Source organism: Leptodactylus fuscus, chromosome 2 (assembly GCF_031893055.1).
Source record: "Leptodactylus fuscus isolate aLepFus1 chromosome 2, aLepFus1.hap2, whole genome shotgun sequence".
NCBI classification, from domain to species: Eukaryota; Metazoa; Chordata; class Amphibia; order Anura; family Leptodactylidae; genus Leptodactylus; species Leptodactylus fuscus.
The window spans coordinates 118,422,277-118,710,634 of record NC_134266.1 but is presented as its reverse complement, the minus strand read 5'-3'; the positions used below and the strand labels follow the sequence as shown (position 1 = coordinate 118,710,634).

The following is a 288,358-nucleotide window of genomic DNA, read 5'->3' as shown; positions in this document are numbered from 1 at the left end:
ATGCGTGGACCGTGTTTGAGTCTGGCAAGCTCCAGATCTGCTACCAGGGGAAAAAAAATGCCATCTCAGCCAGGATGGCATCCCTGACCTCGGAGGCACTGTGCTGTCTGTCCCCCAAGCTGATCAGTTTCAGCACGGCCTGCTGACATGTCCCCACGCCAGTGTTACAGTGTTTTCCGCTAGTAGCTGGGGTGGAGGTTGCAGCATCGTAGGGTTTCAGTCTACTCCTGCCATAAATTTTGGCCTGGGAGAGGAGATAGGCCACCCCAGTTTGCACCGGGGACCAGACTCCACCACATTCACCCTGCCTGTCATTAAAGATAAGCACTGCAGCATCCCTGACCACAGGCGCTTGTCCATGTGTCGGTGGTCAAGTGGACCTTGCAGCAAAGCGCAGAGCTCTGGGCCCGACTGATGTTATGGGACACATGCAGGCGCAAGGCAGGGACAGCACACCAAGAGAAGTAGTAACGGCTAGGCCCAGCATAGGGAGGTGCCCCAGCTGCCATCTGCTGACGGAAGGCCTGGGTCTCCAGAAGCATAAACAAACACCAACATCTCCAGGGCCAGCAGTTTATCGATGAGGCTGTTAAAGGCTTGGGCATGGGGGTGGGTTGTGTTGTACTTCTGCCTGCAATGAAAAGCTTGGGAAATGTGGAGTGGCTGGGAAGAGGCGCATGATGGTGCAGGCCAAAAGGGCGCATGAGGGTGAACTCCCCAATGTGTCAGAGCTAGGTGTGTAGGTGTCCTTGCATCATATACTTGCACCATATTTGGCTTTGGAAGTTAATTTTGTGCCAAAAAGTGGTTAAGACAGCGATCCCTCAGCTACTCCCGTTACACTGTCTAGTGAAATTACCATCTTTGGAAGTGGACCACCACTTGTAAGATCCCAAAGGAAGCAGGCAAGAGATGTGCAGAAATATCAACGATAAAAAAGATCCAGCAGGAGCCGTGGTGGTTAGTTGAAAATATGGAGAAACTTCCTTCTTTATTTATTCACATCTTCATGTCAAAAACCGCAATTGGCACAAACATTGCAAGCAGATAGCGTCAGACTGACGCGTTTCGGATTTTTCCGTCCTTTCTCAAAGTCAGTTCAGACTTTGAGAAAGGACGGAAAAATCCGAAACGCGTCAGTCTGACGCTATCTGCTTGCAATGTTTGTGCCAATTGCGGTTTTTGACATGAAGATGTGAATAAATAAAGAAGGAAGTTTCTCCATATTTTCAACTAACCACCACGGCTCTTGCTGGATCTTTTTTATCGTTGATATTTGTGTGCATCGCTCCGAGTCGAGGGAGTCTACTTTTCCGGGCATAGCCGTATCGTATACATCTTGGTGTGAAGGAATTTAATTGAGATTCAACTTCCATTTGGGCTGAGTATTTAACCCTTTTTTCTTTTCTATTTTTTCATCCATTATATATAAGAGATGTGCAGTGCAGAAAAAAAGATGAGAAAATAAGTGTAGGCTGTAGAGCACAGAGGGATCGGAGAGGACAGAGCTGGTGTCGGCCAGGTATTCCCACAACATGCGCCTATACTTGTCCCTCCTGGTGACACTAGGCCCCTGAGTGGCAGTAATTTGTCCAGGGGGGCCATTAACGTGTTCCAGACCTAGGAATAAGTCTTCCAACAGGGTAGAGTTTTGCATGCCTTTGCTTCTACCCACTGTTTTTGCTGCTTAGCTTCCCTCCACATCTACACTGCTTTCGCCCCTAAACATCACCCCAGTTTATGCCTTTGCTTCTACCCTGTTTTTTTTTGTTGAATTAGCTTCCCTCCACATCTACACTGCTTTAGCCCCTAAATATCACCCCAGTTTATGCCTTTGCTTCTACCCAGGTTTTTTGTTGATTTACCTTCCCTCTACATCTACACTGCTTTAGCCCCTAGACATCACCCCTGTCCATGTGGGGTCGGTGGCCTCGTCATCCACCAACTCCTCTTCCAATTGCGCACTGGCCCCTTACTGCAAACCGCACATGACCACAGCTTGCCCTGATGGCAACTGTGTCTCATGATCCCCACTTAGGTCCAGACAAGTCGGTGGCGGGTCCAAAACCCCAAAATTGGAAGGAAATGGCGGATGCTGCAGTATTTCTAAAACCTGTTCCTGGTGCTCGGGCCTGGTCTGTGTTGTACCCTGCACCCTGCTTAACGCAGCTGCCATATCCGAAGTTGTGCTGAGCGCATGCTAATGTTTCGTGTCCAGTGCAATGGATGCGATGGGATTTCACATAAGTCTGCCACCCATGGCCACTCATGGTTGAGCAACTGAGGGAGTTGACTTTGACGGACCCGAGGGTTTTGGAGTTGGAACTACATCAAAGGTCTGTGCTGCTCACACACTCTGCTCAACACATGATATGTTTAGTGCCAGCAGTGTGGAGACGTCGCACAACAGCCGTTGTTCCAGCAGGTACAGGCGTTGTAGAAGTGCATAGAGGCTAGCAGCGGCAACTATAGACTTTAAAAACTATCCACACAAGCGCCACACTTTCACCAGTAGCTCAGGAACATTGGGGTACCTTTTTCAAAAGATTAGCAGCAATGAGTTAAAAACGTGGCCCAGGCATGGAATATGTTGCAGGCTGCCAAGCTACAGAGCCGATCCCAGGTTACGGCCATTATCACACATAACAACATGCCTGGGCCCAGGTGCAGTGGCAAAAACCACATTGCCGTCTCATCCAGGATGGCATGACTCACTTTGTAGGCAGTGTGCTGTCTGGCCCCCAAGCTGATGAGCTTCAGCACGGCCCGCTGACGTCTCCCCACACCAGAGTTGCAGCGTTTCCAGCTCGTAGCTGGGGTCAATTTAACAGCGGAGGAAGGTGGTGTTTCAGCCCTCCTCCCAGGAATGTTGTGTGGGGAGACAAGTCAGTCCACCACATTTTGCGACCCGGTCCATGCCTCAAGTACATTCAACCACTGTGCCAAGATTGAAAGGTAGCGTCCCTGTCCGCATGCACTTGTCCATTCGTAGCTGGTCACGTGGATCTTTTGGGCAAAGCGCTGAACTTAGGGACCGCCTCATGTTTGGGGAAAAGTGCTGGTGTGGACGGCACAGTGAGGTGGCGCAGTAGCCAGCAGGCCCAAAAAGGGCAGAGTGTCCACAAGCTGGGACCCCAACATCTCCTGGGCCAGAATTTTTGAGATGAGGCCGTTGAAGCCTTGGGCATGTGGGTGGGTTGTGCTGTACTTTAGCCTGGAATGAAAGGCCTGGGAGATGGGGAGTCGCATTGCAAAGTGTGTAAACCACACTCAGTTTGTCCTCGACCTATACATTTAGAAATGATCTCCCCCAGCGAGGAATGTGGCCTCGATGGGGTAATTTTTCTAAGGAAGCTAGAAAAGAGGGCTTCTTGGGCCTTGCTGGCTCAGGTCTAGCTTCTGTCATGCAGCTGTCTTCTGCCTCTGGACATCCCTTTGCCTCTAGCCACCTTTTTCCCTGCTTAGCTTGCCTCCACATCCACACTGCTTTTGCCCCTAGACATCACCCCAGTCCATGCCTTAGCTTGTACCCCCAGTTTTTCCTGCTTAGCTTGCCTCCACATCCACACTGCTTTTGCCCCTAGACATCATCCCTATCCATGCCTCTGCCCCTAGCCCTAACTCTGCCACCCCTGGAAACTCATGGTGCAGAAACTTTGGGAGCTGACTTTGAGGAACCCTTGGGTTTTGTAGATGGAACTCCATCAAAGGTCTGTGCAGCTCACACACCCTGCTCAAGATATGGTATTGTAGGGTTTCAGCGTGTGTGAATGACGGACAACAGCCTGTGTTTGGACAGATGTAGGCCTTGCTAGAGTGTTTTTAGGCTAGCAGCGACTCCTGTGCACTTGCAAAAGTGGGCGCACAAGCGCCGCATTTTCAACAGTAGCTTCGGTACATTTGGGTATGTTTTCAAAAAACTCTGCACCACTAGGTTAGACGTGGGCCAAACATGGAACGTGTTGGAGGCTGGCAAGCTCCAGAGCCGCTACCAGGTTCCAGCCATTATCACAGGCGTAAAAATGCCAGGCCCCAGGTGTAGCAGGGAAAAAAAAATGCCATCTCAGCCAGGATGGCATCCCTGACCTCAGAGGCACTGTGCTGTCTGTCCCCCAAGCTGATGAGCTTCAGCACCGCCTGCTGACGTCTCCCCACATCAGTGTTTTAGCGTTTGCCGCTAGTAGCTGGGGTGGAGGTTGCAGCGTCGTAGGGTTTCAGTCTACTCCTGCCATGAATTTTGGCCTGGGAGAGGAGATAGGGTACCTCAGTTTGCACCCCGGGACCAGACTCCACCACATTCACCCTGCCTGTCCTTAAAGATAAGCAGCATCCCTGACCACAGGCGCTTGTCCAAGTGTCGGTGGTCAAGTGGACCTTGCAGCAAAGCGCGGAACTAAGGGCCCACCTGATGTTGAGTGACACGTGCTGGTGCAAGGCGGGGACGCCACACCGGGAGAAGTTGTGACGGCTAGGGACGGCATAGTGAGGTGCCACAGTTGCCATCAGGTCTGGGAAGGCGGGAGTTTCAACAAGCCGGAACGCCAACCTCTCCTGGGCCAGTAGTTTAGCGATGTTGGCGTTCTAGGCTTGCGTGGGTGGGTGGTTAGCGGTGTATTTCTGCCGGCGCTCCAATGTCTGAGAGATGGTGGGTTGTTGTAAAGAAGCGCCTGATGGTGCCTTTGATGGTGCAGGAGAAGGAGATAAGACAGAAACAGGGGAGGATGAGGGAGAAGTCAACAAAGTGGCGGAGGCAGATGAAGTGATGTCCTGGCTCGTAGTCTGGAGTGCATCGCAAGCACTGTGAGCAGAGGCAGTGGCATGAACGGCGGGCGACGTTTATCCTGCCGTTGCTGCCTGCCACTGATTCCATTGCTTGGATTCCAAATGACGGTGCATTGAAGTGGTGGACAGGTTGCTCTTCTCAGGGCCCCTACTTGATTTCGAGAGGCAAATTGTGTAGACGACACTATATCTGTCCTCGGTGCATTCCTTGAAAAAACTCTACACCTTCAAGAAACGTGCCCTCGATGGGGGAGTTTTTCTGGGCTGGGTACAAAAGGGAACATCTTCGGACATTCCGGGTCTGGCCTGGCTTCGGCAAAGCAGCTGACCTCTGCCTCTAGCTACCCTTTTTGGTGCTGCACCTGCCTCAACATCCACACTACTTTCCCAGCTTGACATCCGCCTTGTCCAGGTGGGGTCGGTGTCCTCGTCGTCCACCACCTCCTCTTCCAACTCCTGTCTCGCCTCCTCCTCCTGCACAATGCGCATGTCAACTGGCTGCCCTGACAGCAACTGCGTCTCATCGTCGTTGATGAGGGTGGGTTGCTGGTCATCCGCCACCAAATCGACCGGAGATGGAATGGAGGAGACTCTAGTGTTTGAGCATCTGGACACAGATACTCGTCTGTTAGGTCCGTGGAATCGCGAAATGGAGGGGCAGGTTGCGGTACAGTCAAAGGAAGGGAGAACAGCTCTGGGGAGCAGGGACAGTTGGGGTTATTGTTCTGGGAAGATTGGGAATTTTGGGTGGAAGGAGGACAAGACTGTTGGGTAAGAGGAGGTAGAGGCTGACTAGCTGGTGGACAATGTGCTTTAAGCGTTATCCGACAGCCATTGCAAGACCTGTTCCTGGTACTCGGGCCTACTAATCTTTGTACCATTCAGCCTAGTTAATGTGGAACTTTTGTGCAAAGCGCAGAACTTAGGGCCCGCCTGATGTTAAGGGACACACGCTGGTACAAGGCTCAACTCACCCTAAGTGCCAAAAACACTGCTGGTGCAAGGCTCTACTCATGCCAAGGGCCTCAATCTCTGCTGGTAGCTCAGCTTAAGGTCCTGTAACTTTGTTTGGAAGGGCTCATGTTAAGGGCTAGAAAAGTGAATTTTGGAAGGTCTTACCACATCACACACACTCAAAATGACAGTTAAGGGTGAGGGCTTTTGGAATTCCCATTGCCTATTCCATTTGTGGTTGTCATGGGGAACGTGATTTAAAGGGGTGGTTGTTACTGTTCGTTGAGCTTAAATTGGGGTTTGTGTCCATCCATTTTGGGAGTAAAGAAGGTTTCCAGGTATTTTCCCACTTTGATAGAGGTTTTTTTGAGTGTGTAAAGTGTGTAGTTGTTAGGCTGTGATGTTGGGGTAATAGAGGGTCTTTGGTGTGTTAGATGCCCCCAGACATGCTTCCCCTGCTGTCCCAGTGTCATTCCAGAGGTGTTGGCATCATTTCCTGGGGTGTCATAGTGGACTTGGTGACCCTCCAGACACGGATTTGGGTTTCCCCCTTAACGAGTATCTGTTCCCCATAGACTATAATGGGGTTCAAAACCCGTTCGAACACACGAACATTGAGCGGCTGTTCGAATCGAGTTTCGAACCTCGAACATTTTAGTGTTCGCTCATCTCTAGTCTTAACCTTTTTTTTATTTTTCTGCCACAGGCTTGTGTTTTCCACAGGATTAGTTATGGTTTAGATTGGTACCATTTTGAGAAGCATACTGTATAATCCATTGACTTTCTTTTGGGAAGGGAGGGGTGGAGTAAATTAAATACAAATATCAAACTGCCATCTTTATTAATGTAATTCACCTTGCAGTATAAATCAATCTATTATATACATCTGAACTGCAGAAACTCCCCACTAACAAGTTGGGGGATAATGCAGAAGACGGTAATCTTCTCAAAAAGCTATAACCATGTACACAACACTAAAAAAATCTCTGGGACAAATTTATCATTCGCTCTACACCAGAAAATTGCCTGAAGGCTTGATCTGTATCTTGGCCCGTCAAGTTTATTATAACCATGCCATTTTCCTCGTGTGAGTTCCAAACCTGCGTAGGTTTTCAGGAGACAGCAGAGCGCTCTTGTTCCCTGTGCCAATCAGGTCATTTATGAAGACTAGTGTACAATGCACCAGTCTTAATAGATTTGCCGCAGTAGGTCTGAAAGTAATGAAGCACCACACCAAATTGCAAGTAACACATGCCTTCAAGCTCATGGAGACTGGAGTTGTCCACATCTGCCCACTATAAATCCACTGGCCCTTGTTACAAACCTGTGTTTGACTGACCATACTCCATTGCTGCTGATTATTAATGCAGATTTTCATTGCTGAATTTGTATACACATGTAAGTATACAGCATATAATAAACACTATACGTGAGATAGATGTAAACCAAAATGGCTGATGTTTACCATGCTCCCAAATTACTTGGAGCAACGTTTAGGTCTTAAAGCCTGTGTAATAACTCTGGTATTTTAAAAACTAGGCATGTGGTTTATATCAGCCACTGTACAAATGAATGTGCATTCCCACAAATGCTGCAGTCATCAGACACATTAAGCACTGTCACATGGCTTAGGCATAGTAGACCATACGTATGTACTTTCAGCTGTTAGGCTGCGTTCACACGGAGTTTTTTGGTCAGGAATTTGGTCAGGAAACTGAGTCAAATTCCTCCTCCAAAAAATACCTCACCATACAGTCCTATGGTGAGGCGTTTTTAGGAGGAAGAATTTGAGTCAGTTTCCTGATCAAAAAACTCTGTGTAGACGCAGCCTTAGGGTAAGTTCACACAGAGTATTTCGGTCAGGATTTTGAGGCCGTATCCCATTGAAATCAATGGGAGCCGCTCACGTCTTTTTTTCCGGGAGCCGAAAAAAAAGACGCGAGATGCTCATTCTTCAAGCCGTTTCGCCTTGCGATTCTGCCTGGAGACACTCCCTCCTCTGGACTAGGCCTATTCATTGGGCCTAATCTGGAGCGGAGCGCGCGGCTGGATGCGGGTGCAGTGCACCGGCTTTCAGTCGCGGCTAACTGGCTTTTGGTCCGGAACCCGAAGCGGCCTCCACCTCAGGTTCCAGACCAAAAAACTCAGTCTGAACTTACCCTTACTGTGGTTCAAGGGCATAACAATTACATATTAGCCATTACCCGGTTAAGCAGTAAATATGGGGAAAAAAATTTGAGTCATATTGTAAATTATCAATAATTAAAGTAAAAATGTAGAGTTAATGAGAAACTTATTTACTTATTTATTTATTAAGACAGGTTATGTAAAAAAAATAAATATAAATATAAATATATATATATATATATATATATATATATATATATATATATATTATGTAGAGAGAGAGAGAGACACACACACACAATTACCGGTAAATTAAAATGAAGGACAAAAAAAAACCCTTAAAACCATGAGAGGTAACTATAAATGTGATAGCTGCCATGTAAAAAGCAGAACAGGAAGGGCGGAAGAGGATGTGGTTGCAATTTTTTTAGGGTACTATGTCTCCTTAGGGAGAAACAATACAGGGACTTTTTAGATGAAGCAGGCCCTGCTAATAATTCTGTGTAAGAGAAAATAACCATTTCAAATAAGACCTTCTTGGTGGAAAAGAGAAACTTAAGCGACTTCTTTTGATAGGCAGTTTATAAGAATTAATGCATGGATTTTCCATAAAACCTAGATGCATAATTTGAGAGTAATTGCCAAACCAGAATATCTCCTCCTTAGCAAGGTCTGTGTCCTTCGATCAAGGAGGAAGCTGTATAAGGGTCCATTCACACAGAGTTTTTTGGCAAGGAAAAAATCTGCTTCAGGAATTAGGAAATGTTTTTTTCCTCCAGCACAGTGTATGGACCTTGAAAAAAATGTGTTTTTTGCCAATTCCACATGGTTTTTCCACCTCCCAATGACTGCGTGGGTTTTTGCAGGCAGAATCCGCCTGAAGGAAGTTGTTTTTTTTTCCGCTAGCAGAAAAAATCCACTAGCGGAAAAAAAAAAGCTAGCAGAACCCATAGAACTCTATGGGGAGGCTTTTTTTTTTCACGTGGATTCTGACATGGATTCAGTGCCAAAATCCTCACCAAAAAACTCTGTGTGAACTTAGACTAAGGGCCAGTTCACACATGCTGATGTGTTCCGTCCGTAAGGCATCTGCATAAGGACCCCTACGGACGGAACACAAGCGCAACTGCAAGCGCTGTGCAGTTCAAACGCACGGGCTCCATAGACTATAATGGTGTCCGTGTGCTTGCCACGCACTGCCCGCAGGAATCGTTTGTGTGGGCAGTGCGCGGCAAGCATACGGACTCCATAATAGTCTATGGAGCCCGTGTGCTTGAACCGCACAGCGCTTGCAGTTGCGCTTGTGTTCCGTCCGTAGGGGTCCTCATGCGAACTCTTACGGACGGAACACATCAGCATGTGTGAACCGGGCATAAGCAGTGAAAGGTTTTGTATGTTGCAGAAGGAAGTTGATTTTCCCTGATACTTAAAAGTGCTTATCCACTTCTGGTTTACTTTGACCATACAGTTAGGAGGCATTCACACGAGGTAAAGCAGTGTTGATTCTGACACGTAAACTCATGTCAGAATCAGCGCTGCAAAATAGAATCTCATTGACTTCAATGGCTTCTGTTTAGCAACGCATAGAAATCAATGGGAGGCTTTTTAACCCATTGATTTCAATATGTTACGCTCGCTAAACGGAACGCATTAAAGTCAATGGGATTCTGTTTTGCAGCGCTGATTCTGACATGAGTTTACGTGTGAGGATCCACACCATGTTACATCGTGTGAATGCCCCCTTAAGGTGGTTGACCTCTTTGTGACCAACAAGTAATTATCCAGTTTGTTCCCCTGCTGGGACCTTAACCACTTCAGTACAGATCAATTTCTGTAGTTCAGGACCAGACAGTTTCATTTTTTTTTTTGTATGTGTAGTTTTGAGGACTACAAGATTTTTATCATTTTGGGTTCTTTATCCAGTAACACACAAGGTATTTTTTCTTTTTCAGTTTTTTTTAATATTTATTTATTTATTTTTATATCCGGGAAAATATAAATAGAAGAGAGAGAATGCGTGCTTTTCACTTTTTTTTTTTCTTAAAGAGGACCTTTCATGGGTTTGGGCACTAATTGCAGCTTCTCAGTTCCCTCCAAAGAGAGATAAAAGGTTAATCACTAAAGTTATATGTACCCCAAAAATGCAACTTATCCTGTGAAAAACATGCCCTCATAAGGCTATGCCAAACGAAAAATGTAAAAGTTATGCAAAAACCAAAAAAAAAATTCTGTGGTCCTGAAGGCTATAAAACAGGAATGATTTTCAAGGGGAGTTAATTACTACTTTGAATAGCACATGGCATCCAAAATGGTCCGACCCTCTACATGGCTGCAATTGCTTGATCAGTATGTGACCAGTTTCAAATTAGTGATTGCCGTTCCGTTTACACCATTCCATTAAGTGTAAGCAGAGCAGTGGTCTGTGCTGTCCGTGTGCTCCCTGAACAGAAAGCATTACCTGGTACCCATTTGCATTGGTGGTTCAGTGAAGATCATTGGTGGTACAAGTGGTGCCAGCCTGCTGGTTTATACCATTCGTGCCTGTGTCATTCAATTCCTGCTTGTGAGTACCTTCTACAGGGTTCTTGCTCACTGCTCACAGCCCTACTATCAACCTAGCACTCTGAGCTAGAGCAAAAGAAGGCAAAGTGCAGAGGTATCCACTACGCATGCGCATAAGAAAGATGACTTCCTGGTATTCCAAGGGACAGGAAACAACTGAAGTTACAGTGGAGGAGGAACCTTTTAAAGTTATGGCTTCCAGTTGTTTCCTATCCCTAGAGGAGTGTAAATCCTCCTTTTGGTACTGCTGTGGAGGTGTGGGGGAAATAACACATTGCCTCTGTGGTCTGCTGCATGTAGGGATCGTTAACCACTTTTTGCATGCTCACACATGAGGTTTAGCATGTATAGGTGATGCATAGGAAGGCCATTTTGTCACCACAAGGCCAGCAGGGTTTTCCTAGCCTCTGGAATAGCTGAAATGTGAGATGCTTGTACAGACAATTTTACACGTTGAATAAAGGCTCATATGAACTATTACATGTGAGACTTCTGCATTTTCTCTGTCAATATTGCCTATGACTAACATAGGTTATAAATTTGCCTGAAATTATAACGTTGACTAATACCCTACCCTCAATGTCAAGAGAGGAATAAAAACTTTGACCAGCAGATGCAGTCAATAAGTAATTTGTGGTGGCCTTACATGCCTTCAGCTGTTCAAAGCACGTCAGCTAAAGTACACTCTGCCAGTGTTGTTGCAGGGCAATAGGGTATTTACAACTACACTTGCATTTACAAATTAGTTGGAGTTTAAAGATTTATTATGTTGTCATGACCTCCACTTTGTAATGGTGGGAGGCAGCACCATTGAAACAAGTGAGCAGTGAATTAGAGCTTAGCCTGTGAGCTCTGTGCGCTCTGATCACTTGTGTATGAACAGGAAACTTGATCCCGCCCATCCAGGGGGCACCATGCTCTAAATCACTTGTGTGCACCGACCACATGCTGGGACATCTGGTACTACATCTGCAAAAAATATGTCATGATTAATATAGTCCAACACACAATATTGAAAAAAAGGAAAAAAGGGTAGAAAACACAGCCCACTCACAGTACTGCCAATGTTCGTGGTATAGCAACACCATCCCTCATGAGCCCTCGATGCACAGATTGATGAGCTACCTTGGTTTGAGACATACACAGGAACAACAGAAGCGAGGAAATCCAGTAGCCAATTGCTCCAAAAGTAAAACATAAATTTTGATTAAATAAACATCTTACAAAAGGTATAAAAACACACGGGAAAAGAAAACCCCATGTGATGACAGGAATTCTGGCTGATGCGTTTCGAATCGCTGCATCTCCGTAATCATAGTGATTAAGGAGATACAGCTCTCCGAAACTCGGCAGCCAGGATTCCTGTAATCACATGGGGGTATTTTCCCCATGTGTTTTTATACCTTTGTAAGATCTTTGTTTAATTAATAGATACATTTTACTTTTGGAGCAATCGGCAGCTGGATTTCCTCTCTTCTGTTGTTCATGATTAATATAGGTCTGTCTTCACACAGTATGAGGACAAACTCAAGACCCTATTAGCCAAAATAACATTTTTTTTTCCTATTTGGCTAATAGAAACCATCAGAAAATACACTGGATACATGGTTATTTAAATGGGGAGCGTCACCTGCCTACCCTGACAGAGTCAGGGGTGACTGAATCATGACACATCAAGTCCCTTGAAGAATCTGGGAAAAAAACAAGAGAGGAAAAGCATCAAAACTTCTTTAGAGTCAATTAACAGTACGTAATGAACTTTTTTTTTTTTTTTCCCCCAAAGCAGCACCTCCACTGTTAAGTACAGTTGTTTTTGAAGTTAGTACAAAAATAGGGTTAGGTGCCCTCCTCTATCCTCTGTTTTGCTTACATATCCCCACAGAACATGTGAACTTCATATTACAGCTGTACTGTTGACTGCCTTACAGCAACAACTAAATGGGATCAAGGATTCATCTGGAAAAAAAATTTCTGCATTTGAAATTTATTGAACAAAAGGGGGAATGACAAAACAACAACAACAAAAAAAAAATACAATCATGCACATTAAGTACATATAGTACATAAAGGGCATAGTATACAGAGAAAGCATGTGTTCATGTTGGCACTCATGCATAATGTCATATAGATAAAAAGTCTAGAAGTCAATAAACCATTTTGATTTTTACATATAAAGTGTGGTTGGGTAGGGTTGGCGGGGGGAGGGAGGAAGAGAAGTGTAAATAGGAGGTGGAGGGAAGAAGGGAGGGTAAAGTATGCAAGAGAAGAGAGGAAGGGGGAAGAATGGTGTAAAATATGTATTATGCCCGGTTCACATTAGTGTTCGGCTTCCAACTGGAAGGAATCCGCATGAGGACTCCCCCGAACGGAATACCAACACTAATGCAAGCGCTGTGCAGTTAAACACATGGATCCCATAGACTATAAAGGGATCCGTGTGCTTGCCGCGCACTGCCTGTACAAGATACGGCATATGTATTATACAGCAAAATATATAAAATATGGCATATGTATTATACAGCAGAGACCTGGCCCTAACGCCCACAATCAATGCCCACTCTGATCATGGGCATTAATTTCCTTCGCCGCCTTGGTCAACGTTGATCGAGGCAAACATTTTGCTGGGGATCACAAGATTTTGCAATGATCAGACCGCCTGGGGTTCAAGACCTCTATTAAGTCTAATAAGTGCAAGAAATTTAAAAAAAACCAAAAACCAAACATTAAAAATTATATATATATATCTATAAATATACACGGCTCTGGAAAAAAATTAAGAGACCACTGCAAAATTTTCAGTTTCTCAGATTTTTCTCTTCATTGGCATATTTTTGAGTAAAATGTACATTGTTCTTTTATTACTGTATATACTCGAGTATAAGCAGAGTTTTTAGGAGCACTTCAGGTTAATAGGAGCACTGCAGATCCCCTATATTCAGCCAGGCTGAATTCCAAGTGGGGAAAAAACCCGGTCCTCAAGCTCAGGGAAGGGGCAGACAAACAACCAAAACACCCCTCCTCTCCCCTTTCCCAGCAACTACTGCAACCAAAAACTCAGACCATTTAAAATTTTGAAATTTTCCAGTAGCTGCTGCATTTTTCCCTTAGGCTTATACTCGAGTCAGTAAGATTCCAGTTTTTTTGTGGTAAAATTAGGGGCCACAGCTTATATTCGGGTCAGCTTATACTCGAGTATATACGGTATATAAACTACTGACAACATGTCACCTAAATTCAAAGCAAAACATTTGCAGCAAATGAGAAATCATCAAAATAATAAAAAAAGAAGCAGCGCTGTCAGACCTTTAATAATGCAAAGAAAACAAGTTCATATTTATTTAGAAACAAGACTACTAATGTTTTAAATCAGGAAGACTTCAGAAATCCATATTTGGTGGAATAACCATGATTTTTAATCCAAGCTTTCATGCGTCTTGACATGCTTTCCATCAGTCTTTCACACTGCCTTTGGGTCTCTTATTTTTTTCCAGAGCTATATATTCCCCAAAATGGGTATAACTAAAAAGAACATATGATTTTACAAAAAAAAAAGACGCCCTGTAAGTAGTGATACAGCCCCACTTCTCATCAAACTAAAAAGTGGCATGTACCTTTGTCACACCTTTCTCATTCCAGGCTGTGACATCAGATTTCTGCTCCATTTTGCTTAGTATTATTATTTATTTATTATGCTTACTTATATAGCGCCATCATATTCCACAGCGCTTTAGAGATATTGCCAGTCACTGTCTCATACAGGGCTCACAATCTACATTCCCTATCAGTATGTCTTTGGTGTGTGGGAGGAAACCGGAGTACCCGGAGGAAACCCACGCAAACATGAGGAGAACATACAAACTCCTTGCAGATGTTGCCCTTGGCAGGATTTGAACCCAGGACTCCAGCGCTGCAAGGCTGCAGTGCTAACCATTGAGCCACCGTGCGTTCTGCGTTCTTTTTAAAGCGCGGACTGACGCTGTCCACAATTTCACGGATTGTGACATTTTTATCAGGTAATGTATTTGACAATTGTTGTTCGGGGACAGTAGGTAGAATAAGGTTCAAACTAAATAACTGTTTTAGAAGATTCAAGTACCTTACTAACACCTCTGTGTATTTCTTAATCTTCACATCATCAGGGAGATCTCTACGTTGTAAAATGTAGAACAGGGTTGTTTCCACCAGATTTACCAGCTGCATATGTGCAAAAGAAAATCAACGTTAATAAGTGAAATTTACAGCTCTAGTCGCATTCTATGTCCTGTGCATAGTTTCGAGAAGATGTCTGAGCGAATACGCCGTAACTGGCTCCTCTTAAAAACTCTGGTGAAAGCACAGGACCACGATTTTACGCAATGCCAGTAGAGATTTAATAATGGCCATAGGTGAAATTACTAAAAAAGATACATTGTATTATCTTAAATAACCTATAGACACATTGTGCTGAAATAAATGATATTCCTTTCTATCAAAGAAATATCATCCATGGCAGCGCAAAAATTATAATAAAAGGGACATGGTTACGTCAGCAAATTCATATAAAAGGGGCGTGATCATATAATGAAAGGGGGCGTGGCCATAAATGAAGGGCGTGGTCATATAATAAAAGGGGCGGGGCACCTGTCACTTTAGATTGACGAGAAGTGGGGCTGTATCACTACTCCTGTACACGGAAATATATATAAAAAAAAGTTATTGGTGACATACAGAAAAAAAACAAAACTTTTTTGCACTTTTTCTTCAATTTCCCCCCCCCCTTTTCTGAATTTTTTTTCCAGCTTCCAAGTACATTGTACAGATGAATCAATTCCACTACTATGAAGAAAAAAAATTTCCACAAACATTAAGCCCTCATATGGCTCTGTGAATGGAAATATAAAGTTAAGAAGTCAGAAACGAAAATCGAAAAATGTCACCGGTGGGAAGGGATTAACCAGAAGACAGACAGAAAAAAAAGAAAAGAAGCGAAAAAGAAGTGAATACCTGTTTAACCTGTTTCCCTTTTCTTGGAAGCACTTTACATTTAGGCCACGTTCACCAAGAGCTCTTGTGATGAAGTTGTTCTAAATTTCACTCCTTGTAAGGACTGTAAGATACAAAATATGACGACAGCAAATATTAAAAAATAAAATAAAATTGTGGATATGAACATTTCTTTCAGTTTGTTGTTCTTTAAAGAAAAAAACAAAACAAAAAAACAACTATCTAAAAGGCCCCGCTAACAGATGTGAAGATGTAGTAGAAAAAAAAAAAAAAAAAAAAACAGTACCAGCAAATGGAATAATTTAATTTTATCTACATGTTGCGGGTCAAAAAGAGAGCTGTAGAAAAGCTTTGAAAATCAATACTATCCACCTTGGCCCACAGGCCCATTACCACAAAAAAAGACAAAATAATTTCTAAAAAAATATAAATTTATTGAAAATTACATAATAAATAGTAATATATTCAGAAGCAATGGTGCAACCAGCAATAGATGCAATGAAAGTACATACTAATAGGTTTTCATAGGATGGTATATTTTATAAACAGTCAATGCAATACTCCATGGCATGACATTTCAAGAAAGTGAATATCATTAGCTGTATATAAATATACAAGAACTTGGAATCACCAAAAAATACTAAACTAAAGGGCCAATGTATTAACACTTAGTGTTGTAAGAAGAATATTGCAGACATGAAAAAAGGAGCATATGAACTGCTAGGGCATTACCTGTATGTATTTCATGCACCGATATGCGCCCCGACCACCGATACGCGCCCCGAAGCCACTTGCGTGGTGAAACGCGCGTCGGGGCGCGTATCGGTGCATGAAATACATACAGGTAATGCCCTAGCAGTTCATATGCTCCTTTTTTCATGTCTGCAATATTCTTCTTACAACACTAAGTGTTAATACATTGGCCCTTTAGTTTAGTATTTTTTGGTGATTCCAAGTTCTTGTATATTTATATACAGCTAATGATATTCACTTTCTTGAAATGTCATGCCATGGAGTATTGCATTGACTGTTTATAAAATATACCATCCTATGAAAACCTATTAGTATGTACTTTCATTGTATCTATTGCTGGTTGCACCATTGCTTCTGAATATATTACTATTTATTATGTAATTTTCAATAAATTTATATTTTTTTAGAAATTATTTTGTCTTTTTTTGTGGTAGTGGGCCTGTGGGCCAAGGTGGATAGTTCTTATAAATACTACCTAGAATTGTCCTATATTTTTTGTCTGATAGTAAGCTTTGAAAATCATAGAATGTTAATTTTAAATGTTGAATTTCAAGAGTTTTCCCTATGGAATTAACAGAGGAGAAAAAAAATGCAGCAAAAACTTAATGCAAAACACTACATAAAAAAATGTTTTTGCTACATTTTTTGTGTGGGCCATAGAAACATAGCATGCACAATTTTTGTATCAGTCAAAATTTTAAAAAAGGGAAGAAATACAGCTACAGTGTCAAGTTTGCTATACCATTCTACTTGTAGGGAAAAAAAAACCTAAATTGCCTGAGTTTCTAAATGAGACCCAGATTGCTTAATATGCCAACTCTTCACTTATACTAGCTGTAACATATTAAAAAAAAAACAAAAAAAAAAAAAAAAACTTGAGTCTTCAGTAGTTGATATCTTTTTTAATGGCTAATAATGGTAGATTACAACGTTTCGAAGCTCTCAGCTTCTTCTTCAGGTTTATCTAAAAACGATTTCTGAAGGATGCATATTTATGTACAAGAGGGACACATAGGAATAGAATTCCAGGAGGGAGGGTAGAAGAAGGTTATCGGTTATACAACTAAGCAATTCATCAGTTTGTGATGTTCTTAGGGCTGGCTGGCTCAGTTCAGTGATTTCTATAGGATGCCATGAATCCATGTGAGAAATTCATCACTCTCACTCTCTCTCTCGTGTTAAACAAGGTCATAAATTTGTACTCATAAATCCGTCTCTCTTTCCTAGATTTAAAATTCCCTTTTAAAACCAAAATGTTCATGTCATTGGCGATAATTATGATCTTTATTGCAGAAATGTTTTGACATGGGAAGGTCCATTCTTTGTTCTCTAATTGTATGGCGATGTGAATTAATTCTCATTCTGAGCTTCTGACCAGTCTCTCCAACATACAGATTTTCAGTGGAACATTTGGTGCATATTATTAAATACACTACATTAGGTGTGTTACAGGTGAACGTACCTGGGACATAGTAAGTCTCCTCTATTATGCCTCCCTAGTTTTACCGTTTCCTGTCTCATCATATGATGAGATTAGTTGCAAATGCCAATACAGGAGCCACGTTAAGAGAGCCTTCACACGGAGTTTATGCTTGCTCATTCTGAACGTAAAACTCGTTCAGAGTGAACGACGTAAAAAAAACAGATCCCATTGACTTGAATGGGTGCCGGCATATGCGCGCTACCCATTGAAATCAATGGGAGGCTTTTTTACCTATTGCTTTCAATGGCGATCGTGTGTATGCCGCATTCAAGTCAATGGGATCTGTTTTTTACACCGCTCACTCTGAACAAGTTTTACGTTCAGAATGAGCGAGCATAAACTCTGTGTGAAGGCTCCCTAAAGCTGCACAAATAAGACTCTCTAAGCACTGTGTTTTGACAATTTATTAAAATGGGGCAGTTTCTCATCTAAAACTCAACAACAATAATGAAAATCATCTTTTATAAACTAATGTGACATCCATTTCCAAGGATTGCTTCTAGTACTGTGCTAGATAAATCAAATTAAGTACTGTGGTGCTTGAAAGTTTGTGAACCCTGTTAAAAAAATAGGGATCTCATGATCTATACAACACTCTAGAACAGGGGTGGGCAATTAATTTTCATATGGGGCTGCATGAGAAATTTAAACTGTTCTAGAGGGCAATGCGCGCCACGGTAAATATAGCTCCACCAACTTCTACATTGACTCCGCCCATTCTCAATCATTTTTCTATGTGCCCCCACAAAGTATAATCCTCCTACAGTTACCCTAACATTATACACCCCCACATTATAACGTTTCCCTCCAAATGTCCCACAGTATTAAGTTCCTCTACTGGTGTCCCGGTTTAAACTAGAAGAAACTAGAGGGTACATTAAACTGGGGCAGCTGGAGGGGGACATTAAACAGTCTGGGTAGTTGGAGGAGGACATTAAACTGGGGGGGCAAATAGCGGCAGACATGTCCCCCTCCAGCTACCCCCCATGGTTTAATATGCTTCTCCAGCTGCCCCAGTTTAATGTCCCCCGTCCATCTGCCCCTAGTTGAATGTCCCCCCCTCCATCTGCCTTCAGTTTAACTGCCCCCAGTTCCCTCCTCTTACTCACACATAGGCTTAGTTCACACGCAATTACTCGTGTGCATATTCCGTCACGGCTGCCGCGAAGGGATGCCGATGCAGTGCATGGCATCCCGTCACGGCTTTCCGTTACGGATTAGGCCCAAAGGAATGGGCCTAGTCCAGAGCATGCTGCCATGAGGTGGACGCCGTGGCTGAATTAGCTGCGGATTCCGCATGAAGAAAGGGCAGCTCACTAGCAATCTACATAGAGCACCATTGTGAGGAGGGCGGATTTTGGCGTGGAATCCACGCCAAAATCCGCCCAATCTTGCTCTGTGTGAACAGGCCTTACTGTCTCTTCTCATCTTCCTTCAGTTTTCATTCAGCTCTTTCCGTGTAACAGCAACCACACTGTCCCGTGTAGCTCCGCCCACTAACGAGTCTTAGCCTATCCTAATTGAATTAAAGGATCTGTGATAACATCATCACAGGTCCTTTAGTGCATTTACCATGCAGCATCTACCTTTATCCCACAAGCTATGTGGGGTTGTACAGAACCAGTCAGAGGGCCGGATTTGACCCGCGAGCCGTACATTGACCAGGTCTGCTCGAGAAGAATTAAGAGAGCTAAGAAAGAGTTGATGTTCATAAGGCTGCAAAAGATGTTTTTAAAGAGCTTGGACTTTACTAAATTCCTTCCATTTGTGTACAATGTGCGTCATTGGTTTAAAGCCATTACAGCCCTCTCCAGGAGTGGTGAACCAAAGGATCTTGCCATGAGTAAGACGTATAACAGTCCGTGAAGTCATATATTAACCTAAGATAATTTCTAGGCAAATAATGGCCTCTCGCACATTAGCTGATGTTAATATTCATAAGTCCACCATAAGGAGGACACTGAACAGCATTGGCAAGTATCGCAGGGTTGCAAGGATAAAGTCATTGCTCTTCAAAAAGAATATTGCTTCCCATCTCCAGTTTTCACAAGACAGAAGGTTATTTTGGTTTAAATGAGAAGAGTTATGCTTGGAATAAGGGAAAACCCTGCATTCCAGCATCAAAACCTCACACCATCTGTGAAACATGGTGTCAAGATCACAGAATGGGCCTGGGCTATGATGACTTAACTTGCAAGCACTGATGGAACAATTATACAAGTAAATTCTAAAGGAGAAATAATCAGGACATTAGATGAATCTCAAAAGAACTTGGGAGACAATTGCCCTACTAAAAAAAAAAAAAAAATAAATGTAGATTAAAGTTTTGGACTGGCCAAGTTAAAGTTCTGAAAATCCAATATAAATGTTGTGAGAAGGACATGGAGTGCGTGAAACACTGTGGGGGGGGGGGGGGGGGGGGGTAGGGGAGAAAAAAAAAAAAAAAAAGAAAATCATTGCAGTCTTTTTTATATTTTTTTTCCCCCCCAGAAAGTTTGTAGGGGCTTTCTGCCCCTATTATACCTATATGGAAAACTGTGCAGGTTTAACTAACATGCTGGAAATTTAAAAAACGAAAACGCTGGCTTTTTTTTTTTTTTTAACGCAGCTTTTCACCTCCCATCTCACCCAGCAGCCCTTTTTAAATCACTGTGTCGTCTTCTGGTTTCTTCTATATTTGGCCATAGAGTAATGAAGTTAGCCATAGGAATTGTAATTTTTACATGATGGATATTTCAGTGAGGAGGGTTTTCTCGGCTACATCTTTACTAGCATACACTCAGCCTTGTGTATCAATCAATGCGGTGTTACTACTAATCCGTCTCCCTAGAGGGATGCGTAAATTCAAATTGTGAAGCTTCCTTCCCTTGTACTAGCCCACAGTAAAGAGATCCTTTGTTTAGTCCTGTTCCATGGGAATAAATCAAACTGTAAAGTAAATGTAATGGATGTACATGCCTAAACATTAAAGCCAAACTAGGAAATAGGAGAGTCACTGCCTATCAAAGGACATATTAAAAAGTATTCATCTTTATTAGAATATAATTAAAAGATATTGGTACATATACCACTGAAAACCACTGGTCAGAAAGTGTAGGCTAGATCGAGAACGGTTCTGCAAAAAGTCCCAATGGGGGAGTGCCAATGGTGGGGCAGGGGTCAGAAAATTACTTACCATAGACCTCTCTGTTCTTAACACAGACCTCTGATATGTCAGAGTTTATAGTATCCACGCAGTAGGTGTTTCTAACAAGTACTGACTGAGCACCAGTATTCTCCAATGCTAATACAGAGCCAAGTACTGTATTACTGCTGTGGAATACCCATGTCTCTATTCTGCGTCTGCACCATATAACAGCCGAATGGGGAGGGGATTCGTCTGTCCACCTCATTGATATGCTCAGTCATTGCGCATGCTCTTATATGAATATGAAGCAGATGACAGATCTGCCTAGCCAGTATATAGAGGGTTACATTACCTGTAGGTAACTTCCAGCTGTAGTGGTCAGTTAATTGCGAAACTATGCTGAGGGTGTATTAATCGTCTTTACACCCAGCCATTATCCTGTATTTTGGACTTTATATCATATTGAGATCTGGGGGTATCAGGTCCAAACTACATTTAGTACAGGTGCTTGACCCATTTGTAGTGGACTTATTCCAGTACCGATCTCGATATACCATACATTTATTGACCACCATTTTCACTTTAGGAGATTTTAAGGGTTTTCAGTGTTATATGTACCAATATTTTAATTATATTCTAATACTAGCTGGTACCCATGACTTCGTCTGCTGTTATTGTAGAAGTGGCTAAATACAGGGGCGGGTAAGGTTTTAGTAGTGTGTAAAAGGTATGGGATATGAAATGTAGCTTTGTATCTTGTTAGAAGTAGATCCAATGCAAGCATGGTATCGCAACTTACCAGTGTCGTTAGCATGGAGACCTAGGGAAGGTGGATGGATCGTGAAGATGAAACAGCAGTGAGGTGAGGGTGCCGTCGGGGAGTGTGGCGGGTTGGAGAGAGTAGTTCGGGTGCTGCGGCCTGAGGGGCAAAATGGTGGCGTGCTGGAAACACGTTCTGGAGGTGGCTAACATGCACATGCTCCTGCCAACACAATGGAGTGGCTGGGTGGGCGGTGTTGCGGATCGTCAGAGCGGTGGGGGTCGGCAAAGTTGGCTGCTCCGGAGCGTTGAAGAGTTAGCCTCCTGGAGTATTGTTAAGGTGAGGGTGAAAGTGGGAAAGTGTATGTAAATGTGATTGTGTGGGTTTAGGGGCTAGGCTGTAGAGGGCAATATGAATTTTGTGGCTTGCTATGGTCCAAAGTGTGTGAGATTGCAGAGATGGTGGTGTGAGCTTGGCTTTTGTGGAGTTCCTGGGAAAAATGTATATGCGCTATTGTGACAAAAAGTAGCCTATTGCGCAATCCTGTGTAGTAACTATTAGAGATGAGCGAGTACTGTTCGGATCAGCTGATCCGAACAGCACGCACGCATTGAAATGAATGGACGTAGCCGGCACGCGGGGGGGTTAAGCGGCCGGCGTCAAAGCGGAAGTACCAGGTGCTTCCATTCATTTCAATGCGTGAATGCTGTTCGGATCGGCTGATCCGAACAGTACTCGCTCATCTCTAGTAACTATGTTTGTGGAAAATTTGAGCCAAATTGGTGAAATTTTGGTGATTGATGAACAGACATCCAAACACACAAACCCACAAACATCCAAACTCACAAACGTTCACCTTTATAATATTAATAGGATAGATTAATACTTTTAATACATTTTTAATAGGTAGTGGCTCTCCTATTTACTAGTTTGTGACATGGGAATACTGTCACATTGTTTCTATCTCCCACTATATTTATATACACAAATATATACAGTCCTATGAAAAAGTTTGGGCACCCCTATTAATCTTAATCATTTTTTGTTCTAAATATTTTGGTGTTTGCAGCAGCCATTTCAGTTTGATAAATCTAATAACTGATGGACACAGTAATATTTCAGGATTGAAATGAGGTTTATTGTACTAACAGAAAATGTGCAATATGCATTAAACCAAAATTTGACTGGTGCAAAAGTATGGGCACCTCAACAGAAAAGTGACATTAATATTTAGTAGATCCTCCTTTTGCAAAGATAACAGCCTCTAGTCGCCTCCTGTAGCTTTTAATCAGTTCCTGGATCCTGGATGAAGGTATTTTGGACCATTCCTCTTTACAAAACAATTCAAGTTCAGTTAAGTTTGATGGTGGCCGACCATGGACAGCCCGCTTCAGATCATCCCACAGATGTTCAATGATATTCAGGTCTGGGGACTGGGATGGCCATTCCAGAACATTGTAATTGTTCCTCTGCATGAATTCCTGAGTCGATTTGGAGCGGTGTTTTGGATCATTGTCTTGCTGAAATATCCATCCCCGGGGTAACTTCAACTTCGTCACTGATTCTTGAACATTATTCTGAAGAATCTGCTGATACTGAGTGGAATCCATGCGACCCTCAACTTTAACAAGATTCCCGATGCCGGCATTGGCCACACAGCCCCAAAGCATGATGGAACCTCCACCAAATTTTACAGTGGGTAGTATGTGTTTTTCTTGTAATGCTGTTTTTTTTGGACGCCATGCATAATGCCTTTTTGTATGACCAAACAACTCAATCTTTGTTTCATCAGTCCACAGGAACTTCTTCCAAAATGAAGCTGGCTTGTCCAAATGTGCTTCTGCATACCTCAGGCGACTCTGTTTGTGGTGTGCTTGCAGAAACGACTTCTTTCTCATCACTCTCCCATACAGCTTCTCCTTGTGCAAAGTGCGCTGTATTTTTGACCGATGCACAGTGACACCATCTGCAGCAAGATGATGCTGCAGCTCTTTGGAGGTGGTCTGTGGATTGTCCTTGACTGTTCTCACCATTCTTCTTCTCTGCCTTTCTGATATTTTTCTTGGCCTGCAACTTCTGGACTTAACAAGAACTGTCCCTGTGGTCTTCCATTTCCTTACTATGTTCCTCACAGTGGAAACTGACAAGTTAAATCTCTGAGACAACTTTTTGTATCCTTCCCCTGAACAACTATGTTGGACAATCTTTGTTTTCAGATCATTTGAGAGTTGTTTTGAGTAGCCCATGATGCCACTCTTCAGAGGAGATTCAAATAGGAGAACAACTTGCAATTGGCCACCTTAAATACCTTTTCTCATGATTGGATACACCTGGCTATGAAATTCAAAGCTCAGTGAGGTTACAAAACCATTTTTGTGCTTCAGTAAGTCAGTAAAAAGTAGTTAGGAGTATTCAAATCAATAAAATGATAAGGGTGCCCATACTTTTGCACCAGTCAAATTTTGGTTTAATGCATATTGCACATTTTCTGTTAGTACAATAAACCTCATTTCAATCCTGAAATATTACTGTGTCCATCAGTTATTAGATATATCAAACTGAAATGGCTGCTGCAAACACCAAAATATTTAGAACTAAAAATGATTAAGATTAATAGGGGTGCCCAAACTTTTTCATAGGACTGTACATAGGGTTTAAGTCTTTATTTGTGGCCCCAGTATACCAAATATCACTCATTCCAAAAGATAGGTACTGCAGACACTATCCAATCATACTGCTGCAGAGGACATAGGAAACCTGCCAAGAAAAAGCACAGTCCACTGAGAAGGTGCCAGTAATAGACTTTAAAATGTTCTACCCCAGTATGCTGTTTTTTTGTTTGTTTGTTTAATGTAATCTGAGCACTACAGGATGATTAACAGACATCACACACATATAAATATAACTTGTGTGTAGGCTGTTAGAAGCATCATGACTGTGAAAAAATAAACTTAATACCTTTTAATTTAGTACTGCAGGTCTTTTTGGTGCGCTGAGGATATTTCTTCACCCTTAAATACTTCACAGTCCCCTGCTCCAAGGGATCAGTAAAATCTGTTGCAGACTCCAGGCTGTAAATTCCAGTTTTGACTCAGAACAGAGAGGGGGACAAACAATTTCATTTGTGAGTGACATACCTGCAGTCCTGGATCAAAAGTAATTTTTCACAGTGGTGCTGTTACAATCAACCAACACAAAAGTATGTACATTTTCATCAGACAAAACTTAAGAGTTCTATAAAAACGTGAGCCAAAGCTTCTCATTTTTAAAGACAATTCTACTAAAAATTCACTTTGAGGTTTTAGAGATTATAGGACTTACCAAGGATTGATGCCAGCTAGATTTAGAGTGGAATCTTTTCACCAAGTCAAAAGAAATGTTCTCTTCACCTGCGGTAATGGACCAGTCACATCCTAAAAGTCTAAAAGTGACAAGTTCTGCATAACCCAGAAGAGCCTTACAAGCTTGCTTTTAAGAAACTCATTCTTAAGCAGACACTAAAAGATAGCAAGGCGAGTCCACAATAACCCTACTTTCTCATGGAAAGAGAAGGCAACTGTGATTGAGCAAACTAAAAAAGGTCACAGTGACTTGAATTCTGGACGAATTTAAAGAATTTAGAAAAAATCACTAGGGTTGGTACTCAGCTGCAGGCAAGAAGGAGACCGAATGTTCAAATTCACACCATGCTTCTGAAGCTATTACAAGAAACTTTTGTATAGATCATTATTAGCTAGGTGATAAAAATTGGGTGAAGACCTGAAAGTTCCTTATCCTGCAATGTAATACTGTCAACTAAATATAGCCAACTTGATTCCATAAATAAATATATATAATTCTTAATAGTGTTCAGAATGGATATATATATTTTAACATTTTCAATTGGTGTTCCACGTACTTTACTGCATTCTGATCTTCAATGGTATATTCAATGCTCTTAGTCGCAACAAATTAATACTAGGACGACTTCACAAAAGCAGCGCCCAAACTGCTCAGGTCTTTTTCTTCTGCATTCCCATTCACTACTAATATTAAGATAATACTCTAAAATGTTGTTCTAAAACCTGGGCAGTGGCGTAACTACCACAGAGGCAGCTGCCATAGGGCCCGGGCCATTAGGGGGCCAGGAGACAGCCACTACCAGTGCGTTTTTTGTTTTTTTTTAACAGGCTGTTACAGGCCCTATTCACTTGCGGATCCTGGCTGGGCCTGGATCGGCAAGTGACACCGCGGGCCCCACAAAGGCTATCATTATACTCGGGATCTTTGCACGAGTATAATGATCGGCGGACCGGGAGCGGTAAGGGAACATAAAAAACACTGTTACTTACCTCTCCACGATCCTGCCAGGCCTCTGTCCTACTTGTCTGACGTCTCTGACGTCACATGAACCCGGCCTGCTTCCCGAGTCATGTGATGTCCGACATCATAGAAGAGGGCCGACAGCGGTCAAGACTGCGTAGGAGCCGGGGGACAGGTAAGTAACAGTACTTTTTTTTATGTTTTTCTTCCCCCGGGTCTCCGGTTATTATACTCTGGGGTCTGAAAAGACCCCAGAGTATAATAATTGTTTATGGGTGTCCACTATGGGCTGTAATACTGTCTACAGGGGCCACTATGGGGGATAATACTGTGTGCAGGGGCCACTATGGGGGATAATACTGTATGGAGGAGCCACTATGGGGGGGTAATACTGTATGGAGGGGCCACTATGGGGGATAATACTGTATGGAAGGGCCACTATGGGGGATAATACTGTGTGCAGGGGCCACTATGGGGGATACTAGTATGTGCAGGGGACACTATGGGCTATAATACAGTGTGCAGGGGACACTATGGGCTATAATACAGTGTGCAGGGGACACTATGGGCTATAATACAGTGTGCAGGGGACACTATGGGCTATAATACAGTGTGCAGGGGACACTGGGGCATAATACTGTGTGCAGGGCTTACTAAGGGACATAATAGAGTGCGGAGGGGGGGGGGGGGGTCGATCGAGGTCTTCAGCGTCGGGGGCATGTCAAAAGTTCGCCACGGGGCCCCGCCATTCCTAGTTACGCCACTGAACCTGGGAATGGGGAATGTTTAGGGACAGAGCAAACTGGCTGCATATGTCGTTTCCAGAGACCTACACTAAGTTACTCATCTTAATTTTAAATACTGTAAATCACAAAGTTTGTTAAAAACTGATGATCAAGGTGTAAAAAAGCAGAAATCTGATTTTTTTTTTTTTTTAAATAAATAGCAGGCATAGTTTAGGACTGCAAAGCATGGATAGTTTTGAATTGTGCTTACAACATCTCGTATGGAAAGCAAGGATAAGGGCACCAGTTTTAGTTAGTGACTTATGAACATCAAAAACGTATTTTCTAGTTTGTAAGCTTGGTTTTATCATCATATTTGATCTTCTTGGACTAATATAATAGAGCCATTATAATGAGGTTCAGGCCACTGTGCTGTGAATGGGCCTTTAAAAAAAAGCAAAAAGCTTACAACAGGCATAAGCAGGAAAGACTATATTAGTATAAGAACAAAGTTTAGTGTCTAAACACATTTATGAACAAAAAGGTCTTACCAAGTAATCCAAAGCTAATCTTCACTGACAATGTAGCTTAGCAAACCCTCATTCATAGCATGTCTGGGCAGAGCAGATTCTCCTGATAGTTAGGTAAAAGAATCAGTTAATACATATAAATCTTGCATTTCCAACTGTTCAGTATTTTTATATTAGGCAAAATGTGGATGCTTTGATACTAAAAGTAGCAGAAGTCTCAACTGTCAAGGAGCAACAAATTAAAACCACACTGGAGAATTCTTTGCAGTGTATTAAAAATATAGATCTAAAAACTGATGACAAATTTAACTTTGTTTACACTGCTGGCAGGATAAATGGGGCTACTAAAAATGAATGGATCCATATCCAGTTTGTGTTTTCTGTATAGGTGTAATAGGGACAAAGTATAAAGAGGAAAACTATGCAGACTTTCTGTGTGAAAAGCACTGCAGAAAAAACAGTTATGAGTTTGATCAGTTTGATATGCATGTTATTTTTGTAGAAAAACAACTTTGCAGTCTTATGCAAATTAGGCAATTGTATGGGGGCGGGTCATACACATAATAAGAGGTATGTCGTCTATTTTGGTAATGTTCTCTATAATGCGGGGGTAGCAGTTGAATATGCTTGGGGGTGGTGATAGACTGCTTTTAAATACAAAAGCTATTTTTTTGTAGCAGTTTTCCATTTTGTTGACACATCCTAACAGTCAGCTAAAATTGCAAATACCCTCCTGAAATGGTCTCTCTTTTTTTTTTTTTTTTTTTAACTGTAAATTTTGAATTTATGGCTTATATAACTATTACTGGCACAGGTGTCTTTTAACCCTTTAGCGATCTAATCCCTCTGCATTCCTGTCTACATAACTTTTTACCCTTTATTTCAATGTAACTTTAAGAGACCTTATATTTTGTGGGTACATAAGACATTTTGATTTATTTTTGAGAGGTGACAACATAAGAAAAAAAAAAATCAATTCTGGCATTTGAATTTTTAATGATTATGGTGTTAATCATATAGAACAAACAACATATTAATTGTAGATTTAGGGATAGTTATAGATGTGGTGACAAAAGTTTTTTTTTTTTTCATTAACAAGCTTGAAGAAAAGAAATCAAATTTTTTACTTTTTTCTGTAAAATCGACTTATATGCTACAGTCAGCATTGACTGCAGCATATAAATGGTTAAATGGCAAGTATGCTTCTGATTGATAAAGGTGGTGGGTGATATAAATTAACATCCATGGCACACTGGTTAAAGTGAAAGTGCCAGTATAATTACCTCAGTTTAACAAGTGTTCTCTCTAAGAGTAGCAGCACACGATCTTGTTTCATCCGTGAAAAACAGTCCGTGTGTCAGCCAGATTTACCGGCTTGAACTTCATGCTGGGACTCCTAGCAGTATAGTCATCTATGATGCTAGTAGTCCCTGCCTCCTAGCGGCATACTGTCCCATATCAGTTACAGTACATCACTGTGAGGAAGGACTCCTGAGCATATTGATATACAGGTTTGTGGGAAAAGATTCAGTACAACCTGTCATTTATCCATTTCTCTGATCTTTCTACTCTTAGAAGGAGTAATTCAGAACATTGAGTGATACGAATATTGAATGACAGTTTTCTTTGTATACTCAGTCAGATGGGAGGCTCGAATTCACCCACTGGACTCCATTACTCCTAAGTATTGAAGGAATGGTGCAAAAAAAATTGACAAGTTACATAGTTTTGTGTGTGGCGGGGGGGGGGGATTAGTATAGCAATCTGTTCAGCTCCTCCTGCTCTGTAAAGTGCCATATTTAGAGAAGGTGTTTAAAATAGATTGGAAAAAAAGTATAACTCATTTGTTGCACTATTATGCACATAAGAGTCTTTCCAAACCGTGTGTTCAGTATACTTTTACTGGAGGAGTCAGGAATGCTCCCAATGTATACCTTAAATGAACTTACAGGCCCCCATTATACTGGTAGGTCTACAGGTTGCAGGTTTACGTATACAGGTTTTTAATCAGTGTTATAATCTGGGTTTCCATTTTATAAATATACATTTGCTATTTCATATACAGTACGACATAATTTAAAATACCAACTTAAAAAACAAAAACAGTAGAATGCATTTCTTTAAAGCTGTTCAAATTGGACCACCTGGGACCCCAACAGAAAACAGCTATTCTATGTAGTGGCCATATCAGGTTACTGCAGATCAGCTCCCATTTATTGAATGAGAGCCAAGTTGCAGTGACTCCGTTCTACACAGAAATGAGCTGTCGGTTTCTTGCGCCATCCTCAGTATCAACTACTGAAAAGAGCTTATCCTTTTCAGCCTTAAAAAAATCCTTGAGGTTGGTGCCCAACGTTGCGATAACTGTACTTTACTGTCAGAGAGGGTGTTCCTTATCACCTAGTGATGATGCTAAGCTGTGTAGAACAACCCCCAGTACTAGTCTATGGACGAGTACTGTCAGATAGGGGCGTTCCTCACAGCTTAGCATCATGGCTGGGCGGTAAGGAACGCCCCTTCTCACAGTACAGTGCTGTAGACGAGTACTGTCAGGAGGGGCGTTTGCACAACAGCTAGACTGTTAGGAACACTCTTCTGACAGTGGACAGAGATCAGTAATGGCACCAATATTTCCAGTTCTGGGGCATATGACGGGAAAGCCGACAGAGCGCTGAATTCAGCGCACTGGCAGCTTTCTAGCGGTATATAAAACCACATATGTCCGAGGAAATTAAAGGTCCTAAATTGTAGACTTCACTATCCTTTCCTTTCCCCATATCTATCTATCAGATGTAGGTTAGTACACTAGGGAAACCCATGTGTCACTTGGATTAGCCATCAATTCTCTACAGTAGGAACATCCACATCAGAGCCTACAGTAATGCATCCTGGGATCTAATAATGCAAACCCCTACATTAAGAATTTTGTTTTTTTTCAATGAATTCATAATTTGGGCCAAAAGATAAAAAGATAAAAGAATTTAAAATGCAAAATAAAAGTGTGTTGCTAGTGCAGTCCAAGGACCTTCTATACAAGAAAATTTGAAAGAAAAATTAAATATTTGGTTTAATGAAATTTTCCAGGAAATCTATGAACACTTTCTTCCTCCAGGGATTTTAGGAGTCAAAACTAGTGGTTTCGGGTTGGTTCTAACCCCAGTTCACGTGGTCAGAACCAGCATCTTGCTAAGTCTCCTCCTTCCTCTCCAGTGTTCTCAGCTAAGTTATCTGTTCTATGGGGCTGGCAGACTAGATTATAGTAAAGCCACAGGAGAGGAGGTGGGGGCAACATGCGAGTTGGGTGCTGGTACCAATCAAGTGACCCAAGATCAAAACCAATCCAGAACCCCTAGATTTTGCTCCTAAACACCCCAGAGGAATCAACAGTTCACATATTCCCTGTGGTAGGGTAGTTTAAGGTGTGTTGTTTTCATATAGGTCTTTTTTTACAGTCACAAAATTAGATCTATACAATAAAACCTAAATTCTATAAAGTTAAACAAAGGTTACATACACAAAAAAATAAAACAGAATTAAAAAACATTCAAGTGGTATACAGATCATACGTTCTACTCTGACAGCTAATATATAATACTCTAAAATAGTGCACAAAATATAGGGAAAAAGGTCTTTCACATTTTTTGCAATACTTTGAAGGGATTAATAAATCATTTTTTTTTACAAGTCACATTTTTGATAATTTCATTTGCCCCTTGAAGTATAAGAAAACAATTTAAATACAATAAATACACTTTTTTTGGAGGCTTTATGTCCACTTCAAAATTAAGACAGAAGTAGATAGCAGTTCAATTGATTGGTTTTCAAAACAATTTCAAAAAGATAAATATCATTTGATTCAGTTTCAAGAATAAAATCACTTTATTTGCAAAAGGAAATTGCACGATGAAAATTTAGATGAAAGATTCTCGATGTAGATCTTGAAATAAGAATCCACGTTCAGTATAGTTTTGAGATCGGTAAGGTGGCTTTGTGTCCTCTGCTTAGACCTGTTTGGAATATGATTTTGGTTTCCATACAGAATAAAAGAAGACATAATTGTTTTTTTTTTGTTTGTTTTTTATTGTGACTGCTTTAAATGAGTGATCAAATAAAATTTGAAATCTGAATTGTCAAACTGAAAAGTACAGCTAGTTTTGTTGAAGATACTGATACCAACTTTAAAACTCAGTAAGCTAAAATACATTCGTTGACTGGTTTTAATAAGGCAAGAGAATCAATTTCTATAGAATTTCCCCTACATTTAAATATTAGAATTTTCATAAGCTGTCAAAGGGTCTGTACCATAATCAACACTAATCACCTATCCACAGTTGATAAATATCTGATCACTGAGGCTTCGGATGTGACTTGCACTGATTGTGAGATTGGACCCCCTTTCTCCCATTTGAGTGGGGCAGCATCCATTCAAAGTCTATGGGACATGATAGAACTGGCCAAGTGCTGTACCATACTCTCTCCATCAGTCCTATAGACCTTGAATAGAGCAGCAGTTTGCATTTGAGTTGCTGCTCCATTTAAAGAGGACCTTTCACCTCCTGGGGTACATGCGGTGTAATACATCGCTAGAAAGCAGACAGTGCACTGAATTCAATCGGATTTCCCATTCTGTGCCCCCGGTGAAGAGATATCGGTGCTGGTACCGTAGCTCTTCACTGTCAGAAGGGCGTTTCTGACAGTCAGTCAGGAACGCCCTTCCTCACAGCAGCATCTATAGTGCTGTACTGATAGAGGGGGTGTTGCTTACTGCCCAGCGATGACGCCGAGCGGTGAGGAATGCCCTCCAACCCCCCCCCCCCCCCCAGTACTAGTCTACGGATAAGAACTAGCAGGAGGGGGAGGCGTTTCTCACCGCTCTCACAGTACAGCGCAATAGAGACCCTTCTGATAGTGAAGAGCTATGGTACCGGCACCAACAACTCTTCACCGGGGGCACAGAACGTGAAAGCCGAATTCAGCGCAGTGACTGCTTTCTAGCAGTGTATTACACCACATGTACCCCAAATAGTGAAAGGTCCTCTTTAAATGAGAGACGTGGCATCTTTGTTTTTGTGATCAGTGAGGGTCACAGCAATCAGACATTTTTTTTACCTATCCTGTGGTGGAAAGTCTTGGTTATGGAGAAACCTATTAAATCACATTACGGGAAATATAACGTCACACAATTAAAAGTAGCATTTCAGCTTGTGGTGTTCATTTACAACAATTTGTTAACAATTTGTTTATACAGGCAGTGCAAGACAAAAGTGGTAAAAAATTTAAAAGCGTCATTCCTCCATAATTCATTTTATCAGCTAATAGCAGCAATATTGATTGTGGATGATATGGCTTCAAGGGCTTGTAATATGCAATTTGGCTTACAGTACTAAGACCAAGAACACGGACTTAGATGCTATGAGTTGAAAACCCACTACCTTTCATCTTGGGAACAGACAAAAAAGATTTGGCGATAAAAGGGGTAGAAGACTGAGACTTCCAAAATCCAAAACACTGTTCTCAGTTAGCTTCAGATTAACTTGAAATATTGGGCATTACATGCAATACATTTGTTTGCAAAGTTATATTTTAGGGTCAGGGGACAATCGTACACATCAGGGAAAGTGTTTGCCTACATAGGCAGTACGGAGACTTACAAGTCATTCCTGCTCCTCTAGGGATTCTGGGTAAAAAATATGCAAATCTATTCTCCAGGATGTAATTAGGAGAAGAGTGCACTCTGTACGCCACCCTATAGAGGGCAGCATCCTTAACATCCTGAACGACTCAGTTATAAAGTCTTTTAATCATAATGTGGATTTAATTGGCAAATCAGTATTTCTGTCCCAAAAGGAATAGCTGGGAATCTGTTCCTTTTGGGACAGAAATACTAATTTGGCAATTAAATACACATTATGATTAAAAGACTTTATAACTGAGTCGTTCATGATGTTAAGGATGCTGCCCTCTATAGGGTGGCGTACAGAGTGCACTCTTCTGCTAATTACATCCTGGAGAATAGATTTGCATATTTTTTACCGAGTTATATTTTAGCGATCCTTTGTCTATTACATAGAAAATGACTTTTTATAAACACGTCAAATAGAGGTAGAATGGAAATACTGGAATGAATGCCTTTTTATCATTTCAATTTAATAAATCAGGAAACAACATTTTAAAGGTCTAGCAGAGAAGTCCTCAGAGTACAGTATTTTTTATTTTATTTTTTTTTTAAATATCAATAGTTTTCGACCAGCAGATTTTCAACTAAACAATTTCATATAATTTGCATGTAGATCTCCAGTCTGCTAACAGTTAAGTCATTTACAAGTATATGACAGGTTCAAAAACACCAATAAATTCTTAGGGTCACTGTAAATAAGACAATCAGGATTAAGCATTGATAAAATGCCTGTCCTTGTAGTTTTATTTACACAATACCATATTCCATAACTGCTTTTGGGAACACTAAATGTGTAGCTGAGAACCATGTTTGTGGCAGCAAGTTGTCCCCCTTTGGCTTTAACTTGGAGATCTTTGGATTTCCAAGCTGTGTCAAGTCTCTTATGGAAATCATGAACACATTAAATAAAAATCTACAGAGCACCTCGGGCCCCTCTGCATTGTAGCGGTTGTGAGGGTCTCGGCTCATGGATCATCACCAATGACAACTAACATGTCTCAGTGGCATGTCAGAAGCATGAACCTTTGCTTTCAGAAAGAATCAAAATATAGTGTACAGTAACTCCAGCTTGTACAATTTTCATTCATCTTTTATTAGTGTTACCTGATGTAAATAATTCATTATAATCACTATTCAGCCGTATAAATTCAAGCTCAAATAAACAAGCAATGCCTGTAGAAAAGCGAAATGGCAATTTAAAGCCACCCCAAATGAAGAAGCAATCCTAGATCATGAGACATGCACAGGTAAGCTAAAGCATTATACCAATTAGAAGTACAAGATCGATTTTTTTAGGACCTTATATTATCCACTTTCAGCTGCCTCTTATCTTTTACAATTTCTTTTGCGACACAGATTTGATCACTCACATATGCAGTCCAGTCTTTAATTGTCTTTGTTTCAAGAATCACAACTCAGAATTTTTTTTTTCTTTTTCTCTTTTTAATAGGATACAACCAAGTTTTGAAAAGGATGAGGTTGTTTGCAGTAGAATTTTGTTTTAATTTTATTGTAATTTTTTTTTGTCAATAGTTTTATTGAAATTGCACATGAACAAGTAAACGGGAATACAGTCACAGAACATATTGCAGAGGCTTCAAAAGCCAAAGCGAAACAATTTGGTAGGGCATTTTTTTCCCTTCCAAAAAATGTGAAATTATAACAATAAAAATACAAATTAACTACGTCTAGAAAGTCAAAACAGCAAATACACAAAATCCTAAAATGTTTAATTAGAAAGACAACCTTTAAAATTACTAAAGACTTCAATACTGTTTACATTTATGTACAACATAACTCTACTGCAGATACTTCAAAAGTAAAAGGAAACATAAGCAGAAATGCTGCATTCCTGCACAAATCGTTTTGTCCTCCCCTAAGATCTCCTATACATAAAAAAAAAAATAATAAAAACAATAGTATCTGCCAGTCATTGTTAGTGACAAAAACATAAAACAAAATAACTACAAAGGGCAGAGAAACCAGAACATCACAATCTAGAAGCAAGAAACAAAAACCAAAATGGCAACTTTTGGAACATAAAGGAACCATTGGAACTAAAGCGGTATAAAAACAGAATTCCCATTAAGCTTGGTTTTCGGCATGGCTTAAAGGCTAAGTGAATTCCAACATAAACTCCAATTACTGTACCAGGACATAATTAGACCACACCAATGGTAAAAGAAAAGAAGAACGCTATTTACAATATAGTGAAGAAATAAGTACAAATTACAGGAAATGGATACTGAAGCCTGCGTGTAAGTGTATGTAAGTGTAGGCATTTGAAAAATCAGACTTTCTAATTGTTGCCTTTCCTACTTCCATTGCTGACCGTATGAATCCTGATAAAACTCTTGGTTGTCATTACTGTAACCATAGTTACCAGTATAATCACCGCCTTGCTGCAATGGCTGTTGCGCTATAGGCTGCGTTCCCCAATTCTGCTGATTGTTGGTCTGACGACGTTTGGAGTCTGGCTGGCTGTACCCATCTGCCTTTCTTTTTCCACCAACATTCCCACCTCTACTTCCACGGTTACCACGTGAGTTGCGACCTCGTTGGGGCTGCTGTGATGGCCCACCTCGTCCACCTCTGGATCCTCTAGGAGGGCCCATGGGAGAACCTCTTGGTACATAACTGGAGCGCCCTCCACGCTGAGGAGGAGCTGATCTGCCTCTAGGTGGTGGAGGCCCGCCTCTGCCACCTCTTCCTCCTCGCCCACGCACAGGGTATGCATCATCATACCCATAGTATGGATCATCGTAGCCACCACGGTAGTCATGATAATCATATGAGTAATAATCATCATAGTAATCTTCATAGCCATAATAATCTTGCGGATATGAATAGCCACCTCTGCCTCCACGGCCCCTGCCTCTGCCTAGAGGCGGCATACGAGGAGGGGGATAATAGTAATAATCATCATACCTAAGAACATAAACGGAGTATAAGCAAGTGCACTGTCAAAGTATCAGTTTAAAAATATATTTTAAACAGACCTGGTTATGAACATTAAAAATAATTATTCTTAATTGAATTTGCTCACTAGTGAAAGCCACCAAACACACAGCTAACCCTTTAGATAAAATATTGGGGAAAAAATGTAGCTGAACTGCTTGTATTAAGACCAAAAATCCCCTATTCTCTTGCTTTGAGAATATTTTATACTTTGGAGTAGAGTTTTCAAGAAATATATAGAATACTATATACACACCAGTCAGTTAAACACATCCACTAGGTAATAAATTCTTGATTCTGCTGGAACCCACCACTTTCCAAAACAAGGAAGCCCAAACTAGGTTTCCCCAGTTGAAGACTAAAAGGAGTTTGGAAGAAGCAATACTAGACTTTTTCTATAGATTATGAAATGACTTCTTAATTTATAACACTAGCACTGCCAACCACTGGGACCCCCACCAATCTAACATTTATACCCATCTAATGCAAAGGTGGAAAAAGCTTCTGGCTAGAATACCCCCGGTAAACTAGCCTTAATCTTCAAAAAAAAAAAAAAGTTTAAACGGGAAATAACACCGTCTACCCATTATAGGACTTGCAATTTAGCAGTTTTATAACTAAAATACAGGAAAATCTGCCTTACAGCTGTCTCTCACTCAAAAACAGGCCCAGGACCAGAGAATTAGTGATCTGTACTTTAGACGTATCACCTATAGAAACGGAGCACTTAAATGTAAAAAAAAAAGAATGAGTGCATGCAGTTTAGAATATGTAAATGCTTCTACCTTTTTAATCTCTTAAGAGGCGTGGGCTAAACATAGTTAAGTATAATAGCCCAAAATACTCACAAAGTACCACGAGATGCCTGCCGTGCTGCCTGGCGCTCTTTCCTCTTCTTATCTGGGGGTTTTGCTAGTACTATTTCAATTTCTTCACCCTCCAAGTCTGTTCCATTCATTTCATCCATAGCCTGTTCAAATGCAAGGAACATTTACAAACTTCAGCATGCAATGTAACTAAAATAAAGCTAAAAATGGTATTAAATGGGAAAAACAAGTGAAGGCATTCTCTTTACAAATACTATTGATGGGGGCGATTGTCATCTGAATGAAAGAGCTGCAGCCAAAGGATTGATCCTGTGTAATACATTAATGAGCTAACAGAATAGGATGAACACAGCATCAGTCTATCAGTCTGTCTATCTATCTGTAGCTCACATCTATATCTACAGGATAGATTTGGCCTCCCCTTCTAGCTGTGACTGAACAATTTTATCTGAAAGGCCAACAGGGGAATACTATAGGTGCACTCAAAAAAGCGCCTCAATCACTTTTACTAGGCGGTGCACTAATAAACTCTCTATTGATTGCCCAGTGAAACATTCCCTATGGTATATGCTCATACCCATTGGATATACATTTGAACATGTTTAAAAATAGGTTTATCTTTTAAGTGTGTACACAACATAATTATCTTTTAATAATGAAAAAAGTTATGCTTTAAAAATGAGGAATCTACTTTAAGCTAATTTATGAACCCTAGTAGTGCACTGGATTGTGGTTTATAGAAGAAAAGGATTAACAATGTTATTTATTAACTGTAAGTTCATAAAAAGCTTCTTAAATGCCAGTTCTTGCAATGTGTGAAGAAAAAGAAAAAGAAAAATTCTGCAAGCACCTTGAGCTCATTTGATCTACATGGTGATAGTACAGGGGGAGGTAACATTCAGCACTCCAACTATTGTAAAAATACAACTCCTAGCACGCATAGTTGGGAGTTGTAGTTTCACAGCAGCTAGAGGGCCGACTAGAGCAACTGGAAAATTCTAAATTACACACTGAACTATCAAGATGGAACCCTGCTTAGGGAGAAACACAAAACTGCAAAAGAATATGAAATGGGGTTTGTGCTTCTAAATGTTTTTTTATTATATGAAAGATCATTGCAAAAAGTAGCAAATTCATATTGGGTCACAAACTGGTCCTAAAAATAGAACTAGTTTAGGGCAACACAGTGGTTCATTGGTTACCACTGCAGCCTTGCACCACTGGAGTCCCGAGTTCAAATCCTGCCAGGAACAACATCTGCAAGGAGTTTGTATGTTCTCCCTGTGCTTGTGTGGATTTCCTCCCATTCTACTAAGGCATACTAATAGAAAAGAAAATTGAAAAAAAAGTACATTGTGATCCCTATATGGGGCTCACAATCTACATAAAAAAAAAATAAAAAAAAAAAAAAAAAAAAAACAGAACTAGTTTAAAAATGACAGTCAAATACCGTGACGAAACCAGTGAATACAACTATGACATACCTTTCTTGTAGGACATCAAGCTACAATAGACCACATATTAGCAAATGTTTGATGCTTTTTCTTATTGACTGAATTATTACCAAATATAGTGGAAACTGAGTAGGAGAGATAGTTAATCTATGCATACATACATAAAAATAAAGTAAAAGTGTGTTTTCACAATAGAATTGAAAAAAAATCCCTACTTTTAATTATGACTATGTGGCAACATGTTGTCATGCAGCACAGATTACAATGTTGTGCTATTACAATGCAGCAATGACAATGATTGATCAGGTTGCGATCCACAAAGCAACATGACTGTTTTCAGATTCTGATTCTGCTGGGTTCATCAAATTCACCATCATTAGTTATGACTGGTAGCACAACATTTACAAATCTAATGTAGCACAATGTTAAAACACAGTAAAGATCTAGCTTTTTTTATCTCTCAAAAGAAAGCACCACTCTTGTCCATGGGCTGTGTCTAGTATTCCAACTAATAATTTTCACAAATCATTTTGAAAGAAGTTTGTAATAGTGTTTAGGTGGATAAAACATACAGACTTCTCACCCTAACTGCAGAATCTCTTTCTTCAAAGTGAACAAAAGCATAATCCTTCAGTTTCTTCACCCGCTCCAACTTTCCAAACACTGAAAATGCCTTTTCTAAAATTTCCTCTGTTACTGTGGAAGACAAGTTCCTTACAAAAAGTACTTTAACCTAAAATGACAAACCAAAAAAGAAGGCTAAGATATAAAAAGACGTAATATTCTAAAAGACAATTTTGTGTATGGATAAATATTAATATTTAACATCGATATATCTATCTATTTATATATGCATGTACAAACAACTACAAACATTCCCTTTGAGAGGTAGTCACCTGGAATGGTTTTCTAACAGTCTTGAAGGAGTTCCCAGAGGTGCTGCACTCTGCATTTCAATTAGAAGACATGGAGTGCACTATCACCCAGCCTAAACCTAACAAAACAATCCAGCACAATCACTCTTCTTGAGCGTTCATGTTCACTGTATCAAAGGATAGTCCCACGAAGTGAAAATAAGATAGGATAGCATTTCACTGCAAAATGCTGTGGTAGACATGCTGATTAAGAGTGCCTTCAACTTTAGATAAAGTTAACAACTGTGTCACTGGCAAAGAACTTACACATCATCACACTTCCTCATCCACGCTTCGTGGTGAGAACCACATATCTAGAAACTATCCGCTCACCCTTTTTGCATGTCACAAAGATGGAACCAAAAAGCTCAAACTCTGACTCATATTTAAGTAGTTCCACTGGTTAAAAGGCAATTTATTGTGTTTCTTGGCCCAAGCAATTCTCCTCTTCCTGTTGCTCAGGACTGCCTTCTTTGCAAGAATCAGGCCTGTATGGTTGAGTTGCTGCAATCTCCTCTGAACAGCTGATGATGAGATGTGTCTGGTACTTGATCTCTGTAGAGCATTTACGTGGGCTCTAATCTGAGGCGCTGTTAATTTATGGTTTCTGAATACGGTAGCTATAATGAAGTGTCCTGATCATGGCCTTTGATGGATTTCAATACTGCACCTAAGGATATCTTCAAAGTTCTTAATATATGAAGGTCAGGCAGTCCCGAAAATTTTAACAGCTTAATGCTCTGTGTCGTACTATTACATTGTGCTGAGTATATAGCTAATGCTCAGCGCTTTACTAGTACGGCACTGAAACCACATGACGCTCATTCCCTTCTGTGCCCAAACAGCAGTTCATACCCACACATAACATTAAGTAAGTTATCCTGGGTACACCAGTGTCGTACACATGGACATAAACTGCAGTTTGGGCACACCGAAGGGAAAGAGCGCTATGTGGTTTTTGGGGTGCAGATTTAGATGTTAGGTATCTGGACGCCATGTTATGCGTGTCTTTTAGAGTACCAGACAAAATGGAATCCCCTAAGAAGTGACCCAATTTTGAAAACTGCACCCCTCAAAGAATTTATCAAGGGGTCTAGTGAGTATTACTATCGCTGATGTGAATGCACAGTGGATGTTGAAAAGTGAATACATAAGCTGTGCCAAGTGCATTGGGGGTCAAATCTGGTTTCTTTTCCCTTGTAAGCACTAAATTTGGGTGTACCCTAATATACGCTCCCACAGCTTAAACATTCCTTTCAGCCAGTTGTGTTCGAATGATTTGGCAATTTTTGTCTTCACATTGTGCATGCTACTGTATGTATTTTTTTTCTGGTGATGTAGCCATATGAGGGCTTGTTTTTTGCGGTATGATATTTATTTTAATTGACACCTATATCAATTACAGTACAAGACAGTATGTCGCTGGGAGGTAGCTAGGAGTTCCGCTCCCGGCACGAATTTCAAGTCGGTAAATTTGGTTGACGCATGGACTGTGTTTCATGGGTAAAACATGGTTGTGTGCTGCTCCCCCAACAGTGTGTTTCTTAGATCTCGGTTTTTCCCGATTAGCACACTGACTCATTCACTTCTATGGGCTTGTACACATGACCATGAATTACACAGTCACATATTCGGGCCAACAGTCCAGGCTGCATAATACTGAACAGGTCCTATTCCTATCTGATTCTGCAACCCTACTTCCGCGGCTCCTATTCACTGAACGAAAGGGGCTGCGGAAGCACGGCTGGTACACAGGTGACAACCATGTGACACCCACGCACCACCCATGCCATTAATTCACTGCCGCTGGTAGCACACTGGTTGTGTGCAACTGGCTTTACTATAATGTGGATTAGCACAGTAGTTGAATAACGCTATGCTCTGTATGTACCAATCCTAGACTGCTCTCAGCACAAGAAAACTGACGGGCTCAAACGCATAGTAAAAGCAAGAAATTCCTTTCCAAATTAACTCTTGACATTCCATACCTGTTAACTGAAAATCATTCCAGGTGACTACTTTAAGAATCTGATTGGGAGAATGCTAATGCTAGTGTGCAAAGCTGTGAAGGCAAAAGGGGGTTACTCCAAAGAATCTATTAGTTGTTTTTTTTTGTTTTACTACTTAATTCCGTATGTGTTCCTACACAGTTTTCTGGTATTCAATATCAATGTACAATGTAGATGAAAAAAAATACCAACACACACATGAAAAGAAATGAAAAGGTGTGATTAGCAACACAAAAAGACATGGCTGCAAAATGGCACAAAGTTTACAGCCAATTCTAGTATCCAACTGGTTTCATAAAGAGTGCACTCTATGCAGCGTTGCTCACCCTTCCTCACAGTCTCCAAGATACGGTAGTAATAGCATAGCACTTGCTTTTTCAATATAGAAAACTTGTATGCACAAGTCCACTATATACCGTCTAGATTGACATTAAAAACATAAAACTAGAGGATATTTGTGTAGCTTATGGCAGCATACTTGCACAGCCTATTTGCACTTGAATATTACCACAAGCTAACCTAAAAATCATACAGAAAAAAAATTCTCACCTTTGCCATTATTTCAGGGTCTGGCTCTTCTACTGGATCTGCCCACTCTACAGTTACAACATTGCCCCAAACCTTCACTTTACCACTCATTAATCTTCGTCTAGCTTGCGCTGCAGTTTTATGGTCCTCGTACTCCAAGAAACAAAACCCACGGTTTTTCTTCTTATCGTCAGGTTGATGGTATAGAATCACATCGACCAGGCCCTCTAGAAATTACACAATTATGAAGTTGAAACGAGCTACTGAAACAATATATAGCAATATAACAGTGTGGGCATCAAAGACTAATACCTTGACTACAAAGTATGCTTCTGCAATACAGCATTACTGTGCAGCAAGCTTACCAATCATGACTTTAAGGGTAAACTCATTTTTAGTGCAGCACATCACCCTGACATACTGGATGGAATATCAGAAAAATACAAATGAGAGCCCACACGATAAAAATACTAAAGATTGATACCCAGTGTGAGCTTAGGCAAAATGTATTATGTGTTCCAGATCGGAACAACTGCTTAGGCATTCAACAACAATACCTGTTACTTTACTAAACTCCTCCAGAATATTTTCTTTAGTCTTATTTTTGGGGATGGATCCAACAAAGAGCCTGTTATTTGCAACAGAGATGCACACTCCAATATGTTTCCCAGGTCGTATTTCGTAGTTGTCACACTAGGGAAGATAGTTTTAGAAAATAAAAAATAAATAAAATAGAAAAAGTTACCACTTACCTAATGATATAACGCTATAGCAACTAAATTTATGAGAAGAATTGCAAACTGGAATAAATAGTACCTATTCCATTAAGTGAGAAAACAAGAGGGCAAACAGATGTGTGAACCAGTAGACTATGCCGTCACATAAAAGCCAAGTAGCCAATGGATATAACATCTGTATGGACAATAAGTCACATTCAGCGATGAGTTTGTGGCCATGGAGAATAATGTGATTTGCTGCATGTTAGTAAATATATAATTCTTCAATATTTAATGAAACATGGAAAAAAAAAAAATCCACCTCTTAAATCTTCAGAAGCTCATTGAAAAATTAAAGCAGCGCGATTTAATTGGCTGGATACTTTTCCACTGCATGAGGTTTGTTACAGCTCTTAAGTTTTATTTTTAAGCCATATTTACACCTGCATATTTACACCTGCATTTGTTTGCAACTTCAAGAGAATCTTTCACCACTTCTACTAAGTTCAGCTCATTGCATCATTTAATAGGCCAACAAGAAACTCAATATCAAGCCACAGTTTATTGTAGGGCACATTAGGCCGAGCACCATCATACCTTTAGATAGTCCAATATATGCAAATGAGCCTCCAAGGGTCTGTATTCAGGTGGGAAAACTTGATAATCTGACATGCCCTAGTAGCCTCATTTCTGTATGTCTAAAATTAGCTTTTGGTGCATCTGCAATGGGGATTTGGGGTTTTTAAATAATTATGCAGTGGAGACCCAGCGGCAATGCTCACGCATTGATTGCAGGCATAAACTCTGCTGATGCCTCCTGCAAGCATTAACCAAGGTGCCATTTTCCAGGCACTGCATGGAGGACACCATTTTGGAGTGGCTCACTTGTCCCTGAAGTGAGAAGCAAGGGCAGCGATCCATTACTTAGGGAGGTAACCAAGACCCTATTTAGGGCTCCCAGGTCTGTCTTTAATAGGCATTGCTAGTCTATTGTATTACTTATTTTTAGACCCCTTAGGGGTCTTCAATCACAGGGAACCTAAAAATGACAGTAAAAAGTTAAAGAAGAAATGAGAGATCTTAAAAACTAAAAAGTCATATCATCCCCCATTTAATGTTCCATACCATGCAACATTTTCTTAGTATCATGTTAGTTTTTATTATGTTTTCATACCTATACATAAATTAAAAGACAAAAAAAAAATTTGGGGGGGGGGGAATTCTACACCATCAAGTTTCACACCTGCAACACTTTTATATTTTTGCATAGAGGGGTGTTTATTGGGTATTTTTTTGCAGGTTAAAATGTAGTTTTTCAAAGGAAAAAATAGAAAAGGAGTAGGGTGGGCACTCACCATTAGAAAGTCGGTAGATGACACTTCTCGTTGGTAAAAACAAAGTCCTTTATTAAATTTGGATAAAAATAATTATACAGGGAGGGAGAAAAACATTATCGGCAAAAAAATGGCAACAGCCGTTTCGCGTCTATACCGACGCTTTCTCAAGCCAAGAATGCAATACCGAAGGTTAACCTCCACAGGTCTTAAGTACAATCCATTAATTAGTGTAAGTGAGAACACATATGTCAGTCAGTCCAGCCTGCCAATCAAATGTCTGTTTAATGATCTCAAACCACGAATCCTGTGTAGCCAGCCCATCAATAGTTAACTATGATACACGTCCCTTCCTGGACTATGGTCGGACCTGAGTGAAAACCACTGTTTATATTGTAACCAATAGAAAGGCATTCAATTGTCACGCCCATTTTTTGAAAGACCAATAGAAAAGGCGCCTACTAGTGCCCGTATTAAACATAGTTATACCTATTATACATGGTCACGTTTTGGCATCAAAGCCGAGTCGGACCTGAATGAAAACCATTCCACGTAACCTGACCAATAGGAAGGAACTCCGCAGTCGCGCCCATTCTTTCTAGTGGCCAATAGCAGAAGTGCCTACCAGTGCCCATGTTAAATATGATTCCTTCTCTTACGGCTAGACTTGAACTTCGAAACGTGGTCGGACCTGAATGGAAACCATTCCCTATGTTTCAACCAATAAGAGGAGACTTCATGGTTACGCCCATTTCCTCCGGGAACCAATAAGAATGACGCCTATATGTGCTATTGGGAGATTCGATCACGTCCATATTCAACTGAAAGATCCAAGCCACATACGTTTATAATCACGCCTACTTTTTCTAAGGGAGATAGATGCAGGTTACTGCTCCAACGAGAAGCAAGATGGATTTTGAGAACAGGGGCAATGGGACCATTGGGTCTAAATGACAAGACAGACATGAGTGTGTTTTTGCAATATATGTAGGCGTTACTTTTTCTGGTGTACATATGTATATAATATGTGGGGGTTTTTTGTCTTTGATTTTCTATTTTTTTGATGAATTACGTATGTCAGTCATCCCTTTTGCCCTTTATGGCTTGAGAGGGAAGAAAGAAAAGATGCAGCCCAACTACTATAGATCTTAAACATTGAATTGGGAGATATGATGCCTATAATCATTAGTATTTCTGAGTGCCGGTATAATTTGTTGCCTGATAGTTGTGTGACATCCCGAAGGAAATAGGTGTGATTATGAAGTCTCTTTTTAGTGGCCGAGATATAGAGAATGGTTTCCATTCAGGTCTGACCATGTTCTGATGTTTGAACTTAGCAGTAAGAGACGGAATCATATTTAACGGGGGCATTGGTAGGCGCTTTTCCCATTGGCCCTTAGAAAAAGTAGGCGTGATTATAAACGTATGTGGCTTGGATCTTTCAGTTGAATATGGACGTGATCGAATCTCCCAATAGCACATATAGGCGTCATTCTTATTGGTTCCCAGAGGAAATGGGCGTAACCATGAAGTCTCCTCTTATTGGTTGAAACATAGGGAATGGTTTCCATTCAGGTCCGACCACGTTTCGAAGTTCAAGTCTAGCCGTAAGAGACGGAATAATATTTAACATGGGCACTGGTAGGCACTTCTGCTATTAGGCACTTCTGCTATTGGCCACTAGAAAGAATGGGCGCGACTGCGGAGTTCCTTCCTATTGGTCAGGTTACGTGGAATGGTTTTCATTCAGGTCCGACTCGGCTTTGATGCCAAAGCGTGACCATGTATAATAGGTATAACTATGTTTAATACGGGCACTAGTAGGCGCCTTTTCTATTGGTCTTTGAAAAAATGGGCGTGACAATTGAATGCCTTTCTATTGGTTACAATATAAACAGTGGTTTTCACTCAGGTCCGACCATAGTCCAGGAAGGGACGTGTATCATAGTTAACTATTGATGGGCTGGCTACACAGGATTCGTGGTTTGAGATCATTAAACAGACATTTGATTGGCGGGCTGGACTGACTGACATATGTGTTCTCACTTACACTAATTAATGGATTGTACTTAAGACCTGTGGAGGTTAACCTTCGGTATTGCATTCTTGGCTTGAGAAAGCGTCGGTATAGACGCGAAACGGCTGTTGCCATTTTTTTGCCGATAATGTTTTTCTCCCTCCCTGTATAATTATTTTTATCCACATTTAATAAAGGACTTTGTTTTTACCAACGAGAAGTGTCATCTACCGACTTTCTAATGGTGAGTGCCCACCCTACTCCTTTTCTATTTTTTCCTTTGAAGAACTGTATGCTACTTAATAAGGGTTGTAGAGCACCATCCATAGCGGGATACAACTGGCAGACTGAGCCAGTGAAGGGAATTAAACAGAGGAAAGAGGAAGTACCCGAACTATAAGGATGTTATACTGTATATAGCTGTGACGTCCAGTTTCTTGCTTTATAAAATGTAGTTTAGTTGCAGTATTTTGGGGGGGTGGAGGTAAATGACACTGCCAGTGCAAACCAGCAGAGTCCTGGTGGCCATGGCACCTGCTCAGCTTCTGAACAGGCAATATGTATTCTTACTCAACCAAGGACGTACAGTACATGTACTTCCTGATACACGTATGGGGTTAATCCACAAAGCCGTGACAGATCTATCATTTGACAATCAACAATTGAAGTACACCATTGATCGGTTTGTTTTAGCATCAAGAATATCAATGCACGGTGCCGACAAAGTTACCCTAGGTTCACACTACTGTTTGAGTCTCCGTGGTTCGGGTCTGCATGAGGATCGGAAAGACGGAGACCCTGTCTGCTTAAAAAGCAGTTACCGGAGACTCCAACGAAGATATAAAGCTAGCCTTATAGACCATGCAAAAAAGGCTCTGAGTGGAACATATTAGACACATATACCATTGACAAATTACTTACCAACTTAACGGCCTCCTGTGCTGCATCTTTATTACAGAAAGTAATAAAGGCATAACCTCTGTTTTGCCCAGACAGTGGATCCATCATCAGGCGAAGATCCCAGATGGGGCCTGCTTTTTCAAAGAGAGGTACTAGCTCATCTTCATACAAGTCTCTTGGTATTTTTCCAACAAACACCTATTTAAAACCATAAAAGAAACAAAAACATTGAACGGATATGCCCCAGAGATGTGCTACAGAACCAGATGAAGGTACTACATCGGGAACCCACATCTAACTTGAGAACGAGATCCATGACTAGGAAAACCACTCAAATATCTGGGAGTTCCAAAAATAGAAGAACAGACAGTCGTAACTATTTTCAGAACCTCTTTACAAGTGAAAGAGGCAGTTGCACATGTGTAACTTCTCTCCATTCACTTCTGCACGCGAATGGGGCCCAGTTCTCAAGATAGATGAAGGTTTCACCTATGGGACCAGCACCTATCAGGCCAATATTGGAACACCCCTTTAAAGAAACACTAACTTTTTCTGTTTACTTTGGCAGTACACATTCTACATATAGAAAGGACATGCTGGTGAATGACAACTACAAAAGTACAAAAATCTGACAGACCTCTGTTCCAATGCCTGGTTGTGCACATGAGGAAACAGACTCTGGAGGTGGCCCGCCATATTTTCTTTGACCAGTTGTTACGTCCAAACTATATCCAGTTCTTTCCAGTAATGCCTAAATGAATTTAAAAAAATAGTAAGAAGAATTCTGTATTTCATACTATACACATACAGTACACAAATATAAAACATATTACATACCTTTTACAACAATCACACCAGAATAAAGTCAGTGCAAGACAAAGGAGCAGCATAGGGACTATGTTTGGGCTGGAAAATATGGTCAAAACACAGACTGTATGCTTCATCCATATCAGAGCCTGAAATAATACTCTCAATAGTACCTATATAGACTTCTAAATTACATAAAGAAACTGGAAAAAAGTAATTTTATAAGACTGCTCTACCCAATATGACCTTGGGCAATTTGCACCAGATATTAACTTTAGATTCAAGTTTGTCCAATATTGGGATTAGGTTGTCTGACAAGGTGCAGGCCTGCTCAGGAGTCAGGCACAACCCTCTAAAGACCATGCAAGGATACTGTTTTTTGTGACCGTTGACATGAATCACTCAAGTTGAATCAGTTCTTAAAACTAAGGTCCCACATAGCAAATCACAGCCAAAAAGAGCTGGTAAAAAAAAACAAACAAAAACACGCAGTGGAAGCGCATTGCAGTTTTTCCCACAGCGTTTTTCACAAAGCCTGCTGCGTTTTCCTCTGGTGACTTTTTGCTTCAATTATACCTATAATACCTGTACCTATCACCTGCTCCAGCCACTGTTACCCCTAATAGTCACATAAAATTCAAAAACTCTCCAGAAATTGTCACCATTATTGTATTACACCTCAAAGAAATATTACTGGCAAGTAATATTTGTTGCTTTATGTGCACTGTAACACTTTAGCAATCTCACATTTTAAGCCTTAAGCCTGCATTCCCAACATCATAACTTTTTACATTTTATTTCAATGTAGCTTTAAGAGACCTTGTATTTTGCGGGTACATAAGATTTTTTGATCATTTTTTTAAATTACTTTTTAGAAGACAAATTGTGGCATCTGATGTTTGTCGTTTATGATGTAGAATAGGCAGTATACAAGTTTTATTCCAGGAATTGTTGCCGATGTGGAGGGTTGTTTTTTTTTTGGGGGGGGGGGGGGGGAGTTTCTTCTTATCTTTCCATTAACAAGGGGGGAAACTGCAAGTATTCTTTGATTGATAATGGTGGGTGATATTATGAATAAAAGTCCATGATATCCCCTCACCTGGGTTTCTCTGAAGGTACGAGAGAATAAAAATAATTTTCTCCTCTCCCTGCACTGTCAGCTGCTCGTGGTCTCCTGCACACTGGAGTTAGAGTCGTTTAAAGTTATGGTGTCTCTGAACATACACTGAACAGAGTAAACAGTAATGCGCTTAAGCTCCACCCCCACCTCCTGGTTGTTCAAAACTTCAGGGAAGTTAAACCACTAGTGGTGTAGACGCTATGAATACAATTCAAACTCTATCTTTGTAGTGTTTGAGCACCAGGGATGAATCTAAAAAGCAGTTATATTTATGCACATTAAGTCCACAGAGCACAGCTGCATCATTGTGAAACACGCCCATCCTGGATTGTAGTACATCCCTCTGCCCAGTGGATCTTCCAACTGTTCTGACGCTACTCAGATAAATTCTCCATGATGTTAGAGCAGTTGGTTGAAGGCGAGGCATCTGGTCCTCTGGGGACAGACCTTCAGCCCTGGAGCACTACTCTTGCCACTCAGGCAAATACCATCTCGAAGCTCCACCATGCAGTGAGAGTTGGTAGTATGACATCACACATCCTACTTGAACAGCAAGGGCAGTGCTACAAGGGCTGAAGTCCTGCCCATCTGCTGTCTAATTGGTATCAGACTTCATAGTTTTTCTCCAAATTTACAAAAGGGATGTATATAACAAAAGTATGGTTATTACTATAATGTGCTCTCTTATGCGGTGGTGGTAGTTGAATATACTTGGCTGAAGTGTGCGTTATTTTTAATCCAGAAAAGTGTGTGGACTTTTAAAGGAACCTAATACTTTTCAAAGCATAGTGTACATCATCTGCATATATAACTATACATTCAATGCGTAAGTACATGCATATTACCTTGATTTTTGCGTCATCTGGAGCTTTGATGCTTTCTTGTGTCTTGTTTCCTTGCTTCTCCCTCTGTCTATAGGTTTTCATGACTCCGATGGAATGGAAGTACTGGTTTTGAGAAAAAAAAATATATATACAAATAAATATATCAACTTAAATCTAATTAGTAAAATATATCATGGAACTGTGTAGAGGATGCACCATCAGGTAGTTTAAAAGAGAAGGGGGCAGAAGAGCCGTGGACAAAATTTAAATACAATGGGGGAAATTAATTAACTCCTTTATTTGTTTTCTGTTCTGCCCATCAGTCACTCAATTGCTCGAGTGTGGTGGGGACACCTCAGCCCGACATATTTGTTATAACTCACACCAGTTTTCTAGTGGGAGTAATACAAGAAGTCTATGAAAGTTCCTAACTGAATACCCCGGGCACAGTGTAATTTAAATTAACGGACTGAGATAGGATTACCTCTTAAAGTTTAATTTTTGGTTTTATCTACATACTGAAAACTAAAAATGGCATTGTGCAAAAGAAACATTGTTTACCCACAGCAACCAATCACTACTTAGTTTTTATTTTTTTTAAAGAACACTAGAAGAAATGATAGCAGTTTGGTGATTAGTATACAGTTTGGTATACATCCTTAATTATACAGTACATATTGTTGCTATCCTACCTTATCTAGGTATCTAGAAGCCCAATGGAGCATTCATTAACTTATGGCTCTTTTACGATAGCCACATTTTTGGGAACCTAGGAACAGTCAATCCTGATAGCTGGATTGTCTAAAGTTGCCAGCAAGAACCTGACAAATGCATAAAAAAGATTCAAATCTGTCAGCAGTACATCACATTATATAAAACAGGACAATGAGCTACCAACAAATGCAAGTTGTATGGAAATAAACAATTTGATAGAATTCACTTGTGTCTCTCACATGATGGATCCACCTCATTGGTATTTTTGTTATCTGCTCCTAAATTAGAACAGGAAAAATGCATATTCCAAAATGGGATGTGAACTCAAGCTTTAAAGCTATAATTACACCGATTGAAATAAATGCAGATCAGAAAACACAGTAAACAATGGACTGTGGACAGACAACTAAAAACCTAAACTGACATACTTGAATTTTTTTTTTTTTTTAGGATTTTCTGGACCTGCTGTGCATCATATATTTTAGTATTCCAGCAACTTTTTGTACAAAACCCCTGTGCTCCAAGTCTTTTTCCTAGTTCTAATTCTGGTTTAATATTTCACGTCTTATAAATTTCCCAGACTGATACTTCCAAAGAGATAGAATGCTGAAATTTACTTTTTAAGGCCAATTGCACACAACTGTGTGCTCGCCGCTGGCCAAGATTGAACGGCACCGTAAAAAAAAAAAACAAAAAAAAAAAAAACACAACCTGGATGGCACGCTGACCTACACCACAGTCATCTGCAAGGGGCCTTAGGTGAAGGCCCCATATTGTGAAAACTCAAGGGAGATGCTTGTTTGTTTGTTTGTTTACTATGGATTAGTCTCCTAGTCAAAAGCTAGGTTGTTGCAGTGTAAGGCATATACACTGAATAGAGTAGAAGGGCACATGTGCGACCTTCTATTCATTCCAACGCATTGGTTGGACAACCCCTTTGATTGGCACCAGCCAAGTCCTCAAAACTAGACTCACAAAAGTCGACAGTGGTGTAGCAAGGTAGGGGGGGGGGGGTCCCACAGTCAGCTGGAGATTGAGATGGGGCCCTGCAGCACCATGATAGTGGTCGAGGAAAGCTTGATTTCCTGACTGCTATACATCTGGTTAATGCAGAGGCTTAGCATTATGTATGTGCATGCCGCAAGGCCAATTCAAATAGAAGCCTGCCCAGACAAAGAGTGTAAAAACACCACACACTTATTCACCTATACTGGGCTTCTGACACTATTCTTGTCCGAGATTGACATCACTTTCCCCAGGGGTGATCACTGAGGCCTGTGATTGGGCATCAGCATTCATATGGGACGTGATGATGTCATTATTTTGGCACACCCCACAATGATTCCTGAAGCAAGAGGTGTCAATCGCAAACCAGAGAAGTCTGAAGAGGATGCTGGCAAGAGCAGGACAGAGTGAAGATGCCCAGGAGAGGTGAGACAAGGTAAATAAGAGGGTTTGCTAGATTAACTAACTTCCCCTGTGCCTCCACTTATTCTAGTCTAGGATCTGAGGAGACCACATAGTACAAGAATGGCATGTGAAGGGCCGTACCTCACAAACATTCATTAAAAGCAAGTTTGTTCGGTTTATCTGAAGCAGCTTAACGGGGGCTCCTGGGATCATATTGTACTATGTGAGGCCACTATGGGGATCATATTACACTATGTGGGGCCCCTTCACTATTTGCATCACACCTCATCTGTTTTATAACAGCCATAAAGTGTTATTGGGAGCAGAAATGTGGTTCAGAGCTAGATGCAGACAAGAAAAAAAAATAGATTAAGGGGTAACATCAAACAAGGAATAATTTTATTTTAACTTATAAACAATAATTGCAGCCAATTTTCCCTCATTATTTAATATCAGTTTTTCACACAGTTGATAAAATCCAGCCCACCATTGTAAACAGCTAATACTGTATTGTACTCACTAATTTAGAATGATTTATTAAAAATTGCTAAAGCCTTATTTTATGTATGAGCCAGGGATTGAACCCAAGGGATAGAATATACAAGGCTATCACCTTGCTGTTGCAAATCTTTTGACCATGCTTAAGGTACATTCACATATGTGGCAGATTTGTTGAAGACCAGACTGTCCCATTTCATCTGGCTGGAGCTTGCAGAAATTAAACTTATTGTAGAAATATCCCATAGCAGATGGATTTTTAGCCACAGATATTTTTTTGCAAGAAATCTGCCCCTTATGAATGTACAGTTTTGGTATAAGGCTGCATTTCAACAGCCATAATACGCCCATCTTATACGGTCTCACTATTCAACAGTATGACAGGGGAAAGAAAAATAAAAATACATAGCAATCTGACAAGTATTTGACAAAACAGGTCAATGGACCCACAACCATAGTGTGAAAGTAGTCTTAGGCTGTTTTGTAATGGGAATAGTTACTTTATAGATCCAGAAAAATGGAAATCGTCCCAGGGATCGATCACTCATATGACAAAAACAAATGATTATAATGGGGTCTGTTAGGGAGCAGCTATGCTGCTTGGGTTGCCAGTGTGCACTTTTTCTGTGATTTCAAATGGAATCTGTGATATTGACTTCAAGGCAAACATCTAACACAGATGCGATATAGCCTTAGTAATTAAAGCTTTGCTCAATTAGACTGATTGTATCTCCATATTCCTCCAATAATGTACAGAAATAGAGCTTTTCCTGTTACATTCCTCATGAAACTCCAGCAGAGGGGTACCTACCATACAGGTAGACCACACATCTGCTATGGGTCTTGTGGGAGGAGGGGCACTGATCATCTTCTGATTCCCAACAAAGCTTCACTGCATTTTCCTGCAGTTGCCACTAGAGGGAACCCCATGTAAGATTTTTCACAGCTCCTATTGGTCTTAATAATAGCTGTATCAACTTCTTACATAGAGCCATATAGAAGATATTGAAGCCAGTTGCCTAATAGTCTGATTTGTACAAAGAATGTCAAAAACTGCCATTTAGGCTAGGTTCAGTTCTTTGCAAAGTGTCTGGTGCAAATTAATCATAAATCGTTGAACTAAAGAGTGATGCAAGCCCTACTTTTTTTGTCCGTCAATTTCGGTTAAAGAAAACAGACATCTGACGGATCCCATTATAGTCAAGAAGGTTCCTTGGTCTCTGGTCATGTCTGCTATTTTTTTTTCTGCCCCCCCCCCCCATAACAATAGGGAGGGAAAACCCAATGCCGCTGTGGAGGTTAAAATCAAATCCAACTCTTTCCATTATTTAATAGCTTCTGCTCCATAACTTGGAATTTTTTCTCTAGCTCCCACCGTTGCTGAGCAATCAATGCTGTTAGATTTGGTGTCTGACATGCTATTTAGACTCTGTACTGGCAGGTAGGAGCAGACAAGGGGTGTGATTCTGAGCTCTGACACTGGCTGCCTCTGATACGGGCAATGAATCACATTGTCTGACACTGAAACTTCTGAGATTACATAGTTTAAATAGAACATCAGGACTTTGCCACAGATTTTGGGGGTGAATTCCACCCCCGAATCAGTGGCAGATTCCACCTCCCATTGTTTTCAGTGGGAGGCAGAGATTGCAGAATGACCCTGAAAAAAAAAAAAAAAAAAGCGGCCTGCAGATTCTGCGATTCCACTGCTGGCTATGCACATTCATCTGGACCTAATCAACAGCAAAAAGCCGTGAATGAACGCCGATGCCCTGCATAACCTGATAAGCAATCCGCATAAACCTTCATACAATGAAGTGATAATGATTGCTTATCAGGTTCTGTCTCACTAACCAGCAGCATAGAACTTGGCAACACCTTCAGAACTTGGTAACACCTTTTGTGGAATTTATTGAGCATAAATACAATCTATTTGATATTGCATTTGATGCTGTGTGTACTAAATTTCAGTATTGAATCTGATATTGTTTTTATACAGGGCATATAGGAATAAGACGTTTGTATACATTTATTTACTTTTATAGATTGATTGCACTTGATAAAGGGAATTTCAAGTCGTGAAATGCGTTGTGCTTTTTACCCACCAATAGACAAGATTTTATTGAACTCACCTACTGGGTAGTGTGATTCTATTTACCCCACGAGTGCGGTTTGTCCTATCACGCCTAAAGGAGGTTCCTACCTAGCTTTTGTTTGACGTTCCCACGACGTACAAGGACAAAGACGCTGCCACCCCTGTCTGGGTTTCATATGTGCTCACATGTGGTTGTGACTATTCACAACCTATGAAGGTAAGAGGCCAATCAGGCACCACCTTCCTTTATTCTTTATCTTATTGGAGTACCCTAACTTTTTGTTGTTTTAAAGACAAAGAAGTTTACAATTTAAGAGCAGAGCAGACGCTTATTTAGTCAGACAAGACCTTCTCATTTAGAAGACTATTCAGGTTCCAAACTGTCAGCTTGAGTTTGTGAATAGCTCGATGAATTACCAGCCTTTTGGTCAGGAGTTCCGGCAAAGTCAACTATTCCCCTTCGGAGAGATTAAATGGATGAAGGAACCAGACTCTTCTAACGCCAGGATGGGGAAATCATTATGACTTGTGCCTTTCCCTTCTGGACTTTGCAAAAAAGAGAAAAGGGTGGAAAAGGATACAGGAGCGTTTTTGGCCACATACGAAAATGTGCATCCACCTGTCAGGTTATTTTGCCTAGGGTTTTTTTTTTTTTTTTACCTGGAGAGAAACAGATCTATATAATCGAGATGTACCACCTTCTTGTTAGAGAACTAAATATATTCATATTCAGACTCCATTCCCCCTCTCTCAGGTTTTCTCTGCTTAGTAAGTCCATCTCTATATTCTTGTCACCTTTGAGATGTATTGTAGACAGAAGCCAGATTTATTTCTGCCCTGTGAAAAATTAGTACAGCCACTCCAGCTAACTTTGGACTCTTGGTTCCTCCTTCCTTGTTTAGGTACACCACTGTGGTGAATCTCATGCATTTATTCTTTATTGCTGGCCTCGGGGCGCTGAAGGCTTCCAGGACTACTGCAAACTCCATGCAATTTGAGGATGCCATCTTCATTAAACTTTCTATACCTGAACTACAGAGCCTGACGTGTGATGCGACTGCTAGCATCTGTGAATAAGAACATTTGATTATGAGGTCTCTTTGAAGACTTCTCCTGGTCATTCACTAGCTCAGAAAATTCTTAAACAGATCCGTTATTTTAATTAAAAAAAAAAAAAAAAAAAAATTCTCTGACAACCACCACCATAAATTGAAAAGGGTCATGTATTGAAGAGTCATGTATTTATTTTTTTACAGTACCGTCTTCTCTGTCTGAAATAGCAGACTGGGGCATATAGAGACTTTTTTTTTTTTTTAAGTCAATGGGTTCACTGACTAATCTGTTTAGGACGGACCTGTATAACATAATGTGAATGACCACTTAGATAGTAGATGTATGTACTGCAGCGCTGCCCCTTTGCTGTCTAAAATCAATAACCTTGTCCCAACCCTAGCAGTTCCTGTCTCCTCTGGCAACACAGACCCTGGAGGAATATCTTGCAGTGGAAATGCTTCCTCCAAAGACTGGGAAAGGCCACACTTTGCATCTTGGACCCCCAGCTGAGAGTGGGACAGCAACCACACCCCATACACTCTTCACTTGTTGTGATCTTCAGTGGCTCAGACCGAGCATCTTCCTTGCTGCCCTTTAGGGGAAAGAAATTGAAGCAGCCAAGAGGAGGGGCCCTTTATGTGTTACTTCCCAATTTCTTCTTGTCTCTGGGGGCGGGGTTCCCATCTGCCACTGTTGAGGTGTGGGGGAAATTGTGCTTTATTCTCTGTTCATGCTGTACTTGCCACGGTTCTTGGGGTTTACACCTCCAACAAATTTAACTGTGCAGATAATGGCTTAAAAACTCAAGTTTATGGAACACCTGAAATATACCAAGTTATTAAAAGGTATAAACCTCTTAATAACGGCACAATTCACTCCGACACCGCTGTTTAATCAAGACTGGCATACTACAAGCCCAAAACTAAAAGCATGCAGATACACATAAAGCACTTGTGTGGAAGGAAGGTCATGTGCAGGTCATGGTTTATAGATGCAGTCTTCAAATAGTGACCATTAAACCTCAGCCTCGCTAAGGTATAGTCTTTCTACACAAGAAAGTGATTTTCTTATGAAAGTCTAAAACTATATATATATATATATATATATATATATATAAAACTAAAGTATTACTGTATGTATACATTTGCAAAATGTAGCATTTACTTCCAAATGGAATAGGCTATAGCATATCAAATATCCGTTCCCTTTTTAGCAAATCTTGATAACCCAAGGAATACAGATTGAAGAGAATCCACGGAAGTTTATATACTTTTTTTTTTAATGCTTGAAGATGGCATATCAGCTCTCACATTATAAAAATTATTTGTGACTGGATAACTACATTTGTTCTCCTCCCACCAACTAAGGCCCTGTGTTCACTTTCCTATGTTTAAAGTGTACACTAGAATGTTTCTCCATAATAAGAAAAAGCATAGTCTATAGTAACCTTTTTAAGCAAAGTACCCCATACAGAGAAAACATCCCAACCAAGTACCCCCAAAGTAGCAATCACTTATAAATGTTAATAAAATAACATTTATGCAATGATCCCTCCCTGTGAAGCACGTTACATAATGACCCCCGTGCTCAGTGATGTTTAAGGAGCAAGGAGAAAGCAGTGTTCATTATTTACCATCAGGGAGGATTAAAGGTCTCCTCAAAGAGGAGTAGCAAGGGGTTCAGCACAGGAAGGGCAAACATGTCAAGTGGGCTCCCAACATAGATGTACCAATATTATCACTATATGGTGACCGTATAGTGGTAGATAGCAGCTCTACAAAGGGCTCTGTAACCCGGTTAGGTGATTACAGTGCAGTAACAATTAGTGACTTACAGGTAACTTCTGACTAATCTTACACATGTCTTATTTCATTTCTGCTACATCCAATTATAAAATATATAATATAACCCCCAAGTGCATCTTTAAATTAATAACTTCCGTGTACCCCTTTAAAAAAATATTGCCCCTTATTAACGCTCCAGGTGTTTCCTAATTAGAGGTAAGGAAGAAGAAGAGAAAAAAAAAAAAAAAAAAAAACTAGTGGGTTTCCAATACCCAGGACCAGCTGTTTGAATGAACCACGGTATCTATGTTCTCTGTTTAAAATACTAACCTACCTGTGATCCTGAGGAATGGAGCCACCACCTCCTCTGTATCCACACACAGGACGTCTGAGTCTCAGCGCAGGAGGCGCGATGCTATGACATCATCACGCCCGCCTGTGCAGAGAAGCAGACATCTGTCTGTAGTCTTGGTGTCTTGCTAGCAGTTTACAAAACAGTTAAGCTGCAGGATGCGTTTTAACTAGATCGAAGTCTTCAGACACCGATATAGTTAAAGAGGGTTCTCTCATCTCAAGCCTTTCAGCCAGGATGTATGCAGTGTCTGCTTCTCACTTCCTGTATTTCTCCTCCCTCCTGCTGAACGGGACAAACAACACTTCTGCAGGTCAGATAGTCTGCAGATTCTTGTACAGAATGGACTCCTTGTAATCTGTGTTTTACTTTGAGACATAACAGACTCCGCTTTATCATCAACCTACAATAATTTGAACAGATTGTCCTGCCAGCATTGACTAAGTGACGTCACTTGTCCTATTTCCCAGGTCCATGGTTATAGCAACAGTGGGGGAATAAATTCACATACCAGGCAAACCAATTAGAATTTCTGAAGCAATATATTTAGAAAAAGGCTTCAAAGGATCCTAGAGATGGGAAAACCCCTTTAAGAGTAAAGTATGTATTAATGGCGGCTCTGGGGTGGGCCCCACAGAGTCAGTGGGTTCAGGGCAGCCACTTCCTCTGCCTCCCGCAAACTAGCTACACTACTGCCCCCTCCCCATTCATGCCAAAGATCCCTGTGACAGAATAATGTCCCAGAGTGGCACCTACACTAATAAAATAAAATTAAAAATCATACATAGTGAGGGCAGCCAGTTCTAGTTATAATTTTTTGGAGTTTGCCACTCCACTATACTCTAGGGTCTCTTCAAACTCTCAGAGTATAATTAGCGGAAGCTCAAAGGAGTTGAATAAACATATAAAGGAGTTGTTACTCCATATGAGCCAGGTGACGCTCAACCACAAGCCTCAGCAGTCCCTCAAAAAAACACAACGTGAAATATACCTGGTCTTCCACACGAGTGTTTAACAGTAGCAAGGGTGGGAAAATTCCCACGCTGTTGTAGAGGTTAAAGGGAAGTCCAATTGCTGGTAAGCGTAATTATATTTCCCCTGCAAGAGTACCCTACAGGGGTATCAACCTTTTGTGTGCCATTCCGTAGGGCCACATCCTCTTCAGAAAATGGATATTTGCTTTTAAATATCCTCGAAGTGGTAGCCTTTTTGTCCAGACCCTTTCGACGATCATATGGCGGATGTTTTTTTTTCTTCTCCCCCAAAACCTAAAACATCTGTTCAGATTTAAGGAGTGAATCAGTGTCCAGGAACATTGGACGCTCTGAAGTTTCTTGCGAGAAGTCGGAGTCCATTTCTTCATCCTCGCTGTCTGAAACCCGGACCAACAGCTGATGTTGATAGGAAGACGTAGAATGAACAGCCGCACTGGAGGCAACAGGAATAGCCAGACATTTGCCCACTTCTTCCCTAATGACTGACAAATTTATTTTTTTGCTGGAGGATAACAAGCTGTATTGCACATCTCTGACCAGAGGTTCTGGTGGTACCGTTAGTGTTTAAAAAAAAAAAATAATAATAATTATCGTGTACCTCTGCAAGGTGACAGTTTATGGTGCTTCAACACTATGCCCCTAGTCCTGAGTTAGCAATCTAGTGTGAAGCTTATGATGATGGGCTACATAGGATTCCTCCATAGAAAATTTAACAGCTGACAGGCTGAGCTGTCTAATGTCATGTTTGGACTCAATATAAATGATTAATAAGCCAACACTACATTAACATAGGCTAATCTCTGAAGTAGTGTTTGGGCTCCTGACAAATTTTTATTATTGAGCCAACACTACATTTGTCAGCAATATTGGGGCTGTGTTAACTGCGATATATCTGCAATTTTAGGAGACCATTTCCCTAAAGGTGAGGGGAATTGGTCTTTTGTACTGGTGCTGTGTATCAATAGGAACCCCCAAAGATTATAAAATATTTCCCTAGGAGTGATGCCAATACCGATTCCCTTACATTGTTTAAGCGGGCATTTTAAATTTATTTATTGGCAGCCAATGTGTCATTTATTTTATCTTTTTGATATTTAGTAAACGTTTTATTTTAGTGTTCTCTTATTTCAGTTCACATGCACAAACTACAGCAGGGAAGCAGACGGCACTTCACACGCGCAGTCTCATCTGCTTGCGGCCGCATTCACCGGACTTGGACAGAAAGGAGAAGGTAGCCCCAGCTTGGTCAAAGCTTCCTGACGAAGCCCTTGTGTTGGTGAATATCAGCTTTCATGTTCTGTGCCCCTGATGAAGAGCTATCAGTGCTGATACCGTAGCTCTTCACAGTCTGAAAGGCATTTCTGATAGTCAGGAACACCCTGCCTCATAGCAGCCCTATTGCGCTGTACTGTGAGCGGTGAGGAACGCCCCCCCCCCCCCCCCAATACTTCTATGGACAAGTACTATCAGGAGGGGAGGAAAGTGTTCCTCACCGCTCACACAGTACAGCGCAATAGGTGCTGCTGTGAGGAAGGGCGTTTCTGACAGTGAAGAGCTACAGTACCGTCACCGGGGGCACAAAATGTGAAAGCCGATAGTGCACTGAATTCATAAATATATAAAACCGCATGTACCCCAGGTGGTGAAAGGTCCTCTTTAAGGCAAACTGCTTCAAACAGAAAACTTCTGATTCAATAATGATCAGCAGTTTAACATTGAGAAGAAGAAAAAAAAAACAAAAAAACCTTGAAGCAGCCACTTCTACATTACATCATGACCACTGGGCCTTACCATGTTGCCTAGACCAGCCTGAAGGAAGTCACGGAAAACCAGAACACTAGGGGAAGACAAGGAGTCCTGCTCTTTCCCTAAAATAAAATTGGCAAAGGAGTGCCACACTGGAATCTACCTACCTCTGACAGGCCCTTCTTAGGCAAAATTAAAGGGGTTATCCTGTTTCTAAGATCGCTAGCCGTTTCTTAGACTAGGCCATCAATATTAGATCTGTGGTGGTCTGACCTCCGGATCTTCACAGATAAATAAAACTAAGGCTGCATGGCAAAGCTGCACTTCTTACCTACTGTGCTTACTATAGAGGCTGCCCATTGAAGTCAGTTTGTATGCACTGCCCGGGACCTATCCAAAGGATAGGCCAACAATCTTAGAAACTGGATAACTCCATTAACCTTTAAAATTCCTGGCAACTAAATGGAGATTAGGTACAAGGAGATCAAATGGGGACCCTTAATTAAGAAGATCCTTCCTCCAAGGAAAGCCACCACAGAGCAGCCAAGGACAGGAGGACGAAAAACTAGGCCCTCCTGGACCAATGGGGGAAATTAGTATAACTGACAACCTCTCTTCCCTTACCTTCAGGATCCTCTGGATCAGCCAAAGTGTAGGGAAGGTAAACCTGATCTCATTACTGACAAAAAGCAGTCACGCCTACTGGGAGATGAAGTGGACTCAAATTCTCCACATGTGAGAAACAGATGTTGAACAGCCAGAATATTCTTCTTTGTCACTATTGAAGCCTAATGCACATGCCTGTCAGCACAGTGTGCTCATCAAGTTCATTTCTTTGGTTCCATACCCATTTTCACAATCCTATGTATAGGGCTGGGAGAAAAACTCAGGACAGGTTCTATTTCTGTCCATTTTGCAGTCTGTGCTCACTGACCTCAATAAACGGAGCTGTGGAAGCACAGGGATATCATCTATGTGCTGTCCATGCATAGTGACACGCAGAAAGTCATGTAAGTGTCACCTAATTCCTTGCAATTTGATAAGGAGCTCCTGACTATAACTGGCTGTCTGCCCTGCCACTCTCTTTTGGACCCTTGGCAGGGAATTACCTGTCCCCTGGAAAAAAAAAGTTGAACCTCTCTCAAGCCTTACAAAACTCATTTTCTGGGAGTAGTGTCTTCCCAGGATTGAACAGAAGAAGACACTCCTACCTCCACCTCCCATCAGAAGGTTGCAGTCATCAATGAGGATCTTTAGCCCTCATCTTGCTCAGAAAGGATAAGGTCCTTGTAACTTGTTGTGGGGACCCTTATTACTCTGAAGTTTATACTTATTCTTACAAAAGGCCTGCAATAGCCTGTAATACAACTTCTACAGTGACAAGCCTATCAGCTTTTAATAGGCTCCCAGCTAACATCCATCTTAATAGTATGGTGGATGTCAGGAAAGTGTTAAACTCCTATAGGCTAAGGTACCACGGGCTGTAATTGCAGCGCTAAAGCACTGCGGGAAGAACCGCCGGCGTTTCCGTAGATATAATTGACATGCTGCGATTTGCAAAGCCGCAACAGCTTTGCAAATCGCAGCGTGTCCGCACTGCATTTTTTTCCCACAAAGTGGGCATGGGATTCGCATGGATCCCATCCCCTTTGCTTGCACTGTAAAACGCCGTGATTTTTCCCGCAGCGGAACTGCGGGCAAATCACGGCGTTTACGTCCCATGGGGCCCCAGCCTTAAAGGGTAACTGAGTTTTCATGAAAACTTGAAATGTGTGCAGAGTCTTGCTGGACAGTCTGTTCTATGACTATATAAGCCTTAAACACATGAAGACCAGCAGACTAAGCCCCGTTCCCACGAAGTAACACGCCGCTCATTCTGACACGTAAACACGAGTCAGAGTGAGACGCTTCAAAACAGATCCCATTGACTTCATTGTGTTAAAAGCCTCCCATTGATTTCAATGTGTTGCGCGCGCAAGCCGGCACCCATTGAAGTCAATGGGATCTGTTTTGAAGCTCCTCACTCTGACTCGTGTTTACGTGTCAGAATGAGCGGCGTGTTACTTCGTGGGAACGGGGCCTAACACAAAACTGGAAAGCCAGGCCTGTGTTTTCCTGCTGAATCAGCACATATCTGTGCACGTCCTGAGGGCTCAGACATGCTGGCAGACCGAAGAAACAAGGTGTACAGACAGCCAAAAACAGGGTCTGTGACACAAACGCAGAGTACTACTGCAAGGCTGACTGACCTATTGAAAGTGCTGAAGCTTTTATCTGTATTTCTTCTATTACAGGCTGCTCTACAAAGCCTGTAATACAAGTAGTGACATTCTGCAATGCATTGGCATGCACTGCATAATTATCAGTCCACCTGGGGTTCAAGACCTCTAGGGGAGGGGGAGGGGAGTCTACTAAATAAATAAAATTAAAAAAAGTAAATAAGAATTAAAAATTTGAATCCCCCTTTCCATAGAACACATAGAAAAGTAAAAAAAAAAAAAATAAAAAAAAAATAAATTTAATAATAATAATACGCAAGCGCATACAGATTAGGTATTCATATGTATAAAACCTTCCATCTACAAACTTAAGATATTTTTGCTGTATGTGAACGCTGTACTTTAAAAAAATAAATCAAGAGCCGAACCACTGTTCTATTTTCAGAATCATACCATCCCACTGAATACAGGCAACATGTCACTTTGACTACACAATGAATCCAATAAAAATTAAGTCCATAATAAATTTGCACAATGAACTTTTTCTCCAATTCCACATCATTTTTATTTCCCCTCCCCCCTTTCTAGTAAATTGTACCATTATGAAGAACAATTTCTCCCAGAAATATCAAGTTCTCATATGGCTGTGTGAACGGGAAAAAAAGAAAAAAAAAAGTAGTTATTGGATTTGGAAACTGGAGAGTCAAAATCAACCATCGAAAAGTGCCTGCAGCAGGAAAGGGTTAAAGAAACACTTAATATCAAACCAGCCAAAGTACATTATAGGGCAGTGATGGCGAACCTTTTTGAGACCGAGTGCCCAAACTGTAACCCAAAACCCAATAAATTATCACGGAGTGCCAACACGGCAATTTAACCTTAAAACTATTTGGATCCACAATTGCGGACTCACAAATTACAGTCGTGTGAATTGGGCTTTACAGAGCTTGTACTGAAAGGTCTGTACACAGTACAATCTGCCCCGCAGTGGCCCCCACACACACAGTACAATCTGCCCTGCAGTGGCCCACACACACACAGTACAATCTGCCTCGCAGTGGCCCCCACACACACAGTACAATCTGTCCCGCAGTGGCCCCCACAGACAGTACAATCTGCCAGGGGGCCACATGGTGGCTCAGTGGTTAGCACTGCAGCTTTGCAGCGCTGGAATCCTGGTGTTCGAATCCCACCAAGGGCATAAAACCAACTGCAAGGAGTTTGTATGTTCTCCCCGTGTTTGCATGGATTTCCATCCCATATTCCAAAGTCATACTGATAGGGAAAAATGTACATTGTGAGCTCTATGTGGGTCTCACAATCTACATAAAAAAACAAAACAAAATCAGTACAATCTGCCCTGCAGTGACCCCCACAGACAGTACAATTTGCCCCGCGGTGGCCCCCCCCCCCCAAGGGATTATACCTGTATACTCCACAGTAGCCCCCTTCCCACACAGCATGAAGTGGTCCACAGTAGCCCCCTCCCCACACAGCATGAAATATTCCACAGTAGCCCCCTCCCCACACAGCATGAGACGGTCCTCAGTAGCCCCCTGCCCAGACAGCATGAAATATTCCACAGTAGCCCCCTCCCCACACAGCATGAGCTGGTCCTCAGTAGCCCCCTGCCCACACAGCATGAAATGGTCCACAGTAGTTCCCCCTCCCCAAACAGCACAAAATGGTCCACAGTAGCCCCTTCCCCACACAACATGAAATATTCCACAGTAGCCCCCTCCCCACACAGCATGAAAAATTCCACAGTAGTTCCCTCTACCCAACAGCACAAAATGGTCCAGAGCAGCCCCCTCCCCAGACAATACACATATATACTTACCTGAAGGGCCGCCAGGCGTCCTCTCTCTCACCTATTCACTACGGGCGCTGATGACTTACGTCATCATGTCCGCACCAGTGCAGAGGTCACACTCTGTATAGTCAATGTAGGCCGTGCGTACCGCGCGGCCTACACTGACAGCTTTCAGCTGGATGTGCATTTGCACATCCAGCTGAAAGAAGCGATTGCTCACTAATGGGGAATCCTGTACCGGATTCCCCGTTACTGAGCGATCCGGGAGACCGCAACCGTGCCAGCACAGAGGGCTCTACGTGCCCTCTCTGGCACGCGTGCCATAGGTTCGCCATCACTGTTATAGGGGATATTACCCTGAGCACCACCATACCCTTACATATGCTAATTTCTTTGAAAGTTAGGGGGGTTTTTTTTGTATTTTTTACAAACAAGTAAATGAAGCTCAAGTGCAATTTGGCAGGTAAGATCATCCTATGGGTCCATTCACACGGAGGAAAATGGTGAGGAATTTGGTGTGGAATTTTCCATGCTGAAAAAAAAAGTCTCCCATTGATTTCAATGGGTTCTGCTAGCTTTTTTTTCCCCCCACTATAATGGAATTTTCCACTAGAGGAAAAAAAAAAAGCTAGCTGAACCCATTAAAATCAATGGGAGGCTTTTTTTTCTTTCAATGTGGAAAATTCCACACCAAACTCCTCACCATTTTCCTCCGTGTGAATGGACCCTAAGGCTCTGTGGTCCAGTTTAAATCATTGCACAGCCTCAACAACATCTTCCCCCTTTCTTGGATACCTGATTGAAAGCTTCTATTCCGTTGAAGGCTCTGGCACATTTTTTTCTTCTTCAAAAAATAGTGTATCTATTGGACTATCTAAGGCTGCGGTCATACTAACATTGGGTGACCATTCAGGGACTGTGTCCCCCATTCTGCTTAAAATACATGGAGATAGAAGTCTTGCAAACAGGACTTTTTTCTCTGACAATTTCAAATAGGGTTTCCGTTTTTCATGTCCCCAAGAGGACCTGAAGAACAGAAACCCACATGCTAGTGTGAACCTAGTGTCAGGGTATGATGTTTTCTACAAAATGTCCCTCTACAATGCTCTTGACATCCAAGAAACCTGTCCCCATAAAAATGCAGTGCTTTCTGCAGTCTACATAGCAGAAGGATCTGTGCAGACTCATATGTAGCGGCAGAAAAAGATTCAGTATAACTTGTACGCAGACATAGCAGTCAGTCACTGATATGACAGTCCCCAAGACTGGATGATTGCTACTTAGCATAGGAAGAGCTTTTCCTTAAAAACTACATCAGCAGCAACAACTCAATCTGCAGAACTCCTTTCACTCCACTTTCAGGTTCACTTTAAGGGAGCCTGCACACGGAGTTTATGCTCGCTCATTCTGAATGTAGAGCTCATTCATAGTGAGCGGCGTAAAAAACAGATCCCATTGACTTGTATGGGTGCTGGCATACGCACGCTCTCCATTGAAATCAATGGGAGGCTTTTTTACCTATTGCTTTCAATGTGATACGCGTGTATGCCGGCACCCATTCAAGTCAATGGGATCTGATTTTTACACCGCTCACTCTGAACGAGTTTTACGTTCAGAATGAGCGAGCGTAAACTCCGTGTGCAGGCTCCCAAAGTTTGTCGACGATTTCCAATAGCAACCAGCAGAATGGTAAATGCTACAAACTGATTCCACAGCATGGTGGACTCCATGTGTAAATAAATCTGCCCTTACATGGGGGCAGTTTGTTACCCCCTACCTACCAACTGAAAAAAAAAAGAGGTAATTCTTAATCAAATACCAATTCACATGATGCTTCTGCTGTTATTTTATACTGCCATCGCACAAGCACTGGCAGTAGCCGACAGATAAGTTAATTATCCAAATTATCCAGAATATATACTTCAATGCACAATGACAATTTACCATATGTTGCCTTCTACTTGCTACCCAAAATAAGTCTATGTATGACATTGCTTCCATTGCAGAGGGAGCATCGTGGTTTAGCAGCTAGCATTGTTGTCTTGCAGTGCTCTATTCCTGGGTTTGCATGTTCTCAAATTTCTCCTGGGTTCTTTAGTTTCTTTCCACAATTCAGACATGCTGAAAGGTAAACTGGCTTTCTATACAGCTGACCCTAGTGGGTATATATGTTTGTCTTTGTCATAATATTATATAGAAAAGGCATTGGGACAAGTTTACATCTCATCTTTACGAGAAGGATGTTGTTCCTTGGTGGAGTTTAGCAACTGGGGTGTTCACTGAAAACAAGAATGCATATTGCTGTGCTCTGATAGGTTTACAAATTATATTGTCTTGCCTGAATCCAATCTACATCTTTAATTCCTTCCCACCGCAGCCAACTTTCAATTAGATTGTGGAGGAATTGGAGAAAAACTGCATCTGCGTGATTTTCTCAAGGGGGCAGTCACATGGAGTAATTTGGTGCTGATTCTGACGCAACAACTCGCATCAGAATCCACGTGGAAATAAAGCCTCCCATTGACTTCAATGGGTTTCGGTTTACACACAGAACCCATTGAACTCAATGGGGGAAAAAAAAAGCCTCCCATTGATTTCAATGGGTTTCGCGCAGAAAACATAACCCATTGAAGTCAAAGAGAGGCTTTATTTCCATGCGGATTCTGATGCAAGTTTTCGTGTCAGAATCAGCACCAAATTACTCTGTGTGAACGCCCCCTAAAGGCTTTGTTTTTACGGAGTTCACTTTGTAGCTAAAATACATGTCACCAGTATTCTATGAGACGATACTATTTCAGAGAAGCCAAGTTTATATGGTTTCCAAAAATAAATAACGCGCTATATATATATATATATATATATATATATATATATATATATATATATATATATAATTTCTTGAAATCGCCATATTCTAATACCTGTAACTTTCTATGCCTGGAGATGCAAAAAGGCATTTTTTTTTTTGCAGGTTAAGCTGTACTTTGTTGCTTTTTATCCATATTTTTATGGTAGACGACCACCCCAGTGTTCACAGTGGGTGTATGTGAGGTTTTGCTTTTCATGTACTTTACGTAATCTAGGAAGAGAGGGGGAAGGGGAGAATTGAATTTGAACGCCCTTCTGACAGTGAAGCGATATCAGTAACGGCACCAATATCTCTTGCCCAGGGGAACATAACGGCATACCACAGTGCGCTGAATTCAGCACACTTTCAGCTTGCTAATGGTATATAAAACCGCACATTCATGAGGACATGAAAGGTCTTCCTTAATGCCACTCACTATTACTCCATTCAGTATCAGACTGTACTAGATAGAAATGTCACAAAAGTGTGGATTTCCTTCTCACAAAAATCTGCATACATATCTGCAGGCAGAGGCTTTCGGTTAATAGATCGTTAGTACAAGTTACTCTGATCATGAGTTACTAAATTATACTTCATATTGTGGAGCTCAATGAACATTATATTTACAGGAATATTGAAAACTTGTAGAATACATACATTATGATGTATGAATTCCAAAATACAATCATGTCCATAGCCACACATCCTGTGTACATGGCACAACACACAAGAGCAATCCCAATATGACCCACAAAGAAAAGTAGCTTCTCTTCAATTAAAGGGGTATTCCCATGAACATATTCATATCTATATTTGTAGATAATTAAAAGTTAAACATCTTTGAAAATATAAGTAGTTCTGCAGAGTTTTAAAGACTTTCTCTCACTTTCTTAGTGGTGACAGTCTGTTATCTTGATCGGTTGCCATGAATATGACCACTAATGTAGAAACTTTCTATGGTCTGGGACTTGTCAGGAACCCAGCTATGATTTTCTTATTGTAGCTGGATTATTAGGCAGGGACACTACATGCATCAGAAGATATCCCGGCCACAATAAGGAAATAATGGCTGTTTTTATGACCTTAGAAAGTTTCTGCATTCATGGTTGTATCCACAGGCAATCAATCAAGACGACAACTTGTCACCACAAGATATTTGGAGAAACTATTTAAAATTCTGCAAAATGTTTACTTATAATTGCAAAAATGTTTAACTTTTAATTATCTACAAACATAAAAATAGTTATGTAGATGGGAATACCCCTTTAAGGCTGGTTTCACATAGTCCTAGCATTATAGTTTCTAGGATGCCACAAGTGCTTGCCTACCCGATACATTGTGTCATAGAGATTATAGTACAGGACAGTACCCTATAACTGTATCGCTAGTCCAGCTCTCACCACAGAACAAGGCTCTCCATTCAGTTAGTGTGAAACCAGCCAAGGGTCATATTTCGGATGACAAGGAATAATCCAGATGAGAATGTGTAATCCCTCCATCACTACGGTAACAGGTCCCATAATCCCCAGGGCTCGGCGCATGTCTACAGTAACAGCAGCAGCAGTACTATCACAGCTGTGGTACTCAGGATGACACAGTCCTGCATCCTCAGCAAACACCTCTTATCAGCTGGCCGCAGGAGGCAGGCACTGATTGAGAGCCTATTACCTCACACACACGCCTACACTACCACATGCAGACCGATGGCGGCCAGACACCAGGCAGCCAGTCATACAACCCGCGCAGCACACGCCACACACAACATGCAACGCCCGGGAGCCTGAGCATCTCACTCACCCGAGTCCACAAAGGCTGCAACAAGCAGCCACTGCACTACGCTGGTAAAATGGCGCGTCTTCCCCGACAGACCACGCCTCCTTCTCCCGTAGCACTGAGCCAATCGGAAGCGCCACACACGGGGCTGTCAGGAGCGAATATCAGGGGCCTTCCAATTAGGCTCGGCATGGAATGAGGGAGCGGGAAGGGGGCTGTGCAGCTCTGACCAACCGCAGCTCGGGATAAACATGGCCGGAGCGCTGCCTATGTTCCGAGTACTGGCATTGGCCGTAATGTAGTCGCTGATGTCCAATCAGTGGCGCTCCCGAGCAGCTAAGCCCAGCAGAGGCTTCTATGACAGGGACAATGCATCCTTGTGTCATGCTGCTTATCACCTAGCTCACGTCTGTCTGGAGCGACTGTTCATACAAACTGGCCACACTATATCGGGCTGAGATATTGAAATGGTGTATTTTTTTGGAAATATTAAAAAACATTTTTTATCAACTGTTCATTCATTTCTGGAAAATAAATTAAGGCAACATGTAGGGGTCAAACTGCCCACTGCAATCCTTGATAGTATCCAAAGTGGGGTCATATCTTAGTGGAATCCCCAATACTGGCCCTACAGGGGCTCTGCAGCAGTGGCAGGTCATCCTAAAGCTGTAAAGTCACTTATACCAGGGACAACAAGGGGGGCACAGACTGCTGTGTGGTACGTAGCAGGGAGAAGAGCGCTATTTGACTTTTTATGCCATTTTTGGACACCATGTCATGTCTGCAGAGCCACTGACGTGCGAGTAAACTGGAGACTCCTGGGAAGTAAAACCATTTTGGAAGTTTTCTAGAAGTAAAAGAACAGTGGATATTAAAACGTGAATATGTAAACTGGGCAGAGTACATTGGATACACCACATCCTACATTATTTTCCCGCTAAACCTAGGATGGGGAGGGTATTCTGACAGTTTATACATTCCTTGCACATCTCTCCTTCCAGATTTGCACTAAAGAATAGCGACTTTTGGTGTTTTTGTTGTTGCATTGTACAAGCTATACAGTTTTTTTTTTCTTGATGCAGCCATAGGAGAGTCTTTTTTTGTGGCAAGAGAGCTTTTTGGGGTGCTTATAACTTATTGACTACATTTTAACAGTCTCTAAGGTCATTGCTTTATACCGTTTAGGGTGGGTTCATACCTGCACCCGGTCTCCACTTTGCGGGTTTCCGCCTTCTTCCGAAAAACTGGACATGAGACGGAAACCCAGCAGTCAGTGTCCACCTGTGAGCGTCTTGTGCCTCTCCGCGGCGAAACAGGTTTTTTAACCAGACACAAAGTCCTGCATGACTTTGTATATGGTAAAAAAAAAAAAACGGTTTCACCGCGGAGAGGCACGAGATGTACATGGACGGTCACTTTGCAAACCCATTCAAGTGAATGGGTTTGAAAACTGACTGCCGGATTCCGTGTCCTGTCCAGTTTCTCGGGTAGAAGATGGAAACCCACAAAGCGGAGACCGGGCACAGGTGTGAACCTGCCCTTAGAATGTTTTGCTGTTTATCCATAGGGTATAAGTAACATTACTTTCATTTCATGGGTATATTCACAATGATACCCAATTTATCTTGGCTATTATTTATTTTTTATGTTTTACTAAGTTTGCAGAATGAAAACCATTTTGTAGAAATGAAATTAATTGCTTTTAAACGCATCATCTGAGAGGTATAGTATTTTATAAATTGCAATACAAAAAAAAAAATTATACATCCCCCTCATCTGAAAACTCACGGTCTACAAACCTATCAAAATATTGTTTCCATATGGCGAATAAGTTATGGCCGGTTCACACTAGCTTATGTAATGATTCATGCGGGCAGTGCGTGGCAAGCACATAGACCCCGTTATAGTCTATGGGGTCCGTGCGCTTTAACTGCACAGCACTTGCAGTTGTGCTTGTATTCCGTCCAGGGGGTCTCCATGCGGACTCTAACCGGATGGAACACATAATCTAGTGTGAACCGGGCATTAGCAGGGGGAAAAAAAGCAATGGGAAGGGGTTAAAAGCTTTGCAGACCCAAGCAGAGTTTGTTTGGTAGTCATGGAAACCTTAAGGCAGCGACTCCAAACAGAATCTAGTGTGTAATAATTCCTGACAGTAATAGAAAGTGCAGCTCCAAAGCATGAATTACATCAGGGAGAGGGAAGTATAATGTGTGTGGTTCTCACCGACTTTGTGCAAATCACCCCACTTTTCAAGATTCCTGACAGGAAAAACTAACTAGCCATGTCATAACTTAGAAAGAGGTTTATATAGGTAGATTTTGATTCCAGTGCAATCAGTATTAGAACACGGATTGGTATGTTACCCAGTTTTCTTGGGACCCTGAAGATATGTCAAATAAGGAGGCGTTCACACTACCGTTGGTGACCTTCAGCAGTGTCCGTAGCTATTGTCCGTTATAAGATTTTAGCAACGGACACTAGCTGAACAGACACAAATCAGTTAAAATTTCCATTCATTTCAATGGGATTTTATCTTGCGTCTGTTTACACCCAATTCGTTAGAAGTCCGTTTTTTTCCAACTGACAAAAAATCCTACATGCAGGACTTTTCTGTCCGTTAGAAAAAAGGACGGCAAGTGTCCATTATTTTTTTAACATTGAAGTCTATGGGCAATGGACTTATAACGGACAGTATTAAAAAAACGGACACTAAATGATGCTAGTTTGCTTGTGTTTTTTAATTGATCAATTAAATGGATCAGTTAAAAAAACTGACACATTAACATTAATGTCTGTTATGATAAGTGTCCAGTTTTGTTTTGTTTTTTTAAACAGACAACTTCATAACGGAATTCAACGGTAGTGTGATCCCTGCCTAAGGGAGCCTTCACACAGAGTAAACGCTCCGCTCATTCTGAACGTAAACTCGTTGCCTCTGCCATGTTTTACAGATGATGTGATATGCTTTGGATCATGAGCTCTGCCACGCCTTCACCATACTTTTATCTTTCCATCATTCTGGTAGAGTTTGAGCTTGGTTTCATCTGACCTAAAAATTGTGCTGGCGTTTTTAGATGTTTCTTTTTTTTTTTTTTTTATAGAAAAGTCTAATCTAGCCGTCTTATTCTTGAGGCTTATGAGTGTCTCTCACCGTGCAGTGAACCCTCTGTATTTACTTTCATACTTCTCTTTACGGTAGATTTGGATATTGCTATGCCTACATCCTGGAGAGTATTGTTCACTTAGTTGGCTATTGTGAAGGAGTTTCGCTTCACCATGGAAATTATTCTACAATCATCCACCGCTGCATCCAGGTCTTTTTATATTGATGAGTTCACCAGTGCATTCTTTTGTTCTCAGGATGTACTAAACTGTAGATTTTGCCACTGCTAATATTGTAGCAATTTCTCGTATGGGTTTTTTCTATTTTCGCAGGTTAAGGATGGCTTATTTCACCTACATGGAGATCTCCTTTGACCGCATGTTTTATTCACAGCAAAAACTTCAAATGCAAGCACATCACCTCAAATCAACTTCAGCCCTTTATCTGCTTAACCCCTTCCCGCCGATGGCACTTTTTGACTTCCTGACCAAGCTCGATTTTTCAAAACTGACATGTGTCACTTTATGTGGCAATAACTTTGGAACGCTTTAACTTACCAAAGTGATTTTAAGATTGTTTTTTCGTAACACATTGTACTTCATGTTACTAGTAAATTTTGGTTGATATGTTTTGTGTTTAATTATGAAAAAATAGGAAATTTGGTGGAAATTTTGAAAAATATGCATTTTATAAAGTTTGAAATGATGTGCATTGCATACAGATAGTCAGACCGCCAAAATTATATCATAAATCTAATGTACCAGATCTCTGCTTTATATCGGCATCAAACTTTAGGCGCCCTTTTATTTTTTACAGACATTATAAGGTTTACAAGTGAAACAACAATATTCAAAATTTTCAAGAAATTTCCCAAACCCATTTTTTTAAGGGACTAATCCAGTTATGAAGGGGTTTTGAAAGACCCTTGTATTAAAACCCCCCATGAATCACCCCATTTTCAAAACTGCACCCCTTAAATAAGCCAAAACAACATATACCTAGTAATTTAACCGTATAAGTGCTTAACAGGAATTAATACAAAATGGAGGTGAAATTTTCAAATTTGATTTTATTTTACTAATATTTTCGTTTAGCCCTAGAATTTGCACATTCACAAGGGGTTAAAGGAGAAAACGCATCCCACAATTTGTTAGGCAAGTTCTCCCGACTACCACAGTACCCCACTTGTGGGTTCAAACTAATATATGGACGCTCAGCGAGACGCAGAAGGGAAGGTGCGCCAAGGAGCTTTTAGAGGGCAGATCTGGCTGTGATCAGTTTCAGGAACCATGTCGCATTTACAAAGCCCTTGAGGTGTCAAAATAGTGGAAACCTCTAGAAAGTGACCCCGTTTTGAAAACTGCACTCCTCAAAGAATTTATCAAGTGTTGTAGTTAGCATTAGTAACCCCGAAGTGAATATGTAAGCTGTGCGGAATAAATTGGGTACACCAAATCCCATTCTATTTTCCCACTAGCTCCTATGACACGGATGGGGAAGAGGGGCATTCTGGGGGGTCAGCGCTGGTGTATGCTCTCTCATAAGCTATAAATATGGGGTGTCCCCTGAAAACGCTGGCACAGCTTATACATTTCCTTCTAGTCGCAGCCACTTATGTCCTAATGATTTGGCGACTTTTGGGGGTTTTGTCTTCACATTGTACAAGCAAGATTTTTATTTTTATCTTCTGGCAATGTGGCCATATGAGGGCTTGGTGTTTGCGGTATTAGATGTGCTTCTCAATGCCACCATTTTGGGGCCTGTAGCTTACTGACTACATTATATTAACTCTTTCTGGGTGGGATGTAAAAGGAAACATCAATTCTGGCATTGCTTTTTAGCATTTATTTATTTTCCTGTGCAGAGTACACTATAAGTAACATGTTACCTTTATTCTGCGGGCCGGTACGGTTACGGCGATACCTCATTTATATGATTTTTTAATGCATTGCTATTTATGCAGAATAAAATTCAATTTAGGGAAAAAAATCTATTGTTTTTGCATCGCCATCTTCTGAAAGGCATAACGTTTTTATTTTTCGCTAGACAGAGCTGGTTGAGGGCTTATTTTTTGCGGGAAGACCTCTTCTTTTTATTGGTACCATTTTGGTTTTCATCTGACCATTTGATTACTTTTTATTGAACATTTTGTAAGGGAAAGGTGGTGAATAATCATTATTTTGTGCGGTTTTCTACGGGTTTTTTTTACGCCGTTTGCCGTTCGGGTTAAATAATGTTTTAATTTTATTGTTCAGGTTATGACGGACGCGTCGATACCAAATATGTAATGTTTTTTCTTTTTTTTACATAATAAAACATTTTATATGGGGAAAAGGGATTTTTGGGGCTTTATTTATTTCTAATTTATTTTAAAGTTATTTAAACTTTTTTATTTTTACTTTTTTCTAACTTTTTTTTTCTGTCCCCATGGGGGATTGAAGCAGTGATCGGCTGATCACCGCTTCACTACATATACGCTGCAATACACGTGTTACACGTGTATTGCAGTGTATAGGAAGCTGTCAGCCTATGTGGACGCACAGGCTGACAGCTTCCTTTACGGCAGGATCAACCAGGTGCGTGAAGAGGGTAAGTGATGGGGCAGACCCGGGGTCACTGATCAGACCCCGGGCTGCCCCCTACGAACACCGGCACCCCCCGAAACCGGCACCATATCATAGTGAAACCCTGGAGATGCCGGCGGTCATGTTGACCGCCGGCATATCAGGGGTTAACACCCGCGATCGGACCCGATTCCGACCGCGGGTGTTATGGGGCATTGTCAGCCGTAACATACGGCTGTCACCCGCAGCGCATGGTGCGCACACAGGTTCTGTGTGCGCACCATGCAGCCGCAGTAATATTACGGCGCATGTCGGGAAGGGGTTAAAGTGGACCTTTCACCTCCTGGCACACAAGCAGTGTAATACACGGTTAGAAAGCCGAAAATGCCCTGAACTCAGCGCAATATCAGCTTTCAAGTTCTATGTCCCGGGTGAAGAGCTACAACGACAAAAAAAGGCACAGCACCTAGCCGGGTGGCCGCCATAGCCGCCGGGTGACTACTGCTTTAAGCAATAGCAATCGGCGCTAATGTCTCCGATCGGTCCCCGAAACGATCGGAGGCATTAACCCCTCCGGCGCCACGGTCAAAGGCGCCGGAAGCACCATTTTCCCGGCGGCGCATGGGCAAACTCCAGGGCTGACGTCACGTTGCCATGACAGCCGGGAGCCTTGTTAAAGGCTCCCGGCCGGTCTGCAATCTCTTTCTTGCATTAGCATTGTAATGCATTGCATTAGTGATCAGACCCCCTGGGGTTCAGCAACCTAATAAATGAAAAAAAAAAAAAAAAAATTTAAAATAGTAAAAAAAAATAAAAAAATTTAAAAAGTATTAAAAATTCTAATCGCCCCCCCTTTCCCTGGAACACATATAAAAGTAGTTAAATACTGTGAAACATATATACATTAGGTATCCCCGCGTCCGAAATCGCCCGCTCTACAAAGCTATAAAAATATTTATCCTGTTCGGTAAACGCCGTAGCGGGAAAAATAGTCAAAAGTGCCAAACCTCCGTTTTGATTCTAATAAAAATTTGAATAAAACGTGATCAAAGCAATAGCATTTCCCAAAAATGGTAGAACTAAAAAGTACACCCGGCCCTGCAAAAAGAGACGCCCTATGCATCCCCGTATACGAACGTATAAAAAAGTTACGGCTGTCAGAATATGGCGACTTTTCGGAAAAAAAATTTTTGACACAGTTTTGGATTTTTTTTAAGGGGTCAAAATGTAAATAAAACCATATATTTGGTATCCCTGGAATCGTACCGAAAACACAGAATACAGAGGACATGTCATTTTGGCTGCACAGTGAACGCCTTAAAACCGAAGCCCGTAAGAATGTCGCAGAAACACATTTTTTTCTTCAAATCCACCCCATTCTGAATTTTTTCCAGCTTCCCAGTACATTATACAGAATAATTAATGGTGGCATCATGAAGAAAAAATTGTCCCACAAAGACTAAGACCTCATATGGCTCTGGGAGCGGAGAAATAAAAAAGTTATGCGGTTTAGAAGGATGGGAGTCAAAAACGAAAATCAAAAAATGCCATCGGCGGGAAGGGGTTAAACATTTTGTGAGACCAAATGGTGAATAATCTTTATTTCATGCAGTTTTCTACTTTCTTTTTTATATATATATCATTCTGAGTGCGGGTTAATGTTTTAGTTTCATTGGTTGGGTTTTTTACAGACACGATGATACAAAATATGTAATTTTTTTTTATATTTTACATAAAAAACATTTTATGTTGGAAAATTAGATTTTTTGAGGTTTTATTCATTTAACTTTTTTTTTTCCCCAATAGGGAATTGAAGCAGAGATATTCTGATCACTGCTTCAATAGATATGCAGTGCAATACATGTATTGCAGTGTATAGGAGGCTGCCAGCGTGTGAAGACGCATAGGCTAACTGTCTCCATTAAAGGCAGGATCAACCAGGTACGTGGAGGGGAGCTGTGGGGCAGACCTAGGGTCCAATACTGCACAGATATGTGATCCCACTTTGGAAACTGCACCCCTGAAGGGATTTATCAAAAAGTTGTGTAGCAAGGGAGAGTGTTTTGAAGTTTATAAGCCCAGAGTTCAGAACGGATGTTGTGGCCACCTTACCATAATTTTAACTGCTTTATTTGTTGTAATACAAAAGTGATTAGGACGAAAGAGCGGATATTTTTATTTTAACATTTTGTTGTGGTCTATGGTGACTGGGAGTCCTACATTACATGCCTTTACTATAATGGGGCCACACGGTGGCTCAGTGGTTAGTATTGCAGCACTGGAGTCCTGGTGTTCAAATCCCATCAAGTGCAAAAAAACCATCTGCAAGGAGTTTGTATGTTCTCCCCGTGTTTGCATGGATTTCCATCCCATATTCTAAAAAAAGATACTGATAGGGAAAAATGTACACTGTGAGCACTATATGGGGCTCACAATCTACATTAAAAAAAAAATAATGCCTTTACTATGCTCTTGCTCCTGGCTGCTTGCTCCTCTCTATGGGTCACAAATCAGTTTTGCTACACTAACACGAGTGCTTACCCATCACATTCTGCAAGGATCAACTTCTGATGTGATCCCAGTGGACCCAAGGAACAAAGATTTGAGGGAACAGTTTGAGCTCTGCAGATGTTCTGTAGTTAGCTCCTGCAAAAACGCGCTGCAGGAAAAATGTATCATGCAAACGCATTTCCTTTTTTTGCAGCAGTTCACTACATGGGGCCTTAGCTTAATGGTTCCTTTTATATGTCTCACGGAATGGTTTGGCAATGTAAGAAATACATTTCCATGGTACTTCCCTTTCTTTTCCTCTTCTGCCATCTCCACAATCTGCCTGGGCATGTTAACATCTATAATATAATGCAATAAAAGTGAGACAGTAGTAGCTACCGTGCTACCAGACTGATGTGGCTTAGGGCTACCTCTATAGTTATGGTCCTAGCAGACTTCTAGATCTTCACCATAAAAAATAAATTAACAAAAAGTCCATCCTATAAGGTGAACTAAGGATTGTTTTGATGCTCTAAACAGTGCCATGCTCAGGTCCACTGTGGGGGAAAGTCACCCTCCTGTAACTAGCAGTACCCTATTAGCTAGTAAAGTCTCTACCCAAAAATGTGTCACCAAACAATGCTAAATGGCAGTGGTTAGCATGGCTTCTTGTGGCTTTGCAGCATTTACAGACTCCTCTACATGTTGGTGAAACATGCAAGGATAGAGACTTTAACAGCTTCCAACGGTGTCAAAACAATCCTTCGTCCACATTATAGGGCCAGCAATGCTTTCTATAGATAGCATAGGGTTAGATTAAATTAGTTTCACAAAGACCAATTGTGGCTGAAACAATCTTGTGATTTCTAATACCCTATGCTACTCAGCCTGAACATTGAGGTGTAGCTTTTATTCCTGTTAAGACCGTGTTCCTATTTTTGGTCTAGCATTCAGTAATATGATGAGTCACTTATGCATGGCCGTTTAATGAGAAACTGTCCGACTAGTCAGGTCCCCTTTCTCACTCACTTTTACAACCGTGGCACTACTTGCTCTTCATTTCCCCCAGTTGTGTTTGTTAGAGTTTTTATGCCCTTTTTTTTATTAATCTAAAGGCAGGTTAAAATTATTTCCTTCCAGTTTGCCTATTTTGCCTTGCATTTTTGGACTGATACTATACTTGTCTTGATAAAAGTTTTTTATTTTATTCTCTCATATTTCAATAAATACCTTTGAAACTAAAACATAGAACAGAACTCTCATTGCTTAGGGGGCGTTCACACTACCGTTGGATTCCGTCAGCAGTGTCTGTGGCTATTGTCCATACAAGATTTTAGCAACGGACACTGGCTGGTCCGATTGCAATTTCCATTCATTTAAATGGGATTTTATCTTATGTCCGTTAGTGTATGTTTACACCCATGTCCGTTTTTCAAGAGGACAAAAAAAAAAAAAAAATCCTACATGCAGGACTTTTCTGTGCGTTTGAAAAAACAGACACTAAGTGTCCATTATTTATTTGTTTTTAACATTGAAGTCTATGGGCAACAGACTTCAAACTGACAGTAACTGACAGTCATCAGTTGCTGTCTTATGATAGTTTTTTTTTTTTTTTTTTTTTTAACGTTAGTGTTCAGTCAAAGCGGGACTAAAGACATCTTTTTATACATACAGACACACAGGAATGGGCAGGACCAACACTAAAATTTAGAAACAGAACCTAGGGGGAGCCAGCAAGCTGGGTCTGCTAAGATAGATAGTATATTGAAGACCACAAAGTGCAGGTGTTATGTTTAGTTTATTATACGGTGAAAACTTTCTCTTAAGGTTTGTTTTTATTAATCATAATAAATTGCGCCTTTTGTTTCACTTTTCCACCTTTTGGTTGCTTCATCATTTTGTTGTACCTGTTTTTTTGAGGTCTTGAAAGCAAAAATATAATTAAAATCAAGGGCGGTTACAGTAAAACACAATTGAAAGCTTATCTTTATTCAATATATTTAAAGACATCGCAACAGTGCAACATCTAACTTGTTACATGTGATCCACTAACAAAAGACCAGCCAAACCAAGCAGCGTAGATGTACTGAATTAATCATCTTTATTCAGATTCTTGAGTTTGCTCTTGTGTCTATCAATTTCCTTTTGCAGACTTTCAATTTGCTTCTTGACATGATGGATCTCTTCTTCATGGTGCTTTTTCAAAAGAGCCAATTGTTCTTGCTCTTTTTGCCTGTGGGATACATTAGGTACAAGCGGTTAACTGTAGTTTTATGCAAGAAAACCAGATGTAAAATAAATAAAAAAATTCACATCTGGAAGTGTTGGTTTTGTCACCTCTGGTCTGTGTAATGTATGCCTTAAATTCACTGCTCGCGAAATAAATAAAAAGTTTATGGTGGAAGCTATGGCTAAAATATTTGCTAAATAGGATTATAAGAGGCAAGACACTGAACACCCCATCCCCTTGACATCATCAGAGGAATGGGAGGGATAAACCTTAAAGACGAGAAGCTCCTAATTTATGAAAAATGAATAGGAAGGGAGATTTGTGAAATTTCTTGGAAGTACACTTTATTACAGTTCTTCTCTGCCCATATTTGTTAGGTTTCTGGTACATTTCCTTTTAATTTTAAGAAACTGTCTTACACATTACAGTAGCACTGGGAAAATAGTATAATAAAATCAAAAGTTAACTCAATCAAGTGCTGTGGACTTGCTGACTGATTATTTTTTATTATTATATTGTATTTATTATTTTGCATCCATGCCATCTAGTCTCACACTGCCATTGGCTGAAGGATATGCCACTGTTTACTGTGGAATCAGGATTGCTAGTGTGCGAATTATCGAAACTGAAATTCAGAGGCATGGCATGACATATAAATACGAGTTTGGCATGTAAAACGGAGTGCCCTAAAATAATCTTTAATTGTTTTTTTTTTTTTTGTAGATTGTGAGCCCCACATAGGGCTCACAATGTACATTTTTTTTTTCCCTATCAGTTGTCTTTGGAATATGGGATGGAAATCCATGCAAACACGGGGAGAACATACAAACTCCTTGCAGATGGTTTTTTGCCCTTGGTGGGATTTGAACACCAGGACCCAGTACTGCAAGGCTGCAGTGCTAACCACTGAGCCACCGTGTGGCCCCCTAAAATAATCTTTCATTGTAACCAAGCTAAAATGCTCAATTAATCGTGATTTTGATCTAGGTCATAATCACCCAGCCAATATTACAATACACATAATGGTAGCACGGTCACTCAGTGGTTAGCAAATATTGCCTTGCACAGATTGGGTCGTGGGCAGAGGTCACACTACATTTTTTTCTGGAAAAGTAAAAATATTCCTTATTTTTTGTCACAGAGAAGCACAAAGTTCACAGTAATAGAAATAAATGATACGTAGGCATAATAATGTTAAGAGGTCACTATTTAAGCAGGGGAAACATTACTATAACCAATTCCTTGTATAAACAGCAAATTTAGGGTTTAGTTTTTATGGTGTTCACGATGTGGTAAAAATGACATTTCTGATATTGTTTGGTTCAGCATGATAAAGTTTTTATCATGTTTTAATACCTTTATAAAAATCCCAAACCTAGAAACACGTAAGATATTATTTTAGCCACCATATAACTTTTTTTGCTTTATATTTCTGCTTACAGGGCTGTGCAAGGCATATCTTTTTGTTGCACAGGTGTAGTTTTTATTTTTAGCATTTTCGGGTATGTCTGATATTTTGAAAGCGTTTGTGTTTATACTTATTTGTGATCTAGAGAAGGGGGAGGGGATGATTTGATTCAAGAATTTTTTTCCATTAAGCCCCCACAGGGGCTTCACACAGCACTGGGTGGATATTGGCTTATGGATTACAGCATATATTAACTTGGTCTTTGCCATAGGTAAGGAACAGGTTAACAGATGCTGTAATAAAGTAATTTAACACCAGAATGCAGAAGCTCTGTCAATCCACCATCACCCCCACCTCACCTTCTGGATCATTAGTGTCTGAACAGGGATCAGTGGCAGCGAACAGGTTAACAGATGCTGTAATAAAATCACTTAACACTAGGCATACAGCAACTCTGGTTTGTGCTCAGATTCTTATGATCTGGGCTCCCCACAGAGCTGCCAAATGCCACTGTTAAATGACTTTATTTCACTCTCTTTATTGCAATCTGTTAATGTGTTAATGGATGACGTAATTAATATTAAAAGTGCCTGTGAGCAGGATAGGGCCAGGGTGGCATGAAGAGTGAGACTAAGCGCCAGGGGTGGAGCTTCATTGGTCAAATACCGGAAAAAGTCTCACATTAATTGATATGCAGGAGACTTTTTTTTTCAGTGCACAGAAGTGCTTTTACAGGTATCTATGAAGCCTATACAGGCGTTATTGCAACCTCTACTCCTGGGTTCAAATCCAACCAAAGGCTACATTGGCATGATGTTTGTGTGTGTTTCCTCCAGGTACTCCAGTTTCCTCCCACATGCCAAAAATATACTGATAGGTAAATTGTAAAACAACTGATCCTAGTGGTGTCGGGGGGGAATGTACAGCAGCCATAAACTCCCCTACTCTACAATGCTCCCTGCGCTTTGAGTCCCTTGTCATTTGTTAGTCCTCTTTGTAAGGAGTATTGTGACTTTTTAGCAAATTAAATGCTCTAAATCAGGGGTGCCCGATACGTCGATCGCGATCTACTGGTAGATCGCAAAGGACGCATGGGTCGATCTCGGGATGCAGGGATCCCCGGTGTCTGCTTGTTCACAGTGCAGGCTGAGAGTCATCTCCGGACACTGGCTGCCACTGCCGCAGCCCCTGCCAGCCAGTGTCTAGAGATAACTCTCAGCCTGCACTGTGGAGAAACAGACACCGGGGATCCCTGGGCAGCCACAGAACGCCGCTGTCTTGCTCTCACGATCCGACCGACCCTGCCCACATGCCCGGCCCCGCCCACAAGCCCGCCCCGGCCTAGTAGATCTTTTGCCTTGGTAGCTAATAAAGTAGCTCACATGCTGAGAAAGTGTGAGCACCCCTGCTCTAAATAAATTCTGTCCTGTATTCCAGGATGAATCCAAGTGCCAAGCTTGGTGCTCATAATGCTACCTGTTCAGATGATGGTGTGGGAAACATAGCAGTAGTTACACAACATAATTTGGGTTTATGCAGCAAAAGTAACAAATCTTCCTGCAAGTGGTGGCAGTTCTAGGTTGTTGAAAGTGTGTGGTACAATTGGGGGAGTAATAACAGTTATTTAGATGGATCAGCTGGTTTTGTACTGAGTACCCAGCCATAGTCACACTCCAGTTTTTTTTTTGGAATAGGCTTGAAATATAAGCCCTACTCCAAAAATAAGCCCTAGATAGTTTAACACCTTCCGTGCAATTATGGCAGATGCCTCAAAGATATACCATGGCTACTGTACGAGGTCTCTGAGTTAAAGCCTGCAATCAGTGTCTACTCTGATTACGGGCATTGTTGATTGTGAACCATCTCCCAAAGTATTTCAACTACCCAGGTCACGATCACCCCATCCCCAAAGCAGCACATCTGTAAACTGCAGCTACTGTTCCAAGTCACCTCTAATGTACAGCGGAGACCTGGAGTTTATGCCTGCGATCAGTCTACTCTGAGTGCGGGCAGTATTGAATGTAACACCCCCCCCCCCCCCCCCCCCCCCCAACACACACACCTTTGTAATCGCAGGCTGGCTCCCTCGCAGTAGCCGTCGTTTTCCTCTGACGGCTGGGAGCCTAATGAAGGCACCCACCCCCACAAGCACACACACTTTCACTAGAGTATGTATAAATTTAAAAAAAAAAAAAAAAAAAACACTGTGAAACACATACACGCAGTATCCCTGTGTCTGAAAATGCCTCGTTTACAAACTTATAAAAATATTTTTCCTGTATCGTAAATACCGTAGCGGAAAGGGAGGGGGGGTAAAAAAAAAAAAAGTGCTAAACCACCGTTTTTTCAATGCATCACCTCTGATAAAAATTTAAATAAAATGTGTGACTGTTGTTCATGGAAAAAATTAAGACCTACCTCAAAAATAAGCCTTATTTTCGGAGAAACATAGTACCTTGTAGTTTTAAAAACCCATCATATGATTTGATAATAAAATATACAAGATTATTTATAGAAGATATTTATCTGACAATTATCTGGTATTACATTTCAAGACCATAATGTATGCCCTCACTTAAAGCATGTGAGAAACCTTAGTTATTACTGACTAGGCCATTCCCTTTCATGGGATAATAGAAAAGACTAAGTCTTCAGCCACATGAAACCAACCAAGGTTATGTAGATGTGTAAGAGAAAAACAAAATAAGCTTACCTAAAGTATTTCTCTTCCTCAGCAGCCTGGCGTTTCCCAAAAGCTCCTCCAGATTCTCTTACTGAACCTCCACCACCTCCTCCTTTTCCAGCTCCTTTACCCAACTCTCCCAACTGCAAAAAACAGAAACAGGAGAGTTACAGATGGCATCAGAGCTGCATAGTGAATCTATTCCCATACTCTGCAAATGATACTCACCTCTCCGATCCCCCACCTATCCTGTTCCAAAGTTTCTCACGTCCCCAATGACACAGACATTTGCTTAGCAAAACATTGGCTGCAGCAGTGATCTGCCTCAGTTAGTGACCGACTAAGCCGTCAATTCCTATGTGTTTAGAGGGTGTAATAAGTAGATAATAGTGGACACCCAAGAAGTGTTGGAAGAAATGTAACAGGGAACTATTCGCAGGAGTGCCATTTCCCTCTATCATCTACAGCAAAGTTTCTCATTGTTTTCAAGTAAAGAAAGAAAGAAAGTGAGAAAGTTTCCCAACCAAGTACCGCCAAGGTAGCAATCTATTATAAAAGTTATGTAATGGCCCCTCCTTGATCTTTCGATAGAAAGCTCACGGTAAGGGAGATCTTGTAGAGGTTTGGAGGTCAGATCTCCAGCTAGAACAAGGCCATCATTCAATGACACTGCTATACAAGCGAGTATATAATGGCTATATAGGGGATCAGAGAGCACACAGATAACTGCAGAAGGCTTCCACACATTACAATGTCATACAGGACACACCTTATAGGCTAGGTCAGTGATATGGCAACTGTGGGCCATACTAGGGTCTATAAGGCGTTTCTGTGGATTAAACACGGGCGGTTTTATCATCAATCCAAATTATTGTATCCTCTGCAGATTGTATGGGATCTAATCACTCATATCTAATCTACATTGTCTAATCTACAATGTCATACAGGATGAACCTTCTAGGTCACTAGTATGGCCCACAGTTGCCATATCACTGACCTAGCCTATAAGGTTCATCCTGTATGACATTGTAGAACTACATCTCCCATCATGCCCTCATAGTTTGGGAGATTAGATCCCATACAATCTGCAGAGGATACAATAATTTGGATTGATGATAGAACCGCCCGTGTTTAATCCACAGAAACGCCTTATAGACCCTTTATATCACAGTAATCTGTATTGTACCCAGCATGCTGCCACTACATGACACAGCACATACGAGGCGCCGCCTGCAGGCCTACCTGACTCACCTGCACAGTACACAGGGGCCTTGCCCTTCGTGCCCATTACCTGGCAAGACTAAACCAATCATTGCCAAATAGGGGCGCTCATGTCCTATCCCCCCTCGTGCACTATAAAGATAGACTCCGTTACCTGATCAGAAGAACGGCGCATCTGCACATACACAAGGTTTCTGAGACCTCCCTGAAACAGACGCATATGACCGGCCATCTTTCTGGCAATCCTGACCTTGTCGGTTACGCAGGGGATTGTGGGAGGTAATAAGAAATGTCAATGTCAGGCTTCTTCTTATGACGAAGTTTGACGCATGCGCAGTTGTTTGCGCGAGGCTTCAAACGTTATTTTCAACGCATGCGCCGTTTGGTCCTGTGTGACGAGGGCTTTGTGGTGCTGTGTGGTGTCTGGCTGCACTACCTCCTACCGTGTCCCGGCTGATATGCACGTCTGATAAATCATTCACAATCTGTGTGTCTTTCCTTGCAGTATGGATATCGCATGACCTACTATTTCTTTGGAATTTTTATAGACTCAGTCTACCCGTTTCCGTATTGGTCTTGCGAATACCTCACGTTTCACTCTGGTGCTACCAGACTACGTGACAGAAATTCATCCTTACCTTGTGGGTGACTTCATGAATTTGGGCTGACTGCCCAAAATCCTCTAGCTCTTTTCTGTGCATTAGTCACGACTAAGGGGCTGGCATGGCCATTGAGCTGAGCCTGACAGCCAGTTTCCCATCTCTAACATCACCAGAGACAGAAGCCCTATGTCACTATGTGGCCCAATATCAGAATCAGACCAGAATTTACAGCTAATGAATAGGATATGAGATCAGTGGAGATCTGACCACACTCCCAACCATCAGCTGTTCTCAGCAACAGATACACAGAGAAGGTAGCAGGGAGCTCTGATCTCTGTATAGTGGAGGAGTCATTGCTGCTTCAAGTGATGTGCAATACTCTAGTGTGGCCACTAGGGTTCACACTATCGTTGGTGTCCACTATCATAACGGACAGTAACTGATGGCTATCAGTTAGTGTCCATCATATGTCCGTTGCCATAGACCTCAATATTAAAAAAAAAAAACGGACAGTTGCTGTCGGTTTTTTCAAATGGACAGCGCTCCATGCAGAGGTTTCTCTGCAAACTTTCTGCTTCCGTTATACCCATAGTGAAACAAAGCAGTTACGCTAGGTTCACACCTGCATTCTGGTTTCCGTTCTGTGCTTTCCGTCTTCTGCATGCCAGAAGACGGAAAGCACAGACCGGGTCCGGCCGTGAGCGGCGGTGAGTGTTTTATGCTCTCCACTGCGAAACCGGATTTTTTAATCCAGACACAGACTACTGCATGTCCGACTCTGTGTCCGGATTAAAAAAACCCGGTTTCGCGGCGGAGAGCGCAAAACGCTCACCGCCGCTCACGGCCGGACATCTTTCTCATCCATTCAAATGAATGGGTGAGAAAGACTCCTGCAGGTTTCCGTCTCCTGCTCTGTTTTATGCAGGAAACGGAAACCTGCAGAACGGAGAGGAGAACGCAGATGTGAACGAGCCCCTACAGATAATAACGACAATATGGGAAATACAAAGAGTCAGAAGTTAACTGCATGGATGAGGATGTGTACCGCATCCTGTCACAAAATTTTTTATGAATTTTATACATATAAACAAAATAAAACGGGGGCGAAATAAGGGGGGGGGGGCTGGGGATCAGGGTTATGTATACAGTTGCAAGTTAGTCACAGGGACAGTAAATTCACTGAGTAAGGAGAGAGATCAGCCTTCTGAGGAGGTTAGTGTTTTTGCAACGCTAACCAAGAGGACCAGGTCTTGAGGGATTTGTCTCTGGAGAGTGAACGCCAGCTTGTGAGTTCTTTGAATCTGAGTATCTCGTTCACCTTCGCAAACCACTCCACTTACAAGGGCGGCTCAGTCTGTAGCCATTTTAGCGGGATCAGAAGTTTGGCAGCAGAAAGCAGATGGTCTATCAAATTCTTTCTGGAGGGTCTAATGCCGGGACTAGGTAGACCAAGTGCAATCAGAGCAGGGTTGAGTGCGAAGGGCAAACCGTTGATTCTTTGTAATACTGACCAGATTTGGCTTTCAATACCACCTTTATACTGATGACGGCTAATTATTCATCATCCTGTGATATCACCCCTACACTAATACAGAACACCAGTGCTTTCACAGAATCAAATCAAACAAGCTTTATTGGCACGTCCGAATAGATATTTGGCATTGCCAAAGCTAGTAAAGTGTGTGTGTGGGGGAGTTGGATTCGTGTGGGTGAGTGGTGGGTATGGGGGGGTGGGGTGGGTGGTTTGGGGTATAACAGTCCGTGGAGTCTCGTCTTACTCTTAGTTGGTGACCGCTATATGGGGGGGTGGGGTGGGGCGGATGGTTTGTTGTATAATACTCCGTGGAGTCTCATCTTCCTCTTGTTTGGTGACAGCTGAACACATATTGGGCAGCGATCTCCACAGTTGCCTCTTCTCCCAGTAGGATGTAGAGTTTTCTCTTCTCGTCTGCAGATATGAAGTCTGGGATGTGGGCAGAGAGTCTTTGGAAGTAGATGGCCCTCACAGCTGAGTATTTGGTGCAGTGTAGCAAGAAGTGGGACTCGTCTTCTAGGGCCCCCTGGTCACAGTGCTGGCTCAGTCTGTTCTCCCATGGCTTGTACGTCTGCCTGTGTCGCCCCATCTCCAAGTTGTGGGCGCTCAGTCTGTACTGGCTCAGGGTCTGTCTGTGTTTGGGGTGGCGTATTCTCTCCAGGTAGGTGGCCATGGTGTAGTCCCTTTGTAGGGATTGGTACACGGTGAGTTTCTTGGAGTTATTTATTTCGGTTCTCCATTCTTCAATGTACCGCTCTCTGTTTGCCTCTGTGGTCGCCTTTATTTTGGCCTTGGTTATCATCTGTTGGAGTTTTTGGTTTGGTGGTTGGCTGTTTGGATGGTGGGTGTCTGGTTTGCTTAGGTGGCTTAGCCAGGCTTGGTGGTGGTAAGAGTTGGGCTTGCTCCCCTGGATGTGTGCCTGGAAAGCTAGCGCCCTTTTCTGTATGGTGAGCCATAGGGGGAGTCTGCCTAGCTCTGCCCTGCAGGCCATGTTGGAGGTGTTGCGATGGACATGGAGCAGGTATTTGCAGAACTCCAGGTGGAAGATCTCTGTTGGGCTGGAATCCCACTTTGACTGGTCTGGGTAGGTGGCTGGGCCCCAAACCTCGCTGCCATAAAGAAGGATCGGGGAGATGACTGCATCAAATATCTTCAGCCAGACCCTCACCGGTGGTTTGAGGTGGTACAGTTGTCTTCTGATAGCGTAGAAGGTTCTGCAGGCTTCTGCTTTCAGGGTTTCTATTGCTGCTTTGAAGCTTCCTGATTGGCTGAGCTCCAGCCCCAGGTAGGTGTAGCTGTTAGTTTTCTCCAGTGTGGAGCCGTTCAGTGTGAATTGTGGGGTGGAGGCTTTATTGTGGCCTTTCTTCTGAAATACCATGACTTTGGTCTTCTTCTGGTTGATGGGCACAGTCTCTGCTGTCTCAAATATCATGTCTTCGCTCTATCTGAATCTCTTAAAGCTGAACTACTGCTGTTTCCACCATTTAAAATATCTGTCCCTGATATCTACATTGCAGTCTTCGGCCTTACTATAACTCCTAGGCAGCATGCCCGCTGCCTCAGGGCTATGTTTGACCTTTCTTAAACCCCCAGATCCAATCATTGCTCATGTCCTCTCCACCTCAAAAAAATCTCCAGAATCCGCCTTTTCCTTACCACAGGCACTTATTATCACCCTGATTCATTCTCGCCTTGACTACTGTAACGCCTTACTAATCAGACTTCCCCTTATTTAACTCTCTCCTCTACAGTCTATTATGAAAGCAGCGGCCAGGGTCATCTATCAGTCTAGACCAGGGGTGGGCAATTAATTTTCCCATGGGGCCACATGAGAAATTGTAACAGTTCTAGAGGGCCATGCGCACAGTGGCAAATTTAGCTCCACCCACTTCTCAGCTGACTCCGCCCATTCTCAATCCTTTTTCCTTGTGTCCCACAAAGTAAAATCCTCCTACAGTCACCGTCACATTATACAACCCCACATTATAACGTTTCCCTCCAAATGTCCCACAGTATTAAGTCCCTCTCCTGGTGCCCCAGTATAAACTAGCAGAAACTAGAGGGGATATTAAACTGGTGGCACCTAGAGGCAGACATGTCCCCCTCCAGCTACCCCCCATGGTTTAATATCCTCCTCCATCTGCCCCAGTTTAAAGTCCCCCTCCATCTGCCCCCTAGTTTAATGTCCCCTCTCCATGTGCATTCAGTTTAACTGCCCCCCTACATCTGCCCCTAGTCCTCCCTCTTGCTCACACATGCTGTCTCTTCTCTCTTTATCATCCAGCAGCCTCCATTGCCGACAGCTTGCATCAAGCACACAGTCCCATGTGGCTCCGCCCACTAACGAGTCATAGCCTATTTTGGTGATAAGCTGTTATGACATCATCACAGGTCCTTGAAAAACTTCAACTAACTATGCGGGCCGGATAGAAGCAACTCCTAGTATATCTTCTCTTCTCAGCATATGTGTGTCTACTTCTGTAATATATTACTGTTTATTATCCTGTATCTGTATTACTATGCTGCTGTAACATACTGAAATTTCCCCACTGTGGGACTATTAAAGGATTATCTTATCGTAACCTCCCACGCTCATATACAAGACTTTTCCCGAGTTGCACCACTTCTCTGGAATGCTCTACCCCGGACAATCAGATTAACTCCCAATTTCTGCAGCTTTAACCCCTTCCCGCCGATGGCATTTTTTGATTTTCATTTTTCGTTTTTGACTCCCCTCCTTCTAAACCCCATAACTTTTTTATTTCTCCGCTCCCAGAGTCATATGAGGTCTTAATTTTTGCGGGACAATTTGCGGGGCCGGGTGTACTTTTTAGTTCTTCAGTCATGTACTTTTTAGTTCTACCATTTTCGGGAAATGTTATTGCTTTGATCACTTTTTATTCAAATTTTTATCAGAATTAAAACAGTGAAAAAACGGCGGTTTGGCACTTTTGACTATTTTTCCTGCTACGGCCTTTACCGAACAGGAAAAATATTTTTATAGATTTGTAGAGCGGGCGATTTCGGACGCGGGGATACCTAACATGTATATGTTTCACAGTTTTTAACTACTTTTATATTTGTTCTCGGGAAAGGGGGGTGATTTGAACTTTTAATACTTTTTTATATTTTTTTTTACTTTTTTTTTTATTTTTTTTTTGCATTTATTAGACCCCCTAGGGGTGTTGAACCCCAGGGGGTCTGATCACTAATGCAATGCATTACAATGCTAATGCATTGCAATGCATTGGCAAAAATCATCATCTCTTTTGCAGGCTGTATACACCAGCCTGCAAAAGAGAGAATTTGCAGACCGGCTGGGAGCCTTTAACAAGGCTCCCGGCTGTCATGGCAACGTGATGTCGGCCCTGGAGCATGCTCCAGGAGCCGGCGATCCCTGCCAAAATGGCGGCGCCCATGCGCCGCCGGGAAAATGGCGCCTCCGGCGCCTTTGACAGCAGCGCCGGAGGGGTTAATGCCTCCGATCGGTCCGGGGACCGATCAGAGGCATTAGAGCCGGTTGTCTACTGCTTAAAGCAGTAGACACCCGGCGGCTATGACGGCCGCCCGGCTCCCGGGCGGTCGCCATAGTTACAGACCCGACACGCGCCGTACTATTACGGCGCATGTATGGAAGGGGTTAAGATCTTTTCAGCCAGGCAAATCACAATCCCTAGAACAAATCCTACTCTGATCACGCTCCCGCATTACCCCAAAGGATATGATGCCATTTCAGACTACCGTAACTTTATATGTCCAGGTTCCATCTGCATATTAAAGGACACGTCTCATACAGCTTTATTTATTTGTAATGACAGTAACCTCTATTACAAAATTGTTTTGACCCCTGTATAAGCAATGTCGCCCCTGCTACCTCTTGTGTCACCCCTTCTACCTCACAAATTGTAAGCTCTTGCAAGCAGGGCCCTCAGTTCCATTGTGTGAAGTGACTATTTCTTTGTAATGTATCTTTTTTTTGTCTATACTTGAACCCTACAAATTGTACAGTGCTGCGGAATATAAAATAAAATGTATTCTTATTATTATTAAAGGGATCCTATCATAAAAATGCAATTTTTTGTGACTAACACGTAGGAATAGCCTTAAGAAAGGCTATTCTTCTCCTACCTTTAGATGTCTTCTCCATGCGGACGTTTGGTATGCAAATGAGTTCTCTCGCTGCACTGGGGCGGGCCCCAGCGCTGAAACAGTACTGGGGGCGTCCCCAATGCTGTGAGAGAACTCTCCAGCGCCGCCTCCATCTTCTTCAGGAATGGCCTCTTCATGTGTCTTCTTCTAGCGCTGGGGGTCAAACCTCTAGGCCTTGGGCAGAGACGACTGCGTATGCCCGTGGCCACAAGAAAAATGGCTGCTTACAAAGTAGTTTTGGATTTTTTTTAAAGGTTTTAAATTGTAACAAAAACTATATAAACTCGGTATCTCTGTGATTGTACTAACCCACAGTACACCATTAATATGTAATTTTGAGGCAAAGCAGTAAAAACAATACTACTAAGAAAGTTGGTTTCTTAGGGAAAAAAAGGGGCATGTTTTAAATGTGCCAAAATTGTGTCAGGAAATTCTAGCTCAAAACAAGCCAATTAAAATTTCAGTTACAATGAAAAATCTGGGTTATTTTCAGACTGCTTGTATAAGATTATACTGTCTATTAATAAATCCGGGCCCGTGTTCACCCAGCATATTGAAAAATGACTTGTAATTAAATTGGTGTTTAACTTATGAAAGTACCTGTGGCCACAGCACTGACTGCAGCTATGCCTCGGTATGGAAGACTGTAGCAGCATCCCAAAAACTCTTTTTAACCACTTCATGACCGGGCCATTTTCCCTGGTTCATACATTTGTTCAAATTATTTTGCATTTTTTTCTCTGATACATAGGGCTTTAATTTTATGTCATTTTTCTTTCTGTATTCTTTTTTTTTTTTCTGGGGGGTTCTTTCCCACATTTGCCTGTTCAGCAGATGTGAGGTCTTTAAATATGATGCTCACTCAGGGGCAGTGTTATTAACCCTCTCATCAGAGGCTAAAATCTCTCCCAATTTCCATCATGTGTTGCTTATCCTGATATGTTTACTTTCATAAGATATCATAAATAATGATAATCATTTTATTATTTATCATTATTATATATCTGCATGATATCACTTAGCAAGATGATTATGAGGTTTTAATGCAATCTTAGCACATATTTTCTCTTTTCTATTAACTTTTTTAACTTTTTAAGCTAATTATGGTTTTAGATTGTTTTTGTTAATCACTATATGATTTTTATATTCACTCATTTTTTAAATATGTGCTCTATCATGTGGTTATTTCTTTTTTTTCCTTTTAACTACGTTTGCACTTGGCAAAGGACCTATGGGTCTGAAACGCGTTGTGCCATTTACATTGTTGTCCAATAAAGAAGGTTTCAGAAATTTCTGGGTGAGCGCTGTCCTTGGCCCTATCCGGTCAGGTTGGTCTTTTTTCCTGTGGCTGAACCTAAACTTGGGCCTATATCAGTGTTGCAAGATGGATGACAAGAGGGCAAAACAAAATGGTTTACTACCTGTCAACTGCAATGTTTATTAAATATGTTTAAAGAGCATCACAATTTACAACGGCTGTAGTATATCCTATATTCGTTCTATTAGTTGCTATGCTGTGTTACTGCAACTCAACTCTCATTCACTTCTATAAGAGTTTAGCTGCAGCATGGCCACTACTTAGAGAACAGGACTAGCTGCTACCAGTTTTGTTCTCTGTACAGCTGTTCTCTGTAGAACAGCTGATTGGTGGAAGTCAAGGTTATTTGTCCCCGATTACCATTGGATTGGATCATCAATATCATTTGCCCATAAACCCCTTTAACTGTAGCATTTAAGTAGTTAAAAACGGTGATGAAGCCAGTATTATATGCTAATCAGTGGCCCCTCCATAAAGTACAATGCTCTCCACAGTGGCCGCCTTATAGTACAATCCGCTCCACAGTGGTCCCCAGACAGTATTATATGCTCCACGGTGTACCCCCACACAGTATTATATGCTCTACAGTGGCCCCACACACAGTACAATGCAATCCACAGTGGGCCCCCAGACAGTGCAATGCACTCCACAGTGGCCCCCAGACAGAACAATGTGCTCCACAATAGCCCCCACACAGTATTATATGCTCCACAGTGGGCCGCTACACAGTATTTTTCTTACCTGAAATCCCACGAAATGCAGCTGGGCATCTTCTTTCTTCTAACTGCATGCAGTGTTACCTACGTCATCGCACCTATGTCAGAGCAGAGGTCACACTCTGTAGTCAGTGTAAGCTGCTGTCCAGTGGCCTACACTGACAATTTTCAGCTGTATCTGCATTTGCAAATACAGATGAAAGAAGCAATAGCTCAATAACAAGGAATCCTTTACTGGATTCCCTGTTAGTGAGCGATCAGAGCGCGCGTACCAACAGAGAAGGCTCTGGGTGCCCCCTCTGGCACATGTGCTATAGGATCACCAACAAAATGTATACAATCTACCACAATCCAAACACTAGAATTTCAGAATTAGGACTTATTCACACATCTGTGTTTGTCAACATTGTCTGTATATCGGTTGTATTTTCAGGACTTCTGACTTCCGTGTGAATGGAATGAACTGCATGCTACTGAATTATTATGCAGTGAAATCCTGAAAGGCGGCTGAAGCAGTACTGAACTGAACTCACAGCTTTATGTCAAGAAATAAAGCCAGAACATAGACCACGTTTCATGGATAGAATACGGTTGTGTGAATAAACTTGAGACACTGTAGGGAATAAGTGTTATTGTCCATGTCTTAAGCTTGGATCGGGTTGTGTACACCTGTGCAAAATATTTTTAGATAATTTTAGATATTTTCCTGCAAACACATGGTGAGGTAAAAAGTAGACAATGAGTTAAAATGACGTTTGTAAAAATCAGGGGGAGACATGAAGGGAAGAGATGAAATGAGACAGTGAAGGAGACAGATGGGTATTGTGTTAGAGTGGGTGGTGGTTGGTGAATACTTAAAAGACTGTGCTGGGAGTTTCTCATGCTCTAGGAAATAGAATATCTTTGATCTCCTACCATTTTTAACTGAAGACAGTGGACAAAGGGAAAGTAAAAGGATGGCTCATATGGGGCAAAATTATTATCAGATGGAAAGAACATTTTATTCCATTAATGTGCAGATTGTGAGTTTTTCATATGTAGGATGATTGTATTTTAACTTTATTTTCTTGTGACCGTATTTGTCTGTGTTTTGTCAAAATCTTTTATCAAAAACTGTAGTAGTTATCAGTAGAGTAAAGAAGCTGACCATTCTCCTTCTTATTTTTCTCTTTGCCATATACTCAAAGGGAGGCAAAATATGAACTTCCCAAAGTTATAATGCCAAACCATCAGTATTTACATTTCACGTGCACTTTAGCTATGATCTGATCAAAGTAAGTAACAAAACCACTTTTTATATATTACCATCAATACACGGTGCACCAAGTGTTGTTACGGGGGCTTCACACTTGCACCTGCTGTCTGCCCGCCGTGATTCCACTGAAATTGCACAAAAATAGATTGGGGATGGCTTGTATATGGCAAATTTAAAAACCCGCAGAGGAAAACTCTGCGAAAATGCAATGAAAATTATGCGAAAAAACATGATACACCCTATTTTTTCCCTACAGTGTTTTTTATCTGTGTTTTACGTGGATCCTTAGCATAAAGCAGGTAAAATAAGGAATGGGGGAGGGTCACTTCATAACTGTATCCCAGGCATTCTAAAATAAAAACCCTTGTTTCTGGTGTTGTATAAAAGAGGAGATTCTCATTTGAAACTAAGATTTTACCTGCATTATTTTCATTAAAAACACACAGTCATGATTAGGATATTTATATGAAGTGGATCCCAATCCCAACTGTGTTTTCAGCCAGTGAAATCTCTATAAATAATATACGAAAATAGAAGAAAGTTTATATGTTTTATAATAGCTGAAATATAAGTATTTATTGTAGCCAATTATTACCAGGGAACAAACGGGTTAAAAACATAGTTCAGATTGGGATATTGATATACAGCGGTCCCAATCCAATCTAATATCCCAATCCAGAGTTACCTCTGTAAATGGTAAAATTAGAACATCAATCTTTAGCCTCCTCTTTTATACCACACTAGAAGCCGGTTACTACACAGCGGGTAGCAGGGTACTGCAGTTAATAGAGAAGCAAGGGAAAGAATAAAGAAATAAAGGACTCCACAGAAAGTTTATTAGATCGCATTGTGGGGTCTGGTGTGAACCGCGGTTAAAGAAGACCTTTCATGGTTTGGGCACAGGCAGTTCTATATACTGCTGGAAAGCTGACAGTGCGCTGAATTCAGTGCCTATAGCGCTGTACTGTGAGACAGGGCAGGAACGCCCCATTCCTCTGCTCACAGTACTAGTCCATAGACGAGTATTATCAGGAGGGGAGGAGGCGTTCCTCCCCACTCACACTGTACAGCGCTATAGGCGCTGCTGTGAAGAAGGACATTCCTGACAGACTGTCAGGAACGCCCTTCTGACAGTGAAGAGCTACAGCACCGGCATCGCTAGCTCTGTACCTGGGGCACAGATTGGGAAAGCCGGTAGTGCACTGAATTCAGCGCACTGTCGGCTTTCCAGCAGTATATAGAACTGCCTGTGCCCAAACCCATGAAAGGTCCTCTTTAAACCATTCTCAAGTCAAAAATACTTAAATCTGATCAAGCAAAATGGTCACTTTTTACATACCGCATTAAAATCTAACTTTTATTGTTGCCTCTAAAATAACTACTGGTGAATAGATGTCACATTAAAATCCAAGCTATTTCTACCCTTTGATATCACTATTTATTTGACACTTTTTAAAGAAGAATTCTTCCTAGTTCTCTTGGGTCTAAATTGTTATAGGGAAATCCAAAATAGAAGTTGATTCCAGCCAGGTTTCGTGGAAAATTGAAAAATTCTTCTTTATTATTTAAAATAACATAACATGTATGACAGCACACATCTCAACAGGAGCATGGGCGTCAGACTGACGCGTTTCGGATTAGTTCCTTTGTCGAAGTCTTCGACAAAGGAACTAATCCGAAACGCGTCAGTCTGACGCCCATGCTCCTGTTGAGATGTGTGCTGTCATACATGTTATGTTATTTTAAATAATAAAGAAGAATTTTTCAATTTTCCACGAAACCTGGCTGGAATCAACTTCTATTTTGGATTTCCTTATTGCCAAGCTCCGAGCCGAGGGAGTGTATTCCGAGCTGAGCTTCTGAATTGGGTGGAAAAAAACTACATGTTGGAGATTGATTTGATGCTGCGAGTTGGCTGAGTATAAATTCCGTTTCCCCCATTTCCTCTATGCATGTAAATTGTTATAGGCCTGGGCCCCACGTGGTGGAAATCACAGCATGCCAATTATACCCACAAAGCCTGCAAAGCGATGGACAGCGCTTTTTTTTGCTGTGGCTGACTATGTGGGCCCTTGGCCATAAAAAGTGATTAAAAAAAAAAAAGAAATCTTGCTATGTTCTCTAGCAGCTGGTTCCTCTCTGCTAGCTTCTGCCTCATTGGACTCCTTCTGTGCCCCCTCCTCTTCCTATAGGCTACAATGTAATCTGATCTGTGAATGAGCCCAACCATTTTCACAGTGAAGATAGATCTTACAGTGAAATGAGCAGTTCACTAGGCAGGAGAAGAGCTAACATCAGCAGACAGCAGCATTTTTCTCTGATAAGATATATCACTAAATTACTCTTTAAACCTAAGGCCCCACATAGTGAAACAGTTACAAGAATACTGTGAAAACACACACATGTTAGAGTAATTCTCTTTTCTTATATGTATACTTATATTCTTATTTGACAGAGGTCTGTATCTTTCTGAACCAGACTGAGTCTCAGAAGCAATTTTGTCATGGATTATATAACACCATCAGATTGTGTAACATTGCAGAGTGTCTTCTCATCCATATATGGATCTTTTGTTCTGTTCTGGGACACAAGTCATTCTTGTCCCATTAGGAAACTAGATGTTATCATTTTCATACAATGTTACCAGCCCATAGAACCCAAAGATGGTTATACAGACCCACCAGTGGCGTAACTAGGAATGGCGGGGCCCCGTGGTGAACTTTTGACATGGGGCCCCCCCTCCCCAAACCGACGCCGAAGACCTCGACCAATCCCCTCCTCCGCATTCTATTATGTCCCTTAGTAAGCCCTGCACACAGTATTATGTCCCTTAGTGGCCCCTGCACACAGTATTATGTCCCTTAGTGGCCCCTGCACACAGTATTATGTCCCATAGTGGCCCCTGCACACAGTATTATCCCCAATAGTGTCCCCTGCACACAGTATTAACCCCAATAGTGTCCCCTGCACACACAGTATTAACCCCAATAGTGTCCCCTGCACACACAGTATTATCCCCCATACTGTCCCCATATGTCCCACTGTGGACACCTATAAACATTTATTATACTCTGAGGTCTGAAAAGACCCCAGAGTATAATAATCGGAGACCCGGGGGATTAAAACCAAAGACCCCCGAGTATAATGATAGTGTTTGTGGGGCCCGCGGTGTCACTTACCGATCCCGGCCCAGCCAGGATTGGCAAGTGAATAGGGCCCGTAACAGCCTATTGAAAGAAAAAAAAAAAAAAACGCAGTGGTAGCGGCTGTCACCGGGCCCCCTAATGGCCCGGGCCCTGTGGCAGCCGCCTCCGCTGTCTCTACGGTAGTTATGCCACTGAGACCCACAGTATTGGTTCGCCCCAGAAGTGACGTGTATTCTTGCTTAATTTCCCAAAATAGTTTTTCATGTAGCTTAAAGTGATACCAGTGGTCAGGGCTCGTTCACATCTGTGCCCGGGGTCTCCGTTATGCAGGTTTCCGTTTCCTGCACGAAATTGATATAGGCCTGGGCCCCACGTGGTGGAAATCACCACGGACAGGAATACGGCCTGTTCTATATTCTGTGGCCTAGACTGTCATCCCGCACACGTGACTGTTTAATTCACGGTCATGTGAATAGGTCCATAGAAATGAATGGGTCAGTGTGTTATCCAGGAAAGCACGGATATCACACTGATGTCTCCCATGGTCATCTTCAAGAGGCCTTACACTATGTTTCTCTTGTATCTCATGCAGTTGTTCCACCCACTTATCTAATAAACCTTAATTTGCATAAACACTAACAGGGCTTATAATTATGTTTGACCGCAGCATACAAGGGGTTAAAATCCGCTGCTGGACGGCAGCTAATATTAGGGAAACAAACTTTCCCTGATACGGCGGCTACATGATTGGGACCTGAACTTATCAGGTCCTGATCATGTCTCCGTGGACACTAACAGCTATTAGCGCTGTGCTCACAGAGTTCCTGACCCTTGCGGAGAACTGATTCCCAATTTAGTTGGGTCAGTATATAAACATCAGCGCTGCACAAAGACAAGGTACATTTATATACCGTTGCTGATCATGAAGGGGTTTTAATAGGACAATAAAAAAGCAGAGAAAAATGCAGCAGAAACTGAATGAAAAACACTGCGGAGAAAAATGCAGCACGTTTTCATTGCATTTTTTGTGTAGCATTTTTAGCAGTGATTTGCTACGTGGGAACTGAAAATGGCTTTTGTAGGGGACAGTGCTTAAAAAATGTAACTCCAGTATCCTCTCCTACTCAACAGCTGCTTCACATTGATTTATAGAGTGAGAATAACTCAACTGGTGACACTGAGAAGTTGTTTCTGAGGGCTTAAGGGTTTTATGTCTAAATATGTCACTCATACAAGTGTCCTAGTTATAATGTGAGAATGTCAACATTCCTTGGAAGCCTTTCACATGAAATCAGTCCACCTCAGAAGAAAAAAAAAACTTCTTTGGACAACAGATCATGTTTAGTGGTTTTAGCTTTAATCTCCAATAATAACCTTGAAGTATCAGTGCCCTTTTTTGCTATTGTGAAGGTGGGTGTTTGGTGAACATTTTTTTGTAAAATACTTTATTAACCCAACGTAACCTCTTTTTAATAGAAAGCAGACTCTACAATAGTGGCCAAAAGTTTTGAGACTGATTTTTTTTGTCAACCCTGTAACTGAGCTGAGCACGGAAAGATCTGTACACACTTGTATTGCCAGTATTTACAAAAGTAGCAGTTGCCAAAGGGGGATGGTCACTTTAAAATAGATGTATCTCCAGTTTAATATCACCTAGAACAGTGGGAGAGTCTTCGTTTTCATATTACTACCAAAATTGTAGTACTAGCTATAGAAAAACTGAGATAGTAGTTAGAACACAGTTGGGAATTTGGGCTTTTATGCAGCAGTTCGCCTAACATGTTCCGTAACAAAACAATTATGAAATAGCACATACACAGAAAGTCTGCAGAATTTTCCTCTGTAAACTTTCTGCCTCTATTATACTTATACAGAAAACGCCAGCATACCTCCCAACTTTTGAAGAACTGAAAGAGGGACAAAATGTGCTGCAAATTTAGCCCCGCCCACTTTTGTGTTGACTCCGCCGACTCGTTAATTTTTCATGTGCCTGCACACAGTATAATCCTCCTACAGTCACCTGTAAATTATATGTCCCCCCTCTATCTCTCCCCCAGTATCATATACACCCTTCATCTGCCCCCAGTTTCATGTCCCCCTTCCATCTCTGCCCCCAGATTCATGTCCCCACATCTCTGCCCCCAGTTTCATGTCCCCTCCATCTCTGCCCCCAGATTCATGTCCCCCCAGATTCATGTCCCCCCTCCATCTCTGCTCCCAGATTCATGTCCCCCATCTCTGCCCCCAGATTCATGTCCCCCCTCCATCTCTGCCCCCAGATTCATGTCCCTCCTCCATCTCTGCCCCCAGATTCATGTCCCCCATCTCTGCCTCATGTCCCCCCATCTCTGCCCCCAGATTCATGTCCCCTCCATCTCTGCCCCCAGATTCATGTCCCCCCTCCATCTCTGCCCCCAGATTCATGTCCCCCCATCTCTGCCCCCAGATTCATGTCCTCTCCATCTCTGCCCCCAGATTCATGTCCTCTCCATCTCTGCCCCCAGATTCATGTCCCCCCATCTCTGCCTCATGTCCCCCCATCTCTGCCCCCAGATTCATGTCCCCTCCATCTTTGCCCCCAGATTCATGTCCCTCCATCTCTGCCCCCAGATTCATGTCCCCCATCTCTGCCCCCAGATTCATGTCCCCCATCTCTGCCCCCAGATTCATGTCTCCACATCTCTGCCCCCAGATTCATGTCCCCACATCTCTGCCCCCAGATTCATGTCACCACATCTCTGCCCCCAGTGTCATGCCGTCCTCTCCATGTCTGCCCCCAGTGTCATGCCGTCCCCTCCTTCATCTGCCCCCAGTGTCATGCCGTCCTCTCCATCTCTGCCCCCAGTGTCATGCCGTCCTCTCCTTCATCTGCCCCCAGATTTACGTTCCACCTCTACATTAAACTTACCTTCTCCTCCGCTCCCTCGCCGCTCTCTGCGCGCCTCTCTCGCTGACACATGCGGCTGAAGGAAGGTCAGCTCCTCGCTTCGCCGCTGCCGCCGGCTCCTCCACAAGCCAGGAGCCGGCGGCAGCGGCGAAGCGAGGAGCTGACACAGGTCAGCTCCTCGCTTCAGCCGCATATGTGTCAGTGAGAGAGACACGCAGTGGCGAAGCGAGGAGCTGACCTGTGTCAGCTCCTTCCTTCAGCCGCATGTGTCAGCGAGAGAGGCGCGCAGCGGCGAAGCGAGGAGCTGACCTGTGTCAGCTCCTTGCTTCAGACGCATATGTGTTCAACTCAGATCTGCGTCCTCTGGACGCAGATCTGAGTTGAAATCGGGACATACCTCCCTCCAACCGGGACCGCGGGACATGTCACCCAAATCGTGAATGTCCCGCGGAAATTGGGACGGTTGGGAGGTATGCACCAGCATTTCCGTAGGTATAATAGACATGCTGTGATTTACAAAAATGTAAGTGTTTTTGAAATCACAGCATTTCCACTGCAGATATTTTTCAGCAATGTGTAGATGGGATTATCCATAATCGCATCCATTTTGCTGGTAATGAAAAATGCAGCCTTTCTTTCCTGCTAAGGCCCCACGTGGTGGAAACAGCATTTTTGTTGCAGATTTTGCTGGAGTGGGTACTGGTAATTACTTTAGAACAGGGGTAGGGAACCTTTGGCTCTCCAGCTGCTGTGAAACTACAACTCCCAACATGCTCCATTCACTTCCATGGGAGTTCCCAGAACAGCAGAGCCAGTATGCATGCTGGGAGTTGTAGTTTTGCAACAGCTGGAGAGCCGTATGTTCCCTACCCCTGCTTTAGAAACTTGTTGTAGTAGAGAAAGTGGCACACCACTTGCGACCACCCCGGGAGAACCGTGCAGGAGGCTGGACTGTCACGGTGACCTTATAGGCACCAGAACTCCCAGGAGTGGTGCACAGGGAAATAGGCAGAGTCAGTTAGATGTGACGCCAGTTGGAGTATTGAGACACCCGCTGGTCCCTGGGCTGAGATGGTGATGTGGGTGCCAGTGCTCTACTCCAACAAAGAGCATTTGCCCAGGGCTTAGCTGCAAGGAAGGCAATGTCCAGGCCAGGATCAGTAGAAGTGCTCACTGCTTTATTGTAACTGGCATCTGCTGGTCACTTGTCCTGTAGCAGTGAGCTGTGGCACAGTGGCTTGTAGCTGGCTGACACCTTCCCCTGTATTAGCAGAGAGTCTAAGATGGCTGCAGATCCAGCTTCTGGTCTACTGCAGGGGCTCAGTTACCTTGTAGAGGTAGGTGCAGGCTGCCAGGGTTATAGCTCTGCTCAGCCTGATGTAATTCCTGTCCTCTTACTGATAGTGATGGGGGCGCTGTCACACAGCTTCTCTGTCCTGCTGTTGCTGTGGAAATCCTCACAGCACAGTGTCTGAAACACAAGATGGCCACTGCCACACTTCTTCTTCCCTGGCTCTTACAGAATACTACTTCCTGTCTCTGCTATGACTATTTCCTGTTCCAGCTACAGATCCACTCACCATAGTGTGTGTTGCTATGGAGACCACAGCTCACTAGGACAAGTGAAACCAGAGAACAACAGCTTAACAACATTACACAAATGAATACAGAATAAACATGGCAACATATACAAACTATCATAACATGTAAGGCACTTATATGGCCAAATAACCATTAGTAACTCCTGTGAGGGGGTTACACACTCAATATAGGATTCGAAAGGAGAGCTCAGACTGTCATCTGGGTGAACCAACTGTAACTCAGATTGCACTCACAGTGGTAAAATTGTACCTTTATTTGTGGAAGCTGTTTTACTGTGTTCATCCTTTCTTAAGTAAAGTTGCTAGTTACCCTGTGTTCTGCATACTTTGAGTATTTTGACCATCATGGGCACTCCAACTTCCATCAGGCTGAGGAAAGCTGACCAAAACTAGGATGTGCCCCAGGTGAAAGACTACCAATGCCATTGTGTACACTGCAGGCCCCCTCAGCAGCAAAATCATTAATGAACCAGCATATAACACATGCAGATTTTGCATTCAGGTTTTAAAGAATTTTTTAATGTACATTTGGAAGCCTAAGGGTGAATTCACATGGAGGAAAATGGCGCTTAATTTGGTGTGGAATCTGCGTCAGATTCAGCGCTGAAAAAAAAAGCTTCCCATTGAATTCAATGGTAAGCTTTTTTTTTTCAGCACTGAATCTGACGTGCATTCCACACCAAATTCAGCGCCATTTTCCTCTGTGTGAATGCACCCTATGCAGTGGCATAACTACCGCCATAGCAGCGGAGGCAGCTGCCACAGGGCCCGGGACATTGGGGGCCCGGTGATAGCCACTACTGCTGCTATCATTATACTCGGGGGTCTTTTCGGACCCCTGAGTATAATGATTGGCGGACCGGGAGAAGTAAGAAACATAAAAAACAGTGTTACTTACCTCTCCACGATCTTGCCAGCCCTCCTTCCTGATGTCTCTGATGTTACATGAACTCGGCCTGCGTCCCAGGTCATGTGGCGTCCGACGTCATTGAACAAGGACAGCAGCGCAGAAGGCAGCGGAGAAGACCGCGTAGGAGCCGGGGGACAGGTAAGTAACAGTAGTTTTTTATGTTTTTATTCCCCCGGGTCTCCGATTATTATACTCTGGGGTCTGAAAAGATCCCACAGTATAATAATTGTTTATGGGTGTCCACAGTGGGACATAATACTGTGTGCAGGGGCAACTATTTGGGATAATACTGTGTGCAGGGGCCACTAAGGTACATAATACTGTATGCAGGGGCCACTATGGGGCATAATACTGTGTGCAGGGGCAACTATGGGGGATAATACTGTGTGCAGGGGCCACTAAGAGACATAATACTGTGTGCAGGGGCCACTATGGGGGATAATATTGTTTGCAGGGGCCGCTAAGGGACATAATACTGTTTGTAGGGGCCACTATAGGGGATAATACTGTGTTAAGGGGCCACTATGGGGCATAATAGAACGCGCAGAAATGCGTAGGAGGGGGTCGGTCGAGGTCTTCGGTGGGTGGGGGGGCCATGTCAAAAGTTCACCACGGGGCCCTGCTATTCCTAGTTATGCTACTGACCCTATGGGTCCATTTACACAGAGTTTTTCTGCTGAGGATTTTGGAGAAGAAAAAATCTGCTTCTGGTTTTTTGAAGCGGTTTTTTGAGCGTTTTTTGAGGCTTTTTTTAGTTAGATTTTTTTTTTCCTCCAGCACAATGTATGGACCTTGAAACAAACAATAGCGGTTGTTCTACATGATTTTTGCCAATTCCACATCCAAATCTGTGGATTTTCCGCCTCCCATTGACTGCATTGGTTTTTGCAGGCAGAAAAGAAGGAATTTTTTTTCCGCTAGTGGAAAAATTCCTCGAGTGGAAAAATAAAGCAAGCAAAACCCATAGAACTGATGTAGATTCAGCGTCAAAATCAGCACCAAAAAACTGTGTGAATGGACCCTTAGTCTAGATCAGGGGTCTCAAACTGCAGCGCTCGATACAATAGTTTGCTGCCCCCACCTTAATACATAGCTCCCAACCGTCCCGCATTTAGCGGGAAAGTCCCACTTTTATACTCCTGTCCCACAGTCCTGTGCAGCTCTCCGCATGTCCCGCTATGTCCCTTTAGTGCTGTACTTAACAAACTTTCCAACGATCACCAATCACTCTTATAATAGCACTAAAAGCGATGGGTGATCGGTGGAAAGCTTGTATTACTATAAACTGAAGGACCTGTGTGTGATGTCACGTTACTAGGGAGGCGTGTCTTGGTGTGCTGGCCGGAAGATGAAGGGATGTGCCGTCTAAAGATACTGAGAGGAGAGGGGATTGTGAGATGCAGGGTGGAGAGAGTGTGTGTGTTTCTGTCTGTGTGTGTGTCTGTGTCTCTATGTGTGTGTGTGTGTCTCTGTGTCTCTCAGTAACCTAGGGGCAGAGATGGAAGGGGAACGTTATACTGGGGGCAGAGATGGAGAGTGGTCATTATACTGGGGGCAGAGATGGAGGGGGGGACATGAAACTAGGGCCACAGATGGAAGGAGAACATGAAACTGGGGGCAGAGATGACGGGGGCAGATGAAGGGGGGACATGAAACTGGGGGAGAAATGGTGGGGAGAGATGAAACCGCTATGTCCCTTTAGTGTTGTACTTAACAAACTTTCCTCCGATCACCAATCACTCTTATAACAGCGATAAAAGCGATTTTTGACCCAGGGTTTGATAGAACCAGTCTACGATTCGGACTAGATGAGCAAAGACGTAATATGACTGTAAGTGAAGGAAGGATAAGTCACCGTTACATTTAAGGCAGAAAGGTCCAGAAAAAGGAAGAAGGAATATAAATGGGTAAGCTCTGCATTAGGTAAAGGAGACAAGGAGACATGGGAGGGTATTAATTTTAAAGATCTTGCACCTACTGAACCATGGGAAGAATATGCAAATCTGTCTTCCATGATGTAATTAGGAAGTCAGAAGCTGCCTCATTGTTGCAAACCAATAGAGGGCACTCACTGGAATGTGCAAGCCTTTCTTCCCTGATGTACTTAGGATGACAGAATTCCAGTGAAATAACCCAATAAAGGCTGCTCCCTTTAGCATCATGCTCGACCTTTCAAGAGGCCTTTATTTTGCAATGACGCTGGGATTATTACCAGGTATAGTCTCTCAATCGAGGACGGCCATTTCGATGTACTTGCATCTCATCAGCTCGATGTAGAGAGGACTATAACCTGGTAGAGGTGAGAGGCTTAGATCATCAGCTCGATGTAGAGAGGACTATAACCTGGTACAGGTGAGAGGCTTAGAACCATGTGAATGTCCCACTTGTCCATTTGCTGCACAGGATTTGAACCGCCAGGAGCGAGACAACAGAGGATGTAGGCGGTACAGTAAGTGTGGAGGGGGAGAGCATAACGGAGTACAATCCACAGAGGGGCGTTACTGAGGTATGACGCGGGGGGGGGGGGGGGGGTGCTCGCTGGCCCCGGGGAACGCCCAGGGTGCTCGGTGAGCCTCAGTAGTACATTGTTTTTATAGATTTTTTCTAAAATCTGAAGGCAGCACCTGGAGGCAAAAATCTGGAGGCAGCACCTGAATAGCCTTTTTAAAGGCTATTCAGGCATATGCTTAGCTCATAATCTGTTTTCTGAATGATAGAATCCCTTTAAAGATAAATTAATGCAACACTCCAGCATTAAAAATGCCCCCAGACAACATTGTATCCTTTGTGGCAACAACACTGAGTTATTTATCCTTGTATCCTTTATTCTTATTATCTTATGGTCATTAGACATATACATATACTTTTCTGTGAAGCTACTAGATATTTATCTAATATACTGTCCAATTTATGCCCATGATTATTCATCTCTATGGGCATATTATATATTGGTTTGGTGATATTTGCACTTGAGGATATAATAACGTCCAGAATTACAGTATATGGATTTATATAGATACGGTTTCAATGCTGCACTGCGACCTCCACTCTATTTGTCTTGTGGGTTTTTTGGTTTTTTTTTAAATATTTTATTGTATGTCTTATTTTTTCTCAATTTGTATGTAATAAAATTTATATTTTGTGATATTAATAATTGCTGGTATACATTCTTTGGGTTACTTGGGCACTGGTACCAGATAGGAATTTTGTAGGATTTATTAGGGGTATCAAGTACGGTTCATGTTCTAGTGTTGAGGTGTTTGTAGGTTTAACATTGTTGAAAAGTCCGCAACAACCTATTATTGCTCACATCTTTATGGAAGAACTAGGGCCGTCTGTTTTATATATATAGAATTAAGGTGTTCAGCAACAAGAAATATATAGTCCACTATTTTAGTACAAATAATAGCGAGAAAAAGACCACAGTGTAGCTGCACTTACAGTTTGTAGAAATAAATTCTTCCTTTATTCTTTGCTCATTAGCAGGTTTTCTAAATGCAAGATGCTCAGAGGGGAGCAGAGAACCTGCTAATGAGCAAAGAATAAAGGGAGATTTTTTCCTACAAACCGTGATAGATGCTACCCTGTGGTCCTTTTCTCACTATTGGTATTACTTGCTATGACCTTTGATAAATTCTTTTAGTGGTGTAGTTTACAAAATGGGGTCACTTCTTGGGGAATTCTACTTTACTGGCACCCCCAGGGCTCTGCAAAAGTGACATTGTGTCAATAAAAAAAATCTCTTTGAAGTCTACAATTCTAAAGCTAAAAGGTATGGTACTTCTTCCCTTCTGAGCTCTGCTGTGTTCATATACACAATTTTTTTGTTCCCAGGGTAACCTGCTTAAAAGTGCATGTCTCGGCTGACACAAAGTGGGTAAAACGCATTGGGCACTGAAATGGTGTATTTCAATGTTCACTTTGTGTATTAATTTTTGAGAATCATTCTTGGCTTCAAATAACTCCCTATACCCCTTGATAAATTCCTTTACGGGTGTTGTTTGTAATATGGGGTCATATCTTTAGGGTCATTTTACCTCATAGACTCAGCAAATGACAATGCAGTGTAAATAACCAAATTATGCCTAAATGCACATGTGCACTTTCACTTCTGTTCCCTGTTGCATTTCAAGGCTAAAGATTAGGGATGCATGTAGGTTGCATGAGTTAGGAAACAGAGAATAAAAAGGATGGAGCTGACTCTTCACAGTGCCACAAGCTAGGCATGACATCTCAAACACTGAAATAGTATCCTTGTGTGGCCTGCTGTGTGCCCAAACCGCAGTTTTTATCCACATAAGCATACCTCCCAACTTTTGAAGAACTGAAAGAGGGACAAAATGTGTGGCAAATTTAGCCCCGCCCACTTTTGTGTTGACTCCGCCCACTCGTTAATTTTTCATGTGCCCACACACAATATAATCCTCCTACAGTCACCCGTAAATTATACCGTATGTCCCCCCTCTATCTCTCCCCCAGTTTCATATACACCCTTCATCTGCCCCCAGTTTCATGTCCCCTCCATCTCTACCCCCAGATTCATATCCCCATCTCTGCCCACAGTTTCATGTCTCCCATCTCTGCCCAGTTTCATGTCCCCCATCTCTACCCCCAGAATCATGTCCCCATCTCTTCCCCGAGATTCATGCCCCTCCATCTCTGCCCCCAGATTCATGTCCCCCATCTCTTCCCTGAGATTCATGTCCCTCCATCTCAGCCCCCAGATTCATGTCCCTCCATCTCTGCCCCCAGTTTCATGTCCCTCCATCTCTGCCCCCAGATTCATGTCCCCTCCATCTCTGCCCCCAGATTCATGTCCCCCCATCACTGCCCTCAGATTCATGTCCCCCCATCACTGCCCTCAGATTCATGTCCCCCCATCTCTGCCCCCAGATTCATGTCCCCTGCATCTTTGCCCCCAGATTCATGTCCCTCCATCTCTGCCCCCAGATTCATGTCCCCCATCTCTGCCCCCAGATTCATGTCCCCCATCTCTATGTCCCCCATCTCTGCCCCCAGATTCATGTCCCCCATCTCTGCCCCCAGATTCATGTCCCCTCCATCTCTTCCCCCAGATTCATGTCCCCCCCATCTCTGCCCCCAGATTCATGTCTCCACATCTCTGCCCCCAGATTCATGTCCCCCCCATCTCTGCCCCCAGATTCATGTCCCCCCATCTCTGCCCCCAGATTCATGTCCCCTCCATCTCTGCCCCCAGATTCATGTCCCCCATCTCTGCCCCCAGATTCATGTCCCCCATCTCTGCCCCAAGATTCATGTCCTCTCCATCTCTGCCCCCAAATTCATGTCCCCACATCTCTGCCCCCAGTGTCATGCCGTCCTCTCCATCTCTGCCCCCAGTGTCATGTCCCCCAGTTTTTATCCACATAAGCATACCTCCCAACTTTTGAAGAACTGAAAGAGGGACAAAATGTGTGGCAAATTTAGCCCCGCCCACTTTTGTGTTGACTCCGCCCACTCGTTAATTTTTCATGTGCCCACACACAATATAATCCTCCTACAGTCACCCGTAAATTATACCGTATGTCCCCCCTCTATCTCTCCCCCAGTTTCATATACACCCTTCATCTGCCCCCAGTTTCATGTCCCCTCCATCTCTACCCCCAGATTCATATCCCCATCTCTGCCCACAGTTTCATGTCTCCCATCTCTTCCCACAGTTTCATGTCCCCCATCTCTACCCCCAGAATCATGTCCCCCATCTCTTCCTCGAGATTCATGCCCCTCCATCTCTGCCCCCAGATTCATGTCCCCATCTCTTCCCTGAGATTCATGTCCCTCCATCTCAGCCCCCAGATTCATGTCCCTCCATCTCTGCCCCCAGTTTCATGTCCCTCCATCTCTGCCCCCAGATTCATGTCCCTCCATCTCTGCCCCCAGATTCATGTCCCCCCATCACTGCCCTCAGATTCATGTCCCCCCATCTCTGCCCCCAGATTCATGTCCCCTGCATCTTTGCCCCCAGATTCATGTCCCTCCATCTCTGCCCCCAGATTCATGTCCCCCATCTCTGCCGCCAGATTCATGTCCCCCATCTCTGCCCCCAGATCCATGTCCCCCATCTCTGCCCCCGATTCATGTCCCCATCTCTGCCCCCAGATTCATGTCCCCTCCATCTCTTCCCCCAGATTCATGTCCCCCCCATCTCTGCCCCCAGATTCATGTCTCCACATCTCTGCCCCCAGATTCATGTCCCCCCCATCTCTGCCCCCAGATTCATGTCCCCCCATCTCTGCCCCCAGATTCATGTCCCCTCCATCTCTGCCCCCAGATTCATGTCCCCCATCTCTGCCCCCAGATTCATGTCCCCCTTCTCTGCCCCAAGATTCATGTCCTCTCCATCTCTGCCCCCAAATTCATGTCCCCACATCTCTGCCCCCAGTGTCATGCCGTCCTCTCCATCTCTGCCCCCAGTGTCATGCCATCCTCTCCATCTCTGCCCCCAGTTTCATGTCCTCTCCATCTCTGCCCCCAAATTTATGTCCCCACATCTCTGCCCCCAGTGTCATGCCGTCCTCTCCATCTCTGCCCCCAGTGTCATGCCGTCCTCTCCTTCATCTGCCCCCAGATTCACGTTCCACCTCCATATTAAACTTACCTTCTCCTCCGCTCCCTTGCAGCTTTCTGCGCGCCTCTCTCGCTGACACATATGCGGCTGAAGCGAGGAGCTGACCTGTGTCAGCTCCTCGCTTCACCGCTGCCGCCGGTTCCTGGCACATCGCGTCTACAAGCCAGGAGCTGGCGGCAGCGGCGAAGCGAGGAGCTGACACAGGTCAGCTCCTCGCTTCAGCCGCATGTGTCAGCGAGAGAGACACGCAGTGGCGAAGCGAGGAGCTGACCTGTGTCAGCTCCTTCCTTCAGCCGCATGTGTCAGCGAGAGAGGCGCGCAGCGGCGAAGCGAGGAGCTGACCTGTGTCAGCTCCTTGCTTCAGCCGCATATCGGGACAAACCTCCCTCCAACCGGGACCACGGGACATGTCACCCAAATCGTGACTGTCCCGCGGAAATCGGGACGGTTGGGAGGTATGCATAAGGGATATTTCTAGAGATGAGCGAACACTGTTCGGATCAGCTGGTCCAAACAGCACGCTCCCTAGAAATGAATGGAAGCACCTGTGATGCCGGCCGGCCGGCGGCAAAGTCAGCGTCACAGGTGCTTCCATTCATTTCTATGGGAACGTGCTGTTTGGATCAGCTGATCCGAACAGTGTTCGCTCATCTCTAGATATTTCTATACTCATATCAAATTGTGGGGTGCCTTTTCTCCTTTATTTGGGGCTGAAATAACGTTTTATTGAGGAATAATATTCTCTTGCATTATGATTTTGTGCTGCGTTGCTCGACTCTTACCGAACCCTTGGCTAGCTGACCTCTCTTTGTTGTTGTTTGCCTTGTCTGAGTTCTGTCATCACATATATCTAGGAAGGGCTTGTTGACCAGTAGTCACCTGTGGCTTAGGACAAGACAGGTAAGTAGGAAGGGACGGGGGTTCAGCTTAGTGCTTATTGTCTCGTTTTGCCCCTCCCCCCAGGGTTCACCAGCAGCTACTGGGGAATTGCTCCTCTAGCAATTTATATGCACTGTCTAATAAGGTTATATACTTTTAACTATATGATTAATTTTACATATTCATCAACATGATCAGGCAAGCAACTAAAAATATACTTCTACTACATGGTGTAGCGCTGCTTATCCCGGCACCCACAAAGTAAAATTTCCCCTTTACTGCCCCCCACATGGTATAATGCTTCATTTACACACAGTATAATGTCCCACATTGGCCCTTTCACCAAGTATAATGTCTAATAGTGGCCGCTCCGCACAGTATAGCTTTCCATGGTGGCCTCCGTATAGTATAAAGTCCCACAGTATATCTGTTTATGCACCACATCAAGACAGTTTTTCAAGGCCTGAGAATGAGCTGTGCTTTTGGAGTTGCTCTGGGAAGTATAGGCCTATCCTAAGGGCTGAACCAAATAGAATCTCATATGGCTTTCTTAATCTTGAGTTTCAAGGTGCCATTTAACCTTTGTACACTCCCACTACTCTGAGGATATGATATGGGGTTTAAAAGGCTTGCTAGACCTAGTAAAATGTGTACCTCTGTCACTCTTAATAGTTCCTGTGACACCAAACTTGAAGATGACATCGCAAATAAAGGGGTCTGCAGGAGACAGGACCTGTAAACTTGCAAGATCTTTGACCCTAGGCCGTCTAGCTGCCTCCTTAGTTGCTGCATCAGCTCTGGTGTTACTTTTTGCTTCAGGTGTGTTACTTTTGGTAAGTGCTTTTACCTTGATGACGCCCAGTTCTGTTGGTATAATGAGGGCATCCATCAGCTGGTGAACACTGTCTGAATTTTTTAAGGGTTTTCCACCAAATTAGCAAAGCCCCAGCCTGCCAAATGGGGCCATAATCATGTGCAATCCTAAATGCACATCAGGAGGCAGCATAAATGTTGGCATTCTTACCTATTTTAAAGGACTCTGTGAGTGCCTTCAACTCTGCCTCCTGTGCAGATAGGAGAGTTAGGTGTGGTTCAGCTACTACTATGTCATATCAAGTGACCACTGGGTTAGCAGTTGGCACATCTTTAACATGCTCAAGTCTTGGGCCATAAAGGCAACACAATCATGGTCTCCTAGTAAACACTCTTTTCCTAGGGTACTTGTATTGGCCCTCTGCACCCCCTTTTGATTCAGCAGAAGCAATGTAGCTGTAGCTGGGTCATGAGGAGGGCGGAATCTGAGAAAGGATTTCATAAACATCATGCTACATAAACACTGTGAAAGAGAAATTGAGTACAATGTCAGGGGTTTTCTCCAGGAGGAGCCGGACAGCTGCAATGGCCTAACACAGGAGGGAGTTCCATAAGCAAGGGTCAAGACAAGTAGAGTAATAGGCCACTGGTTGCTGCTGTTTACCATGTTGTTTGAGTCAGGACAACAGTGTCAAGATCTACCATTCCAGTGCAGTACAGACAGGAAGGCTTACTGTGGTTTGGATTGGAAATATAAATAACAAAAAACTTGAAAGTCTGGCTAGCTCATAATGATGACAGATTATAACGTTTCAAAGCTCTCGGCTTCTTCTTCAGATATAACTAAAAACAATTTCTGAAGGCTGCATATTTATGTACCACAGGACACATAGTGATAGAATTTTAGGAGGCAGGGGGAAAAGGCTTATTGGTATGTACAAGTAAACAAATCCACAGTTCCCAGGTTCTTATCAGTTCAGAATGTCTTTATGACTGTCTCAGGTCAGTGATTTCTGTAGGATGCCATGAACCCATGTGAAAGGTTCATTCCATTCTCCAGAGTGTTAAGTAGGGTCATGCGCTTATACTCATAAATCCGTCTGTTTTTCTTGAATTTAAAATTCCCTCTTAATATCAAAATTTTCATGTCATTGGTCATATTATGATCTTCGTTGCAGAAATGTTTTGACTCAGGACTCAGGCCATACCAAAGCACTCTCATTGCTTTGGTATGGCCAAAGCAATGAGAGTGGTGGGGGTGGATGGGTGATTAGGAGGAGCGTTGGGTTGAGATGTACTGGGGTGGATGGGTGATTAGAGGGGGCGGTATTGGGTATAACAGTTCATAGGGTTTCATCTTCCCCCCAGTTGGTGGCAGGTGGACACGTATTGAGTAGCGATCTCCACAGTATGACTCCTCTTCTCCCAGTAGTATGTAGAGTTTCCTCTTCTCGTCTGCAGATGTGAAGTCTGGGATGTGGGCAGAGAGTCTTTGGAAGTAGATGGCCTGTACAGGCACAGGATCTGTCTGTGTTTGGGGTGGGGGATCTTTTCCAGGTAGGTGGCCATGGTGTAGTCCCTTTATAGTGACTGGTGCACGGTGAGTTTCTTGGAGTTGTTTATTGCGTTTCTCCATTCCTCGATGTACCGCTCTTTGTCTCTCTCAATGGCCCCTTTTATTTGAGCCTTGTTCATGGCATGCTGGGGATTTTGGAAGGGCAGGCGGCTGATGCTTGGTTGGGGGGCACCAGATTTGCTCTGAGCTTTGTGGCTTAGCTAGGCTTGGTGGTGGATAGTATATTATTGTGGTATATTATTCAGCTGCATATACATTTTGTAATTCTGACTGTGTTTTTAACCAGTGATTATCTCTGGAAATAATTTTGATAGCAGATATGCATTAGATATATGTTTTATAATGTCCGAGATATAACTGCCTGAAGTCACCCTCCCTTACACTCATTTTCTCTACATGTTATACAGCCACGTACTCTAAGGGTGCATTCAGACTACGTAACGCCGGGCGTGTATGAGAGCCGTACACGCCGGCATTACGGCAGACTGCCGAACACTTCCCATTCACTTCAATGGGAGCGCTCGTAACAGCGGCGTTTACGAGCGCTCCCATTGAAGTGAATGGGAAGTGTTCGGCAGTCTGCCGTAATGCCGGCGTGTACGGCTCTCATACACGCCCGGCGTTACGTAGTCTGAATGCACCCTAAGCCTGTACTCCATACGCAGTAACATTCAGTGAGAAGCAGGAACAGCTCTCAATATAGATACACGGGGAACAGTGAAAAAAATGCAGGTTTTCACAGAAAGGATACAAAAGGGGTTAATAAAGTATAATACAAAATGTATTTATGATACAAATACTACCAGAGAATCAAAAGTTGTCCAAAGTTGTAATATACTTTATTAATAAATTTTTGATAATTTCTGTGAAATCCTACACTTTTTCAATGCATTGTGTGAGAAGGTAACAGGCAGTGTACTGGAAATTTACTATATCTCCCCTAGATTTTTAACTTATGTGTGGTCCAGTACGAGTCTTGAATTCTTGAATGGGCCTCAGTTCCAGTTGTAAGTCTTTGGCTCATTACTGGGCCAGAAAAAGGCTGCAGATTCTGCACTCCAATGCAGATTCAGGGAGTGAAAGGATGTGTATGGGTCTGTCCTGTAATCCTGAGTCCGGAGAGACACAGTTGGGCTTGTTTTGTTCGTATGGCTGGTAGTAAGCCACAAGTATAGTTAACGTTATAGTTAATATAGCCACAAGTTACAGTTAATGTTTGGTTAATATTTCTGTTTAGTTAGTTGCTCAGATGAGCAGGATTTTATTTTGTTTTTGCCAGAATTTAAGGCCATATTTTGTTTTGCTAATTTTGTGCCTGAAGTGAAGGTTTATTTAATTTCAGTTTTTTTGTCCTTGTCTTTAATAGAGATGAGCGAGTACTGTTCGGATCAGCCGATCCGAACAGCACGCTCCATAGAAATGAATGGATGCACCTGGTACTTCCGCTTTGACGGTGGCCGGCCGCTTAATCCCCCACGTGCCGGCTACGTCCATTCATTTCTATGCGAGCGTGCTGTTCGGATCGGCTGATCCGAACAATACTCGCTCATCTCTAGTCTTTAACTGTTTGGGTCTGCATCACTGCATCTAACAAGCTACCTACACCACTATTGTTTCTGCCTCTCAGTGAATGTTATTGTGTAAGGGTATGTTTACACTTCCACACGGCTAGACGCGATGGGATGCCAGTGTAGAGCATTGGCATCTCGTTGTGGCATTCCGCACCTAATCGGGAGGAAGCCTCACGCCGTGGACCCCGCAGATGAGTCAGTTGCAAAATCCGAAGCAAGATAGGGCAGCTCGTTTCTTTTTTCCGCTACTAGCTAGCGGAAAAAAGACTCGAGTGGTTCCCATTGAAGTCAATGGGAGCCATTGTTTTTTTAATGTAGATTGTGAACCCCTCATAGGGCTCACAATGTACATTTTTCCCTGTCAGTATGTCTTTGGAATATGGGATAAAAATCCAAGCAAACACGGTGAGAACATACAAAGTCCTTGCAGATGTTTTTTTTCCCCTTGGCAGGATTCGAGCCTAGCACTCCAGCGCTGCAAGGCTGCAGTGCTAACCACTGAGCTACCATGTGGCCCCCAATGGGAGATGTTTTTTTAGGTGGATTCCGTGTCAAAATCCCCTCCAAAAAACTCAGTGTGAACATACCCTAAAGGAGTATGGGCTGTGTATAATGTAGAGAAAATGAGGGTTGGGGAGGGTAACTTTAAACTGTTATATCTCAGAAATTATAAAACGTACAAACTTGCTTTATATGTCATATGACACTAAGGCTTATTTCCAGAGATATCACTATCAGGATTAGGATATTTATATGCAGCTGTATAATATATATGATATAAAAATCCCAATCCTGACTGTTTTCCACCAATGACATCTCTGGAAACAATTTATATAGCACTGATCCTTAGTGTCACATGTAAGAAGAGAATCTCCTTTCATATGACACAAAAAGCAAGATTGTTCATTTTATGATGTCTGAGAACTATTTGAAGTGACCCTCCCCTTCCCTTGTTTTCTCCACATGTTACACAGCCTGCCTTCTCATACACAGTGAGGCTGCATTCACATGGAGTAACGCCGGGCGTAATTTGAGCTTATTTTTACAGGCGTAGAAATCTGAGGGTCACATTAATGTTGCATTTACACAGCGTTTTTTTACAATGAGCGCATAAGCGGCGTTTTTTGCTCGCGTAAATGCTCCGCGTTTTTTAACGGAGCGTATACACGAGCAAAAAATGCCGCATATGCGCTCATAGTAAAAAAACGCCGCGTAAATGCAACATGACCCTCGGATTTCTACGCCTGTAAAAATAAGCTCAAATTACGCCCGGCGTTACTCCATGTGAATGCAGCCTGACATTTAGTAAGATGCAGAAACAGCACTCAATACAGAAATAAGGAAAGAGTGAGAAAATTGCAGGATTTCACAGAAAGGATCCAATATTTTTTTAATAAAGTATATTTCAAAATGTATTAATGGCACAAATACTGACAGAAAATCAAGTTTTCCAAAGTTATATTTTTTTTCTATTCCTTTCAATAGTTTGTTTTCTTATACCAAGCTGCAATACTATTGTATTGCCCTACATAATGTATTGTATATAGAAAGAAAGAATTCTATACGCCAGTACATTTTGTACTTAAAAATATCTCTTTTAAGAATACAATGTACTGACAAGAAATTTCTCTATACATATACAGGTAAAGAAAAAGTTTGGTAATAGAAAAAAAAAAACACTTGGCAGTTAGACAAGGTAGAAGACAGTTCAAGCTGAATAACCGCATGAAAAAACTTTCTACATTACAATTGACAATTGTCCCACCATTTTCATTGCATGTTTTATTCTATTTACTGCTTTTTACAAACTTACCAACCATCCCACCTCCTATTACTTCTATCCACATTAGTCCCTCTCTCCTTCCCTCGCCTATGTGCAGCTCACATTCTCTGTTCACCTTCCTCAACCACCTTAATCCACCTTGTGCTTCTGTGTAACAAATTACACAACCTCACAAATAACTTAACCATCTGTTGTCACTCTCTATTCTACTGCCACTAGTGACTGGAGACACATATCCAAACCCTGGTCCTCTTTCTTCCGCTAACCTCAACTCCATCTCACTGTCTGCCCTCTTCTTCTCCTCCACCAGTCTCTTTCTCTTGGGCGCTCTGGAACGCCAGTTCAGTGTGCAACAAACTTGACATTATTCGAGATCTCTTCCTTTCAAAGTTGTTTAACCTCCTATGTGTCACAGAAGCCTGGATTAAAGAGTCTGATATTGCCTCTCCTGCTGCTCTCTGTTATGATGGTCTCTAATTTTTACATACCCCTTGACCTGAGAGTAGACAGTGTGGAGGAGTAGGTATCCTTCTATCACCATAATGCACTTTTCAGGTCCCTTCCCCAGTACCACTGCTCTCCTTCCCCTCTTTTGAGGTCTATCAGACTTTTCGAACCTTTCTCCCTGTGAGTACCTATCATCTAGCGTCCCCCTGGCTACCAGTTCTTTGATCACTTTGCTTCATGGCTTCCCATTTTTCATATACTGTGAAATTTCTACCCTCATTATGGGTGATTTTAACATTTCCATTAACACCCCTGTCTTCCCACATGCCTCTTGCCTTCTATCACTAACCACCTCTCTAGATCTCACACAGGTTACTACTTCTTCCATACACAAAGATGGTAATATCCTTGATCTGGTCTTCTTACTGCTCTGTTCTATCTCTGATTCTACTAACATTTGCCTACCAATTTTCGACCACAAACTTCTTTCCTTTACTCAAAGGCTCTTGACCTTCACAAAACACACTGACCTTCCAAACATACAGGAATCTATGTGCTGTAAACATGCAGCACCTCTCAGACACCCTACAGTCATCACTGCCCCCTATCTCTTCTCTCTCCCGGGCCACCAAACACTACAATAAGACTCTCAAAACCACCCTGGAAAAAGTAGGACCTTTGACCATTCAAAACCCCCGACACAGACACTGCCAACCTTGACACTCTCCTCAAACACATTTTCTTCAGCGGTGCTTAAGATATGCCAAATGTCTGTGGAGAAAATCACATCTGCAGATTTTCTTCACTTCAAGTTTTATATTCACCTCGCCAAACACGTCTACTTCACTACTGTCATCTGTTCTCTCTCCAATAACCTTAAATGACTCTTTCACTTCCTCCTTATGGTGATGGCGCAGGTACCTGTCACATATCTTAGTGCTCAAAACATGGCCACATACTTCAAAGACAATATTGACATCCTCTGTCAGGAGTTTAACCCAATCTCCAGACAGGCCTATCACAATTCCTAATGCAAACCATGCTGTTTCATAATTAGAATCCCTAAAACAAACCCTCCTCTGTTCACACCCCCGCATTACCCCACACGATATGTTGCCGTTTCAGGATAACGTTATATGTCCAGGCACCATCTGCATGTTAAAGGACTCAACTGGTGACGGCTCATACAGTCTTATGTTTGTGTAATGACAGTAACCACTATTACAAAATTATCTGACCATGCTATAAGCAATGCTACCTCCGATACTGCCCCTGCAACTTCTTGTGTCACCCACTCTACCTCATTTTGTCTGTACTTGAACCCTAAAAATTGTACAGTGCCACGGAATATGTTGGCACTATATTAATAAAATGTATTATTATTATAGTTAATCTCCAAGCAGTATCAGTACCTTTCCCTCCTTTGCTCCTCATTGTGAACTCACTTTATTTGATTCATGGGAAGAATATGCAAATCTGTCTCCCAAGATGTAAACAGGGAGACAGTGCCTCTGTTATGCTGCCCTCTATGGGAAGCACCCTGAACATCATGCCCAACTTCCCAGAAGTCTTCACTGCATAATGCGAGGTTATAACCAAATCAATTTCTCAGCTACGGACGGCACCGTTTCTGTCTCTTTGGACTTCATCAGCGCAGCCTAGAGAGAATTGATTTGGTTTAAGTGAGAGGCTGAGAGACCAGATTGTGGTTATAACGTCTATCCTTTATTTGATTCAGTAACAAGAGAAAAAGTCTCCCAGCTCCTCTCTTCTTCTCACCTCCTACTATATGCTCAAGTGACCCTTTGCTCTCACACTTCCTCCTGTCTCTGTCCCCTGCTGTTAAAACTCACCCTACTAAAATATTTACATGCTTCAAACATGCTGTCATAACCCCAGTACTGAAAAAACCCTCCCTTGACTTATCCTGTGCTGCTAACTATTGACCCGTTTCTAACCTCCCCTTCATCCCTAAACTCCTAAAATACTTGGTCCATTCCCACCTAATCCGCTCTCTCTCTTCAGGACCCCTTACAATCAGGTTTTTATGTACTACACTCTACTGAAATGGCCCTTAGAAAAGTCTCCAACGATTGACTAATAGCTAAATCTATGGGGAAATATTCTTTTTCTTCTGGATTTCTCAGCAGCACTTGACGTTGTAGACCACCAACTCCTCCTCACTATGCTCCACTCTATTGGCCTCAGGGACATCACTCTCTTGATTTTCTTACTATCTTTCTGACCACTCCTTTAGTGTATTATTCAATGGCGTGATTTCTTCTCCTTTCTCTTAGGCCCTCTCCACTCTTCCCTAGTGTAGAACACTAATGACTGTCTCTCTGCTGTCTCTGACATCATGTATTCTCTTTATCTGAAGTTGAAATTTTCAAAAACTGAATTTCTTGTGTTCCCTCCATCTACTAACCGAGATAACCCTGATATCTCCATTTCTGCCTGTGGTCTTGCTATTACATTGAGGCAGTAAGCTCACTGTTTTGGGGCTCACTGTTTTGGGGTTATATTTGACTCGGATCATCAACTTCACCCCACATATTCAGACACTTACATGTTCTTGTCACTTTCGCTTTGATTCTTTCTCGTCTTAACTATTACTATTATTATAATGCCCCATGTATTTCCTTATTAAAAAAAATTCTAAGTCAGTGGGATACCAAAACCTGGGTGATCAGGAGGAGCGGAATAACAGCATCGCTTCTGCTGCTGCTGGCTTCATGCAGGGCAGGAGCATAGCGATGTCGCAGGCATCTGTGCCGGCGTCTAAACTCCCCGGCATCTGCCTCTCTATTACAGCGGATGCCGGGTCTGTATTCACATATGCAAAGCCAAACGGCGAGATGCCGCTGGCCCTGCGTCACGCTCATAGACCAGTCTAGCCTTCACAATGCGAATACAGACCCGGCATCCGCTGTAATAGAGAGAGGCGGATGCCGGGTCTGTATTCGCATTGTGAAGGCTAGACTGATCTATGAGCGTGGCTATTTAACGAGGCTAAGGAAGGTGAAAAAAATAAAAGTAAAACATACCCTCCTGTCCCCGATGGGCTGGTGTCTCCCAATGCAGTCTGGTCTTTCTGCTCCGATGTTTCCTTTCAGTGGGAGTCCTCGCTATATTGTCATGTCCTGTGTCCTTTTCTTAGGCCGCTGATTCATCAGGGACTTCAGTGGAGCAGTAGGATTGGTCCGAGCTGGGAGACACCGGAGCACCAGGAACAGGTGAGTATGTTTTGTTTTTCTTCACCTTCTCTGACCTCATATAAAAAAAATATGGTCATCCTGAAGAACCCCTTTAATTAAATGAATTGCCTCCTTATATTAAGCGCCTGATATAAATACTGTACTTCTCCCCTAATGACCCCTTATATAAATAATGTACCCTTCTATTCACAATGTCCTCTAATGAACACTTATATAAATGACCACTCCTTTATGTATATCATACTCCCTAGAGGCCCCTTATATAACCCCCTTGTATTATATTAATAATGTGCCCTAATAGCCCTTATCTAAATGACCCTCCTATCGTCATAATGCCCCTCCTAGTGACCACTTACGCTGGGTTCACACCAGCGTCTGGTCTCCGTGCTCAGGTTTCTGTCTTCTGCAGACAGAAGACGGAAACCTGTCAGACTGAGTCCGGCCATGAGCTTTTTATCCTCTCCGCACCAAAACCGTTTTTTTTTTTTTTTTAAAAAAAAACAGACACAAAGTCCTGCATGTCCGACTTTGTGTCCAGTTAAAAAAAAAAAAAAAAACGGTTTCGCCGCGGAGAGCAAAAAACGCTCACTGGCGCTCACGGCTGGACACTTTTCAAACCCATTCATTTGAATGGGTTTGAAAAATGCCTGCAGGTTCCATTTCCTCCCCAGTTTCGGGCAGGGAACGGAAACCTGCATAACGGAGACCAAGGGCGCAGATGTGAACGAGCCCTTATACTATTAAAACACCCATAACTGCACTAAGAAAAAAAGGGGGTGTAATATTATTCTATAGGGTCTGGGTATATGTAACTGCGCCCGTGTATGAAGGCTATACCCCTTAAAAGGCCACTGCCATTTTTGTCGCACCTTGCCATTTGCGAATCACCCTGTGACAGATTGATATCTCTGTACAGAATGAATATAACCCTTTTTATGCTTTTCCTGACATACACAAGGGTTACATTTACTACATATTTCATGTAAGTGGTTGTCTTCCATACAGGTTGATGGATCTTTGTAGCTGCCTTGTATACAGTTTGTTCTGTACATGGCTCTATAAGCACACATTGCAGACATTCCTCCCAGTATTGCTTAGATGCTTCGGCTTCTTTACACAGCAGCCTGGCCCATTGAACATGAAATGCCATATTAAGCAGCCAGATTCCCCTGAGGAACAAGCTTCTTTATATCCCGGGGATGAGGTCAACCTAGTGAGGGACAGGTATTGTATCATCATGACTAATGGCGCGGATCCCTTCCTTCGGCAATACTTGCGTGTGACCACAAGATGGCGCCTAGGATGCCTCGCCTCTTCTCCCTGTACCTTCTTCACATTGATCACCAGGGAAAGAGGGAGGGGAGACATTTCCTGCTGAACGGTAGGAAAGAAGAACGAGGAGAGGGAGGAAAACCATAGCGGGTGGGAGAAGGCTAACAAAATAGTGAAGGTGAAAGGGAAGGGGAAAGAAAGCGAGAGGAGAGGAGGGAAAAGAGGTAGAGAACGAAGGAGGAGAGGATAGCTGAGGAGAAGGGTTGAGGAGAGACACTGAGGAGAAGGATTTGTCATAGTGAAGGAGCTATCCTGCCCCATGGAGGAATAATAGGGAAGGGATAGCAGAGCATAAGGAGGACCAGACGACCGGCTATTCGTAGGCAGCTGCTCAGGCACAAGGAGGATGCATTTTGCCTTTGGAATTATCCAGGGTGCAGGGCTGCTGCTCCTCATCTCACAGGCTGCTCTGGTGAGTAACATGACATCGGTGCCCATCCATCACGTCCCGTAGGGTTACCACCCCGAGATTAACCCCTCCACTGCTGACATGCCATGCCACCATATCGTAATTGGTTCTGTAGCGTTACCGTGTGTTTGGGCAGAGGGGGGTGAGGGAAGTCCATTGCATCTTATTTTACTTCATATTTCCATTTCAATTGCCTTCATAGTGAATGCCAATCAATGTCTATGGCTGGTGTGCTTCCTAACAAGATGGATTCCTGTAAAGTGCTGGAATATTTCAGGGATTTATACCTTTCAGGGCTGCAGCTACAAAGAACTCAAGTGTATTTATTTAAAGATCATTCTGGGAATCTGAATTATTAATCTAAGGCCGAAGAATATGGCTGCATGCTACACGCTGTCTTCATCTTACATCTTAGCGAGTCTGTCACGAGGGTGAAGCATATTAAACCAGTAACACAGATAGGTCAGGCTCACCTGAATATAAGGGTCTTGTGATGGATTGTGCCCTGCCAAGACCACTTTGGCGCAAAAACCGCGATCCCCTCTTATCTATACCGTCCAATCTCACAACCAGAGAGAGGACCGGGCCTTATAGGATAATACGAGAAGAGCCTTCTAAAATTTTAAAGTTTTATTAACCCAAAATGGTCGATACTAGTCAGCCCGAGTATATATATAAAGATATAGCCTGGCGGTGACAAGCTTATACGGTTACAGAAGGTATGTTGCAGGGCAGTAAGATAAAAAGAATAAAAGATTAGAAACAGGGATATAATACCAGATTTGATCTCTGGAATTCCACTCATGAAATCCAGGGCACACAGCTTTAGAGTCCTTTTAAGTAGTCCACAGATGGAAAGGGGTTGACGTCCCCATTACCAGAATAGTCCAGGGTGCATGGTATTTCCATAGGCATTAGTCAATAGTCCAAGGGAGCAGTTTCCACAGCATCACAGCACCTAGTGACACATGCCAGCAGACCAGGAAGAACAAAGACCACCCGGGTCCTGGCATGGGTGACAATATATCTCCCCTCAGCCCCCTCCCACAATGAGGTCAGCAAGGTGGGCAACTCAGCCCCCTCACCTTATACCAGAATACCTATAAACGGCCATAACTCTTTGCCAGGTGAACCCACTGTTTGGCTAGGGGCATTAAGGGGTTTCCTCACTGCGTCCCCATCAGGTAGAGACCAAGAACGATACCCCAATTCCCTATGGGTAACGAGTTCAGTGCTGGAACCCCTCCTAGGCCTCCAATCGGGTAGTGCTTGGGTTCGAAATGTGGGGCCTGGTCCTGCGCACAGGAGGAAGTTATTGTCATGACTGTATCATATTTTCCTGTGATAATAACTTCATAAATCCCATAACTGATTGAATTTTTTGTGCAGTCAAGCAGTCTGCTACAAGGTGTTAGGAGAACTCTCAGTGCACTGAGCCAAGATGGCCCCCTGCTAGGGTTAAGGGATGATCAAAGCCACTTCCAGGGAGTAATTAGGCTCGGGCATGTGGACACTATCTCTCACATCCTGCTAATCAGTGAGAGGGAGTCCATCCGAGGCAGAGGGCAATTACAGACCAGATACCAAGATATACAGTTGAGGGTCAGTCAACACAATACATAGATAGTTATACATATAGCTGATAATCATGATTGGGGTCCGATTCATCACACCTCCCCCTTTTAGAGTGTGTCGGGAGGAAGGAGGGTCCTAAGATCAACTTCCTCATGCACCTCCGCAGCCTCACCGCGTCTGGACAAACCGTCGGCATTGTCATGGGCCCGGCCGGGCTTGTGGCGGATGTCGTAGTTGTACTGCTGGAGCACTAGACTCCACCGCAGCAGTCGTCCATTCTGACCTGCTACACGTTTGATCCAGGTCAGAGGGTTGTGGTCCGTCACCATGGTGAAGTGGCGCCCATACAAGTAGGGCTGCAGATGCTGCAGGGCCCAGACAATTGCTAGGCATTCCTTCTCCACCGTGGCGTAGGCCACTTCCCGCAGTAGAAGCATTCTACTGAGGTACTGCACCGGGTGCTCATGCCCTGCAGAGTCAACCTGACTCAGCACGGCACCGAGGTCGTAGGTGCTGGCGTCCGTCTGTAGAACAAGCGGACGTGACTTATCGTACGCTTGTAGTACAGGGGCACTGGCCAGGGCTGCTTTCAGGGCCCGGAAGGAGTGCTCGCAGGCAGCCGTCCACTGGACAGCTTGCGGCAGCTTCTTCTTGGTGAGGTCTGTCAGGGGAGCCACCAGAGCACTATAGTTTGGTACAAACTTCCTATAGTACTCTGCCGTACCCAGGAAGGACATCACCTGTCGCTTGGTCCGGGGGGTTGGCCAGGACGTGATTACGTCCAGCTTCTCAGGTTCGGGTCTCAGGGCTCCCCCACCTACCCAGTGTCCCAGGTATTGGACCTCGCGCATGCCCAACTGGCACTTTCTGGCTTGATGGTCAAGCCCGCCTGGTGGATCAGCACCTGCACCAGGTGCTGTAGGTGTTCCTCCCAAGTGGAACTGAAGACGGCAATGTCGTCCAGGTACGCAGTCGTGAACCCTTCACATCCCGACAGCAGGGAGTTGACCATCCGCTGAAAAGTGGCAGGGGCATTCTTCATGCCGAATGGCAGGACAGTGGATTCATACAGTCCAAAGGGGGTGATAAAGGCAGACCGCTCCTGGGCCTGTGGGGAAAGCGGAATCTGCCAGTATCCTCGGCTCAAGTCCATGATGGACAGGTACTGGGCCTTACCTAACCGGTCAAGCAGGTCATCGATGCGCAGCATGGGGTACGCGTCATCAACCGTAATCTCATTGAGACCCCTGTAGTCCACACAGAACCGGGTGGTCTGGTCTTTTTTGGGCAGAAGGACTACAGGTGAAGCCCAGGCACTGTGAGAGGGCTGAATCACCCCCAGTTCCAGCATCTCGTCGATCTCCTTTCGCATCTGGACCTGTACCTCGGATGAGACGCGGTATGGAGATCGCCGGATAGGGGTATGATTCCCGGTATCCACATGGTGGATGGCCTGGTCGGTTCTCCCGGGCTTCCCGGAGAATAGACCAGGGAGGGAGTGCAGAACTTCATTAAGCTGGGATCGCTGGGCCTCTGCTAGCAGGGGGTTCACCTGGGCCTTCCCGGGGGACCCCCCTCCCCTAAAATGAGCAAGCAAGTCAACAAGGCCATCCTCCTCCCCCTCTTCTAGCAGATTGCACACTGGAAATGTACTGGCTTCCTGATCATGATGATCCTTCATCATGTTGACATGGAAGACCTTGCGCCTGTTTCGGTTCAGATCAATTGTATGGACCAGCCCACTTGGCCTGAAGCTTGTCAGGGGGCTCTGGGACTAGAGCCCATACCTTCTGCCCCAGCTGGTAAGTTTTCTCACGGGCATTCTGATCATACCACCGCTTCTGGTCGGCCTGGGCCTGGACCGTGTTGTCATGCACCAGCTGCGCTATAGTCTGCATTTGGTTGCGGAATCGCAGGACATACTCCATGACTGACACATCTGGAATGGTTCAGTCTCCTTCCCACGACTCTTTCACGAGAGCTAGGGGCCAACGTACACGTCTCCCATACAAGAGCTCGAAGGGGGAAAACCCTGTCGAGGCTTGAGGCACCTCCCGGTAAGCGAACAGCAGGTGCGGGAGATACGGCTCCCAGTTGGGCCCATGGGACTCGACTAACATCCGGAGCATCTGCTTCAAGGTGCCATTGAACCGTTCACACAGGCATCTGTGGGTGGTACGGGTTGGTCACCAGATGCTGCACCTCTGTTACCTTACACAGGCCTTGCATCAAGGGAGACATGAACTGGGTACCTTGGTCCGTGAGCATCTCCCTGGGGAACCCAACATGGGAGAAGATGCCGACCAGCGCCTTAGCCACTACATCGGCCCGGGTGGAGGACAGGGCAACAGCTTCTGGGTATCTAGTAGCATAGTCTACTACCGTTAATATGTAACGTTTCCCGGTGCGGCTGGGAACGGACAGGGGTCCAATGCGGTCCACAACCACCCGCTGGAAAGGTTCGGTTATGATGGGCATAGGTATCATAGGGGCCTTGGAGCTCTGCCTCACCTTGCCCATCGTTTGAGAAGTGTCACATGAATGGCAGTACCTAGCTACGTCCTCCCCCATCCTGGGCCAATAGAACAAGTGGCTAAGGCTGGGCCTTGTTCTTGGTAACCCCTAGGTGGCCTGCCAGTGGAATGTCATGAGTAATACGCAACAACTCCGCCCGATAGGGCTGGGGTACCACTAAATGCCTCTCCCAGAGCAGAACCCCCCCCTTCCCCGGTGGGGACAGTCTCCCGGTACAACCTCCCTTGCTCCCAGTACACACGTTCCTGGTCCGTTTCCAAGGGAGGTCGAGCGGCACGCTCCTTCAAAGCATCCAGACTGGGGTCAGCCTGGACCGCGTCCCTGAACTCCTGACTGGAGCTAGACAGTAGGGACAAGCATGTTCCATACCTGCCGGACTCATCCGGCTCCAGGGTGGTAGGGCTAGACACAGCAGTCTCAGTACCATCTCTGGGCGGTGGAAGGAGCGGCCCCGGAGCTGGGGTACCTTCCACCTCCTTAGCCAGCTGGTTGCGGGTGACCACCGCAATGTCTGCAGTCTGTCCCAGACCCGGAGTGTCCCTGAGACCTCCATGACTCGCCCTGACACCTGGTACATCAACAATAGTTACAGGACACACATCAAGAATGACATTGGCATTGACAACATTATCATTAACATCTGATGTGTCATAGCAGGTTGTAGAGGGACGGGCTTGAGACAGGGTGAGAGAGTGGGGGTCATCAGCAGACACAGCAGCCCTCTCTTCCTTCACAGACACACGCATAGCCTCATTAGCATTTTCACTGAACTCTGCTGAGAGCACACAGCTAACCCCTCCCTCTGTCTGTGGGACAGACATCCACATCTGCATCATCACCCTTAACCGACAGAGTATCACAACCATTTGGAGCAACTTCCACCCCATAATGAGACACCAGGGGCCCCAAGTCGGTCCCCAACAGTACATTAGCAGGCAGATCAGGCATCACTCCCACCTCCAGAGGGACCACATCAGGTTGCACCAGGGTAACACCCGCCCCAGTGTCCCGAAATCCCATGACCACTTTATCCCCCACAGTGACCTGTTGACGGTTAGCATTGGATGGAGCCCCCAACCCCCCAACCAAATACACAAAAAAAAACCTGTATGAACTTACCCTAATACTGTTTCCCCTATGAAAATTCTTACCTCCCTAGCTTAGATATTTTTTTGACAATATGTAAATGAGCAGTCTGGAGCACCGAGGGCAGCTCCGTTGCACTATTCTGCTGTGCTCCACACTGCCCTATTACATCGCCATGAACACGAGAACACATGGCCTGGCAAGATTTATATTCTGTGTTGCTGGTTAAGCCTAAGTTCACATCTGCATTAGAGACTCCACCGCAGAAACCGCAAAAAATCAGTGGAAGAAAAAGTCCTGCATGGAAGACTTTTCACTTAGCTGCTTTCAGTAGGAAAACAGCTGACACTTGGCAGACGCCATTATAGGCAATGGGTACTGCCGGTGCATATTTTTGTAACAGAACACATGGCTTTGGCTGTGTTCACACCTGTGCTGTAATTTCCGTTATTGTGTTGTGTTCTAAGAACAGAAAAATGAAAATAACGTCACCGCCAGTGTTATCTGTCACAGCAGTATACACCATTCAGTATAAAGGGGTTTCCGTTATGGTATCCATCATTTTACCTGACAAAATAGTGCAGTATGCTGGTCTGTTTTGTCCAACATGTTTGATGGAATCTGTGATGGAGAATCCCATTGGAACCTCTGGTTTAGATGTGAATGTAGCCTAGGATATATAAGGTAAGCAGATTGAAGACAATTCTTTACCTAAGGGAGTGTCTACACTTGCGCCCGTGTCCGCCCACCGGGTCTCCGTCCTATTCTCCAGAGAAACTGGATAGGGGACAGCTTCTCGGCAGCCAGTAAGCAGCCTGTCCACGGGGAAACCGTTTTTTTTTTTGGCCAGAAACAAAGTTCTACTTGTCTAACTTTGTGTCCGGCCAAAAAAACCGGTTTCTTCACAAAGAGGCTGCTTACAGACACCGGCGGTTTGCTTTTAAAACCCATTCAGATGAATGAGTTTTAAAACTGACCACCGGGAAGCCGTCTTCTGTCCAGTTTCTCTAGGGAATTGGACGGAGACCCGGCGGGCGGGCACAGGCACAAGTGTGAATGCCCCCTTAACTGGTATTTGTCCAGATCCTCAGAAACCCTTCAGCAACAAAGGAAGAGACATTTTACAATATTTTGTATTTCCACAATGAAACTAAATGTAGCAGCGCTATCTATCCATGAACCCGCCAGTGTCTATTCATAGGCTGTTAGGCCATCAAGTACTGTGCTGTTATTCCCTGGCTCCTAATATGTGCAATTGGCTTCCATATTGATGTGACCTCTCTCTTATGCTTTTATGACATGTTTATATTGTAAAGTTGCAATGCATAATTTGGAAACATTCAAAACATAACATTTTGAGGATATTTGGAGGAGCCTGCTCTATTGAGAATGCCATAAAGCCACTGTAGGCTATGTTCACATCTGCATCAGATACTGCTTAAAGAGGACCTTTCACCACTTTTGGGCACATGCAGTGTCATATACTGCCAGAAAGCCGACAGTGCGCTGAGTTCAGCACACTGTCGGCTTTCCCGATCTGTGCCCGGTGTAAAGAGCTTACGGTGCCGGTACCGTAGTGCTCTATGGTCAGAAGGGCGTTTCTGACCATTAGCCAAAGACGTCCTTCTGCCTCGCGGCGTCTATCGCGCTGTACTGTGGAGCCGGGAGGAACGCCCCCTCCCTCTGCTCACACAGCTCGTCCATAGACGAGTATTATCAGGAGCGGGAGGGGGGAGTTCGTCCCCGCTCCACAGCACAGCGCGATAGGCGCCGCGAGGCAGAAGGACGTCTCTGGCTAATGGTCAGAAACGCCCTTCTGACCATAGAGCACTACGGTACCGGCACCGTAAGCTCTTTACACCGGGCACAGATCGGGAAAGCCGACAGTGTGCTGAACTCAGCGCACTGTCGGCTTTCTGGCAGTATATAACACTGCATGTGCCCAAAAGTGGTGAAAGGTCCTCTTTAAGGAGCCTGTTACAGATTCTTTAGATATTGAAAGGAAAAACAGAGATGCACGCAACTAAACAGACTTCATTATAAGTCACTGAAGGCTGTCAGTCATGTAGTGGATCTCTGATTGCTGTGGTTTCCATCTATAAGGTATAATCTATGACACAGATGTAAGCAGAGCCTGAACTGTTTAACCAGGGCATGTTACCCCATATAATATACATGTATTCATCATCTGTCAGCATATACCAATTTGTCTGTAGCTCTATATCTATGTATTGATGTTTCCATTCATGTATATGGAAATAAGGCGTGTTTGTGTAAGCATCTATTCTACTCATCCATACCACATCATTATATTTGTTGGCACTTGATTTCTTTCTTGGTAGGCCTTTCACTTCAAAAGATTGAAAATGTGATTTTTAAGAGAGTGTTTGAGTATTAGTTTTTTTGAATCTGTAGAAAGACTGTATTCCATGATTCACCTGCCTGCTCTCACTCTCGGTGTACCCTCCCCCCCTTCTCAACTCACCCTGTGTGCAGACATTTAAGGCCAGTATGAATAGCTTCAAATGGCAAGGAGGTCACGTGTTGCTGTGATATTTCATTTGCTGCCTGAACTGTTCACAGGGAGGGGTAGTGAACTTGTAAATGAAACATCACAGCTGGACAATGACCTGAGAATAAAGCATATAATAGGGGCAAATTTAAACAGAATATATATTAGGAAGTGTTTGGTATTGATTTTTAAAAAACTGAAAAACCGCTTTAACATCATTTGATCTCATACCCACAGCATATAGCAGTAGAATGTCATGTTAGTTCACTCAGTGCTGTGGAGTCGGTAAGCCAAACCACTGGCTCCAACTCCTCTATTGTTTCATAGACTGAATCCAATTTGTTCAGAAAGTCTGACACTCATAGTCTGTCAGAAGCAGTAAAGATCAGGGCCACATGGTGGCTCAGTGCAGCACTGGAGTCCTGGTGTTCAAATCCCGCCAAGGGCAAAAAAACATCTACAAGGAGTTTGTATGTTCTCCCTGTGTTTGCATGGATTTCCATCCCATGTTCCAAAGACATACCTATAGGGAAAAATGTACATTGTGAGCTCTATGTGGGGCTCACAATCTACAAAAAAAAAAAAAGGAGTAAAGATCCTCTAATTTACTAAAAATCTAGTGATTAAATTCCTGTGAAAGAAAATACTACAAACTATGAAGCAAGTTCATTATACAATACCAATAATTGTATAATATAATTACAAATAATTAATCTTTTTGTTCTGAAGCTGGAGTTAGACTCTGACTCCATCCAAAATTGGTCGCATTTCCATTTTTTAACCTCTTCCCGAAATTGGCAATACTATTACAGCAGAGGTCGGGTATTTAAATATGATGGCTGCTCAGGAGCTGAGTGGCCGCCATAGCCGCTAGGTCTTTGCTGTATTATAGAACAAGACCCGGCACTAACGCCCATGATCTGTGCCCACACTGATCACGGGTATTAAGCCCCTGGTGCCTCGGCAAAGCTGTCAATGAGATCCTGGATCAGCAATTTGTTGACATTACAGCCGAGAGCCTATGGAATGTACCCAGAAAAGAAAAAAACACAGCACCAATCGCTAATAGTGTAATACTGTAGGATGATTGAGGAATAGTAGAAATCACGGTAGAAGGCTCACCTTTTGTGGTTGTGACAGTTAGTTCACAACCACTATGTAAGCATATAGCAGAAATAAAATCTGCAGGTAAACGGACCCCAGTAGGCATCAGGTGTCAGGAACATCTTATGTAGAGAAAGAAGGAGGTAATGGGCGTGCTTGTCCAAATGTAAATCCCTTATTAAAGGGGCTCTATCAGCAAAATCCTGCTGCTAGAGCCCCACATATGCGTGAATAGCCTTTACAAAGGCTATTCAGGCACCGTAAAAGTTATATTAAACTACCCCCCCCCCCCCCCCCCCCGTTTTAAAATAAAACCCTAAAAAAGAATGTGCTCTACTTACCGAACGTGCACGCTGGGCGGGCATTCAGGGTGTGTCTTCATCTTTGTCCACGCCTCTTCTTCCTCCGATGTCCTCCGGTCCCGTCCTCCTCCGGCGCTGTATAAGCATTGTAATGCATTACAATATTGACCATACCACTATTACAAAAAAAAAAAAAATGAAAAGAAAAAGAAATAAAAATTGGAATCACCCTAGAACACATATAAAAGTTAAATATTATTATTATTATTAGGTATGCCTGTTATCCCTGTAAGAGTGCCAAACTGCCTTTTTTTAACAGTTTCGCCTCTGATAAAAATTTTAATACAAAGTGATGAAATTCCCCAAAATGATATAATTAAAAAGTACAATTGGCCCCAAAAAAGACACCCTATGCTTCCCTGTAAACAGAAATATAAAAAAGTTACAGATGTCAGAATATGAGGACTTAAAGACATTTTTTTTCTTCAAAGTTTTAGATTTTTATTAAATCCAACCTCAGCGGTCTTTCTGTGAAAAGTGCTGCAGGGTAAACCATGATGCGTTACCGCTGTGGGGCCTTAACCCAAAGGGCGGCACACAGTCTCATTGGTAATAACGAATATATTCACATGACCGTTTTATTACTGTTCTGTGAGTCTGATGTCTAAATGATAGAACATGTCACGTATCAGGCCGTCTTGAAGAATCCCTCAATAAACTCAAGTCCATAACAATCCATGAAAAGGGATTAGCCTCAGATGTACATCAGCTGGGAAAAAAATGACTTTTTCACATCCAAGTACATGGTCCTGTTGTGTGAATAAACACTTAGGATGTGGTATGGATTTTTTTCCATTTTTTTGGCAGGATTGAAATGGCTGCGCTGGAGCTCTGTGCTTTGTTTCTGTGCAAAAACTGCTATTTAAATAGCTCATAAGACATTTGCAGTGAAAGCCACACACTGTAATATCCTGTGTTGAAAACTTCCTCTCAATATTCATCATCATTGAAGACCTCTAGAAGTGTTCTCTGTGTGATTGACTTTGGAACAGTCCCAGCCTGTGACTTCATTCATTCTGTAGGCATGAATAGAGGGCTCTCTTTCAGATGACCACATGCCATCATTTAGTTCATTATACTAATGTAATCATCTTAATCTGTTGGAAACAGAGATCTCTCAGACACTGAGTATGGAAGCATGACTTTCTTAGAACCTTCAATCCTCACACCTCATTTGGGTTGTCTTCTTGGTATGACTTGGAGACATGATTTTTACTAGACAATATCTCTCAGGTATCGTTTCATATTTAATTTAAACAAATATTTGCTTGCACTATGTATTATTGATCAAATGTGCAGACTTGTTACATAAATCAGTAGTCCGAAAAGAAGTGGTGTCCTAATAGAGAAGCTATGCATTCATAAGAAAACCCTAACAATTCTGCTTTTCTATGTGTTTAAGCCCAGGGCCTCCATATAGCGTAAACGCTGTGGCAGAATCGCCACAAGAAAAAACGCAGCGTTTTACATTAACTGCAAAGTGGATGGGATTCTGGCTCATCCATGCATTGTCAAAAATATTCCGCAATGATTTCCCTATAGGTATAATAGATGCAGAATCAGCAGAGTAGAACTCTGCTTGCGTTCTGTGAAAAGTGCTGCGGGAAAACCACGACGCGCTTCCCTCACGGCTTTTCCGGCAGCACTTTTTGGCTGTCGCTCACTACATGGGGCCTTAGCCTAATGGCATAATTCCATCTCTTACATTTATGACAGATCCAAAAGGTTATATAGATGCCACAGCCAATGGGAATGGGAGTTGTTTGACACCAATGAAGAGTTCTCATGTCACACCCCAGCAGGCCTTATGTGACATTATGCTTACTGATTCCTAAGTGTGCTTTAGAATTAAAGAGAATGTTTCTTGCTGTGTACACTCCTGGGCGGCTTTTGACAGATGCCTCTCTGAAACTTCACAGCAAGTGCCATCTTGTCAGAAGAATTTACCCATGGAGGGTGGAGAATAGGGCATCTTCTTGATATGCAATAGAAGTTATTCCCATGAAAGCCTCTATGATTTAGAGGTGAGAGTAGCCTAAAATGCTCATCCTCTTAGATATTTGGCAGGTTTAAGAGGAATCATGTGACACACTTCTGTATGACAGACAGGAATTCCTTAAAGGGGAATTCCCACGTTGCATACTGACCAGTCTTTGATGCTGTAAATTCTTCTTTCTTCCGGCTTTGTTGCGTCATTGGTGGGCGGGGTTACATATGCAAAGCCAGCGGCGAGAAGACGCCGCTTCTATGCCGCTGGCCCTGCGTGTACGCTCCTGATGCAGCTAGGCATTGGACGTATAGCCTTCACAATGCAATTTAGACCCGGCATCTGCTGTAATAGAGAGGCGGATGCCGGGGAGTGTAGACGCCGGCACAGGTGCCTGCAACATCGCTACGCTCCTGCCCTGCATGAAGCCAGCAGGGGCAGGAGCGATGCTGCTATTCCGCTCCTCCGCCCCTCCTCTGGAATAGCAGCATCGCTCCTGCCCCTGCTGGCTTCATGCAGGGCAGGAGCGTAGCGATGTTGCAGGCACCTGTGCCGGCTTCTACACTCCCTGGCATCCGTCTCTCTATTACAGGTCTGTATTGGTGGCCCCTCCCCCCCCAAGTGTAAACTAACCCCCCCCCCCTCCAGGCTCGCTCCCGTGCACTTAGCCCGTCCTCCCTCCCCCTTCAGAGCAGGCAGATACATCACTTGACTTTTGACCAGATAAGTCAAGGGATGTGTCAACAGAGAAATGAATAAAGTAAGATATTTGACAAACAAAGCAGTTTTGCTGAAGCAGTGTACTTAGGAAAAGTCGTACATTCACATTAACAAGCAGTATAGATAGGATCCTTGTGATTTGACAACCCCTTTAATACTTCAGTCAGTAGTTAATGCGACCATATAATTGGAGTCCATTGGTGTAGTCTGTGATCTAAGTCATACACATTGCATATTTGGTACCTCGGATCCGTCAACGTTCTTATGATGAGGAAACATGAATCTGGTTACACTTTGGGCCGTATCTGCCTCAAAATCCTGACCAAAAAGACGGCTCCCATTGAAATAAATGGGAGCCGGTCAGTTCTTTTACAGCGAGATGCTCATTCTTTCAGGCGGATTCGCCTAGCAATATCCACCTGAAGACACTTCTCTCCTGACTTAGACTTGGGCCTAATTTGGAGCGGAGTGCACTGCACCGGCATCCAGTCGCGGCTACCCGTATTTTGGTCCAGAACGCTGCCTCAGGTTCCAAACCAAAAAACTCCATCTGAATTTACCTTTATTGGGCATTACTTAAGTTTCCTGTAAATTGCTCAGTTGCTATTCCTGTAATCCTGGTTTGCATGCAGCACTAGGAAAATGTCATTGACTCTGAAGAAAATATTCTGAAGAAAAGTGTATTGAGGTGAGAAAGTGTATTCCTTGTGATACAATAGCCAGAGACATTACTATTGTGTTTGCTTGCAGCCTGCAGAAATTGTGTTAATGCAAATGGACAGCACCACAAAAGATCCCCAATTGTCAGGTTTATACCAATGCATTACTTTACCTCTTGCCTATAATTGGTGTGTTAGCTGTACAATGAATGTGCTTAATACATCTTGTATTACAGTTATGTTGTAGACAGTATGGGCATGTTACAATACCACAGCTATCTGTATATCACAGATATGGAATCTATACAGGTACATAATGGGAAGCATACTATAAAAAAGATTGGAAATTACCATGAGTCAACAATAACCATAATGACTATAGAGGAAGAATTGCAGACCCTGCTTACAAAAGGTGACATGGGACTTGATATGATAAGCTGGAATTGCTTCATTGTGTGTCAGAAAGCAAACATAAGCAAGGCTGCATCTAATGCAAACTTGAGAACATTAACCCCTTGTGTTTCTCAGTGTAGGATTATGGAATGCATAAGACCCTTAAAAGAACACTAAACTTAGACAGCAACGAAATTCCTATTGCTCCATGTTCAGATGATGGAAAAGTATTTTATCCTACTGCAGACAACAATAATCAGGATGGGTTCTGCACTAACCAGTTGTCTTACAATCTATCACATGGCAGTAAGGATGGAGTATAGGGACATGGTTGAGATGCTTAGACACAGAAAGAAAATTATTGATATGATTTTCAATTTTAACTGTAATGGAATCAAAGAAATGGAGAAGACGAGGTAAGGAAGTGCTGGTATATTTTTGTGTGCATTTCCTGTTCCATTAAGTTTATTGCAGTTTTCATACCAGGGTACCATTTTATGTAAGTCTCCCTTTACTATAGCTCTATTGGTTTAGTTTATGTATGATAAATACCTAATATGCTTTGTGTAGTTTATAGTCATTCTATTTTTGAGTTTGTACTACAAATTGTACATCAAATTCAGTGTCAAAATCCTCATCTGTTTTTGACATGCAGAAAAACATCTGCCTCAAATTCCTGAAGAAATTTTCTCCTTGACAAATTCAGTTTCTTTTTTATTGCAGATTTTGCTGTGGATTTTTGAGCCAATGTCATGAGTACCTACAAATTCAGTAACCACTTACACTTCTTCCTTCTACTAATCTACTCCTGGCTTTGGGTCAAAAAATTATCTATCTATCTATCTATCTATCTATCTATCTATCTAAGTTATCAGTGTGAAAAAAGGGTTTGGAGCCGAATAATTCCTTTAACACTAGGCCTTAATAGCACATATACTTTTTATTTGTATCCCTGTTCAGTTTTATATTTGTAAGTTAAATTACTTTGCTTAATGTTGTATATGCTGCATAAAACATCTTACATACCATACAGTGAAGGTAATCTGGCCTAGTATTTTTAAAGGACAGAAAAACAGAACGTCACTGATTTCCACTGCAGATAACAAAAAAGTAATAGTTTTTAATGCTCACCCTTTTTTTTTTCTTTAAATGTAAATTACGACCCCCATATAGGAATCACAATGTACATTTTTTTTTCCTATCAGTATGTAGAATGGGTGGAAATCCACACAAACACAGGGAGAACACACAAGCTCCTTGCAGATGTTGTTCCTACTGGAATTCAAACCCAGGGCTCCAGCGCTGCAAGGCTGCAGTGTTCACTACTGAGCCACCGTGTTGCCCCAATGCTCACCCTTTTTAATCCTGTTGGTGGAGAGAAGCTACCTTGGGCATGATTCTTTATATACTGGGTTGTGAAAAATTTGTATTTTGTTACATCAACTGAGAATTTATTATTTCGAACAAGATTTTATGAGACTTTCAGTAGGTAAAGTAACCATCTCTAAATGCTATTTTTGCATTGCTTGGAATTGACTCATTGGGGAATATTTATGACAACTGGTGTTTTATACGCCAGTCTTCAAAAAAGATAGCTGGAATGAATAGTGCCAAATTTATTAAATCCTTTAAGATTCTGAGTTGTTTCAGCTTTAAGGCTCAGCAAATTCTTTTGATATTTTTCATCTCTGCCTTTCAAAATGTACAACTTTTTTATTTTTCAGTTGACATAGCTATGCAAAGGCTTATTCTGTGCATGATTACGTTTAGTTGGCACATTTTGGAATACATATTATGTTTTGATTAGCTCTTATTAATGTTTTTTGGGTGTGTGTGAAAAAACATACAATTCTATCCTTTTCTGTTTCATGTTGAATTAAGAATAGAGTCATGGAGAGAGGTTTATAAAAACTGGCGTATTCAATGTTAGTGTTCATATTCCCTGCAGGATAAAGCATGCCCCTCTTCATAACTCAGGAGTACCCGCTACAGGGCCGTGTGCCTGCAAACTGAAATTTATGTCAGCAAACTGACTCCTTCACAACAGAAAAAAAGTTGCAATTTTTTCACACAGGTCCAATTTGTGCAAAAAATGTTTGATTTTTTTATGTCTTGTACGTCAGAAAAATGGTCCTCCCTCAGTGAGTAGAGGCATGCTCTTTATTGACTTGTGTATCTTAACAAACATCTAGGCTACATTCATATGTCTGGTGGTGCCAAATGGCTGTGAAAAAAGTCCATTTTGAATCCGAGGGGCATCTGTTTTCACGGATCCCCTATAAATTTGATTGTATGGAGGAGTCCGTGAAAACAGACAAAAATAAAACATGACCTATATTTTGACGGACCATCAAAATCACAACAGTCGTGTGAATAGCCCTCATTCACTTGAATTGACTTTGATGCTGCTGTGGGACATCCATGAAAAAAACAGATGTTACATGGCCATGATTCATTGTGTGAATATAGTTTTAGGCTAAGGCTCTACGTCTGGGATCAGTGATGTTTGGAATATGGTTGAAAGAAATAATCAAGTTTGCTTTTTAATTATATATGTGTTACTTTTAGATTGACTCTCTCCAGACAGCAGATGAGATAAGCATAGGCTACTTGGATCTGATCTGTCCAATCCTTTTGTTCTCAAGGGCTTAAGTCTCTGTCAGAGCTTTTCTGTTTGTGTATGAGGATGTTCGGCAGTATAACTGTAAGTGTTATGTCGATAGCTATCCAAAATATATGGCTAACATAAGGCTGGATTCACACCAGCGTTCTCTTTATACTCCAGCCTCATAGCAAAGAAGGGGCGGGCAGGGAGCAAAGAGGTGAACACTGCACTAAGATTCACCATTGTATGGGGGCCCTTATATAGTGTGGTGAACGTGATGGGAGACCATTATTATACAAGAGCAATGATGGGGACCATAATACTATAAGAAGGTAGTGATGGGAGCCAACATTCTGTGGGGGGACATTAAACTGTATGGGGTGAATATTAAAGTGGTTATCCATCTTTTTATTATCGATGACGTATCTTTAAGATAGACCATTACTATCCTGGCTTCAAACCCCTGCATATGTAATAATGATGGTATATAACTCATTTAATATTCAGGGACATCACGTGAGGCTGGAGTATAAGGAGTGGGAGTGGTCAGGGAGCAGAATACTGCACTGACACTTAGTTCTCACCCCTAATGCTTATAGGTCATGGGCCGAGGCTGGCCTGCAGTCTCCAAGTTAGGCTACTATAGTTCCGGGCAAGTCTTCTTCCTCAGCTTTATTTTTAACAATTGGGTTGTCAGAACTAGGTAGAACCAGCTGCATCCCAATGCAATCCCTGGATTCAGGTACTTCGGTGTTTCCCCGAAAATAAGACGGTGTCTTATATTAATTTTTGCTCCCAAAGATGCGCCTTGTCTTTTTTTCAGGGGGTGTCTTATTTTTTTCAAAGAAGAATTCACATATATTGCTAAATATAAAAATTAACATTTATTAAATACTGTACAGTATAAAAATATTTTTATAGCTTTGTAGAGCAGACGATTTTGGACACAGGGATACCTAACATGTACGGTATGTGTTTCACAGTATTTACATACTTTTATATGTGTTCTAGGGAAATGGGTTGATTTGAATGTAATACTTTTATTATATATATATATATATATATATATATATATATATATATATATATATAAATATATATATATATTTTCTTTTTTTGCATTTATTAACCCCCTGTAATACATTACAGACAGGCAACCTGCCTTCAAAAGAAATTACGATTTTTTGCAATGCAATTGCAAAGGTCTGATCACTAATGCAATGCAATGCATTAGTGATCAGACCTTTGCAATTGCATTGCATTGCAAAAAAATCGTCATTTCTTTTGCAGGCTGCATAGAGCAGCCTGCAAAAGAAAAGCACTGCAGACAGGCCGGGGAGCCTTTACAAGGCTCCCGGCTGTCATGCCAACGTGACGTCGGCCCTGGACCATGCTCCAGGTGCTGGCGATCACCGGCGCCAGAAGGGTTAATGCCCACGGTCGGTGTGGACACCGACCGGAGGCATTAGCGCTGGATGTCTGCTGACACCAGCAGACACCAGGCGGCCGCCCGACTCCCGGGTGACCGGCATAGTTAAACACCCGGGAGTCGGGCGGCCGCCATAGCCGCCTGGTGTCTGCTGGTGTCAGCAGACATCCAGCGCTAATGCCTCCGGTCGGTGCCCACACACGCTCCCATAGAAATGAATGGAAGCGCCCGGCACGCCGATTAACCCCCCGCTTGCCGGCTACTTCCATTCATTTCTATTCACTACGTCTTACTTTCGGCGGAGCGCCTTATATTAGGCAAGGCAGCAAAATGTCTGCCATGCCTTACTTTCGGGGTACGTCCTATTTTCGGGGAAACACAGTAACATGGTCTTGCGGTGTTCCAGAATTATTGGGAGAGCATATTAATAATTCTGGCATCATTATCCCAAGCAGGAGAATGGATTTAGTCTGTGTTTTTTTTTTTTCTTTTCTTTTTAACAGAAGGCACACAGATGCCATCTGAATGCCAACCATTTTACATTGCTTTCATTGGGCTGCTCGCATACAACCAAAAAGGATCTGAATAGCACCTGCTGTAAAAATATTGGAACCAAAGATCAGAAGACGCTGAGATAGCGCTCGTGTGCATAAAGCCTTAGGCTGGCATATAAAATTCAGTCTTAATAAATTCCACTAATTCAGTTTCTAGGGATCTGCACACAATACGGTGTGCAGTATAGAGTCATTTATATCCTGTTTACACCAAAAGCGCTGTGTCTGACGGCATATAAAAATGAAAACTTAAAATGTATTTCTATTAGGATATAAAGCATGAATCTGTATCCAGACCACTATTATGGGAATACCTGTAGGTGGTCATGGGCAAGCAATCAATCCATTAATAGTGCCACATATACACAGCATAGGGTATGGGGGTCTGACTGCTGAAAGATTGGGATAATGAGGAAGCATTATCTAACATACTCCATGTAAATTCATGATAATGAAGCATGTGTGTGTAACCAGCACCCCATTCATGCCTATGGAGCTGCCAGCATGGTGATCACTGATTTTAGTGACACAATCCCATTCAGTGGCATCTTGCCAGTGAGTGTTGAGAGGATTGAAATACAAAGCTCACAATTCCTTTGATCTCCATGTTGTTATAGATTGGAGAAGAAATTTTATTATTTTCGATGATTTGTTTGGCATGTCAGCAGTTCTCAAGTATTTCATGGAAGACAACACTTAGCGTATTTTGTTATGGAAGGAAATCTGAGTCTGAGTGTTACTTGCCAGTGATGCTATTTTATTTCTTGAGGACCTTCCTGTATTAGACTAAGGCTTCACGTTGTAAAAAAAAGCTGCATTTTTTGTTGCTTATTTTGCTGTGTTTTTTTGAGCCACAACCCGAGGCGGATTTAAGAGAAGGTAGAAGGATAAGGACTTCCTATATAATTCATTCCTTTTCAAGCCACTCTTGACTTTGGCTTAAAAAACAGCAAAATCTGCAACAAAAAAAGCAGTTTTCCGAAACATGGGGCCTAAGGTTAAGGTGGCATGTTGCAAACCGCAGTCAAAAAGCTTGGCTGAAAAACCACAGCAAAAATGCATTGCGGTTTATCTTGCAGTGTTTTTCACAGAAAGTCAGCAAAGTTTTCCTCTGTGGACTTTCTGCTTCCATTATACCTATACAGAAAATACCAGCCTTTCTATGGCTAAAATTGACATGCTGCGATTTATAAAAACGTGATGGTTTTTGAAATCTCAACATTTCCACTGCAGAGATTTTTCTGCAATGTATGAATGGGATTAGCCAGTATCCCATCCGCTTTGCAGGTAATACGCCTCGTTTTTTACATTTACACTATGTGGAGCTCCGGCCTTAGGATACTTTTCTTGTATGGTTTATGGAGGATAAATCTTTAGATCAATACAAAACAAGTCAGCTTTCCCTATTGCTAGGTGTATTTTATATTCTGTGTTGAAAAGCTCAGTGACTGCACTTTTTAATACCAGGGCTACGGGATTCTGATATATCCTGACAAACTTCCAGAAAAGGACACATTTTTGGCATACAGTTACATATTAAAGTCTATAACCATGTCAGCATACATGTTAGGCCTCCCAGCCTGTACTGTACATGAAATAAAGTAAAATAAATGGGCAGCTGCGCATCTGCTGTGACTACAATGTAAAAACAAGCAAACACAAAAGGTGCACCCCGAGGGTGTTAAAACAAATAGAAACATTGAAGGTTGGAATTATTTTACATTGCATAGCTGCTATTTTTGGGGTAATTCCAGACTACTGTTTTTATGTCCCTTATTCTGATCTGTCAGATGGAAACATTCTATTTGTCTCATCCTAATTGACTGCGCTGCTTAAATTAACCCTTAAAGAGGACCTTTCATGGTTTGGGGCACAGGCAGTTCTATATACTGCTGGAAAGCCAACAGTGTGCTGAATTCAGCGCACTATCGCCTTTCCCGATCTGTGCCCTGAGTGAAGACCTATCGGTCCCAGTACCGTAGCACTTTACAGTCAGAAAGGCGTTTCTGACAGTCTATCAGGACCTTCCTTCTGTACAAGCAACGCCTATAGTGCTTCACAGTGTGAGCGGGGAGGAATGCCCCCTCCTTCTGCTCACAGTACTTGTCCATAGATGAGTATTATCAGGAGGGGAGGGGGCGTTCCTCCCCGCTCTCACAGTACAGCGCTATAGGCGCTGCATGTACAGAAGGACGGTCCTGACAGAGTGTCAGAAACGCCCCTCTGACTATAAAGAGCTATGGTACTGGGACCAAAAACATTTCACTCGGGGCACAGATCGGGAAAGCCGACAGTGCGCTGAATTCAGCGCACTGTTGGCTTTCCAGCAGTATATAGAAGTGCCTGTGCCCCAAACCATAAAAAGTCCTCTTTAAGTGACAGACATTTTTCATTTTTGTGTTTTCGTTTTCTTACTCCCTGCATTCCAAAAGCCAAAACTTTTTAATTTTTCTGTTTACATAGTCATATGAGGACTTGATTTTTGCATGACAAGTTGGACTTCAGACTGGTACTCAAAATAATACTTGCTACTATTTCTGCCTTAAATAAAATATTTTCATAGTAATGAATGGTACATGCAGCATGCCACCTTAACCTTAGGCCCCATGATTCTGTACAATATAATGGGAAGTGGGAAAAAAATTGAGGTGGAATTTAGAAACAAAATGCAGTACTGCCAGGTTTCCTCTGTGACTTTCTGTTAAATTTATACTTATAAGTAAACTGTCGGCGTTTCCATAGATTTAACTTACATGTTGCAATTGTCAGATTTACAGGCTTGAACTTCATGCTGGGAGCAGGACTCTTAGGGGGCATTCACACAGAGTTTCAGTGCGCTGATTCTGATGCGGAATTCGCATCAGCATCCACGCGGAAATAAAGTCTCCCATTGACTTCAATGGGTTCTGTTTTCCAAGCGGAACCCATTGAAATCAATGAGAAAAAACCTCCCATTGATTTCAATGTGTTTCGTGCTGAAAACGGATCCCATTGAAGTCAATGGGAGGCTTTTTTTTCTGCGCAGATTCTGACATGGATTCCACGTCAGAATCCATGCCAAAATACTCAGTGTGAATGCCCCCTTAGCAGTATAGTTATACTAGGATGCTAGGTGTCTCCCTCCCAGTATGAAGTTGGTCGCGTGCAGTTAGCCTAAGGTCACATAAAAATGGTTGCGTACTTTTCACTGCTCTTCTGTTGCATTTTTAATTTTTGCTTCACGCTCTATACAAGACTATGGGGAAAATGCAGTGTGTGTTTTTTTCTGTAAAATGCAGCATTTTATTCTGCTGTGTTTTCGGAAAGGTCTGAAGTGCTGCATTTCTGCAATGTGTGCCATAAACAGGCTGAACAGATGAAAGAAAAAGCAAGATGGATGCTGTTGGAATACATTAAAAAAGGAAGAAAAAAAAAGGTATTCGGCACGTTCTTCATGGTGTTAAGCCACAGCATAAATTGACATGTTGTAGATTTAAAATTTGCAGCGTAGATCGGTTTGAGGAAGATTTTCTCGACCGCACGTGACATTGGTGGTGCTATATACCGCTAGATAGCTGACAGTGTGCTGAATTCAGTGCACTGTCAAATTTGCCAGTATGTGTCCCAGTTACAGTGATATCGGTGCCGTTACTTTCGGACTGTCAGACATGAAAGGTCATCTTTTAAATCTCATGAACTTCCATTTGCAAACCAGACAGAAAATCTGAAGTGTATCCATCCTGTATCTACATACCGTAAAGTTCTTTTTGATTTTTATAGGCTGTTAAATAGATTTAGTGGCACATGATAGGTGGGTGTCACATCTGAGAACCTCACTGTTAGGCCTTACTAGAGATTGTGGACATGTGAGGTTTGTAACAGTCACGGACTGCATGCGGACCTATTTATTTTAATGGGTGCCTACAGGCCAGTTCTTTCCCACAAACCATTGGTGAAATTTAGCAGGGTCGGTGCCCATTGTCCTCAGTTACAGCCAGAAAGTTTAGAGTTGGCAATTTCCTCCAGTCCATAAGCAGCGTAAAAAAGCCTGTCAAGTTAGAATGCATTAGAAAGGGGCAATTGCGCCTTTTTAAAAAATCTTTTTGACCAAAATGGGGCAAAGTGCACATGGCCAAAAAAGGTGCATCTAACCTAACATGTTAACATGTGCACAACATTAAACAAGGATTTGCGCCTACATCATAAGTAAACACCACAATAATAATACTAGCCTAAAAAAAAAAGGCGCTCCTCGAAAAGTATGGCCAAAAAAGGGGCAGATGATAAATAAGCCCCATTGACTTTAAAAGAAAGAAAAGGGTTAATATTTGTCAAACCACTTGTTGAATGTGTTCCTTTGTGGCAGTAGCATAGGACTAATACATTAGGGAATTCCATTATCAGCAGTTGGCTAATAAACTGTCACTAGCAGAGGATCTGGAGCTACAGCAGGGAAGCTGTGGGGAAATCGAATTCCCTGCACATTCTCGAAGCCCATCAACAGGTTATAGACGTCTTCACAACAGCCTGTAGCCTACATTTCATAGACAAATCTCTATAAAGAGGCACTCCAGGCTAAAATATTACCTGTTTCTAAAATAAGAAGCCAAATCATATGTTCTGCTTTCCAAATTAAAAAGCAACATTGTTACATGTAAAATAATGAAAGCATTTACACTGGACTGTAGACTGTCCCACTGCAACATGTCCTCTAGGACATGGACTGACAAACGGCATTAAGGCTACGACCCCCCGTGGCATAAACGGTGCAGAAAAAAAATTACACTCTGTTCAAAGCGGATGAGATTCTAGTAAATCCAATCCATACATTGCAGAAAAATAAGCACAGTGGAAACAATACCAACAAAGTGAATGAGATTCTAGCTATTCCCATTCACACAAAAACGCTGTGGAAAAGCTGTATGTTTCAAAACTTTACCTACAGAAATGCAAGCATTTTCTCTATAGATTCCATAAGGGAAGAAAAACCGGAAAGAAAAACGCTGCAGTAGAAAACTCAGGCTAAGGCCCCATGTGGCGTCCTACAGCAAAAAAGCGCTGTGGATAAAACCACGGTGGCAACGCATCACAGTTCTTCCCACAGTGCTTTAGATAGAAAAGTCACAGAGGTTTCCTCTGCGGACTTTTTGTTTCTATTATACCTATGGGGAAACCGCTGTAGGTATAACTGACATGCTGTGATTTCCAAAACCATGCCTATTTTGGAAATCGCACTGTGTCCACAGCGCGGTTTTTACCGCTTCAATGTGTTTCCTCTGTTTTTTAACTGCTTTTAACTATGTGGAACCTTAGCCCTACACTACTCTGTGGACTGACCATGTTTATGTGCACTCAGCATTCTGGCTACCTGTAGTTGCTACCAAAATTAGTGTAAACGTTTCTAGCATACTGTTGTGCTGTTAGGCTGGGGTTATTTAGCACAATGACTACATGAAGCTTCACTTTAGTGCCAGTGAAGCAGTAATTCATTTCTGGTGCCTTTAAAGGGGCTCTATCATTGGGAAAACTCATTTTTAACTAAGCACAAACTTGCATAGCCTTTAAAAAGGCTGTTCCATACATACCTTTTGTTTGTTAATCGCCTCAGTTGTTTTTGAATGAGCCCGCTTTTAATAATATGCTAATTAACCTTCAATGTGCACTCGGAAGTCTCAGCGAGCTCTGTCTGCTATGTGTACACAGGGGGAGGCTGATGAGTCATCAGCAGCAACCTCCCTGCTCTCACACAGCAGACAGTGCTCGCTGAGACTTCCAGGTGCACGCTGGAGGCTAATTAGCATATGATTAAAAATGAGCTCATTCAAAAACGACTCAGGCGATTAACATACAAAAGGTATGTGTGGAACAGACTTTTTAAAGGCTATGCAAGTATGTGCTTAGTTAAAAATGAGTTTTCCCAATGATAGAGCCCCTTTAAATTAGGAACTGATGTAGATTTCTATTGTATCACCAGAAAACTAGAATGGGTGCACAGTGTTGCAGGCAATGATTGATTTAGAGCTTGAAGAACACTTTTGGTGCAAGAAAGGGCCTTGCCCAAATATGTGCCTCAATATTATTCAGTTTTCTGGCATAGAGGTAATGAAGAATTTGCCCCATGATGTGTCACCACCCTTACCTGCATTCCATGTGTGCTTTGATGAAAGATCTTTAGTATCTAAGCTTAGTCATTGTCCATCCGGCACAAGTTGCTAATATGAAGAAGGCCTACCCATCTGTATGAATTATTAAGAATTGGATCTTTTTTATTGTTCTTCAAACAGAACTATTTGAAGGTCAGAACTTGTAATAAATCATCTTGTAAGGTAATATTACATACAGATCACAAGTTAACCTTCTGGTTATGAGCTGCCCAGCATATCATCTCCAAATATATAAATTAAATATATTATTGATCATTCGGAAGTGTATAGGGGATTTCAATGTAATAATTATTTGCATTAAAGGGGTTGTCCCACGTCGCATACTTACCAGTCTTCGTTTCTGTGAATTCTTCTGTCTTCCGGCTTTGTCTCGTCATTGGTGGGCGGGGTCACATATGCAAAGCCAAGCGGTGAGATGCCGCCGGCCCTGCGTGCACGCTCATACACCAGTCTAGCCTTCACAATGCAAATACAGACTCAACAGGGTGTCGGGTCTGTATTCGTACTGTGAAGGCTAGACTGGTCTATGAGCGTGCACGCAGGGCCGGCGGCATCTCACCGCTTGGCTTTGCATATGTGACCCCGGAGCGGAATAACAGCATCGCTTCTGCTTGCTTCATGCAGGGCAGAAGCATAGCGATGTTGCTGGCTTCACCTGTGCCGGCGTAGTCCCCAGCATCCGCCTCTATTACAGCGGATGCTGGGGAGTGTTAGACGCCGGCACAGGTGAAGCCAGCAACATCGCTATGCTTCTGCCCTGCATGAAGCAAGCAGAAGCGATGCTGTTATTCCGCTCCTCCGCCCCCCCCCCCCCGGAATAGCATCATCGCTTCTGCTGCTACTTGCTTCATGCAGGGCAGAAGCATAGAGATGTTGCTGGCTTCACCTGTGCCGGCATCTAACCCTGTATTGGCGGCCCCTTCCCCCAAAGGGTAAACTACCCCCCCCCCCCCTCCAGGCTGGCTCCCGTGCACTTAGCCCCTCCTCCCTCCCCCCTGAGAGCAGGCTGAAACATCACTTGACTCATGAGCAGCTAGGTCAGGGCTGTGGCCACAAAAAAATGAATAAAGTAATATAGTGAACAAACAAAGGAGTTCTGCTGAAGCAATGTATTTAGGAAAAGTCTTACATCCACATTTACAAGCATTATAGATAGGATCCTTGTGACGGGACAACCCCTTTAACTTTCGTTCTATGTCTTTATATTAATTTAATGTACTAGAGGTTGGTGCACTCTTTTCAGTCACGCATTTGAGATTGGGAAACCTTTCGGGTTGTAATGTAATCAGATTATGTATGTAGTGCTTCAATACTAAAATGACAGCAGATTCTACATACGTACAACCTGACAGATCTGTTCCTAAGCTGTGATGATAAAAGCTAGAATCGGAATAGTTTCTTCCAACATACTCACATTTTGTGAAACATCCGTCATACACATACATACACTTTTTTCATTTTTATTTTAATCTTGCATTCATTCTGTAACAGGCTTGTAGTATTTGACATCTTATTTTAACAATTCAGCAGCAGAAATATGTTGCAGATGAGAATGTAGATTTCCACTGTTTATACCTAGTTGACAGAGAACTCTACACCTTAGTGCTCGTTCACACGGGGTAAGAGGGGGCAGATTTTGGCACTGAATCCTCCACAAAATCCACCCCCTCACAATAGCGGTCTATACAGACCGCTAGCGTTCTTTTTTCCGCTAGTGGTTTGTTCCCACTAGCGAAAAGAAGAAGTGAGCTGCCCTTTTTTCAGGCGGATTCTGCGGCTGATTCAGCCACGGCGTCTGTCTCGCAGCAGCAAGCTCCAAACTAGGTCCATTCATTTGGGCCTACCCCGGAGTGGCAGGCACAATTTGGTCCTATTCAGACAAGGCTTCCCGCGTCAAAATCAAGACCAAAATACGCCATCCCGTGCCCTGTGTGAACGGGGCCTTACTGTACAGATATATCATATGTGCAAGATGATGATTATGGAAATGTAGTTAAGAGCTAGAGCAGATTTATTCAGTGCTGCTAGAAACAGTGACTTGACCATGCCACACTTCCAATGTTTTTTATGGCAGCTAGAAATATGATGACTATATTATTATAACACAACGATGTAATGATGTATTTTGGTTGTTGTAGCATTTAGATGGTTTCTGAACAATAAATTGACCCTATCGTGTGCAGGATAAAATAATTCCCATTCCATTGCTGCCCCCTATAATCTTTCCTTTTCAGAAAAGTGAAGTTATGAATGTTTGAAAGCATAAAAAGTTTTATGTAAATTAACCTAAGTAGTGACAGGGGTGGGGGCAGCTTCAGACTAGTCACGCTGCGCGCTTGCAGAACACACAACTTGGACATGACTGACATCTTCTTCGCAATCCCTTCACTCCCTGATCTCAATCATTCCCAGGAAGTGTGATTGTCAATTGAACGGTGACAGCGTACTCCCTCAATGACTACTTAGGATAGTTTACGTAGGACTTTTTATGCTTTCAAACTTTTATAACTTCTTCACTTTGCTGCATCAGAAAGATTATAGAACGTGCGCCAATGGAAAGGGAATTGCTTCACCCTATGCATGATGGGGCCAGTAAATGGTAGCACCTGGCAGCTTCCCTTTAAGGTTGGGGATGCACAGGATGGACACAATGCTGTATTCAGGAGCATATTTTCCTGACAGTCTCCACTGCAAAAAACCCCAAAAACAATAAAACGGTGGGGGCTAGAGGAAAACATTCCAACTGCAGTAATTGATGTAAAGAGCTGGACTTGTAAAAAGTGGTGAAAAGTCCCTTATAAGGATACAGTATCAGCTTTATAGTATAGGATAACCCCCAGCCTGCTCATGGGAAGACTACTATTCCAAGTCTACTCTGTTTGGAGATTATAGCTTTCAAAGTGATTTCATACAATCCCAAGATTCTAGAAAAGAACTTTTACTCTTACCTACTCATAACCTTCTGCATATCTCATCTTCATAATACATCTTTCTGGTGGCTATTTCACTCCTTTTGAAGGTTTTGCATATAGTAGATTGTATTGAATCTCACTTACTATGATCAAGCCTCGTTATTTCAGAATTTGCTTGAGCAGATAAGGGCTCGTTCACATCTGCGCTCATACTCCATTCTGCAGGTTTCCATTTCCTGCACAAAACAGGGCAGGAGACGGAAAGCTGCCGGCGTGTTTCAATCCCATTCATTTGAATGGGTTTGAAGAATGTCTGGCCATGAGCACTGGTGAGCGTATTATGCTCTCCGTGGCAAAACAGTTTTTTTTTTAAATCGGACACAGAGTCGGACATGCAGTACTTTGTGTCCGGTTTTAAAAAAAAAAAACGGTTTAGCTGCGGAGAGCATAAAACGCTCACCGCCGCTCACGGCCGGACTCGGCATGACAGGTTTCCTGACGGAAACCTGATAAGGGAGTTCAGACGCTGTTGTGAAACAAGCGAAAGGCTGAGTTCCCACAAAAATTATTTTCTGGCCCATTAGAAGTAATCTCCTTATCGGTCCATTCAAATGGAGGAAAATAGCGCTTTATTTGGCGCTGAAAATAAAGCGCCATTTTCCTCTGTGTGAATGGACCCTACCATTGGCTATATTTGTGCATTATCCACTCTTTTCTGGTCCACAACTGAGTTGTGTGACCATAAGAAAAAGTCTCCAATTGACAGAGGTATCAGCAAGGTAGATCTCTGGCAGTGTGCTGAAGGCTTTGTCTTAGGAAATCACTGGAGTTTAGTTGTGTAGTATCTGACTATATCAGGGGAAATAACTAGCGCGACATTAGCATTCCACAAATCACCTCTCAATGTGAAATGAAAGGCAGTGATCACAAACTGAGAGAGAAAATCAGACGCAGTCAGGTAAGGACTCGCCTCCTGATAACTGCCTTTTCTTCTGCATCAGTGAATTGCATTGACAGCTGCATGTTGTCCTCATTTTTATTATTGTCTTATTTACTGCTTGTTGTGTTGTATTGCAGGTGATAAGCGATAACTCTTGATACTGGTTTTCTGAGTGAGTGTCAGAGGTCAAGTGATCGGCTCTCCTCTCATACCTTTTCTAAGTGTAGACTTGTCTTTGTAATCCATTACTTTAGCAGCAGGATTATTTCAATGATAAAATGCAGGATTGCCAACCTTTTCAGTATCCCCCTCTCCCCGCTCTACTGCAGATATTTCACCAGAATAAATGCTGCTAACAAATACCTGTCACGGTCTGGCTTTTCTGCTGTATTCTTGGAAAGTAGGTGAAAATGCAATAAGCTGTTATATCCCTGAAGGATTAACAAAGGTGAAGCAAGGTTAGGAAAAAATAATAGGCATTGTAGCTCTGTAAAATAAGACATAATTTGATTATAGATTTAGTACGCCAACTGTCTATGGGCATAGGAGGCGGTGATGTATATAACATGCCTCTGCACTGGAAGCAGTTAGATTTTATGAATGAACTCCCATCAACCCAAATCGATAGCATTAAACCTTTAATCCTGGCTAGTTCTTTTATGTAGATTGTGAGCCCCACATAGGGTTCACAATGTACATTTTTTTTCCTATCAGTATGTCTTTGGAGTATGGGAGGAAGTCCACACAAACAAGGAGAGAACATACAAACTCCTTGCAGATGTTGTCCTTGGCAGGATTCAAGCCCAGGACTCCAAAGCTGTGTTGCCCCTTAATTCTGGCTGTTTTCGATGATGTAAACACAATTACTAGATCAGGATGATTAGTTGTAGATTTCAATCTGGAGATACACATCAGATTTCAGATGAGCGTCATGTGGCTGTATAATTGATGTCAGCATTATTTGCTTGAACAAAATAGGCAGAGAGAAGGAGGACTTTTCTGCGAGGCGAACCTTTCTCTCTGCCAGTTTCAGTATAAGGCCTCACGTAGCAACCCGCAAAAAAAAAGCGCTGTGGCGGCAGGTCATCACAAATTTTCCTGCAGAGGTTTCCTCTGCAGACTTTCTGCTTCCATAAAGCTAAGCCCCCACTTTGCAGAAGCGCAGCTTTTTTTGTTGCAGATTTTTTTGTGTTTTTTGAGCCAAAGCCAGAAGTGGATTGAGAATAAGGTAGAAGTATAACACCTTTTTAGATATTTCCCATTCCTTTTGTAGCCATTCTTGACTTTGGCTCAAAAAAACGCAACAAATTCTTCAACAAAAAAAGCTGCGTTTCCACAACGTGGGGCCCCAAGGACAGTTGGGTGAATTTACCATAAAAATTTACCATTTTTTTTTTAGGAAACATATTTGACTTGGTTTAATTTGGCGTATTTCTTTTTTTTTTATTGCATTATTTAAGACAAATAAAAAGCGCACTCTGCTTGGTCCAAGATTTTGTGGAAATGCTGCTGAATTTCGCAGATTTTTCCTCTGTGGACATTCCGACCTTATTATAACTATACGGAAAACGCCAGTGTTTCTGTAGGTATAATTGACATTCTGTGATTTTCAAAAACATGGGGGGTTTCACAGCCTGGCGCTTATGCTATGCACCATCTTAAGTGTGCCACGTGAAATCAATTTTGAAAAAAGACACAATAGGCGAAAGAAAAATGAGGAAATCATACAAAGGTGGAAAATAAGAAAATGCACTGGAATCCTGGCTCAAAAGCAATGGCAAATAAGTGTTTTCCTTCTGAAATAAGCAACACCAAAATGCATTGCAGTTAAATAACTATAGCAGTTGTTTCCTCCTCATTCACACGGCTGTATGCCTCTGATTTCATCCAGAAACATACATGTATGTAGTAAATGATACTTGAGGCTTTGTAGCACAGAGCTGCAGGGTCCCAGTGTCACTCCCTTCTAGCCTCCTGCACACGTCTCTGCCATGTGCATGTGGTTTTATGCTGACAATACTAAGCAGTATTATCATAATGGTAAAATCCCTGTTTCCATTGTTAGTTGTATGTAATGTGATTTGTAAAGCCCCCTGTAATGCTGTAATACAGGGTCTATGCCTCCACAGCAATTGAAGTGTGGCATTGCTGATATCCTTACAACAGTTTACCATTGGTATATTAATAGTGAACAGGACCAGTGTGATGTTGTGTAATTTGGCTGTGCTTTATACTTAGCTGCTGTATGCATTTTGGAGGTTTTTTTTTTCCTTTCCATGCACCCATCCAGTAGAATGTAGAATGTATCAGATCTAGTACAGGATAGCAATGGGTGTTTTGCTCCCCCCTCTGTTCACTGTGTGTTTAGGGTGAGACTGGAGGGAGGGACTTTTTATAAGGAGATTTAGAGGATTTACATCTCACACGAAGGAATCAGATGTGTTTAAATATGAGAGAGAGGATATGTTAGACAAAGAGCATGAAGAAGAGATTTATTTTTCTGCCTTGTAGATCCTTATAACTGAATACATAGTTATAACTTATAAAAATATCACCTTTTTACAGCAAATATTACAATGTTTTGTTACTTAAATGAGCCATGTATTTCTTCTTTCATGATGAAGTAACGTATCCACAGATGCATCATATTTTGTTCACAACATAAATCTGAACAGAGGCTTAGCGGTGAGCATTGGGGACATGCCAGAGTCCAGGTTTTTAAACTTGAATATAGATCTTTGGAGGTTCTGGCACAACTACCGCATGTAAGCCTAATTTGCATCTATATAAAATGACTTTATTCAAAGAAATGATTCATGCTGCGGCAACACATCACGATTTTTCCGGCATCGTTTTTCACAAAAAATCCACAGAGGTTACCTCTGTAGACTTTTTGCTTCAATTATACCTATAAGGAAACTGCCTGCAATTTCCAAAACTGCAATGGTTTTGGAAATCGCTGTGTATGGATGAGATTGCCTAGAAAAAATCATGGTGTTTGCGCCACATGGGGTCTCGACGTTAAAGAGGACCCCCACCACCCACAGTTTCAGTATTGTTGGTATTATTTCTGTTGCCCCTACTGTTTTTGAGTGATCAGTGCAGTTAGTTTTAATGACTGAAGTTAGATAGAATTAGACTCGCTACGGTCTCAAGATTCTGAGATCTCTTAGGGAATCAGTAGAGCAGCACTTATTATCCCCTTAATGCATATTGACACACATGTATGTCATGGGCTGCAGTGCCTAAAGGATCCCGCCGTATTTGTATGGCGGGATCATTTAGGGCATCATGACAGGTGACAGACATGTCCTCTTTGGTGACTGAGGGCCAATGAACGCTTGTACTGCTTGGCAATTGCTGTGATTGGTTTGTCTGTACTGACGTACCAATAACAATGGCCTTTGCTCTTCTCAGATGTGCGTGATAGGCAATCGGATCCAGCTATTGTGGAACAAATCTTAAGTGCCAGTTACCCCTCAATGCCACCTTACATAAATAAATCACTCCTGCCCTACATACCCATCTTTGTTTACCCCTATGCTTCCATACCTCCAAAGAAGAGAGGCAGTGTCCACTGTCACTGTGCCCTATCTGTCCCATCCACTCCTATGTGTCCACCCCATGCCACCATGCCTTCAGAGATGACTCAAGTCAGAGTTTTGTGCACTGTCACTGCACCCTTTCTGCTGCATATACCTCGTGTGCCCACTCCTGTGTCCCCGTACTTCCAGCGTTGTCCACTGTCACTGTTCCCACTCTCAGCTACCCAATGTTTAGGTTCACTATATTTGTGGAAAAATTCAATAAATTGAAAAAAACAAACAAACAAGTTATTAGGTTAGACACTGTTGCTGATTAGCGTCAATTTATCGCTAGAGCTGGTGTGGATTAGCATTACATTTTCCTATGCATTTACATTTACATTTTACACTGCATTTACTCTGTCTTTGTAAGAAAAATGATAAAGTTGTTAGGTTAGTTCTGGTGTGGATTAGCAACAATTTACCGCGAGTACAACATCACTGGTGTGGATTACTGTTAAATTACTGCTAATCCCTAGTGAACCTAGTTAAAAAGCATTTACTCGGATTTTGTTAATGAAAAGAAAAGTATAAGAAAATTGATAAAACAAAAAAATATATAAAATTGTTAAATTACTGCTGGTGTTAATTAGCAAGTATTAAGCGCTAGTCCCACATTAGCCCTGGTGTGGATTAACATTAATTTACTAATCCCAAGTGACCCCAGTTACACCGCATTTACTTTGACTTGTTTTGTAAAAAAATATACATTACATCATTATTACATTATAATACATATGTTATTATTATTATTTATTATTATTATTATTATTATTATTTGTCTCATAGGCATTACAGTGCAGAGGAGGCAGTTGCAATTTTGTGGTTAGATAGTCTGACAGTGGAGAAGAGGTTCATTTTTACGGTCCCCCTTCTATGAGTTGTACCTAATTTAACCTCTCTGTAGACATTTTAGGTATAGTGTTCAAGCAGTGGGCAGTGAAACTAATGACAGCTAGATCCCTACTTCCACTACATGTGTGCCCCAATTGCTGCAATTCGCATCCAACTGGACACAACTGGATTGAAAGAAATACCTTTTTTTGCTCTTTTTTTTCTGTAATTATTTCAATGACGTGATTGTCAGACGAAAATTTATGCAGACCGATTTACTTCTGAAAATCCCAGTTCCTCATTTGCTGACCGGGTATGTGGATTCCCAACCCTTCTAAGAAGAATGAAAATATTTTGAGGCCTGATCCTCAGTATGGACACAAAGAAACGACAATCAGGTAGAATTTTCTACATTACAACAAACATGACCATTGCCAATACACTTGATAGCCCCAACTATGTCCGTAGATACAAAATTTGGTCTGTCATTACCCACTTAATAAAAAAATGTGGCCATTTCTGACAAAAATGTAGCAATAGACGAGTCTCCATTTTAAGGAGTGGTTGCACTTCCGTCAATACCTTAATGACTCTTATCCACATACGGCTCCACAGCTGTATCCATAAGTTCAGACTATGAGGGAAGGGATTTCAAAGTAGAGCCCCCAGGCTATTGCCTATTATTCTAAAACTACAATAAGAAATAGTTTGGGACCTTAATCACACCCATTTAGATCAGGGATGTCATGTAAATTTGAACAACTTTTATGCCAGCGTCTCGCTATTCCAATGTCTAAACGCAAAGGGTGCTGTTACCTGTGGCACAATCAGGAGGAGTCTTAAAGACCTCCCCAAAACATTTCTAGGCCAAAGTATTAGAGTGGGAGACAGTTGGATTGTGTACAACAAGGACAAGTAAGAGGTCTTATTATTAACTAGTAACCATTATGACAGTGCCTACAAACAAGTCTTTGTGTATCCAGGACTACAATAAGTTCAGGTCCAGTCAAGTCTTATCGCCTTATAGTGCCACAAGAAAATCCAGGTCCTGGTACAAAAAGCTGGTGTGGCATCTCATTCAAGTTGTGCTATACAATGCCTTCATTTTGTACAGAAATATTGGCAATAGGAGAAGTTCTTGGAATTCCAAGAACAGGTGATAACATCCCTTTTATTTGGCCAACAGTGCTGCAGGAAGTGCGTCCAGAATTATTCGAGGCCAGCACTTCCTTGTAATAATTCCCCTCCAAAGAGGTAACAATTCCCCCAAAAAGTGAAGGATGTGCTCAAAGAGGGGAATTAGAATGGAATCAACATACCACTGTGTGACCTGATTTGGAGACTTGGCTATCCAAGACTGTTTCAGGAATTGGCACACCTCTGTAGAATTTTCTCAACACCCCCTTCAGTCTTTTTATAAAATTCTTCCTGAAAGTTTTTGTCATATTTAGGTGATACTTTTGACCCCATACGACATAGGGCAAAAATTGTGTTCTGTCCATTCTGAATGCTCATTCAGCAGTTTACAACCACATATAGGAGCTGTCCATACTAGGGAGGAATTGTGAAACAAATTGTGGGATGCTGTTTCTCCTTTAACACCTTGTGAAAATGAAAAATATGGAGATAAAGCGACATTTTATTAAAAGAAAAATCATTTTCACAGGTGTGAAAATGTTAATATGTTAATAATTTCTGTGGAAAAATTGTGGGGTCCAAGTGTTCATTATACCCCTTGATAAATTCCTTAATGGGTGTAGTTTTCAAAATGGTGTCATACTTTCAGAGTTTTGTCTGTTCTGATACATCAGGGCTCTGCAAATGTGACATGATGCTTAATCACTATTTCAGCAAAATCTGCCCTCCAGATAGTGTTCTGCCTTTTCTGAATCCCGCTGTGTGTTTATAAAACAGTTTACAACCACATATAGTGTATTGCCATGTTCAGAAGAAATTGTGTAACAAATTGTGTGGTGCTTTTTTCTCTTTTAACCCCTTGTGGAAATGAAAGAAAAATTGGTAATAAAGTAGGGCTGGGCAATTCGTTGAAATATAATGAAAAACCACTTGTCAACCTGTGATTTTGTGCATGTAGTTTTTATTTTTCAGTTCGGTTATTACAGTATTTGCAAAGTTCCACCTGCAGTTTCAGAACTGCTGATTATACTCTGGGGTCTCTTCAGAGGCAAGAGGAGGCGAGAAAGCATAAAAACTGTGTTACTTACCTCTCCTGGGCACTGGTATAAGTCCTTGTTCTCTTTGTGTCTTTTGAATGACAACAGAGACAGATGAGTCCTGTGATTGGCCCTCAGTGGTCACCTGGGTCATTTCAGCGTCACAAAGCTTGCGTCTATGCTTCATGACAGCACGTGATTGCTGAGGCCCAATCACAGGCCTCAGCAGCCCCCAACGTCAGTTAGAAGGCCTAAAGAGAACAGGGAGTCACACTGGAGCCAAGGAGAGATGAGTAACACTGTTTTTTATGTTTGATCACCTCTCTTGTGCCTCTTCTTATTATACTCTGGGGTCCTAAGAGACTGGAAAAAAACCCTATAATCTTCTAAAACTGGAAAAAAAACACAGCATTTTGGGGCGATTCCCATCCACACATTGCATAAAAATACGTGCAGCGGACACGTTGCAATTTCCAAAACCGTTGCGGTTCTGGAAATTGCACCATGTCGATTATACCAACGGAAATGCCGGCGGTTTCCAAAAAGGTACAATGAAAGCAGAAAGTCTGCAGAAGAAACCTCTTAGGACTTTCTATGAAATGCTCTGCAGGAAAAACCATGATGCATTGCTGCAGTCCACTGCGTGGGGCCTCAGTCTTAATCCTGCACCTTTCATGCCAGACTAATAAATATACAGCCAGTTGGGCAGGCTATATGGCCTAATGCATTTTTACTGTCATCAGTGAAACATAGACTGACAGCAACCGTTCTTTGTTACCTGAAAAAAAATGTGTTGCATATTTCTCAGATTTTCCAGCACAAGCTTCTGTAATGGTGCATTAGGATGCAATATTTTCTTTCAATTAATCATAATATTACAATAGGAGCTTTCTACATCGTATTATCGCATACAGACACCTGTGAGAGGTCAGGAACAAAGAGGAATACCATTAGATATTTTTCTTCAGGATCTCATTGATGTCACTTTTTATCCATTCTGGTGTGCAGCTCCGATCATGACAGACATGTATTCTGGTAACGTTTTGCCTTGACTAAACATCTGTCTGAATTGACTGTGTCATTTACTTTTTGAATCCATATCTGTGTTCGCTAATTCACGGAATTAATCTTAAATGCAGCCGTGTTTGGTTTAAGAAAGCATAGGTCTGTGTATATATTTGCCCGTTGCAGATTTCTCCTTTAATTGTATCCCTGTTAAGTAATAAATTGTTCTGATGTTTCATGAATTGCAGCCCCTAGCTCCAAGCTAGTAGTTATGGTGATCTTGGCCACTGTACAGATGATATCTCATCACATAATAATGGACCTGGGACAGGCAAGGCAGGAATGACACCAAGGGAAGTATAATCATATTTAGTATAAGGAAAATGTTTATTTTTGTACTGTGTTAGCCAGTGGGTAGGAAATATAAAAAACCAAAAAAAACTTGAGAGTCTTCAGTAATTGATACTTTTTTTAATGGCTAACTAATAATGATGGTAGATTACAACGTTTCAAAGCTCTTGGCTTCTTCAGGTATATTTAAAAACAATTTCTGAAGGATGCATATTTATACAAGAGGGACACATAGGAATAGAATTCTAGGAGGGAGGGTAGAAGAAGGTTATTGGTTATACAACTAAACAATTCATCAGTTTGTAATGTTCTTATCAGTTCACAGAGTGTCTTTATGGCTGTCTCAGTTCAGTGATTTCTGTAGGATGCCATGAACCCATGTGAGAGATTCATCCCTTTCTCGAGAGTGTTAAACAAGGTCATAAACTTGTACTCATAAATCTGTCTCTCTTTCCTGGATTTAAAATTCCCTCTTCAAACCAAAATTTTCATGTGATCGGTGATATTAGGATCTTCACTGCTGAAATGTTTTGACACGGGAATGTCCATTCTTTGTTCTCTAATTGTATGGCGATTTGAATTAATTCTCATTCTGAGCTTCTGACCAGTCTGTCCAACATACAGATTTTCAGTGGAACATTTGGTGCATATTATTAAATACACTACATTAGGTGTGTTACAGGTGAACGTACCTGGGATTTTATATTCCCTGTTAGAATTTGGTATCTCTGTCTTGTTGGTGGTCAGGTTTTGCACCTTTTCTGTCCGCATGGAAATGTTCCTGCGTTAGTTGGAGTTGACAGTGAGCTGCTCACAACCATATTCCTGAGGTTTGGTGGCTGTCTGTAGCACAGGAGAGGGGGGTCTGGAAATATAGATTTTAGATGGTGGTCTTTTTGCAGTAGTGGATGTAATTTGCATGTGATTCCTCTAAGCATCTCGAGGTGTGGGTTAAATATGCATCCTTCAGAAATTGTTTTTAGATATACCTGAAGAAGAAGCCGAGAGCTTCAAAACGTTGTAATCTACCATCATTATTAGTTAGCCATTAAAAAAGGTATCAACTACTGAAGACTCTCAAGTTTTTTAGTTTTTTTGGTACTATTCCGTTATCGGGCCAGCAGCAGCGCAGTTCAGCAGCAGCTTTCGGGACAGCAGTTCAGCAGCGGGAATTACAATGACATCCGAGGACTGCTGGCCCGATGCTTGTGCCCAGTAACCAGTACATCGATGACCCCCCTCCCCCATCCTTCTCCTCCTGCCAGTGCTGCCCCCCAGCTCTCCTTACATCTTCCCCGTACCCTCTCCCCGCCACACGACTAGGCCTCACCTCAGCGCTAGTACCGAGACCGAAAGGAAAGACACCGGGGCTCAATCCAGGCCCTGACAAGAAACACGCCGACTATAGGAACGGTGAGCTACAGCGAGCCGGAGGGACAAACTTTCTGCAGCGTCCGGCGGCTATCTAGTAGCATTCATTGCTCAAGATTTACGGTGAGGCCTATTACAGGGAGAGGGTACGGGGCAGATGTAAGAAGAGCTGGGGGGCAGCACTGGAAGGAAGAGGAGGATGAGGGCATCGATCGATGTACTGCCTACTACACACAAGCACGGCCTCTATCATCGGGCCAGCATCGGCTTAGTCATGTGGCGGGGAGAGGGTACGGGGTAGATGTAAGGAGAGCTGGGGGGCAGCACTGGAAGGAGGAGGAGATGGAGGGGGGGTCATTGATGTACTGGCTACTGGGCACAAGCATCGGGCCAGCAGTCCTCGGATGTCATTGTAATTCCCGCTGCTGAACTGAACTGCTGTCCCGAAAGCTGGTGCTGAAATGCGCTGCTGCTGGCCCGATAACGGAATAGTACCGTTTTTTTATATAATCATATTTAGGTATACTAAGGGTATTTTCACACGGTGGAAAATGGATTCCGCGTGTGAACATACCAAGCGGCTAGCCGTGACGGAATGCCGATACAGTGCACCGGTATCCCGCCACAGCATTCCGCTCTGGATTAGGCCCAAATGAATGGACCTAATCAAGAGGGAGTCTCGCTCTCCGGATGCCGCGGCTGAGTCAGCCGCGGAATTCGTGGCAAGGTAGGTCATCTTGCTTCTTTTTTCTGCTACTAGCTAGCGGAAAAAAGAAGTGAGTGAATCCCATTCAAGTCAATGGGAGCCGATTTGGCAGGCAGATTTTGAGGCGGATTCTGCGTCAAAATCCGCTGCCATAAAACTGTGTGAACTAGCCCTTAAACTTCATTAACAATACCTATATTTCAGTTTTAGCTTCCAGTGTTTTTCAGGTGTAGAACTTTTTCTGTTCAATAGGTACATATAACCTAGGTGGTACTTCCTATGTCAACAGCGTGGGGAATCGCTCAGGTAGATGCTTGTAGCAGTGCAGGAAACAGGGACACAGACATTGGATTACACACAGGTTCAGGCTTTATTCACATGTAACGCATACACTGCTTTTGCAAAGCCACAGGATAAACAAAAACAAAATCCTTCTCGGCTGAGAAAACGAACTTAAACGTAAGGAAACTTTTCCCTGACTATACAGGAGACTGGCTACCAGTCTCCCACCTTGGCAACAACAACGGGTAGCACAGTACCTGCTTTGGAGGTCCGGTCTGGACAGTTTAACTCTGTCTGTGTGGTGCCACACTGCTAGTCTTCACACATAGACTGTTATTAGGGCCTGATTAGTCAGCTGACCTCCCTGGTGTGAATCCTTACCATACACCCTTTAGGTGCCTGGCTGGAATGTACCTGTCTTCCCAGACCACACCCTTCACTCTCTCACAAGGGGTATTTGCACTGGCCTAATGCTTTGCACATGACATACACAAGCGGCAGCTGACGGATTCCATTGACTAATAAGGGGTTGGTTGGGTTTCTATCAAGGTGTCTAGCTATTTATTGGAAAAGTAATGCCGCATACTAAAAAATTTTTCAGCATTTTTTGATGGAATCTGCAATTAAGTTTTCTGACAAAGCAAACTGTGGTAGAGAAATAAAAAAAAAAAAAAAAAAAGCACAGTTATTTGAATGCCATAAAGCCAACCTGGTAACCAAGTTTTACTCACTATTCAGATTTGGTTTCCCATGTTTGTATAGCTTTCTGGCTTACTTTAGGACGTTTACTTAGTAGTTTGAACCTTGGCAAGCAGTCCAGACAAGAAGAAAGATTTTTTTTTTTTTTTTTTTATGTAGATTGTGAGCCCCACATAGGGGCTCACAATGTACATTTTTCCCTATCAGTATGTCTTTGGAATATGGGATGGAAATCCATGCAAATACGGGGAGAACATACAAACTCCTTGCAGATGGTTTTTCGCCCTTGGTGGGATTTGAACACCAGGACTCCAGCGCTGCAAGGCTGCAGTGCTAACCACTGAGCCACCGTGTGGCCCCAGAAAGATTTTTCTGTAAGCAAATGAAGAACGGTCTGTGTCAGGGAATCAAAACTAAAACTAAGATTTTGTGTCACAGTATCAAATACAGGATGATTCTAAGGCTCCGTCATTCTTCAGTGTATAGTACATTTCGTTTTTTGTTCAGCGTGCACTGTCATGGGATGTAATTTCCTCTTTCATGAAAACAAACTAGAATATACACTGCTCACAAAAATAAAGGGAACACTGAAATAACACATCCTAGATCTGAATGAATGAAATATTCTCATTGAATACTTTGTTCTGTACAAAGTTGAATGTGATAACAACAAAATCAAACAAAAATCATCAATGGAAATCAAATTTATTAACCAATGGAGGTCTGGATTTGGAGTCACCCCCCCCCCCCCAAATTAAAGTGGAAAAACACACTACAGGCTGATCCAACTTTGATGTAATGTCCTTAAAACATGTTAAAATGAGGCTCAGTAGTGTGTGTGGCCTCTACATGCCTGTATGACCTCCCTACAACACCTGGTCATGCTCCTGATGAGGTTGCGGATGGTATCCTGAGGGATCTCCTCCTAGACCTGGACTAAAGCATCTGCCTACTCCTGTGGTGCAACGTAACGGTGGATGGAGCGAGACATGACATCTCAGATGTGCCCAATCCGATTCAGGTCTGGGGAACGGGTGGGCCAGTCCATAGCTTCAATGCCTTTATCTTACAGGAACTGCTGACACACTCCAGCCACATGAGGTCTGGCCTTATCCTGCATTAGGAGGAACCCAGGGCCAACCGCACCAGCATATGGTCTCACAAGGGGTCTGATGATCTCATCTCTGTACTTAATGGCAGTCAGGCTACCTCTGGCGAGCACATAGAGGGCTGTGCGGCCCTCCAAAGAAATGCCACCCCATGCCATTACTGACCCACTGCCAAAATGGTTATGCTGAAGGATGTTGCCTGATGCGTTTATTCCGATGGAATACCGGTTCACCAGAGGCTACTTGCACTTATATTATGGCCTATACAGTGTTACCCATCTCATGGGTTAACACTGACTTTCGCAGATACGCTCGATGTGTTGTGAGCTTTCCAGCCGGCTGTGATATCTAGCTCTCCACAATCTCTCCAAATGTGCAGAGTCTGGAGACATCATCTAATGGTTTTCCAAAATGGGGAAGTTATTCCCTCTCCAAAGAATAAGTTGTGGAAGTCTCATTGAAATTAATGGCATACATGCTTTAAGACCACACTTCCATTCAGAATGGAAAACAAAATAAAAAAATCTCCCATTCTTATAATTAGTGGGGCCCTAAACCATTGGACCATCACTGATCTGATCTGATCTGATCCATATTTCCTTCTTAAAGGGGCTCTATATTGGGAAAAGTCATTTTTAGCTAAGCACATACTTGCCTAGCCTTTAGAAGGGCTATTCCACACATACCTTTTGTATGTTAATCGCGTCAGTAGTTTTTTGAATGAGCCCGTTTTTACTCAATGCTAATTAGACTTCACTGTGCAATCCGGAAGTCTCAGCATGCACTCTCGCTGCTGTGTGCACTGTGCTGTGTGTACAGGCTGCTGCTCATGGCTCATCTCGAGTTTTACGTTCAGAATGAGCAGAGCGTATACTCCGTGTGCAGGCTCCCTAAAGGTATTTGGGATTTTTTTGGGGGAAAATTCATTTTTTGCCTGGAATAGCTCTTTTGGTTAACACTTGTCAGTTTTATCACATTAGGTTTTTCATTGTTCTATAGCAGTGGTCCCCAACCTTTTTTCCACCAGGGATCAGTTTCAGCAAGACAATTTTTGTATGGCCCGGTGGGGGCGGGAAAAGGAGTGGATGGGGGTGGGGAAGGGGTGTGGATGGGGGGTGGGGAAGGGGTGTGGTTGGGGGTGGGGTTAAGCATGGGGGTGTAGATTACTGATGACGGACACTGCAGGTTATGAAGATGGCTACTGATGACAGACATTATTATGAAGATGGATACTGATGACGGATATCACTCCTAATGCTGCTATTAAAGGGGTTGTCCCATCACAAGGATCCTATCTATAATGCTTGTTAATGTGAATGTAAGACTTTTCCTAAATACATTGCTACAGCAAAACTGCTTTGTTTGTCCACTATATTACTTTATTCATTTTTTTGTGGCCACAGCCCTGACCTAGCTGCTCATGAGTCAAGTGATGTATCAGCCTGCTCTCAGGGGGGAGGGAGGAGGGGCTAAGTGCACGGGAGCGAGCCTGGTGGGGGGGGGTAGTTTACGCTTTGGGGGGAAGGGGCCGCCAATACAGGGTTAGATGCTGGCACAGGTGAAGCCAGCAACATCGCTATGCTTCTGCCCTGCATGAAGCCAGCAGCGGTAGAAGCGATGCTGTTATTCCGCTCCGCGGTCACATATGCAAAGCCAAGCGGCGAGATGCCGCCGGCCCTGCGTGCGCGCTCATAGACTAGTCTAGCCTTCACAATGCGAATACAGACTCGACAACCTGTCGGGTCTGTATTCGCATTGTGAAGGCTAGACTGGTCTATGAGCGCGCACGCAGGGCCGGCGGCATCTCGCCGCTTGGCTTTGCATATGTGACCCCGCCCACCAATGACGCAACAAAGCCGGAAGACAGAAGATTTCACAGAAACAAAGACGGGTGAGTATGCGACGTGGGAATACCCCTTTAACTTCACTACAGCCTCACTACAGCTACATTACACGTCACAGGGACAAGTGATGTGTAATGTAGTTGCCCAAAGTTTGGTAGGCGAGTGCGGGGTGGAGCCAAGACCCGCTGCATGTCATGCATAGTACGAGAATCCCGGACATACAGCGGGTCCCGGCTCAACCCCGCACTTTGCTCACCTTATCCCGATGAGCAACAACCAAGCATCAGTGTCAGCTGCTGAATCCTCGCAGCCGGTACGCGGACCGGTGCAACATGCACTGGTACTGGTCCGCGGACCGGCGGTTGGGGACCCCTGTTCTATAGCATGCTGCTCTATATCCATTAAATAATTGGAAAACTGATGTACCTATAAGTAAATGTGGATAGATTAAAAAAAAAAAAAAAAAAAAGTTTATGACAGATACAACATGCACATCATGGATCCTGCAAAAATGGAAGCTATGTGAGCAGAACCTATTACATGACTGGGTCAACCCTCCCAGATACTCTTGACTAAGATCAGAAACAAATGAAAGAGAGAAGTGGGAATGAGAAGGGAAGTAAAAGGGAAAATAAAGACATGAGGTTTGGTAGCTATAAACATACAGTATGTGTTGAGGATATAATGTTATTATGTTTAGTGGTGGACTGTATTTAATGAGGACCTGTCTTCTCTTCTGACATGTCTATATTAGTAAACACTTATATTCCCCATGACAGGGATTGAAAACAGGGTGTTATCATTCCCCATGTTAATACAGTATATGGGACTGAGCAGCCTCATTTAGTGCAGCAATCAGGAGTAATCACTTGTAATTGTAGTGCAGTGTCTGACATAGATAAATCTCCAGCTATGTCTCTCTCTGTTAGATATATGATATTCTTAGCATTAACCCTTTAGTGCACCTTAAAATCAGCAGTTGTTAAGGAATTTAACTGAATTAGGGGTCTATCTCTGTTACGCTACAAGAGCAATAGCCATGGGTTTCACTAGGGACTCCAGGCCTACAATGGCTGTATGTTTACTAGTCGGTGCAGTAAGCTTGCTTTAGTAGATTGTCTTGTCAGTTTCACACTTGACAGACAATAATGCTTTGGTGGTATGTGGGCAGTGTGCGGTAAGCACACGGACCCCATTATAGTCTATGGCGTCTGTGTGCTTAACTGCACAGCGCTTGCAGTTGCGTTGGTTTTCCGTTCAAGGGGGTCCTCATGTGGACTCCTTCCAGACGGAAGCCAAACGCTAATGTAAACTGGGCATTACATTTGGAGTGATTGTGGGACCCACCTAGTGTCTTCTGATGTCTGTTATCCTATCCTACTCCTACTAATATTATAAATGTGTTTGGATGTTTGTTCCTCAATCACGCAAAAACGGCTGAATGGATTTGAATGAAATTTGGCACATAGATAGATTGTAACCTCGATTAAAATATAGGCAACTTTTTATCCCGGTAAATGACATGGCTTCACGACTGTTATGAATTTATTTTCCTATACTATATTGGACTGGGCTTATCTCAGCTTCTGAGAAAGCCAGGTCTGTTATCTCTCTGTGTAAACACACGCTAACCCTCAGTGGTGTGTGTACACACATTTGGATATTATCTAATCTGCTTCAGGCACTGATGACAAACTGACATGGGCAAACACCTTTAATCCAAATTGGCAGTTTGCCAATTTTCAACGGGCCTGGAAAAAGAAAATCTAATTTGTCGCAAACAACGACAGCTATGAAGGTAGCCAGAAGTCACAGAGTTCTCCTCAAGCGGAGCTCAGGGGGATCATCGACATCAACAACACACTCATTATATAGTATCCCAGCGAGCTGCTGAGATACCGCAACAATAACGGACACAGCGCGAGGAACGAGTTTATCAGCAGAGCAGCATGACAGTTGTCGAAACACCGCAGCAGCCGGATCATCAACACCAACAACATGTTCATTATATGGTGTCCCAGCGAGCTGCTGAGATGCTTGAACAATCACAGACATGGTGTGAGGAACAAGGTCAGCAGCAGAACAGTTTGCGAGCTGCCAAAATGTCGGAGCAGGCAAACCATCGACGGCAGCAATTTTCTGAATATAGGCGGACCATCAACGCCAACAACCCACAGACGAAGTCGCGGGCAGAAGCTAGTAGGAAAATAATTATTGGGGCCGGGTTCAATAGTTATACAAGGTGAGAGTGGTCATGTCTGTCCATGCAAGAGAGTGAATAATGGCCATGCAACAGCCGTTTTTGAAATTCATAAATTTCAATGGGTATATTCACATGGAACTATCTATGTCTGTTTTCATGGACAAAGATAATGCGTGTCAGTTGTTGTCCTTGAAAAATGATCTGTCAAAAAAATGGCCATTTGAATTTACACACTGAGGCCGGTTCACACGGAGTATTTTGGCTCGTGATTTGGTAGGTAGACGCCGCGGGAGCTTTTGCGGGCCGTATACGCTCCCATTGTTTTCAATGGGAGCCGGTACTTTATACGCGGCGCTATTTTGCGGCCGTGATTTTGCGGCGGCCGCAAAATACTCCATGTGAACCCGGCCTTAATTTAATTTGTTGTCAAAACTTCTGTATGATGATCAATGTTAAAATGGCTGTCACATGGCCATTTTTCACAGAAGATTGAGTGAGCCCACAAGGACATTAATAGACTGATGCAGGTGGAGCCCCTTCATTCTTCTGTCTGCTTTCACCTCCATGGAAGAGACGTGACAGAAGCTTTCTTCCATCCTTCTGATAGAAGAAAAAGTCCTACATGCAGAAGAAATTGTCCATTATGTTTTTCACAGTATAGTTAATGGTAGTGTCAAACCACTGTACCCCAATATGGTATAAATAAAAACTACTTCTTGTGCGGCAAAAACGCATTTTTTTTTTGACAATGTGTGGATGGGATTAGCCAGAGTCCCATCGGCTTTTGCAAAACACTGCATTTTTGCAACAAGTGATTTCAACCTAAAATGATACGAGTATTTTTGTTCTTCCAGACAAAATCTAGTGACCTATGACCATACAACACCATAGGGTGTGCCTAAGAACCTATAAGGAACTCATAAACATTCTGCATTATTTCTGGCTCATCAGCACATTGACCGTGAGGTCATTTCTTCCCTTTCTCTGTTGTGGACAGTCTTTGAGTACTCAGGACCCTGCTTATCCCACTGAGACCTGGATCAGCAAGATCTGCTTTACTTACTTACTTCTTGATAAATAAATAGAATAGCTAGCAGAGAGTAAGACATCCAATATTACTTCAGTCATATCGTCTTTTATTCATTTTCAAACATTTCTTTATTTTTTTCTTTTTCTCATGGTGTATAGAAAACTCTTGTTATTGAAAGTTAATGATTAAAGTTTAGGTTCTCTTGGTTTGGGTTCTTCTCTCTGCTTTGTGTATTGTGATATCGGCGTTGGTAGCGATATTATAGCAGAATAAAAGTTGCATTTTAATGTGCATGCTGTAGCGCCGGTTTTCAGTTTGAAATTGCATGTACAGGTGGCTATCTGTATATCTGAATATCTGTCCTTTCCTTGAGTGTTGCTGGTATTGAAAAAATAAAAATCTAAACTATAGACTGAATGGTCACTTTGTTAGGAGACACATAACAAGCTTGCAGTTACCACTTTACTGCTTGGAAAATAGTGTGACTTGGAGGGCTGCATAAAATTAATCTGTGTTTCAGTTTGTATGAGTATACAATATAATAGGAAAATTATGCAATCTTAGCAATATTGAACAAAGTATTGTCATTGGTGTTAGACTAGCTGGGGTTATATCAGAAACTGCCAACGTTGTGGAGTTGTCTTGTATGATGATGTTGAGAAAATACCAAGGATGGTGTGGCCAAGGAAAAACATCCATCACAAAGGGATCCTATGGACATAAACAACTTGCCAACAAAAGGGAACAAAGGCTCAACCAGGCTGTGCACAGTCAGGACACTGGTGCTCAGCATGAATGCCCAACTCACCATTCCTTAGCACAGAAGGGATATAACACCGGTTTTAGGCTAGGTTCACATCTGTGTCTCGAGTGAAAAGTCACTGCATTGTAGTCTATGGGGTCTGCAGGTAACGGCTGTTGTAGTGGACATGCGAACCTAAACAACTGAGAGCTCAGCAAAGGTGTGACCCTGACCTGAATCTCTGTATAAAGGTAAGAGGAAGGCAAGAGAGGGCAAACATTGGATCACTCAGCAGTGCTAAAATATTGCTTTTTTAGATACGAGGATCAGAATTTAGCACATGTCAATGAAACTTCTGTGAGGTGCCAACATCTCAGGCTGGTGGAGGTGGAATATTATTGTTTGGTGCCCTTATATATGTGGATGAAACACAAATTTGCTGCAGTGCTGAAGCTTAAAGGAGGTCCAACACACCAGTCAATGTATACTAATACAGGGTAAGCAATACACATCTGCATAAAATATATACAACATAAAACAGCATTCCCTTATGTGTATGGAACATTTGTTACTATAGCTCTAGTTACATGTTATGATCTGAGATGTTGCTATTTCCATATACATGGCACGGAGCATTGGCATCAATACAATGTCCAGACTGAATTCCTCAGGGTTAGTGTAAACAGAAATGGTAGCAGATGTGCATGCGCTGAATCTGCTCTCCTACATTGCCACGCTGCACATTTACGGCTCATGCTCTTATTTTGCCATAAGCAGTTTAGATACAGCAGTGAAGATGGGCAGTCTGTTTTATTCCTCGCACTTGATTATCCATTCCTGCTGTTGTGTGAACCCAGCCTCAGGGCAATGCACATAAGATAATACTTAAAAGGAGGGACTATTCTGAGCGTGCTGATGAAAGGTTAATGGACAGTATTTACTGAATCTTGTGACTTACAAGGGGAAGTTATACATATGGGGACAATAGCATTTGACAGGATTTAGAAGGAGAACTGTAAGGCATATTTCCTGTTTTTTCATAAGAGATGTGTAACATAGACACAGCAGATTTAGTTTTTCTATCTGTCGTGCAATTACTTCTTTAAAGGGGCTCTATCAGCAAAATCATGCTGATAGAGCCCCACATATGCGTGCATAGCCTTTAAAAAGGCTATTCAGGCACCGTAAATGTTATATTACATTACCCCCCGTTTTAAAATAATAACCTAAAAAAGAATGTGCTCTACTTACGGATCGTGCACGCTGGGCGGGCATTCAGGGTGTGTCTTCATCTTCTTCCCCGCCTCTTCTTCCTCCGATGTCTTCGGGTCCCGTCCTCCTCCAGCGCTTGCTCGCGGACACTGATAAAAAAAATAGCTTGGGCGCATGCGCAGTAGCCGTAGTAGAAGCCGCATGCTACTGCGCATGCACCCAAGCTATTTTTTTTTATCAGTGTCCGCGAGCAAGCGCCGGAGGAGGACGGGACCGGAGGACATCGGAGGAAGAAGAGGCGGGGAAGAAGATGAAGACACACCCTGAATGCCTGCCCAGCGTGCACGATCCGTAAGTAGAGCACATTCTTTTTTAGATTATTATTTTAAAACGGGGGGGGTAGTGTAATATAACATTTACGGTGCCTGAATAGCCTTTTTAAAGGATATGCACGCATATGTGGGGCTCTATCAGCATGATTTCACTGATAGAGCCCCTTTAAGCTAAGGCCCCACGGGTCGGAAATGCTGCGCTAAAGCGCTGCGGGAACAATGGCGGCGAGAACGCATTGTAGTTCTTCCCGCAGTGCTTTGAACAGAAAGTTCATGGAGTTTCCCCAGACTTTCAGTTACCATTATACAGTCCTATGAAAAAGTTTGGGCACCCCTATTAATCTTAATCATTTTTAGTTCTAAATATTTTGGTGTTTGCAGCAGCCATTTCAGTTTGACATATCTAATAACTGATGGACACAGTAATATTTCAGGATTGAAATGAGGTTTATTGTACTAACAGAAAATGTGCAATATGCATTAAACCAAAATTTGACCGGTGCAAAAGTATGGGCACCTCAACAGAAAAGTGACATTAATATTTAGTAGATCCTCCTTTTGCAAAGATAACAGCCTCTAGTTGCTTCTGTAGCTTTTTTAGTCAGTTCCTGGATCCTGGATGAAGGTATTTTGGACCATTCCGCTTTACAAAACAATTCAAGTTCAGTTAAGTTTGATGGTCGCCGAGCATGGACAGCCCGCTCTCAAATGATCTGAAAACAAAGATTGTTCAACATAGTTGTTCAGGGGAAGGATACAAAAAGTTGTCTCAGAGATTTAACCTGTCAGTTTCCACTGTGAGGAACATAGTAAGGAAATGGAAGACCACAGGGACAGTTCTTGATAAGCCCAGAAGTGGCAGGCCAAGAAAAATATCAGAAAGGCAGAGAAGAAGAATGGTGAGAACAGTCAAGGACAATCCACAGACCACCTCCAAAGAGCTGCAGCATCATCTTGCTGCAGATGGTGTCACTGTGCATCGGTCAACAATATAGCGCACTTTGCACAAGGAGAAGCTGTATGGGAGAGTGATGAGAAAGAAGCCGTTTCTGCAAACACGCCACAAACAGAGTCACCTGAGGTATGCAAAAGCATATTTGGACAAACCAGCTGAATTTTGGAAGAAGGTCCTGTGGACTGATGAAACAAAGATTGAGTTGTTTGGTCATACAAAAAGGCGTTATGCATGGCATCCAAAAAAAACAGCATTCCAAGAAAATCACTTGCTACCCACTGTAAAATTTGGTGGAGGTTCCATCATGCTTTGGGGCTGCGTGGCCAATGCCGGCACCGGGAATCTTGTTAAAGTTGAGGGTCGCATGGATTCCACTCAGTATCAGCAGATTCTTGAGAATAATGTTCAAGAATCAGTGACGAAGTTGAAGTTACATCGGGGATGGATATTTCAGCAAGACAATGATCCAAAACATTGCTCCAAATCGACTCAGGCATTCATGCAGAGGAACAATTACAATGTTCTGGAATGGCCATCCCAGTCCCCAGACCTGAATATCATTGAACATCTGTGGGATGATTTGAAGCGGGCTGTCCATGCTCGGCCACCATCAAACTTAACTGAACTTGAATTGTTTTGTAAAGAGGAATGGTCCAAAATCCCTTCATCCAGGATCCAGGAACTGATTAAAAGCTACAGGAAGCGACTAGAGGCTGTTATCTTTGCAAAAGGAGGATCTACTAAATATTAATGTCACTTTTCTATTGAGGTGCCCATACTTTTGCACCGGTCAAATTTTGGTTTAATGCATATTGCACATTTTCTGTTAGTACAATAAACCTCATTTCAATCCTGAAATATTACTGTGTCCATCAGTTATTAGAGATATCAAACTGAAATGGCTGCTGCAAACACCAAAATATTTAGAACTAAAAATTATTAAGATTAATAGGGGTGCCCAAACTTTTTCATAGGACTGTATCTAGCATGCTCAATTGCTGCTCAGCTCAAGTAGGGGTACAAGGCACCCCCTTTTCTCATGATTGGTAGCCTTGCACCTTACACAGCTGTTCGGTTTGGCTATTTCTGCCAACTCTCATTCATCATGTACACATGCATGTTAAGCCCATTCTTACATATGTTCTGTTTCTCCTAATTCTCATTCCCCTCCATACACATCTATGTTTGTTCTCACTACAGAGAGGGAAAGCAGCCACTGCCGGAAAGTATCATTCTTGATGAAGTCCTACATGCTGGAGCTTTTTTTCCTTTAATATCTGCTCCGGGGAGGGCATTGGGAGTCAAGACACCCCTATAGACATTAAATCAAATGAGCTGCTTCGGACAATATTCATCTAGTGTATATGGCCACCTTTAGCTGTAGTCTAGAGGGCAACCTGGAACTGAATCAGAATCGTTTCAAAGCAATGGCAGTCCTTTTTATTAAGGGGAGTCTAAACAAATCCTGATAATGGCAGCTGCAGTACCCTCTAGTGCTCAGTGCCAGAGTCTCTTATTGGTTTGGAGAAGAGGGCTCTGACTTCATGTACTGTACAGCACCCCCTATACCAGTGATGGCGAACCTATGGCACGCGTGCCAGAGAGGGCACGCAGAGCCCTCCATGCTGGCACGCGTGCGGTCGCCCGGATCGCTCACCAACAGGGAATCCGGTACAGGATTCCCCGTTGATGAGCGATCACTGCCTTCAGTTGTATGTGCAAATGCACATACAGCTGAAAGCTGTCAGGGTAGGCCGCGGATCGCGCGACCGCGGCCTACACTGGCTGCAGAGTTTGACCTCTGCCCCGACGCGGGCGCGATGACGTAATCAGCGCCGCCAGTGACAAGAAGGTGGATGCCGGCGGCTCTTCAGGGGTGAGTATGAGAGTGGCTCACTGTGTATATGATGTTGGGGGGAGCGCTTATAATACTTGGTGGGGTGTATGATACTGGGGGGGAGTGTATAATACTGGGGGGGCTTATAATACTGGGTGGGGTGTATAATACTGGGGGGAGTGTATAATACTGGGGGGAGTGTATAATACTGAGGGGGCTTATAATACTGGGGGGAGTGTATAATACTGGGGGGCTTATAATACTGGGTGGGGTGTATAATACTGGGGGGAGTGTATAATACTGGGGGGAGTGTATAATACTGAGGGGGCTTATAATACTGGGGGGAGTGTATAATACTGGGGGGGCTTATAATACTGGGGTGGCTTATAATACTGGGGGGTGTACTAAAGAGCATATAATACTGGGGGGGGGCCTATTTATAAGCACACAATACTGTGTGTGGATGCCACTGTGGAGCATATAATCCTGTGGGGGGGGGACACCTACTGTGGAGCATATAACACTGGGGGGCTACTGTGGTACTGTGGAGAATATAATATTGTGTGGTGGGCCCACTGCAGAGCATATAATACTGTCTGGGGTCCCCTCACTATTTATATCACACAGTATCTGTTTTATAGCAGACGTGATATTAGTACAGGATGTAAGAATATTACACGGTAACTATAAAACAGATCCTGTGCGATGTAAATAGTGAAAATTAATTGTTCAAAGTACCAAATGCCGAGACCTTTACATTTCAGTACAACGTTGTTTGTATTATTGAAAGCTCTGTAAAGCCCCACATGACTGTAATTTTTGGTCAGTAACTGTCCGCAATTGTGGATCCGCATAGTATTAAGTCTATATTGTCGTGTTGGCACTCCGCGAAAATTTTGTGGGTTTTGGGTTGCAGTTTGGGCACTCGGTCTCTAAAAGGTTCGCCATCACTGCCCTATACCAGTGTGCTCAGGAGATAGGACAGCTCTGATTGTGTCACTCTTTGCCGTCCTGCTCAGCCGTTCCCTGATTCATGTCTTTTTACATAGACATAAAACCTCTTTTTCATGACAATCGCGTTACCATTATAGGACCCTTCTCATAGCACTGAGGCTGGTTAAATAATGATTTTTTTTTTGCTGATAGACTCCCTTTAAATGGATGGACTCCTTTTACTTTGCTGGAAGAAGGCACATGTGCTTTGTATGAATAACAGATCACTACCTGTATATCTTTATACTAAAGTGTGTAGCAGAGAGATGAATATTTTAGTCACTTTCCTAGTCTGCATACTGTATATAAGAAAGCGTTGCGTTTTGTATCATCAGCTTTTTATACTGAACTTTATTTTTTTCCCCAGCACTGGATCATATAGTAAAGTTATGGAGAGAGGGAGCCTTCAGCCTTTGTTTACATTTCTTCCCTTCCCCCATTCTTTCATTTCTAGTAGTTATTTGCCCTTTACTCCCCCCTCTTTATCCTTTCCCTGTTTTCTTTATTTGCCTCCCCCAGCGTTTCAGTGTTTCTTTCTCCCTCATTCCTTCTCTTCTGTCCTGCCATGATTCTATGCGCTCATCCTAAACCAGTCATCATTCTTCCTTACATGTCTGAGTTTCTTTCCCCTCTACTTACTCAGACAGTGTGTTATATTTTTAATCTGTGCGCGGCTGAGAGAGCGACCCTCACTCCTGTGTATCCTGGCCTGGCCTCCCATCTGGAAGTGATTGTAGGCCCATGAAAGCTTGGTATAGGGGAGGGGGGATTCATGGATCTCATTTCATTCCATCATATTTTCCCTTTTTCATGGATTTAGCAGATCTCTTTTTCTTTATCTTGCATTTTCAATTCAACCAGACCGCATACCCATGTAGTTGAATAGAACATTGAAGCAGGAAGGCTTCAGCTTCTTGCTCTATTACTCAGGCCCCAGGGGCCACTATTACAATATTTTTCGGACTATAAGACGCACCGCAGGTTTTAGAGGAAGAAAATAGGGAAAAAAAATTTTGAAGCAAAAAATGGTAAAATATTTAATATATGGGAGTTGTAGTTTTGCAACAGCTGCAAGGCCACATTGACAGGTGACCCTGCAGCTGTACGGGGACGCATAGAGTGTTTTTTTTTGCGGGGCCAGAAGTACTTTTTAGTTATACCATTTTGGGGAATATCTATTGCTTAGATCACCTTGTATTGAAATAAACCCCAGCGGTTTATGATATATGATTTTCTACTTTTATATATATATTCTAGGGACAGGAGGTGATTTAGAACTTTTATTTATTTCATATTTTTATTATATATTTTTAAAGCTTTTTTTTTTTTTACTATTTTATTCCCCCCCGGGGGCTTGAACCTGCGGTCACTTGATTGCAAGTCCCATAGACGGCAATACAACTGTATTGCCGTCTATGGGACATTCTGTCTATTAGTATTACGGCTGGTCATAGAGACCAGCCGCAATACTAATATAGCAGTGACAGGCCTGGGAGCCTCATTAGGCTCCCGGCTCTCACCCGAACAGGTCGGCTCCTGCGATATCGCCGCGCAGGAGCCGGCCTGCAACTTCACAGGTACGGGGCCGGTGGGGACCGGCCCCGGGGGAAGAAGGGGCCACGGATACTGACCCGGCATCCGCTGTACTAGAGAGGCGGATGCCGGTGAGGGATAGACGCCGGCACAGGTGCCGGGGCCTGAGACATCGCTGCGCTCCTCTGCCCTGCATGAAGCCAGCGGCGGGGGGACGGAGGAGCGGAATAGCATCACTCATCCCGCTGCTGGCTTCATGCAGGGCAGAGGAGCGCAGCGATGTCTCAGGCCCCGGCGTCTATCCCTTGCCGGCATTCGCGTCTCTATTAGAGCGGGTGCCAGGCGCCACATTCAGACTATAAGACGCACCCTTCTTTTCCCCCCAAATTTTGGGGAAAAAAAGTGCGTCTTATAGTCCGAAAAATACGGTAGTTGTCATGGCACCACTGGAAGACATTATTACTTGTCTGGAGGCCACTAGGGGACATTATTAGTTGTCAGGGGCCACTGGAATACATTATTACTTTTCTGGAGGCCACTGGGCGACATCATTAGTTGTCAGGGGGCCCCTGGAAGACATTATTACTTGTCTGGAGGCCATTGGGGGACATTATTACTTTCCTGAGGGACATTGTTACTTGTGAGCCACTGGGGGACATTATTCCTTGCTTGAGAGTCACTTTGGGATATTGGTACTTACCTGGGGGCTACTGGAAAGTTTAGGATGGTGTAGCTTTGAGGATGTATTCACATTCAAAAACTGTGCTAAAACCACATCAAAACGATAGTTTTCTGTCTTGTGGTAAAATTTATTTGATAGGGGTGCCCCAAGGAAATTTTTCTTTTCCAGAGGTTCCCCCGAGACCGGAAAGGTTGGGAAACACTGGTTTAAAGGGATCCTATCATTAAAACTAAATTTTTTCTTACTAACGGGTAGGAAGAGCCTTAAGAAAGGCTATTCTTCTCCTACCTTTCAATGTCTTCTCCATGCCATCATTCGGTATAAATCCATGTTTTTGTTGGAATGCAAATGAGTTCTCTCGCAGCACTGGGGGCGGGCCCCAGAGCTCAAACAGCACTGGGGGTGTCCCCAATGCTGCGAGAGAAATCTCCAGTGCCGCCTCCATCTTCTTCAGGAACGTCTTCTTCACACGTCTTCTTCCGGCGCAGGCTTCAAACTTGTAGGCCTAGGGCAAAGCCTACTGCGCATGCCCGCCGGCCACAAGAAAATGGACGCTTACACAGCACTGTCATATCCAGTATCCCGCCTCCTCTAACCGCTACATAAGAGATCCTTCTCTTCTTATTCTTCACTGTATAGGAAGCAGCACTTCTTACTACAGCGCATACGCGGGATTTACATGCGCTGTAGTGAGAAGTGCTGCTGCTAATGCAGCAAAGAATAAGAAGAGAAGGATCACCTCACATGATGGGGCGTGTAGCAGTCAGAGGAGGTGGGATACTGGATATGAGGGTGCTGTGTATATCTCTGTTTCCTGGGTACAGATTTGACCAGTGAATTGAGAATGAGCAGTGTAGGAGGGAGGGAAGGAGTGGGAGGAGTCTAATAACATCAGAAATGAGTATTTTTCTTTAATAACACATAATTCAATGTTTCTTATCTCCACTTGTACTTTAAATTTATGGGAAAAATAGAAACAACATGCGGTCAGTATTGGGTTTTCTATTTTCTAATATGCTTATTAGAGATGAGTGAGTAGTATTCGATCGAATACCTCCCCTGCATAGTAAAAAAGCGCCAGGGAAGGTGGGAGGGGCATCAAATTTTTACTGCATTTACCACGTGGTATTCGACCAATTACACCAATAACTATGCAGGGCAGGTACTCGATTGCACACTACTCGCTCATCTCTAATGCTTATTAATGATATAGTAGAGGGTTACAAGGGAGGGTTTCTATTTTACTCATCTATATGCTGATCAGTACATCCATACTTCTCTCATGTCATGCCTTAAAATAAAATGAAGAGCATAACTAGTCATAGACTAACATGTAAGTCACAGAGGGAAACAGGAGAAGATTATAGTGACAGAAAAAAGTCAGCACATGCACAAAGAATTATGTATAAGTGACAGTATGCTTTCACTGAAAACAGCTGACCTCCTGGAATGTTATATGCTGGCGCCCATGTTACAAGACGTCGCTTAGATAACTTATTAAAATAGCTGGAGTGGTAGTTGGCATATGGCTATATATGTTCTCGCAGTTTTTATTGTGATATCAGATAAGTGTCGCCAGACTGTTTTCTGTCACAGTTTTGTTAGTTGCCTATTAAACATTTCTGTAAAGCTTTGTTCGTTATTTTAGTTCTACAAGTTATAGCACATCACTAGAAGCAAATATAAAGAGAAAGCAATATCATTGAGCAAACGTAGTTGGATCGCAACTTGTAACCGTATTCACAAAAGTATAGAATGGCTCATAAATAATATGGACACAACTGTTTTCATGCAGCGACAAGTGTAAAAAGAAGATAGAATTTAATTCTTTACTTCTTATTAACTCCTTGGAGTTTCTTTGATGTCGCTTGGGTACAGACAGTATTGTGAAAATGTTGCTCATATGCTTTCCATTGTGATAGTCTCGGTGGTTGCCATTTTTTCTCATTTTCTGATGTCAAAAAGCTTCCAGCTAATATTCGGTCACACCTGGTGTACATTGTAAAAGGCTTTGATAATGGCTGAAAATACTTAAAGTATGTTTGCACATGACAGAATAGCGGGGCAGAAAGCTTCTATTACAGTAGCAGCAAAGTGTATTTAGACTAATCTGCTCCACACACTGCACAGACAATTGACCTGTAGTTTGGATTTTACAACAACTGTTCTTTCAGATTTTGTTTTTTAATGTATAGTTAAGGCTGGGTTCACATCAGCGTTAGAGTCTCCATTGGCATGCTGCGTTTTTCAAAAACGCAGCCTTTCTGCATCATTTTTTTCTCCATGTGTGTGGATGGGATTAGCCAGAATCTCATTGACTTTGCTGGTACTGTAAGGGTGCATGCACACTACGTAACGCCGGGCGTGTATGAGAGCCGTACACGCCGGCGTTACAGCAGGGCTGCCGAACACTTCCCATTCACTTCAATGGGAGCGCTCGTAACAGCGGCGTTTACGAGCGCTCCCATTGAAGTGAATGGGAAGTGTTCGGCAGCCCTGCTGTAACGCCGGCGTGTACGGCTCTCATACACGCCCGGCGTTACGTAGTGTGCATGCACCCTTAGTCGCAGCGTTTTACAGTACCAGCAAAGTGAATGAAATTCTGGCTAATCCCATCTACACACGTCAGGGAAAAAATACTGCATTTTTTAAAAACGTAGCATGTCAGTTTTACCTGCAGAAAGCTCGCTTTTTGCCTATAGATTTAATGAGGGAAGAAAAAAACGCAGCGTTTCAGTAGGTATAATTGACACTCTACAATTTATAATGTGATGGTTTCTGAAACTGGAGCATTTCCGCTGTGGATATTTTTCTGCAATGTTTAACCAGAATCCCATCCACTTTTCAGGTACTGTAAAACGGTAGCGTTTCCACTGCATTGGCCCAGGTCTTAGAGTGCATTCACACGGAGTTTTGTGGCGCTGTTTTTGCCCCAATAACTCGAGTAAAGAATCAGCGCTGCAAAACAGAATCCCATTGGATAAAAAAGCCTCCCATTGATTTCAATGTTTACCGTGCAGAAAACGGAACCCATTGAATTCAATGGGAGTCTGTTTTTCAGCGCTGATTCTTTACTCAAGTTATTGTAACAAAAACAGTGACACAAAACTCCATGTAAATACACACTTAGGGTAAGTTCACACTGAGATTTTTGGTCAGTGGGAGCCGCTCAGGAGTTTTTTTCGGGAGCCTTTTCTTCCAGATCCCGCAAAAAGAAGCGAGGTGCTCATTCTTCAGGCCGAGTCACCTCACGATTTGGCCTGAAGACACTCCCTCCTCCGGACTAGGTCCATTCATTGGGCCTAATCCAGAGTGGAGTGCGCGGCTGGATGCCGGTGCAGTGCACCAGCAATCAGTCGCGGCTACCTGGTTTTTGGTTCAGAACCTGAAGCGCGCTCTGCCTCAGGTTCTGGACCAAAAATCGCCGTGTGAACTTACCCTTAAAGTAGCTTTCCAGACTAAGTAATTGTTGGCCTATCTTTAATATTGGTCATCAATTAAAGATCTGCTCAGATGTGACACTCATGCCTGATCGGTCAGCTGTTTGGAGGGGCTGCAGTGTTACATTTGCACAGTAGCTGTGCTTGTTATTGTAACTCGGCCCATTCACTTGATCGGGACTTTAGCTGCCATGTGAACGAGCGATGTTCGAGTATTGCTGCAGCTTCAAAAAGCTGCTCCTCAGGGTTCCTGCTTGGATGCCCTCAGATCTTTATTTGAAGATGAATCCTCACCACTTTATTTTGCAGCAATTTTGATGGCATTTCTCACTACATTTACGTAGGTCAGAAATATTGTGGGCAGATGTTATACTTAAAGGGAGTCTGACAGAAACTTCCTCAAAATCAGCTCCAGATTTTTCAGTGTGAACATTCTCTCTCCTGTTGGTTAGAGCCAACAAGCACGAGGCAGGAGGAGAGAGGCTGAAGCGGATCACACTTAGGGTGCATGCACACTACGTAACGCCGGGCGTGTATGAGAGCCGTACACGCCGGCGTTACAGCAGGGCTGCCGAACACTTCCCATTCACTTCAATGGGAGCGCTCGTAAACGCCGCTGTTACGAGCGCTCCCATTGAAGTGAATGGGAAGTGTTCAGCAGTCTGCTGTAATGCCGGCGTGTACGGCTCTCATACACGCCCGGCGTTACGTAGTGTGCATGCACCCTTAGGGTGCATGCAGACTACGTAACGCCGGGCGTGTATGAGAGCCGTACACGCCGGCATTACGGCAGACTGCCGAACACTTCCCATTCACTTCAATGGGAGCGCTCGTAACAGTGGCGTAACGACGGCGTGTACGGCTGAGATACACGCCCGGCGTTACTCCGTGTGCATGCCCCCTTAGATTCATTGAGACTGCAGTCTGAGTTAGCAGACAAAAGTTGTCCTTAGATATAGATAGATATGACTCAGAGCATTGCAAGCACATTGTGATGAGACTGTATGCCTTCTGTCTCTGAAAAGCCACAAGAATGATGGAAAATGTCATCTGTATTAGGTGTATATTAGAGAGAAAGAAGAATGGCAGATAACCTAGAAATGTTACATGAAATAAAACTAGCATAGACAACGTATACTCAGGAACATCTACATTATCTTTAGGGCCCGTTCACACGGAGTAAATGTGCATGTATTTTGGCAAAATACACATGTAAAAAATACACATGCAAAAATAAGACTCCCATTGACTTCAATGACATTTTACACGTGTATTTTGATGTGTATTTTGACGTGTATTTTGACGTGTTTTTTTACACATGTAAAAAAATGTCATTGAAGTCAATGGGAGTCTTATTTTTACACGTGTATTTTTTACGCATGTATTCTACCAAAATACACGCGCTTACTCCGTGTGAACGGGCCCTTAGTAATAGTTTATGCTGCACTTCACTTTATAGCAAAGTTTTGTTGGAGTTGCCTGAAGCAAATCTATGGAGTAAACTAATGTATTGTGTTATACCCAGTGTATGATCAGAAAGTGCAAAGATGACGGGGAAAACTAAATAAAAAGTCCCTATGTCATGTTTTGTCAAAAAATTCTTAGTGTTTTATTCAGTATTCAAGTAGAGTTAGAGTAAGTGAAACGTTTTTCGGTACAATGTAGTACCTTCATCAGACTCTTTGTGTTAGTATAGCACGGAGTGCAATGTATAGCATAATGCAGTAGTATGAGTACAGCCACTGGATTCTCCGCTTGTATGCCCGCAGGGTCCGCTTGGAGACAATTGGTGGTCAGTGGTGGATAGACGCGGCACCAGAAAAAAGCCGTAGCGCTGTAAGGAAGTGACGCGCACTTCCTTACAGCGCTACGGCTTTTTTCTGGTGCCGCGTCTATCCACCACTGACCACCAATTGTCTCCAAGCGGACCCTGCGGGCATACAAGCGGAGAATCCAGTGGCTGTACTCATACTACTGCATTATGCTATACATTGCACTCCGTGCTATACTAACACAAAGAGTCTGATGAAGGTACTACATTGTACCGAAAAACGTTTCACTTACTCTAACTCTACTTGAATACTGAATAAAACACTAAGAATTTTTTGGCACAATCTACCGTGTGACGTTCCATTATTGATGACAAGCAGGGTTGGGACCCTACGCTCACACCAAACCGCATCTCCTACTGCATCCCTCTTACCTATGTCATGTTTTGGTTTCCTCAGGCCCACCACTAGGCATAAGCCCTCGTTCTTATCTGCGTTTTGGTTCTGTCCGGGGAGTCCGCATGGGGACCCCCCGAACGGCAGACTAAACGCAATTGCAAGCGCTGGTGCAGTAAAAGCATATGGATCCCTTAGACTATAATGGGGTCTGTGTGCTTGCCGCCAGATCTCCGCAGGGATCTTGCGGACAGGAAAGTAGTTCCCAGTCTATTTTTCTGTCCGTATGATTCGTGCGGGCAGCAAGCGGCAAGCACACAGACTCCATTATAGTCTATGGGGTCTGTATGCTTTTACTGCACCAGTGCTTGCCATTGCGTTTGGTATTCCGTTCGGGTGGTCCCCATGCGGACTTCCCCGGACGGAATCCAAATGCAGATGTGAACAGGGCGTAACACAGTTCTGGCCAGTATGTTTCTTTAAAGAGGACCACCTTCAACAAGTTCTTTCTCATTATAAGACTGCATGGCTGCTTTATATGCTGTTGTGCTGAAAATACACATATCAACTTGATATTTGAGGTGTTTGCTCTTCTTTTATTGTTGCAGTGCTATTACCAGAATATATTTATGTGTCCGACATCTCACATCCTTGGTATTTGAGGGTAAAATACTTTGAGCTTTTCGTTATAAAGGGTACACATTCTTGCACAAAATGCCAAAGTTCCTTTGAATGTGGGATTTTGGGCAGCTCTGCAGCCGGCCTCATATCTCGTCTCTATGGAGCCTGGGATTTTCCAGTCCACTTTGACACTGATTATTTTGGAGAAGTGACACCTGCTTGCTGAAATAAAGTCTTAAAGGAGACCACAGGAAGATGCTTGTAATAGGCCATGTCAGTCAGCAGCATTTGGGGGTTATTTTTAGTGTCGCAGCATTCCTTGCTGATAATAATGTATAAGTGTATCTTAAGTAGAAATCATGTTTATGCAATGCTGGGAAGATCAGCCACTATTCAGCCTTTCAGTGTGCGTCACCGTATCGCCATATCATGATAAACAAGTGAACTTCTCTATAAAATGCCCTTGTGTCAAAGTGAGTACTGAGTGCAAAATTTCCCATGTCTTTTCTCCCCCTCATTCTCTCTGCCATCTTCAAACACAGAGCTTCAATGCAGCCTTTGTGTCATGCCATTGTTACTAAGAGTGACAAAGTCACTTGAGACGACAGAGCCGGCCTGTGTCCTCTTCCTCTGAGTCTACACAAAATGCTTGCATGCTCCTTTTTAACTTCCTCATTTCCACTGCAGAGCAACAAGCACAGTTTGTTATCACAATCTTTCAGGGGATCCACTTGGTTAATGGATCATTCACACTAGAGAACAAAAATAAATGAATGGCGATAAAGCTGAAAGTGAAGGTCAAGAGGTTTTTATTAAGTGCATGTTCTCATGTCCTACAGCTCCCACCATTGGCCCCACTATACAGTCTCCCAATTTCACAACATTGTGTCTTGTGTTCATGTACAAACTGTTTCATGTTTTTAAATTGGACACAATTTGGGATTTCAGATTTTATTTAATATATCTTCCGAGGAGTCAGTTTTTACTTAGATTGGAATTACTTAGTCTCTGACACTGCTATATACTTTAAAATTGTATGAAAGAATGAATATTTTTATTAGCCACTTTGGCGATGGTTCCTTGAACATATTATCCTTAATTTGCTCTGATGGGACATACTTTGTGGCATCTCCTTTGAGTCTCTGGGGAGGAAGCCAATGCATACCTACAGTAAAACTGCTGGTGTGGATCACTACTTGGTGGATGTTTACACTAGATAGAGCAATTGACCTTGAATTCAAGACAGTCACATTTTCTGACTAGAAAGAGTATCCAGTGTCAATGACTTGCAGGTTGACCCTAGTAATGCAGAGGTCATTGAGAATGGTTAGATAGTGATAATGATCAAATGGCAAGATAGTTTTAGTAATCAACTCCTGGAAAGTTCCTTGGCTTCCTAATTGTGCATTAGATAAATGTAGTATTCAGTATTCCTTATCATAGCCCCACCTGCTGTCTCCAAGCTTTCACAGAACCCTGAAATGCAAATCAAGACAACTTTGGCCTGTTTTAGGAGAAAGCAGGGGGATTTGTTTTGTTATATTTAGTATTCAGCAATCCTTATTGAATTACTTGATATGTTACCCAGTTTTATCAGAATTCTGAAAGAAAAATCCTAGCAAGCTATGGTAAATATAGTATTCAGTATACCTTATTCCTTATTACAGCGTCACACGTGCTGTGTTTCCCAGCTTTCCAAGAAAGGCAAATCTGGTGGCAACCTCTGGATTTAGGTTATTTTATATCATTTCTGAAATTATTTAATATATATGTGTATATGTTCTGGTATTCAGAATACCTATCTATTTTTTGTTTCTCAGCTTTCCAAAGCTTCTGCAAGCTAAATATGCATAACATTGCAGTGATATAAAAAAGAGTCGAATTATCAAAGAAAAAGTACACATTTGCTATTCAGTAGTTTGGAAGAGTTGGGAGACTGGATAGCTGTATTGGGTTGTATTATTGCCACTGTGAGTTAGTGAAATATAGCTGGTGTCACCACATGTGCTAGTTGCTGGCACCACTGGTACTACTGTTCGTATCTTGTATCTTGAGGGATTCCTTCCAACAGAATGGCCACACACACTGTAAAGACAAAAAGTGTGCTACCTAAACTGGGGGCCTTTCCTCCTAACCTTCCTGGGTCACGTGCACTAGCACTAGAGGGGGAGAAACTTGGCTGGTGCCATAGAGCGCCATGCGAATAAGCCAAAAAAACACAGTACCGTATCACAAGGTTTTCAGTGTCAGGACAGACCCAGCCACTTTCTCTCCTCCCAGGATCTGTCCTGAAGTGCAGGCTCTGCAACCTTTTATGCCCCAGTAACAAGCCTATGACCCACACCTGGGGCTGAGGCCTACTCCAGATCCAACCTGGCCCACACATATGTCAGAAATCTGGGGCTGATATAGCGGGACTCTAGAACTCTGCCTTCTCACAGTGGATTGGTGCTAGAATTATTACTAACCCAATTATACTAATTTTTTTATTTTGCAACATTTCAAGTATATATATATATATATATATATATTCTAACACCCTATGTGCTCTTTCTGTATATAAATATGCATCCTTCAGAGATGTTTTAAATTTACTTGATAAAGGAGCCTAGAATTCCGAAACGTCGTAATCTGTCATCATTGTGAGTTAGCCATTATAAAGGTATCAACTACTGAAGACTATCAAGTTTTTTTGTTTTTATATATATATATATATATATATATATATATATATATATATATTAGCCTATACTTCATCTGCGGGTTGTTGGCAGCGATGATCCGCCTATATTTAGGAAATTGCTGCTGTAAATGGTTTGCCTGCTCTGGCATTTCGGCAGCTGTTAAGTTGTCCTGCTGCTGAACTTGTTCCTTACACTGTGCCTGTGATTGTTGCGGCATCTCAGCAGCTCGCTGGGACACCATATTAATGAGCGTGTTCTTGGCGTTGATGATCCACATGCTCTGGCGTTTTGGCAGCTCTCAAGCTGGCCTGCTGCTTAACTTGGTTCTTGCACTGAGACTGGGATTGTTCAGGCATCTCAGCACCTCACTGGGAAGCCATTTAATGAGCATGTTGTTGATGTCGATGATCCCCCTCAGCTGCGCTTCAGAAGAACTCTGTGACTTCTGGCTCCTTCATAGCTCTCGTTATTTGCGACAAATTAGATTTTCTTCTTCCAGGCATGTTATAAATTGGCAAACTGCCAATTTGGATTAAAGGTGTTTGTCAGCACTGCCTGGAGCAGATTAGATAATATGCAAAGATGTCTACACACTGAGGGTTGTGTGTTTACACAGAGAGATAACAGCCCTGGCTGAGATAAGGCTGCTGCTAAGAGCTGTTTAATATAGTATGTGAACCTAAATTCCTAACTTTCATGAAACCATGTCATTTATCGGGATAAAAAGTAGCCTATATGTTAATCAAGGTTACAATCTATCTATGTGCCAAATTTCATTCAAATCCATTCAGCCGTTTTTGCGTGATTGAGGAACAAACATCCAAACACACAAACATACAAACTTTCACATTTATAATATTGGTAGGATAGGATATTTTCTGCTCCTTTGACTTCAGTTAAAAAATAAGGAAATATGTTGTTTTTTTAAAATTATTTTATTGTTTGGAGTACTGTGTCTCAGTGAGGAGACATTGTCTCAAAAGATGCCACTTTGCAATGTAGGAGAATTTATTAGACCATATATGCCCTCATGAGACGTCTGGCTAAGAAATATGGAAATAAGGCTTCTTTGGTGTAAAAGAGGAACTTGCTCTAACGTCACCTTTTGGAAAGTGGCTCCCTATAGATCAATGCCTGGTTTTCTTGAAACCTAGTGGCATAATCTGGGAATAAAGCCAAGTCAGAATGTATATTCCAAAGCGAAGAGGATCCCATTCACAGACGTGTTTCAAGGTTATTGCGTCTCCTTAATGAAATATAGTACCCCTTCTGAACCACGTCTTGGACATCTCATCCAGCCAGCTAGTACCTTGCTCTGCACTGATGAGAGACAATAACCTTTAACCCCTTAGTGACCAGCCTATTTTGGACCTTAATGACCAAGCCAAATTTTGGAAATTTGCCCTGTGTCACTTTATCAGTGAATAATTCTGTAACAGTATAGCGCATCCAAGCGATTCTGATATTGTTTTTTCGTGACATGTTGTACTTTACTGAGAAGGTAAAATTAGACTGATATAACTTGCGTAAATTTATTTAAAAACTCGCAAATGCTGAAAATTTTGAAAATTTTTCAATGTTTTCCATTTTTAGCTGCGATATCTCACATATACACAATAATACAGGGCAAAAAAGTTAGTAGTTATATACTTCCAAATGTCCCTTTTGTGTTTCAAGCATATTTGAAATAATTTTAGCATATTTGAGTAACTTAGACAATTTACAAGTTTATCAAGTTTATAAGCAAATTTTGGAAATTTTGAGTTTGTCATTTTTTCCTGTACCAAGCTCTGTTTACAGACAGGAATTGGTGGAATAATGACAGAACCTCCCATTAAATGACCCAATTTGGAAAACTAGACCCCTTCAGGTATTCTTTGAGAGGTATAGTGAGTATTTTGATCAAATAAATATTGTTTTGCAAGAATTATTACAAATGATGAAAAAAATGACATTTTCATTTTCTTCAAATATATGTCATTTTAAAGCCAGTTTTTTTGCACACAACACATCAAAAAGAAGAAACACACCCCAAAATATATCACCCCACTTCTCCCGTGTTAAAATATGTTAATTTTGTGGCCTTAGTCCTATGTACGCACATATAGTAGGGCCTAAGAGGTAAGGAGGGCCAATTGGATTTCAAAACACAAATTTTGCTTGGAGATATTTTAGGCCCATTGCACATTCAAACAAGATTTGAGTTACCAAAGCAATTGAAAACCCCCATAAATGACCCCATTTTATAAACTAGACCCCTTAGGGTATTCATTGAGGGGTATAGAGAGTACTTTGACCCCATAAGTTTTGAGAAAATTTGCGTCAAACAAAAAAAAAAATCATATTTTTTTACACAAGTGTCATTTTATAGGCAGTTTTTTTGCACATAACACATGAAAATGAAGAAAAACACCCCAAAATAGATGACCCCATTTCTCCTGTGTTCAAAAATGTACACTTTGTGGCCTTAATCCTATGTACGGACGCACGGTAGGGCCCAAAAAGAAGGGAGCACCAACTGGATTTCAAGACACAATTTTTGCTTCTAAATGTTTCAGGCCCATTGCGCATTCAAACAAGATTTGAGTTACCAAAATAATTGAAAACCCCCATAAATGACACCATTTTATAAACTAGACCCCTTGAGGTATTCATTGAGGGGTATAGTGAGTATTTTGACCCCATAGGTTTTAAAAGAATTTGCGTCAAACAAAAAATTCTCATATTTTTTACACAAAAGAGTCATTTTAAAGGCAGTTTTTTTGCACACAAGGCATGAAAATTAAGAAAAACACCCCAAAATAGATGGCCCCATTTCTCCCGTGTTCAAAAATGTACACTTTGTGGCCTTAATCCTATGTACGGATGCACGGCAGGGCCCAAAAAGAAGGGAGCACCAACTGGATTTCAAGACACAAATTTTGCTTGCAGATATTTCAGGCCCATTGCACATTCAAACAAGATTTGAGTTACCAAAACAATTGAAAACCCCCATAAATGACACCATTTTATAAACTAGACCCCTTGAGGTATTCATTGAGGGGTATAGTGAGCATTTTGACCCTATAGCCATTTCACAGATTTTACTAACCTTGGGATGTGTAGGTTAAAAATTACTAAAATGTCCCTTTATCCCCAAAGTTTTCATTTTCACAAGGGGTTAAAAGAGAAAATGCCCCCCACAGTTTGTTACACAATTTCTCCTGAACACAGCAATACCCCATATGTGGCCATAATCTGCTGTATGGGAACATAGTGGGGCTCAGAATGGGAAGAGCGCTATTTGGCTTTTGGAGGGCAGATATTGCTGGAATAGTTTTCAGGTGCCATGTCGTATCTGCAGAGCCCCTAAAGTACCAATACAATGGAAAGTCCTCAGATGTGACCCCATTTTAAAAACTACACCCATCAAGGAATGTATCAAGGGGTATTATCATTTTGAGCCTAAAAATGCTTCCCAAAAATTAATGTACAGAATGAAAATTGAAATTTTTAAAGAAATCTGCCATCTCGGTGCCCAATACGTTGCACCCACTTTGTGTTGTCAGAGACCTGCACTCCTAAAACTATTAAGGGGCCATCCCGAGGGTCAAAAAATTATATATGTGGGTGTAAACTGCCGCTTGGGCACACAGCAGGGCGCAGAAGGGAAGGAGCACTGCGCTTTTTAGCTATTGGGGTACAGAGTTAGAGGGACTTTTGGGGCGCCATGTTGTTTTTGCAGAGCCCTGGAGGTGACAGTAAACTGGAATTCGCCAAGAAGTGACCCTATTTTGTAGGGGAAATTTTAGGGTCTCGGCAAATATGACATGGTGTCCAAACACCAACAATCTAAATCTGCACTCCAAAAGCACATAGCGCTCCTTCACATCTGCGCCCTGCTGTGTACCCAAATGGCGGTGTATGCCCACATGTATGACACTGGTGTACCCTGGATAACGGACTTAATGCCATGTGTGGGTAGAATCAGCTGTTTGGGTACAGCCGGGCACAGAAGGGAAGGAGCGCTATTTTGGTTTTTGGCGCACAGTTTGGTTTTTGGACGTCACTTTTGCAAAGCCCCTGAATTGCCAATAAAGTGGAATCCGCAGACATGTCACGCCATTTTGGACACTAGCCCACTGATGGTATTTATCAAGTGGTGTAGCGAGAATTTTTAACCCTTGAGTGTTGCATTTATTTGGTTTCCAGAAATGAAATTGCGGCTGATAATGAGAAGTTAAAAATGAAGTTTTCCAGAGATTCGCCATTTCAGTATCTGATATGTTGTGCCCGACTTATGTCAGCAGAGACACTCCAAACACTGTTAAGCGGGTATCCCGGGCACAACAGCTTTTAGAGCGTTCATCTCTGATACAAGGCGGGCACAACATATTATGCACTGAAATGACGGATTCCTGGAAAAATGGTCATTTTCACCTTTCACAATCAGCCGCGTATTCATTTATGGATAATAAGTTATAGCAACATTTGGGGGTTAAAATGCTGTCTACCCCTGGATGAATCCTTCAGGGGTGTAGTTTCCAAAATAAGGTCTCATATCAGGGGATTCCACTTTACTGGCGCTTCAGCTCTGCAAAAGTGTCATGGCATCCAAAAACCAAACCGTCTGTGCTCCAAAAACCCAATAACCGTTCTTCCCTTCTGTGTCTGGCTGTGCCCTAATATCAGTATATACCCACATATGACATTACGTACGTTATCCTGGGTACACCAGTGTCATACATGTGGCATACATGGGGCATAATCTGCAGTTGGGGTACACAGCAGGGCGCAGAAGGGAAGGAGTGCAATGGGGCTTTTGGAGTACAGATTCAGATGTTTGGTATCTAGACGCCATGTCATGTTTGTAGAGCCTGTAAGGTACCAGAAAAGTGGATTCCCCAAAGGAGTGACCCCATTTTGAAAACTGCACCCCTCAAAGAATTTATCAGGGGGTGTAGTGAGTATTAGTATCCCAGACGTGACTGCACAGCGGATGGCAAAGAGGGAATATATAAGCTGTGCGGAGGACATTGGGAACACCAAATTCCCTACTATGTCCCAGTAGCTCCTATGATTGGGGGAGTCAAACTGGGGGTCACTTTGGGGGTCACTTCTGGTGTCTGTTCCCTCACAAGTTGTAAATCTGGGGAGTCCCCTGATATTCGCTCGCACAGCTTATATATTCCCTTCCTGCCGCAGCCAGTTGTGTTCTAAGGATTTTGGCGATTTTGGGGTTGTTTGTCTTCACATTACTAGATGCTATATTTTCTTTATTTTTCTGGTGACATAGCCATATAAGGGCTTGTTGTTTGCGGGATGAGATGCATTTTGTAATGACACCATTTTTGGGTGCCTACAACTTATTGAATACATTTTATTAACTCTTTTTTTGCTGTATTTTCTAAAGAAAAATCAATTCTGGCATTGCATTCTACCTTTTAAATTTTTCGCCATGCAGCGTACAGTATAAGTAACATGTGACCTTTATTCTGCGGGTCGGTACGGTTACAGCGATACCTCATTTATGTTATTTTTTAATGCGATACTAATTCTGTAGAATAAAAACACATTTAGGGACATAAATCAACGTTTTTTGTATCACCATCTTCTGAGAGGCGTAACATTTTTATTTTTTGGTTGACAGTGTTGGTTGAGGGCTTATTTTTTGCGGGACAATGTGCGCTTTTTATTGGTACTGTTGTGCGGTGATTATGACTTTTTGATCACTTTTTATAGCATATTTTGTAAGGTGAGATGGCGAAAAATCACTACTTCCGGCGGGTTTTTTCCGTTTTTTTTTTCCGACGATCACCGTATGCATTAAATATTGTTGCAATTTTATTGTTCAGATTGTTACGGACGCGACGATACCAAATATGTATTGTTTTTATTAACTTTTAGGTTTTTTTTAATATAATTCATTTTCTATAGAAAAAAGGGAATTTTGGGGCTTTATAAGTTTATTCATTTTTATCAGACACTTTATTTATTTATTTTTCACTTTTTTTCTCTTACTTTTTCATGTGTCCCTTTAGGACACTTGGATTAGTGATGCTTTGATAGACGCTGCAGGACACAGCAGTCAGTGTCTTGCAGCGTCTAGAGGAAGTCAGTCGCAGGGGCTGCCTGCGTCTGACTTCCTCTTACCCCGGGCAGGATCAACCAGGTATGGGGGGTCTTTAGCAGTCTGGGGTCACTGGCCAGACCCCAGACTGCATGTTTTGTATATCGGCACCCTCAGATCTCGCCACGGGGGGTGCCGATACCGCCGGCACTGTCACGGAACCGTTTCAGTTCCGTGATCATGTTTGATCACGGAACTGAAGGGGTTAAAAAACCCCGATCGGAGACCCCTCCGATGGGGGGTTATGGAATGGGGTCTTAGCTGTTAGATACAGCTAAAATCCCATCCAATTATGTCGGCACTTACAGGGAATCCTTCCCTGACTGCCCGACGTAGTTTTCCTATAGGGCAGTCAGGAAGGACCTGCAAGTGTCGACGTAGATTCCCTATGGGCCGGTCGTTAAGGGGTTAAACAGCTATCTGTAGATGGGATACTCTTCTTTTTAGAAAGTTATTCTGTCTTGTCTTTATTCCCAGATTATGCTGCTAGATTTAATTAAAAAAAAATAGGCATTGATCTATAGGGAGCTGCATTCCTAAAGGTGGCACTAGAGCAAGTTCCCCTTTTCTACCATGGAGGACTTATTTGCATTTTCCTTTCCCACAAGTTTGCAATACATGGACCAATCCCTTCCACAAATAAAAAAAAAAGTCACTTACACAAGTGAATGTGGCTTCTGTCTGCTGTCTCAAGTGCTTGGTATAAATATACAAGTCTCATCTTAAATCCTACTCTACCTTTTTTCAGTTTGTAATCATGAAATATTAAGAATGTCTGCGTATATATATGTATGTATATATGTCTGCTAGAAGCAAGTGTCCTTATCTATTTTCCTTATAGATTTCATCTGCTTGGTTCAGCAATTAAAGGGATCCATTAGACAGAACACTTCCCATCATCTCATGTGCATTTTTAATATTTTTAGACAGGTCCATTAATAGATAATGGTTGTTGTCAGAATCTGTCCCAATAAGTCCAGTAGCCCTACTAAAGAATTTCTCTCATGAACACAAACTAATTCTTTCATTTAATTATACCAATGTTAAAATATACAAAAAAAAACTTATGTCAAATGACCATGTTAGCACATCAGTGCTGTGTTATGTGAAGCCTGCATAGTTTAAACTTTACCATAGTGGCCAACATTTGAATCTCTTAGCCACATAATATGATGATATGGATATTACTAGTCGTTTACAGTTTCATAATAGCAATCCTTGTCAGTGCAGGAATGACACAGATTCAGGCCCTATCTGCACATAAAAGCGGTTACCTAAGGAAACCCGCGGACCCCATAGGCTATAAGACTAAAATTTCATAACCACCCTGAGATGTCATGTGATTTCTTTCATATGTCGACACCTCAATTATTTTGAAAACCAAGAAAAAGGACAGCTACTCTATGAAGGAACTGAGATGCAGCTTTTTCAGGAGCTTTCTCCCTCCTCTCTAGTATTTGAAGCTCTGAGATCATGAAGTGCATCTTACTGCTAGCTGTTTCCTTTTGGCCTTTCGGTCACTAGCAATGGGTGCCACTTATCCACGCCAGCAGACCTAGATCGATTATGACTGATGCTCGACATACAACCAATAGAGTTCCAACATGGCTCCCATGTGGGTCTCTCCAGAGTACAGGCAATGCTCCCGTGATTAATACATCATGAACAATCAGGGTTTGTCCCTAACAGAGAGGGAAGAGACAATTCACATATGATGCTTCAAGCTATTCGTTTTCCAGCTTCTGACAGGGTGCCCTTAGTCCTTCTCGGCATTGATGCCTAAAAGGCCCTTGACAGTGCCGTTGGGCCTTCATGAGGAAAACCATAACTTAGTTTAGTGTACCACTAGCATTTATTGGGGTGATATTTACATAATACACACAACCATATGTCAGACTGAAGGTTAATGGGAATCTCTCACCCCCATTGAATATAGTCAATGGTACGCACCAGGTGTGCCCTCTTTCTCTAACTCGCTTCATCCTAGTGGCGGAGACCTTATTGCAAAGTGTAAGGCAGGATGATTTCATAAAGGAACTTAAACTGGGCTCAAGCAACTGCTTTTGCAAATGACCTACTATTTCTGATCACAAATCCAGAGCCAGGCCCCCCAGCTCTCACTCATAAATTATAACAATTCGGCTATCTGTCAGAAATCTTACATATAACTTTGTCTAAGACTCAGGCAGATAAATTAAAATCCCTTCTTGTAGACGAAGCGCCCCCCTGAAGGACCTTGGTCTTTCAGTGCCATCTGACCTAGGAAACCTCTATAGTGTGAACGTCTGTCCCCTAATCTTAATTATTAAAAACTGTTAGAGGATTATGAGTTGCACTCATTTCATGGATGGGCCGTATAAACCTCTTGAAAACATACATCATACAAAACTCCTATATACTTTGAATATGGTTTCCATCCCCTTGAACTGTATTTTCTTTAAGGAAATTTGCACACTTGTTGTAACATCTCTGCCTGTTCGGGTCACTGCACCACCCTCCGCTCGCATGCTGCGGCGCAGGAGGCGTGTGCAGTTTGAGAATCTGCTTAAAATTTTTAGTTGCACTGTGTGAACACGGCTCTAGTCCTTAATTGGATTTGCACCACACCCGTCTTCTGCCTAGGTTGCCTCTGTCCATTAAGTGGTTAATCTGGCCTTGCCCTGTGATTGACAGCTGCCTTTCTGTGAACTCCATGGGCGGGTTCTTCCTCCCTATTTAGCCTTGGTTCCCATTCACATCAGTGCTTGTTATTGCCGTGCGCATACCTGCTCTTACTGTCCCTGTTTGCTTATACTATTATACTTGACCTTTGGCTTTTCTCATTGACTATTCTCTTGACTCCGATTTGGCACTGCATCGCTCTCCTGTTACCGAACCCTGGCTAGCTGACCTCCCTTTGTTGTTGTTCGTCTTGTCTGCGTTTTGTGTTTCACGTATTCAGGGAGGGATTGTCCTCGTGGTTGTCGCCTATTACCTAGGATAGGGCCTGGCAATAGGAAGGGAAAGCGGGGGGCTTCAGCTTAGGGCTCACTGTCTCTTGTGCCCCTCCCAGGGTTTAACAGTTCTGGGAATTGCTGTCTTAGCAATTCCCTTACACTTGTCTCCCAATATGTTTGTGAACAGAATAAACCCAAGTTAGTTAACTCCCTGATGGTGAGAGGCAAGGGCATGGGAGGGATGGGGCTTCCTGATGTGAAGGCATACTACACAGCTATGCAATTGAAGAGTTAGCTAGAGCTGGTGAGCCACATTAGAAATGATGCAGTCTCACATTTTCTAACAGAGGCACATGGCTACCAGGGTCGACCTTTAGGGGATGGGTGACTGACAATCCTATGTTAGTAGCTCCCTCATACAAGGGGGAAAGCTTACAGCTCTGGCTAGGAACCCCTGCAATTCCTGCTGATGTCTACATCTTTACTTCCCCACATTTTTCATCAGCTGGAGGACTTTTGGTTCAAGATAGAGAGGTTACCTATTCAGTCTCTTTTTAAGCTTAGCCACCTACTGATAAACACTCAGATCTGTGATCTTGTGGGCCTGGTTCGGGTAAACCCACTACATCACCTCAACTTCGCCTACTCTTCCTCTCATTTCACATCCAAACACCCAATGAGAACCGACTCCACAGTTTTTGAGAAACTGGTACTAGTCCCGTTGCAGAAACACACAAATGGTTTCACACATCTACATGTCTATATTGTGAAATGAGAGCTCCTGAGATTGGTATTTCTACATTCCTGAGGAAAAGAACTGGGCATATGAGGATACCAAATTCATCCTGTCAGCATCCTATGGTTTTTCTAGTTGTATCAGATTTCAGGAAAACCATTATAAACTCTTAACTAGATGGTGCAAGAATCCTGAGTTATTGCACGCCTACCAACTAGCTCCTTCTAATATCTGCTAGCGTTGCAATCAGCACGTTGACTCTCTTTCCCACCCGTGCTGGTCATGCCCAATTTTAACCCCCTACTAGAAATCAATGGAATCTACTATTCTGAAAATCACCAAAACCTGATTTCAGCTGTCTCTTTTAAAGGTCACACTAGTCCTTCCTGATAGGAACTAAAGACCATCCAATAATGACCTACCCATGCACCTGCTTTCTGCTGCAAAGCTTTTAATACCCCTGAAATGGCTATATCTCCAACCACCAACTCATTCCAATTGGATCGCTAAAACCCACCACATTGGAGATTTCCAGTTGGGCTGCAGGCTGTTATGATAAATTTCTTGAGACTTGGTTTTTCCTGGCTAAAGTTCTCAGGTTTAAATTATAGTCTTCTTGCGAGCTATCGTTATCCTTCTTATATTGTTTGGAATTTGATATGTTGTAACTACTCTGATCCACTTATTGAGTCTTGACATCTATGTATGTTTTTCCTTGCACATTCAGCAGTACCTGCTGAACTTAGGGTGCATGCACACTGAGTAACGCCGGGCGTGTATGAGAGCCGTACACGCCGGCATTACAGCAGACTGCCGAACACTTCCCATTCACTTCAATGGGAGCGCTCGTAACAGTGGCGTTTACGAGCGCTCCCATTGAAGTGAATGGGAAGTGTTCGGCAGCCCTGCTGTAACGCCGGCGTGTACGGCTCTCATACACGCCCGGCGTTACGTAGTGTGCATGCACCCTTAGACAGATATGTTCCCCTCAACCTTTCTCTTTTGTTCATATTCCCCTCTAGTCTACCTCCCTCTCCGCTAAATCCTCCACTTCGTCCCACCTATTTACCCCCCACGCCCCACCTAAAACTTTGAAAAATTCTTGAACCTACCATTTTACTACTGGACATTGCAGATTCTGCGACATCTTTATTTTGGCAACGTTTCATGCTGTATGATTGTACTACCTGTACTTGTTAAATAAATGAAGAATAAAGTTTTACACCCGAGGGGCTAACATTTTCATGGGTTGCAGTGACAACAGACCATCAAAATATCATTCATGTGAATGGCCTCCATTCACCAACAGTGAAATTAATGCAGCCATGTGATGGACGTTAAAAAAACAAAACAAAAGAAAACTTACAAGGACGAGATTCATGTGAATATAGGCTTAGATTGAAGCCAGATGTTGCCTCTTTTTGTTGCAGATTTTGCTGTGTTTTTTTTAACGAAAGCCAAGGGAGGCTTCAAAAGGAATGGTAAATAAAAAGAAACCACTAAGGGAGCCTTCACACGGAGTATATGCTCCGCTCATTCTGAACGTAAAAGTCGTTCAGAATGAGCATGTAAAAACCAGCTCCCATTGACTTGAATGAGTGCCTGCATACGTGCGTATTACATTGAAAACAATAGGGAAAAAAGCCTCCCATTGATTTCAATGGAGAGTGCTCGTGTGTCGGCACTTATTCAAGTCAATGGGAGCTGGTTTTTATGTGCTCATTCTGAATGACTTTTACATTCAGAATGAGTGGAACGTATACTCCGTGTGAAGGCTCCCTAAGAGTGTGTTCATGCAGTGGAATCTAGTGCTGATTTGATGCAGATTATATTCAATGGGAGACAGAAAGTCTGCAACTCTGCTTCTGCATTTTGTCGCATAGAGCCTGAGGGCTGGAAAATAAGAGGAAGTGAGGTGGTTGTCTTATCTGCTCAATCCACGTCTAGCTTTTATTTATAAAAATGCAGCAAAATCTGCCAACATATTCGTACAGGATGGCACATTAGTAGAAGAGGACGTACAGTATGTAGTACATCCTTGATATTAAGGGTCCATTCACACAGAGGAAAATGGTGAGGAATTTGTTGTGGAATTTCAACGCTGAAAAAAAAAGCCTCCCATTGACTTTTTTTCAGCACTGAAATTCCACACCCAAATTCCTCACCATTTTCCTCCGTGTGAATGGACCCTAATGCTGATTTCTCAGGATCCATTCAGGCTATGAAAATGATCTTGGAATCTCATCTTTAAAATGATACCAAGATCATGATGACAGCCCTTAGAGACCTGAAGCAATTTGCTGGTAAAAATACTGTTTGGCATGGAGAGTCCAATGCAGATTTCAATTCACAACAGCATTTTTAAAAGCAAATTGCTTTGAATCTGTAAGGGTATCATGATGATTTTCATCTCTAAAATTAATCCAAGGTCTTCTTCATAGTCCTAATGGATTCTGAGACAATGTCTTCCCCCCATCCTCAGACAGCATTTCGGAGCAGCAAGGATGAAGGAGCATTGTTGTTGACTGCGGAGACAATGATAAAAAATCATTGACTGAGCATAACCTGTATGTGACCACAGGGTGAGGGTTAGCATGGACTTCTGTCCATGTTATCCCCTCTCCTATCAATCAGAGTGTATACTGTACTTTTGCTCTCTGATTGTCATATAGATGGATAAGGTAATACCCCTCTGAGCCTAATCAGAAGGGTATTCTTATGTAACACCCCTCTAAACCTAAATAGCAAGTTTATTGGTGCTGTAATGTTTACCATCATTGAATGAAGGTAGTTGCACCATGAACGTGGACAACCCCTTTAACTTGTGCCCTCAGCCTAACCCTGAGACTTGTTCTGGCTTTATCTCGGTAAAGCTGCTGTGACCATCATCCATATGGCTTTTATATGGCTTTCATGAGTGAACCTCTTTTCTTGGGTATGGCTATTTTACAATGTAGAAATCCTCTATTGTAGAGAATGTGTCAGTAGCGAGTATATCTCCCTTTGCTCTGAGGCGGCTTACAACAAAAACCTCTTGCTGTGCCAGTGTTAAAAAGCAGCCAGCGAGCTAGACACAGTATTAACCGTTTTTTGCACCAGTTGGCTAAGGCTGCCATCAATCGGCTATCTTCCCTCCATTTAGGTATCACTTGAGAGCAAGCAATGGGCAGGTATAGGGGAAAGCAAATAGTTAAAGAGCAACTCCCCCCTCCATTCCATACAAACTCATAGGATGCAGTAGGCGGTTGCCATGGTTATGGTCACTATGGAAACGGCACCAGGGACCCAGGCCTAGAAAAGGATGTTCAACTTGTAATCTAGAGATAGAAGTGGTACCTGAGAGGAAGGGGGGAGGAGGCAGCAGCGGAGAAATGGACCCCATGGGGAGAGACAAGGACTCTCCTCTATTCTTCTGTGTTGATATTTTAATATTCACTTAGTAAAAGATTATCACATAAATAGCATTTCAAGGTTTACGGGATTTCTTCCCAAATTAGGCTGCATCTATTACCTGAGTGACAGGGCTTAGGCGAGATGTACGCCTTTATGGCTGTTCAGTATAGACTTGCTTTCTACATTGTGCTCTGCAGATAGCTTCATTATGTGCTGCTTTCAGCGCTTTCTGCATTTGCAGCTTCAGCAGATTATGTATCACTGAGGAAATGACCCCCGTGAACAGCATTATGGATATCCGCACCCCCGCCTGCTGGTTCTCATTCCTATCTGCTCTCCCTGCAGTGAACTGCACCTTATTGTTTCCGATGCAGAAATGTATCACCCTGGGTAGAACATTGCACCTCTGAGTGATCCATTTGCACTGCATTTCTTATTAGAAAAGAGCAGGGATTACATGTTATCTGGCGTCTTTTTCAGGCTCTATCTATTGTTATGTATGGCGTGACTTCGTAATCCATTTCTGAGAAATCACCGGGGTGCAAACAGTTAATACTCGGTCCATTTTAAAGACGTATGGGAAGATTTATCAATTGTTTATAAAATATAAATAAATAAATATGTATCAATTTATAAGGAAGCAAAAATAGTACAGTTTGTACATCTTATTAAACATGGTTAATGCACAATTATAAATTTGGCACAGCTGGTTGGACATGCCAGTCTTTGTTCTTCTGTTACTGTTCAGCCACCATAGTTTACAGTAATATTTTGTGCCAATAAATATGGAGCACTTTATTCACAACTTTAACGCATATCGTGACTCCACTTAGCGACCACTTTTTTCTATACACTTTAGAAAGTGTTGCTTTGTAAATTTCCTTTAGACTAAGGCCCCACGTAGCGGTCCCATGCAAAAAAGCACTGTGCGAAAAACTGCAGCGGAAATGCGTTTCAAGGAAAGGAAATCTCTGCGGACCTTCTGCTTAAAACCACCAGCATTTCCATAGGTATAATTGACATGCTGCGTGTTTCCAAATGTTGCATGGCTGTTACAAGGCTGTTACTGATCACACCGTTTATACAGTCTAAACCAGGGGTGGGCAATTAATTTTCCCATGGGGCCGTATAAGAAATTGAAACTATGCTAGAGGGCCGCGCCACGGCAAATTTAGCTCCACCCACTTCTATGTTGACTCCGCCCATTCCCAATCATCTTTCCATGCCCCCCCACACAGTATAATCCTCCTACAGTCACCCGTACATTATATGCCCCCACATTATAATGTCCCCTCCAACTGCCCCACAGTATTAAGTCCCTCACCTGGTGCCTCAGTATAAACTGGGGGAAACTAGAGGGGACATGAAACTGGAGCAGCTGGAGGGGGACATTAAACAGTGGGGTAGTTGGAGGGGGGCAATAAATTGACAGCTGGAGCGGGACATGAAACTGAGGACAACTAGAGGGGGATATTAAAATCGGGAAGCTGGAAGCAGACATTAAACCGTAGGGGTAGCTGGAGGGTGACATTAAACTGGGGGCAACTAGAGGCAGACAGGTCCCCCTCCACCTACCTCCACGGTTTAATGTCCCCCCAGTCTAAGTGCCCTCTTCATCTACCCCCAGTTTCATGTCCCCCCCCTCCATTTCTCCCTCAGTTTCATATCCCCCTTTATTTTCCCCATTTCATGTCCCCCCCCCCCCCTCCATCTGCCATCTCTGCCCTAGTATAACATTCCCCTTCCATCTCTGCCCCTAGGTTGCTAAGACACACACACAGATAGACAGACACATATAGACACACTCACACATATATAGACAAACAGACAGACACACATATAGACAGGCACACATAAGGACAGACACATAGACAGGCACACATATAGACAGACACACATATAGACAGGCAGACACATAGACAGGCACACATATAGACAGGCACACATATGGACAGGCACACATAAGGACAGACACATAGACAGACACACATATAGACAGGCACACATATAGACAGGCACACACCCTCTCTCTCTCCCCCCTGCAGCTCACCTTACATCTCTCAGTACTTTATGACACGCTCCACATCTCCATCTTCGGCCGGCACTAAGACACGCCCCCTAGTCAAAGCTGTGCGGGCCGGACTGAATAAGTCAGAGGGCCGGATATGGCCCGGGGGCTGGACTTTGCCCAGGTCTGGTCTAAACTGTCACCTAACTCTATGTATTCTGTGGAATTTAGTTAGCAACTACCTTGCTTATAACTTCCACATAAATCTGAGTGGTCGATTATTAAAGGAATTCTACCATTAAAATCACATTTTTTGTAGATCACATGTGGGAATAGCCTTAAGAAAGGCTATTCTTCTCCTACCTTTGGATGTCTTCTCCGCAGGATGTCTTTCTCTCTTCAGTAGAAATCCTGATTTTTGTGTGTACGCAAATGAGTTCTCTTGCAGCACTGAGGGCGGACCCCAGCGCTCAAACAGCACTGGGGGCGTCCCCAATGCTGCAAGAGAAATCCCCAGCGCAGCCTCCATCTTCTTCAGGAACCCGCCTCTCTGCGCGTGTTCTTCCGTCCTGAGTTTTCAATTTTCTAGGCCTCGGGCAGAGCCAACTGCGCATGCCTGGGCCACAAGAAAATGGCCGCTTACTTACTGTGTAAGCGGCCATTTTTCTTGAGGCCGCAGCCTAGAAGTTTGAACCCAGCTCCAGAAGAAGACACGCAGAGAGGCCGTTCCTGAAGAAGATGGAGGCGGCGCTGGAGAGTTCTCTCGCAGCATTGGGGACATCCCCAGTGCTGTTTGAGCGCTGGGGCCCGCCCCAGTGCAGCGAGAGAACTCATTTGCATACACACGAAAACCAGGTTTTCTACCAAACGGTGGCATGGAGTAGACATCTAAAGGTAAAAGAAGAATAGCCTTTCTTAAGGCTATTCCTAGATTTGATCTACAAAAAATGTGATTTTAATGGAAGAAAACTGACAAAGGTCTCTATTCTAGTATGGACATATACTATATGGAGTAACACCTTCTACTATGCTATTTAGTGCGCTATGTATACTTGCAGAGACCTATAGAACACAGGGTGAATTTTTGGGGTGCATATGTTAGATGACAATGCAGATACAATGGGAAAAGACCCTTATATGTGGATTTGCTGCAGAAATAATATGGCTTGGTAATCTCTTGCACTTCGGCAAACATACCTTGTCTTAATATACCCTTTCCAGCAGGAGCAATCTGACAATGCCTGCTGTCAGTTCAGACGTATGCCATTGCTCTGCCAATATGACAGCAGAATGGAGGTATTATGGAACAACAGACAGAGGGCAAACAGACATCAAGAAACAACCTATGCTTACTGACTGCTGCAGGGATCTTTTGCATGGACTTCTTTTCTGCTGCACTTCACTGCTATTGTGTAATGTTGCATGGCTATTAAATAAAGTGTCCTGCTGTGCTAGAGTAAGTTTATTTTCTATGCAACTGCTGGAACAGTGGTTGCTCCTATTCTTTTTCAATTAGAGTTACTAAGTAATTTTATAAGGACCCTGTTTGTTTGCAGATCCAGGTACAAACTTACTAGACAGTGGAAGTTGAGCAGAAGTCTTCAGTTCAGCTTTTTCACAAGCAGCACTCATAAGATTACACCCTGACTGCCCAGACACCCGACTGGATGTATTAATGAACCTTCTCCACTAATTACATTTGTTGTACTCTGCTGTTTCTATATGGCACCCGCTGTTGATGGGATTACATTTCTGTCTTACCATGTGAGAATTAATCTGCTTAACCCCATCAGAGCTAGAATGGTCAGGAATAGCTTTAGTCTTGGGAAGTTGCTGAATTTTTCTGTTGCAGAAAAATATAGGGGGATATAATGTGAGTTTAGATTTCTACTTCTCATCTGTTTGCAATTGGAGAAGGTAGGGAAGGATTTTTGGTCAGGTTCTAAAGAAAGAAAGGAGGAATCTGGCAATCATTAAATAACTCCAGGAAATTGTACAGAGCCTAGTGACCTCCACATTAAACCTTTCATATCTGAATTGACACTTGGCATTTCCTGTGTGTTGTCTACTAGTCATATCAATGTTTAATATACGTTAAGGCTTGAGGCCTCATGTAGCAGAAAAGCCACAGAAAAAAGAAACACATCATTTTACAGTTTGGGACTGGGATGTCTAGGACCCAGCAGTAGAATTGTTTCTAGGGGCCCACTGCACAACCCCTACAGATCAACAATGCCATGCTTGCTCACCTGACATACAATGAACAACACTGCACTACCTAAACCCACCTCTACTCAATGTATGGAAGGCGAGCAGCCTGTTTCCTGGAATTGTCAACATTAACAGGGCACATACAGATATAGTACCCACAACTGTGGTTATCAAGAATATGATGAGTGAGAACTGCAGCGCCCAGCATGGAAACAATACTGGGAGCTGCTTGTTGTTTTAAAATCTGGTCTGCAGGGACCTAACAGTCTAAGAGATCAGTGGGGTTCTAACACCCAGAGCCCCTGCTGATCAACTGTTTGAAGGGACCGTGGTGCTTTTGAGAGCACCCTTACCCCTTTGTGATTTACATTTCACAGATCTGTTTTATAGTGACCGTGGAATGTATTTACAGCCTGTGATATTTCATGTCTGCTATAAAATATATGGGATGTGATGTAAATAATGAAGGGGCCCCACACAGTCTAATATGCTTCACTATAACCCCCACACAGTATAACATGTTTGAGGATGGCCCCCACACAGTATAATGCTCCATAGTGGCCCCCACCTATTACAATATTTTCCACAGTGACCTCCACACAGTATAATATGCTGCACAGTAACCCCCACACAGTATAATATGCTCCATAGTGGCCCCACACATTATAATATGCTCCACATTGGCCTCCACACAGTATAATATGCTTCACAGTGGCCCAAACACAGTATATTATGTTTCACAATGTCCCCCACACAGTATAATATTCTCCACAATGACACACACAAGGTATAATTCCCTTCACAGTGGTCCACACAAAATATAATATGCTCCACAATGGCCCACATACAGTATAATATTCCCACAATGGCACAAACACAGTATAATATGCTCCTCAGTGGCCCACACACATTATAACATGCTCCACAGTGACCCCACCCTAAAAGTATAATATGATTCACAGTGGCTCACATGGTATTCCATTTGGGGACCCCCGAATGGAATACTGAATGCATTAAAAAGTGATGAGCAATGAAAGCACACAGATCCCATAGACCATAATGGGGTCCGTGTGTCTTCTGTGTGATGCGATGTCCACACAAGTCATGCGGAGAGAAAATTACTTCAAACTACTTCTCTCTCCGCATAATTCGTGTAGACACGGTGTAGAAAACACACGGACCCCATTATAGTCTATAAGGTCTGTGTGCTTTCATTGCTCACCGCGTTTTATTGCGTTTGGTATTCCATTTGGGGGGTCCCCAAACAGACTCCCCGAATGGAATACCGAATGCAGATGTGAACCAGGCCTAATAATAGGTCATCAATATGAAAAGGCTCAACCCCTATAATTTTATTACCAGGGTATTGGCAAGACTGAGGTTAGATTAACACGAAAAGGGCTTGTGCACACGGAGATATCCTATACACGTGTATTATGCTGAAATACGCTCGCGTTAACTCCGCGTCGCGTTTTTTGGTGCATTTTTTTACACGTGTAAAAGATTTCATTGAAGTCAATGGGAGTGTTATTTTTACACGTGTATTGTGCTAAAATACGCTCGCATTAACTCTGTGTGCACGAGCCCAAAAACAGACGTGAAAAAAATTAAAAAATTCACGGTTGTCTTCCTCCTGAGGGGCACTTGTTTTCACGTATCCCACATACATTTAAGTGTATGGAAGGATCTGTGAGAACAGACAAAAATAGGACATGATCTATATTTTGATGGTCCATGATAACGGACCATCAAAATAACGGTCATGTGAACAGTCCCCATTCACTGACATTAAATATAATCTGCCGTGTGATGTTTGTTAAAAAACAAAAAACGGACAGCACACAGCCAGTTTTCATTGTCATGTGAATGTAGCCTTATGGATCATACACATGGCCACAATATGGCTCTTTTTAGTACAAAACTTTTAATAGGCCTTATTTTTTGTTGAATCTTGTATGAATGTATTTAAAAAAATGTTATCCACAAAAATTTACATATTTACAAGCAGAAAAAGCTGTAAAATATGATCGTCTGTTTGTCAATACTACTTCACTCGCTTTATAAGCATATAAGGCGTCAGAGTGGTCTTACATAAGGACAAGTAAACCAGTGCAGATAAGAATACATCTTGTCATTATTTGACACAAGATTAGTTCTGAATTCTTTGCTCGTAGAAGAAGGCTTGATATTTACTTTGGAATCTATCTGGAGCCAAAGCTTTCAGCTTTTGTACAGTATGTACAGTATGTATGCAAGTTAAAGTTAAAATGTTCCTTTTAAGGCACCTCTTTTATAACTATCTCATAATAACAGGCCTGTCTATTGATCAGACCTACAAAATATTATGTAAATTATATTTGTCTATGATTTTCCTAAATTGTCAATGCAAATGACAGTCATTATAATGTTCATATCTTCAGCCTTTAGAGAAAAAAATTATTTTATTGGACAAACCTCTCAATGATAACATTTTTTCACAAACTAAAAAATCAATATTCACTATTGCAAATTATTATGCACAATAGAGTTTCTAAACGTTTTATAGGTTGGAAAAAACTGAAAATGGTAATTTGTGGAATTTGCAGCATTAAGAGGTCACATTTACTGAAATCAAAACATCTTAACAGGCTAAGCTACATGTTAATGTAGGATCCCTTTTTTGGTATCACCCTAATAATTCTTACATCCATTGAACTTATAAGCTTTTGGGTAGTTTTTGTTTGAATTTCTTTGCAGGATGTCAGAATACCCTCCCAGAGCTGCTGTTTTGATGTGAACTACCTCCCACCCATATACCGTATATACTCGAGTATAAGCTGACCCGAATATAAGCCGACCCTCCTAATTTTACCACAAAAAAACTGTGAAAACTTATTGACTCGAGTATAAGCCGAGGGGGGAAATGCAGCAGCTACTGGAAAATTTCAAAAATTAAAATGGCCGGAGTTTTTGGGTGCAGTAGACGCTGAGAAAGGGGAGGGGGTGTTATGTTTGTCTGTCTGCCCCTTCCCTAAGCTTGAGGACTTTTTTTTTTTTTTTTTTCCCCCACTTGGAATTCAGCCTGGCTGAATATAGAGTATCTGCAGTGCTCCTACCGTGTTTCCCCGAAAATAAGACAGTGTCTTATATTAAATTGTCACTCTAAATATAGGACCTGTCTTATTTTCGGGGGGTGCCTTATTACAACCGGCAGTCATGCCGGCACTTCCTTAGTGGAGCGTCAGCATGACTGCCGGTTGTAGGTAGTGTAGTGTAGGGGAGGGGGGAAGTTATCATACTTACCTTTCCCTTCTTCCTAGCAGCGCTGGTGCTGCTGTTCGTCCTTGGAAGTGGTACGCGAGGCTTAGCTAGGCTTCGGGGGGCGGGGCTTAGCGGAGCTTTGCAAGCTCCACTTCACTGACACAGCAGCCGTGCTCTGTGCTCCGTGTGCACAGGAAAGCCGGCTGCTACCTCTTCTGTATGGCAGCTGCTGTCTCTGCCTCTGGGATGAGCTGGGAGAGCTCATCCTACAACAGCAGAGGCAGCAGCCGGCTTTGCTGTGCACACGGAGCACAGAGCATGGCTGCTGTGTCAGTGAAGTGGAGCTCGCTAAGCCCCGCCCCCGAAACCTCCGCTAAGCCCCGCCCGTCGAAACCCCGCACACCACTGCCGGGCATGCCTTTTTTTCGGGGGATGCCTTATATTAGGCAATTCAACAGAAACCCCCGCATGCCTTACTTTCAGGGGGTGTCATACTTTCGGGGAAACACGGTATTAACCCCTTCCTGATGGAATATGAGCACTGCAGATACCCTATACTTAGCCTGGATGTAGTCAGACTGAATTCCAAGTGTGTGTGTGTGTGTGGGGGGGGGGGGGGGGGACTCAGTCTCGGGGAAGGGGCAGCTAGACAACTTTTTCTTCCCGATACAGCATTTACCGTACAGGAAAAATATATTCATAGATTTGTAGAGCGGGCGTTTTTGGACACAGGGATAACTAACGTGTATGTGTTTCACAGTATTGACAGTATTATATGTGTTCTAGGGAAAGGGGGAGGATTTGAATTTTTAATACTTTTTATTTACTAATACTAATACTTTATTTTTATTTATTTTTTTACTATTTTAATTTAATTATTATTATTTTATTTTTTTTGCATTTATTAGACCTCCTAGGGGTCTTGAACCCCAGGGGGTCTGATCACTAATGCAATGTATTGCAGAGCTCTTGCCGGGGAGCCTTTACAGGAGCTCTGAGGGGAATCTCCAGCCGGCCGGACCTGTAGTTCTTATCTAAAGCATCGCACTTGAGAGAGCGGTCGCACCCGCGCCCGCTTCCTCCTCTCTCCAGCAGCATGGCGGCACCTGCCCAGACCCTTCGTACCGGGACAACGTAGAGCATCTCCGCTGTAACCCTGACAGCAGAGATATCCTAGCTCATGCCTGCAATCTCTGATTGCAGGCATGATTGCAGGAAGCTCCGACATTACTGCTGTAAAAGTTATAGTGGAGGTGCCGATTGGTATGGTGACCGCTCTGAAGCAGAGCGGCGCCATTATAGTTACAGACCCAGCATCCGGACCTGGCGTACAGACACCGGGGTGGGTGCCGGGCCGCAGCATCGCCATGCTCATAGCAGGAGCGTAGCAATGCTTGTTAATTTCAAACTGTAGAAGTACTTACGGTACTTCTGCTAGCAGGCCCGGAACGCAGATACACACCTGGAGGATGGTGGCCACACCATAAATTTCGCTCTTTTTATGCACATAGCAGCCAGTGACTCAGGTATTCTTTGGTACATGAGATGGTACATTGTCATGCATGAAGATGATTTTGCTATGGAAGGCACGGTTCTTCTTTTTGTACCATGGAAGAAAGTGGCAAGTCAGAAATTCTATATACTTTACAGAGATCATTTTCACATCTTCAGAGGCAATATGTTCCACATGATTCTGGCCCAAAACATGACTTCTCCATCTCTTTTCTGACATTCTAGCCTTTTTGGGACATGGTGGCCATTCACTTCTCCAACCGTCTGGACCATCCAGGTTTGCATGGCACTGTTTATTAAACAAGACTCAAATGTAGTCCTCTAAATTTCTGCTTGTGATCACTGTTTAGAGGTGGGTGATTAGTAACTTTTTGCACAACTGCGAGCTTCTGGAGGATCCTACACCTTGAGGATTGTGAGACTCCAGAGGCTCCAGTAGCTTCAAAAACCTATTCGCAGCTTTGTAATGTTATTTTAGCGGCTGCTCTCTTAATCCAATGAATCTGTCTAACAGAATCCTTCCTCATTATGCCTTTATCTGCACAAACCCATCTGAATCAGCTACTAATCTCGTCACTGTAGGATAATCACACTTAAGTTTTAGTAAAATATTTCATATTTTCATATTTGATCCAAGGCATTGCACTTTTTGATATTGTTTGGCAGCAGAGCGATTCTGTTTCATTACCATATACCTGTGGTCTGCTTAAATGGAGTCTGTCAGCATGAAATTGCATTATAGACTACACGCAGTACCTTGCTGGCCATTGCATTGTATACACTTTCCAATGCTGGTTTTATCTTCTTTGTCTGAGCCTGCATTAGTTTGAAAAAAGAAGTTGTATAGATTTGCAAATTAGCTGTAAAACGTTTTAGGAGCGTGTTATTTGTGCTATGGGCTTTGGTAACACATTTGGTACTCGCCCCTACAGCCTAGTTACAAGCCATATAGTTCCTCCTATCAGGAAGTTGAAGCCCACATACTGCGCATGCGCCTGCCTGATGAAGTTTACCAAAGCTGGAGCCCAGACAGAGGGATGAGCTTCTGCTTCCTGATGGGATGATCTACATGGCTTGTAACTCAGGCTCAGGGGCATGTAGTAAACGCGCCACCAGAGTTAGTAGTGCAAATTATACACCCACTTTACAGAATGGCTGCCATCTTTAAAGACCTGGCATCTGCCATAATAGTACTGTGGATGTTGAGAGGGGATTAAGTAGGCTAACCTGGCATACTAAATATCACACATGTCTGAGATGGATTTCAGTGATCCAAAGCGCACTGAGACATAATTCCAGCCATGCATTTAACTCAAACAAAACATGAAATCTTTATGACACTTAAATCCGATACGCATGATAATTTGGAATACAGTAAGGCTATATTCAGAAGTTCCTATATTTATGCCGCCATTTGCATATAGACGTCCTTTTTTTTTTTTTTTCCAATGGACGATGAACTTGCCAATAATAAGGAGGGCAGTTTTTTTTTTTCCAAAGGGAAAAGTAATGTTACTTGATGTTATATTTTGTCTCTGCTTTATGGCCTTATATACATGATTATCATGTCTGACCTGGTTGCCTTTACTTGGCTGTGAGTTACATACACCCGCCATCATACTACTCCTGAGTAGGTGCATATTCCTGCATTTTCATTATACATTGCACATTGCTTTTGCCTGGAATATCCATTATCAATAGTAGAACTTCATGTGTTCCCCCCATTTTTGTCTATGTATGTTCATGTTTTTTCATATTATGCATTTTTTGGTATTGTTGTATGTGTGTTGTTTTTTTGTTTTTTTTTAAATCATTCAATAAATTATACTTTTTATCTCAGTGGGATTATGTTCTTTAGTTTGATTCTTCTTAGATTGTCTTATAAGTTTATGTGAGAGAACAGACTGAGATACAGAGGATTTGAAATTCTTTTTTATTGTATGAGAGATTATGTAAAAATAAATGTGTAATGAATTGATAGCTGTATATTGGGAATGATATTTCTGGCAGCTGTCTAACTGGGTTAGTAGACTATACATTTCACTATTCTGCGAGAAACATCTGAAGACTCAACCACGCAGCATTTAAATGGAATAATCTCACATTACTATTAGACTAATGTCTCCAAAGTCTTTCACTGCTGTGGATGTGGAATATGTAAGTCCTAAGTCAGTTTAGCATAATATCATGTAAATGAATATAAACCTCAATGAATGAGGTATGCTCTGTAATAATATTATTATACATGCCCAATTACTATACATTTCAGGCAGCTAAACATTGGAATTCTGTCCATTAATGTTCATTGATCAGAAATAAGATAGCTTATGTTTGCTGAGATTTATAACACATACATATGTGTCATGCATACCAAAGCGAGATCAGCTTAATCTTTGAATAGCTTCAAGCCCATCATGGTTTGCCCTGTATATTCTTTTATAGATATTTTGCCACTTACATATCATCATTTATTGTCTAAATATGTCTTGAAAAGCTCCTTAACAATAAGGCTGGATTCACACCTGTGCTCCTTGCCCATTTGGCATTCCATCCGTCATTGCACTTAAAAAATGCAGAGAGAAAAGTCCTGGGCACTCCCTGGATAGTGCCACAGGTCACAGCTCCACTTTGACTGGTCCCTGACGCACTCTGGTCTTCCCCTCCACAGTTTGTTTCTACTGGGGACATCTCTGACTCCGACCTGGAGAATCAGCTAGGCTAATCTGTATCCATTTCTATGCACATCCTCAGCCGTGGATCTCAAGACCCAGATCCCACTTCTCAAGGCATGACATCTTCCACCACAATCTTCGTCCTCCTCTGGCTTCCCTAACATTGGGGCGTTGACTATATCCTGCATGTATGACTTTGTGTCCATGCAAAAATAAACGGTTTCGAGGTGGGGAGGCTGCATACGGATACCAGCGGTTACCTTTAAAAACCCATTCAAATGACCGTCGGCAAGCCGTCCCCTGTTCAGTTTCCCTGGGGTTTAGGACGGAGACCCCACAGTGGACAGCGTTGGTAGTGTGAACACCCACTTACTGTGTATGGGAGTATGGACTGTGTAACGTAGATAAAATGAAAGTGGGGAAGGTCACTTCAAACAGTTATATCTCGGACATTATAAACAAACTTGCTTTTTGTGTCATATTAGATATTCTTTCATCTAAATTATTTCCACTGGTTGGAAGCACAGTTGAGATTAGGATAGTTATATGCAGTTGTATAATAATATGATATAAGAATCTCCTCTTTCATATGACATGAAAAGCAAGTTTGTATGTTTTATAATTACCCTGCCCTCATTATCTCTACATCTTACACAGCCTCGTACTCTTGCATAGTAACATTTAGTGAGAGGCAGAAATGGATCTCAATACAGAATCAAGAGAAATACTGGAAAAATGCAGGATTTCACAGAAAGGATCCCAAATTTATGTAATAAAATATATTACATAATGTATTAATGAGACAAATCCTGCCAGGAAATCACTTGTCCGAAAGTTTAGTTATGCCTTAAGAGAATGTTGTCTCTTTTCGTAAAGGTGATGTTTCATCCCAGATATTCCCATCAATATGAGAGACCTTCAGCTGAATTTGCTAGCAGCGGGTTAGCTAGCTACATATTCATTGTGGTATTAAATAACAGCCATTTAGATGAATGGTCATCCATCTCATAAGTGGACAGCCCAAATCCTCCAAGTGTGAGCTACTTGTTGTCAGAGGCTCCCCCCTCTTGTTTATAGAGGGCGCTCCAAGTACCCTCATATGGGACAATCTTTTTAACGAATGTTACAATATTTATCAAGAGTGACTGAAAAAAATACTAAGGCTGGGTTCACACCTGCACTTGAAGTCCGCCTGCGGATTCCGTTCCCCATTCTGCTTGAAAAAATGTCCTTTTTGGGCAGAAACCGAGCGGACTCCATTATAGGATATTAGGTCTGCAGGTAACAGATTTTTAAAGCGGATTAGGTTTCCATTCCACGTTGTGGAAATGCTGATTTTTTTTTGTTGCAAATTTTTCTGCATTTTTTTTTAGACAAAGCCAAGAATGGCTACAAAAGGAATGGGAAATATATAGAAAGCTCTTATATTTCTACCTTCTGTTCAATCCACTCCTGGCTTTGGCTCAAAAAAAAAAACACAGCAAAATCTACGAGAGAAAAAAAAAATGCATTTCTGTAACGTGTGGCCATGGCCTAATGGAAGCATTTGACTAAAGGGCTGAACATGAGTGATCTAAGTCATAGATATTTCTGAGATATTTTCTGTTGAGGTCTATGGAAGTCTATTGTCTGGGTACTAAGAAATTCAATCAGGCTCCAGACTAGTCTTTTTGGCCCCTGAAGTTGATCATTGGACTAGTATATTTGATACATGTTTAAAATTTAGTACTCAACTGTAAATCAAATGTCAAAAAAGTTTGTAATGTGGATTAATTTTTGCTTTGTCCCTTATAGGCTCAACGATGGCGTAAGGAATTTGAGAATGAAAAACCATTTGATCTAGAAAGCTCTGGAGATGATGATTTTCTTGATGAGGACGATACAGATGATGTTTATTCTGGATCAGGATCTGGTGGTAAATATTGAGGCGTTAACATTCTGTATAGATTTTATATACTGTATGTTAGACTAAGGCTATGTTCACATCTGCACCAGAGTCTCCGTTGGGGACTCAGTTGCAGTGTTTGCTGAAAATCAACAAATAAAAGTCATTCACAGAGAACTTTTTGCTCTGCAAATTTTAGTTTAAAAATGCTGGACACCCAACAGTCCCCATCATAGTCAATTTGGCCTCCGTGAGTAACCACTGGGACCTGAGCAAACAAAGAGGCGACACTAGTGTGAATCTAGCATAATATGAATGTATTAAAGGGATCCTATCTTTCAAACCCTTTTATTTCTAACTAACACGTCGAAAAAGCCTTAAGAAAGGCTATTCGCCTCCTACCTTTCGTTGTCTTCTCCACGCCGCTGTTTGCCTAAAATTCTGGCTACGAGAAAATGGCCGCTTACAATACTATGTAATCGGCCATTTTTGTGGCCGCGCGCATGCACAGTTGGCTTTGCCTGAGGCCTAAAAGTTAGAAGACACCGCCAGAAGAATACGCGGTGAAGACCTCGTTCCAGATGAAGATGGAAGCGGCGCTGGAGAGTTCTCTTATAGCATTGGGGCCGCGCCCCAGTGCTGTTTGAGCGCTGGGGCCCGACCCCAGTGCTGCGAAAGAACTCCTTTACATACCGTCAAAAAACGTGATTTTAGGTGAATGGTGGCGCGGAGACGACAACGAAAGGTAGGAGACGAATAGCCTTTCTTAAGGCTATTCCGACATGTTAGAAAAAAAAAAGAGTTTGAAAGGTAGGATCCCTTTAATAACACAGTTGACTCATAACCACGTACTAGTCCACTTGTTAAATATGTTATAGATGTATTGGGTCCAAGGTATAAAAACTTGGAGATAATGGGTCAGATTTATTATGCCATGTAGGCCAGTTTTCTGGCTAGCAAGGAAAAAAAAAATCAAAATTTTGGATTTTTTTCCTACTCTCTGCTACTTTTTCAAAAAAGATAGAAAGGGCTGGTCTCAAAGACGCAGCCTGCACCAGCTCTGGGGCTATGTACCACCAGTATTCATAAATCTTGCCCAATGGTTCTGTTACCTTCAACAACAGAGCAGAGCCTGCCTTGAATTTTTCTCATGTATTTTAGAAAATTATAATTGCAATTTTTATTAGAGAAGATTTTGAAATAAGACATGTCTCTCTGTTTTAGTAATCGAATTTCCCATGAAATAACTATTCCGCTGTTCCTTTGCTATTTCATCTAGAAGTTTTTGAATACATTGACATGGTCTTACTGGTTGTGGTTTACAGTTTTGGACCCATTCACACAGAGTAAATTTCGCGTGTATTTTGGCAAAATACACGTGTAAAAAATACACATGTAAAAATAAGACTCCCATTGACTTCCATGACATTTTACACGTGTATTTTGATGTATATTTTGACAGGTATTTTGATGTGTTTTTTAACACGTGTAAAAAAAATGTCATTGAAGTCAATGGGAGTCTTATTTTTACACGTGTATTTTTTACATGTGTATTTTGCAAAAATACACGTGCGTTTACTTTGTGTGAACGGGCCCTCACTCTGTCTACACAAGTGAAATAATAAAGTAACTGCACAATGCAAACTGCAAAATGACTCCAGAGGTGTAATTTCAAGGGGAACACAAGTATTTACCCGACATAAACTATATGGAGAAAAACATTGGTCCACCCCTCTTTTATGGGTTTTCCAGGACCAAGAAAATGTGACTAAAGGCGGGAAATGCTTGTACGAATGAATCAACATATCTGAGCAAATTTATGGCTGTTTGGACCATTTTTACCATTCCTCACATTTTCAGACTCATTCAACACTTCCTGATGTAGGTCTCATTCACACGACACAGGTGTGAAACTCTGTCCTTGCATTGGCCGGATTTACTTTCCTGAACATTATTCTGGGAGAGGGACTCCTAACAATACAGATATGTATGCTACTAGGAGCCCCTGCCTCCCAGTGCTCGACAATAAGTTGCTGGGAGTCAGGGAGCCCTAGTAGCTTAGGTAACTGCACTGCTAATAGTCCCTCTCCTGGCAGAATGTTCAGGGCAGTAAATCCAGCCAACACTCAGACCAAGTTTCATGGCTGAAACTCAGTCATGTGAATGCCACCTTACAATTCCTGTTTGTAGGAGTGTCATTGCTTTGCCAGGCAGCCCGTCCCAGTGTCTGCCCACTGCTCCTCCTAGCAGTTTTTCATTCATGACTTCACAAACTCCGCATGTTTTGCTATATACATACATACTGCTTAAAAAAAATAAAGGTACCACTCTTATAACACATCCTAGATCTGAATGAATGAATGAATTAAATATTCTCATTGAATATTTTGTTCTGTACAAAATTGAATGTGATGGCAACAAAATCACACAAAAATCATCAATGGAAATCAAATTTATTAACCAATAGAGGCCTGGATTTGGAGTCACCCCAAAATTAAAGTGGAAAAACACTCTACAGGCTGATCCAACTTTGATGTAGTGTCCTTAAAACATGTCAAAATGAGGCTCAGTAGTGTGTGTGCCTGTATGACCTCCCTACAATGCCTGGGTATGCTCCTGAGGGATCTCCCCCCAGACCAGGACTAAAGCATCTGCCAACTCCTGGACAGTCTGTGGTGCAACGTGACACGCTGGAGGCGCTACCAGGAGGAGGCCAGTACACCAGGGAGAGAGAATAGAGCTGGCGGGATGGCCAAGCCAATCTTCCTCTGAGCCTTCATACTTACCTGTGTTTTTGTCTAGTTGCAGACAGGAGAGGCAGGGTAATTAGTGGTCTTATTGTTTGGAATATTGAATTTACTGGACATTACCACTACCCTGCTACACAGCTCATAGTAAATAACAAAACTCACAAGCGTTTTTATCATTAATTTATTTTTCAGAGGGTTACATACCCTGAATAAAATACCCCCGTTTTTATCTGTTCACAAAAAATATTTTTGACCTGTCTAAGTTGTGAACGACACCTGTACAACAACATGATACAGGGTCTTTTGATTAGTTTCAGGTTCACACTGAGCACATGTGACAAAGTCTGGAGACGCTGTGGAGAGCGATCTGCTGCCTGCAACATCTTTCAGTGTGACCGATTTGGCAGTGGGTCAGTAATGGGGTGGGGTGGCATTTGTTTGGAGGGCCGCACAGCCCTCTATGTGCTAGCCAGAGGTAGCCTGACTCCCATTAGATACTGAGATGAGATCTTCAGACCCATTGTGAGACCATATGCTGGTGCGGTTGGCCCTGGGTTCCTCCTAATGCAGGACAATACCAGACCTCATTTGACTGGAGTGTGTCAGCAGTTCCTGCAATATGAAGGCACTGAAGCTATGGACTGGCCCACCCGTTCCCCAGTCCTGGATCTGATTGAGCACATCTGGGACATCATGTCTCGCTCCATCCATCCACCGTCATGTTGCACCACAGATTGTCTAGGAGTTGTCAGATGCTTTAGTCCAGGTCTGGGAGGAGATCCCTCCGGAGACCATCCGCAACCTCATCAGAAGCATGCCCAGGCATTGTAGGGAGGTCATACAGGCACGTGGAGGCCACACACACTACTGAGCCTCATTTTGACATGTTTTAAGGACATTACATCAAAGTTGGATCAATCTGTAGTGTGTTTGACCATGTCTGACCATGATCATGTGACTTACGGTCCATGGTCATGTGATGAGCACACAGGTGCACAGCTGATTACCAGGCAGATGTCTGATTATTGTGCAGTGACTATAACGACCTGTGTCCTCATCACATGACCATGGACCGTAAATCACATGACCATGGTCAGACATGGTCAAACACACTACAGATTGATCCAACTTTGATGTAATGTCCTTAAAACATGTCAAAATGAGGCTCAGTAGTGTGTGTGGCCTCCATGTGCCTGTATGAAGTAACAGAATGAATGACAGCAAGCAGAGATCTAGAAAACTGTTAGTAATTGATACAGAAAGTATATTGGGAAATTGTATATCTTTTTATTGTACAAACAGTAGCATTTTTCTCAATATTGGTCTGAAAGTGGCCAACCCCTTTAATTCACTCTCCATTGCTTTCTGACCAGTGAACCCTGGGCATCCTTCAGTGTCATAAACCAGTCATCTGAAATATATATAAATATATATATAATTTTGTGTTATCTACAAGATACAAGTATGGCTAAGGCCCCATGTTGCGGAAACGCAACAGTTCTGACTTCTGTGGAAACACAGCAGAAAAAAAAACTCTGCATTTTACAGTACCAGCAAAGTCAATGAGATTTACTGTATATACTCGAGTATAAGCTGAGTTTTTCAGCACAGTTTTATACTAGAGTCATTACAGTAATTTTCTGTTAGCAGGCCAGGAACGCAGACCCCGCTCTCCCACCGGTCCATCACACGCCGGGTGACGTGGCCACGTAAGCTCAGGCCCGCACTGGCGTGTGTCTGCTTCCCGGCGTGCTAGCGGAAGTACTTCTGCAGTTTGAAATGTACAGCATCGCCACACTCCTGCCAGGAGCGTGGCGATACTGCGGGCCCCGGCACCCGCCCCGGTGTTTGTATGCTAGGTCCGGGTGCTGGGTCTGTAAGTGTAATGGCGCCGCTCTGCAGAGATTCTAATGAAGGCTCCCAGGCCTGTCATTGCTATATTACTATTGCGGCTGGTCTATGACCCTCCGCAATAGTAATGTATAGAATCTTCCATAGACGGCAATACACTTGTATTGCCATCTATGGGACTTGCAACCAAATGATTGCAGGTTCAAGTCCCCTGGGGGGGCTAATAAAATAGTGGAAAAAAAGTTTTAAAAAATGTAATAAAAAATAAAATAAATAAAAGTTGTAAATCACTGCTTTCCGTACAATACATATTTACACCAGCACCCAATCTACGGCTTATACTCCAGTATATACAGTAACTTTTCACTACAAAAAACACAGCTGTATTTTAGATATTTCATTTTTGAAAAATACATGTGTTTTCTCTATATACTGTATTTAATAGGGCAATAAAGAAAACACAGAATCACAGCAGTGTTTTTTAGTTATGTTTAGCTACGTGGGGCCTTAGCTTAATAGAGTAACGGATCACTAAAAAAGCCATTCTCAGTGGTGTCTTGCAATACATTGAATGTTCCTAAATTTTAGCTATCGTAATAGGGGCATCACACTCAGTTCTCTTGCACAAGGCACATCTGCACATGTAGTTCGAAGTCATTGGCATAAATATTTTTGTTCTGACAGGGTTCAATATTGATATAATCCATTACTACATTCCTAATTGTGGAAGGTAACATTGGCTTTCTGCATAGACTTATCCTGTGGATGTTATATATATTGCTCTGTTATCTCGCTCTGTTTAAATGACAATACAGATAAGCGGAGAATGTGTCCCAACATAATAGTATGCAGTCAGCTCTGGTATATTTTACCCACTTAAACTCCTGTGCAGGTGAATTTATGCTCATTACAAGCAAATTGTCTGGGAAACTATGCTAATACTGGCAACTGTGGAGAGGGAAAACCAAGGGCACAGTATATGAGGAATATAGAAAATTTGTTACCCATGAGTATTAACATTTTATTGTACATAATTGTGGCTTGTGAATGATCTACAGCTGTTATGTTCAATGCTTCAGGCTTAGAATTTTTTAACTATATTCTCTCGGAGGAGATTCATGTGACAAGTATGGTAAAAGTTACAGTTGATCTATTCCAAGCAATAAGACAAGCACACATTAAACCACTGCTTTATACGATGATCTTAATCTGTAATCCGCACAGGCCTCTTAATAATTGTGGCACGACTTGACTGATCTCTGCGCCAGAAACGGAAATTTACTGCAGCAGGGAGTTGGATTATATTTCAGATATTACTTATGCCAATTTCTGGCATAAGTCATCATAAATGTGCTGGGCTGTAAGGGCTCGTTCACACAGGGCAAGAAGGGGCAGATTTTGACCTCAAAATCCGCCCACTCACAATAGGGGTCTATGTAGACCGCTAGCGTTCTCTTTTGCACTAGCGGTATGTTCCCGATCGTGCAAAAAAGAAGCGAACTGCCCTTTCTTTAGGCGGATTCCGTGGCTGATAAAACCACGTCGTCCGCCTCGCGACAGCACCATCCGGACTAGGCCCATTCATTTCCCGCCCAAAATCAGGACCAAAATACGCGGTCACTAGCTCCGTGTGAACTAGCCCTAAGGCCCCAGCCCCACCCGCGGCATGCCCACCTAATTAAAAAGTGGTATGAAAGATACCTAAACCGTATAACTAGAATTGATTCTACTAAACAGACTTACAACTAAAATCAAGTTCGATATCACAAAATGGGGCAAATTTTCGAACCCGGTCTTAGATTTTGAAAAAGTGTAAACTTAGATTAGACAGTCTTAAATGACAACAGATTTATCACAGTGGCCGAAGCTGAATGATAAACTCATATTTAGGTTAAGGCCCCAGGTTTAGGCTAATGACCCCTATATGGAGCAGAAGGTAGAAGTATAAGTATTTCCTGTATATGTCCCATTCCCTTTGTAGTTATCTTGGCTATAGGTCCAAAAACTACAGCAAAATCTGCAACAAAATAGCTGGGGTTTTTTTAGCTATGCAAGGTAGTCATCAAGGTAGCTTGAGAATATACTATTTCTGATGTTGTCACATCCTACCTAAAACCGTTATCAATGTCTATTTCCTGTTTCTGCAAAATACTGCAGAATACTAAAATGGACCTTCCAAGACCTTGGCCAGTAAGAGTCTTGTTATGAAAGGTCCTGCAACTGCTGCTGATAACACTAGGGGAAAATAATGCGGACAGGGTGACCTGACTGTGAAAAAGGGGGAACTTTGTCACAGCACATGAACAGGGGTCTGAGGTCACAAGGTAGTTCTCTGGTGTATCTGCCATATCAGATAGCAACCCATGCTACAAAAAAAGAGGTCCCACTGTGCTCATGTAACTTACTGAAGGACATGAAAGTAGGATAAGGAAAGACACTAAGGGGATGAGAATTACTACTGGGGTGGTCAATTTAATGAGTCACTTGATTGTCTCTTAAAAGCTAGAGTAACATTTTGCTCCAGCAAATCTGACACGAATACCTTTAGATGCGGTCTCCATCGCGGCGTTCCTTAGAAATACCGGTTTTTTACCGTTATACTAATGAGCTCTCTGCAGCAAAGAGGGTGGACCCCAGCACTCAAACGGCACTGCTGCCTGAGAGCTCTGTTCAGAGCGCCGCCTCCATCTTCAGCTGCAACCCTGCTTCTTCTGTCTTCCGACACTGTTTAACTTCAGACGCCTGCGCAGTTCAATACAGGAGCGTACAGCGGCTTCCCAAAAATGGCCGCCTGCCGGCCGCAGTAAGCTCCTGTATTGAACTACAAGAGCAAGAGCAGCCACCCAAAAATGGCCGGCCGGCATTATCTCTTGTTATACAGATAATATCACTGACAGTTTTCAGTTGCTTAATGTTTTTTTCTTGTGAATGTTAAGGTCATCCAGTGGGACCTTTAGAAGTAAATCACTATGTTTATCTTCTTTTAGATTTCGAGATGGAGTCCAGGCTGGATTTTGGAGTTAGATTCACTACAGAAACCCCCATTGCTCCTCCCACAGCAACAGCACTAAAACCAGCGCCTACAGTAGACATGCTTGCTCCTGTACAGACAACATGGCTTCCTCCCACAACACAAGCAACATTAGTACATCGACACCACCCATGGATTCTTCCTGAAGCCCCAGAAACTCCATCCATAACTGCTACACCTACAACAACTATTCCGACCAAAGAAGCTGCAACTACTGCTGCTGTAACCACTGCAACAGCCAGGACAACTGAGGTACGCCGGTTACAACCTGTGATTATAGTTTCCACTTTAACAACTATAATGCCTACTACTACAGAAGAAAAAATAGAGGAATGGGATGATACTACTGTAAGCATTGGGACCACTCCAGATCAGGGAAGCACCCAGCAGTGGTCCACTGAAGAGGACAGAACTATAGAGACAACTGTAGCAGATGACGGAGAAATGGAGGATTTAGAAGTGACTCCTACTCAGCAACCACAGGTGAGGAACTGGCCACCTTTCATTATATTCTTCTTTTTTCTTTTAAATAAACTGTAATTTTCATTGAAAGAGCTTATATAAGAAATAACAGAAGAAACAAATACAACAATTCAACCACCACATCTCCAAGTAATAAGATAGACTGTAAGGCATAAGTTAAAAATAATAACAATATGCAATCAAAGTCAACAGACAAGGGGGAGAACGAGAGGAAAAAGAGGGAGAGGGAAATCCGTGGTAAGAAGCCGTTTAAGATACAATATGTATCATAGAAGGTCAAGATGGATTGGAATGCGTCCACATTCTTATGAAGGCTCAAAGTCAGAAATTCAAAACTACAAACATCCATCACTCTAGCAAGAAGTTCAGGACTCGAGATGGGTCTACAGATTTTCAACATTTAGCATTAAAACTCTTTGCTGCCGTACATACAGGGAAGGAAATAATTATTTGATCCCTTGCTGATTTTGTAAGTTCGCCCACTGACAAGGACATGAACAGTCTATAATTTTAAGGGTAGGTCAAAATTAACAGAGAGAGAATATCAAAAATACAATCCAGAAAATCGCATTGTATAAATTTTATAAATTTATTTGCATTTTGCTCAGAGCAGTAATTATTTGATCCCTCTGGTAAACAAGACTTAATTCTTGGTGGCAAATCCCTTGTTGGCGTGCACAGCAGTCAGATGTTTTTTGTAGTTGATGAGGTTTGCGCACATGTCAGGAGGAATTTTGGTCCACTCCTCTTTGCAGATCCTCTCTAAATCATTAAGATTTTAAGCTGTCGCTTGACCACTCGGACCTTCAGCTCCCTCCATAAGTTTTCTATGGGATTAAGGTCAGGAGACTAGCTAGGCTTCTGTGCTTCTTTTTGAGCCACTCCTTTGTTGCTTTGGCTGTATGTTTTGGGTCATTGTCCAGCTGGAAGACCCAGCCATGACCCATTTTTACTGTCCTGGCATTAGAGAAGGAGGTTGTCATTCAGGATTTTACAGTAAATGGCTCCATCCATTCTCCCAGTGATGTGGTGAATTAGTCCTGTGCAGAAAACCACCTCCAAAACATAATGTTTCCACCTCCATGCTTGACAGTGGGGACAGTGTTCTTTGGGTCATAGGCAGCATTTTTCTTCCTCTAAACACGGCGAGTTGAGTTAATGGCAAAGGGCTCCATTTTTGTCTCATCTGACCATAGCACCTTCTCCCAATCAGTCTCAGAACCATCCAAATTGGTCTAATAAGAGTGCAAGGCAAATGCGATAGCCTCTGGCTGATGTATGAGATGGCCAGAGGAGTCAGGGACGGCATGGGAGATGGAGGTTGTGTGATGGTCCCTGAGGAGCTTGCCAAAAAGGTATGTGCTTTATTACCTCTCTCATAGTACCGCAGGCAAGTGTAAAAGAGAAGTTGGTTAAAAGACATCTGCAGGGAACAAAACACAAAAACAAGTACCAAGTCATGGGCAGAACTAAATCTCCCACTAGGGGCCAAACAAACAATCAGTATAATATACTAGAACATAGAGTAAAGACCTCCATACTAAATGTATATTGTTTTTGTTGCATTTAAAAAAAAAAATCCAAAACATTGAAAAAAAAAAACAATTCTTAGTGATGCCATATTCTGACACTCATAGCTATGGGAAAGATGGCTCGGTAGAAGCAGTAGTACACACCCAAACAGTCAAGAAAGGGGCACAAAATGTGCAGCAAGCTGGTTTATTTAGAACAACAGGACAATAAATAAGCCTTCACTTGCACAAATGAGCAAAACAAAACACAGCCTTAACATCAGACACAAATAAAACTAATCCTGCTTGTCCGAGTGACTAACTAAACAGAAGTAATAACCTACTTACTACCAGCCACACAAAAAAACATTAGCAAAAATTGGTCTCACCGGACTCAGGGTTACAGGACAGACCCAGCTACCTCCTCACTTCCTGGATCTGCCCTGAAGTGCAGGCTCTGCAACCTTTTATGGGCCAGTAACAAGCCTTAGGATACACACCTGGGGCTGAAACCTATTCCAGACCCGCACTGGACCACACATAAGTCAGGAATCTGGGGCTGATATAGCGGGACTCCAGCACTCTGCCTGTCACCTTCTCACATAGCTTATTTATATTTCAGTACACGGTTCTGCATAGGCTGTCTGTTTTATGCAGGATAAGATGTACTTATTTATTTACATCATTTTATTGAATGTCTGATGTTTTGCTCACTTTTTATTCAAACTTTTATAGGAGGCGAACTGGCAAAAAAGTGCAGTTCAGCTTGTTTAATTTTCATTTGTTTTTATTCTGTTTATTTATGCATATATATTTTATATATGAGCTAGTGAAAGGAGGAGATTTGAACTTTTAATACTTATTACATTTTTTTTTATTATTACTGTTTTATTGCTCTTATTTTTAGCCCCTCTAGGGGTCTGTACTGCGATGCATCCTAATGTATTCTAAAATACATAGAGTTCTGTTATTGGCTGCTTACAGCGTTCACCTTATGGGAAAAATATTTTTATAAATTTGTAGACTGGGTGTTTTGGGATGCAGGGATACCAAATGGTGTATATTTCACACAGTTTATTTATTATTTATGTCATCTAGGAAAAGGGGAGGAATAGAAACTTGTAAAAAAAAAAATCATATATATTTTTTACTTTTATTTTAAGATCTCCTGGGGGATTTTGAATCCCATTGGGTCTGATCACTAATAGAGATGAGCGAACAGTAAAATGTTCGAGGTTCGATATTCGTTTCGAGTAGCCCCTCAATATTTGACTACTCAAATCGAATATCAAACCCTATTATAGTCTATGGGGGGAAAATGCTTGTTTCAGGGGTAGGCAACGTTCGATCAAATTATACTTACCAAGTCCACGAGTGAGGGTCGGGCTGGATCCTCCGAGCAGTCTTCTCTTTGCAGCATCCCCGCGGCATCTTCCAGCTCTGAATTCACTCTGCCAGGCATCGGGCCTGGGCAGAGCCGACTGTGCATGCCCGCACTACAAGCGGACATGCGCAGTCGACTCTGCCCAGGCCCGATGCCTGGCAGCGTGAATTCAGAGCCGGAAGACGCAGCGGAGAAGCTGCACGGAGAAGACTTCTAAAGGTAGGAGAAGAACCAGCATTGATTGGCCGACTGTATAGCATTCGGCCAATCAATGCTGGTTCTGCTTCGAACTTTTACATTCGAACAGCGAGTGGTACTCGATCGAGTACGAGTATTTCGAATACCGTAGTATTCGATCGAATACCTACTCGATTGAGTACTACTCGCTCATCTCTAATCACTAATACAATGCATTGTAATGCTAATGCAATCAAAGCATTGTTAAATCCATATATTTCTATTAAGGGCTGCCTAGAACAGCCTGACATAGAAATGTAAGAGAGACAAGCCTGGGAGCCTTCAATACGCTACTGGTTGACATGGTAATGGATCACCGCCCCCGGAACTCGTTCCGTGGAATGGCGATACACGCCTAAATTGCTGCAGGTAAAATGCTGCCTTGGTCAGCTTCGACAGAGGCATGAAGAGGGTTAATGCTCACAATCAGTTAATGCCCATAATAATACAGCAGAGACACAATGGATATGATGGCTGCTCAGTTCTGAGCGGCCGCTGTATTTTAACACCCGATATCGCTGTAATATAAAGGGATAATTGTACAGAATAAATTCACAATAAGCTCAGTATTGTTCTGTATTGATTGTACATAGATAAAATTCATTGTCACTGTAATGAAACTTACCCATACATACATTGTCTCACAAGTGGATAACAGCAGATTAAAGCTTATTTAGAAATGAGGTTACAGTAAAAAGAGACTTAGAGATAAATGTGATCTAAGAGAAAAGAATTCTAAAAGACAACAGAAAAACATGGCCACCTAGGAATTGTGAAAGAGGTAAAGAGGCATGCCTCAGAAGTCATGACGCAACAGGGATTGTAGAGCCAAATTTCTGGCAAGCAGCCATCAGAACCTCTCCTTACAATCAACGTTACCCTTGTAGGAGAATTGGCATACTTATGTATTTGTGTTAATCCTTAAAAAACAAAAAAACATTTGTGGGAATTTATTTAGGGAGTGCTGTATGCCATTTTTAATCAGGTCCCCGGCTGCTGCAAGACACATCTGCATTATTAAGAAGCTCCGGCCTGTTAATAATTCAGGTGGTCTCCTTGTCCTGGCCCCCCTTGGTGGCAGGCAGGGGGCAGAAGAAACAATGTGGCACATCTTTGTCAGTATTATTGTAGGTCAGTAGTACCATAGTAACAGTAAAAAAAGAAATACCATAAGACAACATATTCACAACAGATTATTATTAAAGGCTATAATGATTATAATGATTTTTTTATTCATTTTTTTTATCACAGCCTTCAGTGGTAAAGCTATTTGTAGTGACCTTTTCATTTAAAATGCACATGCTACCCTAACACATGACTCTTCATAGACCCTTCAACAGACAGCACGGACGCTGCACATAGATCCTTCTCATGATGTTCTGATGAAATGGAGATTAGATACACAAAACACTTTTTAATAAGTTTTACAGCAATTAGAATAAAAATTTAGTGTAAACAAGGCTTTAGAGAAAACATGTATATTAACCCCTTCCCGCCGATGGCACTTTTTGACTTCCTGAGCAAGCTCGATTTTTCCAAACGGACATGTGTCACTTTATGTGACAATAACTTTGGAACGCTTTAACTTACCAAAGTGATTTTAAGATTATTTTTTCGTAACACATTGTGCTTCATGTTAGTGGTAAATTTTGGTTGATATGTTTTGTGTTTAATTATGAAAAAATTGGAAATTTGGTGGAAATTTTGAAAAATATGCATTTTATAAAGTTTGAAATGATGTGCATTACATACAGATAGTCAGACCGCCAAAATTATATCCTAAATCTCATGTCCCAGATCTCTGCTTTATGTCGGCATCAAACTTTAGGCGCCCTTTTAATTTTTACAGACATTATAAGATTTACAAGTGAAACAACAATATTCAAAATTTTCAAGAAATTTCCAAAAACCATTTTTAAAGGGACTAATCCAGTTATGAAGGCGTTTTGAAAGACCCTTGTATTAAACCCCCCATAAATCACCCCATTTTCAAAACTGCACCCCTTAAATAAGCCAAAACAACATATACCTAGTAATTTAACCCTATAAGTGCTTAACAGGAATTAATACAAAATGGAGGTGAAATTTTCAAATTTGAATTTATTTTACTAATCTTTTCGTTTAGCCCTAGAATTTGCACATTCACAAGGGGTTAAAGGAGAAAACGCATCCCACAATTTGTTATGCAAGTTCTCCCGACTACCACAGTACCCCACTTGTGGGTGTAAACTAATATATGGACGCACAGCGAGACGCAAAAGAGAAGGCGCGCCAAGGAGCTTTTAGAGGGCAGATCTGGCTGTGATCAGTTTCAGGAACCATGTCGCATTTACAAAGCCCAAAACAGTGGAAACCTCTAGAAAGTGACCCCATTTTGAAAACCGCACCCCTCAAAGAATTTATCAAGTGATGTAGTGAGCATTAGTAACCCCGAAGTGAATGTGTAAGCTGTGCGGAGTAAATTGGGCACACCAAATCCCATTCTATTTTCCCACTAGCTCCTATGACACGGATGGGTAAGAGGGGCATTCTGGGGGATCAGCGCTGGTGTACTCTCTCTCATAATCTCAAAATATGGGGGGTCCCCTGAAAACGCTCGCACAGCTTACACATTTCCTTCTAGTCGCAGCCACTTATGTCCTAATGATTTGGCGACTTTTGGGGTTTTTGTCTTCTCATTGTACAAGCTAGATTTTTATTTTTATCTTCTGGCAATGTGGCCATATGAGGGCTTGTTGTTTGCGGTATTAGATGTGCTTTTCAATGCCACCATTTTGGGGCCTGTAACTTATTCACTACATTTTATTAACTCTTTCTGGGTGGGATGTAAAAGAAAACATCAATTCTGGCATTGCTTTTTAGCATTTATTTTTTTCCCGTGCAGCGTACAGCATAAGTAACATGTTACCTTTATTCTGCGGGTCGGTACGGTTACGGCGATACCTCATTTATATGATTTTTTAGCGCGTTGCTATTTGTGCAGAATAAAATTCAATTTAGGGAAAAAAAATCAATTATTTTTGCATCGCCATCTTCTGAAAGGCATAACGTTTTTATTTTTCGCTAGACAGAGCTGGTTGAGGGCTTATTTTTTGCGGGAAGACCTCTTCTTTTTATTGGTACCATTTTGGTTTTCATCTGACCATTTGATTACTTTTTATTGAACATTTTGTAAGGGAAAGGTGGTGAATAATCATTATTTTGTGCGGTTTTCTACGTTTTTTTTTTACGCCGTTCGCCATTCGGGTTAAATAATGTTTTAATTTTATTGCTCAGGTTATTACGGACGCGGTGATACCAAATATGTAATGTTTTTTTCTATTTTTCTTTATTTTACATAATAAAACATTTTATATGGGAAAAAAGGGATTTTTGGGTCTTTATTTATTTCTATTTTATTTTAAACTTATTTAAACTTTTTTATTTTTACTTTTTTCAAACTTTTTTTTTCTGTCCCCATGGGGGATTGAAGCAGTGATCAGCTGATCACCGCTTCACTACATATACACTGCAATACACGTGTTACACGTGTATTGCATTGTATAGGAAGCTGTCAGCCTGTGTAGACGCACAGGCTGACAGCTTCATTTACGGCAGGATCAGCCAGGTGCGAGGACGGGGTAAGTGATGGGGCAGACCCGGGGTCACTGATCAGACCCCGGGCTCCCCCCTACGAACACCGGCACCCCCCGAAACCGGCGCGGGGGGTGCCGATCGCCACCACAACAAAGTGAAACCCCGGAGATGCCGGTGGTCATGTTGGAACCGGGTCCGATCGCGGGTGTTACAGGGCAATGTCAGCCGTAACATATGGCTGTCACCCGCAGCGCATGGTGCGCACACAGTTTCTGTGTGCGCACCATGCATCCGCCGTAATAGTACTGCGGTTTGCGGGAAGCCCTTCCCGGCAGCGCCGTACTATTACAGCGAATGTCGGGAAGGGGTTAAGATAACTGTGAAAGAAAGCACAGAAGAAAGAAACGTAAAACTTACAGAGATGAGCAAACACTGGTCGGAACAGCCGTTCCGAACAGCACGCTCACAGCACGCTCCCATAGAAATGAATGGAAGCGGCCGGCACGCGGGAGGTTAAACGGCCGGCCGCCGGCAAAGTCTGCGTGCCAGGTGCTTCCATTCGTTTCTATGGGTCATCTCTAACTATCTCTAACTACAAGTAAGTAAAGAAAATAGACACTGTTGTATTTAATGTTGCCCATTTTGATGAATTATTGACCCCATACTTTCTTTGTTTCGGTAACAGACAGACACCTGGGAAGTGACAATAGCTACAGCTCGAGATGGTGATATAGAGGTGCCAGTGAGTGGAGGCCCCAGTGGTGACTTTGAGATCCAAGAAGAGGAGGAAGCATCTCAGACACAGCTACCCACAGTACCTGACCTGGGCAATGAAGTTCTGCCAGCTGGCACATCACCCACTGATCGTGGCCGAGGAAGGAAATTAGATACTGGTCTCATTGACAATACTATAGATTCTGGGAATACCCTGGCACAGATGCCTCAAAAGAATATTCTGGAGAGAAGAGAAGTGCTAATAGGTTAGTCACTACTTACAAGCTGTACAAACATTTTGATTTTATCAGCAGATTCATATCAGTGTGTAGAAAATTGATATTGTGTCACTGCAGGAGTAGCATTTACCCCTCACTCTGTCCCTCTCTGTTTTTCTAATGCAGCTCTCTGCGAGTGGCCTTTCTAAGGTTACTTCGACTCAATACAGTGCAGCTCACTTTCTTGAAAATCAAGGCATCTTAGCTCTGCATAGGGGTCTTAACTATCTAGAAGTGGAGGTCTTCTCATAGGAAACAAAAAGACAGTTTCAAACTTCTAGAGGTCCAGTGGTGTGGAGTAGCCTGTCCCAGGTAGTAATGCTACAAACTGACTAGCATGTCTGCACTATAGCTGGTTTCTTATTACTTAGTTCTGTCCACCTTCTACAACAAGTGCAGATGAAATAACACTTCCATTGACAGATCCATGGCCGTTTTAACACATTGGTGGGCCCAGTGCAAAGGCTTCGTAAGTGTAAGTTTATCTCTAGTGACAATCGTTATCGCTATTATTTTAGCGTGTAACGGATATCGCTCAACAAGTGGATGGTGTACTTTACTCTATAAAGATCAGGTATGGACAGGACAGGGACAGGGTCAAATGTAAACTTTATTGATGACTTTGTGTATGTGTTGTGTAGTTGTTTAGTGCAATTCTTTTGGCGGTGCGACCAGGACAATGTTAAACAACTCCATTAAACTTCCTTTGACAGCGGATTTTGATTCCTTCCATTATGTTTAGAGGGGTATTACATAAGAATACCCCTCTGAAAGTACAGTATGCGCTCTGATTGATTGGAAACTTGGACAGACATCCATGCTAGCACCTAACTCCCCCTCTCCCGGGGTCACATACAGGTTATGCAGAGATAATGATGATTTATCATTGTCTCTGCAGCTACTCCTTCCCCCTCCTTCTTGCTTCATACATCTCTAAGATGCAGGCTGAGGATGGAGGGAGGAGGGCACTTTAGAGCCCCATATCTCAGGAACCGTTAGGATTATGAAGATGATCTTAGAAAATCTCATCTTTAAAATGAAACCAAGATCCTCATGATAGCCTTGTTGTTAAATACTCTTCGGGAACTGAGATCTGCAATGGGATCTCAATGCCGAACATCCTTTTTCACTAGCGAATCGCTCTAGATCTGTAAGGGCTATCAACTGCACACCTTGTAGGGAAGATTGTAGGGGAGTGGGCCCCAGTGCCATAGGGTCCGTTGCAATTGCACTGTTCGTCCTATGGTTAAAGAGGCCCTGGTCGTAACATCTTGGATGTAAGAAAGGCACATTGCGATATGTTGAAAATAGTATAAAACAGTATATATCAATATAGAACATAATTAGCAAGTCACTAAGAGGAATCATGTCAAACATGATGTGACCTTACATATACTACTACAAAAATAATAATATAATTTATATAATTTAATCTAGATAAAATGCATACAGGTGCATTTACGGTGACCTTTTCAGGATACAAAAACATAACAAAACTTAATACAATTTCAGCTGTTATTATTGATATCTAAAGCCAGTGTTAATGAATTTTTTTCTTTTTTTATCTAGCGGTGATCGTTGGAGGTGTGGTCGGTGCCCTTTTTGCTGCATTTCTAGTAATGCTGCTGATTTACCGCATGAAAAAGAAAGATGAAGGAAGTTACGCTCTGGAGGAGCCCAAACCGGCCAGCGTTTCCTATCAAAAACCGGACAATCATGAAGAATTCTACGCATAGTAGAGGGAATGTCTCCTTCTTTCCCCTTTTCCAGTTCTGATGATCAATGAGCCTGTGGACGGATCATCCTTTCATGGCTCCCATGTTCAGTGATCCTGGATGTGGGCTTTTATTTCATTTTCAAGTCACAACTACCTTAAGTGTGGTCACAAGAAAAGTGGCCAGATCAGGACACTTCACCACTCTTTGGAAACAAAGATTATCCCTGTTATGGGATTTCTACTCCATCCATTCCTCTTTGCATTTGTACACTGTCGATGGCCACAACTGCCAGGTGCTTCCTTGAGGGTCCTTTTACAATGCTTAACTGATAAAGTTGTTGTGGCCATCACGTAGCAGAGTCAGTACTCCAAAAAGCACAAGTGATACCTTTTACTTCACCTTATGATGCAGTATTGGCATATACTAGGAAATATTTTCGGTTTTTTAAATAATATTTCCAAAGTGTAAAGGTCATGTACATGCTAAAGGGAATTTGGAATGTTGTAAATCCTATATATATATATCTTTATAGTAGACCTATACAGATTACTTTGTAGTCCGACCACAGGCTCCGCTATTAATCTGTAAATACAATCTGGTGTAAATTAAGAATTCTTAGAAAGAAAACAGAACTTTTTTTTTAACATTTAAACAAAACATTCTCCAGCAAATGTACTGATGTGAAAAAAAAAGACTAAACTAAGGATACAAATTGAAATGGTACTGCGGTGGTGAAGAGATGAGATTGGTGTTTTGGTTAAATGTTGTGCCATAAAAAGGGATATGGTTCAAATCTTCTTACCTCTGGAAAAAAAAGTTCAAACTTCTAGAGGTACAATTGTCTTTTTCAATGGTTACTCTTATCCCCATCATTTCTAACATTCTAACCTCTGATTTATTTACTTAAAGGTGCAATAAAGTGTCACTAAACGTTACACAGTAAACTGTATAGAAAATGGTAAAACATACTTCAATCAATATGTTATTTTATTCCTTTTTTTTAAATCTAAACTTGGTCTTTGTTGTGTATTGATTCAGCGACAGTGAAGGATTCTGGCTATTTATAAGCAGATGAATGCGCATTTAATTGGAAATTATTTTGAGCCAGTACAGCTCAGTAAATATAAAGGCATGCACATGTGGTTACATACATGTGATACCTGTTTGTGAACACAGCCCACAGGCCTTTCTGCCAGTCCTCTCATACACATGCATAATTGCTTCAGCCCAGAAAGCATATGTGCCAAATGAGGAGAGGGGAGAAAGCCACTGCCAGGCACATCTGTCAATGGCTTTCCTCTCCTAGAGCTAAAGGATCAGGCATGTTGAAATCCAGTATACCCAACCTTTTACTTCCCCTACTTCTGCAATCAGGTGAGATTCTGGAGGCCCCATACACCTTAGATGACTAACTGGCGTCGCTGGATCAGTAGGTTCAGGTGACATACTTGTGATGTGTATTACCAGCATTAGACCAGTGTTCTGCAACCTGTGGCCCTCTAACCACATATTGTCATGGCATGTTGTGAGTTGCAGTTGTACAACAGTTGACATGTCACAGGCAGGAGACCACTGACTTAGACTATAGAGAATTATGAAATATTCTTTATTCTTCATTTGTTCTTATTTCTTAAAAAGGTTGTCCGGTCTTAATTTTTGTATGGCCTAAGCTGCTTCTGGCACCCGTCATATACACAATGCAAAGCTGGAAGCCGAAAACTGCATCTGCTGTATCGTGGACGGACGCTGTCACTGCAGCTCTGCTCCCACTGAAGTTAGGGAAGGCACCCAGCCACTATACAGTGGATGGAGCTTTCTGCTTCCTGCTCTGTATTGTGTATTGGATGGTCGATTAAAGCAACTCCCTACAGGTGTCGGCCCCCTACCGATCAGGTATTTATGGCCTATATTGAGGATAGACAATTCAAATAGTTAAGCCTGGACAACCTCTTTAACTATTTTTTTCTGTCCAAGTATGTCTTGAGTTCACAGAGGGATGTAATGGTTTTCTGTTTGCTATTCACCTCTAAGTAAATGAAATGGAGCACCAAAGAAGGGAAGGGAAACATGAGGCCTTAGTCCTTTTCCCAAACTCCTAAGGTTTGAGGGTCTCAGAAAGGCCACTGACAGTAGGTTGAGAATTTGTAATGTGAAGTGAAAGATGAAATGTTATCCTAACTTTAAGTGATCAATGCTTTAAGGATCTAAAGAAGGAATTACAAGATGAAGACCTCATCCAAAATAGAATTTCCGTCAACCAAGCTGAATGTCATGTCTGTGGCATATCTTTGTTATTTTCCCTGTGAAGACCGAATGTAACATACCAAGGGGTGCTTTGGGCATTTACAACAATTCTCGGGAATAATGGGAAACGCTCCTTGGCTGAAACTTTCTAGTATGGAACATCTTGACTGGTCCATCTGAAGACCTGGGATATTTTGGTTTTGTACATTATTCTACCAGTCTACCTGCAAGTACAAAGTGGGTTAATTTCTTACAAAACATCTGTTGTAAGTGGTGAAATAATTTCTAGAACGGGTTGAGTACTGGGGTTATACTGTAATAGAGCATTTTTTGTATGTACAGTATGTAATTCACTAGGATTTTAGCATTAAAAATTTGCTTCTTAAAGTCTGTTCTGAATGTGTCTCCTAGCACAGACTTTAAAGCCAAAAGCAACATGAGCAACGAGCAAACAAAAAATAATTCACCTAAAAATAAAATTATACCTTTGCCAATGATCTTACGCACTGTTGCAGTTAATGTATCTTAATAATTTTATAATTATTTCTGTGCTGTACCCATTAAGGAAATAAAATGTAAAACATTTGAATTTTTCATTTTCTTGTCATTTTTTGCTACATTGTATTAATATACATGTTGCCAATTGTAAATGTGTATAAAATGACAGTAAATAGGTTCACTCATCATAAGGCAAGAAGTAATATACATGAGTAAAATACAGTTGATACAAATACTATACATGGATTAATAGAAAGTGTTATGTCTCTGATATGTATATACAGTACAAGAAATCCCCGCACTCACTTTTCTTCCTTTGCTTTCTCATGTAACTTTGCGTATATACCCAACAAATGTTTGTCTAAAATCTTTTTGAAGACACAAAAGTTACTTAAATAAAGAAGAGACTGCTGTGATTTGTCTTGTATCTCTGTATATTGAGCTACACTTACGCACCTCCATGTGCACAAATACTATGCATAGTGCTGTCAAGAATTAATGGTGCGCTATAAATAGACCTAACTGTGCTCTATAAATAAATAGCAATGATAAATAATAGTAGAATCCACCATTATTTATCATTGCTATTTATTTATAGAGCACCATTAATTCCATGGTACTGTACATTTGACGGTTTTCATACAGTACACAAAATATACAAAACGAATACAATACTAACAGTGACCAACTGACACCGTGGGATAGAGGGCCCTGCCCACAAGGGCTTACAGTCTATGCGGGAAAAGGGATAGAGACAGTAGGTGAAGGTAGAGGCTGTTCAGATGGTGGTGTGATGGTAGTAGTGTTATTGGAGGTTGTTTGTCTTCCTGAATAGGTGTCATGGTAGTGAGTTCCGGAGTATGGGGGATGCATGGGAGAAATCTTGGAGATGGTTGTGTGAAGAGCCGAGGTACAGAGCTTATGTGTGGGCAGGTAGCAAGAGATTAAGTCAGATGGAGGGAACAGATTGTGGGTGGCTTTCAATGACATTGTTAATATTTTGAACTCTGTTCACTGGGCGATGGGTAGCCAGTGAAAGGATTGGCAGAGGAGCACAGCCGATGAATGGGGGGAGTTGTGGAATAAGCGAGGGGGACAGTTTAAGGTGAAGGGGGAGGGGAGAGCATTTTCTGGGAGGCCAAGGAGAAGGGTGTTACAATAGTCTAAGTGGGAGATAATGAGGACTAGCATGGTGTGAGAAAGGAGCAGATTCAATGGATGTTCTTGAGTTGGAGGCAGCAGGAGGTGTTGAGGATTTGGATGAGTGGCTTCAAAAATAGGGGCTGTTATGGGACATTAAAAAGTGTGGTTAGACCACTATGGGATATTATACTGTGTGTGAAGGGGTCACTATAAGGCATTATACTGTGTACAGGGGCCACTATGGGATATTATACTATCTGGAGGCCACTTTGGGACATTATTGTATGTGTAAATGGGGTGTTATACATGTGGGAGCCAGGAAAGGGGATGCTGTACCATGTGGAGTTGGAGGGGCCCAAGTCAAAATGTTGCTATTGGTCCAGTCTTTGCAAGTTTCACCCTTGCTGACAGTCAAACATGATGGTAGGCTGATGGGCTGGGGCTGCTTTGCTGCTTCAGGACCTGGACAACTTGCTGTAATTGATGGAACCATGAATATTGTTCTCTACCAGAAAATTCTGAAGAAGTAAGTTTGGCCATCAGTTCATGACCTTAAGCTTAAGCATACTTGGATTGTGCAGAAGAACGATTTTCCGAAGCATAACAGCAAAACCAAAGTGAGAAATAATGCTACAAAGTAGGAATTCTTTAAAAAAATATAAGTGTTCATAGTTTATATTTGTCTATTAACACAAATAAGTGAATGATCAAAAAAATCTAGTTTAATCAAATTTTTGGTTGTGGCTAGAGATGAGTGAATATTTTTTGAAGCTATTCGTTGAATACCTCGCTCCCATAGAAATGCATGTAAGCATCCGAACACCAAGGGGTTAAGCACCAGCCGGCAGTGCTGACCGCTAACACGCATTCCTATGGAGCGAGGTATTTGAATCTATTATTCAAATCAACACTAGTTGTGACCACCCTTGGGGGAGGAGTCCTGGAAGTGGTGACTCAGCCTCCACAGAGCTTTGTTCTCAACATCATCAAGTCTGTCTGAGATTATATAAAGAGAGTAATTGAGTAAGCCTTGTTCTATAAGGGCTAGTTCACACGTGAACTGCCCGCGCGGGTTTTGACACAGAGAGAGACGCGGCGAGCCGCGTCTCTCTCTTGTCAAAACCCGCCCGCCACGACCATCGCTGTCGCGGCTTAGCCCTCTGCTGTCGGCTCAAATGAATGAGCCGACATAGGAGGGAGCTGTGGGGGGCGGAAGCCGCGCGACTGAGACAGCGCGGCTTCCGCCTGAAGAAAGGACATGTCCTTTCTTTTCTCCGCTAGCAGCAGCTCGCCGCTAGCGGAGAACAGAAGCCTGGCGGTCTCCATAGACCACCATTATAAGGGGAGGTTTTGGACGCGAAATCCGCTGTCAAAAACCTCCCCTTATACTCACGTGTGAACTAGCCCTAAAGTATATCCTTGCTCAGGCTAAGGCCCCACGTTGCAAAATGCAGTTAAAAAACACTGTGGAAAAATACACAGCGGAAACACATACACAGCATTTTTCATTGCGTTTTTGCTGAGTTGTTCATTGCTGATCTTCTTCCCTTATTATACCCATGCTTCGATTTTCGTGGGCCTTTTTGAAAATGTAGCTTTTCCACAGCTGTTTTTTTTCTACAATGTGTGGATGGGATTAGCCATAATCCCATTCACTTTGCAGGTAATGTAAAATGCTGCATTTTCGCTACGTAGGGCTTCAGCCTTGAAGACTGTCTGCTAGTATGACTAGAAGAATTGATGCTGTTTTGAAGGCAAAGAGAGATCACAACAAATACTGATGTGTTTTAGATTTCTCTTTTGTTCCTTCTATGTGCATTTTGTTACTTGCCAAAAACAATTTATTTAGTTATTGTTACATCTATTTTTAACGCAATTTTACTGTGCAGCATTTCTTCCACACCTTGCTATAACTATTGCACAGTACTGCATAATATAAAGGTGAGCGTCTCTTCATCATTTCAGGGAAGGATACATTGTGAGTAGAGATGAGCGAACAGTGTTCTATCGAACTCATGTTCGATCGGATATTAGGCTGTTCGGCATGTTCGAATCGAATCGAACACCGCGTGGTAAAGTGCGCCATTACTCGATTCCCCTCCCACCTTCCCTGGCGCCTTTTTTGCTCCAATAACAGCGCAGGGTAGGTGGGACAGGAACTACGACACCGGTGACGTTGAAAAAAGTAGGCAAAACCCATTGGCTGCCGAAAACATGTGACCTCTAATTTAAAAGAACAGCGACGCCCAGCTTTGCGTCATTCTGAGCTTGCAATTCACCGGGGACGGAGGTTTCCGTCCAGTTAGCTAGGGCTTAGATTCTGGGTAGGCAGGGACAGGCTAGGATAGGAAGGAGAAGACAACCAACAGCTCTTATAAGAGCTAAATTCCAGGGAAAAGCTTGTCAGTGTAACGTGGCACTGACGGGCTCAATCGCCGCAACCCAGCTTTCCGCGGATCCTGAATGGAATACACTGACAGTGTATTCCCGTATACCCGATATATACCCCCGATACCCGTTCCAACGGTGTGCCCCCCCACCTTCACCCCAGAAATACCCTGCAAGTCCCCTAGCAATAGAATTGGGGCTATATACACCCACTATTTTTGCTACTGCTATATAGTGCCATTGTCTCACTGGGAATTCAAAGAATATATTGGGGTTACGTGCACCCACAATTTTTGCTACTGGTATATAGTGCCATTGTCTCACTGGGAATTCAAAGAATATATTGGGGTTACGTGCACCCACAATTTTTGCTACTGGTATATAGTGCCATTGTCTGACTGGGAATTCAAAGAATATATTGGGGTTACGTGCACCCACAATTTTTGCTACTGGTATATAGTGCCATTGTCTGACTGGGAATTCAAAGAATATATTGGGGTTACATATAACTTCAATTCCAGGGAGAAGCTTGTCAGTGTAACGTGGCACTGACGGGCTCAATCGCCGCAACCCAGCTTTCCCAGGATCCTGAATGGAACACACTGACAGTGTATTCCCGTATACCCCATATATACACCCCAAATCCCCGTTCCAATGGTGTGCCCCCCCACCTTCACCTCAGAAATACCCTGCAAGTCCCCTAGCAATAGAATTGGGGCTATATACACCCACAATTTTTGCTACTGGTATATAGTGCCATTGTCTGACTGGGAATTCAAAGAATATATTGGGGTTACGTGCACCCACAATTTTTGCTACTGGTATATAGTATATAGTGCCATTGTCTCACTGGGAATTCAAAGAATATATTGGGGTTACGTGCACCCACAATTTTTGCTACTGGTATATAGTGCCATTGTCTGACTGGGAATTCAAAGAATATATTGGGGTTACGTGCACCCACAATTTTTGCTACTGGTATATAGTGCCATTGTCTGACTGGGAATTCAAAGAATATATTGGGGTTACAAATACCCTCATTTCTTGCTACTGCCATATAGTGCCAGTTTCTGACTGGTAATTCAAAGAATATATTGGGGTTATAAATACCCTCATTTCTTGCTACTGGTATATAGTGCCATTGTCTGACTGGGAATTCAAAGAATATATTGGGGTTATAAATACCCTCATTTCTTGCTACTGGTATATAGTGCCATTGTCTGACTGGGAATTCAAAGAATATATTGGGGTTACGTGCACCCACAATTTTTGCTACTGGTATATAGTGCCAATTTCTAACTGGGAATTCAAAATGCGCAAGGCTCCCGGAAAGGGACGTGGACGAGGCCGTGGGCGAGGTCGGGGGAATGGTTCTGGGGAGCAAGGTAGCAGTGAAGCCACAGGGCGTCCCGTGCCTAGTCCTGTGGGGCAGCAAGCATTGCGCCACTCCACAGTGCCAGGGTTGCTTGCCACATTAACTAAACTGCAGGGTACAAACCTTAGTAGGCCCGAGAACCAGGAACAGGTCTTGCAATGGCTGTCAGAGAACGCTTACAGCACATTGTTCAGCAGCCAGTCAGACTCTGCCTCCTCTCCTCCTATTACCCAACAGTCTTGTCCTCCTTCCTCCCAAAATTCCCAAGCTTCACAGAACAATAACCCCAACTGTCCCTGCTCCCCAGAGATGTTCTCCGCTCCTTTCATTGTCCCTCAACCTGCCTCTCCACGTCACGATTCCATGAACCTAACAGAGGAGCATCTGTGTCCAGATGCTCAAACACTAGAGTCTCCTCCATCTCCGTTCGATTTGGTGGTGGATGACCAGCAACCCACCCTCATCGACGATGATGTGACGCAGTTGCCGTCAGGGCATCCAGTTGACCGGCGCATTGTGCGGGAGGAGGAGATGAGACAGGAGTTGGAAGAGGAAGTGGTGGATGATGAGGACACTGACCCGACCTGGACAGGGGGGATGTCAAGCGGGGAAAGTAGTGTGGATGTTGAGGCAGGTGCAGCACCAAAAAGGGTAGCTAGAGGCAGAGGCAGAGGTCAGCAGCTTAGGCGAAGCCAGGCCACACCCGGAATCTCCCAAGATGTTCCAGTTCGTACCCAGCCCCGAAAAACTCCCACCTCGAGGGCACGTTTCTCGAAGGTGTGGAGTTTTTTCAAGGAATGCGCCGAGGACAGATATAGTGTTGTCTGCACAATTTGCCTCTCGAAATTGATTAGGGGCTCTGAGAAGAGCAACCTGTCCACCACTTCAATGCGCCGTCATTTGGAATCCAAGCACTGGAATCAGTGGCAGGCAGCAACGGCAGGACAAAGGCCGCCTGCCGTTCACGCCACTGCCACTGCCTCTGCCACTGCCTCTGCCTCTGCCACTGCCACTGCTGACTGTGCTGGCGATGCACTCCAGAGGACGAGCCAGGACACCACTTCATCTGCCTCCGCCACTTTGTTGACTTCTCCCTCATCCTCCCCTGTTCCTGTCTTATCTCCTTCTCCTGCACCATCAAAGGCACCATCAGGCGCTTCTTTACAACAACCCACCATCTCTCAGACATTGGAGCGGCGGCAGAAATACACTGCTAACCACCCACACGCGCAAGCCTTGAACGCCAACATCGCTAAACTGCTGGCCCAGGAGATGTTGGCGTTCCGGCTTGTTGAAACTCCCGCCTTCCTGGACCTGATGGCAACTGCGGCACCTCGCTATGCCGTCCCTAGCCGTCACTACTTCTCCCAGTGTGCCGTCCCCGCCTTGCACCAGCACGTGTCACTCAACATCAGGCGGGCCCTTAGTTCCGCGCTTTGCACAAAGGTCCACTTGACCACCGACGCGTGGACAAGTGCATGCGGACAGGGACGCTACATTTCACTGACGGCACACTGGGTGAATGTAGTTGAGGCTGGGACTGCTTCCCAAACTGGCCCGGTGTACCTCGTCTCCCCGCCTAACATTCCTGGCAGGGACACGAGAAGAACACCCCCCTCCTCCTCCTCCTCTACCGCCTCCTCCTCCGCCACCGCCTCCTCCTCCGCCACCGCCTCCTCCTCCTCCTCCGCTGTTAGATTGACCCCAGCTACGAGTTGGAAACGTTGCAGCACTGGCGTTGGTAGACGTCAGCAGGCTGTGCTGAAGTTGATCAGCTTGGGGGACAGACAGCACACTGCCTCCGAGGTGAGGGATGCCCTCCTCGATGAGACGGTAATATGGTTTGAGCCGCTGCACCTGGGCCCAGGCATGGTCGTTTGTGATAACGGCCGGAACCTGGTAGCAGCTCTGGAGCTTGCCGGACTCCAACATGTTCCATGCCTGGCCCACGTCTTCAACCTAGTGGTGCAACGTTTCCTAAAGAGCTACCCCAATGTTCCAGAGCTACTGGTGAAAGTGCGGCGCATGTGCGCCCACTTTCGCAAGTCGACAGTAGCCGCTGCTAGCTTAAAATCTCTCCAGCAACGCCTGCATGTGCCACAACACCGGCTTTTGTGCGACGTCCCCACACGCTGGAACTCAACGTTTCAGATGTTGAATAGAGTGGTTGAGCAGCAGAGACCTTTGATGGAATACCAGCTACAAAACCCTAGGGTGCCACAAAGTCAGCTGCCTCAGTTTCACATCCATGAGTGGCCATGGATGAGAGACCTTTGTGACATCCTACGGGTCTTTGAGGAGTCCACAAGGAGGGTGAGCTCTGAGGATGCGATGGTGAGCCTTACAATCCCTCTCTTGTGTGTTCTGAGAGAATCCCTGATTGACATCAGGGATAACTCAGATCACACAGAGGAGTTAGGGATAGCATCCGATCCGTCACAGCTGGAGAGTAGGTCCACACATCTGTCCGCTTCACTGCGTTTAATGGAGGAGGAGGAGGAGGAGGAAGAAGAGTTGTCCGATGATGTGATGGTGATACAGGAGGCTTCCGGGCAACTTCGAATCGTCCCATTGTTGCAGTGCGGATGGGTAGACATGGAGGATGAGGAGGAAATGGAGATTGAACTTCCCGGTGGGGCCAGAGGAGTCATGCCAACTAACACTGTGGCAGACATGGCTGAGTTCATGTTGGGGTGCTTTACAACCGACAAGCGTATTGTCAAAATCATGGAGGACAACCAGTACTGGATCTTTGCTATCCTTGACCCCCGGTATAAAAACAACATCTCGTCTTTTATTCCGGTAGAGGGGAGGGCCAATCGCATCAATGCTTGCCACAGGCAATTGGTGCAGAATATGATGGAGATGTTTCCAGCATGTGACGTTGGCGGCAGGGAGGGCAGTTCCTCCAGTAGGCAACCAAGTTCTCACCGGTCCACACAAACGAGGGGCACACTGTCTAAGGTCTGGGACACCTTGATGGCACCCCCTCGCCAAAGTGCCGCCACGGAGGGTCCTAGTGTCACCAGGCGTGAGAAGTATAGGCGCATGTTGCGGGAATACCTTTCCGACCACAGCCCTGTCCTCTCCGACCCCTCTGCGCCCTATACGTATTGGGTGTCGAAGTTGGACCTGTGGCTTGAACTTGCCCTATATGCCTTGGAGGTGCTGTCCTGTCCTGCCGCCAGCGTCCTATCTGAGAGGGTGTTCAGTGCAGCCGGTGGCATCATCACTGACAAGCGCACCCGTCTGTCAGCTGAGAGTGCCGACCGGCTCACTTTGATAAAAATGAACCATCACTGGATAGAGCCTTCATTTTTGGGCCCACCTGTGTAAAGCACCCCAACATGAAACTCCATGTCTGTACTCAACCTCTCCAATTCCTCCGCATCTTCATACTCATCCACCATAAGCGTTGCACAATTCTGCTAATACTAGGCTCCCTCCACCCTGATTTCCACCAACTCTGCTGGTTAGAGGCTCCCTCCACCCTGATTTCCACCAACTCTGCTGGTTAGAGGCTCCCTCCACCATGAATTGGTCCAAACTGGGGTTTTTAGAGGCTCCCTCCACCATGAATTGGTCCAAACTGGGCTGTTTATAGGCTCCCTCCACCATGAATTGGTCCAAACTGGGGTTTTTAGAGGCTCCCTCCACCATGAATTGGTCCAAACTGGGCTGGTTAGAGGCTCCCTCCACCATGAATTTGCCCAAACTGGGCTGTTTAGAGGCTCCCTCCACCATGAATTTGCCCAAACTGGGCTGTTTAGAGGCTCCCTCCACCATGAATTGGTCCAAACTGGGGTTTTTAGAGGCTCCCTCCACCATGAATTTGCCCAAATTGGGCTGTTTAGAGGCTCCCTCCACCATGAATTTGCCCAAACTGGGCTGTTTAGAGGCTCCCTCCACCATGAATTGGTCCAAACTGGGGTTTTTAGAGGCTCCCTCCACCATGAATTGGTCCAAACTGGGGGTTTTTAGAGGCTCCCTCCACCATGAATTTGCCCAAACTGGGCTGTTTAGAGGCTCCCTCCACCATGAATTTGCCCAAACTGAGCTGTTTAGAGGCTCCCTCCACCATGAATTGGTCCAAACTGGGCTGTTTATAGGCTCCCTCCACCATGAATTGGTCCATACTGGGCTGGTTAGAGGCTCCCTCCACCATGAATTGGTCCAAACTGGGGTTTTTAGAGGCTCCCTCCACCATGAATTTGCCCAAACTGGGCTGTTTAGAGGCTCCCTCCACCATGAATTTGCCCAAACTGGGCTGTTTAGAGGCTCCCTCCACCATGAATTGGTCCAAACTGGGGTTTTTAGAGGCTCCCTCCACCATGAATTGGTCCAAACTGGGCTGTTTAGAGGCTCCCTCCACCATGAATTGGTCCAAACTGGGGTTTTTAGAGGCTCCCTCCACCATGAATTGGTCCAAACTGGGCTGTTTAGAGGCTCCCTCCACCATGAATTGGTCCAAACTGGGGTTTTTAGAGGCTCCCTCCACCATGAATTTGCCCAAACTGGGCTATTTAGAGGCTCCCTCCACCATGAATTTGCCCAAACTGAGCTGTTTAGAGGCTCCCTCCACCATGAATTGGTCCAAACTGGGGTTTTTAGAGGCTCCCTCCATCATGAATTTGCCCAAACTGGGCTGTTTAGAGGCTCCCTCCACCATGAATTTGCCCAAACTGAGCTGTTTAGAGGCTCCCTCCACCATGAATTTGCCCAAACTGAGCTGTTTAGAGGCTCCCTCCACCATGAATTGGTCCAAACTGGGGTTTTTAGAGGCTCCCTCCACCATGAATTGGTCCAAACTGGGGTTTTTAGAGGCTCCCTCCATCATGAATTGGTCCAAACTGGGGTTTTTAGAGGCTCCCTCCACCATGAATTGGTCCAAACTGGGGTTTTTAGAGGCTCCCTCCACCATGAATTGGTCCAAACTGGGGTTTTTAGAGGCTCCCTCCACCATGAATTTTCCCAAACTGGGCTGTTTAGAGGCTCCCTCCACCATGATTTTGCCCAAACTGGGGTGTTTAGAGGCTCCCTCCACCATGAATTGGTCCAAACTGGGGTTTTTAGAGGCTCCCTCCACCATGAATTGGTCCAAACTGGGGTTTTTAGAGGCTCCCTCCACCGTGAATTGGTCCAAACTGGGCTGTTTAGCGGCTCCCTCCACCATTAATTGGTCCAAACTGGGCTGGTTAGAGGCTCCCTCCACCATGAATTTGCCCAAACTGGGCTGTTTAGAGGCTCCCTCCACCATGAATTTGCCCAAACTGGGCTGGTTAGAGGCTCCCTCCACCATGAATTGGTCCAAACTGGGGTTTTTAGAGGCTCCCTCCACCATGAATTGGTCCAAACTTGGCTGTTTAGAGGCTCCCTCCACCATTAATTGGTCCAAACTGGGCTGGTTAGAGGCTCCCTCCACCATGAATTGGTCCAAACTGGGTTTTTTAGAGGCTCCCTCCACCATGAATTTGCCCAAACTGGGCTGTTTAGAGGCTCCCTCCACCATGAATTGGTCCAAACTGGGCTGGTTAGAGGCTCCCTCCACCATGAATTTACCAAAACTTGGCTGTTTAGAGGCTCCCTCCACCATTAATTGGTCCAAACTGGGCTGGTTAGAGGCTCCCTCCACCATGAATTTGCCCAAACTGGGCTGTTTAGAGGCTCCCTCCACCATGAATTTGCCCAAACTGGGCTGGTTAGAGGCTCCCTCCACCATGAATTGGTCCAAACTGGGGTTTTTAGAGGCTCCCTCCACCATGAATTGGTCCAAACTTGGCTGTTTAGAGGCTCCCTCCACCATTAATTGGTCCAAACTGGGCTGGTTAGAGGCTCCCTCCACCATGAATTGGTCCAAACTGGGTTTTTTAGAGGCTCCCTCCACCATGAATTGGTCCAAACTGGGCTGGTTAGAGGCTCCCTCCACCATGAATTGGTCCAAACTGGGGTGGTTAGAGGCTCCCTCCACCATTAATTGGTCCAAACTGGGCTGGTTAGAGGCTCCCTCCACCATTAATTGGTCCAAACTGGGCTGGTTAGAGGCTCCCTCCACCATGAATTTGCCCAAACTGGGCTGGTTAGAGGCTCCCTCCACCATGAATTGGTCCAAACTGGGTTTTTTAGAGGCTCCCTCCACCATGAATTTGCCCAAACTGGGCTGGTTAGAGGCTCCCTCCACCATGAATTGGTCCAAACTGGGGTTTTTAGAGGCTCCCTCCACCATGAATTTGCCCAAACTCTGCTGGTTAGAGGCTCAATCCACCCTGATTTTCAAAACAAATGTTGGTGCCAACCTCAACTTACTACAAGGGCCAAATTCACTGCTGGTGACAAGCTCTCCTCACTGCAAGTGCCAAATACACATGTTTCAAGGTGTTTTCCTACTGTCAGAGAGGTGGTATTGAGTGTGTAAAGTGTGTAGTTGTTAGGCTGTGATGTTGGGGTAATAGAGGGTCTTTGGTGTGTTAGATGCCCCCAGACATGCTTCCCCTGCTGTCCCAGTGTCATTCCAGAGGTGTTGGCATCATTTCCTGGGGTGTCATAGTGGACTTGGTGACCCTCCAGACACGGATTTGGGTTTCCCCCTTAACGAGTATCTGTTCCCCATAGACTATAATGGGGTTCGAAACCCGTTCGAACACACGAACATTGAGCGGCTGTTCGAATCGAATTTCGAACCTCGAACATTTTAGTGTTCGCTCATCTCTAATTGTGAGGTATACCTTTCTTACTTTAGGTAATACAGAAATGAGGCTTGTGCTATAAAAACTGGTCACTTTCTTTTACTATATCACATAAAAATATTGCAGTTTATATAGTGGCCACTAGATGAGACACAATAGGCTGTTGTAGGATGGAAAGGATGAGTGGAGTTTTATTATTATAGATGGGTAAGCTCATGGCAAAGGTTTTGTACTGCTGGAGGCCTAGATATGTCCAAAAAGCAACACCCATGCCAGTCATTATGTACGCATATATGCTCTGCAAGCATCTCCCCTGCTCTACTCCATCACTTCCAACAAACTATGACATTCCCACGTATTTCATCCTCTGTAAAGTATTGATAAGGTCAGAGTCGTGTTTATGACTAATTGACTTATAACCCTGGGTAACTGTCGTCGTCCTTATTAATTAGGCTGAGTAACAAGTGGTAAAGAAGTCACACCACTCTATATGTTGGTATTTCTTCCTCTCACTTTTTATTAAAAAAAAAAACAGAGGTTAAATAGTAGCAGAGAAAGGAAGTAATATAACAACAACGTAAGTTTTCATAATCATTCCTGATTGGTATGGTACATCTCAATCAAACAGAAAAAGTTTAAGCAGTTCCATATATAGTCAGCTACTCCCACTCCTGCGTGGTAACCTTGGGGAGCTGTCTTCTAGCAGCAAGCCAAGCATTTGTTTTTCTTGCACCTAACCTGGATACAGGCGCCATCTTATCATTTAACATTATAGCAGTTTCAAGCATAAGCAACTATATCTAGCATCCAGCTTTTAAGGATAACAATGTTTTTCATACATTACATGACTATAACCTTCACAGTAGAAGATACATTTTTTCTATTTCAAAAGTAAACTGGCTTAAACCAATTTCATATGAGCGAAACAGAAGCATTTCTGCACTGCTTCTGTGCCCACAAGTCCCAGTTCAATTGGCCCCCCACTAACAACATCATAGGGATTATCCTTGTTCCACAATCTTTAGCTCTGTGGAGAACAGCCCCACCAGTCATGGCATCTTATGTATGTATTTTGGCCATTAATAGCCTTTTAAGGCTAGGTTTATAGGCCGCACATTGCAAAAAAGCTACTTTTTAGGTTGCAGATTTTGCTGCAGTTTCTTGAACCAAAGCCAGGAGTGAGTTAAGCAGAAGGTAAAAGTATAAGAGCATTTTAGCTTAGCAGCTTTTCCACAACAGGGGGCCTTAGCCTGGGGGATGGGGGGCTTAGACGAAAACTGCTGCGTTTTTCAGTTCCTGCAAAGTTGATGGGATTCTAGCAGCAAAATATGTGCAGTGGAAATGTAGCGATTTCCAAAACCATTGTATTTTTTGAAATCGCAGCTTGTTAATTATACCTACACAAACGCCAGCTTTTTTCCTGTAGGTATAATGGAAGCAAAAATTCTGCAGACTCTCTGAAAAGCATTGTGGGAAAAATCGTAATGCGTTTCCACCATGGTTTTTCCTTCATATCTTTTTCGCTGTGACCAGCTACATGGGTGATGTGAACCTAGCCTTAAAAGGCTGTTAAAGGCTTGAACACATGCAGAAGATGCCATGAGTGGGGATGTTCTGCACAGAGCACAAGATAGTAGGACATTCTGCTCACTGGCATCTTAAGGTCAGTGCACAGTTTTTTGGCGCTGATATTGACGCTAAATCCACCTCAAAATCTGCCTCCAAAAAAAGCCCCCCCCTATAGAACAATATTGGGAGGCTTTTTTGGAGGCTGATTTTGAGGCAGATTCAGTGGAAAAAAAATTGTGTGCACTGACCCTTAGTGATAGCATCTTAGGGTCCGTTCACACGGGCACAGAGGGGGCGGATTATGGCGCGGAATCCACGTCATAATCCGCCCCCTCACAATGGTTGTCTATGGAGACCGCTAGCGTTCTTTTTTCCACTACCAGCATGTTGCTGCTAGCGTAAAAAAGAAGCAAGCTGCCCTTTCTTCAGGCGGAATCTGCGGCTGATGCAGCCGCGGCATCCGCCTCGCAGCAGCTAGCTCCGGACTAGGCCTATCTGTTTGGACCTACGCCGGACCGAAGTGCCGTGACTGTCGGAAGTCGCAGCAGGCGGATTATGGCCATATTCTGAAGCGCCTTGACAGCCGCTTTATATGCCAACACTCCAGGCTCTGCCTACTAGTCCGTATCCATTTCATATTTCCCACATGAGGCTTCACCCATACAAGTTTCAAATAGATCGTTTCTGAGGAAGGTCTAAGGACCGAAACGTCAAAAGATTTATTTACGGATCTAGTTTATTGTCAATACTACTTTGCATTGTGTCAATGGCGTTAACAATCCTGTTAAAATAAAATTACCAAAACATTTTTTCACTTTAACCCCTAAGTGTGTGCAAAAAAATTACTTCTTGTATATGTCTATGGGTCGAAGGACTCTTTTTGTTAGCACCACGTATAATTGTATAGTGTGCGGTACCACTGATCTCTCTGATATTCTGAAGCGCATCGGGATATTGCCAAAATCCACCCTTACACCCCCCCTTGTGTATTAAGCCTTAGTGACATGTCATAACTTCTCTACCTGGTCAAATAGATGTATTACAATCAGACTAGTGTACTGAATGCAGTATCTAAGGAGGGGAAGGGCTGTAATGGCTGTTGCATCTGATGATCGCTGTACTATCTACTGACAGGGCTATAGCACAATAAGAAAGTAAAAGCAAGCTACGTACATATTTGCATCATTATTCCTTAGTTCTCTTACAGGAGCGCGGCGCAGTAACATTTACTAGGAAATAAGGCTGAGAGCTAATTAACAGCTCATGCAATTAGCAGCATGTCAGCCTGCCAGGGGCTAATTAACTGGTTTGGAAAATTACCACAAGACAGAGAGAAAATAAAGCGTATTCAGTATCAGTATAGATAGTGTTGATTGTCTACAGCAGACCCATTCACTATAATTGGGAAGTCACTGCACATGATTATATTCCGAGAAACCTTCCAATCAAGTCTTCAGACTTCTAGCATTAGAATGCATTGGTAGTTAAATGTTTGCTTTTTCGATCATTTAAAGGGAATGTGTCACCCCATAATTCCCATCCTCCCAATGCGATTTTTGGGTGTTGATGGGTTGCTACAGCAAACGGGTTTAATATGTGATGTGGATGTGTAATGGGGCAATAAGCAGCAGGTTTAAGCTGTGTCATACGACATGTGCAATCTGTGACAATGCTGATCGTGCGCGGATATTTAACCACTTAGAAGTTTCTGTCAATTGTCAATCTTCAACATCAAAGCTGTTATTGTAACTAGAGATGAGCGAAAAGTAAAATATTCGATATTCGTTTCGAATAGCCCCTCAATATTCGACTATTCGAACGAATATCAAACCCCATTATAGTCTATGGGGAAAAAATGCTAGTTTCAGAGGATCCCACTCTTTGACCTGGGAGAGTCACCAAGTCCACTATGATATCCCAGGAAATAATGCCAACACCCTGGAATGCAACTGGGACAGCAGGGGAAGCATGTCTGGCGGCATTTAACATGCCCAAGTCACTGTATAATGTCGGGATCCCTGTCAGCTTGCGATGTGCGCGAGCTGACTTTTTCCCATAGGAATGCATTGACCAAAGTTGATTGGCCGAATGCCATACAGAGTACAGCATTCAACCAATTAACGCTGGTTCTGCCGGAGGCTTGTCTGTGAGGAGGCGGAGTCTAAGATCGGACCTGAATGGAGACTGCTGTGGATCGATCTTAGATATCGCCTCCTCCAGCAGAACCAGCATTGGTTGGCCGAATGCTGTAGTCTGTATGGCATTCGGCCAATCAACGCTGGTCAATGCATTCCTATGCCGAGATGTAACAGAGCTGGCTGTGCGCTCAGCTCGGCTACACCGGAGATGCAGCAGAACTGAGCGCACAGCCAGCACTGCTACACCGGAGACTCTGCTGCATCTCCGGGGGAGCAGAGCTGGCCGTGCACTGAGCTTGATCTCTTGTATAGCCAAGCTGCGTGCACGGCCAGCTGTGCTTCATCTCCGGTGTAGCTCCGGTGTGCTGAGCTCGGCTGCATCTCCCTTGAATTGTTTGCTCAGCAGCTTAACATATGTCTATCCCCATGGTTTATTACTCTGTATTTGGCTACCTCTCTGTATTAGGGGACTTGGAACAGCCCTGGTGATTCAGTGTTGGGTGGTGACGGAAGTCACCAGGAAATCATTAATTGGTTAAGTGTGTTTCATCTGCCAAAAGAGACATGTTGTGTGTCCTCTGAAGCCCCTGAGGGAAAGAAGTTATCTACAACCTTACATCAGCCATATACAGCCCTGAGACAGGGAAGAAATGCTGCGTCCTTCATAGATGGAGAAGTGGCCAACAATTTGGAGGAAGTCATGGTTCACATAACTCAGCATCCTAGACCCATTTATCACACGTATGTGGGTCCCTAGGACTTCATAAAACTCACCCCCATAGCCATAATGGTTAGGGAAGAGACTTAAATGTTATTTTGAAGAGGAGAAATTCACTATACCACCATCTTGTTCTGGACATGCTTACACTTGGGGTCCAGGAAAAGACAGTACAGTGGAAAATATAACTCCCATCAGGAAGCTGAATGAGTTGTGTGTTGCATTTGTGTGACTTTCTTACAGGCTTCGTTTTTATTCACTGTGCAGCTAAAATGACATGTCACCTGTATTCTATGTTACAGTATGATTCCAGGGAAAGCAGATTTAAATAGATTTATTTATCTTGTTCCACCATTCACTTAGAACACCGGTCATTTGCAGCGAGAACTTCCACTAGAACTAGCCCCCAGGCACCACTCATTCAGACAGCGGTATGGGACCCGGACCCTATGTTTTACCTTCCTCGGCCTCATGACCCAAAGCTGTAATTTCTGGACAACCCCTTTAACTTTTTTTTTTTTAATTTTCGCATCAACATACAGTATATGTTAGCCTTCACACTGAGTATACGCTCCGCTCATTATGAGCGGAGTGTATACTCAGTGTGAAGGCTCCACTGCGGTTCCATAGGAATGAATGGAAGCAGCCGTCACATGGCCTTAACCCCTTGCGCGCCGGCTGCGTCCACTCATTCTAATTGGAGACTAGTTATCATCTCTAGTAGCTACTTACCTGCAGAGATGGCTGGTCCGGTGCCCGGTGTTCTTGCTCTTCTTCACCTCGCTGCCCCCGCCCCCAAGGTTAATGTTAAAAAGCTAGGAAGAAGGCGGGGCTTGTGCCTTAGGAGAGTGTGGGCGGGTACTGAGAGGGGAGACATGACATCTCCCCTCCCAGTACCCGCCCACACTCTCCTAACCTGGAAGGCAGGGGGCAGCGAGGCGAAGAAGAATGAGAACACCGGGCACCAGACCAGCCATCTCTGCACGTAAGTGGACACCAGGGGGGACTAAGTAGCCAGAGGATTAAAAAAAAAATCCTCTGGCTACTTAGTGATTTAAAAATTCACTGCACAGCGTGGATTCTAACAATTAAAGTGTTCAATTGTTAGATTCCATGCTGTATAGTGAATAGGATTGTTTTTAAAATCTGATCTCCGATTAGTAAAAAAATCCCATTGACTTGGGAACGGAATTGGGATCGAGATCGGGTTCGAATGAAAAATGATCGGAAATCGGATTTCAAAATCGATCCTGAAAAGTCAAGATCGGCTCAACCCTAGACACTAATCCTCACAGTGTGGCAATATTTGCAAAGAGCCAAGCCTAGAATGGCAGGCAGCACATGCTTTACCTGAGTGCTGTATACGCCATTCAGTACTGTACTAAATAGTACTACAAGCCTGTAAATGTTTTCTCATTTATTGTATCTATTTCATAATATTTTGCATGTCAGAGTATTCCTTGGTGATACAATATTTAGTATACACATTTACACTTGTTAGTTTCATAGACAGAACCTGGTAGCACAATATGGCATATATATTAACATCACTCGTGAAGTATGCAGAGTGCCCTCTGGTGTAAACTTTTAAGATTTCCATTTCCTACAGTGCCACTTACATAGAATCTTGAAGCTGGCTGCACCTGGGTATGCTGATATTTGTGCTCTTGGTATTACTTCTATACTGTATTTATATGTAGTGTTTTTGTCACTAGTTTGCTTAGTATTCATTTAGCATGTGCTTAATACTGTTTTAGATGGTGGTCGCAAGTTGGCTAACAAAACAGAAGTACAGTATGAGTGCTCTTTGCATTGTGGTCTGCTTTCATGTTCTCCAAACAGAGGGTAGACCTAAAAGTGGAGCCCCACTTTTCATACATTTATATACAATGAAGGTATGCCGTGGGTGCATTAGCAACAACTACCTTTTTACAATTTGAGCTTCTATGTATTAGTCACATGTTGCTGAAGTTCTGTAAAAATTAAGTCAGCAAGTTTTCTGTGACTTTGTTCCGGTGTGAACATCCACATTAGAATGGTTCCTTATTGACAGTCATCTTGGCTATCTCATACATAAATTTGACTTGCTACTATTTAGCATATGATTAGTTACAATGCAGATTCTTGTCCTGTAACTGCATTGTTACTGTTTTGCTCCTAAAGATCCACATTTTAATTTTTATTATTTAGTTAGTATTTTGTAAATCCACCATTGGCCTTCAATACTGCCTGAATCCTTCTGGGCATGCTCTCTATAAGATTCAAAGATGTCTCAACCAAAATCTGATCCCAAGTCTCTTCTACATGTTTTCAATGTTGGTCCATACTGGTCGATACTTGGTGCATACTTGGGTACAAATACAACTTTTTCTTCAATTCTGTCTACAAGTGGTCACTTGAGTTGAGGTCTGGGGACTGTGGGGGCCAATCCAGCACCTCTACTTCATTGTCACCATTTCTGTGCTAATTTTAACATATAATTTGAATGGTTTTTCCGTTGGAACACTATTGTGTCCTTTTCATACTGTTAGTACTCGAGTGTAGTAAGGCGTCTTGTAGGATATCACTCACATATAGCTCAGTATTGAGACCACCATCGTTCCTGGTCAAGTATCCAACGCCTTTGGCTGTGAAACAACACAATATCATCAGGCTTTCTCCACCAAACATGACAGTGCCTTCAATTTCTCAATCCATTAGCCCCATTTTTCCTTGTTTCTTTCAGACTCATTTTAACCCATCTGAGTCCAATCTATTAACTTTTGCCTCATTGCTCCAAATCACCCATTTCCAATCTTCTACTGTCAACTTTTCATAAAAGTGAAACAGTTGTATGAGATAGCTAAGATGATTGTCTATAAAATGATGGTAGTCTTACATTCCAGCTGTAGTGGATGGTGAGATATGGAGCCTGAAAGTCAAACTTCAAAACATTGTTACCGTTTTGCTCATCAGTATAAAAAGAGTCATACTGTATTGTCAAACTGTCAAGAAAATTGAAGCCAAAACCAATTGTAATGGTCCAGCGTCTGAATGCACAGCTCATCATTAGTACAGATGGGCTATAACAGCAGATGAGCAGTTCTAGTGCCATTGCTATCTATGGGAGACAGAAAGGATTCCAGTGCACAAAGGATTACAAAAAATGGAACACTGATCACTGGAAAAACATTGCCTAGTAATATGAATCCAGATTTCTGTTGCACCATCCTTATGGAAGAATTTGGCACAAGCAGCATAAATCAATAAACCCTTTTTGTCAGATGTCAGATGCCGGTAATGGGTCCTATTTACTTACCAATTCTGGCTGGGCCAGGATCGGTAAGTGACACCACGGGCCCCACAAAGACTATTACTATACTCAGAGGTCTTTTCAGACTCCCGAGTATAATGATCGGAGGCCCGGAAGACGTAAGAAACATAAAAAACACTGTTACTTACCTCTCCACAATCCGGCCTCAGGCCTAGTTGTCTGACGTCTCTAACGTCACATGAACCTGGCCTGCATCCAGGGTCATGTGATTTCCGACGTCATTGAAGAAGGCCGACAGTGTCGGACCTGGGGGACAGGTAAGCAACAGTGGATTTTTTAAAGTCTTTATTCCCCCGGGTCTCTGATATACTCTGGGGTCTGAAAAGATCCCAGAGTATAATAATTGTTTATGGGTGGCCACAGTGGAGCATAATACTGTGTGCAGAGGCCACTGAGGGACATAATACTGTGTGCAGGGGCCACTAAGGGACATAATACTGTGTGCAGGGGCCACTATGGAGTATAATACTATGTGCAGGGGCCACTAAGGGACATAATAGAGCGCGCAGGAATGCAGAGGAGGGGGTCGGTCGAGGTCTTTGGCGTCGGTCGGTCGTGGGGGGGGGGCATGTCAAAAGTTCCCAACGGGGCCCTGCCATTCCTAGTTACGCCACTGCCTCTGATGCTATAGCAATATCCTGTGATCCTGAAGGGTAAGGGAGATCCAATGTACTATTAGATGAACATATCTAATAAATAGAGATGAGCGAACACTAAAATGTCCGAGGTTCGAAATCCGATTCGAACAGCCGCACACTGTTCGGCTGTTCGAACGGATTTCGAACCCCATTATAGTCTATGGAGGGAAATGCTCTTTTCAGGGGTAGGCAAAATTCGATACAATTATACTTACCATGTCCACGAGTGACGGTCGGGCTGGATTCCCCTTGAAGTCTTCTCCCGGCGCAGCGCCCCCGCGGCGTCTTCTGGCTGGAATTCACTCTGCCTAGGCATCGGGGCCTAGGCAGAGCCGACTGCGCATGCGCGGTCGGCTCTGCCCGGCCCGGCGCCTGAGCAGAGCCGACTGCGCATGCGCGTGCGCGTGCACATGCGCAGTTGGCTCTGCCTAGGCCGGATGCCTAGGCAGAGTGAATTCCACCCGGAAGAAGACGCGGGGACGCAGCGCGGAGAAGACTTCGGAAAGTTAAGAGAAGAACCAGCGTTGATTGGCAGAATGTATAGCATTCTGCCAATCAATGCTGGTTCTGCATCGAACCTTAAACTTCAAATAGCTAGTAGTGTTCGATTGAGTACGAGTATTTCGAATACCGTAGCATTCGATCGAACATCTACTCGATCGAACACTACTCGCTCATCTCTACTAATAAAGTAGCTTTTCTTAGTATTGATTTGCCTTAAAGCAGACCTTCAGCAAAATCACAACTTTCCTGTACCGCACACCCACCTGACACTATACTACACTCTGTACTCCTTTTATGTATGCCGTATTTACTTTTTGCACATCTGTCACCTATTTCTGAAAAAGGGCTTCATCTTGTTGTTTTGCTTTTCCTCTCTCTATGCTATTACTCCCATTACGCCTCAGCACAGCATCACATAAATAGCTAGACACAGTACTATCTCTACCTGCTGAGTGCATACTGTGAATATCCTTTCCTATATATTCTCCTAAATATTCTAAGAGATCATAAGTATACAGAACTGTCTATAAGTAAGTAAATAAAACTGTCATTTGCTCCATTATAACTATGTGTCAGGAAATGTCTAAACTTCAGAAGTAGCAATTTTTATGATACTGGGAGTTATGGTGCCTGTAGTCAGTGACTCATAGCTCTCTGTAATCTCAAGTATAAAAAGCATGAAACTGAAGCCTGAGTCACACTTCTGCTAAGCAAAACCCCAATCTGATATATAGAGACAGAAACAGGAAAAAAAAAAATAACACGACACATGAAATACCATAATGGACTAGGTTCACACTAGCGGACCCAAAAAACGGAAACCCTATCCATTTAAAAAGCAATACCCATTAAATGGAGTCCTCCAGGTTTCTGCCCAGTGTCTCCACATATTTTAAGCAGAATGGGGGACGGAATCCCTGAACGCTAGGGTGAACCGATTGCTGGTTTAGTTTTGGATGGAGTATTCCTTTAAAGAGGTAATCTCATATTTATATGCTATAAATTTCATATAAATGTGGGTCCCACCTCTATTTACAGGACAATGGTCCCCCCACTCTCCATGAGTCTTTTTAGAGCTGCTCTGAAAATGAAAGTGTAAACCACTTATTTCACTGGAACTATTGGAGGACCTGGAGTTTATTACATTAGACTTACTGTATGATCAAAGTCAACGTCACCAGAATCTACTCCCTGGCTTTCAAAGGCCTTTCCTCTGTATGTATGTGTGTGTGTGTGTGTGTGTGTGTGTGTGTATAGTGTGAGAGATGAAGGGTGTGATCTGGGAAGACAGGTACATTCCAGCCAGGCAGCTAAAGGGTGTATGGTAAAGATTCACACCAGGGAGGTCAGCTGACTAATCAGGCCCTAATAACAGTCTGAGTGTGAAGACTAGCAGTGTGGCACCACACAGACAGAGTTGAACTGTCCAGACCGGACCTCCAAAGCAGGTACTGTGCCACCTGTTGTTGTTGCCAAGGTGGGAGACTGGTAGCCAGTCTCCTGTATAGCCAGAGAAAAGTTTCCTTACGTTTAAGTTAGTTTTCTCAGCCGAGAAGGATTTTATTTTGTTTATCCTGTGTCTTTGAAAAAGCAGTGTATGCGTTACATGTGAATAAAGCCTGAACCCGTGTGCAACCCAGTGTCTGTCTCTGTTTCCTGCACTGCTACAAGCCTCTACCTGAGCGATTCCCCACTATATATATAATGCCATGGCATTACAGTGTCATACTATTATGGCACTCAGCGTTTACTACATGCCCAGCATGATGTAATAGTAAGTTGCAGGAAGGGGTTAATGTTAAAAGTTGTTGTTGATTTTATCTTCATTTGTTAACTCACTTGCCATACTTCTGCTCAGTTTTATTTTTTTTGTTAAGGAAAAGATACAGATTAGAGTGGATTACAACCCTTTCCCCAGGGCTAAAATTTACCAACTCTCCCCACTGTTGGGGCCAGAGAGCTGTGGTTGTGCCTCAATGAGACCTACAATGCAGTGTAACCTATATCTGCATGGATTGGATAAGTCTGCTTAATATGCACACATTAATTTGATTTAATTAGAGCGTGTAATCCTGAAACTAAGGAGCTTTAAATGATCATTCGACAGAAATTAATTATTAACGGTTCCTCAAGGATTATTGTAACAAGCATAGTTACTGAAGTCTGACAAAGTGACATCATGGTTAAAAGACCGCTGTCACAATACATTAACCAAGTTGACACATGAACTTTTATTGACTATGTGATTTGTTTACTTTAAGAAATATATGTTTTTTTTTTTTTAGCAGTTATTATCTTTAGGGTCTATAGAAATTTCCTACAATTCTAATGTGATGTATTTATTTATGAGGATAGCTACATATCATACATAAATAGTCAGGATAATATATATATATATATATATATATATATATATATATATATAATTGAATGATCATATCTGATCTATTGTGAACAAAAATTATCTCTCAGTCACATACACTGACGAGCAAAATGGCAACAATGTATTGAACTTGTGACTTTCAGGCTCCTTAATTCACCATCCACTACAGCACCGGACATAAGACTACAGTAATTTTATAGACAATCATCTTGACCATGTCATACATATATTTGACCTCCAACTATTTAGCATATGATTAGTTATACAGATTCTTTTCATGTAACTGTATTGTTACTGTTTTGCTCCTGGTAGTGGAAAAATCTTCATCTTCTTGTATACTACAAATAACAAACTGTTCTAACATTTCCTAATAGTTCAGTGTGTTATTAGGTGTATTACCAAGAGAAAAGGTCACTGGTTTAAGTCAAGGATCAGCCATGAAGAAGAAAATTGCCAAACTGCATCACGTGAGTGCCATGACAGTTGGAAGAATATGAAATGAATACTATCTGTCCATTCAAAAACTAAGAGGTGGACATCCAGGCAAAATATTGGAGTCAACAAGTCAGCTCATCACAAGGTTTATCAGTTATGGCATGTAAAACATGGCAGTAGAATTTGCTCTTATGCTTCGTAATAGTGAGATCACAGACGTCCATGCAAGGACCATGCAATGTGCCTTACACAAGTCTAGAATGGTAGGCAGAAAGAAGGTGAGGAAGTCTAGACTTCAATATCGTCATAAAAAGCATTGGTTCGAGCTTGCAAAAAAACGTATGAAAAGTGGACAGTAGAAGATTGGAAACTGCTGATTTGGAGCAATGAGACTAAAGTCAATAGCTTGGGTTCTGATGAGTGCTAATAGCTCTAGAAGAAACAAGGGAAAGGGGGGCTAACGGATCAAGGAATTGAAGGAACTGTCAAGTTTGGCAGAGGAAGCCTAATGCTATGGTGTTGTTTTGGCTACTTGACAGGATCGATGGTGGTTGTAATCCTGAGCTATATGTGAGTATCCTACAGGATGAGTTACTTCGTACACTCGAATACTACGGTATGGGTATGAAAAGGACACAATAGTGTTCCAGCAGGACCACAACCTGAAGCATATGTGAAGATTAGCAAAGAAATGGCAATGACAATGAACTAGAGGTGCTGGATTGGCCCCCACAGTCCCTAGACCAAAACCCAATTAAACACTTGTGGGTGGAGTTGAGGAAAAAGTGAAGTGAATCAACCAATATGCACCAACATTGGGAACATTTAGAAGAGATCTGGGATCAGATTTTGGTCAAGACATGCTTGAATCTGATTGAGAACATGCCCAGAAGGATTCAGGCAGTGTTGAAAGCCAAAGGTGGATTTACAAAATGCTAACTAAATAAAAATTGTATTTAGATTTTTAGGAGCCAAACTGTAACAAAGCAGTTTCATGACAAGAGTCTACATAACTAATCATATGCTAAATAGTTGCAAGTCGAATTTGTGTATGAAATAGCCAAGATGATTGTCTATAAAATGATGGTAGTCTCACTTTGGAAGCTGTAGTGGATAGTGAGAGCATGAAAGTCACAAATTCAATACGTTGTTTACTTTTTGCTCATCAGTGTATTTATTCCTGGGTCTCCTATATTAGGGTCACTTGGGCTCTTCTCGGGTATTTGTATGCTATTGTACAGTTACTCCTGGCAGAATTACATGTAAATAACCAGTAGTAGTAGTAATACTGGATAAGGGAGAGGGGCAGACTGATCTTTATTGTACATGCCCACAGCCTTAGAGACATAAGTGAAATGCGCTGCAGCTTTAGTGTGACTATTAGAAGCATAAAAACTGATGGGATCATCATGAAACTGATGGGATCATCATGTATGAAGGCTTATAAAGTCATAGAACAGACTGCAGATATTTACATTTGTTATGAAATACCAACTCCCATTGTTTTAAATGGGAATCTGTTTTGCTGTTCATTCAGTCCTAGATTTTTTTTGTGAAGACTTTAAATCCAGTAGATTCTGCATGGAAATAGCAGTGGATCATCTGTGCCTCACATGGATTAAACCCATTGAATGAGTCTGAGTGCACATTCACACAACCAAGTTTCAGACTGTGCGTTGGCCAGATTTTCTGTACTGCTAGGAGAGGGACTGCCTCCCTTCAACATACTGTCCAGTACAGATGACAATATGGGACAGTAGGTTACTGGGAGGCAGAAACTCCTGGCAGCATAGAAAACTCTTATGCTAAGAGTACCTCTCCTAACATAAGATGTAAGCAAAGTAAAACTGGCCAGCACATGGATCAAGTTTCAAGGCTGAAACTCGGTCTTGTGAATCTTCCCTAAATCTTATGTAAATCTGCAAACCATCATGCATCCAATCTGGAAATACCAGGGTCTGCTGTTAATTCTGCACCACATATTTGTGGCTGAGAAATCTGAAAATACAGTAATATTTTACATGGTAGGCAGCGCTTTTTATTTTGCTACACTGGGATAAATATCATTTTTACTAAAGTTGTTTAATATTTCTAAATTGTAAGCAGAGACATCAGCAATAAGAAGGAACATACATCCAATACGAAAACACCAAGTAAAATCATGGGCAAGTTGATTGCCTATTGTAAAGGAAGTACTTGGCAGTTTATTTTCCTATTCACTAAAAAAAAATGTTTGCTGCCGATAGTAAAAATAGACTTCAGTATATTATGAGAATGAATGCTAAGGAAACAAAGAATCATTTATTCAGCATGGTTTAAAAGTTGCTAAAGAGAAAATTTACCTTTGGTATTATATAAAAGGAGTTACTGAAATTTTTCCCTCTACAATCTGGACTGATTTGGATCATGGGGAAGATGGTATGAAAAAGTGCAAATGATTTTTTTCAATATGTAACTTCACTAGTTTATTATAGGGCATTGCTTTGAGACGCTTAGGGTCTGTTCACATAGCATTTTCGCCATGGTCTAGCTGAAAGGGAGGCCGATGCAATGCATCAGCATTCTGTTGTGGCATCCTGCTCCTAATTAGGCCTGGATGAATGGACCTAATCAGGAGGAAGTCTCGAGCCGCGGCTAAATTAGCCCAGAATCTGCAGCAAGAACGGGACTCTTCTTTTTTTCTGCCTCCTGCTGCGATTTCTGTTTCCCACTGAAAACAATGGGAGGCGATTTCCAGGAGGAATATGCTCTGGATTTGCCCCCAAATCCGCAGCAAATTCCTCCATGTGAACTGACCCTTAGCGTGAAGGTCTCTATCTGACAACATGAACCAAGTATAAAGATTTCCAGTTTCAGGATATTCATGTCTCTTGCCATTGTCTCTTTCTTGCAGGAACCAGATCATTCAAACATGGATGATAAATCCATTTTTAACATTTCCTGACAATCCGTCAACCTTAAAGGGGTTGTCCCATCACAAGGATCCTATCTATACTGCTAGTTTATGTGGATTTAAGACTTTTCCTAAATGCATTGCTTTATCAAAACTGCTTTGTTTGGCCGCTATCTTAATTTATTCACTTCATTGTTTACACTCCGTTTCTATGGCCCTTGGGATTATCTGCTCATTTGTCAAGTGATGTAGCTGCCTGCTCTCAGGGGGGAGGGTGGGGCTCGGAGGAGCTCTGAGCTGTTTGTGTCTTTTAAGTAGCAGAGCTTCTCAGAGAGCTCCGGGATTTCTGAGCTCTTATCAGTCGGTTTAATTGAATTTGGCTGATAAGGGCTGAGATAGGGAGTCTGTTACCTCTGTATGTAATGCAAACTGACTCAAATCCAGCTCTGCTACATCAGCTTTACACTGTGGTAATTCATTTACAACCAATCCCGTGCAAGTGAAACCCTGCCCACCTATGTGCTGAGAAAAGCAGGAAGTGAAGAGAGCACAACAGCCTGCAGGTTGGTGAACAAGCGTCATGGGAATACCCCTTTAAACAGGAGTCGTTCACCAAATACGAAATACTAAATGCCGTACATCATTTCATTGCCTCTGTAACCCTGTTATCACTGTTACCATGCTGTTATGCAAGTTCACACCTGCGTTGCGCTGTCCATTGTTTTAGATTGTTGGAGGACCCAAACAATGAACAATTGGTCCGCTTCAATTTCGGTTACATATGGAGATTGACTATAATGGAGTCCATTAGGTGTCCGTGGTTTTAAAACTGAAATCAGTGGATCAATAAGTCATCTCTGCAGGATGCCGATTTTGTCTGCCGATATCAGGCAGACATTGTGACAGAGTCTTCGACTGAGACTTTGAGACAATGTGAACAAAGCCTTAAGCTGCTGGAGATGAGTCCTGGCCTGGAATTGGCACCTACTATTGTGCCTTTGAAATCACATTACCAGTCATTAGCAGTATTTCTTACTCATTATTAAAGTATACCAGTGCTTTTATTTCTGCCTTTCTGATGGTTCTGCTCTCAGATAACTGACATGGCCTGTTTAACCTTGGGAAAAATAAGACTGTTTTTGGAAGAGAAATATGTAATTGACAACAACAGGTGGTGAAAGAACATTTGGATGGAATTTTCCGTGTTGGGCGAAAGGCAGAAAGACCTTGATTCTCCACAAAAGGTCTTCAGTTTTCCACATCTTTGATTTCCTGACATTTGTGCAGTTTTTCTTCTAGTTGAGCTCTGGCAGCAAAGAACATTTTAACCATAGTAATGAGGAAATTTAACATCCAAACTGATATCTCCAATTTCCCCTCACTCTCATTGTTATGCCCGGGACACTCACTAGCATTCTTTAATTGGGTGGAGGGGCATTTACAGAAATATATAAGTTTCCAATCCAGAAAACTGTAGTTTGGGAGGATTTATTTGAGAATGATTAGAAATATTAATCTCAGCGGCTTCAGTAATGCTGCTATTAGGATTTCTGCAAATAAATGCTTACTTACAGCATTGCTAATGGGAATTTACAGCCTGTCTATGTATGCCATTTCAATAAGTACGAGTTGTCAGAAGCAAATTTCATAGTTACTCTTCCTATACGCCATTTATGCTACAATAATCAGGTTATAGTTGGTATAAATATGAAACCTTATTAGAGTTCATTGAATTAATTAGATTTTTTATCACCACTTTGCATTTAGTCATGTCACATACATTGCTCAGTGTTTGCCTGCTACTATCCTTCCCTATGCATAGCAAATACTTACTCGTGCAGAGCCATTCCCCGTCTGTCTTACATGTACCATGCTACATTTTATATGGCAAATGTCCTTGAAACACAGATGTACCAGTCTGTTTGCTATCCGAGTTATGGCCGTTAAAAACAGATCCATTGACTTTTTTTTTTATTCAACTGGTTATTTAAGAATTTTTATCAATAAAAGGAAACAATAACAACAATAACATTAAGGAATCAGTGTCAAATCAAAGGGTAAAATACCCACAATGCAAAAAGCATAAGCAAGTCGGCTGTCAGCAAAACAAAAAATGACAAGACAGAACACAGAAGGGCAAGGGGGAGGAAGGGAAACATATACACAGGGAAACAGATACAGGTAAAAACCCATGAGAGAGGCTGGGTGGACCAAAAAGCATCCCGTAAATCCTAAACAGCATGGAACTTCTCCTCTTCATTGTTAAGTAGAGCTGTCAAGTACTCCAGTGACTGTGCGTCCCTAATTCTAAAGTATAACTCCTCAAGTGCCGGAGGGGCGGCCTGCCACCAGTGCGTAGCTATCAAACACCTGGCAGAAGTGAGGAGGAATAACAATAGGCGCAAGGCATGCTTGCATAGTTTTACGGGAGGAAGGTTGAGGAGGTAGGTCCTGGAAGATAAGGGGGAACTGATCCTAAACACACGCTCTAGAATGTCCCGGACCTGACACCAATTAGGCTAGAGAGAGGGGCAAGTCCAAAAAAGATGAAAAATGTGTGCAGGACGGGTACCATAATGCCAACAGCTATCCGGGACAGATCTGTCAAAAGAATGGCAAACGGCCGGTGTGTGGTACCAGTGCATTAACATCTTGAAGAAGTTCTCCTTATGGAACACACATTCCGAAGTCTTAGGCGCCCCTCCAAATAAGGGAACAGTCAGCATGTGAGATAGGATGGCCTAAATAGGACTCCCAATGTGACATATAGAAGCATTTTGGTAAAATATCAGGGGTGGGGTCCGAGAGGAAGCAATAAATATCTGTTATCAACCCCTGTGTCCCATCACCAGTCTTACAAAGCCTCTCAAAAAGCATGGGAACAGGCGCAACTGGCCCCCGAAAAATGGAGGAAGCCAGAAGGGAGACCTGAGTATACGTGAACTCACTGGACCCGAAGAGGTCAAACCTAGATTGGAGCTTAGTAAACAGTAAAAGGGCCCGAATCCTATAATCAATAATATCAGCTAGCCGAAACAGGCCTGCCCTCAGCCATGGGCCTGCCACAGTATCAGTAAGTCCAGGCGGGTAATTAGGGTGGAGGAGAAAAGCAGTCATAGAAGAATGCGAGGAGGAGAAATGAGCTAAACAGGTACACCAGATATCTCTAGTGAGTGCCATGGGGCCTAAAAGATCAGTCCCCAGGACAAGGTGTGGATTGGGCCAAATCAGGGAGCATGGGTGTTTTGCGGGGCTAACCACAGCTTCTCTATCCCCATCCACTCAGTAGGCTTGGAGAGTAGACCAGGCCGGAATCCTGCGCAATTGGACAGCCCAATAATACAAAATTAAGTTAGGAAAAGAAAGACCTCCCCGCTCCCTAGGAGTCATCATAATCTGCTTAGAAAGCTCTATGGCCCACACAAACTGAAGAAGTGAGCCCTGCAGCACACACAGATCCCGTAGAGGGACTGGAATTGGAAGTGTCTCAAATAGATAAGGCAGCTTAGGCAAAATGGTCGTCTTGACTGCAGTGATATGGCCGAAGAGAGACAGAGACAGTCCCCGCCACTTAGTAAGGAGAGCCTAGATATGCTGTTAGAGCGGGGGGAAAATTTGCTTGGTATAATTGGAAATAAGACCCTGTCAAATAAGTATCTTTCAGCGAGGAGGACTGCCATGTGTACCTAAAAGAGGCCTGAAGGCCAGCCAAGCTAGAGGAGGGAATACAAATAGGCAGAGCCTCCATCTTGGAGGTATTAATCTTGTAGCCAGACAGGCGGCCAAAGCTGGAGTGGAGAGTGTGGAGATTGAGGAGGGAAACGTGCAGGTTGGTAAGAGTGAGGAGAATATAATCCGCAAACAATAAGAGCTAAAACTTCAGATTTCATACTCGGACCCCTGAAATATCGGGGCTCAAATGGATGGCTGCTGCTAGGGACTCGAAACCCAAAACATATAGAAGGGGAGATAACTGGCAGCCCTGCCTAGTGCCGTTGTGTAAGGAAAACGGGGGAGAGGAAGCATGGGGAAGCTTAAGTAGCTGAAGGAGACGAGTAAAGGCTCTTAATAGCAGACAGAAAGGGATCCCGGAACCCATATGAAGTCAGAAGAAAGCGCCAGCCCAGGCGGTCAAATGCTTTTTCCGCCTCCAAGCTGAGTATCAGGAGCTTGGAACCTGACCGCGAAGATAGGTCAATGAGATTGATCATTCTCCTAGTATTATCACCTCCCTGGCGACAAGTTACAGGAAAACAGGAAGTCCTGTAGAAGCGCAGAGCGCGCCGGAGGGTCTGTAGGGAGATACGACAGGAGAGAATATAGATCAGAATAAAACGCGTGAAAGAGACACGCAATCTCGCCGGGATCATATACAACAGTCCCGTCAGGACACTGCAATGGATAGGCTGAACTCTTTTCATGGCGGTCACGCAACTGACTGGCCAAGAGGGTATGAAGCTTATTAGCTCTATGGTAATCCCGCTGTCTAGCATATAGCAGAAATTTGATAGTCTTTTGCAATAGGGCCTCCCAGACCTGGGCACTAAGATCTATCAGGGTTTTAAGAAGAGCTCGGGACGGGCGGCATGCCATATCACCCTCCGCGTGATGAAGGGCCCCAAGTGGTGGAAACACTGTGGTGGAAAAAAATTTAGCGTTTTACAGTCACAGCAAAGTGGATTGGATTCTAACAAATCCCACCCCCACTTTGTGGGAAAATACATGCAGTGGACACACTGCAATCACCAAAACCGTTGTGGTTTTGGAAATCGCAGCATAAGGGTGCATTCACACTGAGTAAACGCTAGCTTATTTTGTAAAGTAAAATTACACTTGTAAATTTTGCTATCCCATTGACTTCAATGACATTTTACAGGCGTATTTTTACAGGCGTATTTTTACAGGCGTATTTTTTACAGGCGTATTTTTACACTTGTAAAAAAATATCATTGAAGTCAATGGGATAGCAAAATTTACAAGTGTAATTTTACTCTACAAAATAAGCTAGCGTTTACTCAGTGTGAATGCACCCTTATACCTATGAAAACACTGGCAGTTTCCTTATAGGTATAATTGAAGCAGAAAGTCTGTATAGGAAACCTCAGTGAACTTCCTGTGAAAAGTGCTTTGGGAAAAACTGTAATGCGTTGCAACTGTGTTTTTTCCTGCAGCGTTTTTTTTTTTATGTGGAACGCTACATGGGGTCTTAGCCTTAAGGTATTTTTTTTGTTGTTTGTGCAAATCTGAAAGAAAAACTCTTTACTATTATATTTGTTTTTTTCCGCTCTGATCACCAAATAAACAGTGTGTTGGAGTGTTGTCAATCTGAAAAAAAATATTCAAATAATTTCTTAAGAGTTTTTTTTTTCCCTTGGATATATACAGCATTGCAGCTTCCACTGATCTAAAAAAGAATCTCCATTATTTAAGAGGTTTTTTTGTTGTGTTCAGTTCAATCAATATACAGTCCAAAATGTAGAAATCTGAAAAAAACTAAGTTAACCACTTCAGTACTGGGCCAATTTCTGGTTCAGAACCAAACGCATTTTCTTTTTTTTCGTATGTGTGATTTTGAGGGCAATAACATTTTTATCATTTACTGTATATACTTGAGTATAAGCCGAATTTTTCAGCACAGTTTTTATAACCCCCTGCAGCTTATACTCGAGTCAGCAAAAAAAAAATTTTTTTTTTTTTTTTCAGGGGGGTGTCTATGACCAGCCGCAATATCAATGTATGGAATCTCCTATAAAATAGTGGGGAAAAAAAGAAGCTTTAAAAAAAAATTAAAAATAAAGTTCTAAATCACTCCTTTCCCATGAATACATACAAAAGTAGAAAATTACTGTGAAACACAAACACATTAGGTATCCCTGTGTCTGAAAGTGCCTACTGAATATAGGGTATCTGCTCCTGTTCCGTCGGGAAGGGGTTAATAGGAGCACTGCAGATACCCTATATTCAGCCAGGCTGAATTCCAAGTGGGGGGAAGAAAAAACAGTCCTCAAGCTCAGGGAAGGGGCAGACAGATAACCAAAACACCCCCTCCCCTTCCCCAGCACCCAGCATCTACTGCACCCAAAAACGCTGACCATTTTAATTTTTGAAATTTTCCAGTAGCTGCTGCATTTCCCCCCCCTAGGCTTACACTCGAGACAATATGTTTTCCCAGTTTTTTAGAGTAAAATTAGGGGCCTCGGCTTATATTCGAGTGATCTTAAACTCGAGTATATACGGTAGGTTATTCAGCTAATTTATAGAGGAAAATAAAAATGTTACAGGCATAGATGATGATGACAGGGACTATGCTGGCCAAGAACACCAACCATGGCAGGTCCCTGGGTCTGCACAAATGCTGACAAGGCAGGCAATGTTCCACTGTATACACATTGACAGGTGTATTATTAGCAACAAGCAGAGGGATGAGTGCTGGATGACTGTGCTCTTAGACCCTCAAAATATATACAAAATGTTGGGATTCTTCCCTGCTTTCCAAAGGATATAAACAGAGTATTATTAGCATAGACTGTATACCCAGCTTACTGCAGTGTTTAGGGAGACCCCTGCAACTGCCAGTTGTCACGTACCAAGGTGGCCTCTACCCATCCGCAGTCCACTTCAGTAAGGGCGAAGTAGAGTACGGTATTTTGCCCAGCAACACTTGTTCTTTGTGCAAGTTTCTAATCATTTTGGCATATCTTCAGTGAACTAACTTTGGAATTATTCCAGAATGAATCCTGCTAATGAGAGACTTGTATCAGCTTCTGTATATAGTATATGACATCATGGCTATATGAGTGCTTACAAATGTTGGCAGGCTCCAGTAGTGTGTTATGAAAGGACTGATTGATGAGATGTCTGCTATGCATTGTGAATGAAAAAAGACATCAAAGTTATTCCAGGGATTGGTATAGCCTGACAAAAATACCACAGTGTCCAAGAATATCTATATATTTTACTGTCAATCCATTAAAATAAGAGACTTTTGACAATGTTCATAAGAAATATATGTTTTTATTAATTATTTTGAAGTGGGCAGAGTTATTACAGGTTGTACTTGCTACTGGTGCACAATGTTGTGTTTCTTCTTCCTGCATCGGTGGGATGGTATGCAATATGGCAATCACCTGTCTAGGCCCAGTACCACAGTCCTGGTCACTCTTTCCTAGACACCCTGGCCTCTCTTGTAGGTTGCTTATTGGAGCTCTTCACTGGTGAAGGAGAGAAAACACATTGCGGGCGCCGTGACCTTCGCTGTTTGTTCATTACTGGATATAAAATGCTTGGACCACAGTAGACAGGGAAATATAGAAGTGGAACAGCAGAACTGCACACGAGGGATGGGTTACAACCCTCTCCAGAACACATATCACTGTCAAACAGTGTCCAGTTGGTACTCCTGTTTCAGGAGGCCAGTGGTTGCTGATATGCCTCTTTGCCTCAGATTGACCAAGCCTTGTATGCAGATCTCTCAGTAGCTAGCTGCACAGGTTCCACCTCTCTCCCCAGCATAGGAATGGGCCTTTAAAGGGTACCTACATTTTCATGAAAAGTTTAAATATTTGCAGAGTCAGTTTGTATTCTGACTTTCTAAGCCTTCATGCATGGTGTCCTATAAGATTTTCTGCTGCTAATATCCCCATTATAGCTGTACCACATTTCATATTTCTCTCTGTTAGGCAGGGGGTGTATGTACAATAAGGAGCAATCTTCCCCCTCCCCTATGCATTATAACTACTACTGGTTTGTTTACATGCAATTCTGCCAGAAGTAACTGTACATAGCAAACAAATACCCGAGAAAAGCCAAAGTGAGCATATAGCAGACACAGAAACACTTGAACTGCAAATATAGCTTTGAGATGTGCAGGATGTTCAGTACAGTGCACAGAGAATGCATTTGGAAGATGTGAGGAGGGTGTGAGGAGAATCAGTTCCTCCCCTCTCAATTCACATTGTGAAGAGAGAACAGCCCTTCCGCCTTCCACTCACTTGAAGCTATCTTGCATCTATGGATGGGACATCTGTATTAACAGAGAGTGAACTGAAAACTAGCTAGAACACCTAGTGACAGGAACTTTAGATGGGTTTTTTAATCAATAAACAGCAATATTTTTAATTGTAATACAATACATTTTGGTCCAGAATCACATAGTCTATTAAGTGGGACTAAGTTGTCTGAAAAGTTGGTGACCATTTAAATAGCATGCCCCTTCCTGCCATGTTCAACCTTTTAATAATATAGCCAATTCCAATACATACTATACAGACCATACTGACTGGATCATACTGTCATGAGAATCAAAGTCTCCTTCCCTTACCCCAGCCAACAATGTGTTCGTCCGGACCATGAATTTCCCAAAAGGAGGGGTGTCCATCCACAGTGAAAGTACCCTTACTAGAGATGAGCGAACACTAAAATGTTCGAGGTTCGAAATTCGATTCGAACAGCCGCTCACTGTTCGAGTGTTCGAATGGGTTTCGAACCCCATTATAGTCTATGGGGAACATAAACTCGTTAAGGGGGAAACCCAAATTCGTGTCTGGAGGGTCACCAAGTCCACTATGACACCCCAGGAAATGATACCAACACCCTGGAATGACACTGGGACAGCAGGGGAAGCATGTCTGGGGGCATAAAAGTCACTTTATTTCATGGAAATCCCTGTCAGTTTGCGATTTTCGCAAGCTAACTTTTCCCCATAGAAATGCATTGGCCAGTGCTGATTGGCCAGAGTACGGAACTCGACCAATCAGCGCTGGCTCTGCTGGAGGAGGCGGAGTCTAAGATAGCTCCACACCAGTCTCCATTCAGGTCCGACCTTAGACTCCGCCTCCTCCGGCAGAGCCAGCGCTGATTGGCCGAAGGCTGGCCAATGCATTCCTATGCGAATGCAGACTTAGCAGTGCTGAGTCAGTTTTGCTCAACTACACATCTGATGCACACTCGGCACTGCTACATCAGATGTAGCAATCTGATGTAGCAGAGCCGAGGGTGCACTAGAACCCCTGTGCAAACTCAGTTCACGCTAATAGAATGCATTGGCCAGCGCTGATTGGCCAATGCATTCTATTAGCCCGATGAAGTAGAGCTGAATGTGTGTGCTAAGCACACACATTCAGCACTGCTTCATCAAGCCAATACAATGCATTAGCCAGTGCTGATTGGCCAGAGTACGGAATTCGGCCAATCAGCGCTGGCTCTGCTGGAGGAGGCGGAGTCTAAGATCGCTCCACACCAGTCTCCATTCAGGTCCGACCTTAGACTCTGCCTCCTCCGGCAGAGCCAGCGCTGATTGGCCGAAGGCTGGCCAATGCATTCCTATGCGAATGCAGACTTAGCAGTGCTGAGTCAGTTTTGCTCAACTACACATCTGATGCACACTCGGCACTGCTACATCAGATGTAGCAATCTGATGTAGCAGAGCCGAGGGTGCACTAGAACCCCTGTGCAAACTCAGTTCACGCTAATAGAATGCATTGGCCAGCGCTGATTGGCCAATGCATTCTATTAGCCCGATGAAGTAGAGCTGAATGTGTGTGCTAAGCACACACATTCAGCACTGCTTCATCAAGCCAATACAATGCATTAGCCAGTGCTGATTGGCCAGAGTACGGAATTCGGCCAATCAGCGCTGGCTCTGCTGGAGGAGGCGGAGTCTAAGGTCGGACCTGAATGGAGACTGGTGTGGAGCGATCTTAGACTCCGCCTCCTCCAGCAGAGCCAGCGCTGATTGGTCGAGTTCCGTACTCTGGCCAATCAGCGCTGGCCAATGCATTCTATTAGCCCGATGAAGTAGAGCTGAATGTGTGTGCTTAGCACACACATTCAGCTCTACTTCATCAGGCTAATAGAATACATTGGCCAATCAGCGCTGGCCAATGCATTCTATTAGCTTGATGAAGCAGAGTGTGCACAAGGGTTCAAGCGCACCCTCGGCTCTGATGTAGCAGAGCTGAGGGTGCACAAGGGTTCAAGTGCACCCTCGGCTCTCCTACATCAGAGCCGAGGGTGCGCTTGAACCCTTGTGCAGCCTCGGCTCTGCTACATCAGAGCCGAGGGTGCGCTTGAACCCTTGTGCACACTCTGCTTCATCAAGCTAATAGAATGCATTGGCCAGCACTGATTGGCCAGAGTACGGAATTCGGCCAATCAGCGCTGGCCAATGCATCCCTATGGGAAAAAGTTTATCTCACAAAAATCACAATTACACACCCGATAGAGCCCCAAAAAGTTATTTTTAATAACATTCCCCCCTAAATAAAGGTTATCCCTAGCTATCCCTGCCTGTACAGCTATCCCTGTCTCATAGTCACAAAGTTCACATTCTCATATGACCCGGATTTGAAATCCACTATTCGTCTAAAATGGAGGTCACCTGATTTCGGCAGCCAATGACTTTTTCCAATTTTTTTCAATGCCCCCAGTGTCGTAGTTCCTGTCCCACCTCCCCTGCGCTGTTATTGGTGCAAAAAAGGCGCCAGGGAAGGTGGGAGGGGAATCGAATTTTGGCGCACTTTACCACGTGGTGTTCGATTCGATTCGAACATGGCGAACACCCTGATATCCGATCGAACATGTGTTCGATAGAACACTGTTCGCTCATCTCTAACCCTTACACAGGGGAATATGCACATGGAAACATAACTATTTAAATACATTTGCGTGTATGTACAACAGTGCAAAGTTTAATAGTGTCTACTGGAATGCTGCATATATTTTGATTAAATTGCTCAAATCTATTAACCACTTTACAGTGACCCAATTCTAGTTCGTCCCTACACTAATGTGTGCAACACTGCATGGCATCATTGGCTTCAATGCTACAAGTGTGGGGAAGGTGGGGGAGCAAGTGATATCAAGCAATTTAAGGAGAATCTGGAGTGAAATTTTATCTGAAAATCAGCTATTGTAAGGGCTCGTTCACACGGTGGCAAAGGGGCGAATTTTGACAGTGGATTTCGCTTCAAAACCCGCCCCTTTACAATGGTGGTCTATGCAGACCGCCAGGCTTCTTTTCTCCGCTAGCGGCGGGCTGCTCTTGTATCGGCTCATTAATTTGAGTCGACATAGGAGGGGAAATCCGCGACCGCGATGGTTGCGGCAGGCGGGTTTTGATCTCTCTGTGTCAAAACCTGTGCGGTCGGTTCACGTGTGAACTGACCCTAAGACAATAATGGGGACAATCATATGTGCACTAGGAACATTGTGTCACTAGTGGAAAGCTCAGACTTTTCACTACTGATCTCTTTTGGAAAAGCCTAAGGGTCCATTCACACAGCGTAAAATGGTGAGGAGTTTGGTGTGGAATTTCAGCGTTGAAAAAAAAGCCTCCCATTGACTTCAATGCATAAAAAGGAACCCATTGAAGTCAATGGGAGGCTTTTTTTTGAGCGTTGAAATTCCACACCAAACTCCTCACCATTTTACTCCGTGTGAATGGACCCTAAAGGGTTTTTGGAATTGGATCTCCAATCCCTAGTTCATCCCTAGTTCATTTATGCTGCACCTGCATAAAAAGGAACATCCACAGGGGTTAAGGGGCTCAGTGTTGCATGGATTCTAGAGGAGTTCGGTTTGGGGCTCTTTGCCTGTAATTGAACTAAACCCACTGATAATTGTAGCGTGTCCAGTGTCTGGTAGAACGACACTTGTATAGACAGAAACGTCTAAGTTTGTTAGAACTCAGTTGAGCTGGTTTTGGTTTCTTTATTAGGCCTTGTTCACATCTGTGTTCAGCAGCACATTTTTCTCCACATTTTTTGTGTGGAAACTGAGCAGAAACCACACAGACCCCATTATAGTCTAAGGCAGGGGTGCCCAATACGTCGATCGCGATCTACAGGTCGATCGCAATGGACGTATGGGCTGATCGTGGGATGCAGCCAGGGATCCCCGCTGTCTGCTTGTTCACAGTGCAGGCTGAGAGTCATCTATGGACACTGGCAGGCTGGGGCTGCTGCAGCGTCAATGGAAGGCTTTTTTTCAGCGCTGAAATTCCACACTAAATTCCTCACCATTTTACGTGTGAATGGACCCTTACTGTTTTTAAGACGCCACTGCACTACTTCCTAAGTTAAACAGCCGACATTTAATGGAAATTTTACCTTGTCTCTAACTTGCCAATCATTGAATTTCCCTGTGTAAAAACTGTAAAGAAGGCATTTAATAGATTACTCTTTTCCTCCTTCTCCTCCACCACCACCACTACTCCAGGGGTGAACCTGGGCTTTCTGCCGCCTGAAGCGGCGTCAGAAAGCCGCCCCCCCCCCCCCGGAGGAGGGGTGGAGCTGCGGGGGTCGCGAGAAAGGGCCGGGGCGGAAGGGGCGGGTTCGAGCGGAAAGGGGGCATGGCCGATCGGAGCGAGTGGCGTTCGCAGGCAGAGAGAGGAACTGCTTTCTGCCTGAGTGTGAGAGGCGGCCGCTGAAGCAGCGCTGCGTCCAGCAGGGCCGCCTCAATACACCGCTCGCTTCCCGTGTCGGGCTGCAGACACGGTGACGATAAGCCAGTCCAGGACAGCTTGTCCTGGACTGGCTTAGGTCAGCAAAAATGCCGCCCTCCCGAGGCCCTGGCATAGTGCCGCCTGAAGCGGTTGCCTCATGGCGCTACACTACTCCCATATTATTTTACAGTGTGCCCAGTCTCAGCTCTAAATGAACATAACCATATTTGCAGTTTTTTTTAAAGATTTTCTCAAAATATCTTAATGGTGACATATTTTTGCCTAGATTGGTTGGTTGCTAATGGATACTACCAAAAGTGCAGGATCTTTCCATGGTCTGAATGGTCTAGCACTCTACAGAAACCCGGTCATAAATTCCATTTTGTGAACAGGTTTTTGGAAAGGGACCATGCGAGCACGAGAAGAGAGAAGAAAATAGAAAATAGAAAGTTCTTGCATTTGTAGACATATCCATTGGCAACTGATCAAGACAACAGACTGTCCCCAGTAAGATGGTTAGAGAAAGTCTTTAAAACTCTGCAAAATTTTTGTGGTTGTTCCATTGTAGCAACTTCCCAACTGGTCCTTCTTTCAGTCATCCCAGGTAGGATTTCTGCTGTGAAGAGGGCCGTCCTGAGACACTTCCTCACAGCCACCAGAACTGTCATTTCCAGGCATTGGTGGAGCACTGCTGTGCCCTCCCTGGTTGAATTCCTGCAGGAGCTTCTCTTAATTAGGAAAATGGAGGCCCTGGTGGCGGAGGATTCCCTGACCCCTCGAAATTTGAAGCTCTCTGGTGGCCCTGGGTGGTGTTCCAGGAATCAACCAAATTCTCATCCTTCTTCTCCTGATTTAACACATGAAGACAATGCCACCATATCATCCCTCTTCCCCCTCTCCTTGGAGGAGGTTGTTCACCATTCTACTCTCCCTCTGTCAATCCTCCTCCCTTCTTTTCCCGCATGTGTTTCCTCGACTGCAGCTCCTGCTGTGTGTTTTCCCTTTCTGTTGGTTCGCCCCCCTACTCCACTTTTGACATTACTTTTTCGTTAGACTAATAACATAGTAATAAGGGAAACAGAGGTCCAGAAGTATGTTTCATTGTGCTAGACGGGGCTGTACCTTTCCCCTTTTGTTTACAGGCCTGCATGCTCTTGCGCCATCTGTTTTCGTGTTCTCCCCCTTTTTTTTTCTTCTGTTCTATTTGAAAAACTTTAATAAAACCTGATTATACATAAAACTCTGCAAAATTATTTGTATTTGGAAAAATGTTTCACTTTTAATTGTCTATAAATTTGAATATAGTTATGCCCATGGGAAAACCTCTTTATGTTTCTTGTTATTTATGTAACTGAAGAATATTCTAGTGTTATTTTTTATTTTCCCTGACTATGAAGCGTACCGCCTTGATCTTTTTGCTGTCTTTATATGTTTATTACACATCTTATTTTTCTCCTTATAATTCTTTAATGTTTCATCACTTCCTTCCCGTTTTAATAGTTTAATCGCTTTCTATTTATCATTTATTGCGCACCTCACAGTGGGTTTGTTATATCACATGGTATATTCATAGGATGTATAAAGTAGTAGTGCTCAGTATGTACAGAACAGTAAAAGCTCCTGGCTACACCTCAATAATCCTAATCTCTCATTTTTCTTCAGGAGTGATGGAACCAGTGCTCCCAGCATTCCGTGACATGTGGAACTGATACATTGTGACGCAAGAGCAGTCTATCGGTGAGGCCTTTATCCACAGCAGGACCAGTTACTGTTTATGATTTTAATTAGCCCCCCACCATTAGGAGTTACTAACCGTCTATAGGGGGTCAGATGTTATCAGGATCTTATACCTAGTGAGTGATGTGGATGCTGTATTGAGTTAGGCAGACATAGTAAATGATATGAAAGAAGTCTTCACTCATGAAGAGGTAACTGTCATGGTCTTCATTTTCCACCCCAGGGAAGCAAGCCAAAGCAGATGAATGAGACTGATCAGCAGAGATTTGGATTTGGATGTTTTGGACTCAGCCATTGAAACTGCAGAAAAATCATGCAGGACGCTTTTTTTTTTTTTTTGAGTGTCCTGAGTTGATCTCTACATCGAAAACAATGGGAGACAGACTCATGGCTGAATCTGTCCCCGCCCTGGCCCACCCGGCTCACATTCACACAATGTGGCAGTTGAGATTCGAATCAGGGCTTGTGATGTGTATTTGGCACAAGAAAGCACCTTGTGCCAAATTTGCACCTCAATATAATTCTTCTTGACAGAAAACTGGAGTAGAGGAAATGATAAATTCCCCAAAGTGGGGGAGATTCATCAATCACTGTACACCATTTTTTTGGCATAAATTTCTTGCACCAAACTTGTACCACAAGCCCAGATCCACACCTCGCTCGCCTGTGTGAATATAAGTGGAGTGAACCGACAAATACATAACTTTTTCAGTGTCTTTCACTGGGCAACGCTAGTGAAAAGTGGGAAAAGTGTGGCAATTACTGTATGGGTATTGTATAGCTGTTTGTGGGTTATACAGTACCCATATACAGGGTTGTAAGAAGAAAAGACTGGACCCTATAGCAGGCTTTTCACTGGGTCCCCCTCCTTATAATGTCCCATTTTGTGGCACCCACAGAAAGTATCTTGCCCACTTTACTAACCTCCCATATTGTATATTGCCCCGATACAATAGATTGCCTCCATACACTATACTGTACCTGTACAAAGCATACACCACTTTAATGGCTGTAGCAGTTGTTCTCCAAGATGAATAGCTCAGTCCAGAGTTAGAAAAACTAAAAAAAAAATCCTCTTCATTTAAAATAGCAAACAAAAGAAACATGAACTCTTAAATTGAAATTTTTTTTTTTTAGGAAGACCAGAAAGTAATGCATTTCTGCTGCGTTTTTTCTGAGTTCCGCAATGTGGGGCCTTAGTCGTTGTGTTTAGAAGATTAGTTAGGGCAGAAACACATTCGCCTTATTTGAAGGTATCAAATCCGGGCATTTAACAAATAAAAGAGAATGATATGATGTTACACACAGTCCAGTCATATTAATGTGACCACCACCTACTTCTGACGACAACATTAAACAACCAATCGCAGAAGGCACGTGTCATCAGCCATCTGGGTTCACTCATCATTGTGGAAGGCACGATGGATCAACACAAGTATGCATCTATCCTTGTGGACCATGTTCACCCCTACATGCAAATTGTTTATCGTCAGGATGATGGCATCTACCAGCAGGATAATGCGAAGTGTCATAAAGCTCGCAGTGTAGGTGCGTGGTTCGAGGAGCACCAGGGTAAGTTTACCGTACTCCCTTGGCCAGCAAATTCCCCGAACTTGAACCCAATTAAGAATCTGTGGGATTACCTCGATCGGGTTGTTCACTCCTTGGATTCTCAACCGCGTAACCTAGTGCAGCTGGACACAGCACTGGAGTCGGCATGGCTCTACATCCCAGTGAACATGATGACAACATCCCCTCTCTTCCTGCACGTCTCACAGCAGTCTGCTCTGTGAAAGGTGGTTATTCTGGAATTTGACAGGTGGTTACATTAATGTGACTGGACTATGTATATCCCCACAATCTTTAAATAAAATTCTTCTAAACTATACCAACTAAATTCAAAAGCGTGCCATCCAAACGGGCTCCCTCAAACTATGGGGCTGTCACATAATTGTCTCTCTCTTACCGTTTTCAGCTAGTGCTACAATGAGTAAACTTATATAGACTGGCTATCTTGCAGTGACCCTGTGGCTAATTCTTTTAGAGTTTCTCAAAAGTAGATACATGTGTTATGTACTCAAACCCGATCCTGGTGGTTAATGGTCACGTTTTTGGCCAAAACAAGGTTTTACCTTCAACATTCTGCAGATATTGTCTGCTATGGGTGGAAAGGGTTTCAGATGTGTGCAATTGCTAAAATTTAGCAAATTTAGGTTTGGAAATGCTTACCTTGTTGGTTGGTAGCCATCTGAATGATACTACCCCCATGATCCTCGGAATGAAGGACCAGCCACTCACTTTTCATGGTGAGGCTCCTTCAAAGTTTCTCCTTGCCTAGCAAAACTTCCTGCCATCTGCTGTGCAGGGAACTGCAACACAATCCAGTTCACTTGATTGAAGCTATATTGCATCATCTTGCACAATAGATACCTGGGAGATCCGGGATAAGGCATAGTGGATGCAGCCATAGATATTGTCCACCCCAAGGATTAAAATACGAGACAAACCTTAGTTGAGCATGGTATGGTTAAATCTCCTTGCCAATAAAAAAGATATTTCACACAGAGTATTCCCGATAAAGCTAATGCATTAGTGAAATGTGGAAATTGGTTTAGCAATAAAAGGCTGGAAACTGTATATGAAGTGTTTAAGTGACTGCAAGGATTTCTTAAGCGACTGATGGGAAACTATTACATTTTGCAGCTTTTCATTTTGAACTTTAAGAGACTGAATGTAGTGTTGTCTATACAAATATCCTGAAATTACAAATCTCATAAGCAAATGCCTTCTTCAATCCCAGTAATAATTGCCTTTTATCACTGCCTCTCTCTAACTATAAAATATCTTTATTTCTGATATTTTAGTTTTTGTATTTTTCATTTTCAGAATACACATAGAAACTTTTCTAGAGTTCACAATGCATGACTTGTGTACTTTGTATCTCTCTCCGTTGTTTCTGTCACTTATTTTTACCCTTTTTCCCTACCGTAGCAGTGGTTTAATTGCATTGTTGCTTGTTTCGACTATTTTTTGTTGTTCTAGTGGTTGATTCTAGTATATGGTTGTTTGTGCTCTTTTTTTTTTTTTTTTTTTTTTATTTATTTAAAAATTACAGTTGAAAAAAAAGAAACTGCCATGAATAAGCAGAAGGAGGAGGGCTTGGATGCAGCAGTGGGCGTCCAGAAGCTATGATGCTAAGGGGTGCATGACACGCCCACCATGAATGATGAAGCTGATTTACATGTCGATTACCAAGGTAATTAACAAACTGGGGGGAGGGAAGGGGGTTCTTTTTACAAACTAATAGCCGCACCTTAATAGCTTTTTCATCAGCAGCTATTTCAGCCAGAAAGGTCCACGACCAGCGTCGGTGTGTTTAATGGCCCAGAGTTATGGTTTTTTTCACTGCCTTCTCAGATGTATTTCCCTTTTGCCCTGTTAATTTACTTGACCTGATTAGCAAGATGCCAGAGATAGTGTCCAATTGTCCAAGCCTAATTCCTCCCTGGAGGTAGCTTGGCTCAACCTGGGCACAGAATTGTCATGATTGTGTTAACTTTGTTATTCTTAGAAGGGGATGTCTGGGATCAGTGGACTGAGAGCCTTGCTATCATCTTTTAGCAGAGAACCTGACTCCATAGGAGACTTTCAAAGAGTTATGACCGTATACAGTCATACTGGTACAAGGTGAGGGGGAGAGCTGCTGACCTTGCTTACCTCATCGTGGGAGGGGGCTGAGTGGGGATATATTGTCAAACATGACAAGACCCAAAGGGCTTGTTGTTCTTACTGGACTGCCAGGATGTGTTATGAAGTGCTGTGATGCTGTGGAAGTTAATCCCTTGGACTAAGCTCTCTGTTGCCTATGGAGATACCATACACCCTGGACTATTCTGCTAATGGGTTAGTCAAACCCTTACCACTGAAGGATTACTTATGGACTCTAAAGGACTGTGCCCTGGATTTCATGAGGTGAACTCCGGAGACCAAACTGGGTATTATATTTCTGCTTCTAATCTTTTATTCTTTTTATCTTACTGCACTGTAACATACCTTTCTGTAACCATATAAGCTTGTATCCGCTAGCATATATCTCTATGTATGTTAGTTGTTTAGCATCTTGGGTTAATAAATATAAAACTTTAGAAGGCTTGTCTCATATTATCCTATAAGACCCGGTCCCTCTCTCAGGGTGAGAGAGGACGGTAAAGGTAAGAAGGTGATCGCAGTTTTTCCCATGGCAAGGCCAAGTAGGCCAGAGGCTGGGTCAAAGTGGCTTTGGCTAGGCGAGATCCTTCACAGTCGGTAAGCCTGAGCTCAGGTTCACCGTGCAGCGGTGGTCTACAACGTGCATGCAACAATACTTTGCTTTGGCGCCAAAGTGTAGGATTAGGGTTAGCACCTTCTATTAACACTCAGTTCAGCCTGTTGTTATTAATTAAAGACATCCTCTTTAGTTAATTATTATTTGCATTAAGGACTCTGGATTCATCAGCGTTTCCAAGTCCAACAAATTGCCTGTTTCCATTTGCTCAGGAACGGAATCTGATATTCACTAGGTGGGAACAGGGAGGTCTAAATTTAGAGTTTTCTATGTTTGTTAGCCCCCATTCTGCATCACCGGTAAGTTGGCTTTACACACAAAAGTCTTCCTTCTTTATCAGTGGTATTAATAGGTAATTGGGTCGGCCGTTCTAGATGGGTCCATCGATAGGCAAACTGTAGTGTGGTAAACTGTGTTTATTATGCCACAGTTAAATTTTTTTTGTGGCAGAATCTGCTGCAAAATATCTGTTTCCCATTAATGTCAATGGGATGCAGATCCTTCTTTTTCCACTAAATGAAAAATTCATCAAGCATTATAAAGAAGCATCCTACCTTTTCTTCAGCCAGATTCCACCTGAACCTCCCATTGTAATTAAGCGGAGTAAGAATCTTTCTACTGATGGCGGAAAATGTACATGGCGTATTTTGTGTGGCAGGTCCTGTCTCCTGTCTTTCCGCTGTGTGAAATTACCTGTGTTTATTATACCTGTGCTATGCAAAAGCATAAATATCTGATTAGTGGGGGCCAAGAGCCAGTCTTTGCACAGTTTGCAGGTACGTCCAGTCCTGATGCTACACAGTGCACAGAGCTGGAGGCAATGTATGGAGTTATCTGCCTCCTGTTTTGTGCACTGTATGGTACAAGGACAGGCATACCACCAAATAACTGTTCCATACTGGCTATAAGCATCCCACCAATCATATATTTATACATAAAAGAAACCTGGACAAACACTTCAAAGTTAGGTCTTTGCATCACAGTGTGGGAAAGGGGTTAATGTACAATGTGAGTGATTGTTATGATGTCTATTTCTAAAAAGCACTTAAGAAACTGAAAAAACATCTGAGAACAGCATGTGATACATTTTAGAGATACATGTTACATAGTAGTTGTTTACTTCCCTTGCATTAAATCTTTTCAGCAGCAGATGGCGGTATTACTCTTTAGATCTATTTTAGGTAATTTTATTACATCTGCTTTCTACAGTAAATACTAAACAATGAGGTATGGTGGATATGGTGTATAATAAATAGCATAATAATGACAGTTTTTAATACAAGGACTATATAGACACAGGCATACCAATTCATCATGAGCTGTGTTTGACCCATATATTACAAATCATTATTATTATTGTTTATTTATATAGCACCATTAATTCCATGGTGCTTTACATTTGGGGGTTACATACAGTACACAAATGTACAGGTAGATATAATACTAACAATGACCGACTGGCACAGTGGGGTAGAGAGCCCTGCCCGCAAGGGCTTACAATCTATGAGGGAAGGGGGGGGGGGGGGTAGAGACAGAAGGTGAGAGGGGGGAGGCTGTTCAGATGGTGGTGTGGTGTCAGTAGTGTTATTGGGGGTTGTAGGTGAGTCTTCAGGGCCTTTTTGAAGCCTGTGATTGTGGGGGTCAGTCTTATGTGTCGTGGTAAGGAGTTCCAGAGTATGGGGGATGCACACGAGAAATCTTGGAGACGGTTATGTGAGGAGCGGATGAGAGCAGAGCGGAGCAGGAGGTCGTTGGAAAATCTGAGGTTACGTGTGGGCAGGTAGCGGGAGATTAGTTCAGAGATATATGGAGGGGACAGGTTGTGGATGGCTTTGAATGTTAACATTAATAGCTTGAACTCAATTTGCTGGGCTATGGGTAGCCAGTGGAGAGACTGGCAGAGGGGAGCAGCTGATGAAGATCGGGGGGTGAGGTGAATTAAGCGGGCAGCGCAGTTTAAGGTGGACTGGAGAGGGGCGAGGGTGTTAGCTGGGAGTCCATGGAGAAGGGTGTTGCAGTAGTCTAAGCGAGAGATTATGACGGCCTGGATGAGCATCTTAGTAGTTTCAGGGGTGAGGAAGGAGCGGATTCGATGGATGTTCTTGAGTTGGAGGCGGCAGGAAGTATTGAGGGTTTGAACGTGTGACTTGAAGGATAGGTTGGGGTCCAGTGTTATCCCAAGGCATCGGGCCCATGGGACAGGGGTAATTGTGGTTCCGTTAACTGTGATAGATGGTTTAGGTGGAGGGGCCATGTGAGGTGGGGTGAAGATGATGATCTCCGTTTTCTCCATGTTGAATTTGAGAAAGCAGGAGGAGAGGAAGGAGGCTACGGCTGCTAAACATTCTGGAACAAGGCCAGCAGGGAGGTAAGGTCTAGTCCAGAGATGTATATGTGGGTGTCATCGGCATAGCAATGGTATTGAAAACCATGAGATTCTATGAGTTGGCCCAGGCCAAGGGTGTAGATGGAGAACAGGAGGGGTCCTAGGACGGAGCCTTGGGGTACACCTACAGAGAGAGAGCATGGTGTGGAGGTGGTGTGTGAATGAGAGACGCTGAATGTGCGGTCGGTGAGGTATGAGGGGATCCAGGAAAGGGCCAGGTCTGAGATACCAAGGGATGAGAGAATTTCTAACAATAGGGAGTGGTCAACTGTGTCAAAGGCAGAGGAGAGGTCAAGGAGGAGGAGGACAGAGTAATGGCGCTTGGCTTTGGCAGTTAGAAGGTCATTGGTGACTTTTGTTAGGGCAGTTTTTAACTAAACTAAATGAATGGAGATTTGCCTCAGACAACCTAAAATGGCCATGGCCACATATATTACTCAGTAAAAAATACAGAGAAGACACATGTTCTGGCATCACCTGACAGCCTCTCAGTCAATAGTCAGTGGTAGGAGAACACCTTACAGTGCAGATGCTATTTACAGAGTATAAAGTACTGTGGGCTTGGACACAAGGCATTTCAGTAATGGTGGAAGTAGGGAATGGATGTGTTATTCATCACTGCATGATCCAAAGCAAGTACTCCTTTTCTTCAGTGATATACAGCACAGTGCAGCAAAGCTTGCAATATAGCTAGAAAATTGTAGGAGTAGAAGAAGTAGAGCAATGTTTAGTCAGATTTAATCAATTACAGTCACATTGGTGACTGAGGGAGAATATCTTTGCTGTTTGAGCCAGATTGCTACAATAATACAAACAGACAAAGGAAAGTTAGTCAGTAATGCCAAATGCCTTTAATCTAATTTTGTCTGTCTGTTTTGCAATAGAGCAGTTTATCTAATACTGTCTGTGACTGTCCACAAAGTGTCTAACAGTGTTTTAACTGACAAAGTCAGTTTTTTCTTAAAGGGAGTCTAACACTGCCCCAGGCTACTTTAACCTGCTCCCATATTGTTGTAGATGATTTTATCAGAATAAAAACCATCCCTTCCTTATGTTTCAGAGCCCCAGGGATGACTTTTATTCTTTACTCAAATGAGGATCTTGGCGCACAGGGGAGTTTCCTTCTATTACTGAGCACTGCTGCATCATCATTAAACACTCCCATCCTGCATTCAGCTCCATCTCCTGAGTAATGAGATTTAATCCTCTCACTACCCAGAGCTGAATAGTATGGGCATGTTTAGTGATGATAAACATCAGCTATCTCACAAACTTAAATAATTATTGATACATATCAAATATTCCACCCCTAACGGTGGGATAAGGGATCTATCAGATCCTAACCACCAGTTGGCGTTGATAATGCCCCATCAAGCTTCAACCCCTTAGTTTCACAGAGGTGCACTGAACATGCCTATATGTCCCAGTTGTAAGGACAGACAAAATACACCTGTACATATGTTCAGGGACCCAACTAGGATGCTTAAAACATTCAGATCACCTCAACCTGTGAAGAATAATTGTCCCTTCTCGAACAGTCTCTACAGGAGCCAAATATCAGCTCTTAAATAGGAAGCTCCTAATTCTGAGTTATGTATTCATGTCTAAGCTGAGTGTTTATGGCTCTGATCATGGGTTAATGTGCTTCCCGCATGATTAAGGGTTCATCAGGAGCCGCCTAAAAAGGTGCTCAGTCTTTCCTTAATGCCTAATGTCCTGCTGAACCAAGCAGGATAAGTAGAGGACTGAAGTAGTAGAATGTAGTAATAACTGCAGTTCCTGGAGTACTGATGGCAAGCTCCGGTACTTAGAATAGCCAGCATCCGCACTGAGCTCGGCCAGACATTTATGGTCAAGCTCATACCTTGGCTCTGCCCCCCCAAGACGCATCAATGAAGGGGAGCTGATGAAAAACAGTTTCCCCCTATAGCCTCCGTCTGCATCATCAGTGGGCAGACGGAGGCAACATTATAGACAGCAACCACTAATTAGAACAACGACCCCTATGAGATACAGAATTTAGCTGGTGACCGTTGCAGATCTACTATTCCACATCTATATCACTTAGGGTCTTCTGAAAGAATTCTATAATTATAATTACTGTATTTGGTCTGAGTAAGATATCCAAACACATTTGGAAGTGGCCTGTTGAGGATGACAATATTTCCCCCTTATTGGAGAGTTTGATGACTGTTGAATCATCACCCTCAAGATGACACAAAGCCTTCAGCTGTTCTGTTGACAAATTCATCTTCCCTAGGTTTGGAGTCTGACATGTAGATGATTTAGCACCATTTTTTAAAAAATGTTTATTTGTGCCGTAACACAGGGTGGTGTGGTCGAGCTACTCTTAAGTTGTAGGTCTGTGAATGGACCTGGACCACATACTCCTTGCCCTTTTTCCAATAGTATGTCAGATGTGCCAAGTCCCTGTAGATCCTCAACATCTACTCCCAAATCCCTGTCTCATTTTTGTTTCGTTATCCCTATAAATTACTCTGTCGTAATTTCCTTGTGAATAAGGATAGGTCCGTTACCAGAAGAGTAAATGAAATCTGGTTGCAGATACAGACAACAGGCCTTTTACTAAAACTGATTTTTCATCTGCTGTCTAAAGCTGATGAGACAAATTAATGATTTTTATTCTGTTCAGTCCTGTTCTTATCCATTGGGTTAAAAAAAAAGGATTTCTAGAAGTCCTTCTCTCTCACTCTTCCCCCCCATCCCAAGTTTGTTAATCTATCATTGTACTCCAATCCACCCATTCCCCTAATAATTTTGGTTGCCCTTCTTTGCAGTTTCTGTGGTGATAACACAATAAATTCAGCACAAGTCCATTTGGCTTCGCGGTTGGCACTGGTGTAAAATAAAAAAAGCTACTGTTCTGTGCTGTCAAAAAAGTTCCTGCAATTTCTAATATTTCCTGCAGAGATACTATAATAAACAAAAATGGGTTAATGAAAAACCAATATGAAGAAGCATGTAGATAATGTGAAAATATCCAAGAAAGAAATACCACCAACAAATAAAACAATTACATTTTATTAACACAAATAAATATATAACAAACATATACTGAGACAAATACCACATAATAATGACAAGGATGGGTAACAAGGGCAGGTAATAGTATATACAGATACATATTATTATCAGGGGTATATCCCTTATTTGAAGTTAATTATGAAGCAGCATTATAAGGGTAGTAACACCTTCAACTACATATGTAGAGAGAAGAAACAGTAATGTATACCCAATGAATAAGCCCAAACTGCAATGATTAAACTAAATTAAGCACCATAGTATCCTTTCCTTATCACACACTCCACCTTAACGAGCGTTTCTTCAACCAATCACGGTGACGTGTGGCATGGTAAGATAGTCCAGTTTAAATATACATCAGTAGCCAATCCTCCATAAGAACTTAAATCACATATCTCGAAAACGCACCTGAATGATGTATAATGATCAGAGAAAGCGGAAGTGGCTAAGCTATAGGACAATAATACTCTCCAGCCAAACAGGTACAGGATATACACACCCAGCAGGGTCGGACTGGGGTGTCTAGGGCCCACCAGTGGAATTGTTTCTAGGGGCCCACCACCAGGACCCTGCAGACCAGCGATGCCGAGACAGGGCAGCTAAAGGTAATACCATCTCGGGAGCTATGCTGCTCACCTGCCATACAATGTGCAACAACACACTACCTAAACCTACTGCTACACTATGTATGGAAAGTGATCAGCATGGCTCCTAGAAATGTTACCATTACCTATAGCCGCACTGTCCTGGAATAGCTGATCTGCAGAGGTCCTGGCTGTTGTTTCATCACAGATGTAATATTGACGGCCTATCCTAAGGACAGACCATCAATATTATAAAGTTGGATAAATCCTTTAAAGATTTGTCCAGGAATTGGATCAACCCATTTGCCTGGCGGGAGGTGTAAAATAAAAAAATATAAAGTGCCTTCACCTGTCCCCATTGCTCCATTGTTCGCCGCCAGTGTCCATTTAGTCTTGTGCCGGCGCCTCCTTGCTGGGAGTCCTGCACCTCATGGGACCACTGAAACCAATTAGATACAGGATTTACAGAAATAAGGCCATGAGACTGAACAGACACAGGCAGGAGCATAACAGGGTGCTGGGGACCAAAAGCTCAATGAAAAACACTGCGTCTCACTGTTGTGCCTAATCCTTAAAGAGGACCTTTCACCATTTGGGGCACATGCGGTTTAATACACCGCTAGAAAGCCGACAGTGCGCTGAATTCAGTGCAGCTTTCACGTTCTGTGCCTCCGGTGAAGAGCTATCGGTACCGGTACCATAGCTCTTCACTGTCAGAAGGGCGTTTCTGACAGTCAATCAGTAACGCCCTTCCTCGCAGTAGTGTCTATTGCGCTGTACTGTTGTGAGGGGGCTTTGCTTACCGCCTAGTGACGACGCTGAGCGGTGAGGAACGCTACCTCCCCCCAGTACACGTCTATGGACGAGCATTATCAGGAGGGGAGGGGGCGTTCCTCCCCGATCTCATAGTACAGCACAATAGGCGCTGCTGGGAAGAAGGACGTTCCTGACTGACTGTAAGACATGCCCTTCTGACAGTGAAGAGCTACGGTACCGGGACCGATAGCACTTCACCGGGGGCACAGAATGGGAAAGCTGCACTGAATTCAGCGCACTGTCGGCTTTCTAGCGGTATATAAAACCGCATGTGCCCCAGGTGGTAAGAGCTCCTCCTTAACATCTCAATATACTGTACATTATACTATAAGGATAAGACCTAACACAGCGTCCCACAGCAAAAAAGCTCTGCAGGAAAACCCCCCGGCGGCAACATGTCAGTTTTCCTGCAGCGCTTTTTGGATATATATCCAGCGCTCTGAGGACTTTCTGCTTCCATTATACCTATAGGGACACTGTAGGTGTTTCCGTAGGTATAAGTGCTGCGATTTCCAAAAACTGCAACAGTTACCTACAAACTCATACATATACATTCATATATACTCACACACACACACACACACACACACACACACACACACACACACACACACACACACACACACACATATATATCTATATATATATAAATATATATAGATATCTATCTATATATAGATATATATCTAGCATATACACATTTATATACATTCATATACCATATATACTAACATATATACATACACTCACACATTATTATAGAATGCTGTATATACACACACACATACCTGTATACAAACATACAGTCCTCACACAGTATACAAGACACATGCTTTAACCCTTAAGTACTATCATGGTGTCTATCATAGTGATATGTGTATGGTAGTGGTGTATGATAGACACCATGATAGGACTTAAGGGTTAAACAAATGTACACATATACATATTAAATATTACATTTTACCAAAAAAAGGAAAAAAATATACTCACATTTGTGAAGCAGCAGCAGACTCCTCTGTCCCCACACGGACCGATGTAAACGATGACTCACTGCTGGGAGGGGGAGGGGGGAAAGTCCCGGCTTGCAGAGAGATCGCTTCCTAAGATTGCACTGGCAGGAGGCCCCTCTGTGTAAGTGTCGGGGCCCTGGGAAACTGCAGCAGCCGTGCTTCTTTATTCATTACAGCGCTGCCAGCAGCCTGGGGCCCCGAGCTTACTGTTCCAGCCCCTGCCACTAGCAGCATCGCTCAGTTTATCAATGCAAATGCACTGGACAAGAGCCCGAACCAGTCCCTGACATCCCGATCGGGCCCCTGACCAGTGCTTCTATATAGTCGGGGCCTGGAGCCCACCGGGGGATTCCCCGGTGCTCCGGCGGGCCAGTCCGACCCTGACACCCAGTATTGTACGGTTTAAGCAGCACATCATAACAACATGGTTATGATCGAAATCACGCTGATCGGGAGGTCACATAATGCCTGTGAACCCATAGTGTATGCGCTAGAATTCCCAAGCTGGCACACAAGATCTCGCATTCTGGCTGGTAACCCTGCACATACACACATTGTACTTGAAGCGTCGCAATGCTGGTAGAAGAATTATGTATATAATTTCATGCATGCGCAAACTTAAAGAGCAACTATCATAATAACTGATATATAGATATATATCATTTATGAACGCTTATAGGTGGTGTACATTTCAGTTTTCATTTACAGCAGATAACTGATGTAAATGATGATAAATCTACTTGACTCCACCCACACCATGCCTTGTTCTCATCTTCTTTCTGTGAAGTGGCGTGGTTAGTGTAAAAATGCCATATTCACACATGGCATTTACAAAGGTGCAAACCGTTTTATACCAGAAAACAGATATATGGTGAAGATAAATTTCCCTAAATTTAGTTTAATAGCAAAAGATTTCTTTTTCACTACTTACGAGGGGAGACCCAAACGTTTCCAGAATGAGGCTGCTGTGCGCACAGTTTTCGTAGTATGCGATTCTGCAGCTAGTTATTTGTTCAACCACGCCTTCTCAGTCAGTGTGCCAAGCGGCATTGATGTGGAAGGTTTCGTCTACCCGCAGTGAATTTTCTTGCAAGAGCTGTTTTGTCCAGCCGTCATTTTTCTTCAGCAGCGCTCGGCTGTGAAGTTTTGCTTTCTGCTCGGGAAAAAAGCATTGGAAACCGTTCAAATGTTGAAGACCGCTTACAAGGATGACGTCATGTGTCAAGCTCAAGTTTACTCGTGGTTCACCCGCTTTAAAAATGGTGAAATGTCAATAGATGATCAACCGAGTTCTGGATGTCCGTCAACTTCCCAAATGGATGAAACTGTCCAAAAATCAATGAGCTCATGAGTGAAGATCGACGACGAACCATTGAGGAACTCGAAGAGTTGTCTGGAGTGAGTTGGAGCTCGATTCGGCACATTTTATCAGAGGATTTGGGCATGTCACGGGTCGCTGCAAAGTTTGTGCCGCGGCTCTTGACTGATCAACAGAAAGAGCGTCGCAATGAAACATGCCGTGCCATGAAAGAACATGCTGAAACTGACCCAGAATTTTTTTCTAAAATTATTATGGGAGATGAGTCTTAGTGCTATGCTTACGACCTGGAAACCAAACAACAATGAAGCCACTGGAAGACGCCATCCTCGCCTCGCGCCACAAAGTCTCGTCAAGTGAAGTCCAATGTGAAGACAATGGTCATTTGTTTTTTCGATGCAAAAGGGATTGTGCACTCGGAATTCGTTCCAACAGGTCAGACCGTCAACCAGGTTTTCTACTTGGGGGTCCTCAAGAGGTTGCGCAACAGTGTGCGGAGAAAAAGGCCCGAAATGTTCCAGTCTGGTGATTGGTTTTTCCACCATGACAATGCCCCAGCCCACACCGCCATCTCGGTGACCACTTTCATGGCAAGAAATGGCATGGCTGTCTTGCCCCACCCACCCTATTCACTCGATATGGCTCCCAGTGACTTTTTTTTTATTCCCACGAATGAAGAGGAACCTAAAGGGGAAGCATTTCGCTGACGTGGAGGAGGTGAAGAGGAAAACAACAGAGGCGCTTGCACACATCAAAGTAGACGAGTTTAAAAAATGTTTTGAACAATGGCAGACAAGATTTGACAAGTGTATTGCCGCTAAAGGAGAGTACTTTGAAGGAGATTGAAGGAATCTTGTACAAAAAAATAAATACACGCTCCATTGCCATTGTAAAAATAGGAACTGTATACATATTTTCTTACTGTTCTGTGCATTTACTCTGTTTACTTCCGATCTACATCTACTTTATTTAACCACGTGACCACCAGGGAGGGGAGGCACATCAGGGCGGCTCCCATAGCTGTGTATACACACATGCATAGTATGCAACCAGGGGCGTAACAACCAGGATAGCAGCGTTTTTTTTGTTTTTTTTTTAATAGGCTGTTACCGCCTGGAGTTACTCCAGCTAGCAACAGGCCCTACTTACTTACCGATCCTGGCAGGAAACCAGAGTATGCTATATGATACATATGATACGATTTTTGGCTTCGAACTAGACCACATGCACAACATATATAACAGTGAATCATGCTGGATAATAAATTTGGCATATCTTTAGACAATTTTAGCATAATTTATGCAATGTCTAGGTTAGTTTACCTTAGACCCAGTGGTGAACCTAGCCTCTCTGGTGCCTGAGGCGGATGATCAAAAGATCATCGGCCCCTGCAGCTTATATTATGCCCCACAGTGGCACATTAGACTGTGGGGCATAATATAGGTTGCAGGGGGGACGCTGTGGGGCATAACAGAGGTTACAGGGGCCACAGCGGACCCTTCAAGCTCTATTATGCCCCACAGTTGCACACCTATTAACTATTATTATACTTAGGGGTCTTTTCAGACCCTCAAGTATAATAATCGGAGCCCCAGGGGAGGTGAGGGAACAATATATTATAACAATATAATAATATACACTGTTACTCACCTCTCCGGGATTCAATGTTAATCCTAGCAGGCTTTGGGCCTGTATGGTAATGTGTCAGACGTCATGTGGTCTGTGATATTACCATATAGATATTATGGTAATATGGATATTACCATATAGGCCCAAAGCCTGTGCTAGCAGTGACAGCCTGTTGTCATACAGGCCCAAAGCCTGTGCTAGCAGTAACAGCCTGTTGTCATACAGGCCGAAACCTGTGCTAGCAGTAACAGGCTATTACTACTAGCACAGAATTCGGGCCTATATGGGTATATGGTAAGTAAAATTGTTATTATGTTCCCTCACCTCCACTGGGGCTCTGATTATTATACTCGGGGGTCTGAAAAGATCCCCAATTATAAAAATAGCAGTAGTGGGATCGCGGCCTGGCCCAGGCCTACTCACAAGTGCCCACCGCGGCCTATAGTACAAGGGGAAGTGGAGGCGGCAGTGAGCATGTTCGGGGAGGTTGGTAAATAGGCCGCTACCTGCTGGGGGATACTCTAGCAGGCAGCGGCCTATTACAAAACAAAAAAAAAAGTTATTTTACTCATCGACCTGAGTGCTGCTCCCGCTGCCTCCGCTTCCTCTTCACCCAGCAAAGTAAGACGTCTGCGTCTCAGCGTAGGCGGCGTGATGACGCCACCTGTGCTGAGACTCAGACGTCTGAACCAACGCGGCAGTGCTCCCGCGTTAGTTTAGCGAAAAAAGTAAAAACCCCAAAAAACCCCGTGCTGCCGCCCACCTCCGGAAGGATGCCCGAGGCGGTCCCCTCCTCTCATTAGAGGTGTGGCGCTGCTTAGACCAATTATATATCCCTTTCTAATAGCTTTGCCCCTTTCCAGGTTGTTGCATGCCTATACTCTCTAGTCAAAGGCAATGAAATAAAGTGTCTAAAATGCTATACAAGTGTGGCACAATATACAGTTTTTGAATCATCATTCTGACTGGTAAATCTTCACAATTGTGTTATATTGATCATTATACTATGAGATCACCAGGATCTGAACATGTTATTGAATTTTACTTAATTAAAGGTGTTAGGGACATCAAGGGGTCCTCATAATAGAGTATGTTGCAGAGTTCCAAATTAAATAACAGTCCTGGATAAGCTATACCCATCCTTTAGGCCTGGAGAAGTCACACACACACACACACACCTGATAGTGTATCAAGTGAGTTCTGATTTTAATGGTGCAAAAAGGTAGTTTAAATACAATACAGACAAAAGCAGGTTGGACTATTCTAATGACATGATTGGTTATAGAGTTACAACATAAGGTGTGGCACATGACTATTGGATAAGGCTCTAATGTAATCTGCATCTCATTATTACTTTCCGAAACTGGGATGACCTTTCTCATGAAATAAAGAAGAATTTAAAATATTTATGTGTAAACTAACATCTTACACTAATTCTAGATGTGTTTATCACAGCAAGAGAGATAATGATCACATGCTGGTCAGACCACTCCGGTCTTGGGCTAATGATCAATAGGTTATAGAACCTGTTTCTACACACACCTTCAAAGATGAGACCCTTACCACAAACAGATAAGGATTTATAACCCATCCAATAACATTCCACACGCCTTATCCCCTAAAGGGGTCTCTTAGACTCTAAACAGACATTCTTATAAAGTTTATATAAGAAAAAGGTTACAAGATGGCTGACAAAATACAAGATGGAGGATGTAATCCTAACAATGGTAACAGCCAGCCAGTGGTATAACTAGGAATGGCGGGGCCCCGTGGCGAACTTTTGACATGGGCCCCCCCCCGACCGACATCGACGCCGAAGATCTCGATTGACCCCCTCCTACGCATTCCATAGTGGACCCTGCAAATGGTATTATGTCCCATAGTGGCCCCTGCACACACTATTATGTCCCTCAGTGGCCCCTACACACAGTATTATACCCCATAGTGGCCCCTGCACACAGTATTATGCCCCACTGTGGACACCCATAAACAATTATTTTCAGACCCCAGAGTATAATAATCGGAGACCCAGAGAGGGGAGAAAAACATAAAAAAACCACTGTTACTCACCTATCTCCCGGCACTGCTGCAGTCCTCCACTGTTGTCCTCCGCTGTACTCCATCTTCAGGCGTCACATGATCCGGGACACAGGCTGGGGTCATGAGACATCAGACGACTAGGCATAAGCCTGCCTGGATCGTGGAGAGGTAAGTAACAGTGTTTTTTATGTTTCTTACCTCTCCTGGGCGTCCGATCTGTAAAATTTACCACTGTAAAATTTGGTGGAGGTTCCATCATGCTTTGGGGCTGTGTGGCCAATGCCGGCACCGGGAATCTTGTTAAAGTTGAGGGTCGCATGGATTCCACTCAGTATCAGCAGATTCTTCAGAATAATGTTCAAGAATCAGTGACAAAGTTGAAGTTACGCCGGGGATGGATATTTCAGCAAGACAATGATCCAAAACACTGCTCCAAATCAACTCAGGCATTCATGCAGAGGAACAATTACAATGTTCTGGAATGGCCATCCCAGTCCCCAGACCTGAATATCATTGAACATCTGTGGGATGATTTGAAGCGGGCTGTCCATGCTCGGCGACCATCTAACTTAACTGAACTTGAATTGTTTGTCCAAAATACCTTCATCCAGGATCCAGGAACTGATTAAAAGCTACAGGAAGCAACTAGAGGCTGTTATCTTTGCAAAAGGAGGATGTACTAAATATTAATGTCACTTTTCTGTTGAGGTGCCCATATTTTTGCATCGGTCAAATTTTGGTTTAATGCATATTGCACATTTTCTGTTAGTACAATAAACCTCATTTCAATCCTGAAATATTACTGTGTCCATCAGTTATTAGATATATCAAACTGAAATGGCTGTTGCAAACACCAAAATATTTAGAACTAAAACTGATTAAGATTAATAGGGGTGCCCAAACTTTTTCATAGGACTGTATGGCGGTAGTTATGCCACTGCAGCCAGCAGAAATAAGTTATCTCCTCCAGATAAAGTACCAAAACATTCTGTACATTGAACTTTCAGTCCATAGAGGTCTATCTGGTCATTTCTCAGCAAAAAAAGGGAAAATTTTGGT

General features: G+C 42.8%; 3 protein-coding genes across 6 annotated transcripts; 1 reads left to right on the top strand and 2 right to left on the bottom strand.

The window, feature by feature from the left end:
* Positions 1-24,795: 24,795 nt before the first annotated feature.
* LOC142195039 (heterogeneous nuclear ribonucleoprotein R-like) lies at positions 24,796-68,620 on the bottom strand. Of its 3 annotated transcripts, none has more exons than XM_075264548.1 (11): positions 68,498-68,620; positions 49,195-49,296; positions 47,060-47,173; positions 46,444-46,620; positions 42,013-42,148; positions 41,477-41,682; positions 38,588-38,737; positions 36,572-36,693; positions 35,149-35,693; positions 27,110-27,191; positions 24,796-24,952 (listed from the first exon to the last, which is right to left on the bottom strand). In XM_075264548.1, the coding sequence occupies exons 2-10, from the start codon at positions 49,273-49,275 to the stop codon at positions 27,124-27,126; spliced, it is 1,599 nt and encodes a 532-aa protein (XP_075120649.1). In that variant the 5' UTR covers positions 49,276-49,296; positions 68,498-68,620; the 3' UTR covers positions 24,796-24,952; positions 27,110-27,123. The 3 variants fall into 3 exon arrangements, with proteins under 3 accessions (XP_075120649.1, XP_075120648.1, XP_075120650.1); XM_075264547.1 differs by having other exon boundaries at positions 24,796-24,944; XM_075264549.1 differs by lacking the exon at positions 24,796-24,952 and adding an exon at positions 25,118-25,129.
* A 9,981-nt stretch (positions 68,621-78,601) lies between these two features.
* Positions 78,602-84,488, bottom strand: ATP5IF1 (ATP synthase inhibitory factor subunit 1). The gene is made up of 3 exons (XM_075262737.1): positions 84,330-84,488; positions 82,985-83,097; positions 78,602-78,866 (listed from the first exon to the last, which is right to left on the bottom strand). The coding sequence occupies exons 1-3, from the start codon at positions 84,405-84,407 to the stop codon at positions 78,725-78,727; spliced, it is 333 nt and encodes a 110-aa protein (XP_075118838.1). The 5' UTR covers positions 84,408-84,488; the 3' UTR covers positions 78,602-78,724.
* A 35,994-nt stretch (positions 84,489-120,482) lies between these two features.
* SDC3 (syndecan 3) lies at positions 120,483-229,848 on the top strand. 2 transcript variants are annotated; one of them, XR_012715061.1, is made up of 6 exons: positions 120,483-120,913; positions 209,426-209,546; positions 217,105-217,631; positions 225,025-225,319; positions 226,901-228,578; positions 228,611-229,848. XR_012715061.1 is itself a non-coding variant. In XM_075264561.1 (5 exons), exons 1-5 carry the CDS (start codon positions 120,848-120,850, stop codon positions 227,065-227,067), a joined length of 1,176 nt encoding a protein of 391 aa, XP_075120662.1. In that variant the 5' UTR covers positions 120,483-120,847; the 3' UTR covers positions 227,068-229,848. The 2 variants fall into 2 exon arrangements, 1 of the variants encoding a protein (XP_075120662.1); XM_075264561.1 differs by having other exon boundaries at positions 226,901-229,848.
* The last annotated feature ends 58,510 nt before the right edge of the window (positions 229,849-288,358 follow it).

Excerpts from the sequence above, each read along its gene's own strand:
- LOC142195039 (XM_075264548.1), bottom strand. The coding sequence starts at position 49,275 with ATGAAAACCTATAGACAGAGGGAGAAGCAAGGAAACAAGACACAAGAA. Across the intron at positions 41,683-42,012 it reads GGAGTTTAGTAAAGTAACAG|AGGGCCTGGTCGATGTGATT; the intron begins GTATTGTTGTTG and ends TGTAATTTCTAG. Across the intron at positions 35,694-36,571 it reads CAGGCATCTCGTGGTACTTT|GTATGATGATTATTACTATT; the intron begins GTGAGTATTTTG and ends TTATGTTCTTAG.
- ATP5IF1 (XM_075262737.1), bottom strand. The coding sequence starts at position 84,407 with ATGGCCGGTCATATGCGTCTGTTTCAGGGAGGTCTCAGAAACCTTGTG. Across the intron at positions 83,098-84,329 it reads TGCGCCGTTCTTCTGATCAG|TTGGGAGAGTTGGGTAAAGG; the intron begins GTAACGGAGTCT and ends TGTTTTTTGCAG. Across the intron at positions 78,867-82,984 it reads GAGGAAGAGAAATACTTTAG|GCAAAAAGAGCAAGAACAAT; the intron begins GTAAGCTTATTT and ends TGTATCCCACAG.
- SDC3 (XM_075264561.1), top strand. The coding sequence starts at position 120,848 with ATGCATTTTGCCTTTGGAATTATCCAGGGTGCAGGGCTGCTGCTCCTC. Across the intron at positions 217,632-225,024 it reads CTCCTACTCAGCAACCACAG|ACAGACACCTGGGAAGTGAC; the intron begins GTGAGGAACTGG and ends TTTCGGTAACAG. Across the intron at positions 225,320-226,900 it reads GAGAAGAGAAGTGCTAATAG|CGGTGATCGTTGGAGGTGTG; the intron begins GTTAGTCACTAC and ends TTTTTTATCTAG.